Source organism: Ranitomeya variabilis, chromosome 1 (genome assembly GCF_051348905.1).
Source record: "Ranitomeya variabilis isolate aRanVar5 chromosome 1, aRanVar5.hap1, whole genome shotgun sequence".
Lineage (NCBI taxonomy): Eukaryota > Metazoa > Chordata > Amphibia > Anura > Dendrobatidae > Ranitomeya > Ranitomeya variabilis.
This window is the reverse complement of record NC_135232.1, coordinates 819787543-819994455: the sequence shown is the minus strand read 5'-3', so window position 1 is coordinate 819994455 and position 206913 is coordinate 819787543. Positions and strand designations below refer to the sequence as shown.

Genomic DNA, 206913 nt, shown 5'->3' with positions numbered 1-206913 from the left:
GCCTACACAACAGATCTATAGTCATCAAGTCAGGTGTCAGAAGTAATGAATTCATGATGCACAAACAAATGGCTCCTGAATTCATTTTTCCTGACACTTGGCCTGGTGAGTATAGATGTGGCTTGTATATAGATATGGCTTGTATCGCCTACATCGTCTCTTCATATTTTACATCAGTATTTTGAATCCAAAACCAGGTGTGGTTGATGCATGCAGAAGTGGAGCATATGGTTTTATAATACTTTTCTTCGTACTGTTGTACCCCTGATTTTGGCTTTCAAAGTCCGATGTAAAACTCTGTCCAAATAGTGCTAGTGTGACCTCTGCTGTAATCTCATTGTATATAACACAGGAGTTATCGCTTTGTAACTGTTTGGTATTAATTTTTTTTTAATCTTTTTTCACAGCACTTGGAGCTCCACTGTTGGCCCAGGTTCTGGAGCGGTCCTTCATCAGTCAGCCACGGACCCGTCCCAGCCATCCTCGGGCGCTGCAGCAAGTGGGCCTGCCACACAACCTGGAGACCAGGAAGCTGGTCCATCAGGTCTTCCCCTTCCCCAGTCCTCTGCCTCTAGCTAATTTTTTATGGGCTCCTCCCGGCAGCGGCAGAGGGCCGCGGAAAGGTCACTCATGCCCGAGTTTTTGCACTTGAGCTCGGTCTTCCACGAGGGACTCAAGGCGATGGGTGACCGACTGGATACTGCCATTAGTCATATGAGCACACGTATCCAGGAGGTTACCACAGCCATTGCCCAAGTGAAAGCCGACCTCCAGAGGCCAGCACATCATTTTTTTAATCAGATAGAACAGGGCATGTCGGAACACCTTAGTCCCGATCTCCAGATTACTGTTATGCAGGCCTGCAATGCTGCTTACGTGCAGGCTATGCAGCAGAGTCGGTATTTTCAGCAGACAGTGGGGGCATTTCCACCAGTGCCCACACTGTCACGCTTTACCTCAATGCCGACATCTGCTGCATACCACTGCACGGCCACCTCCATTCCAAACACTGCCGGACCGTATTATAGCACCACCACCATGCCCAGTGCAGTGGGACAGCCCACCGCCACCACCATGACAACTGCTGCTCCTGCTTGGGCCTCCTCCACTGCCACCACCATGCTGCAGCCGCAAGACCCTGGCCTGTCGTTCCCCGCCACCACAAGAATGCCGCTGCCGGACCCAGGCCCGTTCCACGCCACCACCACAAGAATGCCGCTGCCGGACCCAGGCCCGTTCCCTGCCACCACCACAAGAATGCCGGTGCCGGACCCAGGCCTGTTACCCGCCACCACCACAAGAATGTCGCTGCCGGACCCAGGCATGTTATCCGCCACCACCACAAGAATGCCGATGCCGGACCCAGGCCTGTTACCCGCCACCACCACAGAAATGCCACTGCCGGACCCTGCCCTGGCGTTCCCCGCCACCACTAGAAGGCAACAACAACCGCAGATGGACCGTGACATGTCGGCGACCACATCAAGGCCAATACCCAGTAGCCCAACGAGGCTCCCCGGACGGCAGCGCCAATCCAAAAAAGGAAAAGGCAATAAAAAAACAAAGACAATAGCTATCCCTCCCCCATCACTATCCCTCCCCCCTCACCTCCCAATGTGTATGTAATGTCTGGTTTGTCTCAACCTTCTAGTGTGTCTCTGCCCTCTCATGTGCCTAGCCCAATCCCCGAATTTCCCGACCCCAGTAGTTTTATTGCACCTTCTCCAGCCACCCCTGCGTCGTCAATAGTTAGCCAGCCCTCACTGCTCCACACCCCCCAATTTCGGCAATCACCAAGCAGGCGCAGTTAATTTGTTTTTTTTATTTTATGTTGTTAAAATAAATATCCTTTTTTTGCCCCCCAATAAGGTTTGGATAACTGTGTATTTTGTCGCCGGCAACACACACCGTGCGCCAAATCAAAAAATGCGCCGAACATTTTTTTGGGGGATACCTCCTAGCTCCAGTAGTTAGTTAGTACAACACATAAGGTTTGTGTGTGTTTGGTATAGAGAAAAGAGGTTGCCCCCCAAAAAAAACACTTGTATTTTCAGTCTGTGACTTTTTGTCGCAGAATTAAGACAAAATGGTGGCAATACACAGCTGAATACATAGCTGTAACTATACTCAACTGGTCGTGTCTTAACAAAATCGTTAGTTATGACACCAGACCTTTAGAGTAGAGAAATGCCTTGTATTACCTCCATTTTATCTTCTGTGTACATTAAATCTATTTAACACAAAGTAAAGGTACGATGTAGGTGATAGAAGGCATATCTATACCCAACAGGACTTGTGTCAGAATAAATAAATTCATGAGCTACTTATTGATGCATCATGAATTCATTATTTCTGACACCTGACTTGATGATTATTGATTTGTTGTGTGAAGCTTCCGTCACACTGACATTATTGGCTCAGTATTTAACATCACTATTGGTAAGCCAAAACCTGGAGTGGTTCAATGTGAGTAAAAATGAAATAAAAATATAAACACCACCTCTGGATTTAACAACCACTCCTGGTCTCGGCTTATATACTGAGAATGTGATGGCACCAAACAGCCATCGTCTACACAGTCTGCCTCACATACCAACTGGTGAACTGAGTCATAACGCAATGACGTCAACAACCCAAGAACCGTTAGTGGTGTGTAAGCAAATACATGGGAGACATGGTGGAGATACTAAAACAGAATTTTTTTATTAAAACAAACAATATCAACATTTTGAAAATAACTGTTACACACCCAAAGCCAACAGGACATTTCATACCATATTGTCCTGCCATTCTACACGTCCGAGGTCTGAATCAAAAAATGCAGCAAATTGGTCCCGCATGTGGCCTACTTCAACTGTTGACCGCAGCGGGTGATGACGGTAATCAGGCAATGGGTTTCCAACAGGTTCATCAAGTTGTATGGTGGGTCGCTCCTTAGCCAGAATGAAATTGTGGAGAACCACACAGGCTTTTACCACCTCATCCACTGTCTCCATTTTTAGATTTATGGCAGTTGCTAGAATGCGCCATTTGGACACCATAATCCCAAAGGCACACTCTACTGTTCTGCGGGCCCTGGTTAGTCTGTAGTTATAGATCCGTTTTGTGCGGTTCAAGTCCCGACTTGAATAGGGCTTCAGGAGATTTTCACTCATCTGAAAGGCCTCATCCCCAACCATTACAAATGGCAGCGATGGGCCTTGAGTGTTGGGGAGAGGTCGTGGCTGTGGAAAATTAAAATTTTTGCCATAAACACGTCGGCCCATATCCGTGTTTTTAAAAGTCTGTGAATCGTTGCCACGGCCAAAAGCACCAATGTCCACGGCAATGAAGCGACAGTCCGCATCGGCTATTGTCATGAGAACAACTGAAAAATATTTCTTGTAGTTGAAGAACTGTGATCCCGTTCTGGCTGGTTTGATAATCCGGATGTGCTTCCCATCCACCGCACCCAAACAGTTGGGGAAATCACAAACAGTAAAAAATTTATCAGCAATTTCCATCCACATGTCCTCCGTGGGTATGGGTATAAATTCTTCACGGAGAATGGTCCATAAAGCCCGGCAGGTGTCAAAAACAATTCCAGACAGGGTGGAAATTCCAAGGCGGTACTGGAAATGGAGGGATGACAAGCTCTCTCCAGTTGCAAGAAATCTGTGGAAAGAAAAAATAATTTACAAAAATGCAAAGAATACATGTCAGACCAGCAATAATTATGACTAGCATTTGTTTAGAATTATTACGTACCTTAAGGTAACCAGGAGACGTTCTTCTGGTGGAATCGCTCTACGGAGCTGTGTGTCCTGTCTCCGGATGGCTCCTTGGACGCGAGCAAGCCAATCCCGGAAAGAGTCTTGTGACATCCTTGCACATTTCGGGAATTTTTCCGGGTTCTCATTGAGCTCGACATACAGGGTGTGATATGCACCACGGCTCTCCCGCAGTTCTACAATGGGGTGTTGCCAAAAACGCCTACGCCGTGTCCTTTTCTGTCTTTCCCGGTTTCGGTGTTGCTCCCAAGCAAACGCACACGCCAGAAAAATCTTGATGCTTAGATCCAGGTTGAAGTAAAAGCTATCCATGTGAAGATCCATCATGTCACAGGATACAGGAGCAAAATCTGAAGATTTCAGCTGTCCTAGGGTCTATATATAGATATCACGTAATACACGCCCTCTGTAGTCCCATTGGCTGTTTCTTGTGATCTAGATTTTTCTCCTGTAAATTTTTCCAACATGTGCAAAAAAAACGCAAACGCATGGAAAATGCATAAAAAAAGCATGTAAACGCAGCGTTTTAATGCCGCTTGCGTTTACCGCATGCAGTTTGAAAACGCTGCGTTTACACGCGTTTTCTTGCGTTTTTCTTGTCCTTGCGTTTGCGGATTAAACGCTGCAGATTAAAACGCAAATGTGAAAGTAGCCTAAAGGTACCTTCACACGAAACGACATCGCTAGCGATCCATGACGTTGCAGCGTCCTCGCTAGCGATATCGTTTCGTTTGACACGCAGCAGCGATCAGGATCCTGCTGTGATGTCGCTGGTCGCTGAATAAAATCCAGAACTTTATTTGGTCGTCCGATCGCTGTGTATCGTTGTGTTTGAAAGCAAAAGCAACGATACCAGCGATGTTTTACACTGGTAACCAGGGTAAACATCGGGTTACCAAGCGCAGGGCCGCGCTTAGTAACCCGATGTTTACCCTGGTTACCAGCGTAAAAGTAAAAAAAACAAACAGTACATGCTCACCTGCGCGTCCCCCAGCCTCTGCTTCCTGACACTGACTGAGCGCCGGCCCTAAAGTGAAAGTGAAAGCACAGCGGTGACGTCACCGCTGTGCTGTTAGGGCTGGAGCTCAGTCAGTGTCAGGAAGCAGACGCTGGGGGACGCGCAGGTGAGCATGTACTGTTTTTTTTTTTTACTTTTACGCTGGTAACCAGGGTAAACATCGGGTTACTAAGCGCGGCCCTGCGCTTAGCAACCCGATGTTTACCCTGGTTACCCGGGGGCCTCGGCATCGTTGGTCGCTGGAGAGCGGTCTGTGTGACAGCTCCCCAGCGATCAAACAGCGACGCTGCAGCGATCGGCATCGTTGTCGCTATCGCTGCAGCGTCGCTTCGTGTGAAGGTACCTTAAATGGTCAATTTGCTTATTCGGATAATCACTGTCCACTGCTAAGCTCATTGTTTTGGTGGTGAGGGTGACCAGGATGAAGAAAGTACATAGACAACACACAGAGTAGATATGAGTGACACTATGTTAAGTGTCAGTTTCAGTACCTGTGACTTTGCTTACCTGTTTAATCCTGTTTCTTATCTTGGATTTTGCTTCTTCCCTTGACCTTGTTATTGTACGCTTCATCTTCCTCTTCTGACTTTTTAGCCTCTGTTACATCTGTATCTTGGTACTGACCTGAGGTTCTGTCCGACTACTTTCTGATTCTCTGAAGGTGGAACTAACAAAGTAATCATGGTTGCACATAGTTTTCCTCTGACACTGCCCCATCACTTATCAGGTTTTGTATCTGGTATTGCCATACAACACTTCATCAGAACCTACCGTAGAATCTGAACTTTGTGTCATAGGAATTGATGGTAGGCACAGTATTCTGACTGCCATCGATTAGCAATTGATGGCATAGCCCAGTGAGGTTTCCTTTTTTTTTAAGATCTGCAGCCCGTTATGTTTCCTATTATGAATAAAAAGAATCACAACAAGAAACATTGGTTTGCTAATATTTGTCACCTCATCATGTGTGTAACTTTTTAGCAAATCACTCAACAACAAATAAGGAACCTAGCTTGTCATATGATTAGCTAAAATGCATCACTTGGTAAATAGTGACACTCCCTTTTACCAAAATGTTGGGATATGCTGCCTTCACTAAAATATTCCCTTATAATAGCAACTGATATAATTCTTACTCTTGAATTCCCACCAACGTGTGCCCAGCAATTGCAATGAGGATATTTCTATGCACAGGTGGACATACCATTGATGCAATCTGTGCAGTCGTACAGGGGCCCAAGAGGTGAGGGTGCCCACTTCCACCCTCAAAGCAGGTGTAATTGTGAATAATGATTAGCAATTGAACTGCAACGGGCCCAAATACTGATTTTACACAGGAGCCCTCTTCTGTCGGTGTCTACCCCTGCTCCTATGGGCCAATCAAATTTGCTGATCCTAGTAATGGGGTGCACTGTCACTATTGTGATGGTTTTCTAATGATTTCTCATGCTACTGATTATTTATATAAAATAATATTCCAAGCCGAAGGTATCTATTTTCCAAACTTAAAAAGAGCCATCCATGCCAAAAATTCCTGTGGAAGGACATAGAAACATAGAACGTGGTACGGATTCAATAGAAAGCATAGGCTATTGAATCTGCACCCCGTTACGTGTGTGTGTACTCAGACTTTGCAGTGCGCTCCTGTCCGCTGAGTCCTGCACCTCTCAGAGTAGGGGTGGAGTGATCGGTAAGGGTCTGAGGACCTGGACATCTGTCAATCTGCTTACAATTTAAAAAGGTAGAAAAATATAAAAATAGATGTAGAATTGGTTTATGGTACTTCTTCTTTAAGAGTTTTCAATATTGGACTAGGTTCACATCACCTTAAAGGGCCACTGTCACCCCCCTCCAGCCGTTATAAACTAAAAGAGCCACCTTGTGCAGCAGTAATGCTGCATTCTAACAAGGTGGCTCTTTTAGTTTTAGGTTCAAGTATACCCCAAAAAAAAGCGATTTGATACTTAGCCACCATTGCTGTCTCTAGCCAGGGAGGCTGCTCCTCACTCCCCAGCTCGAAACGCTCCTCTGCCGTCACTCACATCTTCTTGGTCTTTCTGCGCCGCCCCCTCAGCGCTGTTTACGTTTTCAAACCAGCGCCTGCGCTGTGTAGTACTGTTCTGCACAGGCGCAGTGTGCAAGCCTGGCTTGGACGGCAGACGGCCAGAGCTTACTGCACCTGCGTAGAACAGTACTACACAGCACAGGCGCCGGTGTGAAAACGTAAACAGCGCTGAGGGGGCGGCGCAGAAAGACCAAGAAGATGTGAGTGACGGCAGAGGAGCGTTTCGAGCTGGGGAGTGAGCAGCAGCCTCCCTGGCTAGAGACAGCAATGGTGGCTAAGTATCAAATCGCTTTTTTGGGGGTATACATGAACCTAAAACTAAAAGAGCCACCTTGTTAGAATGCAGCATTACTGCTGCACAAGGTGGCTCTTTTAGTTTATAACGGCTGGAGGGGGGTGACAGTGGCCCTTTAAGGAGAATGGACGGACAAAACACAGATTACAGTCTGCCGTGCTAAATGTTTTCTGTGTATGGTGCCGATGTCCTGTAGGCGTCCAATACAGTATATACAAATATAAAATGTCTACATTTTACGTGTGTGTAATTATATATATTTATATAAAAGATACATCCACATACATAATATTGTGATAGCTTACCTCTCGGCATCATTAGCTATGGTGGCCAATTTATAATAGAAATGTTCCAATTCTGGAGGCATTGTGCTACATTTGTCAGAAATGAAGTAATCCATCCATATGAATGGCCTTTAATCTTACCTGCTTTCTCCTCCCAGCAAAAATGGGCTGGGTGAGCCTACAGCACAAACAACCTGCACATTTTTTCGCCTGGACTTCCTCATACACGCTGATTATTGTATTTTCTTTCACTTGGCATACTGCTAGCTGAGAGGAAGGTCAACGGCTAGAGATACTTGGAATAAGGAAAGTGTGAACATGGCAGCTGCAGAACCTGCACCAAGAAGAATCTACCTGCAAAGGTCTAAGCTAACTTCACTGCCTTTATACTATGAGGGCTTTCTGTGGATCAAACGAAGTAGAAGTAAGGTAGGAATATTCAGTTTGTTTGTTCTCTGTTGATTTGTACATATTCAAAAAACATATTCATGGTTAATCATTCCTATAGAAACATTTTTCATTTTGTATATTTATATAGATAGTCATGTAGTCATAGTGTATATGATATTAAATTACCAAGGTTAAAAGATTATTTTCCAAGTTTTGGCATCTCGCTAATAGGCGTAAAAAAGTGAAGGTGATGCAGAATGGAGGCCCCTTCATACTCAGGATTATGTGGCTCCCGGCACTCGGCACCACACCAATCAGAAGGGTTTGGCATATCTTAACAATGTGCCATCAATTTTTGAGATGAGAAAACCATAAAACATTTTACAAATCTAGACATTGTGATAGACCATTTTGCATGTCAATTAAAGCAATATTTATGAGCGCTGTAAATTAATCACATAATGACCGTTGTATTACAGCCGGTGGACTTTAGCTTGGAAATAGGACTTTTCAAGAAAGAAGTTGGTATAAGCGTGACATTCCCCTCTAAAGGCAACATACATTAACTTTTAACACAAAATATTAAAGAGCTAAAAAAATTCAGTGAGGAACTATTATCTTGAAGATTTTACTTTCTACATAATCGTTAAACAAAGTCAGCATTGTACTTTACCCACAGACGCCAATGGGTAATCACTGTAAGATATAAATGAACAGTTACTGTATGTGAGCCAGCAGAGCCATAGAACTATGGAAGCGGTCTCGGTGCAGTTAGACGAGGTTGATCTGATACCATCTGCAGGGAATGCTGGTCTATCCATTGCATATAAACCAGTCTTGAAGAGTATCTTAATTCAGTCGTGGTGAAGAAAGGCTGGCCATTGATAGAGGTTGACAAGGCACCATTCCGCTCATTAGGCCTTAAACGTGCGACTGCTTTGAAGAATAGGGTAATATTTGTAGTTAGTGGCAATATTGAATTTGCAAGTCATCTTTTTCCACTGGTAGATCGCACTATGATATAAGTGAATGTGATAGGGCTGCAGCCATCAAGTTGTGTCCATCTCAACATGTGAGCTACAAAACGTAGAACTCATGAGATTTTTTGGGGGGCTTGCCTGTCACTGTCACTTGCTGGTAACAATGTGATCATATTTACTTACAGTATTATTGTGCTATATGGTAGTCTTTGGCTGTTCAGTGTGTGATGCTGCAAAAGTTGCACAGTAGTCCCAGCCTTAATGATATCTTTACAGTGAGCTGGGTAACTAGGGGCATACATAGAAATGATGGGGCCATAGAACAAGAAATCATATTGGGCTTCCAATCACCCACCAAAACAAATGTGCATATTGTGCGTTGTTGGCAGGGTCAGGGCACATAGACATAGTCACAGAAGAGTATACATCCAAACTTTTAAACACAGGGAAAGGGCCATAAATTGCGGCATGTAATGTTTTCACGCAGTATCATACCCCATACAGTATGATTTCCCTCAAAATGTCTACTGATACACAGTATAATACCCCACAGTTAGTTCCCACATACAATCACAGTGCCCCTCATAAGAACAGAATAACACCAAAGTAAGCCCCCACAGTATGATGCCACCACACTGACCCACCACAGTATGATGGTCACCACAACCCCTCCACACAGTATAATAGTTCTCATAGCCCCACACACAGTATGATAGTCCCACAGCTCCTTAAACAGTATGATGGCCCACCTCACCCTCCACATTATTTGCGATCTTGCTGCTCTTAAAAAGTATGATGGTCCCACAAACCCACCTACACTCATAGTATGATGGCCCCCATAGTCCCCCCCACACAATATAGTGGTCCCATAGCCCTCACACAGTATGATGGTACTCATAGGTCCCAATGTAGTCTGGGGACCCAGCAGTACCCTCTACAATGACTTGCAGATAAAAAATACTCCCCTCCCCCACTCGCTATTCAGTGCGCTGCTCTGCTCTGTGCAGCATGTGGATGCAGATACAGTGGAAATCAACATTCCCAGAGTAAAGGGGGTAGTACCACTTAGCTCTGGACACCCCCACAGCTATGGACTGTTGGACTGTACTTCCTTACGTATATGGCCAGCCTTAAATGCACCTTCTGGGCTTTTAGAGGTTTGAAATTCAGATTCATACTCTTCGTAATGTTTTGAATTACTAATAGTCTTTAATTATAAATTATTTGGTGTGCTTCAGCAGTATGGACATGGATATGTGACATGTATAGTTCCATTATGGTGCTCGTTGTCTTGGCATATTCAAATGATTCAAATAATTATTGTGACACAGCACAGAATAACCTTTCCACATTGAAAGCACTGATATATAAATATGAAACTAAGTTAAAGTCAATCTGTCACTAGATTTCACAAAACAAGCTATATTTTTAGCTTGAAGTCTTAGACCTGATGAGACAGATGTACATACTATGGAAATCCATGTCAGAATGGCTTTAAAATCCTGATATTAGAGTCCAGCAGCAGAATTTAATATTCATGTGTCCAAATGTATTCAGTCTTCAGCCACTCCGCCTGACTGACTGCTGAGCGTTGTGAGATCTCAGCAGGAGGAGGAACCCTGAGGAACTGCCAATGAAGCCAAGTGGGAGGATATGGAGTTCAACTGTTATGAAAGATTGTAAAGCCATTCTGACATAAATTGTCAAATTAAATGCAGCATCTTCATCAGGTCTAAGATGCATGTACAGTAGTAATGTGTACAGTCTTTATTGTGGAATCTGGTAACCACTTTAGCGGTTAAAGGGGTTTTCCAGGTTCGCATCATACTTAGGGTCACATAGCTGCTTGGTTATGTATGCTGCATGCTCTATGAGGATTCTATGAGGATTCACAAGTCTGCAGTCACATAGAGTGACTACAGACGTTTGTGCCAAACCTGGACAGCGCCTTTAAACTTCTGACTGCATACAAAATATATTCAGCTTTTATCCAGACATAAAGGGGTTCTTCCATGAACATAGTATATTTTAATTGATAGATCTTGGACTAAAAACAGGCTTCACAATTGGATGTTAAACGAAAATATTCCTGTGCTGAGATAATCTTATAAATGTGCCTCTGCTATATACTGTGTAATGGCTGTGTCTGATCATGCAGGAACATGGTCCGATCATACCACATCTCCTGGGCAAGGAAGGAAGCAAAGGAGTACACAGACAGGACAGCATTAGATCACACCTGATTTCTGTGAGGTAAAACATTTTTCTGCCTGTTTCTGAGCAATGTTTAAGGCTATGTGCACACGTCAGGATTTCTTGCAGAAATTTCCTGAACAAAACCGGACATTTTCTGCAAGAAATCCGCATGTGGTTTTTTTTTTGCCGTTTTTTTGCTTTTTTTACGGAGATTTCCCAATGGAATAATATAGTAGGAAATCAGCAAAAAATCCACAAAATTAATAAACACGCTGCTTTTTTTTACCGCAATGCGTTTTTTTTTTTTCGCAGAAAAAAAAAGTAACATATGCACAAAAATAGCGGAATGCATTCTAAATGATGGGATGCATATGTATGCATTTTTTAAGCGTTTTATCGCGTTTTTGTAGCGAAAAAACACGAAAAATCCTGAATGTGTGCACACAGCCTAACCTCACAGAAAGAATCAGCTGTAATCCCAAGCTGTAAATTAGAGAGACTTCTTATTTGTTCTGATTTTATTAACAAGCGGAATTACCGTATTTTTTGGCATATAAGACGCACTTTTTCCCCCCCAAAAAAGGGGGGGAAATGGGGGGTGCGTCTTATATTCGCAATGCAGGCTTACCGTGGACCGTGGCGGCAGAGGTGCGGCGGCAGAGGTGTGGAGATGAGGAGGCGCAGTGAGCGGGGTTCCTTTCCCCGGTGAGGTGATGCAGCAGCCCTGGAAATGCAGCGGAGCCGGGTGAATCCTGTTGTTATCGGTGCGCGCGGCCATCTTCCTGAGGCCGCGCGTTCGCAGATGGAGCTCTGCTGCCCAGGACTTCAGGAAAATGGCTGCGGGATGCCGCGCGTGCGCAGATGGGGATCGCGGTGGCCATTTTCCTGAAGCCCCGGGCAGCAGAGCTCTATCTGCGAACGCGCGGCCTCAGGAAGATGGCCGCGCGCACCGATAACAACAGGATTCACCCGGCTCCGCTGCATTACCGGGGCTGCTGCATCACCTCACCGGGGAAAGGGACCCCGCTCACTGCGCCTCCTCATCTCCACACCTCTGCCACCACGGTAACAACAGGATTCACCCGGCTCTGCTGCATTACCGGGGCTGCTGCATCACCTCACCAGGGAAAGGGACCCCGCTCACTGCGCCTCCTCGTCTCCACACCTCTGCCACCACGGTAACAACAGGATTCACCCGGCTCTGCTGCATTACCGGGGCTGCTGCATCACCTCACCAGGGAAAGGGACCCCGCTCACTGCGCCTCCTCGTCTCCACACCTCTGCCACCACGGTAACAACAGGATTCACCCGGCTCTGCTGCATTACCGGGCTGCTGCATCACCTCACCGGGGAAAGGGACCCCTCTCACGCCATACCTCTCACTGTGCCTCCTCATCCCAACACTTCTGCCGGTAACCACTGCTGCCACCCTCCCATGGACACCAGGCCGTGGCGTCGCCCACCTAAGCAGGAAGGGACCCTGCTCAGGTGCACGCCGTACCGCCTCACCCCACCTCTGCCGACACCATGCCTCCTGTGACCCTGCTCTGCCACCACCAGCCCACAGGTAAGATACTGTAAATTCGGACAATAAGACGGACCCCCATCTTATAAAAAAATCTTTTTTTCTGCAATTTTCACCCCAAATTTGGGGTGCGTCTTATGGTCCGGTGCGTCTTATATGCCGAAAAATACGGTAATGTAAAAGAGCTGATCTGTTTCATGACTGATGCAAACAAAATTAGAGAGACTCCATTGATTATTACAGTGTGCAACTGAGTTCCATTTTGTGTCCTTTTTTAGAACGGAACACAAAACATATCATGCATCCACGTCAGTAGGTTGTATGTGACCGCTTTGGCCTGTAATTGCCCGCTGTGGTCACATGTCCATATGGCCAGAGAACATATTTGATCTTTAAGTCATTTGACCAGAGAATCTTTTAAAGAACTGATGGATTTATCCATTGACAGAACATAGAAAGGTGTGCCTATTTTCAAATGAAACAGGAATATGATGGGAAAGACTGGGGTTAAAATTTAGCCCCGACATTTAAAAACCCACGGGCCCATGCCAGCTATGTCCCCTTCACCAAATTTTGGTCTCTATTACTTAGATTACTCTGGCTGCAATAAAGCAAGATTTAGTATTAAATTTCCAATATTGGTGCTATACAAGATTTATTAATAATAATAATAATAGTAATAATATTGCAACAGACAAATAACCAGCATATACAGTATACTGTAGATAATACCGCCATACTGATTATTAAAGAGTCACCCCCAGCTATATTTTTTATTAAATGTGTGTATATATGCACGTAGTGTAGTGTGATCTTATTAATGTACTCAGAAAAATACATATAAAGGCAGGTATTTAAACATGTACATTACATAAAGAGACAAGGTAATATGAAGGGCTCAGTGGGAAGACTAGCTCATCCAAGAGCAAAGTATAGTGGACAGGGTCGTACAGGCCCATTGGAGAACTGGAGGATTCTCTAGTGGGCCCAGGCACTGACACCTACTGGCCTACAGGGCCAGCAGCTGCCTAGGTCCCCCGATGCTCCAGGGGCCCCAGGCAGTGGCATGTCGCTAATAGCAGCACACCACACAGACGCTATGGTGGCCCCCAGTGACAGCGGAGCAGCTGTGCGTGACAGGAGGCAGAAGTCGTCTGCTGCGGCTAAAGCCTGTCCCCTCTGCTAAAGACAAATTAATATTCACCCTTCCCCATGCCCCCATGGGCATGGAGAGGGGTGAATATTCATTTCACTTTATATAGTGAGCAGTGTTAGCCGCAAGCTGTATTGAACACTGCCCGCTATCAGGGTCAGCAGACCAAGACCCCAGCTCCTCCAGGGACCCCCAGCCCATGCAGCCACTATGGGGCCATAAGTCAGAGGGACCTGGTGCCAGCACCGCCCCCCAGTGCGCGCCGCATTCAACTGTATCGGCATCATAGATGCAGTTGAAAGCAACAATGGAGGAGCGAGCGTCAGGTGACGCTCCTTCTCCCATCAGTCCCCTCTGCCTCTGACACTGCATGTGCGCTATGATGTCACTTTCATTGCGTACCCGCTGTGTGCCAGGCAGATGGCAGTGCAGCTGCTGATACTGGAACAGAGCCGAAATCAGCGTGGGAGCGAGGAGGAGAGGTGAGTATTGTGTTTGTTTTTTTAGATGTATACAGCTCTGGAAAAAAATAAGAGAACACTGCAAAATGTTCAGTTTGTCTGATTTTTCTCTTTATAGGTATGTTTTTGAGTAAAATGTAAATTGTTCTTTTATTCTATAAACTTCTGACAACATGTCTCTGAAATTCCAAGCAATAAATTTTGTTGGGTATTTTTGGAAAAGGAGAAATGGTCAAAATTTAAAAAACAACAGTGCTTTCAGACCTCAAATAATGCAAAGAAAACAAGTTCATAATCATTTAGAAACAACAATACTAATGTTTTAACTCAGGAAGACTTCAGAAATCAATATTTTGTGGAATAACCATGATTTTTAATCACAGCTTTCATGCGTCTTGGCATGCTTTCCGCCAGTCTTTCACACTGCTTCTGGCGCAAAAATGTAAACAGTTCTTCTTTGTTTGGCTTGTGACTATCCATCACCCTCTTGATTATATTCCTGAGGTTTTCAATGCGGTTCAGGTTCTGGAGATTGGGCTGCCCATGACAGGGATTTGATGTGGTGGTCTCTTAATTTTTGCCAGAGCTGTATACTGAATCCTAGTTGCATTATACTCTGTGGGGAGGACTGCATTATATTCTGTGTGGGGGGAGGCTGTATTATACCCTATGAGGGGAGGCTGCATTATATTCTGTGAGGGGGAAGCTGAATTATACCCTATAAGGGGAGGCTGCATTATATTCTGTGGGGGGGAGGCTGCATTATATTTTGTGGGTGGGAGCTGCATTATACCCTATGCTGCATTATACCCTATGAGGGGAGGCTGCATTATATTCTGTGGGGTGAAGCTGCATTATACCCTATAAGGGGAGCTGCATTAAACCCTGTGAGGGGAGGCTGCATTATACCCTATGAGGGGAGGCTGCATTATACCCTATGAGGGGAGGCTGCATTATATTCTGTGAGGGAGAAGTCTGCATTATACTCTATGAGATGGGGCTGCATTACATTCTGTGGGGGGAGCTGCATTATGCCCTATGAGGGGAGCTGCATTATACCCTATGAGGGGAGGCTGCATTATATTTTGTGGGGGAGGAGGCTGCATTATACCCTATGAAGGGGTCTGCGTCATATTTTGTGGGGGAGGAGGCTGCATTATACCCTATGAAGGGGGCTGTGTTATACCCTATGAGGGGACTGCATTATACCCTATAAAGGGGCTACATTATATTCTATGGGGGGCTGCATTATACCTTATGAGGGGGATGCATTATACTCTGAGGGGGCTACATTATATTCTGTGGGGGGCAGCATTATACTATATGAGGGGGTTACATTATACCCTATGGGGGGGCTACATTATATTATATGGGGGCTGCATTATATTCTATGAGGGGGCTACCCCGATCCCTCCTACATAATTAAGATGTGTACTACCTTGTATTATAACCTGATATTAGCACATTTTAGTGCACAATTGGTAGTCTTGTATTTATTTTTATGTAGCTACATAGTGGACCCCATAGAAGAATGACTTTGCACCATTTAAATCATGCAGTAACATGAGTTATGCTCTGGAGAATATAATAATTGTAGTGCTAAGAGAAAACACAGCTTGTATGCACATTGTATGATGTATACAGTGCCAGACTCATCATCTGGCAAATGCTATACCGCCTTAGGGAGCCCACGCGAAATGCACGTTGGGCTGCAGACTGACCCGTCCTAGAGGGACAGTATGGGCAAAAATGTGGACTAAGTGATAGACTTTATTCTCTATACATGCATAGGTATGCTGGTTGGGACTTTTTTCCCTATTACCTTCTTATTCTACTAGATTTACTTTGACTAATTATTCTCTCACCATTAATACCATGTCTTGTGCTGGGATGATTTGAAATGCTAAAGCACTGGTACTTCATGATTGGCATTTTTGCACTAATTTAGTAATCTTCCGTGGTTCATTTACCATGTCCACTATCAGAGTCGGACTGAAGCACCTTGGCACCCACCAGAGAAAACCATTCTTGTTCATATTGCGTTGAGGTTTATGTAGGAAGCCATGAAAAATTAGATTTGTGCGGAACCCCCTGCAGGACCAATTGCTTGAATCATGCAGCAAAAATCACTTTGTGCTCAGTCTAGCCTAAGTTTCAGCACTTTCTCCCTTTTTCAGGTGGGAACAAAAGCATGTAATCCCACTTTTCAGTGAGGGCTTCAGATGGAAGAACCAACAGAGCCTCTGAAATGGGGCCCAAATGCAATGTGAACCTGGCCTTACTCTTTGTTGCAGAACTTGCATAGCTTAACTAGAAATCTGATTCTTCCACTTGACTAACCACATTCTCCAGCAGAGATTTTGTTTTACCAGATACTTAAGTTTCCTAGCATTGTTTAATAGTGTAAAACTGAGAATATCACAGCATGCCTTTAAAAAAAAAATCAAAAAACAAAGAGCTCATATAACACAGCTCGAATACTTAAAATATTATTTTAGGAGTAAATCATGTCTAAGTGGGAACTACCTAGCTATCTACTTTTAACCACTTTCTGCTGAAACTAGGTTTGGTTTTTATACCAAATAATTTTTTATTTCACCTTTAAATTTTCACTTTTGAAGAACCCTAACTTTTAATTTTCTCCTGGTGACATAGTCGTATGAGGGCTTGTTTTTATGCAGGATGAGTTGTATTTGTCAGTGTCATCATTTTGGAGTAAATATCTTAGAATCATAGAATGTTAGAGTTGAAAGGGATCTCAGGGATCATCATGTCGAACCCCCTGCTCAATGCAGGATTCACTAAGCCATCTCAAGACAGATGTCTGTCCAGCCTCTGTTTGAAGACTTCCATTGATGGAGAACTCACAACTTCTCGTGGTAGCGTGTTCCACTCATTGATCACCCTAACTGTGCAAAAGTTTTTTCTAATACCTAATCTGTATCTTCTCCTTTCAGTTTCATTCCATTGCTTCTCGTGTTTCCGTATGCAAATGAGAATAAGGATGATCCCTCGACACTGTGACATCCCTTCAGATAGTTGTAGACAGCTATTAAGTCTCCTCTTGGCATTCTTTTTTGCAAGCTAAAAATTCCTAGATCCTTTAACTGTTTCTCGTAGGACATGCTTTGCAGTCCGCTCATTATCTTGGTAGCACTTCTCTGAACTTGCTCCAGTTTTTCAATATCTGGACATAGTGTTCCAGATGAGGTCTGACCATGGAGGAGTAGAGGGGGATAATTACTTCACGTGATCTAGACTCTATGCTTCTCTTAATACATCCTAGAACTGTTTGCCTTTATTGCTGCTGCGTTACAGTGTTGACTCATGTGCAGTCTGTGATCTATTAGGATACCCAAGTCTTTTAGATCACAGACTGTGCATGAGTAAATAATTTAACAAGCCTTTGCTAACTTTTTTAGGGATGAATATAAGCAAAACAGCAATTCTGCCAGTTTTTTTTTTCATTTTATGCTGTTTGTCATGTTCCAGAAATAAAGATTTGCCTTCATTTAGGTCAACACGATTGAGACAAAACCAATTTTTTTTCTAAACTCATTTAATCGATGGGTGCGTTACCACTACATAAAAAAAGCAACAAAGGTTACTGTGAACACAATATAAATAATTGCTTTTAACAATAAAGAGAAAAGAAAAAAGGTATGTGCTTCAACAAACAACATACATAATTGGCAACCAGATCAGTGCAATTACTCAGGGATACATCACATATAGTGTTACTCCAAGTAAGAAAGAAAATCAGGCTAAAAAGTGAGAAAGAGGAATGGCATTATCCCTTCAAGATATGAGATGCTAAAGCATCCCTCAGTTGCAATGAAAGTTGTCTGACAGGATTTCCATACTTGCACAATTCAAACATCTGTAAAAGAATTGAAATCATGTTTACAAAAATTAGAATATGACAAAAATATGACTAAAATATGTATGGGTCTCTGAAACAATGCACACGGCATTTCAATGGGTATGTACAGAAAGTATTTCTCAGAAGGATCACTGAAAAGGGAAAGGTACCCCTAGTATATAGTGACATACATGGGGATTTATAAAAGGGTCTGTTAAAGACTTAAATGCGATAGATAGCTATGGTACACTTAGATAATGATTGTGACGTAGTAATGGACAAATCTACAAGGGAAGGCTGAAGGTTTAGACCTTAATGAGAGGTACTATATGTCACTTCATAAAAACATGTCAGAAACATGATAGAAAAAGATGTTAAGATAAGCCACAGGGTACATACAAACTGACCTCTAACAGAAGACAAGTGAGTGTGACATGAAAATGCACTTACCAGACGATAAACTTACCTGGAACAGCCAGTGACAGGCAGCGGCTGCCAAGGCAAACAGTATGATGGGGTGCATTAAAAGAAGACTGGACATACATGATGAGAGCATTATACAGTCTCTGTACAAATCTCTGGTTAGACCGCACATGGAGTACTGTGTACAGTTTTGGGCACCATTGCTCAGGAAGGATATAATGGAGCTAGAGCAAGTACAAAGGAGGGCAACAAAATTAATAAAGGGGATGGGAGAACTACAATACCCAGAGGGATTAGCAAAATTAGGATTATTTAGTCTAGAAAAAAGACAACTGAGGGGCGATCTAATAACCATGTATAAGTATATAAGGGGACAATACAAATATCTCGCTGAGGATCTGTTTATACCAAGGAAGGTGACGGGCACAAGGGGGCATTCTTCGTCTGGAGGAGAGAAGGTTTTTCCCTCAACATAGAAGAGGATTCTTTACTGTTAGGGCAGTGAGAATCTGGAATTGCTTGCCTGAGGAGGTGGTGAAGGCGAACCCAGTCAAGGGGTTCAAGAGAGGCTTGGATGTCTTCCTGGAGTGTAACAATATTGTATCTTACAATTATTTGGTTCTTTAGAAGGCTGTAGATCTGGGTATTTATTCTGATGGAATGTAGGCTGAACTGGATGGACAAATGTCTTTTTTCAGCCTTGCTAACTATATTACTATGTTAGATTGCATATGGTGCACTGCATGTGTCAGTGCTGTGGGAAATAGGGATTCAGTGCCAATAGGATTTTCACTGGTCTGCCTGGTTAAGTGCTGCATTATTTAGAGCAGGTGTGAGGACCCTAACCCACCAGCTCTAGTGCACCAGGTGGCATCTCTTCCCTCTGAGCTATTCAGCTGACTGGACAGTTCTTTGCTAAACCAGATACTAGTACCTGTGTTGCTCCTGATTGTCTCCACCCTGAGATCCTGATTGTCTACACACCCTACTTAAAACTTGCACTGCCCTTCCTTTCTTGATAGATTATTGAGCTCCCAGCCTTTAGTCTAGCTTATCCTCAATATTCTACTGCTGTACCATGTACCGACCTCTGGCTATTTCCTGACTATAATACCTGCTTATCCTCCCAACTATACTGCTGCACCATCTATCGACCTCTTGCTATTTCCTGACAACGCTACCTGCTGGTACTGCCCCTAGTGGTTGCAAAATCACTACTCTCACTCAGATCAGTCCATAATAGCAGGAGTCTATGACTCACTTCCTGTTTCCTGTGTTGAAGGCTGGACATGTTCCCAGCTCATGTTTGTGAGCGGGCGAAGACTAGTGACACATCGTGACATCATTTCCTGGGGGCTGGAAGTGATGTGTAGTGGAATGCACAGTGGAACACAAGCAGTGTGCTGATGTGGGAGGTGCTTTGGGCTATTAGTGCTGAACTGGGCTTCATCCTCAAGAGGTGCTGCCAATAAGAGAAACTGTTAGTAATGGCCACAATTAGAGACACCACACCAGGAGAAAACAGACAATAAGCAGACGGGAGGAATGTAATAGAAATGAGGAAAGGGGAAGAAACCGTAATATAACATACAAAGTGAAAGGATAACAAGATACTAAAGTTTTGTGAAAATAAAGAAATGGGATAGAATGATGGACAATAAATAATATACCCTGTAAGATGGAGCACTAACATATCTGAAATAGAAAACATGGAATTAATGGAATGGCTACAGGTCCTCACAAAATTAGAATAAAATCAAAAAGTTAATTTATTTCAGTTCTTCAATACAAGATGTGAAACTCATATAGTATATAGAGTCATTACAAGCAGAGTGATCTACTTAAAGTGTTTCTTTCTGTTAATGTTGATGACTATGGCTTACAGCCAATGAAAACCCAAAAGTCATTATCTCAGTAAATTAGAATAATTAACAAAAAACACCTGCAAAGGCTTCCTAAGCGTTTAAAAAGGTAACTTAGCTTGAAGCTCCTATCAAGCGGTAAAATCAAATAAACCGCTGGAGTGGTGCTTTAAACACTGTTCCAAGCATCCGCCTCAAAGTTTTTCAAGATTCTTTTTCACATTGCCCAGTCAAAATTGGCAAAATAACTGAAATGGCCAAAGTTAAAATGAAGATACAGTACATGACGATGCAAACTTTTATCTTTCTTGACTGTAAAGACAATGTTAATATGTGGAATGTGGAAATTCTTTAAATGTTTTGTAGAATACATTACATGATACATACGCCAAATATAGCACGTGGCCAAAGGTGTAGAACATAACATTCATATGTGTTTTGTTGAATACTAGTGATGAGCAAATGTGCTTGGATAAGGTGTTATCCGAGCATGATCAGGTGCTAACCAAGTGACTTCGGTGTGCTCGAAAAATATGTCCAAGTCCCCGCAGCTGCATGTCTGTTAGCCAATCCCTGTTAGCCTGTTTGTTAGGCAATCCCTGCATGTGTTGTGGCTGTCGAACAGCCACGAGACCTGCAGGTGCGGGGACTCAAACATGTTATTCGAGCACACCGAAGTCACTCAGTTAGCACATGAGCATGCTTGCTCATCACTATTGAAAACCTAATATCAGTATAGCAAAGGCATTAAAAACAATATACTGGTTAACATGTTGAGTTCTAGAGACTGAGTCATGATTGACAATCGATCCTAAAATTGCTTCATGAATTGAAGTTAGGTCCAAGGTGTAAACCAGGGGTGAACAAGTAATTTTTCCATGGGGCCACATGATAGACTGTGACTGTTGTGGAGGGCTGAATCAATAAACCCAACTTAATTTTTTTAGTTTATAAAAAGCAGTAAATCATACTGCTCTTTTTCTTCAACCCTTGTACCTTTTATCTGCAGTCCCCAACAACGTATGATGACCTAACAGCACCCCATAGAGTAGATGTCCTTGCTGCGCCCCAGAGTCCTGGTCGTTGCAGTAATGTTGCTCTTCCACCAGGGGGAGTGATGTTACGTCTGATGGTACTAAAGGAGTTCACCTGACCAGGTATCACAGTCACACACTACACTTCACACTCCAGTCCATCAGGGGGAGCAAAAGGTTCTATGTACTAGGCCACTCCTCACACACGGGTAAAACTGGTGGGTTGGATAGGAAGTGAGGGAGAAAGCACCTGGGTTCGACCCAGAGAAGACCTGTCAGGCAGACAGGGTGAGAAGGAGGAACATCTGAGCTGCAGACAGAGGTCCCTGTCAGGGGTGGGATCCTGACAGAGACTGGGTTTGAGATAGAACGTTACGGAGCTGCGCCTGCACCTCATTGCGGCAGCATCTTAAGAAAGGACACAAAGCGAAGTATATTGTGGAGAGTGAGAAACGAGATCACAGCACAAGGAGATAACACCGGGAGGAGTTCTGCCTTAAGATCGGGCAACATCCGTCTGAGGCGCGTAGCCGGTGGGCGGAACACCGAGGGAGTAATCAGCTCTACGCATTACTTTGAAACACGGCAGGGCAGTTAATTCCAAGTTGGCTGTCCAACCTTTACAACTAATGAAGACAAAGGAGGCAAATTGTGGGAGAGGGGCATCACTAGGGTCCCTATAAAATAGCTCCAGGCCTACCCTGTCATACGGGTCGTCCTAGCCATACCATCTGGGGGATGGAGAGAGAACATCAGATACATCTAAGAAAGTTGTGAGGACTATCCCGTGGTGCTCAGCAGGGAGGTACTACAACACACAGGCGCTAGTAGGAAGGCTACTGATTTCCACCTGCAAAGGGAACTCTGGATGTGCCTTCGGACCGGCCGGACTCAGCCAGCCCTGTGAACAGGGCTCTAGACTGTGGACGCTGAAGTCTTCAGTAAAAGGTAAAGAGACTGCAACCTTGTGTCCTCGTTATTTACCGCTACCTACCATCACCACCTACTCTACTGGGAACCCCTGGGGACATACTTCACCAGTGGGAAGGTACACCATCCAGCTGCTATAACATTACCCCAGTGGACCCCTCAGCAGCGTCGGTCATCCTGACAGAATACAGCAGGTGGCGTCACGAACACCGTACAAACTTCAACTTTAATTGGACGCCCCTCAGAAGGGCCACGGACCGGTTCGGGCCACCGTGACATTCCCAGAACCGAGACAGAGGGACCCAGTACCGAGTACCCCATAGGCCTACGCGTGGGGGTGCTCCATCCTCGCACCACCTTTCAAACAGCATTATGATCCTTCAAACTGTATGAAGTCACAAATCAAGGCCACCAAACAACTTGATGTCCCTATAAAAGTATGATGTCCCCTTATAGCCCCCATGCAGTATCATGTACCAACACAGCCCCCCACACAGTATAATGTCTGTGTACAGCCCCCTATGCAGTATAATGTCTGCACACAGCCCTCCATTCAGTATGTCTGGACACAGCCTCATTACAGTATGAAGTCCCTACAGATTCCCAGAAGTACTGATAATTAACAAAAACAAACAAAATAAAGCTATTCACCTAACCCCTTTTCTTCTGCTGCTCCGGACTGTGCAGTGTACTGGGCTATGCAAAGCAGTTGTGATTTAGTGATGTCATCGTGCCTGCTGCACTCTCAGACACAGAGGCTCAATGGTAGAAGAAGGATCTAATGGATCTCTCTTCCACCATTGTATTCACCGATATCTGTATCTCCAGTATGCAGATACCAGTGAAATTGAGGCGGACAGCGATCGCTTGATGTGGGACATCACTGTTTCAAGCCCTTTGATGGCCACACTTTCCCCAAACCTGGTGTAAACCATTGGCAGGGCCAATTTCAGCAAACCAAGGTTAAGGGTCTTCTCTTAAATGACCCACAAAGCAAAAAAAACCCAAAACTCTATAAAATGTACTCTGTAACAATACGGTACCTCTTCACTGTATCAAAGACACTAACGCCATGAAAAAGATCCTGTTTGCCCTGTTTTTCTTTTACTATAATTGTATGCATTTGAACGGAAAATATTTACTATCATGTACCATATTCACCTTTTATCTACCCAGAACTGACTTGATTGGCATGATTCCAAGCAGGTTGCCATTAGGGCAACAAAGTTTGGCACTGCTGTTAGGGCGCCTTTCCTTAAAGCGGCAAGGAGTGGAGAGGAAGAGCTCAGAATGTAAATTTTTTGGCATAGCTGCCCTGCGTTGCCGTCCAGCCAGGTATAAACTACACTAACAGGCTGTTTAACATTGCAGCACAAAGAAAAGCATTCATTTTACCTTTGGATTTTTCATTTATACTGTGTCTGGTGAATTACTATTTCCTGAACATTGCTCCTTGATTGGATGTGTACATGTATTCCCTTTGTTTTAATTCATATACATTCCCTATCCAGATCTATTTAATGTCCTGTAGAGAACACTGTAATAATGGCTTACTTTGATATGCTTGGCTAACTCATGAATGAGGAACTCAAGTTTAAAAGCAAATCTAGGTTACCGTAAATAACCCACTAAGTGACATTACCTAAATTCTTCCCTCTGACCTAGCTATTAACCGGGATTCTAATTTTTACTGTTTTTTCCTTTTAGTAAAGATAAAATATTGTTTTTTTTAGGCAACATTCATATTACAATATAAAATATAGACCAACTCTAGACAAATATAAACATTCAGATATCATTATACTTAACTAGTATCTCCCGAATTATAATAATAGAAGTCCTGTGAGCTCTTTAGGAGATATAATAAATTGTCTGTCAATAAAATATCATTCAGAGTCTTTCAGATCAACATTATGGATCCTGTAGCATCTGGGCTTCAAATTCAAGAGCAACAGCTTCTGGCCCTTTTGACCCAGTTAAATTAATTTAGTTTTCCAAATAAATGTATTACTTTTTGATAACTAGATGCTGTGCCTTTGTGGCTATAGTTTAGCTGATTGTTATAGACGTATCCTATCATTTAAAGAGTAACTGTAATTTTCATTTCATAAATCAATGCAACATGTGAAGCTAAGTAAGGTTTCTTTATGCTTTGCTACTGTACGTTTGCACGCTAAAAATAATATTTAGCAAAAAATAATTTTTCTGGATCGCCATATTCTGAAAGATGTATCGTTTATATTTTACTACCAAACGAGTCACATGTGTCATTGTTTTTCGTGGGACAGTTGATGTTTTCACCTACAAATTTTTATTTTACGTTTTAATTCTGCTTTACACTATTTTTTGTGTTTCAGCATGACGAAAATGCTACATTTTTGTTGTGGTTTTTATTTAATTATCTTTGTGTTCACCATATAGGACAAATTATGTGACAGTTATAACTTGGATTTTACCAGATATGGCAATACCAATTATGTGTATCTTTTTCTTTTTATTTTTTTTATATATAAACTGCATTTTTATTACCTAAACAGTTTACCAGGATTTTTTGCTCTTTTTATGTGTTCTTTTTGCATTTTTACAAGTTTTATTGAATTTTATTTTACTTTGTTCCACTTTGATATCTTGCCTATGGCAGGGCTTACAGTGGCTTGCAAAAGTATTCACCCCCTTGGCTTTTTTGTACCTATTTTGTTACATTACAACCTGTGTTTAAATATTTTTGTAATCCGATTTGTGTGTGATGCCTAAATAGTCTAAGTTGGTGAAATGGGAAAAATACAGGCATAAATTAAATTTATGAGATCAAATAACTAAAATTGGCATGTGCATATGTATTCATTCCCTTGTGCTATGAAGCCCCTAAAAATTTCTGGTGCAAGCAATTACCTTCATAAGTCACATGCTTAGTGAAAAAAAAGTCCACCTGTGTGCAATCTTAAGTGTCACATGGTCTGTCAGGATATACACAGCCTACAGAGGCTGCAAAACCAGTATGCAAGAGGCACCACTAACAATACAACACTGTGAAGACCAAGGAGATCTCCAAACAAGTCAGGGACAAAGTTGTTGAGAAATGCAAGTCAGGATTGAGTTATAAAAAAAATATCCCAATTTCTGATGATCCCCGGAGCACCATCAAATCCATTATCACAAATGCAAAGAACATAGTACCACAACAAATATGCCAAGAGAGGGCTGCCCACAAAGACTCTTAGCCCCAGCAAAGAGGGCTTTAATCAGAGAGACCAAAGGTTACTCAGAAGGAGCTGCATTGTTCCCAAACAGACTGGAGTATCTGTCTATATGACCACGATAGGCCATACACTCCATAGAGGTGGCCTTTATGGAAGATATGGCAGAAAAAGCCTTTACTTACACACAAAAATTGTAAGTATCATTTTGAGTTTGCCAAAAGACACATGGGAAACCTCCAAAATGTATGGAGGAAGGTGCTGTGGTCAAATGAGACCAAAATGTAACTTTTTGGCAACCAAGGTAAATGCTATGTCTGGCATCAAACCAACACAGCTCTTCACCCCAAGAACACCATATTCACAGTGAAACATGGTGGTGGTAGCATTATGCTATGGGGATGTTTTCCAGTAGCAGGGACAGATAAAATGGTCCTAGTCGAGGGAAAGATGGCGAAATTCAGAAATATTCTTGCGCAAAACCTGTTTCAGTCTGTCAGTGATTTGAGACTGGAATGGAGGTTCACCTTCCAACAAGACAATGACCCAAAGCATACTGCTAAAGGAACACCCATCGGAAGCGCTATTAACCCCTTAACGACCGACCGCCGATACTCCTTTTAACGGCAGCAGTTAAGGGTTCTTATGCCTCAGCGTCACTGAGAAATAAGTGGATAGCGCCCCCAACATAGGAAAATCTCTGGGGTCTCAGCTACCGTGTGGTAGTCGAGACCCCAGAGATCTTGATTTGGGTCGGTTTTTACCATCCCCAGTGTTGCAAAGAAAAAAAAGGCAGATTTACCATTTATTTCTCTCTCATCTGATATGATCTAACACCAGAGGAGAGAGAAATGGGGTCCCCCAAGCACCCCCGGTACCTCCAGTGTCCCTGGACCCTCTGGCTCTGTCCTCCGGGCCTTGGTGTCTTCTTCCGGGAAGAAATTGGTGGGCGCATGCGCAGTATGCCTGCCGAAATCTGCCAGCCGGCACCCGGCAACAATAGATTTTTCCTATTGGTTCATTTTGATCTCTGTTGTATTGGGGGTTAGGGTTGTGTTGGGTTTAGGGTTGTGGTATTGGGATTATGGTGGTGTTGAGGTTAGGGTTGTGGTTATCGTTAGGATTGAGATTAGGATTAGGGGTGTGTTGGGGTTAGGGTTGGGTTTAGGGCTGTGTTAGGGTTGGAGTTAGAATTGGGGGGTTTCCACTGTTTAGGTACATCAGGGGGTCTCCAAACTCGACATGGCACCCGCCATTGATTACAGCCAATTTTGCATTCAAAAAGTCAAATGGTGCTCCCTCCCTTCTAAACCCTGCCATGCACCCAAACAGTGGCTTTCCCCCACACACAGGGTATCGAGATACTCAGGAGAAATTGCACAACAAATTTTGTGGTCCATTTTCACTTGTTACCCTTGTGAAAATAAAAAATGTTTGGGTCTAAATTAAATTTTTTGTGAAAAAAAGTAAAATGTTAATTTTTTCCTTACATATTGCTTTAGTTCTCGTGAAGCACCTAAAGGGTTAATAGACTTTTTGAATGTGGTTTTGAGCACCTTGAGGGGTGCAGTTTTTTTTAATAGTGTCACTTTTGGGTATTTTCTGTTATATTGTCAAATGTGAGGTGATGTTAGGGCTAGCGGAACGCACCAAATAATTAGAAAGATAGAGTAAGGTGTGTTCGCAGTCCGGGGTCCACCGTGCAAAGATGGAACCTGCTGCTAAGTAATGACGGACTATATGGCGGTACAATATGGATTCACACACAGGTTAACTTCATCCAGTATGAAGAAAGCGAACCCTGTTGCGTCACAGGGCCGCGGTACCGCACAAAGAGCGCAAGCAAGGAGTCACAGAACTCTACCCTTAGACTCGGGATTAGAGTACAACTAGACCTCTTGTGCTCGACACCGCAACTGGGGTGTCAGCGTAACCAAAATAATAATTTAGATGCACGGGAGTGCATGCGGTGCCGCTCTGGCGGACACCACTAACCACCCAGGCTTGGGTAAGGAATGCACTGTGAAAGCGCATGACGCCGCACTGGCGCTCACAGCAATCTGACGCTGTATTGTGTGTCATGTGCTGATGGCTAAGTCGGTGCTAGATAGCAATCATCCACCTTATGCGAGCAGTCATACACAAGGGAGGGGATAATTAATGAATGACTTTCACATATCAACACACACACGTTTACAAGTGTACACTAGCGCATGGCTGTGCGGCCATGCGAACCTTTTATAGCTGCAGCAAGTACAGGACCTTCCCAGAAGGACCAATGTGAGGCTGCTACAGAAGTTGAGCACCTTCAGGACCTTCTTAGAGGACCAATGGGATTTGCTGCAGTATCTAAGCATGTGACCCTTGATCTCCAATGAGAGATCTTGCCCTGGGCATGCTCAGAAGGGGAAAAGCAGGACTTAGTCCCAAAAACGTCTGCTCGCCGCTGCCCAGTAATGGCTACAATGGCAGAAGGTGGAAAGGCAGCAGTAACCATTTGCACAGAGTCAGACTGAGCAAAACGTAGGGACTGATGTCTCCGCTGAGCAGACTCCACTGCGGCTGGAGAAGAATGGGAGACCACAGTGGAGATGGTTTCAGATTCCCCCTGTGCAGAGGTGGGAACTCAACACCTAACATTACCCCCCTTCCTAGGGCCCCCCTCCTTGGACCTTGCTACGCTCGAAGGCAGCAATGAGCTGTGGAGCTCAAATGTGCTTAGCAGGACCTGTCCTCTGGATCATAACCCTTCCAATCCACCAAGTAGAATTTTTTGCCCCGTACCACCTTGCACCCCAAAATAGCGTTCACCTTGTAATCGTCCGTAGACGAACCCGATGTTCTGGCAGATGACTCGGAAAACCGGGACATGTATACGGGCTTAAAGAGGGACACATGAAAGGTGTTGGTGATACCTAGGCATGGAGGAAGGGCCAGACGGTAGACTACAGGGTTAACCTGTTCAAGGACCTTGAAGGGACCCAAGTAGCGAGGTGCAAACTTAGTGGACTCAACTCGCAGCCTGATGTTACAGGCGGAGAGCAACACCAAGTCGCCAGGAGCAAAGATGGGAGCGGGGAGCCGATGTGCATCGGCGGAGGTCCTCATTCTCTCCTTAGAGGCCCGAATGGCATCCTGAGTGCGGTCCCAAATGTCCCGTGCCTCCACAGCCCAGTCTGCCACCCTGGAGTCAGCGAAAGAACGGGCATGGGCACAGGGACACACGGATGCTGGCCATAATTTAGGAGGAATGGAGCCTGACCGGTGGAGTCGGCTACGGCGTTAAGCGCAAACTCCGCCCATGGTAGCAAGGGTGCCCAGTCATCCTGCCTGGCAGAAACAAGATGTCGTAAATATGTGACCAGGGTCTGGTTGGCCTTCTCAACCAACCCATTCGTCTCGGGATGATATGCCGAGGAGAGATTTAACTCAGTACTGAGTAGACGACAAATCTCTCTCCAGAATCGAGACGCAAACTGGGGACCCCAGTCACTGACAATTTTGTCTGGCATACCGTGTAGGCAAAAGATATGCTTGATGAACAACGCTGCCAGAGCCCGTGCAGAAGGTAGCAGTGGAAGAGGCACCAAGTGCACCATTTTGAAAAAATGGTCGGTGATCACCTAGATAATGGTGCAGCTACGAGACTTGGGTAAGCCCACCACAAAATCCATTCCGACCATCTCCCAGGGCCTATCCGCCACCGGCAGGGGGTAAAGCAACCCAGCTGGCCGCTGCCGAGGAGATTTGTTCTTGGCACAAGAGACACACGCCTGAACATAGTCTGCGACATCACGAGCCATATGCGGCCACCAGTTTGTCCTCGCCAGTAGCTCAGCTGTCCTTTTGGACCCGAAATGTCCACCCACCCTGGACAAGTGAGCCCAAGAGAGAACCTCTGGACGCAGGCTGGATGGTACAAAAGTCTTGCCCGGAGGCACAGACTCTAGCGAAACCGGGGCCACAGTTCTCAGGCTCTCGGTGGGGACAATAAGCCAAGGCTCCTCTTCCTCCTCCTCAGATGATACAACGGAGTGAGAGAGAGCGTCAGCACGAATGTTCTTCTCCCCGGAAAGAAAATGGAGGGTGAAATGAAACCGGGAAAAGAACAAGGACTATCTGGCCTGGCGAGAATTTAACCGCTGGGCTGTCTGCAGGTACACCAAATTTTTGTGGTCTGTAAAGACTTGGAAGGGAAAACGAGCCCCCTCCAAGAGATGTCTCCACTCTGAGAAGGCCAACTTCATGGCTAGCAACTCTCTGTCCCCGATGGAATAATTCCTCTCCGCTGGTGAGAAGGTCTTAGAAAAGAAGAAGCAATGATGCTTCCGACCTTGAGCATCCTTTTGGAAAAGGACTGCTCCAGCACCAACAGATGAGGCATCCACCTCCATTATAAATGGCTTATCTACATCGGGGCGATGTAGGATGGGAGCGCTAGCGAAGTGTGACTTAATGGAGTGAAAGGCCTTGGAGACCTCCTCAGACCACAATTTGGGATTTGCTCCCTTCTTGGTGAGGGCAACCAAGGGAGCTACCAAAGTTGAGAAGTGTGGAATGAACTGGCGATAGTAATTAATGAACCCCATAAAGTGCTGCACCGCTTTAAGAGAATGCGGTTCCTGCAAGTCCATCACACTCTGTAGTTTGGCAGGATCCATAGCCAATCCCTCGGCGGAGATAATATTGCCCAGGAATGGTAAGGACTCCTGCTCAAACACACATTTCTCCAACTTTGTGTAGAGGGAATTTGCCCGTAAAAGGTCGAAGACTCTGCAAACATCTCTCCTGTGGGAGTCAATATCTGGAGAGTAGATGAGAATATCATCCAGATAGACTACGACCGAGGTGGAGAGCATTTCCCAGAAGATGTCGTTCACAAAGTCTTGGAAAACGGCTGGGGCATTACAGAGCCCGAAGGGCATCACCAGATATTCATAGTGCCCATCCCTGGTGTTAAAAAAAGCTGTCTTCCATTTGTCCCCCTCACGGATGTGAATCAGGTTGTAAGCACCCCGCAGATCTAATTTTGTAAATACCCTTGCTCCCCGAAGCCTATCAAAGAGCTCAGATATCAGGGGCAGAGGATACTTATTCTTAACGGTGATGGCATTAAGACCCCTGTAATCTATGCATGGACGTAGTTCCCTGTTCTTCTTCTGCACGAAGAAGAACCCAGCCCCTGCACGTGACACTGACTTCATAATGAATCCTCTTGCCAGATTTTCCTGGATGTACTGAGACATTGTCTCCATCTCCGGGAGAGATAACCAGGCAAGAGATCAATAGGGCAGTCATAGGGGCGGTGAGGCAGAAGGGTCTCCGTAGCCCTTTTGGAGAACACGTCCGCATAGGGCCAATATTGCTTTTGGAGAGAGGATAGATCTGCGGGTACCTCAGTAGTAGCAACCTGAACGCTTTCTCTCTGACATCTACCCCCACAAGATTCACCCCATCCCAAAATTCTGCCTGTGGACCACTCAATATGAGGAGAGTGGTACCGTAGCCAAGGTATCCCTAACAGGACCTCATCAATTCCCTCAGGAATGACGAGCAGAGATATAATCTCCTGATGAGATGGCAACATGGACAGAGAAAATGGGATGGTCTGGTGTGTTATCTATGAGGGCAGTGTCGACCCATTTGCCACTCGTACGGTTACTGGTTGAGCTAACATTACCAGGGGAATTGCGTGACGTTGGGCGAAGGCAGAAGACATAAAATTGCCCTCCGCCCCAGAATCCACACAGAGCTCTACCGAGTGGGAAGATGAGCCTATAGTAATTGTCCCCTTAAAGGACAATTTGGAGGCAAACGTCGCCGTGTCTAGTGTATTTCCACCTACTACCACTAGACGCTGACGTTTCCTCAACCGCTGGGGACATCTGGTGGCAAGATGTCCTGACTGCTGGCAAACATGACAAACGAGCACGAGCAGCCCGGGACTTAGATCCCACTCGTGACACTACCATAGCCTCATGTGACTCAGGGGCCTGGACTGGAGATTCCCAAGGCTTGGCGAAGGTGGGAGCCAGCCGAAACCTCTGCCTATACTGGGATCGCTCTAACCTCCGCTCGTGAAAACGGAGGTCAATGCAAGTGGACACAGATATTAACTCTTCCAGTGTGGCGGGAATCTCCCTAGTGGCCAGAGCGTCCTTCACGTGGTCAGCCAGCCCCCTCCAAAATATCGGAATAAGGGCTTTTTCCGACCACTCCAGCTCAGATGCTAGGGTGCGAAAGTGGACGGCAAAATTGCTGACCAAGGACGAGCCCTGAGTCAATGCCAACAGTTGGAGCGCCGTATCATGGGTGACACGAGGTCCTAAAAAGACCTGTTTCAGAGTGGTCAGGAACAACGGAGCACTCTGCACCACATGATCGCCACGTTCCCACAGTGGCGTAGCCCACTCCAACGCCCTGTCCGACAGGAGAGACACAATAAATCCCACCTTAGCCCGCTCTGTGGGGAAACGTGCGGGCAGAAGCTCAAGATGTATAGAGCACTGGCTCACGAAACCCCTACAAGATTTACTATCACCAGAACATTTTTCTGGCAGCGGGAGGCGAGAGAGTCGGAACAGGGGTGGCAGTGGACAAGATTGCTACAGTCACGCTAGCATCCTGAACAGCAACTGCGGTTACATCCACAGCTGAGGTTGTGCGCTCGAGAGCCGCCAACCTACCCACCAGCTGCTGGATGTACCGCAAGGATTGCTGTTTGTCCATCATCAATAGCCAGACCATGGCGCTAGTATAATGTTAGGGCTAGTGGAACGCACCAAATAATTAGAAAGATAGAGTAAGGTGCGTTCGCAGCCCGGGGTCCACCGTGCAGAGATGGAACCTGCTGCTAAGTAATGTCAGACTATATGGCGGTACAATATGGATTCACACATGGGTTAACTTCACCCAGTATGAAGAAAGCGAACCCTGTTGTGTCACAGGGCCACAGTACCGCACAAAGAGTGCAAGCAAGGAGTCACAGAACTCTACCCCTAGACTCGGGATTAGAGTACAACTAGACCTCTTGCGCGCTCGACACCGCAACTGGGGTGTCAGCGTAACCAAAATAATAATTTAGATGCACGGGAGTGTGTGCGGTGCCACTCTGGTGGACACCACTAACCACCCAGGCTTGGGTAAGGGAAGCGCTGTGAAAGTGCACGGCGCCGCACTGGTGGTCACAGCAATCTGACGCTGTATTGTGTGTCACGTGCTGATGGCTAAAGTCGGGCGCTAGATAGCAATCATCCACCTTACACGAGCAGTCATACAAAAGGGAGGGGATAATTAATGAATGACTTTCACACATCAACACACACGTTTACAAGTGTACACTAGTGCATGGCCGTGCGGCCATGCGAACCTTTTATAGCTGCAGCAAGTACAGGACCTTCCCAGAAGGACCAATGGGAGGCTGCCACAGAAGTTGAGCACCTTCAAGACCTTCCTAGAGGACCAATGGGATTTGCTGCAGTATCTAAGTATGTGACCCTTGATCTCCAATGAGAGATCTTGCACTGGGCTTGCTCAGATGGGGAAAAGCAGGACTTAGTCCCAAAAACGTCTCCTCGCCGCTGCGCAGTACTGGCTACAATGGCAGAAGGTGGAAAGGCAGCAGTAACCCTTTGCACAGAGTCAGACTGAGCGAGACGCTGGGACCGACGTCTCAGCTGAGCAGACTCCACTGCAGCTGGAGAAGAATGGGATACCGCAGCGGAGATGGTTCGAGATTCCCCCTGTGCAGAGGCGGGAACTCGACACCTAACAGGTGGTCTCTAAAAAAAATTGGTTTTGTAAATTTTGTGGGAAAAATCAAAAATCGCTAGTCAACTTTTAACCCTTATAACGTCCTAACAAAAAAAACGTGCTTCTAAAATTTTGCTGTTGTAAAGTAGACATGTAGGAAAGTTATTTATTAACTATTTTGTGCGATATGACTTTCTGATTTAAGGGCACAAAAATTAAAAGTTTGAAAATTGCAAAATTTTCAAAATGTTTGCCAAATTTCAGAATTTTTCATAAATCAACACAAGTCATATCAAAGTAATTTTACCACTAACATGAAGTACAATGTGGCACAAAAAAAATAAAATATTCTCAGAATCAGTGGGATCTGTTGAAGTGTTCCAAAGCTATACCCTCATAAAGTGAAGTGGTCAGAATTGTAAAAATTGGCTTTGCCATTAAGTACCAAATTGGTATGTCACTAAGCGGTTAACTTCATCAGCACTCTAAACTGGCAGCACTGATGAGATCTGTAGGAACTGATCAGATTGTTAAAAATTTTGTGGGAAAACTTGAATTTTATTCATTGAAATCTCTGGTGTTCATATGCATCTGAGTCTAATATTGCTATTCAATGTTCAACAGTCCTCCTTGTAAAACTGTACATACAGAAACTGCTTTCAAGTCCCCCTCACTGGACTCATATACAAACAAATGCCATGGATTTTAACCCCTTTCTGCCATCGGACGGAATAGTACGTCCGATGGCAAGACCCCCTCTTTGATGCGGGCTCCGGCAGTGAGCCCGCATCAAAGCCGGGACGTCAGCTGTTTTGAACAACTGACATGTGCTTGCAATAGACGCGGGAGGAATCGCGATCCGCCCCGCCTATTAACTAGTTAAATGCCGCTGTCAAACTCTAACAAAGGCTTCCGGCCATCACTTTTTTATTGTCCTAGGTTATGTCTGTAACACAACTGCCAAGGGTGCAGGGGTTCTAATGAGGACACAGCAGATGGGAAATGGAGTATGTTATGTTGACTACAAGGTGTGGTGTGTCTTTATGGAACTTGCTGATACTGAAAATTAAATCAAATAAAACATATTTTACTTATATCATAGAGGCTCTTGTTTGGTACTGATTTGAACTACGATTCTACTCTGTAAAAAGTCCCTGTCAAGGGGAGGAGCGGAGAAGTTGGGTCAGGAATTAAAGAGGGAGGTGACTCATGCAGGGAATAAGTGGCTTCCTTTTTCTACATAGAGCTTAGAAAAATGAATCTACGGTAGTATGTTTTTAATCATGTGATGTCATAGTCCTAATGGAAAATAGAAGAATTAACTGGGTAGAAGGGCAAAATTAGCAATTGTAAGTACACAATGCAATATAATATGACAACCGCAATATATTAAGAGGATAAAATCTTTGATGGGAGTGTTTCTTTAATAACTTTTATTGCCCTTGCAATTGTCAGGTTGTTATACTTCAGAATATGCAAGAAAACATCGCATAGCACTCTGCCCAGTCTTATGTTATGGGGCAGCTCACATCAGCGTTTTTTTTCTCAGGCGTGTTCGACGTGCATGTAAAAGCGATTGGCACCGAGACTCAGCCGAGACTCACCAATGCAAGCCTGTGGGTGCGAGAAAAAAATCACACAGCACTCAGACCATGCGAGTGCTGTCCGATTTTTATGCACAGATGTCCTTGAAAAAGCCGGCAATTCAGCAGCTGCATACAGTAAAATCACAGACTGACAGGTTAGAATAGAATAGATAGAATAAATATAAACACATAGAATAGATAGATATATAGATGTCAGTGACACATATATATATATATATGTGTGTGTACTGTATAAATATTACATAGATAAAAGGAAAGCCACACAGCAGGAGCCTACAGGATAGAATAGATGGATTACATACAGTATATACACGTAGAATAGATAGATATACAGATATCAGTGACATATACAATTAGTACAGTGTGTGCAACTTACTGTACATGTATTTAATTATTAAAAGATTATTTTTCTGAAAAAAATGTTATGGGCTCCTGCGTAATTTTCTTAACCAGCAGGGGGTAAGCCGACGGCTGGGGACGATGTTTATAGCCTGGGAAGGGGTAATACCCATGGAGCTTCCCAGGCTATTAATATCAGCTCACAACTGTATACTTAACCTTTACTGGCTATTAAAATGGGGGACCAGCCAAAAAAATGACGTAGGGTCCCCCTAAAATTAATAACCAGCAAAGGCTATGCAAACAGCTGCGGATGATATTAACCCCTTTACCCCCGATGGTGGTTTGCATGTTAATGACTAGGCCAATTTTTGCAATTCTGACCACTGTCCCTTTGTAAGGTAATAACTCTGGAATGCTTTAACGGATCCCAGTGATTCTGAGATTGTTTTTTTCATGACATATTGTACTTCATGATAGTGGTAAAATTTCTTTGATATGACTTGCATTTATTCGTGAAAAAAAACAGAAATTTGGTGAAAATTTTGCAATTTTCCAACTTTGAATGTTCATGCTCTTAAATCACAGAGATATATCACACAAAATACTTAATAAGTAAAATTTCCCACATGTATACTTTACATCAGCACAATTTTGGAACTAATTTTCTTTTTCTTAGGAAGTTAAAAGGGTTAAAAGTTGACTGACAATTTCACAACACCATTTTTTTATGGACCTCATCACATTTCAAGTCACTTTGAGGGAAGATAGAAGATATCCAAAAGTGACACCATTCTTCAAACTTCAATCCTCAAGGTGCTGAAAACCGCATTCAAGAAGTTTATTAACTCTTCAGGTGCTTTACAGGAATTTTTGTAATGTGGAAAAAAATGAAAGTTTAACTTTTTTCACAAAAAATTTACTTCAGATTCAATTTTTTTTATTTTGACAAGAGTAACAGAAAAAAATGGACCCCAAAATTTGTTGTTGTTGAGCATGTCAATACCTCCTATGAGGAAGAAAACCACTGTTTGGGTGCATGGCAGAGCTCGGAAGTGAAGGAGTGACTTTTTGAAAATTTGCTGGAACAATTGGCGGATGCCATGCCGCGATTGGAGAGCCTCCTATGTGCCTAAACAGTAAAAATCCCCCACAAGTGACACCATTTTGGAAACTAGACCCCTCTGGGAACTGATTTAGATGTGTGGTGAGCACAGTAAGCCCTCAGGTGCTTCACAGAAGTTTAGCCATAAAAATAAAAAAAATCTAATTTTCCCCACAGATAAGATCTTAGCACAAAATGTTGCATTTTCACAAGGGGAACAGGAGAAATTGCATCATACAATTTGTTGTGCAATTTCTCCTGATTATGCCGATAACCAATATGAGGGAGAAAATTACTGTTTGGGCGCACGGCAGAGCTCGGAGGTGAAGGAGCGTCATTTGACTTTTTGAATGTAAAATTTCCAGGAATCATTAGCGGACGTCATGTCCCATTTGGAGAGCCCTTGATGTGCCTAAACAGTGGAAACTCCCCACAAGTGGCCCCATTTTGGAAAGTAGATCTGTCAAAGAATGTCCCAGCACTCACCGATCTTCCGAGACAGGTAAATTTATTACTCACAATAAAATCTTCACGGCCGGGGGTGCAGGGATTCTGAGTGTGGCAAGCCTGACCCAGAATCCCAGCACCCCCGGCCGTGAAGATTTTATTGTGAGTAATAAATTTACCTGTCTCGGAAGATCAGTGAGTGCTGCCACTTTTCTCTTCTGCTTCGGATTATTCCATTTGTTTATTCGGCTACAGCACCCGGAATCTAAAGACTAGACCTCCACTGCAGGTGAGCAGTGTCAGCTAATTTATAGAGGCGTTGGTGCGGTCTAAACTGTTCTTGTTTTACTTCTGTCAAAGAATGTATTGAGATGCATGGTGAGCACCTTGAACCTCCAAGCAATTCACAGAAGTTTATAACATTGAGCCATGAAAATGATAAAATCACACTTTCCTCACAAAAATGATATTTAGCCCCACATTTTGCATTTTCCTAAGGGTAACAGGAGAAGCTGCACCATACAGTTTGTTGTGCAATTTCTCCTGAGTACGCAGATACCCCATATGTGGGGGAATACTGCTTTTGAGGCACAGAGCAAAGCTCAGGAGGGAAGAGGCGCCATATTGGAGTTCAGCTTTTGCTGGAATGGTTTGAGGGTGCCATGTCACATTGGCAGAGTCCCTGATTTGCCAGAACAACAGAAACCCCATATATGTGAACTCATTTTACAAACTACACTCCCCAATGAATTAATCTAGGGGGGCAGTGATCATATTGACACCACATGTGCCTCACAGAGTTTTATACCACTGAGCTTCGAAGAAAGAATAAGTTACATTTTTACCAGTAAAATGTTGTTCTAACCCCAAGTTTTTAATGTTTCTAAGGGTTAATAGGATTTTTCTGTACAACAAACTGAAGTCCATTTTTTCCTGAGTGCGCCAATACCATACATTTAATCTGGAAATATTTTTCAGGCACAGTGCAAGGCTCAGAAGGCAAGGAGAACCAGATTTTACTGTTATGGTTTGTAGGTGCCAGGACCCACTACCAGAGCCCATGAGGTGCCAGGACAGCAGAACCCCCCATAAGTGACCCCATTTCACAAACTACACCTCTCAATGAATTCATCTAGCGGTGCAGTGATCATATTGACACCATGGGTGTGTCACAGAATTTTATACCATTGGGCAGAGAAGACAAAATAACTAAATTTTTACCATCAAAATTTAGTTTTAGCCCCACACTTTGCATTTTCAAACAAGAAGTGGGTTAAAATGGCATCAAAATTTGTCCCACAATTTCAACTGAATGTGGCAATACTCCATATGTGGATGTACAGTATTGCTTAGCTATACGGAGAGACTCGGGAGGAACGGAGCGCTATTTGCCTCCTGGAACGCAGATTTTCCTAGAACAGTTTGCGGCACTTAATTGCTAGAAGAGCAGAATCCCATCTCAAATGACCCCATTTTGGAAATTATACTCCTTGGGGAATTTATCCACAGGTGTAGTGACGTTTTTGACTCCATGGCTATTTTCCAGAAACAAGCAGCAATGAATGTTGCCGAGTGAAAATGGCAAACTGCAGTTGAAGTGACAAGTACACTGTAGCGAACAGTACTCTGTACTGAACAGTATGTTGCAGTCACCAGTTTGTTGCAGTCACCAGTACGTTATACCCAACCCGTGCTTCTGGAGGCATGAACCCGTAAATTAAGAGGGCTCTCATCGTTTCAGAAATGGCAAACGTGGATGCAATATATGGTTTAGGTACACTGTGGGGCTCAGAAAGAAGGGGGCATTTGGATTTGGGAGCTCAGAATTTGCTAAATTTCTTTTGGCGGTTGAGGAGCCATTTCGCGTTTAAAGAGCTTTTGTGCTACTAATAATGTGGAAGCCCCCTACATTTCCATTAAGAGATGACAGACCTGAGTGATGGCTTGCTTTTTTTGTGGATTGAGTTGAAGCTTTTATTGGGAACATTTTACATAACGTTTGGGATCACATTTATCGGGTGCTCTAAACTGAGCACTTACTTTGAGGTTTCCATCTAAATCTCTGAGTGACATGATTCAGATGAAACCCCCGAGGGATCCATTCACTATAATGAGGCAGCAGAGTTACTCTGGACTCACTTTGTCCTCTGTTCAGTGATGTCCTTCTTTTCAGAAGTGAACAAAACTGTGGCTGACGGCACTTTTATGCAATCCTAAAAAGACAGACATCGCTGGATCACAGGTCAGATGGCGTCCCCAGTGCCTCCATCTGCCTCATTATAGGGAATCTTCTGCCGGGGGTTCCGTCTGATTCACTTATTCAGAGATTTACATGGAATCCCCAGTGTAAGCGCTCAGCACAGTGCTCAGGATAAATGTGCGCCAAGCCTTACTGCGATCTTTGGGAGGCAGAATGAAAAAATCAACAGCATGTAAAGAATTGGTTTTATTTATTTTTTTCACCATTTTTCCTGCAGTATAAGTGATTAGGCGACTTTATTCTTCAGGTTGGTGCGATTACAGCAATACCAGATTTATATCAGCTTTTTATGTTTGGCAGCTGTCACACACTAAAAGACTCTTTTTGTTGCAAAAAAAAAGTTTGTGCATCACCACATTTTGAGAGCTATAATTTTTCCATATTTTGACCCACAGAGACATGTAAGGTCTTGTTTTTTGCAGGATGAGTAGACGTTTTTATTGGTACTATTTTCGGGCACATGACAATTTTTGATCGCTTTCTATTCTGATTTTTTTGGTGGTAGAATGAACAAAAAACAGCAATTCAGGAATTGTTTTTTGGGTGGGGTTATTCCTTTCCGTGTGTTTTTTATTTTTCTACTGATGGAGCTGTATGGCAGTTTTTTTTTTGTGGCTCAAGATGACATTTTCAGCAGTACCATGTTTATTTATATCCATCTTTATTATCGTGTTTTATTGCACATTTTTTTGTCAGTATGATGATAAAGCATTGTTTTTTGCCCTGTTTTTAATTTTTTTATGGTGTTCACTAAATGGGTTAACTAACTGGGACAGTGTTATAGGGCGGGTCATTGCGGACGTGACGATACCAAATATGTGCACTTTTATTGTTTAATTGTTTTTCATTCAAATATTTATTTAGAGATACAATATCTTTTGAATTTTTTTATTGTTTTTGATTTTTTTTTTTTATATATATTTTTACAATTATTTAAAACATTTTTTTTTAACTTTTTTTCTAACTTTTTTACTTTGTCCCAGTATGAAACAATCATTTTTTTCAGGGTGATCGTATCTACAGCATGGAGATGCAGCAGCATCCCCATGCTGTAGAAACTGTCAGCTCTGCACTGACAGACAAATTTGGTCGTCATGTACTGGGCATGATCAGCAAGTTTTCTAGGTCTGGTGACCCGGATGTTGTAATGACAACATCGGGTCACCATGGCAATGATCGGGACCCCGCATCACGCCATCGGTTCTCCGATCCAAAGGCAGAGGGGCTGTCATCTTGTTCGATTGCAGCATTTTGGGGGTTAAAGTGCCTTTACTTTTGTTACCTTAGACAAAAAGTGCCATAGGTTGTTTTTAGAGGAAGTGTTGTACAGTCATGTGAAATACTAAGTGCACTCTCTTTGAATTTTTTCTGTTTTAAGTATTAGGACATAAAAACAATTTCTAGCCCTTAGAAGGTTTTAAATTTATGTGAATCCAACTTCAGTTGAACACTAATAACACAAAAAACACTGTGTGTTTATCGAAAATTAGGCCACCATATATAAATAGTTTGCAAAAAATTCAGTACACCCCTTTATTAGTTTGTTAAACCAATTTTAGCAGCAATAGCTTGAAGTAATAATTTTCTGTATTACTTTATCAGTATCTGAGATCTTTGTGGATACATTTTGGCCCACTATTTTTTTACAATGTTGCATAACCCCATAATGACCGCCGATACGCCTTTTAACGGTGGCAGTTAAGGGTACTTAACCACAGCACCGCTTTTTAATGGCACTGAGGTTTAAGTGTATAGCGCTCCCCAGATTCGGAATTCATGTGGGGTCTTGGCTACCAGGGGTAGCTGAGACTCCAGAGAACATGATTTTGTTAGTTTTTACCGACCTCGACATTGCGATCGCCATTATTAACGGTATAACGGCGACCCCCAAAAAAAGTCAGATTTTCCATTTAATTTCTCTCTCCTCTGAAGTGATCGCACATCAAAGGAGAGAAAAATAGTGTCCCCTGGTACCCAGATCACCCCTCCCGGTACCTCTGGTGTCCAGGCAACCCCTCATGAAGTTCCCCGGCCCGCCGGAATCTTCTTCCGGGAGAAAATGGTGGACGCATGCTCAGTGTGCCTGCCTAGATATGCCGGCCGGCAACAATAGGAAATTTTTCCTATTGGTTTGTTTTGACCACTGTGATATACCCTATCACAGTGATCAAAATACAAAAATAGTAAATAAAACCCCACTGTTATCACACCCTTAGTTAGGTAAAAATAATGAAATAAAAAATTATATTTATTCCCATTTTCTCCATTAGGGTTAGAGTTAAGTTAAAGTGTGTTGGGTTAAAGTAAGTTGGGGTGAAGTTAGGGTTAGAGTTGGGCTAAATTTAGGGTTAGGGTTGGGCTATAGTGAGTTGGGCTAAAGTTAGGGTTAGGGCTAGGGTTGGGGTTAGGGTTATGGCTGTGGTTATGGTTGGGATTATGGTTAAGGTTGGGATTAGGGGTGAGTTTTCATAAATAAATGCAAGTATATCGAATAAATTTTACCACTATCATGAAGTACAATATGTCACGAAAAAACAAACTCAGAATCAGCAAATTCAGTTAAAGCGTTCCAGAGTTATAACCTCATAAAATGACAGTGGTCAGAAATGTAAAAATTGGCCTGGTCATTAAGTACAAAATTGGCTCTGTGACTAAGGGGTTAAAAGCGTTTTCCCATGAATAAAAGTTCATTTTAATCAATATATCTTGAAATAATAATAACTTCCATTATTGGATGTGTTTAAATGAAATGTTCCTGTGCTGAGATAATCTTATAAGTGTGCCCCAACTGTGTACTGTGTAACAGCTGTGTCTGACCGTGCAGGAACATGGTCTGATCATACCACAGATCCTGGGCAGTGGAGGAAGCAAAGGAGAGTCTACAGACATTACAGCAGGGGATCGCGGCTAATTCTTTTTGTGAGGTAAAACTTTTCCCTGCCTGTTTTTAAACAATGTTTTACTTCAAAGAAATAATAATTTGTGATCCCATGCTGTAATGTCTGTAAACGCTTTTTTTTGTTCTCTCCCCCTGCTCAGGAGATGTGGTTAAAGGGGAAAACCCCTTTAAGTTAATTCAAGTTTATGAGTATTCATTTTTTCACAGCTCTTTTCAGTCCCATCACATCTTTTCAATTGGCTTCAGGTTTGAAATGGAGGCGATCATGGTCAAGTCAATGACTGTAAGGTACCCAACTCAAATCATCACATCCCCATTCCCCACCCTTGTGCTTGGCAGTTGGTATGAGATGTTTTTGCTGTCTTTGGTTTTCACCAAATGTGGCACTGGAAAGTATGGCCAGTCATCTTAAAAGGGACATTATTCCAGTCAGAAATCTTATGGTTTGTTCAGATGCAACTTTGCAAAATTTAGCCGTGTTGCCATGCTCCTTTAAAAAAAAAAATCTTTTGGCAACCCTTCCCCAAAAGTATACAGATTTAGTCTTTTAGTATAATACTTTTATAAACCTTACCTTGTAACACGCTAAATGCTGCCTGTGGAGTCTGAGCTGTAGCACTAAGGTTTTTTTGCAATATCTCTGAGCATTGCACATTGTGAGTTTCTGTGACCTCCACTCCAGGGAAGACCTCCAACTTTCTTAATTGCTTGCCACTTGTAAATAATCTTTCTCTCTATAGAGTGGTGGACTCCAATTTGTTTGGAAATGTGCTGATAACCTTTCCAGCATTGAGGGGTAGCAACAGTTGCTTCTTTAAGACCATTGGCAGTGTCATTTCTCTTTGACATTGTATTAACATATGTCTGAAATGCTTTAGACCAGCAAACTAGAAAAACTTCTGCTTTTATAGAAGCCGTCACATGGTTAATTTATGTGATGTTGTTCATCTTGTATTTACCTACTTTTAAGACCTTAGAGGGATCAGATGGTGTTTTTTTTTATTATGTCATGATTTGTAAAACCATAGAACCCAAAGAGGTTGTACTTAGTTTTTATTCATGACTTGACCATAGTTTTTATTGTCTAAATTCTAAGGATTTATTCAATTAATTCATCTGTTTTTGAGGAGGGACAAAAATACCTAAATAAATCATTTTCTAAAGGAGAAAAATCTGTTTTTCTTGGAAAGGGAGTGGGACTCTTTTGCAGGCACAGCTACTGGGCCTGCACAATCTCCAAGCCATATGCTTTCAGCCCATGTAACTCCATGGAGTTAAAATAACAAGCCATTGGTAGGCAACCTTTTAAATGTAATATCTCATTTCACTTCGTAGAGATTGAGGTTCCCCATCTTAGTTTTATCTCACTTTTTTGTTCTTCATTTTTTGTTTTCTTTAAACCTATGTTTGATTTTACTAGACAATCCTGTAGTGTTGTGAGATCTTTTTAGGCTATCTTTGGAGGAAAATGGAATTGGGAATCTATGAGTATAGCTGAACTAATGGGATATTCCCCAAAGGTTCATCAGGCTACATAGGTCTTTCTTCCTTATTTTTTTTTTATTGTAACATAAGCAAACAATTATGCAAATTAACTTGACATAACAACTTTCAAAAATGTACCCTGAGACAAAAATATGAACATTATTTCCTATTCAATGAGTCAGATAGTACATTGAAAATACCATTGTAAGGTTTGATGAGGTCTGATTTTCTCACAATACGCTTATCTTTTGATTCGGTTTAGTGACCAGGAAGTAAGTTATTTGCTAGGCATCTATTCTGTAAATGATTATGTCCTCAGTTATTTGATAACAAAATAATTGTACTTGTTCCTTCTGCTTTTAAGATGTTACTATTATCTGAAAGGGCCAGTTTGAGATTTTTATGGGTGCATCATGTAAGAACAATGTGTCTCAGGTGGACCAGATTTACTATGCCTATATGCACTAGTTTAGGAGTGTGAAAAATGGAGGGGTGCTGTGAGCACTGCTGAGCAATCCACAAAGAATCAGAAGTAGGAAACTGTTCATTGTAACTAAGGAATAATAGGCTTCACGTTATTTTGTCATACTGACAGCTTCCAGAGTCAGAAGATATTCAGCATTAGATAGGAGCAGTTTAATTAGGTGCAAAATGTCAGGGAAAAACAGTAACAAAAGGGGGAGAACACATACATATCACCTACATTGGAACATTGCTCACGATTATACAATCAATTATTATAGAGCAGTTTTTGATCATGAATGCAAAGCCTGGTAAGTTAGTGCTAGGTGCAAAGAAAAAAAATGGGTTGGTAACAACCTAATGCTATGAGATAAGACAATAAAATTGAACTATGCTACAACAAGGGTTGAAAGCTTTCACTCTCATACTGTAAAATGTAAGTTGTGGATGTTTTGAATGGGCTAGCTCATGCTCTACCAAGCATGCACTAGTGGTGAACATATGCTCAGAATGCGCTCACTGCTCATTGTGTGATATTTCTTTGAATGAGCACTGACAATGCGCTCCCTTGCTGGCTATAAATAGAAGTAATGAGCTAACGAGAGAGTGCACTGTCAGTGCAAATTGAAAAGGAGAAGGCATGGAGAACAGAGAACAGCCAAGCCCTCAAAGCAGACATCTCATTTCAGGGTGGTAACATCTCTTTCAGGCTGCCAGACTGGTCTCTGTTCTTGAATTTTTTTTGGACTCTGTTGTTTGGAATCTTTTCTTCAAAAAACATTGCTACATTTTTTAATTATCTTAAAGATACAAATTATTTTTTTTAGAATAATACAACACCTTGATTGTGATGAAGTCAGGCTCTTGTGCACATTGGATGTAAAACGTTCTGTGAGGATAATAAAGTTAGCAATGATATGATAACATTTTTGTAAACTTTATTAGACATTGTTCTTAAGAAAAAACCTATTTCATGTTTAATGATGATTTTACTTGCAGCTGTGGGAGAGTCCTATGGGGTACTCCACAGCTCTAAGTTTTGCTAATATATTCATCAACATGATAGGAATAATTTTATATTAACATCAGGTTATATTAAAGTTCTAAAAAATGGCTACATTTAGTAGATTATATATTCATAACATAGCCAGGTACAGAAGAGATTTTAATGGAATTTGTTGATTATTTAACTTCATGCCATGAATTTATGACATTTTCTCCAGAATATAGTAACCAATCTCTTAAAGGGAATCTGTCACCCCATTGGACACTTTTCAGCTATTACTATGGGTAATAGAAATGTTAATCTAGTCTTACCTGTATGCCTCATAGTTGCTGTCTAGATGTGGAGAAATAGACTTTCAGTCAGTGTATTTAGTGTTCTTGAGCGCCGTCGCCTGCATAGAGAGAAGGAAGAACAGGTTGTCGAGCGAGTGCAAGGCGCTTGCACGAGATTCCAAAGCCACAACTGCACGTCACAGGTCAGTGTGACGTGTATGGGAGGAGGGTGATGGTACAGTGAAGAGCGGAGGCAGGGATTTCTTCCAGGCACCGCATGCCCTAGAGCCTGGAAGGAATCATTAGCATAATGAAATAAAAGTCTATGAGAGTTGTCATGCCTTTAATGTATTCAATCATGAAAATAAAAACACCTTTACTCTCCTCCTGTCCCAGTGCTGTTCCAGTGGTGTCAGCACTTGTGCCCAATCAGCACATTTGGACGTATACTTAATGAAGAGGAAGTGAAAGCTGCAACTGGCTGCTCACTTTCTCTTTATTACTAGTATGTCTGAAGACAGAGACAGTGACACCAGCATTGATTGGGCTCAGGACTCGCGTGTCATAACAACCACAAGTGAGCCTCGGGACCATGGGCACCGACACCACTGGAATGGCACTGACACAGGAGGGGAGTATAGGTGTTTTTATTTTCATGGGGGCAAACATTCAGATCGAGAAGGGGTTATCCTAGTAGTGGACAACACCTGGGGTCTCGGGTTGTGTTTCTTGTGGTTATTACATTAAGATTTATCTGCTAAGAAGACGATTGTGGGTTTTATGAAATATCTTCTTGGCAGCCACACTTTGAATACGCACTTTACACCCCAAATAATATGTGAGTCCTTAGCATAAAGATGGGCCACCATTCCTGGTCCAATGATTTGTGTTTGCCACCAGGCTAAAATTTGCAAGCCGACCTCAGTACTTAAAATGCAGCACCTAAGAGAAAATTAACCTTATTTCTCCAGGAATTCGACAGCTTTCAGTCATGCAGGCATGCATAAAGTACTTACATGACCGCTCACAGCACTAAGGCCATGTCCACATGTTGAATATTTGGTGAGTTTTTTACCTTAGTATTTGTAAGCCAAAACCAGGAGTGGGCAAAAAAATGCAGAAGTGTTGATGTGTTTCTATTATACTTTTCCTCTGATTGTTCCACTCCTGTCAGTCAGTACCAGGGCATGGTTGCAGATGCTCCTCTCAGTTCACATCTGCATGACTGAAAGCCAGCACCTGCAGGGACAAATAAAGAAAATATTCTCCCATGCTCCACACTTTCAAAACAGCGGCTAGGTACCTTCATAATGCTATTAACCTGCAAACTAAACCTATTTCTGCAGGATAATAGTATTATTGGACCTGACAAGTTGCCTTTAGCTATATACTGCAACATTCTAGAGTTGCAGTAAATAGTATAATCAATCAAAAGATCAAAGGCTCAAGTCCCCTAAGGGGGATACGAAATAAAGTAAACCAAAACATTTTAACAAATATAAAAGGAAAAAGCACTCTTTTTCCCATTTACAAAATAATGAAATAAAAAAATAGTATATCTAATATTAACACATCTAGAAAAGTCCAATCTATCAATATATATATATAATGATTCTAAACATATTTTAAGTGCTGAAAGAAAGAGTAAAAATGCAGTGTCATTCAAAACTACAACTTGTTCAATATAAATCAAGGGGTCCATCAGATAGACAAGGGTGTGAACCAATGAAATCACTCTGGGCTGCAATAAGATACCGAGTAGAGCATATGGCTGTAATCAGGCATACACAACAATAAAACTGTGAAACATATAGAGTAATATACTGTATAATACATATACAGTATTACAATCATGATATGTAATAATTTATGTGAACAATATTATACTCATAAATATTATTAAAATCACAAAAAAATATTTTAAAAGACATAAAAAAGTGTTGAAGTGTAAAATTCTAACTTGAAACTGTCAGTCATTACTAAAATATGAAAATTTAGATGGAACAGCAGTTATTACTACTACTACTACTACAAATTTATAATCCCTAAATAAAATGTAAAGTATTGGCCAGTACTACTAATACATTAACTCTTTCCCAACATTCACCATACATGTACGGCGCAAGTCAGAATTAAGTGTATGGCGTGGGCTCAAGGGCTGAGCCTGCCCCATACCTGGCATATAATGGCTGCTTCTAACAGCAAATGTTGAATGCCGCTGTCAATGTCTAATTAACATTGCTCGGGATGAGGGCACGCCATTCTATGCGTCCATCGGTGCCACCGTTAGACAATTATGGGATGCCGATGTGTTACTATGCAACCATGTGTCTGCTAAAGACCTTCATGTCTGCCGTCACAAAGCTCTCTCAAAACACAGCCTGTGGACATGCTTCAAAGTAGAACGTGATTTTATTAAATGCAGCAATATTGCGGTATTGCTGATTATAGCACAAATGATCACAGGTCCTAGTCAACTAAGGGAACCAATAAGTGCAGTAATAGGTAAAAAAATGTTTTAAAAAGTAAGAAAACTGTGGGCACCTGTACTTGTCATGTCGGACGCTGTTCAGACCAGGTCGTTCGACAGACAGCAGTAATTCCGCTTTTGACCACTATGCGCTCATTGGCGTCGGCTAGATTTTATCTAGCTGTTCCGGGGTTAATTTACCTGATCCTCGGATTGGAAGCTGGGCCATGCCCATTGCCTTTAAATAGTTCTCCTGATCATTGGGTGTCGCCGATTATAGCTTCTGTCTTGCGCTTTGTTATCTCGGTCTGGAGTGGAGAGCTGGTTGTTGGAGATTCGTTGCTGGTGGTGTATTTTCCTTAGTCTTATTTACTCCTTCCTATATTTGTATTTATTTTGCCCTGCACATTTATAGTGTATTCCTGAGTGACTGCGGCGTGGTGTATATTTTCCTTTATCCTTGTCTGTGCTTACTGTGGGTATTGGTGTATTACCTCTTCACTGGGTGGTGGGCGGAGGTTTCAGCCTAGGGTTGAAACAGGAGACAGGGTGAGGTTCGAGGCCTGGACATGCACACCATCAGTGTAAACTTCAGGTAGAGGGTCAGTCAGGATTTCCCTAGTCTGAGGGAAATTGCAGGGGCCCGGGTTATTAGCTCTCGCTCACCTAGTTCCCCCGTGACAGTACTGTTCGGACTGTACTGATCCGGAACTGTCAAGGCTGCGTCCCAGGTTCTCCATGGGAAAAAATAGGGAATCGGACATACTGTTTCACCCAGAAGCAGGGGGCATGGCAAGCAAAAAGCACAGGTAGCAACGAGCAGTTTCCAGCTGACGGACAGAGCAGGTGTGTGAGCAGCATGCTCCACTTAGTGTGCAGCAGCACCACAATGTACCGTGGGCGGCGACACATGAGCACGCCACTGGGTCTGGCAGCAGAGGAAGAGCCATGGGCTCCGTTAAGCTGAGCGCTGCTTGCGGGCATAGGAACGAGAGCCATGTTCAGGACTGTCCGTTGTGGCCCTCTTTTTAAAGGCAGAGCTGCCTTCTTCCTCAGACGGACGGCAACTAGATTATTATATACATTCTTTGTTTATCAAATCTACTTAGCTTGTTCTTTTGCTATTCTCTCTTGGAGTGCTATCTGGGTCTAGTATTTGTTTTATTGGACGGCTACCAGTCTCTATATATTCTATGTTCATTGGACCCACTTAGTTTGCTCTGTGCTATTCTCTCCTGGAGCGCGGTCAGTTTATTTAACACTTGTCTATTTTTCTATAAGGCCGGCGTCACACTAGAGAGAAATACGGACGAGGGTGAGGCGTTAAAACAACGCATTGCACTCGGACCAATGATTCTCTATGGGGCAGCTTCCATCAGCCATATATTTCTCTGCTGTATTTTACGGGCTGAGAAAATCGCAGCATGCTGCGTTTGTCAGCGTATTCCGAGAAAAATACGCCAATGAAAGTCTATGGGGGCAAGAAAAATACAGATTACACACGGACCACACGTGTGACTTGTGAGAAATACGCACTGCTGTTCTATAGAAAAGCCGGCAATTCAGTGCGGTGTACGGTAAAATCACACTGACAGGTTACAATAGAATAGATAAAATAAATGTCAAGACATAGAATAGATATATATATATATACAGTATATATGTCATTGACACACGTATATATATATATATATATATATATATATATATATATATATACACCGTATATACTCGAGTATAAGCCGAGATTTTGAGCCCATTTTTGGGGGTTGAAAGTCCCCCTCTCGGCTTATACTCGAGTCATACCCAGGGGTCGGCAGGGGAGGGGGAGCGGGGGCTGTCTACTCACCTACTCCTGGCGCGGTCCCTGCAGGTCCCTGCTTCCCCGGCGCCGCAGCTTCTAACTGTACTGAGCAGTCACATGGTACCGCTCATTACAGAAATGAATATGCAGCTCCACCTCCCATAGGGTGGAGCCGCATATTTATTACTGTAATGAGCGGTAATGGTGACCGCTCAATACAGAAAGAAGCTGCGGCGGCAGGGAAGCAGGGACTGCACCGTGCCAGGAGCAGGTGAGTATAACGGCGAGGGGAGCGCAGCGTTGCACGATATTCACCTGGTCCTCGTACTGGCGCCGCTCCGTCTTCAGCGTCTTCTGCAGTGACGCTCAGGTCAGAGGGCGCGATGACGTGGTTAGTACGCGCCCTCTGCCTGAACGTCAGTGCAGAAGATGCTGAAGATGGAGCTGCGCTGGAACAGTCAGGTGAATATTGAAAGTGCCGGGGGCCTGAGTGATGGAGAGGTGAGTATGTGATTTTTTTATCGCAGCAACAGCAAATGGGGCAAGTGTCTGTATGGAGCATCTTATGGGGCCATAATCAACGTTTGTGCAGGATTATATGGGCAAATATCTTTATGAAGCATCTTATGGGGCCATAATCAACATTTGTGCAGCACTATATGGCGCAAATATCTTTATGGAGCATCTTATGGGGCCATAATTAATGTTTGTGGAGCATTATATGGGGCAAGTGTCTGTATGGAGCATCTTATGGGGCCATAATCAAGGTTTGTGCAGCACTATATGGGGCAAATATTTTTATGGAGCATCTTATGGGGCCATAATCAACATTTGTGCAGCATTATATTGGGCAAATGTGTCTATGGAGCATCTTATGGGGCCATTATTAACCTTTATGCAGGATTATATGGGGCATATTTTAATATGGAGCATCTTTTGGGGCCATCATAAACTTTATGGAGCATTATATGGGGCTCCTGATTCAATATGGATATTCAAAAACACTTTACATACCGATGTCTCAATTAATTTTACTTTTATTGGTATCTATTTTTACTTTTGACATTTACCGGTAGCTGCTGCATTTTCCACCCTAGGAAAAGGGTGGAAAACTTGAATCATTAAGTTTTCCCAGTTTTTTGTGGCAAAATTAGGGGGGTCGGCTTATACTCGGGTCGGCTTATACTCGAGTATATACGGTATTTATATTTAATACAGAGCTATTCAATTGCCGGTGTTTGCTAACTCCTTACCAAACCCGAACAGGATATGAGATATGGTTTACACACAGTAAACCATTTCATATCCGTTATATGTTTACATATTCCTCACTAATAATGTTAATAGTGTGTTTGTGCAAAATTTTGAAGCTCTAGGTATTAAAATAAAGGGTTAAATCACGGGAAAAACTGGCGTGGGCTCCCACGCAAAATTCTCCGCCAGAGTGGGAAAGCCAGTACCTGAGGGCAGATATTAATAGCCTAGAGAGGGACCATGCCTACTGGCCCCCCCTGGCTAAAAACATCTGCCCCCAGCCACCCCAGAAAAGGCACATCTGTAAGATGCTCCTATTCTGGCATTTAGCCTCTCTCTTCCCACTGCCCTGTGGCATTGTCATATGGGGTAATGAAGGGTTAATGTCACCTTGCTAATGTAAGGTGACATTAAACCTGGTTAATAATGGAGAGATGTCAATAATACACCTATCCATTATTAATTCAATAGTAGTAAAGGGTTAAAAATACACACACATTATGAATAAAGTATTTTAATGAAATAAACACATTTTTTTTTATTGTACTCTCAATCCACCTGAAGACTCTCGTTCTTCTGAAAAAAAAAAAAAAGGGAAATTAAAAAAAGCAACAAAAAAATGTGCTGAAAGTCTCGGCTTATACTCGAGTATATACGGGTATAAGAACTTGGTGATCTTGTGCTGGATGTCCTCACAATATTCTCACCACTAAGCGTTTCATTACTATGATCTAATCCTTCTATATTATTTCAAAACACAAATTTTCGGTGATTCCTATGTATCTCCGTTCATACTGTACCCACACACACAAATGATACTCCATTTGAAAGGTAAGCTTGCCCCGTTCAACAAGAAAATATGCAAACAAACCACACATCCATGATGTGATCACAAAATACATTTTAAACATTAATTTTCATAAAACTGCAGTAAGGAACAATGACCTGCAGGTGGCACCACACTACCCCAAAGCACAATACCACAGAGCTGAAACAAATCCTAACATTTGCCTTGGGGGCTTTCCAGCTTGCCGAACTCCTTGCCCAGCTGATTTCAGGCAGGTACATATAAAATATTTGCTACATATGTGGAAGTAGAATAAAAGTAAAACTTTACCTGTTTAAGACTTCAGTTATAAAACTGAAGATATAAATGAATGCAGCCTAAGAGGGACCGGACAGGTTCTGAACCATCAGATTTTCCATATTATTGGACAGTAATTGAAAAGTCTATCTTCCTTCTAAGGTTGCAGCTTATTGGTGATCTGGAGTCACCTCTGGTTCCAAGTAAAAAACTGCAGCGTTGACATAACTCAGACTATACATTGTTTCCCAATGGGAGAGATTGGTGGAAACAACCTTGCAGAAATTGAAAAAAAATCCAACCGTAGGGGGAAAAAAGGTTAAATAATCTGCAGATATTACTTCCTTTTTTTTTTAAAGGGATATTCCCAATTATTATACAATGGTGTAAATGCGCTCAGTTATGGGGTCAATTCTCCATCATTTTTATTGTCAAAGTAGCACAACTGTGCAGGGAGCTGCTCCGTTCACATACATAGGGCTGTGTTGCACTTCCCTACACTGCAGATAGATGGCAGTGCTACTGTGGAGGGGGAAAATGCTGCTGCCCCTGTTCTTTTGCAAGGTCCTGATAATCAGACCCCTTTTGATCGGTAAGTAAAATACCATTATGTTTAATGTTGCGGGATCTCCTTTAGGCTGGAGTCACACACAACATATAAAAAATTGGTCTGTTTTAGGCTGGGGTCACACTAGAGAGAAATAGGGACTTATGAGAGGCGCAAAAACAACGCATTGCACACGGATCAATGTTTCTCTATGGGGCAGCTCCTATCTGCCGTATATTTCTCGGCTATATTTTATGGGCTGAGAAAATCGCAGCATGCTGCGTTTGTCAGCGTATTCCAAGAAAAATCCACCAATGCAAGTCTATGGGGGCGAGAAAAATACGGATAACACACGGACCAAGCCAGTAATTCAGGTTAGAATACAATAGCTAAAATAAATGTGTACACATAGAATAGATATATATAATACAGAGCTTGATAGCAGAAAAGCCGGTAATTCAGTGCGGTGTACAGTAAAATCACACTGACAGCTTACAATAGAAATGATAAAATAAATGTCTTCCCCTTAGACCCCAGTCTAGAGCCTCTCACCTAGCCAAATCAGTTCTCATGCTTCACACTGACGAGGGCCAACAGCCCGAAACACCGTGTCTGCGAATTGAGATTCTGATTTGGCTTTTATCCTAAGTCATATTGCACGACTCATTAAAGGGTTCATTGTGACTTGTAGGATCGCTACTTCCAACAGGTGGCGCTATAGAGTTAAGTCCTATTTTTCTCAGAAGAGGCAATTTGCATATTTAATTTCCCAGAGGAGCATTGCACGGCGAATAAGCCTCCTAACCTTGACAAGCCAGCTGGTATGTCACTCTCCATAAGGAGAAACGTTACCCCTTAGACCCCAGTCCAGAGCCTCTCACCTAGCCAAATCAGTTCTCATGCTTCGCACTGACGAGGGCCAACAGCCCGAAACACCGTGTCTGCGAAATGAGATACTGATTTGGCTTTTATCCTAAGTCATATTGCACGACTCGTTAGAGGGTTGATTGTGACTTGTAGGATCGCTACTTCCAACAGGTGGCGCTATAGAGTTAAGTCCTCTTTTTCTCAGAAGAGGCAATTTGCATATTCACATAGAATAGGTATATTTATATATATATATATATATATATATATATATATATATTGTGATATATGTGATGCAGTAACCCCTGTAACAGGTAGGGGGCGCTGCATGGTCTCCCCGGGATGTGCACGGAGTTGTATTGAGGCCGTGAGAATTGACCTGCAGTGATGTCAGGATCACGTGACCAGCCCATGTGATCCATTACTGTGGGTGTGGTTACAGGTACATAACGTGACCAGGGTGTGGGTCACATTTTCCTGTGTGGTTCCAGTGTTTGGACCTGAAGGGTCCAAGTGCAAAATCCCTGATGGAGTTCCTGAGGGCTCGGTGTGTTCCTGTGTTGGAAGCCTGGGAGGAGGCTTCCTGGAAAGCACCTGCTGGCGTGGGAGGTCCTAGTAGGAGGACCGGATCCCGGAGCAGTGCACAGTGGAACTGGGGAAGCTGGTGTCCTTTGGTGAGGTCTGGACTGACTACTGTATGCCGGACAGGCAAGTTGGGGATCCCTGTTAGGCAGCTTACCCAGAAGAGTGTTAATGGAGTCTGGGGAAGCTGGAGTCCTTCTGTGAGGTCTGGACTGACTAGTGCGTGCCGGCCAGGCGAGTTGGTGATCCCTGTAAGGCAGCTTACCCAGAGGTGCGGACTGGCAAGGAGTCAGCAGGTGGAGCCGGAGCTCCCTTCAGGTATCGTACAGGCCGGTAGTGCTTGTGAAGTTCTATGAACTGTGTGGTCTCCCTTGGGAACTGGTTAAGGGAGGACCAGCGTGTTAGTGGCCGTGAGGCAAAGCCATACACTGAAGTGTTAGAAGCTGCAAGTAAATATCACCAGTTGGTGCCTGTTGTGTTTCATGTTATGAACTGTGCGTACCCCGGTTTATGAGGCTTAATAAACCGCATGGACTGCTTTGTTTGATAAACCCGTGCCCGTGTGCTTGAATATCGCGGCCAAGTGAGTGTCCCCCAATACTCTCAGTAAGAGAAACCTTACAATATATATATATATATATATATATATATATATATTTATATATATATATATATATATATATATATATATACTAGTTGGTGGCCCGATTCTAACGCATCGGATATTCTAGACTATGTATGTATGTATGTATATAGCAGCCACATAGTATATAGCACAGGCCACGTACCAAACATTATATAATACAGCCCACACAGTATATAACATTGCCCACGTAGTATATAACACTGCCCATGTAGTATATAGCAGCCATGTAGTATATAACACTGCCCACTTAGTATATAGCACAGCCCACGCAGTATATAGCACAGCCCACACAGTATATAACACAGCCCACGCAGTATATAACACAGCCTACGCAGTATATAACACAGCCCACGCAGTATATAACACAGCACACGCAGTATATAACACAGCCCATGCAGTATATCACACTGCCCACATAATATATAGCACATCCCATGCAGTATATAACACAGCCCACGCAGTATATAACACAGCCCACGCAGTATATAACACAGCCCACGCAGTATATAACACAGCCCACGCAGTATATAACACTACCCACATAGTATATAGGACAGCCCACACAGTATATAACACTGCCCACGTAATATATAACACAGCCCACGCAGTAATATAACACAGGCCATGCAGTATATAACACTGGGCCACGTAATATATAGCACAGCCCACGCAGTACATAACACAGCCCACGCAGTATCTAACACTGGCCATGTAGTATATAGCAGCCACACAGTATATAACACAGCCCACGTAGTATGTAGCAGTGTGGGCACCATATCCCTGTTAAAAAAAAATTATTAAAAAAAATAGTTATATACTCACCCTCCGGCGTCCAGCGAAGCTGTGTCGATGCGCGCGGCTGCCACCAGCTTCCGTTCCCAGAGATGCATTGAGAGATTACCCAGATGACTTAGCAGTCTCGCAAAACCGCTAAGTCTTCTAGGTAATTTCGCAATGCATCTCTGGGAACGGAAGCTGGCGGCAGCCACGCGCGCCTCGGCGGACGACGGAAGGTGAGAATAGCAGGTTTTTTGTTTTTTTATAATTTTTAACATGAGATCTTTTTACTATTGATGCTGCATAGGCACCATCAATAGTAAAAAGTTGGTCACACAGGGTTAATAGCAGCGTTAACGGAGTGTGTTACTCGCGGCATAACGCGGTCCTTTAACGCTGTTATTAACCCTGTGTGAGCGCTGACGGGAGAGGAGTATGGAGCGGGCGCCGGGCACTGACTGGACGGGAGTAGGGAGGGACTAATTCCCTCGACTGTGGCCATCGCTGATTGGTCGCGGCAGCCAGGACCGGCAGCTGGCGAGACCAATCAGCGATGCGGAATTTCCGTGACGGAAGTTGCAGACAGAAAGAAAGACAGACAGACCGACGGACGGAAGTACCCCTTTGACAACTATATATATAGACAGTACAGACCAAAAGTTTGGACACACCTCATTTAAAGATTTTTCTGTATTTTCATGACTATGAAAATTGTACATTCACTTCAAAGTAGCCACCTTTTGCTTTGATGACTGCTTTGCACACTCTTGGCATTCTCTTGATGAGCTTCAAGAGGTAGTCACCGGAAATGGTTTTCACTTCACAGGTGTGCCCTGTCAGGTTTAATAAATGGGAATTCTTGCCTTATAAATGGGTTTGGGACCATCAGTTGTGTTGTGCATAAGTCTGGTGGATACACAGCTGATAGTCCTACTGAATAGACTGTTAGAATTTGTATTATGGCAAGAAAAAAGCAGCTAAGTAAAGAAAAACGAGTGGCCATCATTACTTTAAGAAATGAAGGTCAGTCAGTCTGAAAAATTGGGCAAACTTTGAAAGTGTCCCCAAGTGCAGTGGCAAATACCATCAAGCGCTACAAAGAAACTGTCTCACATGAGGCCCGCCCCAGGAAAGGAAGACCAAGAGTCACCTCTGCTTCTGAGGATAAGTTTATCCGTCACCAGCCTCAGAAATCACAGGTTAACAGCAGCTCAGATTAGAGACCAAGTCAATGCCACACAGAGTTCTAGCAGCAGACACATCTCAACAACTGTTAAGAGGAAACTTTGTGCAGCAGGCCTTCAAGGTAAAATAGCTTCTAGGAATCCACTGCTAAGGACAGGCAACAAGCAGAAGAGACTTTTTTGAGCTAAAGAACACAAGGAATGGACATTAGACCAGTGGAAATCTGTGCTTTGGTCTGATGAGTCCAAATTTGAGATCTTTGGTTCCAACCACCGTGTCTTTGTGTGATGCAGAAAAGGTGAACGGATGGACTCTACATGCCTGGTTCCCACTGTGAAGCATGGAGGAGGAGGTGTGATGGTGTGGGGGTGCTTTTCTGGTGACACTGTTGGGGATTTATTAAAAATTGAAGGCATACTGAACGAGCATGGCTACCACAGCATCTTGTAGTGGCATGCTATTCCATCCGGTTTGCATTTAGTTGGACCATCATTTATGTTTCAACAGGACAATGACCCCAAACACACCTCCAGATGACCTGGCCTCCACAGTCACCAGACCTGAACTCAAACAAGATGGTTTGGGGTGAGCTAAACCGCAGAGTGAAGGCAAAAGGGCCAACAAGTGCTAAGCATCTCTGGGAACTCCTTCAAGATTGTTGGAAGACCATTCCCAGTGACTACCTCTTGAAGCTCATCAAGAGAATGCCAAGAGTGTGCAAAGCAGTCATCAAAGCAAAAGGTGGCTACTTTGAAGTGAATGTACAATTTTCATAGACATGAAAATACAGAAAAATCTTTAAATGAGAAGGCGTGTCCAAACTTTTGGTCTGTACTGTGTATATATATATATATATATATATATATATATGTCAGTGAGATATATGTATATACAGTGGGGCAAAAAAGTATTTAGTCAGTCAGCAATAGTGCAAGTTCCACCACTTAAAAAGATGAGAGGCGTCTGTAATTTACATCATAGGTAGACCTCAACTATGGGAGACAAACTGAGAAAAAAAAATCCAGAAAATCACATTGTCTGGTTTTTTTTAACATTTTATTTGCATATTATGGTGGAAAATAAGTATTTGGTCAGAAACAAAATTTCATCTCAATACTTTGTAATATATCCTTTGTTGGCAATGACAGAGGTCAAACGTTTTCTGTAAGTCTTCACAAGGTTGCCACACACTGTTGTTGGTATGTTGGCCCATTCCTCCATGCAGATCTCCTTTAGAGCAGTGATGTTTTTGGCTTTTCGCTTGGCAACACGGACTTTCAACTCCCTCCAAAGGTTTTCTATAGGGTTGAGATCTGGAGACTGGCTAGGCCACTCCAGGACCTTGAAATGCTTCTTACGAAGCCACTCCTTCGTTGCCCTGGCGGTGTGCTTTGGATCATTGTCATGTTGAAAGACCCAGCCACGTTTCATCTTCAATGCCCTTGCTGATGGAAGGAGGTTTGCACTCAAAATCTCACGATACATGGCCCCATTCATTCTTTCATGTACCCGGATCAGTCGTCCTGGCCCCTTTGCAGAGAAACAGCCCCAAAGCATGATGTTTCCACCACCATGCTTTACAGTAGGAATGGTGTTTGATGGATGCAACTCAGTATTCTTTTTCCTCCAAACACGACAAGTTGTGTTTCTACCAAACAGTTCCAGTTTGGTTTCATCAGACCATAGGACATTCTCCCAAAACTCCTCTGGATCATCCAAATGCTCTCTAGCAAACTTCAGACGGGCCCGGACATGTACTGGCTTAAGCAGTGGGACACGTCTGGCACTGCAGGATCTGAGTCCATGGTGGCGTAGTGTGTTACTTATGGTAGGCCTTGTTACATTGGTCCCAGCTCTCTGCAGTTCATTCACTAGGTCCCCCCGCGTGGTTCTGGGATTTTTGCTCACCGTTCTTGTGATCATTCTGACCCCACGGGGTGGGATTTTGCATGGAGCCCTAGATCGAGGGAGATTATCAGTAGTCTTGTATGTCTTCCATTTTCTAATTATTGCTCCCACTGTTGATTTCTTCACTCCAAGCTGGTTGGCTATTGCAGATTCAGTCTTCCCAGCCTGGTGCAGGGCTACAATTTTGTTTCTGGTGTCCTTTGACAGCTCTTTGGTCTTCACCATAGTGGAGTTTGGAGTCAGACTGTTTGAGGGTGTGCACAGGTGTCTTTTTATACTGATAACAAGTTTAAACAGGTGCCATTACTACAGGTAATGAGTCGAGGAAAGAGGAGACTCTTAAAGAAGAAGTTACAGGTCTGTGAGAGCCAGAAATCTTGATTGTTTGTTTCTGACCAAATACTTATTTTCCACCATAATATGCAAATAAAATGTTAAAAAAACAGACATTGTGATTTTCTGGATTTTTGTTTCTCAGTTTGTCTCCCACAGTTGAGGTCTACCTATGATGTAAATTACAGACGCCTCTCATCTTTTTAAGTGGTGGAACTTGCACTATTGCTGACTGACTAAATACTTTTTTGCCCCACTGTATATTTATATTTAATACAGAGCTAGATAGCATAAAAGCCGGCAATTCAATTGCCGACTTTTGCTAACTCCTTACCAAACCCGACAGTATATCAGACATGGTTTACATACAGTAAACCATTTCATATCCCTTATATTTTTATATATTCCTCAATAATAATAATGTTAGTAGTTTGTGTGTGCACAATTTTGGAGCTCTAGGTGTTAAAATAAAGGGTTAAATCATGGCAAAAAACTGGCGTGGGCTCCCGCGCCCTGGTGGCACAAAGTCATGTGAACTGTAGCATGGCAATTTTTTGGAGGAGGCCAATAACCATAGTCCCTCTCTAGGCTATTAATATCTGCCCTCACTCACTGGCTTTCCCTCTCTGGCGGAGAAAATTGCACAGGAGCCCACACCAGTTATTTCCGTGATTTAACCCTTTATTTTAACACCTAGAGCTCCAAAATTGTGCACACAGACACTTCTAACATTATAACTGTATATATGTTTTCATGAATATTTGAGCCCATGGATCCATTATATATCCATTTTGCAAGCTGGTGAGAAATTCTTGCCGTATGGATGCCATACGGATGACACACGGATACTTTTTGGAGAAAAAAACGCATCCTCGTATTGAATACGGATCACTGTGCAGGAACTTTTCTGCGTTTTACGGCCTTAAAAAACGGACCATATTTTTATACATTAGGTCTGACCCCGGCCTTACATGGACGACAATTACAGTAATGTTCCCTGAACAGTGATCCGTATGTCATCCGTGTGCAATGCAAGGAAGCGATTTTCTCGCATGTAAGCATTCGTGTGACATCCATATGGCGAGATTTTCTCGCCGGCATGCAAAATGGACATATATATAAATATATTAATATATATATATATATATATATATATATATATATATATATATATATATATATATATATATATATATATATATATATATGTGTGTATATATATATATATCAGTGAGACACATACCTCTCCGTGTTCATCATCTCATTATATGCATTTACATTTAACCAGCTTGATTTTTCTGAAATTGCCTGCGCCCCAACAACCAATGTGCGGAAATTTTGCACGGGCCAACTAGGAATTGCCATGCATTTTTTTTTTTTCTAAAAAGTCAACTGAGTGCTAAAATATTCCATATGGCTGGAGACCTACTTAACTAGTCTTGGGTTTGGTAGGTGGGTATATTTTTCAAAAAAGGATCCCCATATAAGATATGCCAATGCTGGGTCATACTGTATATTTACAGAGCATATAAAAAATTAGTACGAACCACCTTGTTAAATTGCCAGGATTAACCATGTAAAACAAATTTTATGAAGAAGAATAGTTTCAGAACTTTACTCACCTTTTAATGTCACGAAAAATGTGTGCTATTCAATTGAAAAATAAACTAAAATCTTTTCAGGTGGTAAAAGAAAAATAAAGAACTAAAAAAATGGGTTTGTATAAATATACACACCCTGGAACTAATACTTTGTTGAATTAATCTTTGAATTTATGACTGCATTAGTCTTTTTAGGTAAGAGTCTAGCAACATAGTACATGTAGAATTTGCAATCTTTGTCCCCTCTTCCTTGCCGTAGCACTCCAAATCTGTCAGATTGCAAGAGTATTTCCTGTGTACAGCACTCTCTTCAGGGCAACACACAGATTTTCAATTGGATTCAGGCCTGGGTTATGGCCGGTCAATTCCCAAACTTTGATCTTCTTCTGGTGAAGCCATTCTGTTCATGGTACACTTATTTTGCATGTTCACCATGATTATGGGATATTATTGATATAACTCTCGGCCATTTTTGGCAATCACGTAGACAGAGAATGGAGCATTGGTGCAGCTCCATTTTGATCTTTTAGAACAGAACCCCGTTCTCGAGATTTATTGGGTCCCAGCATTTCCTTCCCACAGTGATCAAATTGTCAAGTTGGGAATACTTTTTTAAGGTGTAACTTTGTGCATCAAACATGTTGGGAGGCTGAATTGACTAAGAGAGTGGGTATTGTGCTCAGCTGTTCTCCTGTCCATAAAGACTACATGAGGGTTGTGACTGTTTTGGAGGCCTGAACCAATGGACTGATATTAATTCTTCTCAATCTGAATATTAGCATAGTAATTATAATTATTATACATTAATATTAATTGTATCACTTAAAGTTGAACAGAATTAAGTATGCTAACAACTCCCTCTATACACAGTATGTGCCCGCACACAACCCACCTAAATATAGTAAGTCTACACACAGACCCCTGTATACAGTATGAGCCCTCAAACAGTCCCCATATACAGTATGATCCCACACACAGCACTCCCTATATACAGAATGAGCCTACACACTGCCCCTATACAGCATGAGCCCCCACACATCCCTCCTATATACTGTATAAGCCCCCACAAATAGCCACCCTATATACAGTATACAGCCCCCACACAGTTCCCATACATAGTATGAACCCACACATAGTCCCCACACATTCCCCTGTAAACAGAATGAGCCACCATTCACACTGATATATACAATGTAAGCTCCTACATACCCTCCCTATGTACAGTATAAGCCGCCACATAGTCTCTTATATTTAGATGGTGAATGATGGAAGAAAGTCATATTCACTTGTGTTTGCATCTTGAAGATGCAGATAGCGGTGACATCAGGATGCCGGGTGGAGAGGAAAGCCGCATGGTGCATTTCATTGGCCACGATTTTCAGCCCTTCAGATGTCTCAGTCCGGACTGGAACCTCCAGAGGGCCAGATGTGGTCTGCGGGCCGCACTTTCCACAGGTCGCTTATAGATGGAGTTCCATTGCAGGGGAAACATCTGACTGAATTCAACTTCATTGACAAAATTAGATATTTGCTAGGGATGTTGATAGAACATTCTACTGCCATCTTTTAAAAGCTTATGAAGTTTACTAAGAATAATTTCTAGCTAAGCAATGTAAGAATATTACATTGGAACCACATGCAAAGGCTGAAATTTAAGTGGAAAACCCACAATTTATTTACAGATTTTGGTGTTAAAGGGAATGTGTCACCCCCCAGGCGTTTGTAACTAACTCTTTTATTTGGGGTCCCTTCCAATGCTGCAATATTCATTTTTTTTAATTTGCCTGCCATACCTGTAGTTTGTCCGGGGGCATGTCTTTTCCCCCCGTACACAAACGCCTCCCAGCCATCACTCGGCCCCTCTGCGCGCCAGGCGCCACCTCCTCTACATTCATTAACGTCCCCGGCGCCTGCGCTCTAAGTTCCTTTTTCGGGCATGCACAGTTTGCGCTGCCCTTCGACTCACATCACATGGTGATGTTTTTTTAAAGCTTCTATCAAAAAGTCAGAGAAAAAAGCTCAGCACATCGAAGAATAGACCTTGTATGTGAAAAATGTACAAATGAGAGAGTCTTTGGGCCAGGTTCAGATGAATGTATGAAAAATTGTCCGAAGTTCATCCGTGTGTGAGCTGTGTGTCCATTTTATACATCCATGTGACATCTGTACTTACACATCAGCAGTTTGAAATGTACATGATCAAATAGGTTAATAATTGCAATGTATCTGCAAAAATCGGATGCAATATGGATGTTCTGTATGGGATCAACTTTTTGTTTTCCACACATATAGACTTGAATTTGCAAAGCTCATCTACAATAATGCATGCTGTCATTTTTTTTACATGGGCACTCAGTCTGTGTAAAAGAAAAAAGTGTTTGAACTGCCCTATTGAATAACATTGGTCCTTCCCTGATTTTAATTCGACAGTGCACATCCATATGATACGCTCATCTGAACGAGCCCTAGGGCTAAGTTCTCAACTGAATGTGGAATCTTGTTTTTCTGTGGCAGAAACAGAAAACCAGAATTAATACGGAGGAGGGATCATCGGCTAAATGATGAACACAAATGTTACGAATAGACCATATTAGCTAAAATGGGGTCATTCAGGTTTACTTCATGTCATTTTACTGGGAAAAAAACTACTCCTTCCAATGAAAAGCCTTAGGCCGGTGTCACACTAGCAACTGCAATGCGAGAAACTAGCGCCTCAATACTCGGCACTGCCGCCGGTGGTTCGGACCGGAGCATTCAGCTGCATAGAAATACATGCAGCCGCACACTCCGGTTCTGGGTGTCGGCGGCAGTGCTGAGTACTGAGGTGAGAGACTCGCGCGAGTTTCTCGCATTGCACTGGCAAGTGGGACTCCAGCCTTAGGCCGGGATCACACATACGCGTGATACGGCCCAGTCTCGCAGGTGAAATCCCTCCTCTGGCGCAGGCACTCTGGAGCGGAGCGTGCAGCTCCATGTGTTGCTGTGCGGCTGCACACTCCGCTTCGGAGTGCCAGCGCCAGAGCTGGGCTTTCACCTGCGAGACTCGGCCGTATCTCGCGTATGGGTGACCCCGGCCTTACACATACATACAATGGAGAAGGTTTATTCTTACTCCTGTACATTCGGTGAAACAGTTCTTTCCCAAGGGTAATGGGCATCAGACATTAAGAGAGTATATGGAGCGCCCCCACACCGCCGCAGGGCCGAGGGGTACCCGGAGCCGGGCCTCTGGTTCTCAGTCTCGGGGTTGTCACGGTGGCTAGACCCGGTCCGTGGCCCTGTCCGTCAGTGGGGGACGTCCGGTGAAATAGGTGGTAGTAATGGTAGCGATGTAACGGTGCGGTTGTGGGGTGTAAGTCGCGGTAAATAACGAGGACACCAGTTTGCAGTCTCTTTACCTCTTTACTGGAGATCTCTGAGTCCCCAGTCCAGAATACGGTTCACCAGGCTGCGCAAGTCCGGCCGGTCCAATGGCACCTCCAGAGCCCTCCTCTCAGGTGGAAATCTGTGCCTTCCTTCTAGCGCTATGTGTTGTAGTCCTTCCCTGCTGTGCTCACGGAAAGTGACCCCACAACGGTTGTGTCTGTTTCTTAAGTTCCCTCACAACTCGATTTGATGTTCCTCTGTAATCCACCCCTTCCCTGTATTCAGGTTGGAATGGCACCCGTTTGTCAGGTAGGCCTGGAGTTCTTCCGGGACCCTAGAGATGCCCCTCTCCCGCAATTGCCCCCCAAGACTTCATAGGTGATATGTGGTAGACAGCCCGCCTGAGACCGACTGTCCTGCCGCTGTTTGGAGTATGGCTTGAAGCTGTATTCTAATCCACTCCCTCGGCGTTCCGGCCACCGGTATTGCGCCTCAGCAAGGTGCTGCCTCTTTCAGCACAACCCCTGCTGGTATTCTCCTTCTGCTTGATCTCGTTTCTCACTCAGCACAATCTGTCTCGCTTCTAGTCCTTTCCTGAGTCCCGCCGCTTCCAGGAGCCTGCGCGGACCCGTTACGTTCTTTCAATGCCAAGCCTCTGCCAGGATCCCACCCCTGGCAGAGACCCTACAGTCTCTCCCTTCACAACACCCCCTGCCACAGGGTGTTGCTCCGTTCAATCCCGTCAGCGTTCTCTCTAACTTCCTGCCTGACCCCCAGTTTACCCACTATGGTGGGGAGTGGCCTAATGAATAGCACCCTTAGCTCCCCCCGGAGGCCCAGCTGTGAAACATATTGGTGTCTGTGATACCTGATTGGAGGAACTCCTTCGGTGCCATCGAACGTACCATGGCTCCCCTTAGCGGCGAAGCCACAGCACTGCAACGACCAGGACTCTGGGGCGCTGCACTCCCCCCTGGTTAAACACAGTACTCCGGGACTGGGAAGAAAAACAACAATACAGATTAGCAAAAAGACATACAATTTTGTTGAGTGCAAAACGATAAGTATACTTGAACAGGCTTCCCTTTATGGGAGGTGAGGACACTTTTAACGTTACAAACATAGTCAACTTTATAAATTACAGGCTATACATAACTCCTGTTACCCAACCGGGTATTCTACTTAGTGCAAATTCTGGAACGATAAATTAACATTGCCTTTAAGAAACATACACTCTTAGTTTACCAAAGGCCTTCCTATAATCACATTACAGGGTAAGGTAACTTTACATTCTCCTACTTTGAACCTGCAGGACCGCCTGTCCCTATGGCACCAGACCTACTGCCTCTCCTTTCTTTTACAGGACCGCCCCGTTCAGCCAGGGCCTACTGCCTTTCGCTACTATACATAGTATAGACATAACATTCCTTTCGTTTAAAGAACTCTGAGCCTGCTCTACTCGGCTCCTTTAAGGACTCACTCTCTAACCCCTACGGGTTCACTTTCTGTCCTTAGTAACAAAGTAACTTTCTATGGGGACGCAGGGTTTACCTTCTATCCTCACCTTCATCATTACTTCTTTTACTTTCAACTATGCAGACCTCTATCTCTACCCCTACGGGCTCTCTGCATCTTTCAAAACATTATTCAGGTTTCACATTTCAAACAAATTGAACACATTTAACTTTTCATGTAAAACAGTTACATTCTTTTCAAGCATCATTATAGCTTTACTGTTCTGCAACAGTATCTCTCTCAAGTTCAATTCTTCACATCCCCTTTAAGAGGGAACCAAGTCTCTCTGAGGTAGCTCGTTCTCTCAGCCTACCAGTCCATGCAAAGGTTCCGGTATGGTATCTTCGCAAAGTGTCTTTAATTAGAACCGGTAGGAAAGGTATCTTCACAAAGTGTCTTTAGCTCAAACCAATAGGGCAAATATCTTCGCAAAGTGTCTTTGGCTAAAACCAGTAGGGAGCACCTTTAAGAAGGTGCAAACTATTTACAAAGGAAGTTCGAATCATGCACAGTCCATGATTTCTGCAGTTTGTATAACTTTTGTGCAACAACTTCAAGAAAAAAAAAAAAGGAAAACAATAGTGACCCCGGGTCAACAAAGGGGTCACCTTTTAAAGTTTACCCTGGACGGGTTTAGCAGCAACTTAAAGAACAGTTAAGGAAAACTATTTACATTTTTCAAGTTTCCGAGGTTTATTCTTCTTCCGGTGGCTGGGGCTCCCGGCCCCCGGCCACTGCAGCACCAGTGTCCTCGGTTCGAACATGCAGATGGACTCGACTGGCCAGCTCCGGGGCTGCCACTAGGCGTACCGTTGCGATGGTGACAAGTTCAGGCGCTCCCGGGACCAGGTCTGGGGCTGCAGGTGCCGCAGGCCCAGACATACACCGCCGAACATTCCGTGCATACCACCCCAGCGGGTTCAAGTGGCGGCTGTAGGTCACTGGATCCCCCTTTTGTAACGGTTCTCTGCTTCGGCCACAACAAGGAGCCCTCACGTTACAATGCGCAACGAAAACATCAGTATCCAGTCCCGGCTCGTGTATGAGGCCCCACCCCCTTTTTACATGGTAGGCCAACACAGTGCCTCGCCTTACCGCGTCTCTGTCATCCCATGCCAGGGGGGGTTGTTGTACTTTCGGTGGGCCCATCGACTCAGCTCCTCTCCGTCCTTTCCACTGCAGAATCAAGCACTGTCTATATTGTTCCCATGTAAGCACCGCAAGAGTGGACCCGTTCTCCCGGGATCCATCTGCTCTAAACCAAGGGGTGTCCCACCGAAGAACCACTCCATCTAAGCTCACATCTACAGGCTCCCCCACTCCAGTCGACAGCGGTGGCACCATCCTCCCCAGGTCGTCGGGGGATAGCACCATTAGCCCTGCCGAGATAAGTCGCTCCCTACTGCGATGGAGGTGGGCCATGGAAGCGGGCTCGTGAAGGGGAGCAGGGGCGTCGGCCATACCTGCGCCTAATGTGGTTCCATCGGTGTCGCTCCGGTCCGTTAACAAGGACGCTGGAATCTGCTGCAGCCCGGACCGGGGCTCCTCCAATGGGATGCTCGGACTCCGCTCCGCTTGCTGTGGTTCCTCCTCCTCTAACTCCGAGGTCGGGATTGGTGGACGTAGCTTCGCTGTCGGATCCGCAGGCTTCCGGTCCATCTCCGGTGAAGAAAGGCAGGCCTGAACCGCTTCTTCCTCGCTCAGGCACTCGCCGTTCATCATCGCCACCGGATAGTCGCTGGCAGTGCATGCACCTAACTCCGCCATTTCCCTGAGGTCGGGCTTCTCCGTCACCAGCCTCTCGCCGTTGCATATCAAGGGGTGTTTCTCTTCTGCTTTGGGGCAGGTCATTCCTCTGCAGCCAGAAGTGCAGGGGGCGGTAGCCATTTCTCGCGCCACACTGGGAGTCTCCGCCCATAACACACCCTCCTTCCTCTTGGGTGTAGCAATGGCGGCGCCTTTTGGCGGGAACTTTTGGCGGCTAATGGCGCAGCACAGTCTTACAATAAAGTACAGTCCAAGCACAACAAATCACAGTCTCTAGGCACACATGACCTGATTCTTCAGGCTTAAGTAGATCCTGTTCGTGACGCCAAGTTGGAGCGCCCCCACACCGCCGCAGGGCCGAGGGGTACCCGGAGCCGGGCCTCTGGTTCTCAGTCTCGGGGTTGTCACGGTGGCTAGACCCGGTCCGTGGCCCTGTCCGTCAGTGGGGGACATCCGGTGAAATAGGTGGTAGTAATGGTAGCGATGTAACGGTGCGGTTGTGGGGTGTAAGTCGCGGTAAATAACGAGGACACCAGTTTGCAGTCTCTTTACCTCTTTACTGGAGATCTCTGAGTCCCCAGTCCAGAATACGGTTCACCAGGCTGCGCAAGTCCGGCCGGTCCAATGGCACCTCCAGAGCCCTCCTCTCAGGTGGAAATCTGTGCCTTCCTTCTAGCGCTATGTGTTGTAGTCCTTCCCTGCTGTGCTCACGGAAAGTGACCCCACAACGGTTGTGTCTGTTTCTTAAGTTCCCTCACAACTCGATTTGATGTTCCTCTGTAATCCACCCCTTCCCTGTATTCAGGTTGGAATGGCACCCGTTTGTCAGGTAGGCCTGGAGTTCTTCCGGGACCCTAGAGATGCCCCTCTCCCGCAATTGCCCCCCAAGACTTCATAGGTGATATGTGGTAGACAGCCCGCCTGAGACCAACTGTCCTGCCGCTGTTTGGAGTATGGCTTGAAGCTGTATTCTAATCCACTCCCTCGGCGTTCCGGCCACCGGTATTGCGCCTCAGCAAGGTGCTGCCTCTTTCAGCACAACCCCTGCTGGTATTCTCCTTCTGCTTGATCTCGTTTCTCACTCAGCACAATCTGTCTCGCTTCTAGTCCTTTCCTGAGTCCCGCCGCTTCCAGGAGCCTGCGCGGACCCGTTACGTTCTTTCAATGCCAAGCCTCTGCCAGGATCCCACCCCTGGCAGAGACCCTACAGTCTCTCCCTTCACAACACCCCCTGCCACAGGGTGTTGCTCCGTTCAATCCCGTCAGCGTTCTCTCTAACTTCCTGCCTGACCCCCAGTTTACCCACTATGGTGGGGAGTGGCCTAATGAATAGCACCCTTAGCTCCCCCCGGAGGCCCAGCTGTGAAACATATTGGTGTCTGTGATACCTGATTGGAGGAACTCCTTCGGTGCCATCGAACGTACCATGGCTCCCCTTAGCGGCGAAGCCACAGCACTGCAACGACCAGGACTCTGGGGCGCTGCATATACATCTTGGAGGAAGAAATCCTTTAGCTAATGCACTGATAAAACTTTGAAACCCTACTCAGCTTTTCAAGCACAAGCATTGCCTAGCGACTTCATAAACAATAGATTTATCCAAAACCCAATATTTTTTATATTTGCTAAAAAAAATTACATTGATAAATCTGCTCCTTTGTTTCCAGTATATATTCTAATTTGTGCCAATATTTGTCACTCTCAAAATAATTTATTCTCTGCTATGGAATTTAGACTCTTGTATCATTTTTATTCTTCAATATAATAAGAAAACTATTTTTGGTTTCTAGGAAGTCAGGTACTGGACAGAACTTCGAGGAACAAAACTATTTCTTTATACTGATAAAAAGCAAGAAAAGGTAAGCAATGTGCGTTTGCACAAGAAGACCTGATGACTGAAACAGATACATTCTACTAATTTTATTGACAATTATTTGATTTACTATCATGCATAATTGTGTAATAGTGTTGAGCATTCCGATACCGCAAGTATCGGGTATCGGCCGATACTAGCGGTATCGGAATTCCGATACCGGGATTCCGATACTTGCCGCGTATCGGATACCGGAATCGGAAGTTCCCAGATTCAAAATGCAGAAATTCAGCCAATGAGAATGATTTCAAGTGTGGGCACATCCTGTTCAGCATGGAGGGCATGAAACTACTGGCATGGCTGTGATTGGCTGCTGAAATGATGTCATGATGCAGTTTAAAAGTCGCTGGCGCCATTTTGCGATCACTCTGCTGTGAATTCAGTTAGTGACAGGACGCTGTTTGCTGACTGAGGGACAGTTTAGAGATAGCGATTTGCTTCTTTGTGCTTTCCAAAGGCTAATTTAGCAACCGCTGTGTTCACCTACTATTCACCTTCCTTTTGCCTTGTAGCGCTGTTTTCACAGCGATCTGCAAGGTCTCTCTGTGTGTGTGTGTGTGAGTGCAGCCCACTCTCTAGTCTGAGTGCAGCCACATAGGCCATCCATAGCTGGTTGTATTCAGTTCAGGGAGGGTGGTTCATTGCCTCATACAGTACTGTTCTCTTTTTTTTTTTTTTTTTTTCCAAGTAGTGTAGTCTGCTGCTAATTTATTCAAAAAAATCCTATTAGTGTCTTTCCACCCGTCTCCAGCTAATTTGTGGAAAAACACTACATAGGATAAAGTAGAGGAGGATTTTTGGGCCTTGCAGCGCCGTTTACGGCTGTCTGCACGGTCTCCGTGTGACTGCAGCTCGCCCTGTAGTCTGTGAGCAGCCGTAGCTTGGTTGTCTCCAGCTCAGGGTTGTTCACTGCGTCATACCGCCAAATCAATTTTCATTTTGTTTTCAAGTAGTGTAGTCTGCTGCTAATTAATTTAAAAAAATCCTATTAGTGTCTTTCCACCCGTCTCCAGCTAATTTGTGGAAAAACACTACATAGGATAAAGTAGAGGAGGGTTTTTGGGCCTTGCAGCGCCGTTTACGGCTGTCTGCACGGTCTCCGTGTGACTGCAGCTCGCCCTGTAGTCTGTGAGCAGCCGTAGCTTGGTTGTCTCCAGCTCAGGGTTGTTCACTGCGTCATACCGCCAAATCAATTTTCATTTTGTTTTCAAGTAGTGTAGTCTGCTGCTAATTAATTTAAAAAAATCCTATTAGTGTCTTTCCACCCGTCTCCAGCTAATTTGTGGAAAAACACTACATAGGATAAAGTAGAGGAGGGTTTTTGGGCCTTGCAGCGCCGTTTACGTCTGTCTGCACGGTCTCCGTGTGACTGCAGCTCTATCCGTTGTCAGTTCAGCCCCAAAAAAATAAATAATAAAGTTCACCAAACACACCAGTTACACCACTTTACATTTGTGTAGGCCACATTAGCTCATATTCAAGTCTAGTCCACACTTTAGAAAATTAGTGTGTCTTATACCTGTTAGGAGGAGTTGCTCAGGAATAAGCACACAAAGCCGTTAGTACTTTTCTGCTTATCTTTATCAGTCAACCAAGATGAAGAAGGCAGTGAGTAAGGCACGTGGGCGTGGGCGTGGGCGCGGAGCAGGGAGGGGACGTGGGGATTCTGTGCCTGCTGCGGGCACCGGTGAGTCATCAGCACCCACTTTCACAAGGGAACAGTCGTTCATGCGCAGCTTTGTCGCCGAGCGCCGTACACCGCTGCTGCGTCAAGACCAAATTGAAGCCGTTGTGGGATGGATGGCAGCTAATGCATCAACTTCCATTAGTGCCACATCCTCTCAGACACAGAGCACTGGAGAGCAGCCATCTGTCTCTTCACCACCTGCAAAATTGCCCAGGCAGACAGAGATCCCAGGACAGGAGCAGTCTCTACTTCTGTTCTCTGAATCATCTCTTGGCTTGGAAACAGGGGGCCAGCCAAGCAGCATTGGAGAAATGGAAGAAGAGGCAGGGTGCAGTGATGCCCAACCGCTTTTTCTGTCTTCCTCTGAAGAGGCGGGTGGGCCAGTGGCTCCGGTCACCACCTCGCAGGCCGCATCAGCTGATGATGACACTCAGGTGCCACTTACTGGTGCGTGCTCTGCTGCTGAGACTACCCAGGAGGAGCAGTTGGGGGCAGAGGGTAGTGTAGATGATGAGGTCCTTGACCCATCTTGGCGTCAGGGACAGGAAGGTGGTGGGAGCAGCTCTGAGGAAGAGATTCCCCGTACGGCCCAAAGAGGGAGAGGGAGGGGGAAGACTGCGGATCCTGCAGCCTCCGCTTTGGCACCCGTAAGGAGCATGTCTCTTCCAAAAGTCAAAAGGGGGGCTCCCAAGACTTGCAGTGCCTGGTCCTTTTTTGACCCAGTTGCAGATGACATTTGCTATGTCAGATGCAAGGTGTGTCATCAAAAAATCAAAAGAGGTCAAAAAGTCGCCAACCTCAATACCTCCAACATGTGGAAACATGTGCGCAACAGGCACCCGGCGGAGTTAGACAAACACACTGAAGAGCTAGGCCAACCAACAGCGGCAGCTACCACCTCTTCAGCTCGTGTTGCCTCTTCCTCTAGCTCACACGCAGCTGGTTCGGCTTCCTCCCAGGATCGCCGTGGAAGAACCTCTGGCCCTGTTGTCCAGAGACCCGCTGTCATTCCACCCGCAGCACCACTTTCCCAGTCATCCACACACTCCCAGCCCAGTCTACAGCCATCGGTAGTACAGGCATGGGAGAAAAGGCGGCCTTTCTCGTCAAACCACCCACGAGCACAGGCTCTGACTGCAGGCATTGCCAAACTTCTGTCACTGGAAATGCTGTCATTCAGGCTGGTGGAGACTGACAGCTTCCGTGACTTGATGTCATTGGCAGTCCCACAGTACAATGTGCCCAGCCGCTTTTACTTCAGCAGGCAAGCCGTCCCTGCCCTGCACAAGCATGTGGAGGGACACATAAAACACGCGCTACTGAACGCCATCAGTAGCAAGGTCCACCTCACCACCGATGCGTGGACCAGTCAACATGGACAGGGGCGATACCTTTCCCTCACTGCCCATTGGGTTAATGTAGTTGAGCCGGGTACAGACCGTGCGAGTGGCGCAGGACGTGTCCTGCCCACTCCAAGGATTGCAGGAATCCATTCTGTACGCATTGACTCCTCCTCTTACACCAGTTCCTCAGAATCATCGCTGCAGGAGCCGTCACAGTCCACCTCCACATGGACCCGTGATGAACGTGTACCTGTTACGACCGACATGAGCACAGCCGTGGCCAAACGTCAACAGGCCGTCTTGAAATTAATTTTTTTGGGGAATCGTAGCCACACAGCGCAGGAGCTCTGGAATGCCATCAAGCAGGAGAGCGATGTGTGGTTTGAGCCAGCGAATCTCCAGCCAGGCATGGTAGTGTGTGATAATGGCCAAAATCTGGTGGCAGCCCTGGGCCTCGGCAACCTCACTCACATCCCATGTCTGGCACATGTGCTCAATTTGGTCGTGCAGAGTTTTTTGAGGGACTATCCGGATCTTGATGCACTGCTGCACAAGGTCCGCCTAGAGTGTGCTCACTTGCGGCGTTCCAGCACGGCAAAAGCGCGCATTGCGGCTCTGCAGCGCCGACACCGCCTGCCGGAACATCGCATCATATGTGACCTACCTACCAGGTGGAATTCCACGTTACATATGTTGGAGCGGTTGTGTGAGCAGCAGCAAGCTGTAATGGAGTACCAGCTGTATCAGGCGCAAAAAAGTCGCAGTCAGCGCCGTACAGACTTCACAACCACAGAGTGGGCCACTATGAAGGATGTCTGCCAGGTTTTGCGTCCCTTTGATTATTCCACGCGGATGGCGAGTGCAGATGATGCACTAGTCAGCATGACTGTCCCCCTTATCTGCCTGCTTGAAAAATCACTGCAAGCGCTAAGGGATGATGTTGTGGAAGAGGTGGAGGATGAGGATTCACCACTTCCATCATCTTCTGGACAGTCAGCGCCACGTGGTTCCTCACAAACGCGTAGGCAGGGGACAGTTTGTGAGGAGGATGAGGAGGAGTCAATGGAGGAGGAAGACATCCGTCCAGAGGAGGGAGTTACACAATTGTCCAGTACTCAGTGTGTACAGCGAGGGTGGGGTGATGATGAGCGGGCAGAGATCACGCCTCCAGCTGGGGACAGCGTTTCTTGGGCAGTTGGCAGTCTGCAGCACATGGTGGATTACATGCTGCAGTGCCTGAGAAACGACCGCCGCATCGCCCACATTCTCAACATGTCTGATTATTGGGTGTTCACCCTCCTCGATCCTCGCTACCGGGACAACGTAGAAAGCCTCATCACACCGTTGAACCGGGAGCGAAAAATGCGGGAGTACCAAGACACACTGGTCAGTTCCATCATCTTCTCCATTCCAACTGAGAGAAGTGCTGCTACTGCATTCCAAAGCAGCTCAGTGCGTCCAGGCAGTGGTGGAGGCTCTGCACAAAGAGGGAGCAGAAGCAGTGCCTCTGCCCAAGGCAAGACCAGTATGGCCCAACTGTGGCACAGTTTTGTGTGCCCCCCACAAAAGTCTACACCATCACAGACGGCTCCAGTCAGCAGGAGGCAACGGTTCCGTCAGATGGTGACAGAATACATGTCTTGCCCTCTTGCTGTACTCCCAGACGGCTCTTCCCCTTTCAAGTTTTGGGTCTCAAAGCTGGATACATGGCCAGAGCTAAGCCAGTATGCATTGGAGGTGCTGTCTTGCCCTGCGGCCAGTGTATTATCGGAACGTGTCTTTAGTGCTGCAGGTGGTGTACTAACTGACCGTCGCATGCGACTATCCTCCGATAACGTTGACCGGCTTACTTTTCTGAAAATGAACAAGGCCTGGATCTCGCAGGAATTTGCCACTCCTCCTCCTGATTAAATAATTAGGTCACTGTATACGTTATCCAGGTCTCCTGTTGTGTTCATCTTTCTACCACCTGAACTTAAATTCCTGGGCTCCAACACCGCCAGTTGAGGCTCAGACGTGCCGTCTGCACAGTCAAAACATACGACCCAGTGTTATTGGGTTTCAGTAACGTCAGCTGATCCCCAGCTGTGTAGCCGGCAATGTGTCATGCGACCGCCACGCTGACACAACAACTGAAATGTAAGGGAATCTGTCCCCCCCCCCCCCCAAGGCGTTTGTTACTGAAAGAGCCACCTTGTGCAGCAGTAATGCTGCACAAGGAAAAAGGTAGCTATTTTGGTTTTGCTCCTTGCACACGCAAAACTTAACACTTATAAAATGTGTCCACTGATACCGTAAAACCGTCCCGGAGGTGGGACTTTCCTTCGTAATAGGACGCAGCACAGCCGTCATTCCTACCCCCCCGGCGCCGCGCCCCGGCTCCTCAGCGTTGTTTGATTCCGTCCCGGAGCCTGCGCTGTTATGTTATCCCGTGGCCAGGCACACTTAGCGCTGCCCGTCTTCTGGCATCATTTGGTGTCAGGCTGGCTGCGCCTGTGCGGCCACGCTGGCCGAGAGCCCGCCTCGCAGTGTCTTCTGATTTAATCCCACTGGGGGCCTGGGATCTATGGACATGCGCAGTGCATATCTGAACCTCCACCTCTCACTCATCTCCCTATGGCTTCTTCAGACTGTTCGGTGTCAGCTGGTCCCTAATAGCATGCCACGGCCGTGACACCGCACAGTCTGAAAAAGAAGCCGTAGGGAGGGGAGTGAGAGGCGAGGATATGCACTGCGCATGGCCATGGATCCCAGGCCCCCAGTGGGATTACATCAGAAGACACTGCGAGGCGGGCTCTCGGCCAGCGCGGCCGCACAGGCGCAGCCAGCCTGACACCAAATGATGTCAGAAGATGGGCAGCGCTAAGTGTGCCTGGCCACGGGATAACATAACAGCGCAGGCTCCGGGACGGAATCAAACAACGCTGAGGAGCCGGGGCACGGCGGCGGGGGGGTAGTAATGATGGCTGTGCTGCGTCTTATTACGAAGGAAAGTCCCACCTCCGGGACGGTTTCACGGCTTCAGGGGACACATTTTATAAGTGTTTAGTTCTGTGTTTGCAAGGAGCATGATGAAAAGAGCCACCTTTTCCTTTTGCATCTTTTGTGCTGCACAAGCTGGCTCTTTCAGCTACAAACGCCTTGGGGGGGGGTTAAAGGTTCCCTTTCGACTTTCTCAGGCTTCGGCCTACATTGTGTTCCTCTGCTTTTCCACCTGCCCCTGGGCTCCAACACCGCTAGTTGCCGTCCAGAAGTGCTGTACGCACAGTCAACAGTCGCTCCTCTGTTATTGGGGTTCAGTAACGTCAGCTGTTCCCCTGCTGTGTGTGTGGCAATCCCTCCTACCTCCTCCAACCTCCTCCTCCTCCACCTGTCCCTGGGCTCCAACACCGCCAGTTGCCGTCCAGAAGTGCTGTACGCACAGTCAACAGTCCCTCCTCTGTTATTGGGGTTCAGTAACGTCAGCTGTTCCCCTGCTGTGTGTGTGGCAATCCCTCCTACCTCCTCCAACCTCCTCCTCCTCCACCTGTCCCTGGGCTCCAACACCGCCAGTTGCCGTCCAGAAGTGCTGTACGCACAGTCAACAGTCCCTCCTCTGTTATTGGGGTTCAGTAACGTCAGCTGTTCCCCTGCTGTGTGTGTGGCAATCCCTCCTACCTCCTCCAACCTCCTCCAACCTCCTCCTCCTCCACCTGTCCCTGGGCTCCAACACCGCCAGTTGCCGTCCAGAAGTGCTGTACGCACAGTCAACAGTCCCTCCTCTGTTATTGGGGTTCAGTAACGTCAGCTGTTACCCTGCTGTGTGTGTGGCAATCCCTCCTACCTCCTCCAACCTCCTCCAACCTCCTCCTCCTCCACCTGTCCCTGGGCTCCAACACCGCCAGTTGCCGTCCAGAAGTGCTGTACGCACAGTCAACAGTCCCTCCTCTGTTATTGGGGTTCAGTAACGTCAGCTGTTCCCCTGCTGTGTGTGTGGCAATCCCTCCTACCTCCTCCAACCTCCTCCTCCTCCTCCACCTGTCCCTGGGCTCCAACACCGCCAGTTGCCGTCCAGAAGTGCTGTACGCACAGTCAACAGTCCCTCCTCTGTTATTGGGGTTCAGTAACGTCAGCTGTTCCCCTGCTGTGTGTGTGGCAATCCCTCCTACCTCCTCCAACCTCCTCCAACCTCCTCCTCCTCCACCTGTCCCTGGGCTCCAACACCGCCAGTTGCCGTCCAGAAGTGCTGTACGCACAGTCAACAGTCCCTCCTCTGTTATTGGGGTTCAGTAACGTCAGCTGTTCCCCTGCTGTGTGTGTGGCAATCCCTCCTACCTCCTCCAACCTCCTCCTCCTCCTCCACCTGTCCCTGGGCTCCAACACCGCCAGTTGCCGTCCAGAAGTGCTGTACGCACAGTCAACAGTCGCTCCTCTGTTATTGGGGTTCAGTAACGTCAGCTGTTCCCCTGCTGTGTGTGTGGCAATCCCTCCTACCTCCTCCAACCTCCTCCTCCTCCACCTGTCCCTGGGCTCCAACACCGCCAGTTGCCGTCCAGAAGTGCTGTACGCACAGTCAACAGTCCCTCCTCTGTTATTGGGGTTCAGTAACGTCAGCTGTTCCCCTGCTGTGTGTGTGGCAATCCCTCCTACCTCCTCCAACCTCCTCCTCCTCCACCTGTCCCTGGGCTCCAACACCGCCAGTTGCCGTCCAGAAGTGCTGTACGCACAGTCAACAGTCCCTCCTCTGTTATTGGGGTTCAGTAACGTCAGCTGTTCCCCTGCTGTGTGTGTGGCAATCCCTCCTACCTCCTCCAACCTCCTCCTCCTCCACCTGTCCCTGGGCTCCAACACCGCCAGTTGCCGTCCAGAAGTGCTGTAGGCACAGTCAACAGTCCCTCCTCTGTTATTGGGGTTCAGTAACGTCAGCTGTTCCCCTGCTGTGTGTGTGGCAATCCCTCCTACCTCCTCCAACCTCCTCCTCCTCCACCTGTCCCTGGGCTCCAACACCGCCAGTTGCCGTCCAGAAGTGCTGTACGCACAGTCAACAGTCCCTCCTCTGTTATTGGGGTTCAGTAACGTCAGCTGTTCCCCTGCTGTGTGTGTGGCAATCCCTCCTACCTCCTCCAACCTCCTCCAACCTCCTCCTCCTCCACCTGTCCCTGGGCTCCAACACCGCCAGTTGCCGTCCAGAAGTGCTGTACGCACAGTCAACAGTCCCTCCTCTGTTATTGGGGTTCAGTAACGTCAGCTGTTCCCCTGCTGTGTGTGTGGCAATCCCTCCTACCTCCTCCAACCTCCTCCTCCTCCACCTGTCCCTGGGCTCCAACACCGCCAGTTGCCGTCCAGAAGTGCTGTACGCACAGTCAACAGTCCCTCCTCTGTTATTGGGGTTCAGTAACGTCAGCTGTTCCCCTGCTGTGTGTGTGGCAATCCCTCCTACCTCCTCCAACCTCCTCCTCCTCCACCTGTCCCTGGGCTCCAACACCGCCAGTTGCCGTCCAGAAGTGCTGTACGCACAGTCAACAGTCCCTCCTCTGTTATTGGGGTTCAGTAACGTCAGCTGTTCCCCTGCTGTGTGTGTGGCAATCCCTCCTACCTCCTCCAACCTCCTCCTCCTCCACCTGTCCCTGGGCTCCAACACCGCCAGTTGCCGTCCAGAAGTGCTGTACGCACAGTCAACAGTCCCTCCTCTGTTATTGGGGTTCAGTAACGTCAGCTGTTCCCCTGCTGTGTGTGTGGCAATCCCTCCTACCTCCTCCAACCTCCTCCAACCTCCTCCTCCTCCACCTGTCCCTGGGCTCCAACACCGCCAGTTGCCGTCCAGAAGTGCTGTACGCACAGTCAACAGTCCCTCCTCTGTTATTGGGGTTCAGTAACGTCAGCTGTTCCCCTGCTGTGTGTGTGGCAATCCCTCCTACCTCCTCCAACCTCCTCCTCCTCCACCTGTCCCTGGGCTCCAACACCGCCAGTTGCCGTCCAGAAGTGCTGTACGCACAGTCAACAGTCCCTCCTCTGTTATTGGGGTTCAGTAACGTCAGCTGTTCCCCTGCTGTGTGTGTGGCAATCCCTCCTACCTCCTCCAACCTCCTCCTCCTCCACCTGTCCCTGGGCTCCAACACCGCCAGTTGCCGTCCAGAAGTGCTGTACGCACAGTCAACAGTCCCTCCTCTGTTATTGGGGTTCAGTAACGTCAGCTGTTCCCCTGCTGTGTGTGTGGCAATCCCTACTACCTCCTCCAACCTCCTCCAACCTCCTCCTCCTCCACCTGTCCCTGGGCTCCAACACCGCCAGTTGCCGTCCAGAAGTGCTGTACGCACAGTCAACAGTCCCTCCTCTGTTATTGGGGTTCAGTAACGTCAGCTGTTCCCCTGCTGTGTGTGTGGCAATCCCTCCTACCTCCTCCAACCTCCTCCTCCTCCACCTGTCCCTGGGCTCCAACACCGCCAGTTGCCGTCCAGAAGTGCTGTAGGCACAGTCAACAGTCCCTCCTCTGTTATTGGGGTTCAGTAACGTCAGCTGTTCCCCTGCTGTGTGTGTGGCAATCCCTCCTACCTCCTCCAACCTCCTCCAACCTCCTCCTCCTCCACCTGTCCCTGGGCTCCAACACCGCCAGTTGCCGTCCAGAAGTGCTGTACGCACAGAGCCAAACACCTCGCCAATGTGTTAGTGGGGTTCAGCACCGCCAGCTGTTCCCCTGCTGTGTATACGGCAACGTGTACTGTGACCGCCACGCAGTCACAACAAGTTTACTTTAAGGGAACCTGTCCCCCCCCCCCCCCAGGCGTTTGTTACTGAAGGAGCCACCTTGTGCAGCAGTAATGATGCAAAGGGAAAAAGTGCCTCTTTTCGTGGTGCTCCTTGCATATGCTGAACCTAACACTTATGAAATGTGTCCCCTCACAGCGTTCAACCGTCCGGTAGGTGGAACTTTCCTTTGTCATGTGACGCAGCACAGCCGTCATTTTTACCCCCTTGTCGCCGTGCGCCGCCTCCTCAGCGTTGTTTGAATCTGTCCCGGAGCCTGCGCTGTTAGGTTACCCCTTGGCCATGCACACATTTTGCGCTGCCCGTCTTCTGACATCATTTGCTGTCAGGCTGGCTGCGCCTGTGCGGGTGCGCTGTCCGAGATTCAGCCTCGCGGTGTCGTCTAATGTAATCCCACCGCGGGCCTGGGATCCGTGTCCATGCGCAGTGCATATCCTCGCCTCTCACTCCCCTCCCTACGGCTTCTAATGACTGTTCGGTGTCAGCTGGTCCCTAATAGCATGCCACGGCCGTGACACCGCACAGTCTTTAGAAGCCGTAGGGAGGGGAGTGAGAGGCGAGGATATGCACTGCGCATGGACACGGATCCCAGGCCCGCGGTGGGATTACATTAGACGACACCGCGAGGCTGAATCTCGGACAGCGCACCCGCACAGGCGCAGCCAGCCTGACAGCAAATGATGTCAGAAGACGGACAGCACAAAATGTGTGCATGGCCAAGGGGTAACCTAACAGCGCAGGCTCCGGGACAGATTCAAACAACGCTGAGGAGGCGGCGCACGGCGACAAGGGGGTAAAAATGACGGCTGTGCTGCGTCACATGACAAAGGAAAGTTCCACCGACCGGACGGTTGAACGCTGTGAGGGGACACATTTCATAAGTGTTAGGTTCAGCATCTGCAAGGACCATAATTAAAAGAGCTAAGTTTACCTTTTCCAGCATTAGTGCTGTACACGATGGCTCTTCCAGCTACAAACGCCTGGGGGGGGGGGTTAAAGGTTTCCTTTCAACTTGCTCCAGTGCAGGCTTCGGCCTACACTCCGCTCCCCCTGCTCCTCCTGCTGTCCCTGGGCTCTAACACACCGCCAGTTGGGGCCCAGATGTGCTAGCTGCACAGAGAAAAACACCTCGCCAATGTGTCAGTGGGGTCCAGCACCGCCAGCTGTTCCCCTGCTGTGTAGCCGGCAACGTGTCCTGCAAAAGCCACGCAGACACAACAGACCCAAAGCTGCCGCCAGTGCAGGCTTCGGCCTACACTCCCCTCCCCCTGCTCCTCCTCCTCCTGCTCCTCCTCCTGCTGTCCCTGGGCTCTAACACACCGCCAGTTGGGGCCCAGATGTGCTAGCTGCACAGAGAAAAACACCTCGCCAATGTGTCAGTGGGGTCCAGCACCGCCAGCTGTTCCCCTGCTGTGCAGCCGGCATCGTGTCCTGCAAAAGCCACGCAGACACAAGAACTGAAATTGAAGGGAACCTGTCCCCCCTCCCCCAGGCGTTTTTACGTTATCCAGCCACCTTGTACAGCGGTAATGCTGCATGTGTGCAAGGTGGCTCAGAAACGTATTCTCCTCGCACATGTGGAACTGAAAACACGTCTGAAATGTGTCCTCTGTGTGACCAGTTAACCGTCCCGGTGGTGTGACTTTCCTTTGTAATGACACGCTGCAACCCCCTTGGTAGCGCTGCCCGTCTTCTGGCATCATTGTTTGGCTGGCTGTGCCTCTGCGGCCGCCCTGACCCACACAACGCCCCTCGGTGTCTTATTTATTGGGACTGCGAGGGTGTGATTCATGGGCAGGATCAGTGCATCAGTTTGCCTGTCCCTCCTCTCCTTCCGCCTTCTTCGGACTGTGCGGCTTCATGGCCGTGGCATGCGATAAGGGATCAGATGACGCCGCACAGTCTGAAGCGGGTGTAAGGACCCGAGTGTGAGAGGCCAACATATGTGCTGCGCCAGGCCCTGAATCCCAGCCCCGCAGTGTTTTAACAATGTTAAGACACTGCGGGGCTGGGATTCATGGTCATCGCGAACCGCACCGGCCGACATTACATGATGCCAGAAGATGGGCAGCGCTAACGGCGCTAGGCCAGGGGATAACACGACAGCGCAGACTCCTGTACAGCAAATAACAACGCTCGGGAGGCTGCACCCAGCACCAAGGTGGGATTCTTGACACCTGTGCTGCGTCTCATTACAAAGGGAACTCGCGCCTCCATTACACAGTTTGACTGTATAAAGGGCTGAATGTTATACGTGTTCCATTCAGCGTGTGCAAGGAGAAAAATTACAAGAGCAACCTTTGACTTGCGCAGCACTGCTGCTGCATAAGCTGTGGCTCTTCTACTTTGTAACCCCTGAGGGGGGGTTAAAGGTGACTTTTGAAATCGGTTCAATTAGGCTTCGGCCTACACTCTGCTCCACCTGCAGAGCCCGGGCTCCAACAACGCTAGTTGCTGTCCGGAAGTGCTGGCTGCACAGAGCCAAACACCTCGCCAATGTGTCAGTGGGGTCCAGCACCGCCAGCTGTTCCCCTGCTGTGTAGCCGGCAACGTGTCCTGCAAAAGCCACGCAGACACAACAGACCCAAAGCTGCCGCCAGTGCAGGCTTCGGCCTACACTCCCCTCCCCCTGCTCCTCCTCCTCCTGCTCCTCCTCCTGCTGTCCCTGGGCTCTAACACACCGCCAGTTGGGGCCCAGATGTGCTAGCTGCACAGAGAAAAACACCTCGCCAATGTGTCAGTGGGGTCCAGCACCGCCAGCTGTTCCCCTGCTGTGCAGCCGGCATCGTGTCCTGCAAAAGCCACGCAGACACAAGAACTGAAATTGAAGGGAACCTGTCCCCCCTCCCCCAGGCGTTTTTACGTTATCCAGCCACCTTGTACAGCGGTAATGCTGCATGTGTGCAAGGTGGCTCAGAAACGTATTCTCCTCGCACATGTGGAACTGAAAACACGTCTGAAATGTGTCCTCTGTGTGACCAGTTAACCGTCCCGGTGGTGTGACTTTCCTTTGTAATGACACGCTGCAACCCCCTTGGTAGCGCTGCCCGTCTTCTGGCATCATTGTTTGGCTGGCTGCGCCTCTGCGGCCGCCCTGACCCACACAACGCCCCTCGGTGTCTTATTTATTGGGACTGCGAGGGTGTGATTCATGGGCAGGATCAGTGCATCAGTTTGCCTGTCCCTCCTCTCCTTCCGCCTTCTTCGGACTGTGCGGCTTCATGGCCGTGGCATGCGATAAGGGATCAGATGACGCCGCACAGTCTGAAGCGGGTGTAAGGACCCGAGTGTGAGAGGCCAACATATGTGCTGCGCCAGGCCCTGAATCCCAGCCCCGCAGTGTTTTAACAATGTTAAGACACTGCGGGGCTGGGATTCATGGTCATCGCGAACCGCACCGGCCGACATTACATGATGCCAGAAGATGGGCAGCGCTAACGGCGCTAGGCCAGGGGATAACACGACAGCGCAGACTCCTGTACAGCAAATAACAACGCTCGGGAGGCTGCACCCAGCACCAAGGTGGGATTCTTGACACCTGTGCTGCGTCTCATTACAAAGGGAACTCGCGCCTCCATTACACAGTTTGACTGTATAAAGGGCTGAATGTTATACGTGTTCCATTCAGCGTGTGCAAGGAGAAAAATTACAAGAGCAACCTTTGACTTGCGCAGCACTGCTGCTGCATAAGCTGTGGCTCTTCTACTTTGTAACCCCTGAGGGGGGGTTAAAGGTGACTTTTGAAATCGGTTCAATTAGGCTTCGGCCTACACTCTGCTCCACCTGCAGAGCCCGGGCTCCAACAACGCTAGTTGCTGTCCGGAAGTGCTGGCTGCACAGAGCCAAACACCTCGCCAATGTGTCAGTGGGGTCCAGCACCGCCAGCTGTTCCCCTGCTGTGTAGCCGGCAACGTGTCCTGCAAAAGCCACGCAGACACAACAGACCCAAAGCTGCCGCCAGTGCAGGCTTCGGCCTACACTCCCCTCCCCCTGCTCCTCCTCCTCCTGCTCCTCCTCCTGCTGACCCTGGGCTCTAACACACCGCCAGTTGGGGCCCAGATGTGCTAGCTGCACAGAGAAAAACACCTCGCCAATGTGTCAGTGGGGTCCAGCACCGCCAGCTGTTCCCCTGCTGTGCAGCCGGCATCGTGTCCTGCAAAAGCCACGCAGACACAAGAACTGAAATTGAAGGGAACCTGTCCCCCCTCCCCCAGGCGTTTTTACGTTATCCAGCCACCTTGTACAGCGGTAATGCTGCATGTGTGCAAGGTGGCTCAGAAACGTATTCTCCTCGCACATGTGGAACTGAAAACACGTCTGAAATGTGTCCTCTGTGTGACCAGTTAACCGTCCCGGTGGTGTGACTTTCCTTTGTAATGACACGCTGCAACCCCCTTGGTAGCGCTGCCCGTCTTCTGGCATCATTGTTTGGCTGGCTGCGCCTCTGCGGCCGCCCTGACCCACACAACGCCCCTCGGTGTCTTATTTATTGGGACTGCGAGGGTGTGATTCATGGGCAGGATCAGTGCATCAGTTCGCCTGTCCCTCCTCTCCTTCCGCCTTCTTCGGACTGTGCGGCTTCATGGCCGTGGCATGCGATAAGGGATCAGATGACGCCGCACAGTCTGAAGCGGGTGTAAGGACCCGAGTGTGAGAGGCCAACATATGTGCTGCGCCAGGCCCTGAATCCCAGCCCCGCAGTGTTTTAACAATGTTAAGACACTGCGGGGCTGGGATTCATGGTCATCGCGAACCGCACCGGCCGACATTACATGATGCCAGAAGATGGGCAGCGCTAACGGCGCTAGGCCAGGGGATAACACGACAGCGCAGACTCCTGTACAGCAAATAACAACGCTCGGGAGGCTGCACCCAGCACCAAGGTGGGATTCTTGACACCTGTGCTGCGTCTCATTACAAAGGGAACTCGCGCCTCCATTACACAGTTTGACTGTATAAAGGGCTGAATGTTATACGTGTTCCATTCAGCGTGTGCAAGGAGAAAAATTACAAGAGCAACCTTTGACTTGCGCAGCACTGCTGCTGCATAAGCTGTGGCTCTTCTACTTTGTAACCCCTGAGGGGGGGTTAAAGGTGACTTTTGAAATCGGTTCAATTAGGCTTCGGCCTACACTCTGCTCCACCTGCAGAGCCCGGGCTCCAACAACGCTAGTTGCTGTCCGGAAGTGCTGGCTGCACAGAGCCAAACACCTCGCCAATGTGTCAGTGGGGTCCAGCACCGCCAGCTGTTCCCCTGCTGTGTAGCCGGCAACGTGTCCTGCAAAAGCCACGCAGACACAACAGACCCAAAGCTGCCGCCAGTGCAGGCTTCGGCCTACACTCCCCTCCCCCTGCTCCTCCTCCTCCTGCTCCTCCTCCTGCTGACCCTGGGCTCTAACACACCGCCAGTTGGGGCCCAGATGTGCTAGCTGCACAGAGAAAAACACCTCGCCAATGTGTCAGTGGGGTCCAGCACCGCCAGCTGTTCCCCTGCTGTGCAGCCGGCATCGTGTCCTGCAAAAGCCACGCAGACACAAGAACTGAAATTGAAGGGAACCTGTCCCCCCTCCCCCAGGCGTTTTTACGTTATCCAGCCACCTTGTACAGCGGTAATGCTGCATGTGTGCAAGGTGGCTCAGAAACGTATTCTCCTCGCACATGTGGAACTGAAAACACGTCTGAAATGTGTCCTCTGTGTGACCAGTTAACCGTCCCGGTGGTGTGACTTTCCTTTGTAATGACACGCTGCAACCCCCTTGGTAGCGCTGCCCGTCTTCTGGCATCATTGTTTGGCTGGCTGCGCCTCTGCGGCCGCCCTGACCCACACAACGCCCCTCGGTGTCTTATTTATTGGGACTGCGAGGGTGTGATTCATGGGCAGGATCAGTGCATCAGTTCGCCTGTCCCTCCTCTCCTTCCGCCTTCTTCGGACTGTGCGGCTTCATGGCCGTGGCATGCGATAAGGGATCAGATGACGCCGCACAGTCTGAAGCGGGTGTAAGGACCCGAGTGTGAGAGGCCAACATATGTGCTGCGCCAGGCCCTGAATCCCAGCCCCGCAGTGTTTTAACAATGTTAAGACACTGCGGGGCTGGGATTCATGGTCATCGCGAACCGCACCGGCCGACATTACATGATGCCAGAAGATGGGCAGCGCTAACGGCGCTAGGCCAGGGGATAACACGACAGCGCAGACTCCTGTACAGCAAATAACAACGCTCGGGAGGCTGCACCCAGCACCAAGGTGGGATTCTTGACACCTGTGCTGCGTCTCATTACAAAGGGAACTCGCGCCTCCATTACACAGTTTGACTGTATAAAGGGCTGAATGTTATACGTGTTCCATTCAGCGTGTGCAAGGAGAAAAATTACAAGAGCAACCTTTGACTTGCGCAGCACTGCTGCTGCATAAGCTGTGGCTCTTCTACTTTGTAACCCCTGAGGGGGGGTTAAAGGTGACTTTTGAAATCGGTTCAATTAGGCTTCGGCCTACACTCTGCTCCACCTGCAGAGCCCGGGCTCCAACAACGCTAGTTGCTGTCCGGAAGTGCTGGCTGCACAGAGCCAAACACCTCGCCAATGTGTCAGTGGGGTCCAGCACCGCCAGCTGTTCCCCTGCTGTGTAGCCGGCAACGTGTCCTGCAAAAGCCACGCAGACACAACAGACCCAAAGCTGCCGCCAGTGCAGGCTTCGGCCTACACTCCCCTCCCCCTGCTCCTCCTCCTCCTGCTCCTCCTCCTGCTGACCCTGGGCTCTAACACACCGCCAGTTGGGGCCCAGATGTGCTAGCTGCACAGAGAAAAACACCTCGCCAATGTGTCAGTGGGGTCCAGCACCGCCAGCTGTTCCCCTGCTGTGCAGCCGGCATCGTGTCCTGCAAAAGCCACGCAGACACTTGCTCTTGTACCTTCTGCTCCCCATCCTGGTTCCAGTACCGTCAGCTGGTTCCGGGCAGAGCCTTTGGCTTAGGTGCCTCCCTTTGGTATCCGAGTTCCACCAACGTCAGGTGGTCCTTGGTAGTGCTTTCAGGCACGGGTACCTCCTGCTTAGTAACCGGGTTCCAGTAACGTCAGCTGGTCCTCGGTAGTTCCATTGGCTCTTGGACCTTCGGCTACCCATCCGGGTTCCAGCACCGTCAGCTGGTTCTCGGCAGTGTCTTTTGCTCTTGTACCTTCTGCTCCCCATCCTGGTTCCAGTACCGTCAGCTGGTTCCGGGCAGAGCCTTTGGCTTAGGTGCCTCCCTCTGGGTATCCGAGTTCCACCAACGTCAGGTGGTCCTTGGTAGTGCTTTCAGCACAGGTACCTCCTGCTTAGTAACCGGGTTCCAGTAAAGTCAGCTGGTCCTCGGTAGTTCCATTGGCTCTTGGACCTTCGGGTAGCCATCCGAGTTCCAGTTCCATCAGCTGGTTCTCGGCATTTTCTCAGCCTTCTTGTACCTTCTGCTACATTTCCAAGTTCAAGAGACTAAACACAATGACCCAGAAGACCACCCCTAAGATGACGACGACACCAGAGACGACAACCACCGTGATGACGACGACCCTGGAGACGATGACCCCGAAGACCACCCCGATGACGACGACCCCGGAGACGACGACCCTGAAGACCACCCCGATGACGACGACCCCGGAGACGACGACCCTGGAGACGACGACGACCTGGAAGACCGAGAAGCAGAAGAACAAGAGGCTGCAGAACAAAGAGCAGAAGGACATTAAGCATAACACAAAATATCAGAGCAAAAAATATTATGTAAATTATATGCAGAAGAAGACTAAGCAGTGTATGGGGGTGAGTCCGTTCCTCCTCGTGGTGCCCCTGGATAAAGCCTGATGCTGCAGGCCAAACTGAACGCGGACAAATGTAACTGTTTTGTGACAGGCAGAACGGAAGGTGTAATCTTCAAACTTTTATAGATAACAACTACGGGAATGCCTGTCACAAATAAGAATATGATGAAGAAGTTGAATATGATGAAGATAATAGTAAAATAAAAAGAATATGAACAATGTAACCCAAAAAATAATAGGTAGAAGATGAAGAAGAAGATGAATAAGGTGAAGAAGTTGATGTCAAAGAAGCTGATGATGAGGATAATTAAGAAGAAAGTGTGGGAGAAGTAAAAAAGAAGGTGAAGGGCGTGGAAGTAGTGAAACATCAATATCTGACATAAAAAAAAAAAAAAAACATAGTCAAATTCTTTCTAACGCCGAACTTCATAAAAAAAAAAAAAAAATCCTGCTATTCTATTACATTGGGCTAAACCTCTGTCCCTTTAATATCTCCACCACGTCCCCCAATACATCCTACAATATTTTTAGTTGTTTTCCTTCATGTAGAATGAACCTACAAGTGTATAAAGGGTTTATTTTAATTCCGATATTTTCGTCCCATTGACTTGCATTGGGATCGGGTATCGGTATCGGATTGGATTCCGATACTGTGACGGTATCGGCCGATACTTTCCGATACCGATACTTTCCGATATCGGAAAGTATCGCTCAACACTATTGTGTAATAAAAAGGCTGCTACGGGTCATAACTTAACAATGTAGCAGGACAAAATGTGTTCTAGTGGTGTCCCAACTAGACCTGCATCTTAGGCCAAGCCCACTTTGCATTCAGCACTGATTTGATGGCTTTCATCCAGGACATCCTTCCGAATCTCTGGAAAATGGGATTCAGGTGTCCCCCATGCAAAGCCATTGAAATGGCCCTTAATGACCAGAGGTATTTTCGTTTTTGCGTTTCCATTTTTTTCTCCTCTGTTCCCCAGAGCCATAACTTTTTTATGTTTCCATCAATAAGGCCATGTGATGGCTTGTTTTTTTTGTGGGATGAGTTGTACTTTTGAATGGCACCATTGCTTTTACCACATCATGAACTGGAAAACGGTAAAAAATATTCCAAATGCAGTGAAATTGCAACAAAGTGCAATTCCATAATTGTTTTTTGGATTTTCTTTTACCATGCTCAATAAATGCTAAAACTGACCTGTCATTATGATTCTCCAGGTCATTATGAGTTTGCAGACACCAAACATGTCTAGGTTCTTTTTTTATTTAAGTGGTGAAGAAAATTCCAAAGTTTGTAAAAAAAAAATAAATAAAAAAAATGTTGCCATTTTCCGAGACCCGTAGCGTCTCCATTTTTCAGGATCTGGGGCCAGGTGAGGGATTATTTTTTGCGCACCAATCTGACATTTTTATTGATACCATTTTGGTGTGTATATCGCCCATTTGATCGCATTTTATTGCAATGTTGCAGCAAATAAAAAAACGTAATTCTGGCGTTTCAATTCTTTTTATCGCTACGCGTTTGCCGATTGGATTATTTTATTTTTTTATATGATAGATCGGGCAATTCTGAACGTGGCAATACCAAATATGTGTATTTATTTTTTTATTTTTTATTTTGAATGGGGCGAAAGGTGGGTGATTTGAACTTTAATATTTTTTACATTTTTTAAATATTTGTAAAAACATTTTTTTCTACTTTACACTTGCTTCAATAGTCTCCATGGGAGACTAGAAGCTGCGATCATCCGATTGCTCCTGCTACACAGAGCAGGGCATCAGCCTTGTTCTGTGTAGCAGAAATGCTCACTTGCTGTGAGAGCCGATCGCTGGGCTGTGCTCATAGCTATCCGGCAATGACAACCACAGAAGTCTCCTGCAGACCCTACGTTGTCATGCCAACCCATGCAGCCTTAAAATAAGAACAATACAATAATAACACCTCAGGGATCAATGTTCATATATCAATTAGCTTAAAAAATTAAGTTATATATAAATATAGTGAATAGCCCTGGTGTTATATCAAAGGAGTGGTAAGCACTCAGAATGAGGGAAAAACAACTGTAATAAAACATGTGCAAGTATCAGAACAAATTATGCAAAATTAAAAGTATATAAAAATAAAAATTAACAATATAATCAATACTACGAGTGATGGACCCAAGGATAAAAGGAGAACAATACACTAGGCCATATTCAATTGGGATATGTGGACTACTAGTAAAGGTATTTAAAAATCTTCAAGAATTTAGTGAAATAAAAATCAATCAAAGAAAATAATAATCATTATTAAATTAATAAAATGTTTGAAACTCAAATGTACTCCAAGCGTTAAGGAAAATAAAGGCCCTTGTGAAAACAAATAAAGTGCAGCAGTGTAAAAAATGAGCAGCAGAAACTCCATACAGCACACAAAGTGCAAATATAAGATAAAGAATGGATGTCTGTACCTTCAGGTCCACCAGGTCCTAATGACACGCACACCCCGACGCGCGTTTCAGAAATGGATTCCTTCATCAGGGGGTGCATGTGATGGCTTGTTTTTTGCCAAACGAGTGGTACTTTTGAATGACACCATTGGTTTTCCAATATAGTGTACTGGAAAATGGGAAAAAATCAAAGTGCAATGAAATAACAAAAAAAAGTGCAATTCCACAATAGTTTTTTTTTTTTGTTTGTTTTTACCATGTTCACTAAATGCTAAAACTTATCTTCCATTATGACTCTCCAGGGCATTACAAGTTCATAGAAACCAATCAAGTATAGGTTATTTTTTATATAAGTGGTGAAAAAAATCCAAAGTTTTTTGAAAAAAATTAAAATAAAAATGGCATATAGAGTCTCCATTTTTTGTGAACTAAGGCTGGGTGAGGGCTTATTTTTTGCGTGATGAGCTGATGTTTTTATTTATGCCATTTTGGTGTGCATACGGTCTTTTGATCGTCCGTTATTGCATTTTGAGGCAATGTTGCTGTGACCAAAAAAATGTAATTCTGGCATTTTGATTTTTTTCTCGTTTAACGATCGGATTAATTCTTTTTAAATATATATTGATAGATAAAGCGATTCTGAATGTGACGATACCAAATATGTGTATTTTTTTAATTGTTTTATTTTGAATGGGGAAAAAGGTGGGTGATTTGAACTTTCATTTTTTTTTTGTTTTTAAAAACATTTTTTTCTACTTTACACTAGCTGCAGTAGTCTTTGTGGGAGACTAGAAGCTGCGATCATCCGATTGCTCCTGCTACACAGAGCAGGGCTTCAGCCTTGTTCTGTGTAACAGAAATGCTCACTTGCTATGAGAGCCGATCGCTGGGCGGTGCTCATAGCTATCCGGCAATGACAACCACAGGAGTCTCCTGCAGACCCCGGGTTGTCATGTCAACCTATCGGAGACCCATGGTCATGTGACACGGGCGCCAATGGGCCGGTTAGTGACATGCATCTGGCGCGAGCATGTTAAATGCCACTGTCAGAGATTGACAGCGGCATTTAACATGTTAACAACCGCGGATAAGTTACACAGTAAGGGCTTGTTGAACTAATAGACCTATAATGTCAGATATCAGCAAAGTGTCATATTTTCTTTTACATTTCAAATGAGAAATTTGTTAAATGCTCTAGTAAAAGTTATTTTACAATTATTTTTTGTCTTTTCCATAGTGCAACATTTTTGATGAACATGATTAGACATAAAGAGATATCCTTGGATTTGCAGATTAAAACCCTTTACTTTGCTATAAATATTCATTGTTGGGTGCCAAATTATTGGCACAGAAACATACCTAAGACTCACTTGTAATATTAAAGACCTACTCAGTAGTAAACCAAAATCTACAATCTTCCATATACAGTATTTGCTACCATATCTTAGCTTTATAACCCAAGTAATTTCCTATTTGAATTCCTCTTCCCAGTCTTCCAGCTCTAAAAAAAAAAAACTTTATGCACATTGTGATATAAAATGCCATTTTAAGTTTTTATGCATTATTGAATGCATACTGGATGTCGGAGTTTTATTTTTTTTTATAGCTTTATACTTTTATTTAGAAATGACTTTTTTGAACAGAATGAAATGACAGCACATAATAAAACAAGCATAGTCGAGGAAAATGCCTATTAACCATATTTGTTGAACTTTGTTCACTGTCAAAGTCCAATTGTATGTTGAAACCTCAGGTGTGCAACCTTAAAAAAAGACAGAAAAGGGCATAAGCAACAAGAAAGGGGAGGGAAAAGAAAGAAATGGGAAGAGAAAAAAAGGGGATTACTAATATGGTACCTCAATCAGCAATATTAAAAAAAAAAAAGGCTCAAAAACAGAAAAAAGGCACAAAATATCAAGTGTTGTGGTGGATACAAGCCAATAGTTTTTAGGTTAAAACATTGACAACAAATCTATGTTGCGGTAACTTTTCTGCCAAACGTTGATAAGTCAAATTGCATTTACACTGAGCAATAGTTATATCACAATTATACTATAACACTGATGAGGTCAAAGTAATAAAAAAAACTTTGAATGAGATCATAATTCCCCCTCACTTGTACTTTTCATTTGGATTATAAGTTTCCTCCATTGGCATCGTTACCAGCTCGGGCAGTGTCCGGGTGTAAAAAGTGTATTGGCTAGAATGCTGTCTTTCTCTCAGGGCTGTCCCACACGTCCAGATAATTCCGGTACCGGAAAAAATCGGTACCGGAGTTATCCGTGTCCATGTGCCCGTGAGCTCACGTAGGCCATGCGTGCGGCACACGTGTGCCGCCCGTGTGCCGAGTGGGTACCACACGGAGCGTGTGGTACCCACGCGTGTGGTACACTGCATCGTGCTGAAGCCGCGATTCATATCTTCTGTGCAGCAGCGTTTGCTGCATAGAAGATATGAATAATAGTGTTTAAAAGAAAGATCTATCTGTCTGCCGCCCTCCCACCCCCGCTGTTCTGAAAATACTCACCCGCTTCCCTCGTTGGCTGTCGATGCTTCCTGTGCTGGCCGACCCTTCTACTGTATGCGGTCACGTGGGGCCGCTCATTTACAGTCATGAATAGGCGGCTCAACCCCTATGGGAGGTGGAGCCACATACACTGTGTTCCAAATTATTATGCAAATTGGATTTAAGTCTGATAATGATTTAATTGTTTTGTTTTTCAAATAAACTCGTGGATGGTATTGTGTCTCAGGGCTCAATGGATCACTGAAATCAATCTTAAACACATGGGATAATTAGTTTTCCAGGTGATTCTAATTAAAGGAAAACTACTTAAAAATGATGTTCCACATTATTAAGCAGGTCACAGTTTTCAAGTAACATGGGAAAGAAAAAGGATCTCTCTGCTGCTGAAAAGCATCAAATAGTGCAATGCCTTGGTGAAGGGATGAAAACATTAGAAATTTCCCGAAAACTTAAGCGTGATCATCGTACTGTTGAGAGATTTGTGGCTGTATCTGAGCACAAATGTGTTTGTGCTGATAAAGGCATAATAAGGAAGATTTCTGCAAGGCAAGTTCATCAGATTAAGAGAGCAGCTGCTAAAAAGCCATTACAAACCAGCAAACAGTTATTTGAAGCTGCTGGTGCCTCTGGAGTCCCTCAAACCTCAAGGTGTAGGATCCTTCAAAGGCTTGCTGTGGTGCATAAACCTACTATTCGGCCACCCTTAAACAGTGTTCACAAGCAGAAATGGTTGAATTGGGCCCACACATACATGAAGACTAATTTCCAAACATTCTTGTTTACTGATGAGTGTCGAGCAACCCTGGATGGTCCAGATGGATGGAGTAGTGGATGATTGGTGGATGGCCACCATGTCCCAACAAGGCTGCAACGTCAGCAAGGAGGTGGAGGAGTCATGTTTTGGGCCGGGAATCATGGAGAAACAGCTGGTAGGGCCCTTTAAGGTTCCTGAAGGTGTGAAAATGACCTCTGCAAAGTATATAGAGTTTCTGACTGACAACTTTCCTCCATGGTATAAAAAGCAGAAATGTGCCTTCAGGAGCAAAATCATCTTCATGTTGACAATGCACCATCTCATGCTGCAAAGAAAACCTCTGAGTCATTGGCTGCTATGGGCATAAAAGGAGATAAACTCATGGTGTGGCCACCATCTTCCCCTGACCTCAACCCTATAGAGAACCTTTGGAGTATCATCAAGCAAAAGATCTATGAGGGTGGGAGGCAGTTCACATCAAAACAGCAGCTCTGGGAGGCTATTCTGACTTCATGCAAAGAAATACAAGCAGAAACTCAATGGATGCAGGAATTGTGAAGGTGATCTCAAAGAAGGTTCCTATGGTAACATGTAACTTGGCCTGTTAGGAGGTTTTGGAGTTAAATAGCTTTTTTGTTCAGTGAATGTGACCTCCTAATGCTGCAAATTCCAAAAATGAGCATTTTCAGTTCTTTAAAACATATCAAATGTTTAGAAATTCTACTGTGCGTAATAATTTAGAACAGTGCGTTTTAAGTTTTTATTCATTTTGGAGATTATACTGTTATCATTGGGAGGTTTCTTCAATAAAATTCAATGTATAATCTAACGGGTGATGACTTTTATTAGACTGACTGTCATTTGCACTGACCATTTAGGAAAATCAGAGAAAAATGTCATTTGCATAATAATTTGGAACATAGTGTATTCATGACTCTAATCGGCGGCCCCACGTGACCGCATACAGTAGAAGGGGCGGCCAGCACAGGACACTGCGAGGGAGCCGGGTGAGTATTTTCAGAACAGCGGGGGGGCGCACAGGGGGTGGGAGGGCGGCTTACAGATAGATCTTTCTTTTAAACACTATTATTCATATCTTCTATGCAGCAAACGCTGCTGCACAGAAGATATGAATGGCGGCTTCAGCACCATGTGGGGGGGACAGCGATTACTGTAGCGCTGTCTCCTGCATGCCACAGGGACTGCACACGGAGACTGTCCGTGTGTGGTCCATGTTTTACACGGACCCATTGACTTTAATGGGTTCGTGTAATACATGCGCTCCCACGAACACTGACATGTCTCCGTGTTTGGCACACGGAGACACGGTCCGCAAAAAATCAATGACATCTGCACAGATGCATTGATTTTTATGGATCTACGTGTGTCAGTGTCTCCGGTATGTGAGGAAACTGTCACCTCACGTACCGGAGCCACTGACGTGTGAAACCGGCCTCATACTGTTTAGTGGCTGCTGCGGGTACTGAGGATCTGCTCCTAATCAAACAGTGGCTGATCTGCAGTACGTGACAGCAGCCACTAAAAAGTGTGGTAGAGACGTGGTTATTCTGCACCATACATTGTTTACATCCGTCCACTGCAGAAGGTAGTATTAGCTGATTTGTTAGGGTGGTAGGACACATCAATAAGTGACATGACACATCAATAAGTGATAGGACACATCAATACGTGATAGGACAAGTGATAGGACACATCAAAAGGTGACAAGACACAGCAATAATGGTAGAACACATCAATAATTGGTAGGACACATCAATAAGTGATAAGACTCATCAATAAGTGACAGGACTCATCAATAAGTGATAGGACACATCAATACGTGATAGGACACATCAATAAGTGGTAGGACACATCAATACGTGATAGGACTCATCAATACGTGATAGGACACATCAATAAATGACAGGACACATCAATAAGTGGTATGACACATCAATAAGTGGTAGGACACATCAATAATTGGTAGGACACATCAATTATTGGTAGGGCACATCAATAAGTGACAGGACACATCAATAAGTGGTAGGACACATCAATAAGTGACAGGACACATCAATAAGTGGTATGACACATCAATAAGTGGTAGGACACATCAATAATTGGTAGGACACATCAATAATTGGTAGGGCACATCAATAAGTGACAGGACACATCAATAAGTGGTAGGACACATCAATAAGTGGTAGGACACATCAATAAGTGGTAGGACACATCAATAATTGGTAGGGCACATCAATAATTGGTAGGACACATCAATAAGTGATAAGACTCATCAATAAGTGACAGGACTCATCAATAAGTGACAGGACTCATCAATAAGTGGTAGGACACATCAATAAGTGACATGACAGATCAATAAGTGGTAGGACACATCAATAAGTGGTATGACACATCAATAAGTGGTAGGACACATCAATAATTGGTAGGGCACATCAATAATTGGTAGGGCACATCAATAAGTGACAGGACACATCAATAAGTGGTAGGACACATCAATAAGTGGTAGGACACATCAATAAGTGACAGGACACATCACTAAGTGACAGGACACATCAATAAGTGGTAGGACACATCAATAAGTGGTAGGACACATTAATAAGTGATAGGACTCATCAGTAAGTGACAGCACACAACAATAAGTGGTAGAACACCTGAATTATTGGTTGCTTGTAAAAACTAGTTGAACATGTTTTCAATTGCTGGAAAGCATACATAAATAGTAGAGAACATCATCAACTGGAAAAAAAACATCAATAATTGTGAGGAACTGCAATAACTGTATGAACATATTGAAAACTAGTAGGACATATTACAAATTATGAGGTTTATCAATAATTTGTGAAGCACATCTATATCGGGTGGTACATTTTTTTAATATATAAGTGAGTGAGTACTGGACTATGGGGCCTTTCTCGGGGGGGGGGGGGGGGGGGCTGTATTCTATGAGGGGGCTACATTATACTCTATGGGGAGGTGGGCTGTATTTTATTCTATGGGTGGCTACATTATATTCTAGGGGGGCTGTATTCTATGAGGGAGGATTGCATCATACTCTTTGATGGGGCTACAATATATTCTATGGGCAGGTGGGCTGTATTATATTCTATGGGAGGGGGCTACATTATATTCTAGGGGGGCTGAATAATATTCTATGAGGGAGGATTGCACCATACTCTTTGATGGGGCTACATTATATTCTATGGGGAGGTGGGCTGTATTATATTCTATGGGGGGCTACATTATATTCTATGGGGGGCTGTATTATATTATATGAGGGAGGATTGCATCATACTCTATGAGGGGGCTACATTATACTATATGAGGGGGCTACATTGTATTCTATGGGGGGCTGCATCATATTCTATGGGGGCTGCATTATACTATAGGAGGGCTACATTGTATTCTATGGAGAGGCTACATTATATTATATAAGGGGGTTGCATTATATTCTATGGAGGGGCTGCATTATATTCTATGGGGGCTGCATTATATTCTATTGGGGCTGCCATATATTCTATGGAGGGGCTGCATTATATTCTTGAGGGGGCTACATTATATTCTGTGGGGTTGCTGCATTATACTCTATGGGGTGGCTGCATTATACTCTGTAGGGTGGCTGCATTATACTGTATAGAGGACTATGGATAATACATTATACTATATGAAGAACTTTGGGGTGCATTATACTATGGGAAGTGAATTGTACTAAATCGATGACTATGGCAGTGCATTATACTATATGGAGCACAAAGAGGAGTGTATTATACTATATGGAGGACTGAGCAGTGTATTTTAATATATGGAGGACTATGTGGTATGTATTATACTATATGAAGGACTGAAGAGTGTATTATACTATTTGGAAGACTGAGGAGTGTATTATACTATATGGAGGACTGAGGACTGTATTACACTATATGGAGGACTATGGGGAGTGTATAATACTATATGGAGCACTATGAAGAGTGTATTATACTATATGGAGGACTGAGCAGTGTAATTTAATATACGGAGGACTGAGGAATGTATTATTCTATATGGAGGACTATGAGGAGTGTATCTATATATATAATTGTCTAAGGGTTTTTCCGTCTGTCTGTCTGTCTGTCTTTCTTTCTGTCTGTCTGTCTGTCTGTCCTGGAAATCCAGCCTCTCTGATTGGTCGAGGCTGCCGGGCCTTGACCAATCAGAGACGTGCACAGCATGGCGACGATGATGTCATAATGGAAATCCCGCGTCTCTGATTGGTCGAGGCCGCCAGGCCTCGACCAATCAGCGACGGGCACAGTATCGACGTAGATGTCATAATGGTTGCCATGGCGACGATGATGTCATAAAGGTTGCCTCGACCAATCAGCGACGGGCACAGTCTGCCGCGAATTCTGGAATCATCTGTCATGAATCCCCAATGGCGAGGGATAGCACAGGACAAGCGAAGTATAACAAATATCGGACGAGCTCTAGGGTGATGGAACCTGGGCTGACCGCTGCCCTAAGCCTGACAAACGCAACTAGAGATAGCCAGGGAGCGTGCCTACGTTGGTTCTAGATGCCACGCACCAGCCTAAGAGCTAACTAGTACTGCAGAGAAAACAAAGACCTCACTTGCCTCCAGAGGAATTAACCCCAAAGGTATAGTTGCCCCCCACATGTATTGACGGTGAAATGAGAGGAAGGCACACACATAGAGATGATGTACACTCACCGGCCACTTTATTAGGTACACCATGCTAGTAACGGGTTGGACCCCCTTTTGCCTTCAGAACTGCCTCAATTCTTTGTGGCATAGATTCAACAAGGTGCTGGAAGCATTCCTCAGAGATTTTGGTCCATATTGACATGATGGCATCACACAGTTGCCGCAGATTTGTCGGCTGCACATCCCAAAGATGCTCCATACAAGGCAGGATGGATCCATGCTTTCATGTTGTTTACGCCAAATTCTGACCCTACCATCTGAATGTCGCAGCAGAAATCGAGACTCATCAGACCAAGCAACGTTTTTCCAATCTTCTACTGTCCAATTTCGATGAGCTTGTACAAATTGTAGCCTCAGTTTCCTGTTCTTAGCTGAAAGGAGTGGTACCCGGTGTGGTCTTCTGCTGCTGTAGCCCATCTGCCTCAAAGTTCGACGCACTGTGCGTTCAGAGATGCTCTTAAGCCTACCTTGGTTGTAACGGGTGGCGATTTGAGTCACTGTTGCCTTTCTATCAGCTCGAACCAGTCTGCCCATTCTCCTCTGACCTCTGGCATCAACAAGGCATTTCCGCCCACAGAACTGCCGCTCACTGGATTTATTTTCTTTTTCGGACCATTCTCTGTAAACCCTAGAGATGGTTGTGCGTGAAAATCCCAGTAGATCAGCAGTTTCTGAAATACTCAGACCAGCCCTTCTGGCACCAACAACCATGCCACGTTCAAAGGCACTCAAATCACCTTTCTTCCCCATACTGATGCTCGGTTTGAACTGCAGGAGATTGTCTTGACCATGTCTACATGCCTAAATGCACTGAGTTGCCGCCATGTGATTGGCTGATTAGAAATTAAGTGTTAACAAGAAGTTGGACAGGTGTACCTAATAAAGTGGCCGGTGAGTGTATATAGCTTTAGCAAATAGAGGCCCGCTGAAAACTAGAAAGCAGAATGATACAAAAGGGGACTGAGCGGTCAGCAAAAAACCCTAATCAAAAATACCATCCTGAGATTACAAGAACCCATGTGCCAACTCATGGCACATGGGGAGAACCTCAGTCCACTAGAGCAACCAGCTAGCATAGAGACATTCTAAGCATGCTGGAACAAAAACCAAACAACTGAAAATCAGCACTTAGCTTATCCTGAAAGATCTGGGAGCAGGTAGGCAGGAACCAAACAGAGCACATCTGAACACATTGATAGCCGGCAAGGGAAATGACAGAAAGGCCAGGTAAAATAGGAAACACCCAGCCTCTGATGGACAGGTGGAAACCAAAGGCCGCAACCCACCAAAGTCACCCAGTACCAGCAGTAACCACCAGAGGGAGCCCACAAACAGAATCCACAACAGTACCCCCCCCTTGAGGAGGGGTCACCGAACCCTCACGAGAACCCCCAGGGCGATCAGGGTGAGCTCTATGGAAGGCGCGGACCAAATCAGTCGCATGAACATCGGAGGCGACCACCCAGGAATTATCCTCCTGACCATAACCCTTCCACTTAACCAAATACTGGAGTTTGCGTCTGGAAACACGAGAATCCAAGATCTTTTCAACAACATACTCCAATTCTCCCTCCACCAGCACCGGAGCAGGAGGCTCGACCGAAGGAACAACGGGCACCTCATACCTCCGCAACAACGACCGATGGAACACATTATGAATAGCAAACGATGCTGGGAGATCCAAACGAAAGGATACGGGGTTAAGAATCTCCGAGATCCTATAAGGACCGATGAACCGAGGCTTGAACTTAGGAGAAGAGACCTTCATAGGGACAAAACGAGAAGACAACCACACCAAGTCCCCAACAAGAAGTCGGGGACCCACACGGCGACGGCGGTTAGCAAACTGCTGAGTCTTCTCCTGAGATAACTTCAAATTGTCCACCACCTGATTCCAAATCTGATGTAGCCTGTCCACCACCACGTCCACTCCAGGACAATCCGAAGATTCCCCCTGACCAGAGGAAAAACGAGGATGAAACCCCGAATTACAAAAAAAAGGAGAGACCAACGTGGCAGAACTAGCCCGATTATTAAGAGCAAATTCGGCCAGTGGCAAAAAAGCAACCCAGTCATCCTGATCAGCCGAAACAAAACACCTCAAATAAGTTTCCAAGGTCTGATTAGTTCGCTCCGTCTGGCCATTCGTCTGAGGATGGAATGCAGACGAGAAAGACAAATCAATGCCCATCTTGGCACAAAACGTCCGCCAAAATCTAGACACAAACTGGGATCCCCTGTCAGAAACGATATTCTCCGGAATCCCATGCAAACGAACTACGTTCTGAAAAAACAAAGGAACCAACTCAGAGGAGGAGGGCAACTTAGGCAAGGGCACCAAATGAACCATCTTAGAAAAACGGTCACACACAACCCAGATAACGGACATTTTCTGTGAAACCGGGAGATCAGAAATAAAATCCATGGAAATGTGCGTCCAAGGCCTCTTCGGGATGGGCAATGATAACAACAACCCACTAGCCCGTGAACAGCAAGGCTTAGCTCGAGCACACACTTCACAAGACTGCACAAAGGTACGCACATCCCTAGACAAGGAAGGCCACCAAAAAGACCTGGCCACCAAGTCTCTTGTACCAAATATTCCAGGATGACCAGCCAACACAGAAGAATGGACCTCGGAGATGACTCTACTGGTCCAATCATCCGGAACAAACAGTCTTTCTGGTGGACATCGATCCGGTTTATCCACCTGTAACTCCTGCAATGCGCGTCGCAAGTCTGGGGATACGGCGGACAATATTACCCCATCCCTAAGGATACCAGCAGGCCCAGTGTCTCCAGGAGAGTCAGGCACAAAACTCCTGGAAAGAGCATCCGCCTTCACATTCTTTGAACCTGGCAAGTATGAAACCACTAAATTGAAACGAGAAAAAAATAACGACCAATGAGCCTGTCTAGGATTCAAACGCCTGGCAGACTCAAGGTAAATGAGATTCTTGTGATCAGTCAAGACCACCACGCGATGCCTAGCACCCTCAAGCCAATGACGCCACTCCTCAAATGCCCACTTCATGGCCAAAAGCTCCCGATTACCCACATCATAATTGCGCTCGGCGGGCGAGAATTTTCTAGAGAAGAAAGCACATGGCTTCATCACCGAGCCATTAGAACTTCTCTGTGACAAAACCGCCCCCGCTCCAATCTCGGAAGCATCAACCTCCACCTGAAAAGGAAGTGAAACATCTGGTTGACACAACACAGGAGCAGAAGAAAACCGGCGCTTAAGTTCCCGAAAGGCCTCCACGGCCGCAGGAGACCAATCAGCAACATCAGCACCCTTTTTAGTCAAATCAGTCAAAGGTTTAACAATACTGGAAAAATTAGCAATGAACCGACGATAAAAATGAGCAAACCCCAAGAACTTCTGAAGGCTCTTAACAGATGAAGGCTGTGTCCAGTCACAAATAGCCTGAACTTTAACGGGATCCATCTCAATAGTAGAAGGAGAAAAAATGTACCCCAGAAAAGAAATCTTCTGGACTCCGAAGAGACACTTTGAGCCCTTCACAAACAGAGAATTGGCCCGCAAAACCTGAAACACCTTCCTGACCTGTAGAACATGAGACTCCCAGTCATCAGAAAACACCAAAATATCATCCAAATACACAATCATAAACTTATCCAGATATTCACGGAAAATATTGTGCATAAAGGACTGAAAGACTGACGGAGCATTGGAGAGTCCAAAAGGCATTACCAAATACTCGAAATGGCCCTCAGGCGTATTAAATGCGGTTTTCCACTCATCCCCCTGTTTTATCCGCACCAGATTATACGCACCACGAAGATCTATTTTAGTGAACCACCTAGCCCCCTTAATGCGAGCAAACAAATCAGTAAATAAAGGCAATGGATACTGGTATTTGACTGTAATCTTATTCAGAAGGCGATAATCTATACAAGGCCTCAGGGAGCCATCTTTTTTTGCCACGAAAAAAAAACCTGCTCCCAGAGTGGACGAAGATGGACGAATATGTCCTTTTTCCAAGGACTCCTTAATATAATTCCGCATAGCAGTATGCTCTGGCAGTGACAGATTAAATAAACGACCCTTAGGGAACTTACTGCCAGGAATCAATTCTATCGCACAGTCACACTCTCTATGAGGAGGGAGCGAATTGAGCTTAGGCTCCTCAAAAACATCCCTATAATCCGACAAAAACGCAGGGATCTCCGAAGGAGTAGATGAAGCTATAGAAATCGGAGGTGCACCATCATGAACCCCCTGACATCCCCAGCTTAGCACAGACATTGTTTTCCAGTCCAGGACAGGATTATGAGTTTGTAACCATGGCAGACCAAGCACTAGTACATCATGTAAATTATACAGTACAAGGAAGCGAATCACCTCCTGATGAACGGGAGTCATGCGCATGGTCACTTGTGTCCAATACTGCGGTTTATTCATAGCCAATGGTGTAGAATCAATTCCCTTCAGAGGAATAGGAACTTCCAGAGGCTCCAGACTAAAACCGCAGCGTTTAGCAAATGACCAATCCATAAGACTCAGGGCAGCGCCTGAATCCACATAGGCATCGACGGAAATGGAAGACAGTGAAAATATCAGAGTCACAGACAAAATGAACTTAGACTGCAGAGTATCAATGGCAAAAGATTTATCAACCCTTTTTGTGCGTTTAGAGCATGCTGATATAACATGAGCTGAATCACCACAATAAAAACATAAACCATTTTTCCGCCTATAATTTTGCCGTTCACTTCTGGACTGAATTCTATCACATTGCATAGTCTCAGGTGCCTGTTCTGAAGACACCGCCAACTGGTGCACGGGTTTGCGCTCCCGTAAACGCCGATCAATCTGAATGGCCATAGCCATAGACTCATTCAGACCTGTAGGCGCAGGGAACCCCACCATAACATCCTTAATGGCCTCAGAAAGACCATTTCTGAAGTTAGCAGCCAGGGCGCACTCATTCCACTGAGTAAGCACCGACCATTTCCGAAATTTCTGACAATATATTTCCGCTTCATCATGTCCCTGAGAGAGGGCTAATAAAGCCTTTTCAGCCTGAATCTCTAGGTTAGGTTCCTCATAGAGCAATCCCAATGCCAGAAAAAACGCATCCACACTGAGCAATGCAGGATCCCCTGGTGCCAATGCAAATGCCCAATTCTGAGGGTCGCCCCGTAGGAACGATATAACAATCTTGACCTGTTGAGCAGGGTCTCCAGAGGAGCGAGATTTCAAAGAGAGAAACAATTTACAATTGTTCCTGAAATTCAGGAAGGTAGATCTATCTCCAGAAAAAAACTCTGGAATAGGAATTCTAGGTTCAGACATGGGAGTATGAACCACGAAATCCTGTATGTTTTGAACCTTTGCTGCGAGATTACTCAGGCTGGAAGCCAAACTCTGGACATCCATGATAAACAGCTAAGATCAGAGCCATTCAAGGGTTAAGAGGAGGTAAGAAGCAGCTAGACAGCAATTAAGGGCTAGGCAGCAAAACTCTGAAGGGAAAAAAAAAAAAAAAAAAAAAAAATTTCCCTGAACACTTCTTTTTCTCCTGCTTCAGCCCAAACAATTAACACTTTGTGGGCCGGCTATACTGTCATGAATCCCCAATGGCGAGGGATAGCACAGGACAAGCGAAGTATAACAAATATCGGACGAGCTCTAGGGTGATGGAACCTGGGCTGACCGCTGCCCTAAGCCTGACAAACGCAACTAGAGATAGCCAGGGAGCGTGCCTACGTTGGTTCTAGACGCCACGCACCAGCCTAAGAGCTAACTAGTACTGCAGAGAAAACAAAGACCTCACTTGCCTCCAGAGGAATTAACCCCAAAGGTATAGTTGCCCCCCACATGTATTGACGGTGAAATGAGAGGAAGGCACACACATAGAGATGATGTATATAGCTTTAGCAAATAGAGGCCCGCTGAAAACTAGAAAGCAGAATGATACAAAAGGGGACTGAGCGGTCAGCAAAAAACCCTAATCAAAAATACCATCCTGAGATTACAAGAACCCATGTGCCAACTCATGGCACATGGGGAGAACCTCAGTCCACTAGAGCAACCAGCTAGCATAGAGACATTCTAAGCATGCTGGAACAAAAACCAAACAACTGAAAATCAGCACTTAGCTTATCCTGAAAGATCTGGGAGCAGGTAGGCAGGAACCAAACAGAGCACATCTGAACACATTGATAGCCGGCAAGGGAAATGACAGAAAGGCCAGGTAAAATAGGAAATACCCAGCCTCTGATGGAAAGGTGGAAACCAAAGGCCGCAACCCACCAAAGTCACCCAGTACCAGCAGTAACCACCAGAGGGAGCCCACAAACAGAATCCACAACAATCATCATTGTCCATATACTACGGGGACATGCATATTCTAGAATACCCGATGCATTAGAATCGGGCCACAGTCTAGTTATACTATATGGAGGACTGATGAGTGTATTATACTATTTGGAGGACTGAGGAGTGTATAATACTATATAAAGCACTATGAGGAGTATATTATACTATATGCAGGACTGAGGAGTGTATTTTAATATATGGAGTACTATAGGGAGTGTATTATACTATATGGAGGACTATGGGGCACATTAAATTATATGGAGGACTATGGGGTATGCATTTTACAATATGGAGGACTGTGGTTCACATTATAATATATGGAGAACTATGGGGTGTATTATACTAAACAAGCAAATTGCTGCATATTCATCGAGTGATAGGATTGTTTATGCCGGAACAGAAATCATTGTGCTCAGCATCACATCGCCGGTGTAAACTGTAGATGTTCTGCTGATGACATGATACTGTATGGGGACAGATTGATCTAATAGTGATTGTTCTGTTCCCATCATACTTTCTCAGTTGGTGTAAAGAGGCCAGGAAACAAGCGTCGAACAACTTCAATATTGTCGATCACACTCGTTTAGCGGACTGAACTGAGCACATGAAAATACAACAGAAATGCTAATGCTTCTGTGTGATGTGCAATATGTTAGCATTTGGGGCCCCATTTCAAACTGTTGCCTAGGGTCCCACTTTGCCTAAAACCGGCCCTGTTCCCAGAGAAATGTAGACTGTTTAAGAGAGGATTGGCATTAGGTCCTGGCAACGAGAAACGCTTTAACGTGGCTGCCAGGTACACAAGAGTTGTTCTATGATCATGACCATTTTATGAGTCCACCTATAGAATCAATGAACTCATCAGCAGCTTTTACTGAGCAGAATGAGATCTCAGCAGGGAGGAGGAACACAGAGGAACTGTTAATCTGGGTGAGCAGATGATTAAGAAGGAACATATAACCATTCTGCTCTGGATTATTAAAGTAAATTCAGCATCTTTTTCCAGTCTAAGAATTTTACTGTATACAGTTTTATTTTGAAATCTTGTGGGAGATATGCCAGTCAACAGGTTTTCCTTCGCTATTTACAACAGCATAATGTAGGGAAAGAGACCCTGATTTCGGCGATGTGTCACCGACTTTGTGCTGTAATTTCAATACAATCAGTGTTTTCTCACCAGGAGATTATCACTGACGGACTGGGTGTTGCGTGCAAACCAGTCCAGCTAATATGTGTAATGCCGACACTAGCAGGTTTATATCATGTTATAGTTGATAATCCAAGTTACTCCATTCTGAATTTTCCTAACTACCTTTACATGTAGCAGGTTCATATGTTTGTTATTTGTACTAGCGGTAAGATTAAGAGCCGGGGTTCTATATATGTAACTTACCTAACTGTATTGCTTATCTTAAACAGTTTACTGACAGCATAGATCTGCAGTATTTGTCATCGGTGACTGACAAACATCCCAGCCAGAAACAATGGACAGAAGTTATACTGCAGTTTTCGAATGAGGAAGTATACATAAAGGTGAGTAACATTACGTAACAGCAGCGTTCTGTATTTGGCAAATAAATACAAGTATGTTTACTGATTCATCTAAAGAATAAACCTTCTATTTCTCTGCAGCGTCACAATACAATGACATTAATTCTTCTTTTATAGTCTTGTCTGTGTTATGTAACATTTATGCTATAGTCATACCTACAGAATGTAACTAGCATCATCACCTGATTCACACAAGATGTTTATTATTGTTTTTGCCAAAAGCCAGGATTTCCAGTGTTCCACAATGTAGAGAATGTAGATGATATGATTTTTCTACGTCATGTCCCCCCAGTATAGAATTTGATGGGCTGCACATAAAATACCTACATTAGGTGCTAGGGTAGGAATGGTCTTCATATTCTGTAATCCTACTCTGCCTCTAAAGCTTACTGGTCCTTTTACAGTAAGCCAGTAGAAAAGCATGGTCATCCTGCCCTTAACCTCCATGACAGGTTTAAAACATAAAATATGATTATGTCCTAATATTATCATGCCCTATAAGTTGTCATTCATTTCTTTTTAGTGAACAGTTCTCTTTCATCATCATTCTATGAGCACTATAGGTACTGGTACTTATTTTTTCTCATGTTCCTTCATACATTGCGCCCATCTTTATCCAATGGATATACTCAAATCCCACTTGTCTGTCTTGGCTGTATGTCTTTGACAGATGGAAGGGCAGGAGCAGTGATATGAAGATTAGCGATGAGCAATTCAGTTGTCACTGCCCTGGTCTAACATCCAGTCCAAACTCGTGTGGCAGCCAACGTCCACTTCCAGCTTCTTTGCTCAATAGCATCCTTGGCCTGGCATCTTTAGTGCCTCTTGAGCTTACTAGACCCTGTGACGTCATGATCGAGATCTAGTGATTAGGCCTCGCAAGATGACATGACCTGCATTGTGCCTTGATGTCATGAGGCTTCAGGGCCTAGTAAGTGCCAGGGTGCCCAGGATGCCAGGCCAGGTAAGGAATTCAGCAGCATCAGACAGGACACCATAGCAGGCCTGCATAAATGGAGTTGCTCAACTAAAACAAAGGTCCATACTCATTTTCTGCAATCCATTTTGTAATCCATTTCTACTACCAAAGATGGGTAATACAATGGCAACAGTATAGCTGGCAATGTTATTACACATGGTAATTAGTTACAGATTCTCTTAAGTGCTCAGCTCCTTAAAGAACCCTACACAATTTTCTCCAGCAATGCAAAGTTAGAACAGGCACTCACCACTAGAAAACCCAGTATTTACTGTTATCCATCATATATGAAGCGTTTGTCAGCGTGAGGAGAAACACTTTCTACTTTTGCCTTGCTGGAGAGGATTACAAGCAATGCAAATGTAAAAACAGGTACTCGCCACTAGCAAATCCAATATTATCTGTTATTTGTATACGAAGAATTTGCCAGCGGTGAGTGCTGCTTTCTTCTATTGCCTTGCTGGAGAGGATTATACAATGGCCAGCTACAGGTAGCAGCTATCTCTCTGTAATGATTTGTCAGGGTAAAACTACATAGGTTTCAAAGAAAGTGATTTCTACATTGTTTATGAAGCACATTGTCTATAAAATACATTTTTTAAAAGTACAGAAACCCTTTAAATAAAAGGGTTAAATAGTGATCAGATATTGGCCAAATTCAAATAAATAAAATCTAAACGTCCACACAATTGTCCTACGTTTAATATGTTTTGATTGATATTGCAGACTGAAACAGCGGAAGATGCTGAAGAGTGGAAAGGCTTTATTCTGACTGTGTCTCAGGTATACAAGACATAAAATATTACTGGGGAACATATGCAGAGCAAGTTAAGCTGTTTCTGCAACTTGAGAGCTAAGCTTACAGCGTTGTTTGCTTTAGTGTTAATTCTATGGGAGTTATGCTGTTTCCATAACCCTGTTTCTGGTGGTCAGGACTAAGAACCAGTTATTTGCATCTCAGCCATGAACGGCAGAAATGGAAATGACCCTTTAAATGACCAATAACAAGACTTGCAATAATAATCTATTGCTATACACAGTTGCATGTAAAAGTATGGGCACCCCTGGTCAAAATTATTGTTATTGTGAAGAGTTAAGCAAGTTTAAGATGAAATGATCTCTAAAAGGCCTAAAATTAAAGATTGCACAATTCCTTGGTATTTTAGGCAAAAAAAATTGTGTAATTTTGGCTTGTTCACAAAAATTGTTAGGAAAGGCTAGGTGATGCAAATTTCCAAGCTTTATAAAAACTCAACCTTCTCTAAGGCCGGGCTCACATTAGCGTTTCTGTGCTCAGCGTATGATCCGCATACATCCGCATGCGTCATGCGTACATATCTTTAACATTGTGGATGCAGGGACATGTTTTTGCATACGTTCGCATGCGGATGCGTATGCATGCGTCGTTTCGCTGTGTGCAGTGGTGTATGGTGAACGCAACATGTTGCATTTTTTGAGGCGTCAAATATTGCGCAATCGTCCGCATGCAGATGATTGCCGATGATTGCGCAAAAAAAGCGCATTACTGTCTATGGGAACGCATTGGTACCCAAGGACATGCATACTTTAGACTGCGCATGTCCAGAAAATGATGTCACCGCCTCCACCATGTGCATAAAAAACAGAAACGCATGCCAAAACGCATTTAATCACATGCACACGCAGCAAGCTTTTTTCATCATGCACAAGATGATGCGCAGGCGTAAGCATGCTTTGGCATGCGTTTGCACATGCAGATGATACGCTGCGCACAGAAACGCTAATATGAACCTAGCCTAACCTTGTGCCAATAAACAGCAGCCATGGGTTCTTCTAAGAAGCTGCCTAGCACTCTGATAATGAAAATGGCGGAGGCCCACAAAGCAGGAGGAGGCTATAAGAAAATAGAAAAACATTTGCAAGTTGTCCTTTCCTTAGTTCGAAATGTAATTAAGATATGGCAGGGAACAGGAACAGTGGAGGTCAACATAAGGTCTAGAAGACCAACAACAATTTCAGTGAGAGCTGCTCGTTTGCTTTCTAGAGAGGCAAGTCAGAACCCTTGCTTCACTGCAAAAGACCTTCAGTGTCAGAAGTATGCAAAAGAACATCTAAACAAGCTTGATGCATCTTGGAAACAAGTCCTGTGGACCGATGAGGTTAAAATAGAACTATGGGGCCACAAGAATCAAAGGGAGAAGAAAGGGCACATAATTTCAGGAAAAGAACATCTCACCAACCATTAAGCATGGAGATCGATCAATCATGTTTTGGGGTTGTGTTGCAGCAAATGGCACAAGGGACATTTCACGGGTAGAGGGAAGAATGGATTGACTGAAATTTCAACAAATTCTTGATACAAATATAATAACATCTGTAAAAAAAGCTGAAGTTGAAATGAGGGTGGCTTCTACACATGGACCACCCAGGAATCTCACAGAACTGGAAGAATTTTTCAAGGAAAAATGGTTGAAAATTCCTTAAACAAGAACTGAAAGACTCTTGCCTGGCTACAAAAAGCGTTTACAAGCTGTGATACTTGCAAGAGGGGGTGCTACTAGGTACTAACCATGCAAGGTGCTGAAACTTTTGCATTGGTCCATTTTCCTTTTTGTAATTTTTAAACTGTAAAAGATGGAAAATATATATATATATATATATATATATATATATTGCCTAAAATACAAATAAAATGTATCATCTTTAACTTTAGACCTTTTAGAGATCATTTCATCTTCAACGTGCTTAACTGTTCACAATATCAGTAATTTTGACAAAATGTCCCCAAACTTTGATATGTAGGTGTTGTGTCTCATTAGGTGATGATATGGGCATATTTTACTTTCACCTTATATCTGCACGCCTGGATTTTCCATTGTTCTACAAAATAGGACTTAGATCTTCAAAGCATCGCAAGGGCCTTTTCCTAAAGAGGTTAAAAAGAGAAATAAGTCAGCAGCCAATAAAAGTGCATCAAAGCAATTTAATCAGAATTCTGCTGCAAAATTGTCTAATTTATGACAAGTTCCTTTCTCCAGAAATCTTACTCCAGCCCACTCTTAATGAATCAGTAGCGCCTAACTCTTACATGCCCCCTCATCAAGACCGTCATGAAAATTGCCTGTCTTGACGAATCAGGACACAAAAGTTCTCAGAATTGGTAAGAGTTAAGGTGGCAGTCATTTTTATGGACTTTATGACTAATTACAATTAGAAAAACAATCAGCTTAAAATACATAGGCACTGACAGATCAAATTCAGCTGCATAGTAAACAGAAAAAATACAGAATTACTTTTAAGTATGTTAAAAGGGTTGGGGAGTTTTTTTTGTTTGTTTTTTTTTTACTTAAATGCATGCATTTGGGGCCTAAAACATTTTTTAATTGGTTTTATCTAAAAGTGTTGCACCCTTTGTCTTCTGTAAGTACTAAGTTGCACTGTCTATTGCTGGCTGTAAAATGAGGTACCATAAGTGAGAATCTGTCAGCAAGCTCTTTCAGACGGTCTAACAGAATAATTTGTGAATCTTTTATCTGTCCTTCTTATAAGCTTCTTTCAGAGACCACATTAAAGCCAAACAGTGCAACATTTTGAATGAAGCCCAAATGCAAAAAGGATGTTTAGCTCCAAAGATGAACAACCCCTTTAAGGATTTTATTCAGGTTCAGAAGAGCTGCACAATGTTTTAAAATTGTTTCCATATTACAAGTTATTATAGACACCTAAAGGAAGACTGTGTCTCCAAGATGATTTTATTGGACACAAATCAATCATCAAAACTGTATAAATACATGCAGTCCAACAAGTTGCTCCAGTAAATAGCATTGGAGATTGTTATGGTTCTCAATGGCAAGAGAACATAGCCCAGCAAACATAAGTACTAGCTCTTGGAAGGATGGAAACTAAACTGACCATGAACTAAACCTGCCGCACAACTAACAGTAGCCGGGTAGCGTTGCCTCCGTGTTTTATCCCTAGACGCCCAGCGCCGGCCGGAGGACTAACTAATCCTGGCAGAGGAAAATATAGTCCTGGCTCACCTCTAGAGAAATTTCCCCGATAGGCAGACAGAGGCCCCCACATATATTGGCGGTGATTTTAGATGAAATGACAAACGTAGTATGAAAATAGGTTTAGCAAAATTGAGGTCCGCTTACTAGATAGCAGGAAGACAGAAAGGGCACTTTCATGGTCAGCTGAAAACCCTATCAAAACGCCATCCTGAAATTACTTTAAGACTCTAGTATTAACTCATAACATCAGAGTGGCAATTTCAGATCACAAGAGCTTTCCAGACACAGAAACGAAACTACAGCTGTGAACTGGAACAAAATGCAAAAACAAACGAGGACTAAAGTCCAACTTAGCTGGGAGTTGTCTAGCAGCAGGAACATGCACAGAAAGGCTTCTGATTACAATGTTGACCGGCATGGAAGTGACAGAGGAGCAAGGTTAAATAGCGACTCCCACATCCTGATGGAAACAGGTGAACAGAGGGGATGATGCACACCAGTTCAATTCCACCAGTGGCCACCGGGGGAGCCCAAAATCCAATTTCACAACAGTACCCCCCCCTCAAGGAGGGGGCACCGAACCCTCACCAGAACCACCAGGGCGATCAGGATGAGCCCTATGAAAGGCACGGACCAGATCGGAGGCATGAACATCAGAGGCAGTCACCCAAGAATTATCCTCCTGACCGTATCCCTTCCATTTGACCAGATACTGGAGTTTCCGTCTGGAAACCCGGGAGTCCAAGATTTTTTCCACAACGTACTCCAACTCGCCCTCAACCAACACCGGAGCAGGAGGCTCAACGGAAGGCACAACCGGTACCTCATACCTGCGCAACAATGACCGATGAAAAACATTATGAATAGAAAAAGATGCAGGGAGGTCCAAACGGAAGGACACAGGGTTAAGAATCTCCAATATCTTGTACGGGCCGATGAACCGAGGCTTAAACTTAGGAGAAGAAACCCTCATAGGGACAAAACGAGAAGACAACCACACCAAGTCCCCAACACAAAGCCGAGGACCAACCCGACGCCGGCGGTTGGCAAAAAGCTGAGTCTTCTCCTGGGACAACTTCAAATTGTCCACTACCTGCCCCCAAATCTGATGCAACCTCTCCACCACAGCATCCACTCCAGGACAATCCGAAGATTCCACCTGACCAGAAGAAAATCGAGGATGAAACCCCGAATTACAGAAAAAAGGAGACACCAAGGTGGCAGAGCTGGCCCGATTATTGAGGGCAAACTCCGCTAAAGGCAAAAAAGCAACCCAATCATCCTGATCTGCAGACACAAAACACCTCAAATATGTCTCCAAGGTCTGATTCGTCCGCTCGGTCTGGCCATTAGTCTGAGGATGGAAAGCAGACGAGAAAGACAAATCTATGCCCATCCTTAAGGATACCTGTAGGTTCAGAGTTACCAGGGGAGTCAGGCTCAAAACTCCTAGAAAGGGCATCCGCCTTAACATTCTTAGAACCCGGCAGGTAGGACACCACAAAATTAAACCGAGAGAAAAACAACGACCAGCGCGCCTGTCTAGGATTCAGGCGTCTGGCGGACTCAAGATAAATTAGATTTTTGTGGTCAGTCAATACCACCACCTGATGTCTAGCCCCCTCAAGCCAATGACGCCACTCCTCAAAAGCCCACTTCATGGCCAAAAGCTCCCGATTCCCAACATCATAATTCCGCTCGGCGGGCGAAAATTTACGCGAGAAAAAGGCACAAGGTCTCATCACGGAACAATCGGAACTTCTCTGCGACAAAACCGCCCCAGCTCCGATTTCAGAAGCGTCGACCTCAACCTGAAAAGGAAGAGCAACATCAGGCTGACGCAACACAGGGGCGGAAGAAAAGCGGCGCTTAAGCTCCCGAAAGGCCTCCACAGCAGCAGGGGACCAATCAGCAACATCAGCACCCTTCTTAGTCAAATCAGTCAATGGTTTAACAACATCAGAAAAACCAGCAATAAATCGACGATAAAAGTTAGCAAAGCCCAAAAATTTCTGAAGACTCTTAAGAGAAGAAGGTTGCGTCCAATCACAAATAGCCTGAACCTTGACAGGATCCATCTCGATGGAAGAGGGGGAAAAAATATATCCCAAAAAGGAAATCTTTTGAACCCCAAAAACGCACTTAGAACCCTTCACACACAAGGAATTAGACCGCAAAACCTGAAAAACCCTCCTGACCTGCTGGACATGAGAGTCCCAGTCATCCGAAAAAATCAAAATATCATCCAGATACACAATCATAAATTTATCCAAATAATCACGGAAAATGTCATGCATAAAGGACTGAAAGACTGAAGGGGCATTTGAAAGACCAAAAGGCATCACCAAATACTCAAAGTGGCCCTCGGGCGTATTAAATGCGGTCTTCCACTCATCCCCCTGCTTAATTCGCACCAAATTATACGCCCCACGGAGATCTATCTTAGAGAACCACTTGGCCCCCTTTATGCGAGCAAACAAATCAGTCAGCAGTGGCAACGGATATTGATATTTAACCGTGATTTTATTCAAAAGCCGATAATCAATACACGGCCTCAAAGAGCCATCTTTCTTAGCCACAAAGAAAAAACCGGCTCCTAAGGGAGATGACGAAGGACGAATATGTCCTTTTTCCAAGGACTCCTTTATATATTCTCGCATAGCAGCATGTTCAGGCACAGACAGATTAAATAAACGACCCTTAGGGTATTTACTACCCGGAATCAAATCTATGGCACAATCGCACTCCCGGTGCGGAGGTAATGAACCAAGCTTAGGTTCTTCAAAAACGTCACGATATTCAGTCAAGAATTCAGGAATCTCAGAGGGAATAGATGATGAAATGGAAACCACAGGTACGTCCCCATGCGTCCCCTTACATCCCCAGCTTAACACAGACATAGCTTTCCAGTCAAGGACTGGGTTATGAGATTGCAGCCATGGCAATCCAAGCACCAACACATCATGTAGGTTATACAGCACAAGAAAGCGAATAATCTCCTGATGATCCGGATTAATCCGCATAGTTACTTGTGTCCAGTATTGTGGTTTATTACTAGCCAATGGGGTGGAGTCAATCCCCTTCAGGGGTATAGAAGTTTCAAGAGGCTCCAAATCATACCCACAGCGTTTGGCAAAGGACCAATCCATAAGACTCAAAGCGGCGCCAGAGTCGACATAGGCATCCGCGGTAATAGATGATAAAGAACAAATCAGGGTCACAAATAGAATAAACTTAGACTGTAAAGTGCCAATTGAAACAGACTTATCAAGCTTCTTAGTACGCTTAGAGCATGCTGATATAACATGAGTTGAATCACCGCAATAGAAGCACAACCCATTTTTTCGTCTTAAATTCTGCCGTTCACTTCTGGACAGAATTCTATCACATTGCATATTCTCTGGCGTCTTCTCAGTAGACACCGCCAAATGGTGCACAGGTTTGCGCTCCCGCAGACGCCTATCGATCTGGATAGCCATTGTCATGGACTCATTCAGACCCGCAGGCACAGGGAACCCCACCATAACATCCTTAATGGCATCAGAGAGACCCTCTCTGAAATTCGCCGCCAGGGCGCACTCATTCCACTGAGTAAGCACAGCCCATTTACGGAATTTCTGGCAGTATATTTCAGCTTCGTCTTGCCCCTGAGATAGGGACATCAAGGCCTTTTCCGCCTGAAGCTCTAACTGAGGTTCCTCATAAAGCAACCCCAAGGCCAGAAAAAACGCATCCACATTGAGCAACGCAGGATCCCCTGGAGCCAATGCAAAAGCCCAATCCTGAGGGTCGCCCCGGAGCAAGGAAATCACAATCCTGACCTGCTGAGCAGGATCTCCAGCAGAGCGAGATTTCAGGGACAAAAACAACTTGCAATTATTTTTGAAATTTTGAAAGCAAGATCTATTCCCCGAGAAAAATTCAGGCAAAGGAATTCTAGGTTCAGATATAGGAACATGAACAACAAAATCTTGTAAATTTTGAACTTTCGTGGTGAGATTATTCAAACCTGCAGCTAAACTCTGAATATCCATTTTAAACAGGTGAACACAGAGCCATTCCAGGATTAGAAGGAGAGAGAGAGAGAGAAAGGCTGCAATATAGGCAGACTTGCAAGAGATTCAATTACAAGCACACTCAGAACTGAAGGGAAGGGAAAAAAAAAAAAAAAAAAAAATCTTCAGCAGACTTCTCTTTTCTCTCCTTTCTCTGTCAATTAATTTAACCCTTTGGGGCCGGTCAAACTGTTATGGTTCTCAATGGCAAGAGAACATAGCCCAGCAAACATAAGTACTAGCTCTTGGAAGGATGGAAACTAAACTGACCATGAACTAAACCTGCCGCACAACTAACAGTAGCCGGGTAGCGTTGCCTACGTTTTTTATCCCTAGACGCCCAGCGCCGGCCGGAGGACTAACTAATCCTGGCAGAGGAAAATATAGTCCTGGCTCACCTCTAGAGAAATTTCCCCGATAGGCAGACAGAGGCCCCCACATATATTGGCGGTGATTTTAGATGAAATGACAAACGTAGTATGAAAATAGGTTTAGCAAAATTGAGGTCCGCTTACTAGATAGCAGGAAGACAGAAAGGGCACTTTCATGGTCAGCTGAAAACCCTATCAAAACGCCATCCTGAAATTACTTTAAGACTCTAGTATTAACTCATAACATCAGAGTGGCAATTTCAGATCACAAGAGCTTTCCAGACACAGAAACGAAACTACAGCTGTGAACTGGAACAAAATGCAAAAACAAACGAGGACTAAAGTCCAACTTAGCTGGGAGTTGTCTAGCAGCAGGAACATGCACAGAAAGGCTTCTGATTACAATGTTGACCGGCATGGAAGTGACAGAGGAGCAAGGTTAAATAGCGACTCCCACATCCTGATGGAAACAGGTGAACAGAGGGGATGATGCACACCAGTTCAATTCCACCAGTGGCCACCGGGGGAGCCCAAAATCCAATTTCACAACAGGAGATGTTGCCTCTGATGTGGCAGTGACATAGGACATGATTAACTTCCCCACTTTGTTTTGATGCCAGTTGCCTTTTAATGCAGTGATTAATTTAAAGTTCAATCAAATGGGAATCTTACATAAAGTATAATCCTGCACCATGTGTACTGTCGCAGCCATTGATGTGCTACCCAGTCTGCATATGTTGCTCCTGTGCAATGCCTTATATAAGAGCATGTGAAGATCTTGGGTTGTGGGTTGTAATAATCATCTAGGCAGGTTAACGATGCAACTATTTTTAATTCCTTTTGTCCATGGTTTTGCAATAACTCTGGGTATATGGGCAAAATATAATGTCCTCCTCAGTCCACAAGATCCCCTCGCCGGGGCCGGTAGTTCCACTGCCCCCGTACCAGGCAATACTCACTGTCTCCCAACTTATGGTTTGTCCACAGATTTCATATCTCACGCAAGTACGCAAGTATAGTCTCTAGTCACAGTCCACGCTCCTTCAAATGACATGTAACACAACCAAAGCCCATGTGTTCAACAGTAACAGTTCCAGTTGAGAAAGTTCCTGAAATCCAGACAACAGATGCGTCATCCTCGATCCTCTCCCTTCCACATCACCCATCCAACTGCCTGACTAACCATGTGGCTTCTCTTCCTCCCTCCCCCTTAAACATTTTCTTTTAGCTCAAAGAATCAAAGAATTAAGTATGTTCCATAAGCCCATCACCTGGGACTACATTTGAGAACCCCTAAAGTGACGGCTCCTATGGGTTTATAATCCTCATCCACATAATGGGACTATTGGCTGTAAGAACAACGAAATGGTGGAGTTCCTTGATTGCAAATCTTGGGTTTGGCCTTATGTGTGCGTAAGATCTAGCCTGCATGTCTTCCTCTGCTTACTGTCATTGATTGGAAACATTGGAAAAAGTTGCAATCTGTAGACCTGTGGACTCTGCTCTACATACACTGGTCCAATAATCTTTAGTCTGTGACCAGCACCTCACAGGGCATCTTACAACACACAATATCATGGACTCCAAAACCTCCACACACAGTATCATGGCCACCACTGCCCTCCAAGCATTATCATGCACCCCACAGACACCATATCCACGGAAGGAAGCACCCCACCACACACACACAGTATGATATCCCCACAATCCCCCACACTATAGGTTGACACCAACCCCCCTGTACATAGCATCATGACCCTCACAGTCCCCCACACACACTGTCATGGTCCTCAAAGCCCCTACATGCACACAGTCATGGCCCCAGCAGCTCCTCAAAACTACAACTCATCCCTCAAATAAGAATCTGTCATATAGCTATGTCGAGAAAAAAAAAAAAGTGAAATAAAAAATTGTCTGCAGAGGAATATGGCCCATGTAAAGGGGTACTAACATGAATACATCACCAGAACCAAGATTTAAGTATTTGAGGAGGATTTTCAAAGTTTGCTCTCCAAAATAATCAGTGTCAACACAAGTTAATTCAAATTGATAGTTTTGAGCAGAGACTTGCCAAATCTTCTTCATAATCTCAAATCTTCAATTTTTGTGGATTTTTAAGTTTTAACATAGGCATGAAGCATGTTACGTATTACTGCATGTGTACAAGATCAGAGCCACTGTTCGCACATAAGCTCGGTGCTAGAACCACTTTCAATGCATGAATTCAGCATCAGAACCACCATCAGTACATGAATGCAGGGCCAGAACCACCATCAGTACATGTATGCAGGGCCATAACCACCATCAGTACATGAATGCAGCACTGGAACCATTGTCAGTACTTGAATGCAAGGCCAGAACCACTGTCAGTACATGAATGCAGCACCAGAACTACTGTCAGTACATGAATGCAGCACCAGAACCACCGTCATTACATGTATACCGTACCAAGTTAAGTACATCAATCATTTGTAATCTCAGGTCAGACCCATATATACTTGTATTCCTTGAACCTACAATTACCAGTATGTCCTTAACTATGATAAGAAGACACTGGGAGTTGTTGCTAACAGTCATCATCAGACTGTGTTCCATTACCATACAAACAAACATCCCCTCATTACCAATAACGAGATCCCTTCATAAGCAAGCATGAAGATACCAATAGAGAACCATGAAGACACTGGATCCAAAGTATAACAAGTAAAAACCATTAGTTTTATTACAAAAAATTAAAAACAATACATACCATATATCCAACAGTTATAATGTAACAATAAATCAGTACAAGGTCATAACAGAAGCTACAAACTGATACGACCCCCTTTCCCTGCACCATATATAATCATATGCTCATAGGTCCCTTGTTGTGCCAAAGAAAACTGGCTGACACACAGGATATATACCAAGCCGTACCCTGCCACATGTGAGAGTGGGCACTATAGTCAATTGCCGTTTAAACATAAAGATCGGCTAACAGTCATAATTACCTGTAGTCATCTTGAACCAGGGAGAGAGGGGTCGGACAGACAGAGCGCACCTCGACGCGCGTTTCACTGCAAAAGCAGCTTCGTCAGGAGGTAAGGTGGCGTTGCTGCTAGAGCCTTTATATAGTAGAACCTAATCCTCAATTAACCGGCACCTATATAACAGCGCACCGACGCCATGTTGCGGCGTCACCGAGGAGACCGCACTCAATGTACGCGTCATCCAGTCACATGGCGCGGTCATATGACCGGGCATGTAACCAAGGCGACACAAACCATGTAGAGAGCGCTTCCCCACAGTGACACCACAGCGCATGCGCCGTGCGCTTCCATACTCCGGCAAGAGGAAGGTATGTAAACAGACTGTGTGTAAAACTAAAAAGGTGAAAAAACAAACTAGGACAGGCCCGTGCACCACACAAGTAACCGTAAATCACTAGTGAACCCACCATCCACATTTACTATCCATCCCATACATAAGTACTAAGTATAAGGATACAATATTAAATGTCCCACTATCCATAAAGAGATCCATAAATACCTAAGCCATAACACAAAATATGACAAAAACACATTACAAAAATGGATATGTTCCTCAAAGTATAACATTTATAAATATAGCAAATTATACAGCATCATACATGGTATTTCAGTATACGGTACTAGGACCGCAGATGGCTTCATTTTTCTTTCTTGACATTATGCTATCATTCATAAATAGTAATGTAATAATTTCATCCATATCGTCAGAGTAGCCTGCAGTGTAAAATAGCCACCAAGAGATGCTGAACAAAACTATAAATAAAATAAGGAAAGAAGGTGTAATTATTATGGATATGCAGACATAATGTGCCTCTATCATCATGATAATACATTAATAAAGGGGGGGGGGAAGGGGTGCTGACCTATAAAATAAAAATAAAAATGATGAAACACACATATTAAAAACAACAAGCAACACAATATAAAATTCGCGCTAGCCTAGGAAGGATTTGAAGCTAATAGACTAATTTAACCCTTTAGGGGCTAAAGTGTCCAGATCTACCGTCCATCTAGTTTCCTTTTTGAGCAATTCCTTCTTATAGTTGCCACCCCTAATGCCTAATTGCACCCGATCAATCCCTCTAACTTTGAATGTCTTTGGGTTACTGTTATGAAATTTTCTAAAATGCTTAGGTATCGTTTTTAAAGCATCTACATCCAAAGCCATGGCACCATTCTTGATATCCCGTACATGCTCCAAAACGCGCACACGTAATTCACGTGTGGTCATGCCAATGTAAATCAAGTTACATGCGCATTTAGCATAATATATCACGTTATCAGTTCTGCAGTTGATAAAGTGGGTGATGGAAAAGACCCTACTGCAACTGCTGTTTTCAAATGTGGATGTACGCTCTATAAATTTGCAAGCAGAACAATCTCCACATTGAAACGATCCCCACCTTGGACCTGTTCTTTCAGAAAAAAAACGTTTTTTGGGGTGCCACATAGTGACTTTTAGTTAGCATATCCTTTAAATTTTTTGACCTGCGCCATGTCACCGACAGATGGCTAGAGATATGCGGTGCCACGTCCTCATCTGCCAATAACACAGGCCAATATTTCCTCAAAATCCCTGACATCTCTCTCCATTCAGAATTGAAGGAGGTAATAAAATGCACAGGTAAATTATCCTGATGTTTATTGATGATCTTATGTCCGGATTGGGCTAAAAGTGTGTCTCGCGGCGTGAATTTAGCTCTCCTATATCCAGTGCGTATCGCCTTATGATTATAACCTCTCTGTTGGAGGTTACTCTTGAGGATCTTGGCCTGTTGTTCAAATGCATTGTCATTAGAGCAGATGCGCTTAATGCGCAAAAATTGGCTGATGGGTACTGATCTAAATGTCTGGGGGTGATGCGATGATGTTACGTGTAGCAACGTGTTTGTAGCGGTGGACTTACGGAACACATCAGTGGAGATAAATCCTTCATCCAACATCGATATTAAAGGTAATTAATCTGTCAGATAGATTGCTAACGCCTACACAGATACAAGTGTTGGAGAAGGGGCTGACATTTGCATCGGTAGCCCCCTTCAATCCCTTCACTATGATTAAAGATCTCAAACTTTTTGCGAGAAAACTTAATTTTAAGAAATTTTTTGCCAATCAGACTAAAAATGTGTCCGCTATGGATATAGAAGCTAGAACATTGTCTGATCTTGAGGACCTCCTGGTCGAACAGGAAACACAGGGTCAGGTTGGTGTTCCTACGTATCTGCATGGCCGATAACAACATTTCCCCCCTAGTGGTATATGTCCCAATGTTGACATCTTTGTCAAATTGGTTAAGAGGGATATGATCAATATTTCAACGAAACCTACACAGTATAATCTTTCAGTAGCTCAGAATAAAGCTATAAAGGAACTTAAAAACATGAAGGATATAGTTATCAAACCTGCAGATAAGGGGGGAAATGTTGTGGTCTGGCCATCGGATATGTATGAACGTGAGGCATTAAAACAACTTAATGTGGTACAATGCTATAGACGGCTAGCAAATAGCCCAATTGAGCAGTATAAAATGGAACTTGATTCAATGCTGAAGTCAGCTAGAGATATTGGTGTTATTTCAACTAAAATGATGGAGAAACTTATGGTGGATTTCCCCATAGTCCCTACATTTTATCTTACACCAACAATTCATAAGAATTCAACTAATCCGCCAGGCAGACCAATAGTGTCAGGTATAGGCAGTCTAACAGAGAGGGTTTGCAGATACATTTATTTTTATCTCCAACAATGTGTGGAAACATTACCATCATTCATAAGAGATACAACAGATATCCTCAACCGTCTTAATGGGATACAACTTGAGGAAAATATGTATCTAGTGACATGTGACGTTGAGTCGCTCTACACATCTATACGGCATGACCATGGGATCACGGCGTCTTGATTTTTTCTCAGTATGACACTTACCGACAATCAACTTTGTTGTTTTATTTTGGATTTATTATACTTTTCTCTTACCCACAACTTCTTTGTTTTTAGGGACCGCTATTTCCTACAGCTCCAGGGAACCGCGATGGGGGTGACTTGTGCGCCCTCATACGCGAATCTTTTCCTGGGGCTGTGGGAGCATGAGGTTGTTGCCAACATGGAAGGTATTGACGCCGTGGTCTCATGGTCTCGCTATATAGATGATGTACTATTCATCTGGCAGGGTTCTGAGGTTTCTCTTAATTCTTTTCTCAATAGGCTGAACGATAATCAATTGAATATTAACCTGACATGGAAGTATAGTAGAGAAAAGGTGGAATTTTTGGACGTTTTGCTTGTGAAAGATGACGAAGGATTTATCTCCACTGATATGTTCTGTAAGTCCACCGCTACAAACACGTTGCTACACGCAACATCATCGCATCACCCCCAGACATTTAGATCAGTACCCATCAGCCAATTTTTGCGCATTAAGCGCATCTGCTCTAATGACAATGCATTTGAACAACAGGCCAAGATCCTCAAGAGTAACCTCCAACAGAGAGGTTATAATCATAAGGCGATATGCACTGGATATAGGAGAGCTAAATTCATGCCGCGAGACACACTTTTAGCCCAATCCGGACATAAGATCATCAATAAACATCAGGATAATTTACCTGTGCGTTTTATTACCTCCTTCAATTCTGAATGGAGAGAGATGTCAGGGATTTTGAGGAAATATTGGCCTGTGTTATTGGCAGATGAGGACGTGGCACCGCATATCTCTAGCCATCCGTTGGTGACATGGCGCAGGTCAAAAAATTTAAAGGATATGCTAACTAAGGCTACTTTCACACTAGCGTCGGGCTCGGCCCATCGCCGTGCGTCGGGCCGAGGTCCCCGACGCTAGCGTTGTCCCCGCCGCACAACGGGGGCAGCGGATGCATTTTTCCAGCGCATCCGCTGCCCCATTGTGAGGTGCGGGGAGGTGGGGGCGGAGTTCCGGCCGCGCATGCGCGGTCGGAAAAAGCGGACCGTCGGGAGCAAAAAACGTTACATGTAACGTTTTTTGCTCCCGACGGTCCGCCACAGCACGGCGCAACCGTCGCAGGATGGTTGCGACGTGTGTCATTGCGTCGCAAATGCGTCGCTAATGTTAGTCAATGCAGAAAAACGCATCCTGCAAGCACTTTTGCAGGATGCGTTTTTTCGGCAAAACGACGCATTTGCGACGTAATGCAGTTAACGCTAGTGTGAAAGTAGCCTAAAAGTCACTATGTGGCACCCCAAAAAACGTTTTTTTCTGAAAGAACAGGTCCAAGGTGGGGATAGTTTCAATGTGGAGATTGTTCTGCTTGCAAATTTATAGAGCGTACATCCACATTTGAAAACAGCAGTTGCAGTAGGGTTTTTTCCATCACCCACTTTATCAACTGCAGAACTGATAACGTGATATATTATGCTAAATGCGCATGTAACTTGATTTACATTGGCATGACCACACGTGAATTACGTGTGCGCGTTTTGGAGCATGTACGGGATATCAAGAATGGTGCCATGGCTTTGGATGTAGATGCTTTAAAAACGATACCTAAGCATTTTAGAAAATTTCATAACAGTAACCCAAAGACATTCAAAGTTAGAGGGATTGATCGGGTGCAATTAGGCATTAGGGGTGGCAACTATAAGAAGGAATTGCTCAAAAAGGAAACTAGATGGACGGTAGATCTGGACACTTTAGCCCCTAAAGGGTTAAATTAGTCTATTAGCTTCAAATCCTTCCTAGGATAGCGCAAATTTTATATTGTGTTGCTTGTTGTTTTTATTATGTGTGTTTCATCATTTTTATTTTTATTTTATAGGTCAGCACCCCTTTCCCCCCCCTTTATTAATGTATTATCATGATGATAGAGGCACATTATGTCTGCATATCCATAATAATTACACCTTCTTTCCTTATTTTATTTATAGTTTTGTTCAGCATCTCTTGGTGGCTATTTTACACTGCAGGCTACTCTGACGATATGGATGAAATTATTACTATTTATGAATGATAGCATAATGTCAAGAGAGAAAAATGAAGTCATCTGCAGTCCTTGTACCGTATACTGAAATACCATGTATGATGCTGTATAATTTGCTATATTTATAAATGTTATGCTTTGAGGAACATATCCATTTTTGTAATGTGTTTTTGTCATATTTTGTGTTATGGCTTAGGTATTTATGGATCTCTTTATGGATAGTGGGACATTTAATATTGTATCCTTATACTTAGTACTTATGTATGGGATGGATAGTAAATGTGGATGGTGGGTTCACTAGTGATTTACGGTTACTTGTGTGGTGCACGGGCCTGTCCTAGTTTGTTTTTTCGCCTTTTTAGTTTTACACACAGTCTGTTTACATACCTTCCTCTTGCCGGAGTATGGAAGCGCACGGCGCGCCTGCGCTGTGGTGTCACTGTGGGGAAGCGCTCTCTACATGGTTTGTGTCGCCTTGGTTACATGCCCGGTCATACGACCGCGTCATGTGACTGGATTACGCGTACATTGAGCGCGGTCTCCTCGGTGACGCCGCAACATGGCGTCGGTGCGCTGTTACACAGGTGCCGGTTAATTGAGGATTAGGTTCTACTATATAAAGGCTCTAGCAGCAACGTCACCTTACCTCCTGACGAAGCTGCTTTTGCAGTGAAACGCGCGTCGAGGTGCGCTCTGTCTGTCCGACCCCTCTCTCCCTGGTTCAAGATGACTACAGGTAATTATGACTGTTAGCCGATCTTTATGTTTAAACGGCAATTGACTATAGTGCCCACTCTCACATGTGGTAGGGTACGGCTTGGTATATATCCTGTGTGTCAGCCAGTTTTCTTTGGCACAACAAGGGACCTATGAGCATATGATTATATATGGTGCAGGGAAAGGGGGTCGTATCAGTTTGTAGCTTCTGTTATGACCTTGTACTGATTTATTGTTACATTATAACTGTTGGATATATGGTATGTATTGTTTTTAATTTTTTGTAATAAAACTAATGGTTTTTACTTGTTATACTTTGGATCCAGTGTCTTCATGGTTCTCTATTGGTATCTTTGTGTTCCATTACCATACAAGAACTACAGTACTGATGATACGCAGTCAGCATCATAAATGAATTTGCATCCAGGAATATGGAATATGCCTCTCTCCATAATATCCCCACACACACTGCCCCTCTCCAAAATAGCCCTACATTTTAAAATTAGAAAGAAGGAAGCAAAGACTAAAAGAAATTCTGAAGAATCACATATTTATGCACAACATAGCACAGAAAAAAACAAAAACAAACCATGGAAAAGACAGGTGACATGAAGCAGAATTACCATGAGTTATAAGCAGTTATGTCCATAAATATTGGACCAGTTCTTAGATAAGGAATGTTTTATTGTCCTGATTGGGGTCTCTGTTGTGATGACCCCTCATAGTCTGAGGGGCAAGTTCCTTAGTTGATGTAAAAAGACATAAATCTATGCGACACATTCATTCCTGCACTAAGACAGTCAAAGGTCGTCATCAGTTTATATTCCCAGACTCTTTTGTCTCTCTTAGAGAGGACAATAAAACATTCCTTATCTAATAACTGGTCCAATATTTATGGACATAACTGTTTATCACTCATGGTAATTCTGCTTCATGTCACCTGTCTTATCCATGTTTTTTTTTTTTTTTCTGTGCTATGTTGTGCATAATATATATGTGATTTAGTCTTTGCCTGATGACGAGACCTGTGTAGTCTCGAAAGCTTGCAATTTGTTACCATCTTTTCAGTTAGCCATTAAAAGGTATCAACCACTGAGGACTCTCAATTCTAAATATCCTTTCCTACAAACTTCAATATGCAAATGATTTCCAAATTTGGGATTGGTATTATTCATGGCATTTTATATATGTTTTGCTGTGGTTGACCTATTTATTGTTTGCCTCTAGCTGTCAGTTCCAACTTCTTTGACTTTGTTACCTGGACAAATAATTCAGCTCAAAGAGGTGTTAGAAAAGGAATCCTCAAGGAGAGCATCGGGATCTTTTGAAGACGTCATTACTTCACCTTGCACACTTTCCCCACTCCCAACTTTTCCATCAACCTATGAAGATGTAGAGAATGTTAATAGAATGCCTCCGTAAGTGTATAATAAAATACTGTAATTAATACTTCTAGTAATAATATTATTTAATGTACTGATTGTAAAGTTGAAAGTTAAAGGGCTTGTCTGGTTTTAAATCATTGGGATCTGATTGGTTCAGGTCCCGATTACATTATTGTCATACCAGCCAATGATAGCAATCAGTGAGAAAGTTTGTTGTAGTAACAAACTTTCCAGGTAGATTTGCTTCATATACCATGCTGTCTCTCCTCGGATCTTCTGTGAGTGAGTGATCAGCAGAGAGACATTGTGACAAACACTACTCACAACCTTTGTCAGTGAGCGATTTTATCATAGCGTGAAGCACACACCTACACGTAAATCAATTCCCCCTTAACCAGTTAAATCCATCAATTTATTAGTTAGGAAATAGGGTTAACTAGGCTAGGTGTAGTATAAATTCATATATAAATTAGATTATTCATTTATAAATAATTAATTACATTTCATATTTATATTTTTACAGTTTAAATGAATCAGTTTACTTTTGTAATACATGCATAGAATATATATACATTTAAATAAATTGATCACAATTGTTTTACCGATTAATCAATTAATTACTGTAGTTATATCAATTATAAGTCGTAGTTGACAGTCAAAGAACAACAGAGACACTATTTTAATAAAACAGGCAATGGAGGCTGATTAAAACTGGCTTTTGAAGTTTATATGCAAATTTCTCCTTCAACTAAGGGGGCATTAACAAAGATTATTCACTGGGTGTGTTTTCTTATTCCCCTGTATGATCTTATCCAATCGTAAGAAGACAGGGTCAATACAGGACAAAACTAAGCAAACGTTCATAGAGAAGGTCAAAATAGACTTTTTCACCCTGACTACTCCTCACTCCTGTCAGTACAGTCCTGGGAGGGAGGAGAGCTGTAATGTGCGAGCAGTGAACATCATAATAGGAGCAGTCTTTTCCACATAAAATGGCCTAGATCTATCCTTAATAGTTTTGCTTCCATTATGATGTTCACTGCTCACACGCTGATCCAGATGTGGAGGAAAAAAGCTTTGATCTTCCCCTCTCCCCATCTTTTGGTCATGTGATGGTAGAGGTAGAATATTGGTTTACATTAACCTTTGCCAAAATTTTATATTCTCTTATAGGGAAAAAATGTTCCTGGTCATTCTTCACTATGTCAGAATTTATTGTTTTTTTCTAACTTTTTAAAGGTGCTTTTACGCCGTATCTCGCCAACAAGCTACCGAGATGCTCATGAAGGATGAAAATGACGGCAATTTAATTCTCAGGCCTGGTGCAGACTGCAAGAACTTTGCTGTAACCATCCGTGAGCCTACAGAAAATAGGTAAATTTATAAAACATGATAATAGTTTCAGTTCTTATTGGAACTAATGCTATACTTCCCATTAGTGAGTAATGCTTAAAGGTGTATTCACAACCCTCAACTGATACATTACACAGCACAGAAGCATAGAGTTCTTATCTCCAGGTAATATTTCCACACTTGTGCTGTGTAATCTTTAGGCTGCACACTCTGGCTGCCAGAACCTGTGGACTGTGGACTGTGACACCCAATGACATATTCACAGGTTGCTGCCTGCTTATCAGCATCACACAGGCGGAGCATCATACACCACCCCAGTAACAGCTGTCTGAGAACACCCACTTGGACTTAACTAAAGTTAACTCATTAGGTGCCATAAACCATATTTGATTGCTAATATCTCCGCAACAGAGCAGTGACATAAAAGAAAACAAGCGTTTTATTCTGCTGTTAAGCCACTATTGCCACTATTACATTTTGTGTCTAGTTCAACATGAAAAATATGGTGAAGGGTCCTCTTGAAGTATTGGGCATACTGTATATCGTTTTTAGTATTTTATCTTGGTGCAGGAATTGTGGTTTTTTCCACTGTTTATTATAATTATTATTTGATTACTGGTCCACGAATATTTCTCATTGAGTTTTCTTACTTCCTTCACATGTTACTAAGGAGTTTGAGTTTAGGGGTTGTGACGCCAGTCACTAGCATTAATCTGAGGGCAACAGTTTTGCATATACTTTTTTATTTTTAAATCTGCATAACCCCGTGTATTCTTCTATGGTAGCTAAATCTCCTTCAAGTGTCTTTTTGGTTCTGTAGATGATGTGAAGCTAAGAGTTCATGTGTTTTTAACAGGGACAGAGGAGAAAGTGCTGCCAGACACCTCTGGTTGCATTTTATCTCCCCTGAAAGCAAAAGGAATTGGCTTGGAAATTTCAAGTGCCTGATCCTTCTCTTCCTTCACATCATAGGTAGGTGATGAGTCAAGACTCGAGGCCTCCATGCACATTAGATGATCAGCCACAGGGCCAGATTTAGACAAAGTAGATTTCTGGGCAAAAGTGTAAAATGGGCCCCAAATACTAACATATTACACCATCACACAGAAACATTTTGGTTGCATTTACATAAGCTGAGTTCATGTCGATAAAGAGTGTGATTGACAATATGCAAGTCATTCGGCACTTGTTTACCTACTGCATATCTTTAAACAGGCTATCAAAAAATGATAGATACAGAACAATCACTAGTAGGTCGGGCCTCATACAGTATCATGTTATCAGCAGCACATCCGCAGTTTACACCCTGTAATGTTCTGCTGAGAACAATGATTTTTGTTAAGACATAAAGAATCCAATCACCCGATGAATGACCATCATTTTACTTGTTTGTTGGCCGATTACTGACATGTTTACACCTATGAACTGTAGTCTGCACTGCCGGTATTTATAAATGTGGATAATTTATATACAAACACATTATGTGACACAAACATTGTATGTTACACACACATATGTAAATACACATAGCACTCACATGTATACACAGAGCACATACATACAGACACATACATAGAGCACATACATATATGTATGCACACAGCACTAACATACACAGACATATACACGCAGAGCACATACATACAGAGACATGTATACACAGAGCACATACATACAGAGACATGCATAATTTCACGCACAGTGTGGGAAAGACTAAGTGCAACACGAAGGGATGAGGGGAAGGAAGCCCAGACACTAGGGATAGCGTGAGTGGAGACCCCCTAGGCAGATCTAATAACACCCTACCTACTCTACAGTCCTTAAATTGGTTACTCACCAATCACTGAGCAGGAAACCTAAGCCCTGTATCTCCCTAGAGCTAAGCCCTGGATAGGGAGGGGGTGGGATAGAACTGGTCAGTCCCCACTGTAAACTAAAGACAAAAGGTAGACAGACAAGGAGAAATATTTTAGCTTGACCAGACTCAGAGAGGTAACACCAAACATCCTCAAACAGCTCCAGAGAGGAAGTTAACCGACTGCTATAGCTCCAAGCCATCACAAGAGAAAAATGTGAATATCACTGGCGACTCTCTGCAGCAGACTGGGGATTTATAAACACCCAGGTCCAGGTGTGTCAACTGGAGCCGGAGAGAGGTTGCCGCTGGGTCCATGAGTCAGAAAGATTAAGGAGGCATCTGTAATGCCAAACACAGATACCTTCTGCAGCCAGATGCAGAGCGACAGTTTGTTGAATCTGACACACCCGTGACACATACACAGCACACACATAAAGACACATGTATATCTAGAGATATGAATATACAGCTTATTCATATAGACTCATGCATTACGGCACGTGCATACATACTATATAGTCACCTCTTCTTCAGTTCTTCTAATCTCCCACATGGTACAGGACCAGTGGAGACATCTTTGTCTCATGGCCATAAAGTCACCAAATGTCCTGAAGCACTTTCAACATCAGAAACTATACTGATGATGCAGAACTGCTATTTTGTATTTAGTTTCTGCTGTAAATGCTGGGTGGCATTGCCCAGTTTGATCAACCCCCAACAATTCTGGCCTTGGTCTTATGCAGCGCCCCAGAGTCCTGGTCGTTGCAGTACTGTGGCTCCGCCACTATGGGGAGCCATGGTGCGTCCGATGGCACTGAAGGAGTTCATCTGATCAGGTATCACAGACACCAATAGATTTCACAGCCGGGCCTCCGGGGGGAGCTAAGGGTTCTATTCATTAGGCCACTCCCCACCATAGTGGGTAAACTGGGGGTCAGGCAGGAAGTTAGAGGAGAAAGCTGACTGGATTGGACGAAGCAACACCTAGTGGCAGAGGGTGTTGTGGAGGAAGAGACAGTAGGGTCTCTGTCAGGGGTGGGATCCTGACAGAGGCTTGGCATTGAAAAGAACGTAACGGGTCCGCGCCAGCTCCGGGAAGCGGCGGGACCCAAGAAAGGACTAGAAGCGAGATAGATTGTGCTGAGTGAGAAACGAGATCAAGCAATAGGAGAATACCAGTAGGGGTCGTGCTGTAAGACCGGAGCAACATCCTACTGAGGCGCACTACCGGCGGCCGGAACGCCGAGGGAGTATTTCATTAGACAGCTTCAAGCAATACTCTAAACAGCGGCAGGACAGTCAGTCTCAGGCGGGCTGTCTCACCTAAATCACCTATGAAGTCTTGGGAGGCAATTGCGGGAGAGGGGCGTCTCTAGGGTCCCGGAAGAACTCCAGGCCTACCCGACAAACGGGTGCCGTTCTAACTGTAACATCAGGAAGGGACGGAAGATTAGCAGAAGATCAGTTAATCGAGTTGTGAGGGAACACGAGAAACAGACACAACGGTTGTGGGGTACTTTCCGTAAGCATAGCAGGGAAGGACTACAACACATAGCGCTAAGAAGGAAGGCACCAATTTCCACCTGTGAAGTGAACTCTGGAGGTGCCATTGGACCGGCCGGACTTGCGCAGCCTGGTGAACCGTATTCTGGACTGAGGACTCAGAGATCTCCAGTAAAGAGGTAAAGAGACTGCAACCTGGTGTCCTCGTTATTTACCGCGACCTGCACCCCACAACTGCACCACCAACATCCACACCTATCATTCACTGTGCGCCCCACGGCAGGGTCACGGGCCGGGGCCTAGCCGCCGTGACAACCCCAGAAGCAGAGACTCAGAGGCCCGGTACCGGGTACCCCTCGGCCCTGCGGCAGTGGGGGCGCTACAACTTGGTGTCACGAACAGGATCTACTTAAGCCTGAAGAATCAGGTCATGTGTGCCTTGGAACTGAGATTTGTTGTGCTAGGACTGTATTATGTTGCAAAGACTGTGCTATGACCTTCCCCGCCAAAACCGTCGCCATTACAATAATATGTGGCGCGCAGGGAACATGGGGCGTGTCATCGTGGGCGTAGCTTGGAAGAGTGGCGCGAAAATGGAACCCACCCCTCACAGATACTACTATGTTCAGAAGATATGCCCATCAAGGGGAAGGGCCCGCCTCCTAGTGTGGGATGGTGGAGGAGAGAAAGGCCGCCCTCCGGACGGGGAGGGGCAAGAACTTCTGGAGACCACGAGGCAGAATCCGATTGGCAGCATGGAGCGCGGAAGTCACCCCGGGGAGGGAGAGAAGACCTCTGCCAGGTTCTACCAATGGGAGCCGGCGGAGTCCTTACCAGGTTGCGCTAATCAGGAAATCCTTGGGGCAGAAGTGGAGGAGCTGTGTCGGCAGTTCCGGAGCCTGTGCCAGCGAGCAACCACCCCTAGCGAGGAGCCGCACCAGGTATCGGTCCCACAACCGACAACGGAGGAGGCCGGCACCGGAGATGCGGCGGAAGCAGGTAACAGCGCCGACTTGGATGTGGCGATTGAGGAACCCCTGCTGGTGGATGTAGACTCGCCCCCCCCACGACCACCCGGACGGGTGTGTAGCCGTATCGAGTGCGAGAGGAACTGGAAAACCTTGCAGACCGCCGATCGCCCCCTGCGACCCATCAAGCAGTCCCCGCAGTTCCAGGGAGAATGGGTCACCTTCAAGTGGACCCGCGCGGCCACCACCAACCTGATGGGGTTTCCCGGGGATGTCCAGGAGGAAGGGGAGAGTATTGAGGTCATCCGCCAGAGGGAATACCGCCAGCAGCTGTGCCAGCAAGAAGAGGAGTGGGCCCGCAAGAAGGAACTCCGGCGTCAGGCTGAGCGGGAGAAAGACCTTCAACTCAAAGCCCAGGTCAGGCAGGCCGCTGGAGAAAACTGGGGCCTGCAGCGCTGCGGTGTGATCAGCACCTTCCGATTGCAGGGAGGTTGGGGCTTCATTAAAGAGTCCGGCCTTGCCTTGGAGGTGTTTGTAAACCGGCGGGACGTGGAGGCGCACCTTGTGGAAGGACATCCAGGCCGGGATCTCTATCCAGGGGACCGAGTTAAGTATACCCGCCACTGGGGAGATAAAGGGTGGTATGCCTTGCATGTACGTAAATACAAGCCGGAAGTGACACTACCAGCCCCTGATGATTCCCCAAGACCTGCGGCCATTCCCCCGATCTCCTTGTGTGCCAGATGCTTGCGGACCATCACCCCAAGGAGAACTGTGAGTACCCAGACCCCAATCCGGGGTGCGGACGCCCTTTATGTGGTGGCAGGAGGAGAGCGGTACTCGCGGAAACCGCCCCCAGACTTGGAAGGTTAAACCTCGATACCATGAGTATGTATATAGTTACTATTTCCTGCTGCTGCTAAACCCGCTCGGGGTAAACTCTTAAAGGGATCCCTTTGTTGACCCGGGATCCCTATTGTTTTGTTTTCTTGTTTGTTTTCCAAGTTTTTTTTTTGCACAAAGTTTACAGAACTGCTGAAATCATGAACAGTGCATGATCCGAACTTTTTGTATATAGTTTGCACCTTATTAAAGGCGCTCCCTACTGGTTTTACTTAAAGAAAGACTCTTTGCGAAGATACCGCACTGGAACCTTTGCTGAGTATGGACTGGTAGCTTGAGAAGACGCGCTACCTCACAGAGACTTGGTCCCCTCTTAAAGGGGATGTTCATTTGTCGCGTTTCGATAGTAATATTGCTTAAGACAAGTAGCAATAATGATGATGAGAGAAAAGTGATGATAATGTTTGTACGAGAAAGTTATATGTGTTTAGTGAGTTAAATGTGAAGAAATACTGATGATTTGCTCTGAGAATTAAAAGGTGAAAGATAGAAGAAGGATGCAGTGGGCCCGTAGAGATAGATGTGGTGTCCAGCATGCAAGAAAGGAAGAAAGATAATGAGAAGGCTTAATGTTCGATAGAAGATGTTTAGATAATGTTGATAGATAGTTAGGATAGAAGGTAAACCCTGAGTCCTCATAGGAGTCATGTAGAGATGACTTAGTGCTCTTAAACTGAAAGTAATGTTATGTTCTATACTGTGTATAGTAGTTGAAAAGGCAGTAGGCCCTGGCTGAACGGGGCGGTCCTGTAACAGAAAGGAGAGGCAGTAGGTCTGGTGCCGATAGGACAGGCGGTCCTGCAGATTTAAAGAAGGCGAATGGGAAAGTTAAAATACCTTATAATGTGATTATAGGAAGGTCTTTAGTGGATTTAGAGTGTGAATCCTTAAAGGCAATGTTAAATTATTGTTCAACAATTTTGTACTTAGTAGAATACCCGGTTGGGTAACAGGAGTTATTTATAGCCTGTAATTTATAATGTTAACCATGTTTGTAACGTTCAAGTGTCCTCACCTCCCATAAAGGGAAGCTCTGTTCAAGTATACTTATTATTATTTGCACTCAACAAAAATTGTATGTCTTTTTGCTAACCTGTATTGTTGTTTTCTTCCCAGTCCCAGAGTACTGTGTTTAACCAGGGGGGAGTGCAGCGCCCCAGAGTCCTGGTCGTTGCAGTACTGTGGCTCCGCCACTATGGGGAGCCATGGTGCGTCTGATGGCACTGAAGGAGTTCATCTGATCAGGTATCACAGACACCAATAGATTTCACAGCCGGGCCTCCGGGGGGAGCTAAGGGTTCTATTCATTAGGCCACTCCCCACCATAGTGGGTAAACTGGGGGTCAGGCAGGAAGTTAGAGGAGAAAGCTGACTGGATTGGACGAAGCAACACCTAGTGGCAGAGGGTGTTGTGGAGGAAGAGACAGTAGGGTCTCTGTCAGGGGTGGGATCCTGACAGAGGCTTGGCATTGAAAAGAACGTAACGGGTCCGCGCCAGCTCCGGGAAGCGGCGGGACCCAAGAAAGGACTAGAAGCGAGATAGATTGTGCTGAGTGAGAAACGAGATCAAGCAATAGGAGAATACCAGTAGGGGTCGTGCTGTAAGACCGGAGCAACATCCTACTGAGGCGCACTACCGGCGGCCGGAACGCCGAGGGAGTATTTCATTAGACAGCTTCAAGCAATACTCTAAACAGCGGCAGGACAGTCAGTCTCAGGCGGGCTGTCTCACCTAAATCACCTATGAAGTCTTGGGAGGCAATTGCGGGAGAGGGGCATCTCTAGGGTCCCGGAAGAACTCCAGGCCTACCCGACAAACGGGTGCCGTTCTAACTGTAACATCAGGAAGGGACGGAAGATTAGCAGAAGATCAGTTAATCGAGTTGTGAGGGAACACGAGAAACAGACACAACGGTTGTGGGGTACTTTCCGTAAGCATAGCAGGGAAGGACTACAACACATAGCGCTAAGAAGGAAGGCACCGATTTCCACCTGTGAAGTGAACTCTGGAGGTGCCATTGGACCGGCCGGACTTGCGCAGCCTGGTGAACCGTATTCTGGACTGAGGACTCAGAGATCTCCAGTAAAGAGGTAAAGAGACCTGCAACCTGGTGTCCTCGTTATTTACCGCGACCTGCACCCCACAACTGCACCACCAACATCCACACCTATCATTCACTGTGCGCCCCACGGCAGGGTCACGGGCCGGGGCCTAGCCGCCGTGACAACCCCAGAAGCAGAGACTCAGAGGCCCGGTACCGGGTACCCCTCGGCCCTGCGGCAGTGGGGGCGCTACACTTATCCTGCTGAAATTAGCTAACTTTTATCTAATGTGTATGGGGGCCTTAAGGCTTTTATCAATTATACCTGCTCCTCCCTGCAGTAGCACACTGTTTATGACTTGCATTCTGGTGAAAAGACAACAGTCCATAGCCTAACTTTTGACTGTACCCTAGGCCTAATTTACAGGCTACAGTGATTTCTTTCGGACATAAAAAAGCAGTGTTTTGACTCAGAATTTAATCGGTATTTAGTCCCTGTATCAAACTCCCACAGTATTTACCACAGTGTATAATGTGCCCCACAGTAGCCCCCATGTTGTATGATAGCTCCATAGTAGTCACCAAACTGTATAGCGTCTCCACAGAAACAACTACCCTGTATAATGGTCTCTTATTAGCCCCCACTCTGTATGGTGGCCCTCTGCCTGTATGATGGCCCCCCTGAGTCGTCCTCATGCTGTTTGATGACCTACTTAGTAATCCCCACACTTTATGATGGCCCACCTAGTAGCCCCCATGCTGTATAACGACCCCCTTAATAGCCCCTACTTTGTATGATGGCTCATTTAGTAGCATCTGCACTGTATGATGGCATCCTCAGTAACCCCGCACTTTATGATGGCTCCCTTAGTAGCCAAAGAATAGCTGTACTCTGCTATTGTTATGAACGTAACATAACACTTGCTAACGGATAATGGAACAAGGAAAGACCTACTACAGGGAGACGCCACACCAACACCCAACTGGTCCCTGTATAGACTAGAAAGATCCTAGACGCGCAACTCAAAAACACCACCTCGGACCTGGCTTCCTAAAAGGCCACTGAGGGGTTACTCGCACTTCTTGAGGAACCAGATGGGAGGCTGCAACCAAACTGCCACCAAGAGGAGAGGAAAGTTTGCAGGAACATAGGAAAACACAGAGTGAGAAAATTAACCCCTTAACCCTCAGAGCTTTTTTCTGTTTTGTGTTTTCGTTTTTTGCTCCCCTCCTTCCCAGAGCCATAACTTTTTTATTTTTCTGTCAATATGACCATGTGAGGGCTTATTTTTTTGTGGGGAGAGTTGTACTTTTGAACAACACCATTGGTTTTACCATGTCAAGTACTAGAAAACGGGGATAAAATTCCAAGTGCAGTGAAATTGCAAAAAAGAGTGCAATCCCACACTTGGTTTTTGATTGGCTTTTTTAGTAGGTTCACTAAATGCTAAAACTGACCTGCCATTATGATTCTCCAGGTGATTATGAGCTCATAGACACCAAACATGTATAGCTTCTTTTTTTATCTAAGTGGTGAAAAAAACCTCCAAACTTTGCTAAAAAAAAAAAAAAAAAAGTGCAATTTTCCGTTACCTGTAGCATCTCCATTTTTCGTGATCTGGGGTCGGGTGAGGGCTTATTTTTTGTGTGCCGAGCTGGCGGTTTTAATGATTCCATATTGGTGCAGATACATCCTTTTGATCGCCTGTTATTGCATTTTAATGCAATGTCGCGGCGACCAAACAAACGTAATTCTGGCGTTTTTAATTTTTTTATCGAAATGCCATTTAGCGATCAGGTTAATCCTTTTTTTAATTTATAGATCGGGCGATTCTTAATGCGGCGATACCAAATAAGTGTAGGTTGATTTTTTTTTTAAATTGTTTTATTTTTAATCGTCCGAAAGGGGGGTGATTTGAACTTTTATATTTTTAATTTTTTTTTTCATATTTTTTTTTATTTTTGCCATGCTTCAATAGCCTCCATGGGAGGCTAGAAGCTGGCACAACTCGATTGCCTCTGCTACATAGAGGCGATGCTCAGATCGCCTCTATGTAGGAGAATTACAGCATTGCTATGACCACATGGTGGCACTCACAGCAATCTGGCATCAACAGCTTTAGAGGTCTGCAGGAGACCTCTGGTTGTTATCTCCATGCACCGATGACCCCCGATCACGTAACAGGGGTCACCGGTGCGAGCATTTCCGGCCGGATGGCCTGAAGCGCTTGTTAAATGCTGCTGTCAGAGTTTGACAGCAGCATTTAACTAGTTAATAGGTGAGGGCAGATCAGGATTCTGCCTGCGCCTATTACGGGCACGTCAGCTGTTCAAAACATGATGCAGGATCACCACCAGAGCCCACGTCAAAGCGGGGGTTCTGTCATCTGACGTACTATTCCGTCCGATGGTAGAAAGGGTTCATATAGGATAGAGAGGGAAAGCTAAGGAAAGCTAAAAGTAAGCAGAGCAAGTATAACCTCCCAGAAATCTAAAGAGGGGAAAGAAAGAGGAACTGGGAAGGAAAACAAACAAAATATACAAAGAGACTCACTGCAGGAATTCAACTGGTGTTTACCATGAAAGGTAAACCCCTTAACTGAAGGCTACATAATGCCAGGATCATGCATGGCACGTCACCATCCTGCTGCAAGCAGCATGATTGTCCCCTCATTGAGCTGCCAACATCGGGCTGCTGCCTTCAAAGGCCGGAAGAGGCCTCAGCCACTCTGCTAGTTGTGGGTTTCGAGCGACAGCAGAAGATTTTTTTTTTTAATTTTATAGAGGGCACTATAACTGATAAAGAGGCAAAAAATGTTGGATTTGTATTGTATAAGGGCACAAAGGGGCAGTTATTGCTGTTTGGGGTGAAAAAAGGGCCATACGCAGAACTGATATCTACCAATATATGTTCATGCTATGCACTTTATTCTGTAACAGTACAGCGGTATTATTATTTAATCACTCTATTTGTCCTTGTTTGTCTGCTGGATTGATGATTTTGGTCGTTTTCTAGTGTGTTTTGTTCAGCAACAGTGTGGAGGGAACCTTTAATCACTGTACAGAGGTAGTATTTGGTTTAAATATGGTGGTATAATTTACTAACTATGTATTAGAGGTTTTTTTCCCCATAAAAAAAAAACGTATCCCTGATGCCGAGGAAGTGATCTGCAGCCCCATCTTGGAAGGAGTGGAAGTACACATATTCTGCCTTCACTCCTTCACTCCATTCATTGTTTATAGGAGTGCTGAAAAAAGCCAAGAGCTGTACTCGGCCTCTCTGGCAGTGTCATTGACATTGAATGGAGTGGAGTCCGCGAAAGTCATAGCCTCTGCATCCCAGGCAGGACTACATGACTAATATTACAGGATAAATACACAGCTGTATACAGGAAGACATTTTTATCTTATAAAGGGTGGCAGGGTTGGACTGGCCATCTGGCAATTCTGGCAAATGCCAGAAGGGCCTGTCTGGTCATGGGCTGCCTTGTCTGCTACGTTGTTAACAGAATCCGTGTTCTCAAGACACCCATACTGTTAAGGGTTGTGATGGATCACCAAGTCAATGACTCTGTCACTTACCCCAGCAGGCCACGGGAATCATTAGAAATATTGGTCTTGTAATAAATCTTGCTTTCCTCCATCCAGGGTAATATTAGTAATATATCCCATCTGGTGCTTGGGGACGGGGCCAGCATGGGTTTGTTTGATTTTAAATGCCAGGACTGAATTTCAGCCCCAGTCCGTACCTGAAGGGCGGGAAGGAAGTCCCAAGCTGAATTTTTGGACCAGTACCCATAAGCCTGTAGCTTCTGCCCATGGCACATTTTATTACAGTTATATCAGATTGGTAAACTGATTTTGGAGTTTTTCATAAGTTTACTTTAGCGCTATATATTTATATCGTACAGTGTATAGGGGACATTTATAAATGTAGCATGTACATTTGTAACATTAAAAAACAACAATTAAGAACTGGAAATATTCTAAGAAAAACAATAATACAAAAAAAATGCTTACAATTTAATCCCTCATCCTCTGCAGTGGTCCCCACCATTCCTGCACTATTGATGTCACATCTATTGACGTGGCCTCTGCAGCCAATCTCTGACATAATCGATGATATTTGCATGTATAGCTTGTGACTGCTGGGACCAATGATTGAATGCACCTGTGAGCGTGACATTATTACAGCAGGATGGTCGGACCACCAGCCAAGCGGTGGCACAGCTGTATCATGTAATGAATAGAAGGCAATTAATTAGCTAAGCTTAGTTATTTTTTACAAATTCCAGCAAACTTATATAATGAATTTGTGCATTAGATATTATAGTAGATATAAAATATGTTCTCTAAAACTATTGTCTAAAAAAAAGAAAAGCATTAACTGTCAGCAGAACAGAATCTGCAGCCCCCCAAAAAAACAAACAAACAAACAAAAACAAACAGGCATTCAAACTATGATATAAAATAAATATCTAAGAGGTAACATTTCTCCTTATGGAGAATGATATGCCTGATGTGCCTGGGTAAGGAGACTTATAGGCCATGCAATGCTCCTCTGGGAAATATGCAAATTGCCTCTTCAGAGAGCAAAAGGATTTGAATTCTAGTGCCACCTATTGGAAGCTGCAATCCTAAAAGTCCCTTAAGAAGTCTTGTCTTATGACTTAGGATAAAAGTCAAACCAGAATCTCTTTGCAGGCACATGTGTCAGGGTGTTGCCACTCTTCAGTGCAAAGACCATTGTAGTGAAAATAATTTGCATATAAAAAATATACATAACTCTGTCGACTTTAAGTGCTTGTAGTTTCATTTTTTATCTTGTCTTTATTTTTCTTCTTCCTTTTTCAGCACCAGGCCTCAGGTTAAACATTACAAAGTACTGAAAACTGACCGTGGCTTCACCATCGAATTAGACAGGCCTGTAAGTTTGCATATTTTAAGATTGTTAATTTATCTGTTATGTAACACAGCACATTTATTACATTTTTCAAATACCAAATGAATACGAAAATAGCCATTTATTTTATGTTCATTATTTATATTGGTATTTATACTATTATCGGTCCTTAGTATACTATTTCTACTGTGGTGAAATTGAGGCCACTTCTGTGGTGTAAGGCCCTGATTTGTTTAAATGTGATCACTCCTGGTTGGGTGTCCATCTGCTGGATTGGGTGTAGTGGAAGACCTGTCGGTCCCTATTATACTATTTCTACTGTGGTGAAATTGATGCCACTTTGGTGGTGTCTGCCAATAATGTTTGGAAATGTGAACACTCACGGTTGGGTCTCCTTCATGTGTGTTGCCTGTAGCAGTAGGCCTCCGAGACCATCAGGCCTCCACCTCCTTGGACTCAACTACCCGTGTTACTATCCTTACAATTTTCTGGCAATGATAGTCTACAAAACTGATATTTGTGACTCCTGAGTGTGGCTCAGCATGAAAGCAGGTAGAGGTGTTGCATGTGGTATCAGGGCTCCCAGGAAAGGAGGTCTACACCGATCCCTCACCCACCTCGTCTTACTGTGAGGCTGAAAGCTGTAAATGCTGTCCCAGACCCCGATACCTCATGCCTGGCTGATTGCTGCAGTGCCATGCTACAATTTGTACTGGGGGTGAATTGAGGCCACTTTCCTGGTGTCTGTCCCCATTTGATGTGTTTTGGCAGCATTTGGGGCCGTTATAAGGTGTTGTGGATACGCTTGTGTTTGCCTCCCATTGACCTGAAAGGCGTTCAGTTATATTAGGCGAATATTCAAAGAATTAATCGCCGAATATTGCAAATTCGGGAATCGTAATCCGAACCGTACATTGAAATATTTGCTCATCTCTAGTAGGGACAAAGACCCCGATTCCAGCAATGTATCTATGAGCATTGCTGACATAAACAATGAGACACATGCATGTCTGCCTGCTCTATACTCTTCAAGGTTGCCCATTTTTCCGAACAAGTATTTGTACAGTCATGATTTTCTCCGCTGCAGATTGTGCAGAGCTCAATTGTTGATCTGTGTATAACCTCCGCCACAATACAGCTTTCTGTGTACAATGTATAGTGACCGAGATCTGCTAATCAGTGGTGGAGGTATGGTTGGATTGATCTGCACGTGCCAAGTTGTCCTATAATGATAATCTCCTGCTAATAAAACACTGATTACTTTGAAACTGAAAACACAGCCCAGTAAGTGATATATCGCTGTATTCAGGGTCACTTCCACTACATTATGCTGCTCTCAGATTACATTGCAAAAACCTAATAACAGATTCCCTTTAATTGATGATAAACTATGGAGACAGAAATATTTTAATTAATAAAGAACATCAGTAAGTTTTCTCAATGGCATAACAAAACCTATTTGATTAAAAGCAGTTCAAAATATGTTAATCTTCATAACGTATGTTCACACTGCTTCTTTTTCCGCCTTTTTCGTATGGAAAACGCTTGAAAAAGTGCTGACAAAATGCTCGTATTAGGTAAAGAAGACGTGATGTTCATAGATTCAGGCTTTTGAACTTCTTTTAAATGATTCAGGTTTCCAAAGACACCAAGTGTTACAAAGAAGTGACATGTCCATTCTTCTGGCGTCTTCTGCGAAGAAAATGCTCAACACTTTACAATACAAGAAAGGCTAAAAAGATGAACAGAAGACGAACCAGCATCTTTTTTGTGTGTTTTGTTAGTGTTCTTGCTTCAAAACAAAATGTTGGCATTTCTTAAAAAAAAAATGAAAAAAACAAAAACTACTTGACATTTTTGACCCCCTGATGAAGATGCAGGAAAAATATACATTTATGGTAATGTCAAATGGAGAAGCCAAATATCGCAAGGCCCACTCTCCACAGCGGTTTGATGATTGTTGAGCAAGCAATCCCATGATTTTATGGTTGAAAAGATGTATCACTCCCAAAATCAAGAAATAGTTCAATGAGCAATTTTGAAATCACAGCGGCTAGTGGTCGCATTGTGGCGCACCGGCCCTTGCCTCGCTGCTCTGTCGGGCCAATCCTTGGGCTATGGCGGAAGCACCCTGGTCACCGTGCACCCACAAACTGTGCCGACAGGAACATCAGCACGGTTTCCAAATGGCTGTGGCTAAAAGCACTTTCATTGTTAATAATCACATCCTGCCATTCTATATTACCGCAGATTCACCTGTTATAGTATCGCGGTTTACACACACATTGTGGGCACACCTCAGCCATGACGAGAACATAATCTAACGTTCTGGTAATAGCCATGTAGGAAGTCCATTCATTTTCTTTACTGATTCCCTAAATCATAGGCCCTAGTTTTTAATTTTTTATTTTTTTTTCCAAGAAAAAAAAATTGTCTATGAAATAGGTTGCTGTTTTTTTGCATGTGTATATTTACATCCTGCACACAATAATCTTACATAATAATACATTGAATACAGTGTAGAATACCCAACCCTCATTAAAGGGAATCTGCCAGCAGGTTTTTGCTATGTAATTTGACAGCAACATGAGGTAGGAATAGAGACCTTGATTCCAGCAATGTATTACTTTGTTTACTGAGTGTAGCAGTTATGATAGAGTTTCAGTTTTCTCGGCTGCAGATCTAGCAGAGCTCAGACTATTGAGCTGTGTATAGCCCCACCCATATTACTGATTAGCAGCTTTCTGTGTACAGTGTATATTGACAGAAGGCTGCTTATCAGTGATGGAGGCATGGTTGGACTAGGAGGCACATGGGCAGCTTGTCCTCTAATGATAATTTCCTGCTGATAAAACACCGTGACACATCACTGCCATTAGGCTCTCTTTTCCTACATCATGCTGCTCTCAGATTATGTAGCAAAAACCTGCTGACTGATTCCGTTTAAGAAAAAAGCTGTAACTGTGCTAGATGTTCTTTACTCCGACGCCATGTGCACACGTTCAGTATTTGGTCAGTATTTTACATCAGTATCTGTAAGCCAAAACCAGGAGTGGGTGATAAATACAGAAGTGGTGCATATGTTTCTATTATACTTTTCCTCTAATTGTGCCACTCCTGGTTTAGGCTTACAAATACTGAGGTAAAAAACTCCCCAAATGCTGAACATGTGCACGTGGCCTTACGGGTAAATTGTTATACTGTTGGTACAGTAGTTACTATAGTAAAGCTACTTAAATCTGGTATTATAAGATGTGACAAGTAACAGATTGTCAAATATGATTTATTAATAAACAGTCATAGAAATTCATCTGCGAGTTCTGTCAACTAAAAATCAAATGCTAAATTCTATATATTAGGTATCTTTACTTGCCCTAAATGTTCTTGTGATTTTGTGCATTTGTCACGTTTGTTTCTCAGAATATTGGTGGCAAAAATAGATTTGTATGCGTTGCCCCATTTTACTATGCGTGTTTTTTTCTTGCTCTTTTCTTTGTCTTCTTGTTATTCATTGCTATTTATATAATACGCTGTTTTATTCCTGTTATACTTAGGTTGTACTGAACAGCCTTGATGAAGTTGTTAATCACTTTATTAATGAAACCAGAGGAAAACTCAGGCCATTTATTTCCAGTATATATGACACGCAAATTGGTATGAAGTATTATTTGTATATTTTTAGACTATTTTAAATCCATGGTGCTTTTTGAGTTTAATGCATACGTACCAAACTCACAGTAAAATACAGCCTAGAATGGTAAAACATACTACTGTATATATATATATATATATATATATATATATTGTGGTGTTGTAGATCTATCATAAGTGGCCAAACAACTGGTACAATTGAACTGGAACACATGAAAGTTCAATGGAGTAATCCAACAATTCCAAAAGTTTGCCACTTATCAAATCTGACTTGAGGACTGTAGAAATGAAGCCGCACAGTCAAAGCTGAAAAACCTCTGTATGCTTTGGTAGACCAAACTTGATGAAGTATTCAAGTACCAAAAAAATAAGTAGAAGCAACACATTAATAAATCAAAAGTGATTCAGGTTATCTTTTAAAATGATCTATCAATGTTTCAAGTCCTGAAGCTTAAAATGATTAGATTGAAGATACGAACTGTTCAGGTTCCTGGAATGGCTGCTCCTTCTTCTCTTGGCTATCCCATCTTACTGATATTCTGGGTACGTTGAAAACTGAATACAGTTAACCAGCTAATCCTTAGATTAATAAAAAATGTGGTATGATGGGGTCATACCTATCTTGAGCATAGTTTCTGCTTACTTCCATGCAGTATGCCTTAAAATGGAGGTTAAGACAAGGAATGCTGACTGTCCGGTTGTGCTGGCTGCCTCCATTCAGGTCTATTGTTTTTGCTTATGAATAAACTATGTAAAAAAAAATAGGTGACTAATATCTAATAAAGCTCACCATACACATTAGACTAATGTTGTCTGAGCCAACCGATACTGACAGTTTCAACTCCTCTAATGGGTATGGAGGACAGTGGCCAACTGGTTGTCAGGGGAGATATTAGTCGGGTATGTCCAATGTCGGACTGCTGATCTCATTGTCTCCAGGACTTCAGCTTTCAGCAACAACTTTATCATCACAGAAGTGCTCATCCAAATGACTGTTTCTGTGTATGGGAGAGATGGCCAAGATGGCTAGCAACTGAATGATCAAACTAAGGATGGTATGACTGACAGCCATCTAATATATATGGCACCTTAACTCTAACATGCATACTTGGCTGAATGTGTTTGCGTTCAATAGAGCCATTACAGGTGAGTGGCTACCGGCATCATCTGGTGCCTCGAATCTCTTCATGAAACAATAGGTTTGAGGAAATCAAATTCAACCTGTTTAGATAGGGCTTCTATCAAGACCAGATGGTGGGAAATCTACCTAGCACTCTTAGACATTAGACAAGTATCCAACAGTTTATTGGTATAATCCAAGAATGTAATTTTTATTTTAATACTGTGAATCTGAGATGGGCATAGCACTTTAAAGGTAGTCTGTCACCCCAAAATGCATTTTTAATGGGCTATACAGTGTTGCAGGGGACTTAGCCCCTATAAAAACTATACTGGCACTGGATCGGTTACTGGTACAGCTGGTACAGTGCCTGAAAGAAATAACTTTTAATTCATATGCAAATGAGGAGGTTTTGGTGGCCAACAGTTCAGTGCACTGTTACACCTCCTCATTTGCATATTGGGGCCCTCCCTCAGCTTCTGATTGACAGTGTTTGCTTCCCAAGGCAAGCACTATCTGAATGCTGCAAACGTGTGTGCGTTTGTGCATTTTCTCCTTCCTGTGTCCTTTTTTACACGTTTACAATTTTGCAATGACGTGTATCAGATATACCCAGGAACATTATTCCCCCGATCCTGACACCATTATGTGTTGACCCTAGACTCTTATTACCCAAGTCCTTTATCATTAATCTTTGTATTTTTGTACTAATATTAATTCTTGTTTATGTTTAAAAAATAATGTTTTATGATCTTTGCACCTTTTACAGACTATTTTGATTCTCAGTATTCAATCTTTTATATAGAAGTGTTCTGCTGGCTAATCATATAGTTCTATGTGGCTATTAGGCCCTTATTCACATTTTTGTGATGGTTTTTGTTCTGACATTAGGTTAGCTAATGCCATAATGGATAATCATGTTTGCCAAGTAGTTTTAACTGAACAAAGAAAGCCTCCAAACTTAAAAAAAATACAAACAAAAAATAAATAACAATGGTGGAATTGTTGATGGTAAAATAAAAAATAAGATATGGCTTTTGAAAGATGGAGTGGGAAGGATGCAGGTGCACTTAGAACAAAAGGATCAGGCATGGTAAAATCCATCAGCTTGATACTTCCATTTCCCAATCTGCCGTCGTTGAAGAGTTAAGGTACCGTCACACGAAGCGACGCTGCAGCGATAGCGACAACGATGCCGATCGCTGCAGCGTCGCTGTTTGATCGCTGGGGAGCTGTCACACAGACCGCTCTCCAGCGACCAGCTATGCCGAGGTCCCCGGGTAACCAGGGTAAACATCGGGTTGCTAAGCGCAGGGCCGCGCTTAGTAACCCGATGTTTACCCTGGTTACCAGCGTAAAAGTAAAAAAAACAAACAGCACATACTCACCTGCGCGTCCCCCATCGTCTGCTTCCTGACACTGACTGAGCTCCGGCCCTAACAGCACAGCGGTGACGTCACCGCTGTGCTTTCACTTTCACTTTAGGGCCGGCGCTCAGTAAGTGTCAGGAAGCAGACGCTGGGGGACGCGCAGGTGAGTATGTACTGTTTGTTTTTTTTACTTTTACGCTGGTAACCAGGGTAAACATCGGGTTACTAAGCGCGGCCCTGCGCTTGGTAACCCGATGTTTACCCTGGTTACCAGTGTAAAACATCGCTGGTATCGTTGCTTTTGCTTTCAAACACAACGATACACGGCGATCGGATGACCAAATAAAGTTCTGGACTTTATTCAGCGACCAGCGACATCACAGCAGGATCCTGATCGCTGCTGCGTGTCAAACTAAACGATATCGCTAGCGAGGACGCTGCAACGTCACGGATCGCTAGCGATATCGTTACAAAGTCGTTTCGTGTGAAGGTACCTTTACGGTGCAGTTGGGTGAACTTGTAATTGGCAAATAAGTGTTCAGAATAATACTCAGTCCTGAATGTTGGCTTGTATAAGAATGCCGTCAAGAGGAAACCGCTTCCTCTTCGGGATAGGATCATTCATGTCAACATTATTTATGTGTTGCCTATATATGATGTATGGGGACAGAATAATTGTATTAACAATCATTCTGCTCCCATCAATATTCTATGGTCTGTGTAAATTAGCGAGGAAACGTGCAACAATCGACTTGTACATCGTTGACAGGTGCTTGTTAGTGGGCCAAAATCAGGCCGTCTAAATGGATCCTCATGAGGCCGTACTAAACCTTAGATGACCAGGGTCATGTTAAATAACTGTCGTCCGATGTACTTTAGAGAGGACTTATGTCATAGTCTCATTTACCAAGTTGGCCAAGGTGCTCTGATTGTAGATCAATAGTTACATAAAGGAGGGAGGAAGTAGGTTACTTTCTTCTCTTCCTATTTGTATTTCTATATAATTTGTAGCTGGAACTGGCAAACAACTGCATGAAAAAGAAGATAATGCAGTGGATTTTTAACAAACATTTTAACAGAAACAATTGAGTCAATGTATTCCATTCTGTGCCACATAATCTGAACACTTCACTTAAAGGAAAACTGTCAGAAACTATCCCTCTCCCCCAAACTATTTACTTTTTAGACTTTTAAAATATAAGACCCACTATTGTATCCCTTTATGACCACAAATTAATGCTCTAACAGTGACAAATCATGTAAGATTAGCATAATGTAGGGGTAGAGACCCTGATTCCACCAATATGTCACTTACCGAGCTCATAACAAAATGTCCGTGCATAGACTTTTGTCTTCGATTTGCATAAAAGGAAGCAAAAAACTGCACCAAACCTGCAGTAAACCAGGCCTGAATCATCATGGAGATGGAAATGAATGAAACTTTTTCCAGTTAAATTAATTAAAGATCGGTGTTTTGAATGATTTGCTGTTGGTCTCAGATTAAAGAAAGGTCAAAAGTAGTAACAAAAAAAAAAATTGGGGTAAGGGGTAAGTTCACATGTAGCGTCATTGATGCATTGTTTTTTTTGCATGAAAATCACAGGCTATAGCCAGAAAGCTGAAGCATGAATTGCTCTTGTTTTGGTGTGTTTTCATGTGTATTTTTTATTCATTTTTATGATTTTTTTCGTACTAAGCCATTTTGGTCTGAATGGGGAAAAACTGCAGTAAAAAATGGTAAACTACACTCACCGGCCACTTTATTAGGTACACCATGCTAGTAACGGGTTGGACCCCCTTTTGCCTTCAGAACTGCCTCAATTCTTCGTGGCATAGATTCAACAAGGTGCTGGAAGCATTCCTCAGAGATTTTGGTCCATATTGACATGATGGCATCACACAGTTGCCGCAGATTTGTCGGCTGCACATCCCAAAGATGCTCCATACAAGGCAGGATGGATCCATGCTTTCATGTTGTTTACGCCAAATTCTGACCCTACCATCCGAATGTCGCAGCAGAAATCGAGACTCATCAGACCAAGCAACGTTTTTCCAATCTTCTACTGTCCAATTTCGATGAGCTTGTACAAATTGTAGCCTCAGTTTCCTGTTCTTAGCTGAAAGGAGTGGTACCCGGTGTGGTCTTCTGCTGCTGTAGCCCATCTGCCTCAAAGTTCGACGCACTGTGCCTTCAGAGATGCTCTTAGGCCTACCTTGGTTGTAACGGGTGGCGATTTGAGTCACTGTTGCCCTTCTATCAGCTCGAACCAGTCTGCCCATTCTCCTCTGACCTCTGGCATCAACAAGGCATTTCCGCCCACAGAACTGCCGCTCACTGGATTTTTTTTCTTTTTCGGACCATTCTCTGTAAACCCTAGAGATGGTTGTGCGTGAAAATCCCAGTAGATCAGCAGTTTCTGAAATACTCAGACCAGCCCTTCTGGCACCAACAACCATGCCACGTTCAAAGGCACTCAAATCACCTTTCTTCCCCATACTGATGCTCGGTTTGAACTGCAGGAGATTGTCTTGACCATGTCTACATGCCTAAATGCACTGAGTTGCCGCCATGTGATTGGCTGATTAGAAATTAAGTGTTAACAAGAAGTTGGACAGGTGTACCTAATAAAGTGGCCGGTGAGTGTAATTTAGCCTGTGTTTTTTTTAAATGAACCACGGGTCCAAAAACCACAAGAAAAAAAGGATGAATGAGATTTTAGAAGTCTGATTAATTCTGTTGCTACTGTAAAATACTGCATTTTTTTTTTACATAAAATAAAACTAAAATATATATATAAAAAAAAACACTACATGTGAACCAACCCTAACTTTAAATTTTTAGACAATTCAAGAAAAAATGAACTAAGAGAGCTACTCCTTCATGCATGATCATTGATGATGAATCATCTTCACAGAAAAACTCTAACCTTAAATATTTAATGAGCGGGGCAGTGTGGCTGGCTTTAAGTGAAACCGCTATTTTCATTTTTATTTTATAAATCAGTAGCACACATGCAAATACGAAACATTGCAATACATCTTATCAAAGAAATCTGCTTCTTTCTATTCTTATATTTATTTTTCATTCTGAAAATTCTCAATTCATGGTGTGACGATTCTCCACTATCTGTGGACTGGGAGTACTCACTTGGCTGGTCGTTGAGGCATGAGCTGGGACACTCAGGGTTAAAGAGTCTGTTCAGTTTATTTACACAGCGTGAACCTCTCAGGTACTTGTAGCATGCAGCACCCCGTGCACTGTCCGGCTCTACAGTATCCACGGTCCTCGCTGAGCCCTGGTGTGCCTAATATAGTGTCCGTGATGACCGCACAAGTTCCCAGATACCTCTTATCTTCAGAGGCGTCCTCTCCGGAGGTATATCACAGGCCTCCTCACTCTGGCTCACACTAGCCAGCACTGCATAAACACACAGGCACCATCTTGGGTGTTCAGACACCCCCCCTTGGGTAAGGTATGTGGTTGACTGGACCCAACCATCTCTCCAAGTCACCTGGAAGCCTTCCCAATGTATAGTAACCCTTAGCAGTAGATCTGCTGAGCAAAACAAGCCCAGGCTTCCATCACAGGGCCACCCACCTCTGTGATACATAGCGCCCATTAACCACATGGCCAGTCACCATACCACATAGGTTAAATTTGTCTTTATCGAATATCGACCATTAATTTACTGAGATAGGAGATGACAGTTGATGTTAACGAGATTCGAAGTACTGGGGAGGGAGGAGCTCTGTCTCTAGCTCTTCCCTCCTACATAGAAGCTATAACAGTCATCGCCCATCTTAGTTATACTTTAATCCGTATTCACTAAAGACAGATTTAACCATCAAATGAGAATTTTCAGAATGAAAAATAAATCTAGGAATAGAAAGAAGCAGATTTCTCTAATAAGATATGTTACAAAGTTTCTTATTTTCATGTGTACTATTGATTTATGAAATAAAAATTAAATCAACGGTTTAAGCATGAAATATCCAGCCTAATATGTCAACGAAGGTGATATTATAATTCCCTGCTTTGCTTGGCAAAATGAAAGCAAGAGAGAAAGCCCTTGTGTAAGTTTACGCGTGGCACATTTTGGGAAGAAATGTTTGTGATCGGTTTATTAAACTCAATTCACAAACACATTGTGTGAACTGCTCCCAATCAGATTGTCAGAAATGTGTAAAACAAATCTGTGGATTGTGGAATTACCCTTGTTATCACTTTCTACCTTACCTGCTCACAGGGCAAATTTTCCACCTTTTAACATTAAATTTGTGATGAATTACAGAAATATCCCGCGACTTGCAATTGTCATCGAAAACAAATTTCCAAATTTTTAATTTTTGTTTTATGTACATTTGTTACAACAAACCGAAACTGCCCCGGTCATTAAATCTTAGGGAGAACAGAGTTTATCTGCTATTTGCTAGATGTCACAGACATTTGAGCAAACTATTTGTGGCTTGTCCAAAAGCCACACAAAATAAATAATTGAAATCTGGTTTTGTAATTTTGTTTCAGATTACAGTGTAAAAGAGACAAATGATGGCACGAGGAGGAAATCTCAGTCCAAAATACAACTGTTAATTAATCAGCTTTCCCAAGAAAGACCTATATCTGTGCCACGTGGAAGTGAAAATGCCTACGTTAATGGTGATTATTTCTGTTTTTAACATGTAGCTTGAAAAGTAGAAAAATATATAAGGCGTGTCCCCACAAAGAACATCCCCAAAATGTCACTATAATAGGGGTGATGAGTCCCCATTTGCCTGTTCCTCCTCTCTATGAGTTTCAATGCAATTCATCACGTGTACTGCCAGTCCACTCATGATAGACAGCAAAGATTGTTGATGGCTTTCGTACCTCAAGAGCCAGCGATAAGGTAATCAATCATGCCCATGGGGACATGACTGCAGCTTCCGTGGCTAGACTGTTCCAGATTGAAGAGGCATATGTGAGGCTTGAGCTAGATCATTAGCATATGCCAAGCAACTGGCATAAACATGGACATGGTATGAATTGGAGAAAGTGCTATATACTGTAATGGTGGCTATTTGAGAGGTTTGGTGGACCAGACACATTCCGTTTGACATTTTTTTCTTTTTAGCATCAGAGCTTCTTTTTTACCAATTATAACTGCAATCAAATTTTCATCCCATTTTACTGCCAATTGTTAAGTTCCTCAGATGGAGGCACTTAGGGTACCATCTCACAGTGGCACTTTGGTAGCTACGACGGCACGATCCGTGACGCTCCAGCGTCGCTCCATTATCGCTCCAGCGTCGTAGACTGCGGTCACACTTCACAATGCACAGCGCTGGAGCGATAATTTCATGACGTATTTGCGATGTAGAAGTCGTACGGGACAGTACGATATACAATATATGCAGTATACAATATCGTGCACACCTTTGTTACACGATGCAATCATGCCGCCACAGCGGGACACTTGACGACGAAATAAAGTTTCAAACGATCTGCTACGACGTACGAGTCTCAGCGGGGTCCCTGATCGCAGTAGCTTGTCAGACACAGCGAGATCGTAAGTATATCGCTGGAACGTCACAGATCGTGCCGTCATAGTGACCAAAGTGCCACTGTGAGACGGTACCCTAACTTTAATTAGGCAAACTTTGGACTCCATTTGACCATCTTTTCTTCTTTATGTTGGAAATATCTAAAGATAAACAGCATTTTTAGTGTTGGTTGCGTGTGAAATGAAGGCCAGAGGAGTAGTCGTGGCTGAGGGAGGCAGTACTGGCACACCCTGGCCCTCCGCTTCATAAACACATTGTCCCTTCTGTAGTGCACGTGGTGGTCCACTTACTTGTACATTAGGGTCCACATCGGTCTGCCGGGGCTTCGTTCTTTTAAGCACCGCATAATGACAGGCAGAGTCCGCATTCAATTCCAACAAACCAACTTTACTTAGTTCTTTACACAGCTTGTCCAGTTTAGTCACAGAGATAACACAAGATTCTTCACTAAGTATAACCTTTCCTTTTCCTGTGCTGTCCCTCACTCCTCCAAGAATATCGCAGGGTCATACAGTTGTCTTCGTACCGCAGCTTCCTGACTGGCCATCTTAACTCACTTCAGGAGTTCCCCATCTGTTTCGCCCTGGACATTTAAGATAGTTCCCACAAAATTAGCTGCTACCATCTTGATGCTGCCCTGTATTCCTCCAACACCGTGTGACTATCAGCCCATAGGCCCTGGACGGCTGGGCTCCCAGCTTGAATGTTGCATGGCCTGTCCTGGCTCCCAGCCTTCTCTGCTTAACTCAAGGAAGTTCCCCCAGCTTACACCCAGTTGGTCCCTCCTAATTAACTAACTCCTATTGGTCTATCTTATCCTATTATGCCCCCCTCTAGTGGGCTAATCTAAATACTACACTTTCCCAACATTTATGCAATACGAGGAATATATGTACATTACATTAAACATTATAGCAGCATTGTAAGACATATGAGGTAATATGTATATATACAGGACATTACACAACATAAGATTATCACAAGAAATATACCAGTCCTTCAGGGATGTATGTAAGGAATATGGGGCATGAACCAGTCTCTGTACCACCTTACACACCTCCTTCCTTTAATTATGGTCGTCCCCGACCATACAGTGTCGGTAGAATGCCATTAATGTAAAACACATGTTTCGTTCTTATATATTTTTTTTTTTACATTCGAATAAAGTCTTTGGGCTCCATGTAAGAGTCCGTTTATTATTCAAGGGCCTAGAACAGGTGCCTGGTTACAGTCCTCCAGCTAGCACCACAAGTTCAAATGACCTCTGTCCCTTTTAGTCTCGGGACCCAACACATACACAGTTCCAACTACAGTCCTTACTAACTTATTAATTAAAAGAAAGAAAAAATGCAGCAACACTTCAAAATCCAGTGAAGAAAAAACCTTAGTCCTTTATTTCAAGCGTATTGCATGGACAAGGTAATGCAAGCAGGTACAGAGCAGATGGTACAGGCAGAGAAACAGGACAGCCATTTCGCGTTATACACACTTCCATCTGGACCCATGAAAGTGTGTATAACGCGAAACGGCCGTCGTCCTGTTTCTCTGCCTGTACTGTTGTGAATTTGGATTCTGGGCTCCCCCGGTGGCTACTGGTGGAATTGAACTGGTGTCTTCATCTTCTCTGTTCACCTGTTCCCATCAAGATGTGGGAGTCGCTATATAACCTTGCTGCTCTGTTAGTTGCTTGCCGGTCAACAATGTTATCAGAAGCCTCTCTGTGCTTGTTCCTGCTCCTAGACAACTACTAGATAAGTTGGACTCTTGTCCATGTTTGTTTTTGCATTTTGTTCCAGTTCACAGCTGTAGTTTCGTTACTGTGTCTGGAAAGCTCTTGTGAACGGGAATTGCCACTCTGGTGTTATGAGTTAATGCCAGAGTTTTAAAGTAATTTCTGGATGGTGTTTTTTGATAGGGTTTTCAGCTGACCATGAAAGTGTCCTTTCTGTCTTCTGCTATGTAGTAAGTGGACCTCAAATTTGCTAAACCTATTTTCATACTACGTTTGTTATTTCATCTCAACTCACCGCCAATACATGTGGGGGGCCTCTGTCTCCTTTCGGGGTATTTCTCTAGAGGTGAGCTAGGACTAATATTTTCCTCTGCTAGCTTTATTTAGTCCTCCGGCTGGGCTGGGCATCTAGAATCAACGTAGGCATGCTACCCGGCCACTGCTAGTTGTGCGTTAGGTTTAGTTCATGGTCAGCTCAGTTCCCATCTTCCAAGAGCTAGTTCCTATATATGCTTATGCTATGTTCTCTTGCCATTGAGATCATGACAGTTTGACCGGACCGCAAAGTGTTAATTGTTTGGGCTGAAGCAGGAGAAAAAGAAGTGTTGAAGGGAAATTTTTTATTTTTTTTTCCCCCTCAGAGTTCTGCTGCCTAGCCCTTAATTGCTGTCTAGCTGCTTCTTACCTCCTCTTAACCCTTGAATGGCTTTGTGTCCACCTGTTTGTAATGGATCTTCAGAGTGTAACTGCAGGTTTGAATAAACTCGCCACGAAGGTACAACATTTGCAAGATTTTGTTTGTCATGCACCTGTATCTGAGCCGAGAATTCCTTTGCCGGAATTTTTCTCGGGGAATAGATCCGGGTTTCAGAATTTTCGAAATAATTGCAAATTATTTTTGTCTCTGAAATCTCGCTCTGCCGGAGACCCTGCACAGCAGGTCAGGATTGTGATTTCCTTGCTCCGGGGCGACCCTCAAGACTGGGCTTTTTCATTGACACCAGGAGATCCTGCGTTGCTCAATGTGGATGCGTTTTTTCTGGCCTTGGGGTTGCTTTATGACGAACCTCATTTGGAGCTTCAGGCAGAAAAAACTTTGATGTCCCTATCTCAGGGGCAAGATGAAGCGGAAATTTACTGCCAAAGATTCCGTAAATGGTCTGTGCTTACTCAGTGGAATGAGTGCGCCCTGGCGGCGACTTTCAGAGAGGGTCTCTCTGATGCCATTAAGGATGTTATGGTGGGGTTCCCTGTGCCTGCGGGTCTGAATGAGTCCATGACAATGGCTATTCAGATCGATAGGCGTTTGCGGGAGCGCAAACCAGTGCACCATCTGGCGGTGTCCACTGAGAAGTCGCCAGAGAGTATGCAGTGTGATAGAATTCTGTCCCGAAGCGAGCGGCAGAATTTTAGACGGAAAAATGGGTTGTGTTTCTATTGTGGTGATTCTACTCATGTTATATCAGCATGCTCTAAGCGCACTAAAAAGCTTGGTAAATCTGTTTCCATTTGCACCTTACCGTCTAAATTTATTCTATCTGTGACCCTGATTTGCTCTTTGTCATCTATTACCACGGACGCCTATGTCGACTCTGGCGCCGCTTTGAGTCTTATGGATTGGTCCTTTGCCAAACGCTGTGGGTATGATTTAGAGCCTTTGGAGACTCCTATTCCTCTGAAGGGGATTGACTCCACCCCATTGGCTAATAATAAACCACAATACTGGACACAAGTAACTATGCGTATTAATCCGGATCACCAGGAGATTATTCGCTTTCTGGTGCTGTATAATCTACATGATGATTTGGTGCTAGGATTGCCTTGGCTGCAATCTCACAACCCAGTCCTCGACTGGAGAGCTATGTCTGTGTTGAGCTGGGGATGTAAGGGGGCTCATGGGGATGTACCTGTGGTTTCCATTTCATCATCCATTCCCTCTGAAATTCCTGAGTTCCTGTCTGACTATCGTGACGTCTTTGAAGAATCCAAGCTTGGTTCGTTACCTCCGCACCGAGAGTGCGATTGTGCCATAGATTTAATCCCGGGTAGTAAATACCCAAAGGGTCGTTTATTTAATCTGTCTGTGCCTGAACATGCTGCTATGCGAGAATATATAAAGGAGTCCTTGGAAAAGGGACATATTCGTCCATCGTCATCTCCCTTAGGAGCCGTTTTTTTCTTTGTGTCAAAAAAAGACGGCTCTTTGAGACCATGTATTGATTATCGGCTTTTGAATAAAATCACTGTTAAATATCAATACCCATTGCCGTTGCTGACTGATTTGTTTGCTCGCATAAAGGGGGCCAAGTGGTTCTCTAAGATTGACCTTCGTGGGGCGTATAATTTGGTGCGAATCAGGCAGGGGGATGAGTGGAAAACCGCATTTAATACGCCCGAGGGCCACTTTGAGTATTTAGTGATGCCTTTTGGTCTTTCTAATGCTCCGTCAGTTTTCCAGTCCTTTATGCATGATATTTTTCGCGATTATTTGGATAAATTTATGATTGTGTATCTGGATGATATTCTGATTTTTTCGGATGACTGGGACTCTCATGTCCAGCAAGTCAGGAGGGTTTTTCAGGTTTTGCGGTCTAATTCTTTGTGTGTGAAGGGTTCTAAGTGTGTTTTTGGGGTACAGAGGATTTCCTTTTTGGGATATATTTTTTCCCCCTCTTCCATTGAAATGGATCCTGTCAAGGTTCAAGCTATTTGTGATTGGACGCAGCCCTCTTCTCTTAAGAGTCTTCAGAAATTTTTGGGCTTTGCTAACTTTTATCGTCGATTTATTGCTGGTTTTTCGGATATTGCTAAGCCATTGACCGATTTGACTAAGAAGGGTGCTGATGTTGCTGATTGGTCCCCTGATGCTGTGGAGGCCTTTCGGGAGCTTAAGCGCCGTTTTTCCTCTGCCCCTGTGTTGCGTCAGCCTGATGTTGCTCTACCTTTTCAGGTTGAGGTCGACGCTTCTGAGATCGGAGCTGGGGCAGTGTTGTCGCAGAAAAGTTCTGACTGCTCCGTGATGAGGCCTTGTGCCTTCTTTTCCCGTAAATTTTCGCCCGCTGAGCGGAATTATGATGTTGGGAATCGGGAGCTTTTGGCCATGAAGTGGGCTTTTGAGGAGTGGCGCCATTGGCTTGAGGGGGCCAGACATCAGGTGGTGGTATTGACTGACCACAAAAATTTGATTTATCTTGAGACCGCCAGGCGCCTGAATCCTAGACAGGCGCGCTGGTCATTATTTTTCTCTCGGTTTAATTTTGTGGTGTCATACCTACCGGGTTCTAAGAATGTTAAGGCGGATGCCCTTTCTAGGAGTTTTGAGCCTGACTCGCCTGGTAACTCTGAGCCCACAGGTATCCTTAAGGATGGAGTGGTATTGTCAGCCGTTTCTCCAGACCTGCGGCGGGCCTTGCAGGAGTTTCAGGCGGAGAGACCTGATCGTTGCCCACCTGATAAACTGTTTGTTCCTGATGATTGGACCAGTAGAGTCATCTCTGAGGTTCATTCTTCTGCGTTGGCAGGTCATCCTGGCATTTTTGGTACCAGGGATTTGGTGGCAAGGTCCTTCTGGTGGCCTTCCCTGTCACGAGATGTGCGAGGCTTTGTGCAGTCTTGTGACGTTTGTGCTCGGGCCAAGCCTTGTTGTTCTCGGGCTAGTGGATTATTGTTGCCCTTGCCTATTCCTAAGAGGCCTTGGACGCACATCTCGATGGATTTTATTTCAGATCTGCCTGTTTCTCAGAAGATGTCTGTCATCTGGGTGGTGTGTGACCGTTTTTCTAAGATGGTCCATTTGGTTCCTCTGCCCAAGTTACCTTCTTCTTCCGAGTTGGTTCCTCTGTTTTTTCAAAATGTTGTTCGTTTGCATGGTATTCCTGAGAATATCGTTTCTGACAGAGGGACCCAATTCGTGTCTAGATTTTGGCGGGCATTCTGTGCTAGGATGGGCATAGATTTATCTTTTTCGTCCGCTTTCCATCCTCAGACGAATGGCCAGACCGAGCGGATTAATCAGACCCTGGAGACATATCTGAGGTGTTTTGTGTCTGCTGACCAGGATGATTGGGTTGCTTTTTTGCCATTGGCGGAGTTCGCTCTCAATAATCGGGCCAGCTCTGCCACTTTGGTGTCCCCGTTTTTCTGTAATTCGGGGTTTCATCCTCGATTTTCCTCTGGTCAGGTGGAATCTTCGGATTGTCCTGGAGTGGATGCTGTGGTGGAGAGATTGCATCAGATCTGGGGGCAGGTGGTGGACAATTTGAGGTTGTCCCAGGAGAAGACTCAGCTTTTTGCCAACCGCCACCGTCGTGTTGGTCCTCGGCTTTCTGTTGGGGATTTGGTGTGGTTGTCTTCTCGTTTTGTCCCTATGAGGGTCTCTTCTCCTAAGTTTAAGCCTCGGTTTATCGGCCCGTATAAGATATTGGAGATTCTTAACCCTGTTTCCTTCCGTTTGGACCTCCCTGCATCCTTTTCTATTCATAACGTTTTTCATCGGTCATTATTGCGCAGGTATGAGGTACCGGTTGTGCCTTCCGTTGAGCCTCCTGCTCCGGTGTTGGTTGAGGGTGAGTTGGAGTACGTTGTGGAGAAAATCTTGGACTCTCGTGTTTCCAGACGGAGACTCCAGTATCTGGTCAAGTGGAAGGGATACGGCCAGGAGGATAATTCTTGGGTGAATGCATCTGATGTTCATGCCTCCGATCTGGTTCGTGCCTTTCATAGGGCCCATCCTGATCGCCCTGGTGGTTCTGGTGAGGGTTCGGTGCCCCCTCCTTGAGGGGGGGGTACTGTTGTGAATTTGGATTCTGGGCTCCCCCGGTGGCTACTGGTGGAATTGAACTGGTGTCTTCATCTTCTCTGTTCACCTGTTCCCATCAAGATGTGGGAGTCGCTATATAACCTTGCTGCTCTGTTAGTTGCTTGCCGGTCAACAATGTTATCAGAAGCCTCTCTGTGCTTGTTCCTGCTCCTAGACAACTACTAGATAAGTTGGACTCTTGTCCATGTTTGTTTTTGCATTTTGTTCCAGTTCACAGCTGTAGTTTCGTTACTGTGTCTGGAAAGCTCTTGTGAACGGGAATTGCCACTCTGGTGTTATGAGTTAATGCCAGAGTTTTAAAGTAATTTCTGGATGGTGTTTTTTGATAGGGTTTTCAGCTGACCATGAAAGTGTCCTTTCTGTCTTCTGCTATGTAGTAAGTGGACCTCAAATTTGCTAAACCTATTTTCATACTACGTTTGTTATTTCATCTCAACTCACCGCCAATACATGTGGGGGGCCTCTGTCTCCTTTCGGGGTATTTCTCTAGAGGTGAGCTAGGACTAATATTTTCCTCTGCTAGCTTTATTTAGTCCTCCGGCTGGGCTGGGCATCTAGAATCAACGTAGGCATGCTACCCGGCCACTGCTAGTTGTGCGTTAGGTTTAGTTCATGGTCAGCTCAGTTCCCATCTTCCAAGAGCTAGTTCCTATATATGCTTATGCTATGTTCTCTTGCCATTGAGATCATGACACTGTACCATCTGCCCTGTACCTGCTTGCATTACCTTGTCCATGCAATACGCTTGAAATAAAGGACTAAGGTTTTTTCGTCACTGGATTTTGAAGTGTTGCTGCATTTTTTCTTTCTTTTAATGGACTTCCTTATGTGCACTTCATGTCATGCATCTTCAACACCGTGAACTATGGTCCTGCATTGAGGCCTGTGATTCAGAGACCACTTCACCACACCAGTGAGTAAAGCACGCTACTCAATGCCATTCTTTTTTCTTTTGTCGTCATCTTATTAAATTATTGATAACATGTTATCAGTCTCTAGGGGCTCCTCTCCCTCCCTCCTTTGCATGGAGTATGGCCCTCTAAACACATGTGTACTGCGTTTTCCTAGAAATAAAATGCAGGTTACACATATCAACTTTTAAATATACAGTCCTGTGCAGCAGTCATACACAGTCCATTTACAGTCTAAGGGCCCATAACCCCGCAAGGTTAAAGTCTTGCAATCCAGCAGGGGAAGCGCAAGGTGCACAACAAAACATGGGGAGGGGAAGAAAAACAATGTTCAACTTTCAACCATGGCCCGTACCGGCCACACTGCACCCAACTTCGGTGCTACGTCCCGTTTTTTTTTACTCTAGTGCAACTAGCACTACTCCTCCTTTAACTGTCATCCACTTTTCAACAACACGTGTCCTCCTTCACTCATGGGCCTTCCAAATTTAACCGAACTGGCATTGACGTATACTTTAGCATCAATGTCAACCTCACGGATGAAGCCATACATTTGAGAGGAGTCTGTGTAGACCAGCTGCTCGCTGGTACTCCGTCCCTCCCGGTTGGTGGAGCTCAGCCCAGATCTCCTTCTCCCGCTGCTGTTTCTTTTCAATCACCCCATCGATCCATGCGGCCTGCCCAGGGGCCGGGAAGGGATGCTCTGCCTGGTGAAAACGTGACAGGCCGAGGGACGGAGTGCTGCCAAGCATGGACCGAAACTCATTCACCACGATCTGCTCCAGCATCCCGGCTGAGATTGTGCCGCGACTGTCAAATCCTTTCGCCATGGCTCAGACTCCTCTGGCTGTGGCTCCTCCGGGGCAGGTTCTGCTTCTGGTTCACCGGCCTCTTCCAGCTCGCGATGACGCGCCAGATCCGCTCCTCCGCAGGTATGGGAAACCCTTTAGGCCAATATTCATCGGCCACTCCACTCAGTCTTCCAGGCTGGGTCTTCTCCTCCATCTGTTGCCACCTCCACTCTGTGCAACCTATGCCGCCTCAGCAACGTGTGTAGGAGTTGTCCATTGCTGCCGGTGCCATGTCTCGTAATGGTGCCGAGCAGCTGCACACAGGGTTTTCCCCCAGGCCCCATCCGTTCCAAGGTGGAGCCGCTTCCAGCGGCTCCATCCATTCAGCATCAGACTCCTCCCTTTCTTCAGGAATCTGCTGCAAGGAGTGAGGCTTTCTTTTCTTCCATTGCACCCACCATGGGCAGGCACTGCTCACCGGGGGATGCATCTCAGGCCTGGTCCACTGTCTCTGCCAGATGGAATTTCGCACCAATTTCAGGTCAGGATGCCCACTAAGGATGGGGTTGAAGCTGTCCTCGAACTCTGCACCATTTTCCGCCATCTTTGTCACATTAAGAGTATCTGTCACAGTCCGGGCATCTGTCACATTCAGGGCGTCTCTCACATTCAGGCAATCTGTAACATTAATGGCTTCTCCACATTGCAAGGTTACTGGATCCTGCAGTACTATGCCAAGTGAAACGGAGGCCAGGGGGGTAGTCATGGCTGAGGGTGGCAGTACTGGCACACCCTGGTCCTCCAGTTACTTGTACATTAGGGTTCAACTCGGTCTGCTGGGGCTTCCTTCCTTTAAGCACCACATAATGACAGGCAGAGTCCACATTTAGTTCCAACAACTCTGAAAACTGGAGGAGTGACTGCTCCAGTAAGGAGGGAAATACGAGAGCAGGGCAGGCCAGACAGGTGCTGGTAGAGGGGGGACTCAATTATTAGGGGAACAGATAGGGCAATCTGTCACAAAGACAGGGATCGTCGAACGGTGTGCTGCCTATCTGGCGCTCGAGTCCGACACATCGCTGATCGGGTGGACAGATTACTGGGAGGTGCTGGTGAGGACCCAGCTGTCATGGTGCACATTGGCACAAATGACAAAGTTAGAGGTAAGTGGAAGGGCCTTAAAAACGATTTCAGGGAATTAGGCTGCAAGCAAGGACCTCCAACGTGGTATTTTCCGAAATACTGCCTGTACCACGTGCCAAGCCAGAGAGGCAATGGGAAATTAGGGAGGTTAATAAGTGGCTCAAGAATTGGTGTAGGAAGGAGAGGTTTGGGTTCCTGCAGAACTGGGCCGACTTCTCAGTTGGCTACAGGCTCTACGCTAGGGACGGGCTGCACCTCAATGGGGAAGGTGCAGCTGTGCTGGGGAGAAAATGACTAGAAGGTTGGAGGAGTGTTTAAACTAGGGTTTGGGGGGAGGGTATTCAATTTATTTGAGGGGAAGATAGTGCAGATAGAGACCTTGGCACAAATAAGGAAGTTGGGGGTGGCGGTGGCATGGGGGGTGGGGTTAGAACAGATAATAATTTAAGAAAGAATAGAGGTACAGAGAGGAACATCAAGTGTATGTATACTAATGCCAGAAGCCTCGCCAACAAAATGGACGAATTAGAATTAATGTTGTTGGAGCATAATTTTGACATGGTGGGGATATCTGAAACATGGCTGGATGAGAGCCATGACTGGGCTGTTAACTTGCAGGGCTATAGCCTTTTCAGAAATGACCGTACAGATAAGCGAGGGGGAGGGGTGTGTCTGTATATAAAATCATCCTTAAAACCCATCCGGCATGATAATATAAGTGAATTAAATGAAAGTGTAGAGGCCCTGTGGGTGGAGATAAGGGGAGGGGGAAAAAATTATAAATTTCTGATAGGGGTTTGTTATAAATCTCCAAAAATAATGGAAGCAATGGAGAATATCCTCGTAAAGCAAATAGATGAAGCTGCGACTCAAGGAGAAGTCATTATTACGGGGGACTTCAACTACCCTGAAATAGATTGGGGAACAGAAACCTGCAGTTCCAGTAAAGGTAATCGTTTTTTGACAACAATGAGAGACAATTACCTTTCACAACTGGTTCAGGACCCAACAAGAAGGGGGGCACTGCTAGACCTAATATTAACCAACAGGTCAGACCGCATATCAAATATAAGGGTTGGGGGTCACTTGGGGAATACAGATAACAAAATAATAAGTTTTCATGTATCCTTTAATAAGATGTGTAGTAGGGGGGTTACAAGGACACTAAACTTCAGGAGGGCAAATTTCCAACGGATGAGAGATGATCTTGGTACAATTAACTGGGACGTTATCCTGAGACATAAAAATACACAAAGAAAATGGGAGACGTTTATTAGCATCCTGGATAGGACCTGTGCACAGTATATACCATATGGGAATAAACATTGTTATGGTTCTCAATGGCAAGAGAACATAGCCCAGCATACATAGGAACTAGCTCTTGGAAGGATGGAAACTTAAACTGACCATGAACTAAACCTGCCGCACAACTAACAGTAGCCGGGTAGCGTAGCCTGCGTTTTATCCCTAGACGCCCAGCGCCGGCCGGAGGACTAACTAATCCTGGCAGAGGAAAATATAGTCCTGGCTCACCTCTAGAGAAATTTCCCCGAAAGGCAGACAGAGGCCCCCACATATATTGGCGGTGATTTAAGATGAAAATGACAAACGTAGTATGAAAATAGGTTTAGCAAAATAGAGGTCCGCTTACTAGATAGCAGGAAGACAGAAAGGGTACTTTCATGGTCAGCTGAAAACCCTATCAATGCACCATCCTGAAATTACTTTAAGACTCTAGTATTAACTCATAACATCAGAGTGGCAATTTCAGATCACAAGAGCTTTCCAGACACAGAAACGAAACTGCAGCTGTGAACTGGAACAAAATGCAAAAAAACAAACAAGGACAAAAGTCCGACTTAGCTGGAAGTTGTCTGGTAGCAGGAACATGCACAGAAAGGCTTCTGATTACAATGTTGACCGGCATGGAAGTGACAGAGGAGCAAGGTTAAATAGCGACTCCCACATCCTGATGGGAACAGGTGAACAGAGGGGATGATGCACACAAGTTCAATTCCACCAGTGGCCACCGGGGGAGCCCAAAATCCAATTTCACAACAGTACCCCCCCCTCAAGGAGGGGGCACCGAACCCTCACCAGAACCACCAGGGCGATCAGGATGAGCCCTATGAAAGGCACGGACCAGATCGGAGGCATGAACATCAGAGGCAGTCACCCAAGAATTATCCTCCTGACCGTATCCCTTCCATTTGACCAGATACTGGAGTTTCCGTCTGGAAACACGGGAGTCCAAGATTTTTTCCACAACGTACTCCAACTCGCCCTCAACCAACACCGGAGCAGGAGGCTCAACGGAAGGCACAACCGGTACCTCATACCTGCGCAACAATGACCGATGAAAAACATTATGAATAGAAAAAGATGCAGGGAGGTCCAAACGGAAGGACACAGGGTTAAGAATCTCCAATATCTTGTACGGGCCGATGAACCGAGGCTTAAACTTAGGAGAAGAAACCCTCATAGGGACAAAACGAGAAGACAACCACACCAAGTCCCCGACACAAAGCCGAGGACCAACCCGACGCCGGCGGTTGGCAAAAAGCTGAGTCTTCTCCTGGGACAACTTCAAATTGTCCATCACCTGCCCCCAAATCTGATGCAACCTCTCCACCACAGCATCCACTCCAGGACAATCCGAAGATTCCACCTGACCGGAGGAAAATCGAGGATGAAACCCCGAATTACAGAAAAAAGGAGACACCAAGGTGGCAGAGCTGGCCCGATTATTGAGGGCAAACTCCGCTAAAGGCAAAAAAGCAACCCAATCATCCTGATCTGCAGACACAAAACACCTAAAATATGTCTCCAAAGTCTGATTCGTCCGCTCGGTCTGGCCATTAGTCTGAGGATGGAAAGCAGACGAGAAAGACAAATCTATGCCCATCCTAGCACAGAATGCCCGCCAAAATCTAGACACGAATTGGGTTCCTCTGTCAGAAACGATATTCTCCGGAATACCATGCAAACGAACCACATTTTGAAAAAACAGAGGAACCAACTCGGAAGAAGAAGGCAACTTAGGCAGGGGAACCAAATGGACCATCTTAGAGAAACGGTCACACACCACCCAGATGACAGACATCTTCTGAGAAACAGGAAGATCCGAAATAAAATCCATCGAGATGTGCGTCCAAGGCCTCTTCGGGATAGGCAAGGGCAACAACAATCCACTAGCCCGAGAACAACAAGGCTTGGCCCGAGCACAAACGTCACAAGACTGCACAAAGCCTCGTACATCTCGTGACAGGGAAGGCCACCAGAAGGACCTTGCCACCAAATCCCTGGTACCAAAGATTCCAGGATGACCTGCCAACGCAGAAGAATGAACCTCAGAAATGACTTTACTGGTCCAATCATCAGGAACAAACAGTCTACCAGGTGGGCAACGATCAGGTCTATCCGCCTGAAAATCCTGCAAGGCCCGCCGCAGGTCTGGAGAAACGGCAGACAATATCACTCCATCCTTAAGGATACCTGTAGGTTCAGAATTACCAGGGGAGTCAGGCTCAAAACTCCTAGAAAGGGCATCCGCCTTAACATTCTTAGAACCCGGTAGGTATGACACCACAAAATTAAACCGAGAGAAAAACAACGACCAGCGCGCCTGTCTAGGATTCAGGCGTCTGGCGGACTCAAGATAAATCAAATTTTTGTGGTCGGTCAATACCACCACCTGATGTCTAGCCCCCTCAAGCCAATGACGCCACTCCTCAAAAGCCCACTTCATGGCCAAAAGCTCCCGATTCCCAATATCATAATTCCGCTCGGCGGGCGAAAATTTACGAGAAAAAAAAGCACAAGGTTTCATCACGGAGCAGTCGGAACTTCTCTGCGACAAAACCGCCCCAGCTCCGATTTCAGAAGCGTCGACCTCAACCTGAAAAGGAAGAGCAACATCAGGCTGACGCAACACAGGGGCGGAAGAAAAGCGGCGCTTAAGCTCCCGAAAGGCCTCCACAGCAGCAGGGGACCAATCAGCAACATCAGCACCCTTCTTAGTCAAATCAGTCAATGGTTTAACAACATCAGAAAAACCAGCAATAAATCGACGATAAAAGTTAGCAAAGCCCAAAAATTTCTGAAGACTCTTAAGAGAAGAGGGCTGCGTCCAATCACAAATAGCCCGAACCTTGACAGGATCCATCTCGATGGAAGAGGGGGAAAAAATGTATCCCAAGAAGGAAATCTTTTGAACCCCAAAAACGCACTTAGAACCCTTCACACACAAGGAATTAGACCGCAAAACCTGAAAAACCCTCTCTGAAATTCGCCGCCAGGGCGCACTCATTCCACTGAGTAAGCACAGACCATTTACGGAATTTTTGGCAGTATATTTCAACTTCATCTTGCCCCTGAGATAGGGACATCAAGGCTTTTTCCGCCTGAAGCTCTAAATGAGGTTCCTCATAAAGCAACCCCAAGGCCAGAAAAAACGCATCCACATTGAACAACGCAGGATCCCCTGGAGCCAATGCAAAAGCCCAAACTTGAGGGTCGCCCCGGAGCAAGGAAATCACAATCCTGACCTGCTGAGCAGGATCTCCAGCAGAGCGAGATTTCAGGGACAAAAACAACTTGCAATTATTTTTGAAATTTTGAAAGCAAGATCTATTCCCCGAGAAAAATTCAGGCAAAGGAATTCTAGGTTCAGATATAGGAACATGAACAACAAAATCTTGTAAATTTTGAACTTTCGTGGTGAGATTATTCAAACCTGCAGCTAAACTCTGAATATCCATTTTAAACAGGTGAACACAGAGCCATTCCAGGATTAGAAGGAGAGAGAGAGAGGAAGGCTGCAATATAGGCAGACTTGCAAGTGATTCAATTGAAAGCACACTCAGAACTGAAGGGAAAAAAAAAAAAAAAAAAAAAAAAATTTTCAGCAGACTTCTTTTTTCTCTCCTTTCTCTGCCAATTAATTTAACCCTTTGTGGGCCGGTCAAACTGTTATGGTTCTCAATGGCAAGAGAACATAGCCCAGCATACATAGGAACTAGCTCTTGGAAGGATGGAAACTTAAACTGACCATGAACTAAACCTGCCGCACAACTAACAGTAGCCGGGTAGCGTAGCCTGCGTTTTATCCCTAGATGCCCAGCGCCGGCCGGAGGACTAACTAATCCTGGCAGAGGAAAATATAGTCCTGGCTCACCTCTAGAGAAATTTCCCCGAAAGGCAGACAGAGGCCCCCACATATATTGGCGGTGATTTAAGATGAAAATGACAAACGTAGTATGAAAATAGGTTTAGCAAAATCGAGGTCCGCTTACTAGATAGCAGGAAGACAGAAAGGGTACTTTCATGGTCAGCTGAAAACCCTATCAATGCACCATCCTGAAATTACTTTAAGACTCTAGTATTAACTCATAACATCAGAGTGGCAATTTCAGATCACAAGAGCTTTCCAGACACAGAAACGAAACTGCAGCTGTGAACTGGAACAAAATGCAAAAAAACAAACAAGGACAAAAGTCCGACTTAGCTGGAAGTTGTCTGGTAGCAGGAACATGCACAGAAAGGCTTCTGATTACAATGTTGACCGGCATGGAAGTGACAGAGGAGCAAGGTTAAATAGCGACTCCCACATCCTGATGGGAACAGGTGAACAGAGGGGATGATGCACACAAGTTCAATTCCACCAGTGGCCACCGGGGGAGCCCAAAATCCAATTTCACAACAAAACATACTAGAAATAGGAAGAAACCAATATGGCTAAATAGAGCTGTAAGGGGCGCAATAAGTGACAAAAAGAAAGCATTTAGAGAATTAAAGGAAGTAGGTAGCGATGAGTCATTAAATAAATACAGAAAATTAAATAAATTCTGTAAAAAGCAAATCAAGGCAGCAAAGATTGAGACAGAGAGAATCATTGCCAGAGAGAGTAAAAATAATCCCAAAATATTATTTAACTACATAAATAGTAAGAAACTAAAAATGATAGTGTTGGCCCCCTTAAAAATAGTCTTTGTGAAATGGTGGATGAGGATGAGGAAAAAGCCAATATGCTAAATTACTTTTTTCCATCAGTATTTACAAAAGAAAATCCCATGGCAGACAATATGATCACTGATAACAAAAATTCCCCATTAAGTGTCACCTGCTTAACCCAGCAGGAAGTACAGCGGCGTCTAAAAATCACTAAAATTGACAAATCTCCGGGCCCGGATGGGGTACACCCCCGAGTACTGCAGGAACTTAAAGAGTCCATAATAACAGGGTCTGTACCACAGGACTGGAGTATAGCAAATGTGGTGCCAATATTCAAAAAGGGGACAAAAACTGAACCAGTAAGGCCAGTAAGCTTAACCTCTACTGTGGGTAAAATCCTGGAGGGCATTATAAGGGATGCTATACTCGAGTATCTGAAGAGGAATAACCTCATGACCCAGTATCAGCACGGGTTTACTAGGGACCGTTCATGTCAGACTAATTTGATCAGCTTCTATGAAGAGGTAAGTTCCGGACTGGACCAAGGGAACCCAGTGGATGTAGTGTATATGGACTGTTCAAAAGCTTTTAATACGGTGCCACACAAAAGGTTGATACATAAAATGGGAATAATGGGGATAGGGGAAAATATGTGTAAGTGGGTTGAGAGCTGGCTCAGGGATAGGAAACAAAGGGTGGTTATTAATGGAGCACACTCAGACTGGGTCGCGGTTAGCAGTGGGGTACCACAGGGGTCAGTATTGGGCCCTCTTCTTTCTAACATATTTATTAATGACCTTGTAGGGGACATTCAGAGTAGAATTTCAATATTTGCAGATGACACTAAACTCTGCAGGGTAATCAATACAGGGGAGGACAATTTTATATTACAGGATGATTTATGTAAACTAGAAGCTTGGGCTGATAAATGGCAAATGAGCTTTAATGGGGATAAAGGTAAGGTCATGCACTTGGGTAGAAGTAATAAGATGTATAACTATGTGCTTAATTCTAAAACTCTGGGTAAAACCGTCAATGAAAAAGACCTGGGTGTATGGGTGGATGACAAACTCATATTCAGTGGCCAGTGTCAGGCAGCTGCTACAAAGGCAAATAAAATAATGGGATGTATTAAAAGAGGCATAGATGCTCATGAGGAGAACATAATTTTACCTCTATACAAGTCACTAGTGCGACCACACTTAGAATACTGTGCACAGTTCTGGTCTCCGGTGTATAAGAAAGACATAGCTGAACTAGAGCGGGTGCAGAGAAGAGCGACCAAGGTTATTAGAGGACTGAGGGGTCTGCAATACCAAGATAGATTATTACACTTGGGGCTATTTAGTTTGGAAAAACGAAGACTAAGGGGTGATCTTATTTTAATGTATAAATATATGAGGGGACAGTACAAAGACCTTTCTGATGATCTTTTTAATCATAGACCTGAGACAGGGACAAGGGGGCATCCTCTACGTCTGGAGGAAAGAAGGTTTAAGCATAATAACAGACGCAGATTCTTTACTGTAAGAGCAGTGAGACTATGGAACTCTCTGCCGTATGATGTTGTAGTGAGTGATTCATTACTTAAATTTAAGAGGGGACTGGATAGCTTTCTGGAAAAGTATAATGTCACAGGGTATATACACTAGATTCCTTGATAAAGCGTTGATCCAGGGAACTAGTCTGATTGCCGTATGTGGAGTCGGGAAGGAATTTTTTTCCCCAATGTGGAGCTTACTCTTTGCCACATGGTTTTTGTTTTGCCTTCCTCTGGATCAACATGTTAGGGCATGTTAGGTTAGGCTATGGGTTGAACTAGATGGACTTAAAGTCTTCCTTCAACCTTAATAACTATGTAACTATGTAACAAACCAACCTTACTCGGTTCTTGTCCAGTTTAGTCACAGAGATAGCACAAGATTATTCACAAAGTATAACCTTTCCTTTTACTGTGCTGTCCCTCACTCCTCCAGGAATGTCGCAGGGTCGTACTGTCGTCTTCGGTACCGCAGCTTCCTGACTGGCCAGCCAAACTCGCTTTAGGATTTCCCCGTCTATTTCGCACCAGACATTTAGGATAGTTCAAATTAATGGGTCTGTGCACATGTCAGTGTGTTTCCACAGACCATGTGTCGGTGTGCCCCACACGTAGACATGTCTGTTTGTTACCCTCAGCACAGGCAGCAAAATGTCCCACACGCGTGCACACGGAGTGTGAAACACATCAACGACGGGGAAGAAGTGCTACAATAAGCACTGTTGCCTGGTTCCAGGTGCTTAAGACGGCTCTCACCATTCTCCCCTGCTCTGCCAGTGATCGGCGCAAGCAGAGGAGAATGATGCGAGTTATATTCAAGTCAGAACAATAGCAGATGGGGCTTTTTGGACTATTACTCCCATCAAACTACACCTGCTGCCGCTAAGTCTCAGCAGGAGCAGATGATGGGGGTATTCCTCACCCACTGCCTGCCATATAACTAAATGAATGAAAAACCCAGCATGGGTTCCCCCATATTTTCTATAACCAGCCAGGCAAAACTTACAGCTGGGGGCTGCAATCCTCAGCTGTCAGCTTCAGCAAGGTTGGTTATCAAGAATATAAGGATCCCCATGCCTTATTTTTATTTAAATGGCATGAGGTCCCCTCCATTTTTGACAACCAGCATTGCTAAAGCTCACAGCTGGGGGCTGGTTTTCTCAAGCCAGTAAGGGGCCATGGATATTGGCCCCCCAGCCTAAAAATATCAGCCCGCAGCTGCCCAGAAAAGGCACATCTATTAGATACGCCAATTCTGGCACTTTGCTCGGCTCTTCCCACTTGCCCTGAAGCAGTGGCAAGTGGGGTTCATATTTGTGGGGTTGATGTCACCTTTGTATTGTCAGGTGACATCAAGCCCACAACTTAGTAATGGAGAGGTGTCTATAATACTAATACATTAATCCTAATCCTTTAATTGAAAAAGTGACACAGACTCCTTTAATAATCTAAATTAAACCATACTTACGACCTCGCCTAATTCCACAGGAACCCTCGATCTCCTGTAATAAAAGTACAATAAAAAAAATATATTTTTTGGTTGACGGGTTTAGTCTAGACAAGTGTGCACAAAAAAACTAATACCATTAAAATGTTAGAACTTTATTAATGAATACAATCAAAAAACAAGCAAAAAATGTATAAAAATGCCACCAGGCCACTCACATGTTAACCTACTTGTGAGCAACGAGACAGTGACTTGGGATGAGCTGTAGGAGTGTATATTTGACCCTAGTCACCCCTATTTATCCGTACCTACCAGTGGAGGTTGGCACCCTCTTGAATGCAATATGGCGCCCCCGCGGCTCACCCTGATAGCCCTAGAAGTCCCTTAACAACCTGTTGTGTTGAACCCAATCTCAAAACAAATCACTACAATAAGGCAGCTAAGATCAACTAGGAGATCTACAAACCAGTTAAAGGGGCAGTCCAACAAAATAAGGAACTAAAGAGGGCCGATTACCGAGAAAATTGACAGTGTCAGCCACCAACAAAATGCACTGCCAAGTACAAAGAAAACACAACTCTAAATGATCTGATGATCTCAAGGGGTTAATAGGGCAATTGTGGTAATTGACTATTGCTCGCCCTCAAAAATCCCTAGACAAGTCCCTTCCTTGCTGCGCAGGTTGGTGCCCTATGTAATATGCAAATTGCACCCCCGCTCAACTTGGACTTTCCCTCACTCACCCTCCAGTCTTTTCGGCCTTGAAATATCCAGACACGGCACTACTAGTGAGACGGGATACGGGGCAAATGTGATATATTGTCCCTTGTTGGAACTGCTTGACATACGTCTTAAAAAAATCAAATATACAGTCATGAAAACCCTGATTTTTTGATCAACCAGAAATGATCATGGTACAACAAACTCAAAATGATGTGAATATACCAAGGCAAAATATCACCACCAATTGATATAAAGTGTTCCAGTGATAATAATGTCTCTGTAATTACAACGGTGCAAACACATCCTTTCAAGCTGGGTTCTAGGCCCCAGTGATATATCGCTGGATGTTAAATAAACCTTAAATTAAAGACACCCCAACAAAAATCATGTCTGAGACAGCATGCCCAGCATAGTTCAAACCTGTAACAGCATGCCCATAGAAAATGGAACCCATGATACACAACTGCAACATGCCTCAACAGAGAAAATACGCTGAAACCATATACTGAGGGTAACAGTTATTGCACCATGCCCAAAGTAGGTCAACAAAGATATAAATAAAACTCAGTCAATACTGATAAACTTATCTGTATTTCTTGATTTGTTTCCCTCCCATGATAAAGTTCCTCAGGAGGCATATGAGATAGTCTGTGTTTATCCATAACATCAGAGATAAATTTTGTGCCTGGTTGTAAGTGACGCTCTCTCCTCCATTATTGCTTTCATAGATGCCGATACAGTTGAATGCAGCGCGCACTGGGGGGGCAGCATTGGCGCCAGACCCCCCTGATTCATAGGCCCCATAGCCGCTGCATGGGCTGGGGCCCTGGTCTGCCTGCCATGATAGCGGGCAGTGTTAGAAATGAATATTCACTCCTCTCCACTCCTCTGGGGGCGTGGAGAAGAGTGAATATTCATTTCTCTTTAGTAGCGGTGACAGGCTTTAGCTGCAGCAGCTGGCTTCTGCCTCTTGTCACCTGCTGCTGCTCTGCTTGTAGCGGGCAGGCCCCCCTGACTCACGGGCCCCATAGCAGCTGCATGGTGTGGTGCTATTAGCGACACACCACTGGGTGAGAGCCCCTGGAGCAGCAGGGGAGCTAGGCAGCTGCAGGCCTCGTATGCCAGCAGGTGTTAGTGCCTGGGCACACCTGAGAATCCTCCGGTTTTACACTGGGCCAGTCCGACCCTGCTCCAGCTTAACAGCTAATTAGTTAGGGTAATTTAGGTTGAAATGCCACTCAATCCTCTTGATATTGGATTAAGTGTCCATTGTACACTGCTTCTAAACAGGCTCATATTTAGATTACAAATTCAGTTATTTTTTCACTTGCCTATGACCCAGTGCACATTTAATCTCTGCCGGTCCGAGTTATTGTGTTGTGCATGTGTAATTAACTCAGTCAACTAACTAGTATTACTGTCAGCACTAGTGGCCAATCAGGAGTGACTGCACCAATAGCAAGGCTTGTTCAGCGGTCAATCAGGACGCATTCCCTAAACCTATCTAACAGTGCCACCTTTTACATGTGGAGGGAGTGCTTCTGTGCTCTTTGAATCACTATATTGTATTTAAACCTGGTTTCTTTCTGAGCATTCTCATGATTAACCCTTATATATCCTATCTAGTTTGCCCTTGCACTGCATGATTACTCTTTGCTACCATATTATGTCTGACCACCTTCGCTATTACTAGTGATGAGCGAGTATACTCGTTGCTCGGGTGGTCTCTGAGTATTTGTGACTGCTCGGAGATTTAGCTTTCCTTGCCGCAGCTGCATGATTTGCGGCTATTAGACAGCTTGATTTCATGTGGGGATTCCCTAGCAACCAGGCAACCCCCACATGTACATATGCTGGCTAACAGATGTAAATCATGCAGCTGAGGCGATGAAAACTAAATCTCCGAGCAGTCACAAATACTCGGAGACCACCCGAGCATGCTTGGGAAAACCCGAGCAACGAGTATACTAGCTCATCATTAACTATTACCTGTCTATGCGTTACTACATTTTTTGATCCAACTCTGTCATACTTATTTCTTCCATGGTTCTAACTCTAACTTGTTTAGTTTTTCTCTCTGCTCACTCCACCGGTCAGAAGCTACGCTGCAGAAGCAACCTGGAGTCCTCTGTAGTGAAGGCCAAATCCCCATATAGCAGTTAAGTGGTGAAAACCTGGGTGCTCCTTGAGCAATGCTAAACATAGTGGCGGTGCCAATCCTGGCCACACAAGCATATAAACTAATGCAATTATTACAGCAGTGGGCCCAATTTTCAGAAATTGCAGAACTAATATTTAAATGGTCACTATATGCTCAGGCAACTTGATCTCCCGTCTGCCTAAAAAAAATGCAAGCAGATCTTTGTCAATGTGCTCCTGCTCTCCTGTCAGTGAAACTTCAAAATGTCTTAACAGACAAGCTTTCAGATTAGACAAGCATGACAGGGGGCAATGCACACATGAATGGAATTGCGGACAGGGCAGCTATAGAATCTATAGTTCTGCCAAAAAGCTGAAGAAGAGGAACATAAAGAATCAAAATGGCTGGATGTCAGGTTGCAGACCATGATAATTGGGGCATATTAGACCGGTTTATACATCAAAAAGCCACTTTAATTTGTGGCAGATGTGAGCACCAAGATTATGTTCTTCTACAGGTTTTCTGTCAGAGAACTGATACGCTTTAAGTTTAGTTCAGTTGACACTTAGCTATTCTGGATGGTGAGCCCCCTAGAATTTTGGAACCATGTCAACTAGATACTTACTATGTGCCCTTTTTTTCCCTACTATTTCCATGATTCATCACCTTTCTGCAACATCCAACACTTTACACCAGTTATTTTCTTGTATGTATAGTAGATGTTAAATAGTTCAACCTAAGAACAGTATTGTTTACTACCAGTAATTATTAATTTTCATTCATTTTCACTTTTGTCATCAGTATTTCCAAAATAATGTCAGACTATCAAGAAGCATGTCCATCTGGTAAGTACATCTGAAGGAATGTGATCTAGATTACAATTCATGCAATTTTACACCAAATCCCTAGTAGATTTACTACAAACAAACTCAGAGTAAGTAACCATTTCAGTCATCCTTTAAGGCATGCAGCCTAGGTGTCTGTGCTACTGTCACTTACAAGGGAGTCTCTGCAATACATTACTTTTAATATGGAACTGGAGATAAACTAAATGTATTCATAATAATTCTTTGATATTTCTTAAATGTATGTTTCACAATTACATTGGTAAAGTCTATGATCTGGGACTTGTAAAGGGCTTTTCCGGGCTGTGGACAAACTTCTCCAGTTACACTACGTGGCCTCTGACACGTTTGTATAATACACGTTGGTAAAAAAACGGTAATGGGGTCATCAGTGTTTTCCATCAGGGTGTCATCAATGTGTGGTTCATGTGGCCGTTTTTATCATCTGTGCGTCCGTATTTACCTATCAGTGTGTCATCCATATGTCAGTGTTTACCATCAGTGTGTCATCTGTGTGTCCGGGTTTACCATCAGTGTGTCATCCGTGTCTACCATCATCAGTGTGTCATTCTTGTGTCTGGGTTTACCATCAGTTTATCTTCCGTATGTCCGTGTTTACTATCAGTGTGTCATCCGTGTGTCCGTATTTACCTATCAGTGTGTCATCCATATGTCAGTGTTTACCATCAGTTTATCTTCCGTATGTCCGTGTTTACTATCAGTGTGTCATCCATGTGCCCGTGTTTACCTATCAGTGTGTCATCTGTGTCTACTATCATCAGTGTGTCATCCTTGTGTCTGGGTTTACCATCAGTTTATCATCCGTGTGTCCGTGTTTACCATCAGTTTATCATCCGTATGTCCGTGTTTACCATCAGTGTGTCATCCGTGTGTCTGTGTTTACCATCAGTGTGTCATCCGTGTATCCGGGTTTACCATCAGTTTATCATCCGTATGTCCATGTTTACCATCAGTGTTTCATCCATGTGTCTGTGTTTACCATCACGGTGTCATCCATGTGTCCGTGTTTACCATCAGTGTGTCATCCGTGTGTCTGTTTTTACAAACAATGTGTGATCCGTGTTTCAATGTTTACTATCAGTTTGTCATTCGTGTATCCATGTTTACCAGTGTGTCATCTGTGTGTCTGTGTTTATCATCAGTGTGTCATCCTTGTGTCCGTGTTTACCATCAGTGTGTCATCCGTGTGTCCGTGTTTACCATCAGTGTGTCATCCGTGTGTCCGTGTTTACCATCAGTGTGTCATCCGTGTGTCCGTGTTTACCATCAGTGTGTCATCCGTGTGTCCGTATTTACCATCAGTGTATCATGTGTCCGTGTTTACCATCAGTGTGTCATCCGTGTCTGTGTTTACCATCACTGTGTCATCCGTGTGTCCGTATTTACCATCAGTGTATCATGTGTCCGTGTTTACCATCAGTGTGTCATCCGTTTGTCTGTGTTTACCATCAGTGTGTCATCCGTGTGTCCGTGTTTACCATCAGTGTGTCATCCGTGTGTCTGTGTTTACCATCAGTGTGTCATCCGTGTCCGTGTTTACCATCACTGTGTCATCCGTGTGTCCGTATTTACCATCAGTGTGTCATGTGTCCGTGTTTACCATCAGTGTGTCATCCGTGTCTGTGTTTACCATCACTGTGTCATCCGTGTGTCCGTGTTTACCATCAGTGTGTCATCCGTGTGTCCGTGTTTACCATCAGTGTGTCATCCGTGTGTCTGTGTTTACCATCAGTGTGTCATCCGTGTGTCTGTGTTTACCATCAGTGTGTCATCCATGTGTCCGTGTTTACCATCAGTGTGTCATCCATGTGTCCGTGTTTACCATCAGTGTGTCATCCGTGTGTCCGTGTTTACCATCAGTGTATCATGTGTCCGTGTTTACCATCAGTGTGTCATCCGTGTCTGTGTTTACCATCACTGTGTCATCCGTGTGTCCGTGTTTACCATCAGTGTGTCATCCGTGTGTCCGTATTTACCATCAGTGTATCATGTGTCCGTGTTTACCATCAGTGTGTCATCCGTGTGTCCGTGTTTACCATCAGTGTGTCATCCATGTTTCCATGTTTCCCATCAGTGTGGTCATCAGTTTTTTTCCAGTATGGATAAATAAATAAATTTCATAGCTTCTCCTATACCTTAAACACAGACTTCTCACGGATAGCACGTAAATGCCATGCGTGTTCTCTATGTGTTTTTCACAGACTCATTGACTTTTATTGGCCCTTGTCATCAGTGCTGCTGGAAAAAAAAAAAACAGACCTGTGAAAACACGGACATGTGAGCAGCCCCATAGGTTATAATAGGTACGTGTGGGATCCATAAAGAAAAAGAGATGACACACTAGAAACACAGTCTTGTGAAGGAGGCCTGTGACTGGCAATTACCAACTTGTGACTATTTGCATCTGCAAATCGCATACATGTGGTCATGTGACCGCCCACTCATGCTGGGAATATAGTGGAATCGTGACAGTGTGCTCATGTTCTTTGTACTACATGAAAATCCCAACAAATAAAGTAGCACTGTGTAGCGCTATAGCATGAAAGCATGAAATATATGAAATAGGAATTGCACTACTGCTTTAGAAAATAGGAAAAATTTAGAATACTTAGCGCACAAATTGGCCAATTCATGTGTACCCGGCAGACACGATAAGGATGTTTGTACTACAGGAATTCTACAAGGACAGACAAGCGGACATCAGACATTATTTTTTGGTATGGTAGCAGCATTTCCTTGTGTAGCTACTTTAGACTTTTTTTTTTTTATCTAAGCCTTCTCTTCTATCTGCCCTCTTGTATTTTTTTATTTTCTGATTCCCATAGTCTTAATAAAGTAGGCTGAATGCACTTCAATATAATAGCTATTCACCACACTGATATGAGATTGTGCCATAACAGTAAGAAGTGACCAAAAGAAAAAACAGACAGACAGGGGAAGGAAAATTACCTCCCAACAAGATGGGGGAAGAGACAGCAAGATTTCCAAATGCCTGCACTGAAACAGTGGTATTTGGAGGGAAAAGGATTGCAAATATCCAAAGTTGAGAGGGCTTATAGCTGTAGGAGCTAAGCACTCTAAATCCAAATAAACGTCTCAAAAATATTGTAGATATAAGAAAAAGGTATGCAAAATAAAGAAGGATGCATGGACAGGTGAAGGCCCGGGCCCGGCAGCCCTGTTGCCTATTGCCATTTCCTTTCAAGGGTATGTGTCCACATTCAGGATTGCATCAGGATTTGGTCAGGATTTTTCATCAGTATTTGTAAGCCAAAACCAGGAGTGGGTGATAAATGCAGAAGTTGTGCATATGTTTCTATTATACTTTTCCTCTAATTGTTCCACTCCTGGTTTTGGCTTACAAATACTGATGAAAAATCCTGACCAAATTCTGATGCAATCCTGAACATGGACACATACCCCAAGAGTCTCCATACGACAAGCACGGTCAAAAAAACATTCCAAACTTAGGTATTAAAGTATAAAAGGTATTACCTAAAGTTTAGCTCCTACAGCTATAAGCCCTCCCAACTTTGGTGATTTGCAATAGTTTTCCCTCCAAATACCACTGTTTCAGTGCAGGCATTTGGAAATCTTGCTGTCTCTTCCCCATCTTGTTTGGAGGTAATTTTCCTTCCCCTGTCTTTTTATATTTAATTTTTTTTTCTTACATACATATGTAATAAAGATATGCTTTTATACATTTTTCTTCTTTTTGTCACTTCTTACTGTTATGGCACAATCTCATATCAGTGTGGTGAATAGCTCTTGTATTTTTTTGTATTGTACAGTAGTAAAAATGCATATAAACCTTCAGGGAAATGTATACGTTTTGCTTAAAAAAATAAAAAATCACTATGTAAACCCGATGTTCATGCGGGTGAAAAGGGGGTTATACAGGATAAATGACATTCCACTATCAAGGTAAACTAGCTGAGAAGTGGTTTTGTAAGCTGCTTGCAATGGCAATAAAGGGTGCGGTGTTCAAGAAATTTCATGCCAAGAGTGCAACAAAACGGGCTCTCACATCACATTTTGTTTCCTGTTTGTGTTGGCATTTCTGCCAACTACTTAATTTTAACCTTGGCCTATGAAGAGAGAATAGTGTTTTTGTTGTTAGCTAACTATAATCATAGAAGTCAAATAATACTATGATAAAATATAATTCTGCAAATCTCACGTGACCTTTAGAATGGAAGAATTGTCAGTAAATTAAAGCCATGTACTTGTAAGGCCACGCTGAAGAAAACTACAGTCAGACAATCCAAGAATGTCTTAAAAATCTACATTAAGGCCTTGTGTTGTGAACTCTATTTTTTGGGCTCCCTCTAGTAGTCACAAGCGGTACTGTGTAGTGTTGTCTTTCTGCAGGTTGGCTTCATCACCTGGTTCGTTATCCTTGGTTGGTTTCCTATTTAGCTCACCTGGATACTCAGTTCCTTGCCTGTTATCAATGTATTCAGTGCTCTTCAGATTCCTGGTGACTACCTTGCTCCCAGTCTCTCCAAGACAAGCTAAGTTTTTGTTTGTTCAGTTTCTGATTATCAGCGTTCATCATGTTTTTTGTCCAGCTTGTTAAAATGTGATTTCTTACTTGCTGGTTGCTCTAGGGGACTGAGTTTCTCCCCTCACACCGTTAGTTGGTGTGGGGGTTCTTGAAATCTCAGTGTGGATATTTTGTAAGGGTTTTTTACTGACCGCATAGACCCCTTTTCTATTTTCTGCTATCTAGAATTAGTGGGCCTCTTTTGCTGAATCTGCTTTCACCCCTGTGTATGTGCCTTCCTCTTACCTCACCGTTATTATCTGTTGGGGGCTTCTATATCTTTTGGGGATTATTTCTCTGGAGGCAAGAGAGGTCTTTCTTTCTCTCTAGGGGTTGTTAGTTCCTCAGGCTGGCTCGAGACGTCTAGGATTTTAGACACGTTCACCGGCTGCCTCCAGTGTGGTTGGATAGGTTCAGTTTTGCGGTCAGTCCAGTTTTCCACCTCCCTAGAGCTTGTCCTATGTTTAGTCACCTTGCTGGAGTAATTTGTGATTCTCAACCACTAAGGATCATAACAGCCTTGCCAGTAATGTTCTCTCTGGTCTTGATGACGAGACATGGGGGGTGTCAGAAGATACTGGTACATGAAGAGGTGCTTCCCTCCTTATTAATGGGGAGTGTCTGAAGAATGATGTGCGCCTCTGTGTGCCACGCCACAAATCTTCTCCAGTCCATTAATTAAACAAGTTGTGACCTCACATACCTGCCTCGTCCCTGTCCGGCCCAGACCCACCCATATACGGTAGAACATGTCAAAAAGAGCACATTTTTTCAAGCAAATTTTGACAGAATTCTGTCAAAATTGCTTTGGTGAATTGGGATGATTTTGGGATATTTTTCCAGAAATGGTTAAATAAAAAACGTTAGGATACTTTACAATATATTGTCAGTCTTGTAATGTTACCACCAAAGATTTGTTGCTGAGAATATTGCATTGGTGACTAGAGAATTGATTTCTTATGTACCACCGGTTCTTCTATGTATCCATTAATTGTGATGAATTTCAAGAGTCACATTATCCATTTGTTCGGAAAATAACTTGTATGTATGTACACACATTATATATATATATATATATATATATATATATATATATATATATATATATATATATATATATATACACACACACACACACTGCTCAAAAAAATAGAGGGAACACTAAAATCCCACGTCCTAGATATCACTGAATGAAATATTCCAGTTGTAAATCTTTATTCATTGCATAGCGGAATGTGTTGAGAACAATGAAACCTAAAAATTATCAACGTAAATCACATCTAATATCCCACGGAGGTCTGGAGTTGGAATGATGCTCAAAATCAAAGTGGAAAATGAAGTTACAGGTTGATCCAACTTCAGTGGAAATGCCTCAAGACAGGGAAATTATGCTAAGTAGTGTGTGTGGCCTCCACATGCCTGTATGATCTCCCTACAATGCCTGGGCATGCTCCTGATGAGTTGGTGGATGGTCTCCTGAGGGATCTCCTCCCAGACCTGGACTAAAGCATCCGCCAATCCTGGACAGTCTGCGGTGCAACGTGACGTTGGTGGATGGTGCTGGACATGATGTCCCAGATGTGTTCAATCTGATTCAGGTCTGAGGAACAAGCGGGCCAGTCCATAGCTTCAATGCCTTCATGTTGCAGGAACTGCTGACACACTCCAGCCACATGAAGTCTGGCATTGTCCTGCATTAGGTGAAACCCAGGGCCAACTGCACCAGCATATGGTCTCACAAGGGGTCTGAGGATCTCATCTCAGTACCTAATGGCAGTCAGGCTAAATCTGGTGAGCACATCGAGGGCTGTGCGGCCCTCCAAAGAAATGCCACCCCACACCATTACTGACCCACTGCCAAACCGGTCATGCTGAAGGATGTTGCAGCAGCAGATCGCTTTCCACGGCATCTCCAGAGTCTGTCACGTCTGATACATGTGCTCAGTGTGAATCTGCTTTCATCTGTGAAGTGCACAGGGTGCCAGTGATGAATTTGCCAATCCTGGTGTTCTGTGGCAAATGCCAAGCGTCCTGCACGATGTTGGGCTGTGAGCACAACGCCCATCTGTGGACGTCGGGCACTCAGACCATCCTTCTAACCGTTTGTGCAGACACATGCACATTTGTGGCCCCCTGGAGGTCATTTTGCTGGGCTCTAGCAGTGCTCCTCCTGTTTCTCAAAGCTCAAAGGCTGAGGTAGCGGTCCTGCTGCTCGGCTGTTGCCTCCTAGGGCTCCTTTTATGTCTCCTGGTGTACTGGCCTGTCTCCTGGTAGTGTCTCCAGCCTCTGGACACTACGCTGACAGACACAGCAAACCTTCTTGCCACAGCTCGCATTGATGTGCCATCCTGAATGAGCTGCACTACCTGAGCCACTTGTGTGGGTTGTAGAGTCCGTCTCATGCGACCACAAGTGTGAAAGCACAACCAACATTCAAAAGTGACCAAAACATCAGCCAGAAAGCATTGGTACTGAGATTTGGTATGTGGTCCCCACCTGCAGAACCACTCCTTTATCGAGTGTGTCTTGATGATGACAATTTCCATCTGTTGTCTTTTCCATTTACACAACAGCATGTGAAATTGAGAAATTGATTGTCAAACAGTGTTGCTTCCTAAGTGGACAGTTTGATTTAACAGAACAGAATATAACTCAAAGTTAATCAAACTTAAGCGTTCCCTTTATTTTTTTGAGATATATATATATATATATATATATATATATATATATATATATATATTATATAAAGCTGAATGTGTGTATGTATGTGTGTATGCGTGTATGTATGTCCGGGATTGGCATTTGAACCGTCGCAGCTACAGCCACAAAATTTTGCACAGTCACACGTCTGGACCCCGAGAGCGTCATAGGCTATATTGTGAGGTGAAATTTTAACCCCGCGCTCTCCAATTCACCAAACAATTTTGCCCCTATCTACATAATGGGGAAAAAATGAAAGGAAAAGTGTTGGAGGCAAATTAACAGCTGCCAGATGTGAACAAGGGGGACTTAAAGAATGAGAGCGATGGCGCCAAAGAGTATATACTGTACAGTTGCTAAGGTGGGGCCCCGACATGGGATAATCACCACACCACCACGGGGATATGAACACACACAAAATGCGCCACACACTACCACGTGCTCGAACATATATACCACCCTCAGCGCACATTTCACAACACATACACCAACCTCGCCACACAAAAGTCGCCGCTCAAAACGCGCCACGCGCAAAACTCTCCACATGCAAAACTCGCCACACGTGCAAAACTCACCTCATGGAAAACTCGCCACACGCAAAACTTGCACACGCGGAAAAATTGCCACATGCACGAAAGTTGCAACACATACAAAAGTTGCCTCACACAAAACTTGCACATACTCAAAAGGCACCACACATAAAACTTGCCACGCGCAAAACTCGCCATGCGCAAAACTTGCTGCACACAACTTGCTACACTAACCTGTCACATGCAACTCGACACACAAAAAGTTGCTACACGCATGTCGCCACACAAAACTCATCTCACAAAAGTCGCTACATGCATGTCGCCACACGCAACTCAACACACACAACTTGACACACGAAACTCGCCCTAAAACACACACAAGTCTGGTATTATCCTTCAAAAATAAAAATCTGATTAATAAGCTGACAAACTACAAGAGCAACAAATGTACCATATAGGAATCCGGCAGCTGTCAGTCACATGACCAGTCTATTATGTGTATGTGTGAGCTAATATATACTGCCAGGGGGTGGGCTTACTGTTGGCTGGGGATTTATCAGGCTGCCAATTTAGCTTACAAATACTGAGGTAAAAATACTGACAAAATAACGTGTGAACGAGGTCTAATACAGGAGGAGATGACATACAGATATATACTATATACAGGAGGAGATGACACACAGGTATATACTATTTTCAAAGGGAGATGACACAGGTATATACTATATGCAGGAGGAGATGGCACACAGATATATACTATATACAGGAGAGATGACACACAGGTATATACTATATAGAGGAGATGACATACAGGTACATACTACATACAGCAGGAGATGACATACAGGTATATACTATATACAGAAGGAGATGACACACAGGTATATACTATATACAGGAGCAGATTACCTACAGGTATATAGTATATACAGGAGGAGATGACATACAGGTATATGCTATGTATAGGAGGAGATGACATACAGGTATATACTATATACAGGAGGAGATGACACACAGATATATACTATATATAGGTGAGATGACACACAGGTATATACTATATACAGGAGGAGATTACATACAGGTATATACTATATATAGGAGGAGATGACATACAGGTATATACTATATACAGGGGAGATGACACACAGCAGGTATATACTATATACAGGGGAGATGACATACAGGTATATACTATATACAGGAGATGACATACAGGTGTAAACTATATATAAGGGAGATGACAAACATGTATATACTGAGGTGAAAATGAGAGGTGTGAGGTGAAAATGAAAAGGTGTGAGTGCAAAATGAGAGGAGTGAGGGAAAAGAGTGGAGTGATCGGAAAATGACAGATGTGAGGTCGAAATGACAAGTGTTAGGGGGGAATGAGAGGAGTGAGGGGGAAAATAAGAGGAATGAGGGGGAAAATGAGAGGTGTGAGGGGGAAAATGAGAGATGTGAGGGGGAAAATGAAAGATGTGATGGGGAAAATGAGAGGCATGATGGGAAAATAAGAGAAGTGAGGTGCTATAACTAACCACAGATATTTACTATGCCCAGGCAACGCCGGGCTCTTCAGCTAGCTTAGATTTACAATATCCATGCTTTTCTCATGGTCAACTTTATGTGGCCTGTTCAAGAGTTGGAACAGCCAAAAATCTGTTTGTCTTTGCACCTGAAGGAAAAACTAAGAATGTCGTTTATCAAAAGGCTCTCGAATAAGTAGTAGAAGATTACTTCACATTACTTGGCCAATTTAGTTAAATCTGTGTGGAATATCTCTGGTGTTGAAATATATGTTGTAAAATGCTTCTATTAGCTTAGTTTTTGCCTTTTAATAATTACATTTCTATCTATTTGTTTTGTGTTTTTTTTGTGCAGAATAAATTTTTGTTAACACATTCTATTTTGCTAACAGCAGTTATTACCCCGGGCGAAGCCGGGTAGTACAGCTAGTATTTTATATACACACACATTTTTTTTCAAAAAAATAAAAATAGACAACAAATAATATATATGGTATATATTGAATTAAGACTTGCAACCTGAAATTTCCCTAACTTTTTTTTCTGTCTAATGAATGTGTGCAACAGAGGTAGATCAGTGATCTGAACTGAGAAATCCCCATAATACGGGTCTTAAACCGTAAACTGAACAACATTCTAGTCATTCTTTTTATAACCTTTGAGACAGTAACAATGGATACATATATGTTTTCATATATCTTGTGTATATTTCTTTTTCAAAAGAAAGAAGCTCTCCAGTACCCGTGCACACATGGCTTTGGTACTGTGCCCCTTCTTTTTTTCATTGTCCGTGATTCAACCTCCCTAACTGTGAGAAATAGCAAACACTATAGTACAACTTACTTAGGACAAGTTCACACTACTGCATTTTTGGCCCAAGAAAAAACGGACATCAGATGGACCAATGTTATTCAACTAGGCTGTGCATGAAAAAAAAAATCACAGCATTTTTCTTTATGTTGGATGAGCCTTTTCAAATCTATAGTTGGACTAAAAAAAAAAAAAAAAAAAAAAATCGGATTCCATACACATCAACCATATACTTTTCTGAATTTTATGGATACATTGCAGCGCTTCAAAAGGAATCTGACAGTAGTATTCCCCCAAAAAACTACATATCTTTCTTTTAAAAAAATCCAGCAACACCTCTACATGTCCAGTACATTGATTCCTCCATTACTGAGAAATCAGTGTTTAAATTTAAATGCAAATAAGGCTAAAGGACTATGGTAGGTAGATCTGAAGCCTCTGTCACTCAGCTCTATTCTGTGTCCAGCACCACCTCCTCCTGCTTGACTGGCACCTCCTTTGCCTATAGCCACTCAGCATAGAGGCTGCAGGTTAAGCAGGAGGCAGCGGCGCTGGGCAGGGAATAGAGCTGGAGTGACAGAGGCTTCAGATCAGCAAATAGCTCTTCAGCCTCATTTCCATATCAATCTTAAAGCTGATTTTGCAGTAACGTAGAGTCAGAATGGCCATGTAACGGTATTGCTGGATTAGTCTTTCAAAGAGCACTTGCACATTTAAATAGCTTTGAGGGTGAAATTCTGCTGACAGATTCTCTTAAACATAGGAAATTGTATTTGGTCTTGTAAATTTTAATTACTGCTGATGTATATAAACAGATTGCACAAAGATGAAATTAGATGAAAATCATCTATTTTTTTTCTAGATGAAAATTGGACAGTTTTTTTTTTTTTTTAACAGCACATGCGAACCTAGCCTAATGGGAAAACCCCTTTTTGATAATGAAGCAAGTTTCTCTGTAGTAAAACCATGATTTTAGGGAGATTCCATCTTAATAGTCTTAGGAATAATAGAAAGATACTGTTAAAATAACAAAAAGGTCCTTACTTAGCCCTGGATGGGTTTTGTTAACATTGCAGAAGCGATGATATTAGGTCTGTAGCAAGTCACTGCCCCATACAATCACTGGGTTTACTGGTCATGTCGATGTAGTCATAGACAGATTGCTTAGCCCAGTGATTGGCTGCAGTGGTTACTTGCTATAGTGATCACATCAGCATTGCACCCATATTATTAAAGTCAGACAAGCCTATGAAAACTCGTCCGATTTCCATTCGTATTGCAATGTGTATCCGTATTTTACGACAGAACTTTAAAACTGTAGATTTCAAGGCAAGTCATGGGGGACGCACGTGAATCCTGGCTGCAATTTGGCTGTTTTTGGCAGCTTGTCTGGGACTACAATGCTACCAGTGTTACCGAGTAGCTCTTACAAAACATGTAGTTTTGCTATATCTATTTAATGTGGTCACGATTTAATAAAAACTGTCTGTTTGTATTTCAGAACACGTTACTGTGAAACAAGATTTTGGATGAAACCATGTTGAATGAAATTAAAGACCCATTTATGTATATATATAGCAGAAGGGAAGAAAAACTATGATATGTCAAGAAGTACTTTTATTGAGTGTACCAAACATGAGCTGATCTCAAAAGAAAAAAAAAGACACAACCAATAACTGTATAGCTTCTTCTTTCTTTATTTACACATGTATATCCGGGTGACCCATAGCCACTTGTGCCAGCCTTTTGGTTTCGGGGGGCCATAACATAATCACGGTCATAACTCCTCCAATGATCTTATGTGCTATCAGAACATTTACGTTTTGTAATGTTTCTCCACTGTATTCATCAGATGATATTTGCACATCATACTCAAGTTCTGACCGTGACTGAATATTCTGTACTATGGAGAAAAGTGCCACTGAAGAGGTGCGAAGACAACAAGCTCAGACAGAATTGCACATGCCTCTAGAATGTTGTTTGTTAAGAAAAAGAAAACAACGTGTATGTATAAAATAACTGATCCAGCTATAAAATTCTCGTTCCAAAAATGACCGTTATAACATAAGTAATAAAAGTAATAGCTATTAATAAAACATCTGGTTTAGTAAAAAGCTGGGCTCGGTATTTCTAACTTCTCTTTTTGGGCAATCGTTTTTTTTGGAATCTGCATTAGTTTACCACATTTTGGGGAAAAAAAATGGCTGATTGTCTTGAGAACTTGATAGGTCAATCCATTCTACAGACTGCTCACTGACTCTGATGAGTCAATGTATTACTTAAAAGGGATTGTCTACGTTAACCACTGATGACCTATCCTTAGGGTAGGTGATCAGTATGTGGATCAGTGGGGTTCTGGGTCCAGTCACCTCCATCGATCAGCTTAAAACAGCTTGAGCAGCGGATCCTGAATTACACGATGGACAAGTGAAACTATTTATCCCTTCCACTGCGGTGGTGCTGCAGGAAAATGGAGAAGTTTACCAAGCCTACAACCTGCAGTAACCACTGATCCACCAAACCACTGCACAACCAGTTTAACCCTCTCACCTACTGTATCCTAACCCATCCCTTGTAGATTGTGAGCCCTCGCGGGCAGGGTCCTCTCTCCTCATATACCAGTGGTAACTAGTTTTGTTTAAGATTATTGTACTTGTTTTTATTATGTATTCCCCTCCTCACATGTAAAGCGCCATGGAATAAATGGCGCTATAATAATAAATAGTAACAACAACAATAATAACCAGGTTGCCATCAGAATACAGCTTGTGTATTCAGCAAAAAACACAATGCCCATAGGAGATATTCACTTTAGGCTAGGAACACAAGAAAAATATAGAAAAATCGGTCCCGTTCTTATTCAGGAGAGTGGGACCATTTTTTTATGACTTGTAATCCATGTGCTGTCTGTACACAATCTGTGTTTTTACTCAGCAGCTATTAATCTTTTACAGTTTCCTGTGCTACAGAATTGTAATGTATACGTAAAAACTGGATGGCATACTGATGGACCATAAGGCATACGATTTTTTTTTCTTGCCCCATCCGATTTCAGAGTAAAATCACAGTATGCTGCAATTTTTTTATTCACGCCGAATATAGATGAGAAAAAATATGCAGATCTGCGCTACCTCGTTGAATAACATTCTGTAGTGCTAAAGCATGTCAATATGAAGTATATAAAATATGAATAGCAATACTGCTTCTGGATACTAGGAAAAAATTGAGACACTTAGCACATAATTTGGCCAATTTATGCATGCCCAGCGGCTAATGACAAGGCAGTCCCAGAACTACTGGGAACCTACATGTCTAGTGTGACTAACTCTCTAAGGGCTCCTGCCCACTAGTGATGAAATCGGACAAATTCAATCAGATAAAAAAAAAGGTTTGAATTCGGACTAATGTTAATCTATGATTGAGTGTTCATCCGCGTTTTCTTTTTCCAGCTCAGATCGGATCATAATAAGGGCTGGAAAAAAATCGCAGCATGCTGCGATTGCAATCAGAAATCGGATGACATCCCGCAATAGAAGTCAATGGGTGCGAGAAAAAAAAAAATTGCACAGCACTCGCACCATGCAAGTGCTGTCCGATTTTAACGCACCGGTGTCCTTTGAAAAGCCAGCAATTCATATGCGGCTACTGTAAAATCCCACTGACAGATTAGAAAAGAAAAGATAGAGCACATATATACACAGAATAGGTCAGATACATGCACATATATATATATATATATATATATATATATATATATATATATATATATATATATATATATATATATATATATATATATACACACATACATACACACACACACACATATACATACAACCCCTGGCAAAAATGATTCACCGGCCTTGGAGGATTTTCATTCCGTTGTTTAGTTTTGTGCCATGTCTGTGATCTGCTTTTTTTCTACAAAATTAAAGTCATTTCAAATGGCAACTTTCTGGCTTTAAGAAGCACTAAAAATAATCAAGAACAAAAAATGTGGTAGTTGGTAATGGTTACTTTTTTTTAACTAAGCATAGGGTAAAAATTATGGAGTCACCCAATTATGAGGGAAAAAATTAAGGAATCACCCTGTAAATTTTCATTCCCAAAACTAACACCTGCATCAAATTAGATCTGCTCGTTAGTCTGCATCTAAAAAGGAGTGATCACACCTTGGAGGGCTGTTGCTCCAAGTGGACTGGCATAAATCATGGCTCCAACACGAGAGATGTCAATTGAAGCAAAGGAGAGGATTATCAAACTCCTAAAAGAGGGTAAATCATCACACAAATGTTGCAAAAGATGTTGGTTGTTCACAGTTAGCTGTGTCTAAAATCTGGACCAAATACAAACAACATGGGAAGGTTGTTAAAGGCAAACATACTGGTAGACCAAGGAAGACATCAAAGCATCAAGACCGAAAACTTAAAGCAATATGTCTTCAAAACAGGAAATGCACAACAAAACAAATTAGGAACAAATGGGTGCAAACTGGAGTCAATGTCTGTGACCGAACTGTAAGAAACCGCCTAAAGGAAATGGGATTTACATACAGAAAAGCTAAACGAAAGCCATCATTAACACCTAAACAGGAAAAAAACAAGGTTACAATGGGCTTAGGAAAAGCAATCGTGCACTGTGGATGACTGGATGAAAGTCATATTCAGTGATGAATCACGAATCTGCATTGGGCAAGGTGATAATGCTGGAACTTTTGTTTGGTGCCGTTCCAATGAGATTTATAAAGATGACTGCCTGAAGAGAACATGCAAATTTCCAGTCATTGATGATATGGGGCTGCATGTCAGGTAAAGGCACTGGGGAGATGGCTGTCATTACATCTTCAATAAATACACAAGTTTATGTTGATATTTTGGACACTTTTCTTATCCCATCAATTGAAAGGATGTTTGGGGATGATGAAATCATTTTTCAAGATGATAATGCATCCTGCCATAGAGCAAAAATTGTGAAAACATTCCTTGAAAAAAAGACACACAAGGTCAATATCATGGCCTGCAAATAGTCCGGATCTCAATTCAATTGAAAATCTTTGGTGGAAGTTGAAGAAAATGCTCCATGACAAAGCTCCAACCTGCAAAGCTGATCTAGCAACAGCAATCAGAGAAAGTTGGGGCCAGATTGATGAAGAGTCCTGTGTGACACTCATTAAGTCCATGCCTCAGAGACTGCAAGCTGTTATAAAAGCCAGAGGTGGTGCAACAAAATACTAGTGATGTGTTGGAGTGTTTTTTTTTTTTTTTCATGATTCAATATTTTTTTCCTCAGAATTGAGTGACTCCATAATTTTTCCCTTATGCTTGGTTAAAAAAGTAACCATTACTGACTACCACATTTTTGTTCTTGATTTCTCTTAGTTTTTCTTAAAGCCAGAAAGTTGTCATTTGAAAGGACTTTAGTTTTGTGCCATGTTTGTGATCTGATTTTTGCTACAAAATTAAACAACTGAATTAATATCCTGCAAGGCCAGTGATTACAAATTTTTTTCCAGGGGTTGTAGTATCAAATGCTGGTCACACTTTTGGGGAGAAAGTGGAGAGTGCAAAGGAATTTATGTAACATAACTTGTCTCAGTTACAGCAGGATGATGAAACAGTCTGTCAGCGACACAATCAGCTTGACTCAGTGTTCTGTTCAGTTCATCTCATCCATCGCCATCACACTTAATATTGTACCTAGCAGAATTTCCATTCTGTCAATGACATCAGTTTCTGTTCTGCCCCAGGGTCCCTTAATCCATAGCACTCAGGGGGGCTAATTAAAATACAGCACAAGAACAACTTCTTACAGTTGATTTATTGGAAGAGATGAACAGACAGTCTTTGTACTAAGTTGACACAGGTCCAAAAGAAGATAGAAGAAATGATTGTAATGCCAAGATGTGTTGCTGGTTCTGCGAGACATGGTGGTAGGGACACTTGCAGTGTTAGCAACTTTCTGAGCCAGGGCAAATCTGGAGTTGGGAATCAGGAGAGGGAGCAAACAGCTCAGGCCATTTCCTTCAGAGAGGTAACTGTCAGTCGAATTACGGATGACGATTCTGTCGTGAACAAGTTCTGTGAACCCCACAAGAGTGCCAAAGAGGTAATGTCACCAGAGGAGGAGGTTATTGGCCTCGTCCATGCACAGCAAAATGGTTGAATTTTTTCCAGCTTCTGAAATGGAGTCCTAATTGGCTTATAACCAGGAAAAGCTGTATTACCTGGTTGGCAAAGCTATCTACAAGCGAACACTTGCTGCCCGCATTACTGACCAACAAACCCCTCTACGATCCGTACCTATAGCAGTGAGAGCTACAAGAAGTTCACAGCATCGGCAGCGAAAGCTGCAGTATATTTCACATGATCGACCAAATGCTTTTTCTGTCATTGCATGAACCTGATGCACTTCCGCAGAGATACATACGATGAATTGCTAGGTTCAGTCATACCTAGATTTTGTCCTTTCTCAAGCAGCTACCTATTGACGTTTGGGTCAGCAGATTGGACCAGTGGCAAGAACAGTTCCATTTGCTATGGGCATATTGCCATGTTCAGCCTTCATGTCAGAGAGGGTATTTTGCTCAAGTGGTGGCTGTCTCACCCCAGCGGACCAAGTTACCCACAAGTGAAAAAAACCTTACATTTGTCAAAATGTTTCAGTCTGACGTTGAAACTTGTGCACATGGAAAGAAAAATCCAGCTCCAGGAATAAAAAGTATCAAAAATTTATTTAAACATATTAAAATTTGGAAAACTGCTGACAAGCGATAAATGACATCATTTGGATGGAAGCTACAGTCACTGGATGCGTTTCGAGCACAAACAGTGCTCTCAGACTTCAGCATCGGTCAGTTTCAACATCAGACAGATGTTTTTTCCTTGCTCGGATATTATGTGGACTATAGACGAAGGTTTCTACTGGGTGAGCTGAAAAGTTTTTCTGTTTTTCTAAAATGTTTCAGTGCATACTGCTGATGCCAATGAGTATACTGGCCAAACCATCTGCCTATCAGTCTTCTACACAGTTCTGCTGCCACCAGCCCATGCTTAGCCGGGCGTCTACTCCCTGTCCATCATGTCATGTATACTGTAGTACTGGTACTGCCAGACCTGACCATAAACAACAAGACATCTCCTTGCCTACCCAAAGGGTTTGACAGTCATAGAAACTGTAGTGTTATACACATTTTCTGGGCAACTAGGAGCTTTGCAGTATTGAGATTTGCTTTGAATCTATTTTTTTTTATCTGGCAAAGCTGCTATTTTCAAAACCTCAAAAGATTCGCTCATCTCTAGAACTTACCGTTACCACTGATATCTTCTTTCGTTTCCAGGGCTGCTTTGATCCTCTTGTGTATCATGTGATGGTAATTGAGACCGGCTGGCTTACACAATTGTCTTCTGTGTGAACTGGAAGTCACTTTCTCAATGTATCTATGAGAGACCCAAGGAGGCTCTGAAAAGCTTAATTAAAGGTGTTTTCTGAAAACAAGCCCCAGCTGCAGTATTTTTTCTTTCCAAACAAACATTATGCTGTAATCATCCTATAAGTGGTTTGTGCCGTGAACTCCGGCAGAGCCACTAAGCACAGTTCTTCGCTGCAGTGCTGTTGCCATGATGATAGCGCTGGCGACAATAACAGAGACTGGGAGCAGTGGCCGAGAATACGCACTGGAATATTTTTGGGAAAATTAGGCAAAGCTAGCAAAATCAAATTTCAAAAGATCTGCTCATCTCTACTTTCTGTGATAGATTGGCACTCCGTTTTTTTTTATAAGGTGTGTATAATATTCAATCACCTTTGTAAGCAAGCACCACAAAAACAATATAATTTAAGGTGTTTTCCTTATTGATAAGCAGCAGATAAGACACAAATACTTGCAGCGGATGTACATCATCTTAACATCTTCTTTGTAAGGATATCCACAGTGATAAATACCACAGCGGGTATTACTATAACATTACTGCCTAGAACTTTCCCCCAAAAGGGTTGAGACCAACTGAAAAAAAGTTAGATAAAATTAAAACAATACCCTCACAGATTCCTCAAAGCTCCCATTCTGACACTTATCTGACACATTCTGCTCACATTCTGGCTATATCCTCACTGGTCTCTACTTCTTGGTCCCATCTCCACACACACAGAAAACGGCAGGAAATACCTGGTCAGTCAATCAATGGTTGTGCATAGGGTTGAGCGAAACGGATTGGACAAATTCAAAAATCGCCGGCTTTCGGCAAAGTCGGGTTTCATGAAACCCGACCCGATCCTAGTGTGGGATCGGCCATGCGGTCGGCGATCTTCGCGCCAAAGTCGCGTTTCATATGACGTGTTCAGTGTCATTTTTCAGCCAATGAAAGACGCAGAGTGTGGGCAGTGTGATGACATAGGTCTCAGTCACCACCATCTTAGAGAAGGGCATGACAGTGATTGGCTTGCTTTCTGCAGGGTCACAGGGGCTATAAAGGGGCGTGCACGCCGACAGCCATCTTACTTCTGCCGATCGTAGCATAGGGAGAGATTGCTGTTTCATCAGAAGAAGGGATATAGTTAGGGAGGGAAGATTAACGCCCATACCGCTTGTGCTGTAGCGATTTCCACTGTCCAACACCACCTTTTTTTTGCATGGACAGTGGAGGGTATATCTTTGTGCATCATCTCTGTAGCTTATTAGGCTGCCTTATAAGGCTCCCTGATAGCTGCATTGCTGTTTGCATGCTGCTGTGCAAACCAACTGCTTTTTTTCACCATGTGCACACATTCAGTATTTTTCGCATTTTTTCGCTATAAAAACGTGATAAAAACACGAAAAAAAAACCGCTTACATATGCCTCCCATTATTTTCAGAGTATTCCGCATTTCTTGTGCAAATGTTGCATTTTTTTCCGCGAAAAAAAAGCAACATGTTCATTAAATTTGTGGAATTGCGGGGATTCCGCACACCTAGGAATGCATTGATCTGCTTACTTCCCGCAGCGGGCTGTGCCCACCATGCGGGAAGTAAGCAGATCATGTGCGGTTGGTACCCAGGGTGGAGGAGAGGAGACTCTCCTCCACGGACTGGGCACCATATAATTGGTAAAAAAAAAAAAGAATTAAAATAAAAAATAGTCATATACTCACCTTCGATGGCCCCCGGAGTCTTCCCGACTCTCAGTGGTGCATGCTGCCGCTTCCGTTCCTATAGCTGGTGTGTGTGAAGGACCTGTGATGACGTCGTGGTCACATGACCGCGATGACGTTGCGGTCACATGACCGTGACGTCATCGAAGGTCCTGCACACACACACCATCTATAGGAACGGAAGCCGCTGAGGAGATCGGCTGTCTGCAGGTGAGTATAACCATTTTTTAAATTATTTTTAAACATTCTATCTTTTACTATTGATGCTGCATAGGCTGCATCTATAGTAAAAAGTTGGTCACTCTTGTCAAACACTATGTTTGACAAGTGTGACCAACCTGTCAATCTATTTTCCAAGCGATGCTACAGATCGCTTGGAAAACTTTAGCATTCTGCAAGCTAATTACGCTTGCAAAATGCTAAAAAAAACGCAAAAAAACCCAGGAAATAAAACGCAAAAAAAAATAAAATAAAATACGGATTTCTTGCAGAAAATTTCCGGTTTTCTTCAGGAAATTTCTGCAAGAAATCCTGACGTGTGCACATACCCTTAAAAGCAAAAATCCTGTTGCTCCTTTCTGCACAGTTATCTTGTTTATTTGTCCACACTTTTGTGTGCAGCAGTCCTTTTTATTGCTGCCATACTTGTCCTGAGATCATTGTAGGGAGATTGAAATTGTACTACAGTCCTTGTATTTTTTCATATATCTTCCAGCCACATACATTGTGTTGTGTTATACACTGGGCTGCCTGAGTTTTGGTGCAGTCTCCCCCCCAAAAAAGGGAGTTTCAAATTGTCACAAAGTGGATATACGTCAGTTCTGTCAGTTTGTCGTATATCAGCCAGCCACGTTCTGCCACTTACATTGTGTTGTGTTATACACTGGGCCTGAGTTTTGGTGCAGTCTCCCCCCCCAAAAAAAGGGAGATTCAAATTGTCACAAAGCGGATATACGTCAGTTCTGTTAGTTTGTCGTATATCAGCCAGCCACGTTCTGCCACTTACATTGTGTTGTGTGTGTTATACACTGGCCCTGAGTTTTGGTGCAGTCTCCCCCCAAAAAAACGGAGATTCAAATTGTCACAAAGTGGATATACGTCAGTTCTGTTAGTTTGTCGTATATCAGCCAGCCACATTCTGCCACTTACATTGTGTTGTGTTATACACTGGGCCTGTGTTTTGGTGCAGTCTCCCAATAAAAAAAGGGAGATTTAAATTCTCAACAAGTTTATATACACCTTCTACCTTGTTTTACAATACCATATAACGGTTGTTATGTTGGTTAGATTTTCCCAAAAATGAGGAAGTCTGGTGGAAGAGGCCGTGGGCGGTCGTTGCCAGCTGGTACTGATGGTGGTGGTGGAGCATCTGGTGGTAGTGGGAAAAGCAAAATAGCACCTAAGGCTGGAGGTGTTGAGCCAGTGTCATTGTCTGGCTACACAAGGCCTCGAAGGCTCTCTTATCTTGGAGTAGGAAAACCGCTTTTAAAGCCGGAGCAGCAGGAAAAAGTTTTGGCTTTCCTTGCTGACTCAGCCTCTAGCTCTTTCGCCTCCTCTTCCGAAAGTTCCAAATATAAAAGCAGCGAGTCGTCAGTGGATGCTCCCGGTCAGGAACAAGACATTTCCTTGTGTCCTTCACCCAAACCAAATGTGAAGGATGCGTCAGGCGACACTACAGGTTACTCCATGGAGCTCTTTACACATACCGTACTTGGTTTAGAAAGGGTAATTGTTAACTGCCCATTAAAAGATGAATTGGACATGGAGTGCACTGATGCACAGCCACAGCTAGATTATTATGCTGTTCCATTGACTCAGATCACTACATTGCCCTCACAGTGTACTCAGCCAGAATCTGACCCTGATGAGACTATGGTGCCCCGTCCCGAACGCTATAGCACCTTACACGGTGACACAGAGGAAGGTGCACATGACATTGAAGAGGAGGTGATAGATGACCCAGTTGTTGACCCAGATTGGCAGCCATTGGGGGAAGAGGGTGCCGCTGCCAGTAGCTCAGAAGCGGAGGTGGATGATCCGCAGCAGCCATCAACATCGCAACAGCTGTCATCTGGCAGGCCCGTATCAGGCCAAAAAACGTGTGTCAAAAACAAAAACAGTTTTAGTACAGCATGGCCATCCGGTGAAAGTAGCACAGCGTGCAATGCCTGAAAAGGTATTCGATAGTAGGAAGAGTGCAGTGTGGCAATGTTTTAACCAAGATCCGAATGATCAGTCAAAAGTTATCTGTAAGAAATGCTCAAAGACCTTTAGCAGAGGGAAGAATCTTCAAAATTTAAATACAACGTGCATGCGTAGACATTTAACCAGCATGCACTTGCAAGCCTGGACTAACTACTAAACGTCACGCACCGTTGGTGCATCTGCTCAGAATGAAGGTAGTCAGCAACGCTACATTGCTTCCTTCACTGTAAGTCCACCGGTTAGGACACCACCAGCAGCAAATGTGGAGGTATCGTCGCAAGGCCAAAGCAGTCAGGGAATCACAAGGTTTTTGGTAGGAAACACTGTATGTAGGTCAACAACAAGAATACCATCACCAACCCTCTCTCAATCGGCCATGTCCACCACCACCACCACCACCACCGCTATTTCCACCATATGCAGCTCTCCAGTCAAGCTCACCCTACAAGAAACTCTCGTTAGGAAAAGAAAGTACTCATCCTCTCATCCGCGTACACAGGGTTTGAATGCCCACATTGCTAGACTAATCTCGTTAGAGATGATGCCCTACCGGTTGGTTGAAAGTGAAGCTTTCAAAGACCTGATGGCCTAAGCAGTACCACGCTATGACCTACCCAGTCGGCACTTCTTTGCGAGAAAAGCCATCCTAGCCCTCCACCAGCATGTCAAAGACCGCATTGTCCATGCACTGAGGCAATCAATCAGTGGAAAGGTGCACCTCACAACATATGCATGGACCAGTAGGCATGGCCAGGGACGTTACGTGTCCTTCACGGCGCACTGGGTTAGGCTACGTTCACATTTGCGGCCAGCGCCGCAGCGTCGGGCGCCGCAGCGGCGCCGCATGCGTCATGCGCCCCTATATTTAACATGGGGGCGCATGGACATGCGGCGCACTTGCGTTTTGTGCCGCATGCGTCGCTGCGGCGCCCGCGTCGGGGCGCAGAGGACGCAGCAAGTTGCATTTTTGCTGCGTCCAAATTCAATGAAAAAAACGACGCATGCGGCGCAAAACGCAGCGTTGTGCATGCGTTTTGCTGCGTTTTTGTTTGCGTTGTGCGCTGCGGCGCCGACGCTGCGGCGCACAACGCAAATGTGAACGTAGCCTTAATGTGGTGGATGCAGGGTCCACAGGGGACAGACATAGTGGGACAAGTTCTGCCTAGCCCACGGTCTAGGAAACAGTTGGCTGTAGGCGTTCGCCACCCCTCCTCCTACAGAAGCAAAGCTCATCCACAGAGCGCAGTAGCACGACCTCTCCATCCGCAGCTGCCAGTGTTGCACACGAGGTGCCCCATTATCGAACAGCTAGTGGTAAGCGTCAGCAGGCTGTGTTACAAATGAAGTGTTTGGGCGACAACAGACACACCGCGGAAGTACTGGCCGAGTACTTGCAGCAACAAACACAGTCATGGCTGGGCAGTGTACATCTTGAGGCAGGCAAGGTAGTCAGTGATAACGGAAGAAATTTTATGGCTGCCATAGCCCTTTCAGAACGGAAACACATACCTTGCCTGGCTCACACCTTGAACCTGATGGTGCAGTGCTTCCTCAAAAATTATCCGGAGTTACCAGCCCTGCTCCTGAAGGTGCGAAGACTTTGCTCGCACATCCGCCGGTCGCCCGTACACTCCAGCCGTATGCTCAACCATCAGCGATCGCTGAATCTTCCCCAGCACCGCCTAATAATCGAAGTTGCAACAAGGTGGAACTTCACACTGCACATGGTTCAGAGGCTGTGCGAACAGAGGCGTGCTGTAATTAATTTGTGGAAGGATACACATACACTGGCAGGCACTTGGATGGCAGACATGGAGTTGTCTGGTGTGCAGTGGTCGAAGCTACAAGACCTCTGTCAAGTCCTTTAGTGTTTTGAGGAATGCACACGGCTGGTAAGTGTAGACGACGCCATCATAAGCATGAGCATCCCACTACTGCGTCTGCTGATGCAGTTTGACGCACATTAAGGAGCAGGCGTCTGCAGCCGAGGAGGAGGAAAGTCTTGATGACAGTCAGCCATTGTCTGCTCAGGGAACTCTCCTGGACGAGGTGGCGGACTTAGAGGAGGAGGATGATGATGGGGATGAATATTTATGGGAGGAGGATGCTTCTCAGGGGGCAATAGAAACTGGTGGCGTTGCAAGGTCAGGTACAGGGTTTTTGCAGGACACAAGTGATGTTGATTTGCAAGAAAGTGCTCCTCAACCCAGCACAAGCAGTGAATTGACACCTGGAACATTGGCCCACATGGCTGAGTATGCCTTGTGTATCCTAAAAAGGGACCCTCGCATTATCAAAATGATGACTGATGACGATTACTGGTTAGCCTGCCTCCTGGATCCACAATATAAAGGAAAATTACAAAATATCGTGCCACATGAGTACCTTGAGCAAATATTGGCTACCAAACAAGCAACTCTCGTAGACCGTTTGGTTCAGGCATTTCAGGGGGCAACATGGCAGAGGTGTTAGAGGTGCACAAATCCGAAGTGGCGTTGGACGGAGGGGTTTTATGACCAGGTTGTGGAGTGATTTCGCAATGACCGCTGACACAACAGGTACTGTTGCATCGATTCAAAGTGACAGGAGACAGCATTTGTCCAGTATGGTTACGAACTACTTTTCCTCCCTTATCGATGTTCTCCCTCACAGGTCATTCCCCTTTGATTACTGGGCATCTAAAATAGACACCTGGCCAGAATTGGCAGAATACGCATTACAGAAGCTCGCTTGCGCTGCTGCTAGTGTGCTTTCAGAAAGAGTCTTCAGTGCTGCTGGTTCAATACTGACCGAAAAAAGGACATGTCTGGCTACCCGAAATGTTGATGATCTAACCTTCATTAAAATGAACCAATCATGGATTTCAAATTATTTGGCCCCACCTTCCCCTGCTGACATGTAGCTTGCCTGAAAAATGTCTTGCTTTTGGCCTCCTCTTACTGACTGCTCCAATTCCTCCATTTGCAGCTGCTGAATGTCCATCAAAGGCCATTTTTATACCTCCCTAAATTGGCTGACTCCCCCCACAGGGCCGTGATCACCACCTGGCGCATGCACCCATGCGAGTGGCGTTTGCCTGGACAGGTGGGTGTGGCCACTCTTGGGCGACAGCACTGGCACAGTGGTGGTGCACAACCAACGTAAGACACACCGTCGTAATATAAGGAGCCCTGTGCCAGTACTGCCGCCCACGAGAGAGTGTTCCCCCCCAGCTCGAACAGTGCTCTACCACTTGCAATACTTACCTCTCCCTGCTCCACCACTGTGTAGTCTGGGCTGTTAAATCCTTCAATGGCACTGCCAATAGAAATTTGTTGAAATGATAGCTGATAGTTAAAATATACAGGGGCCCTGGCCTCCATTTAGACCAGTTAATACTTTGCGCCTACTACCACTGTCTGCTACTCAGCAGAGGAGCCCACCCCTGTACCTAGCTATGCCACCTGTTTATTTATGAACAATTTTTTTGGCAGACATTTAGCCCACTTTATTATTTGGGCCTACTAACTGTCTGCCCCTCCTTACAGTTGTCCTCCGCTGAAGAAAGCAATGCTGCCAGTTTAGTCCTGTTACCAATTTTGAACTGCATTTAGCCCACTTTATTATTTGGGCCTATATCTGCGTTTCCTCCTCATCCTGCCCATTGCCCAGCCACTGCTAGATGAGTCTGCTGGTATATTGACCCAGACCACTACATTCCCCTTGCACTCTACACAGCCAGAATCTGACCCTGCTGAAAGTCAGGTTCCACTTCCCGCATACTATACCACCTTACATGGGGACAAAGAGGAAGGTGCAGATGAAAGTGCAGGTTCCTTCATCAGGTGGGGGGGCGTACTCGTTGGCAACTTCACTGGCACAGGGCCCCTCATAGTATGCAAAAGTGTCTCTGCCGGTGGGAGGCGCCACCCGCCGTCAAACACACCGCCGTACTATGAGGGGCCCTGTGCCAGTGCCAACGAGTGGGCCCCCCTGCTTGCTCAGGATCACAGCACTTGCAAAGTTGAAATACTTACGTCTCCCTGCTCCACCGCCGTGATGAATTCCATGTTCCCTGGGCCCACGAAAATCTTGAGCCAGCCCTACCCCCCCACAACTTTATCCAAATGACCCCCAGTTTTCAATGCCTAACTATTATTATAAAGTAAATTAAGATTGACAAGCTTCAGTAATAAGAATTGATGTTTTTGGCATTAAAATGGGCACTGTAGGCGTTTTCCTGTCCTCCACTCACTGCCGACTTTGATTCCCCATTGATTTGCATTGGGTTTCGTGTTTCAGTCGGCCCCCGACTTTACGCAATAATCGGCCGATTTCACCCGACCCGACTTTTGACAAAGTCGGGTTTCGCGAAACCCGACTCGATCCGAAAAAAGTAATAGTCGCTCAACTCTAGTTGTGCAGTCATTTCCTGATTGTCAAGAGAAGACCAGTAAGTAGGAGACCAACAGTGACTGGGAACGAGAGCTTCGGGCAGAGAATGACAAAAGCTAATGGGTCATTCACACGTCAGTTTTTCAAGTATGAGCGTTATGCTTTTTTTTTTCTCCCACAGATAGATTTTCATAGGTATGAGTGCTAAGGGGCTAGTCACATGTCAGATTTAAGCATGGAGAAATTTGCAATATTGATTAGAGTGTTGGATCAAATTCGTCAAAGAAAGTCTATGGGTCAGTGGAAAAAAAAATGTGACTGCAATCGGATGCAATTCTTGTACTGTCCATCTTTCACTGACAGATACGAGAACGTGGAGAAACCTTTTTTTTCTAAATCAGTGAAAAAAGAAAAAAAAAAAACTTTTGAAACCCTAATCAAACTTTGATGACCACTGATAAAAATCTGATCAAACTCTCTCGTACGTGAAAAAACTGACGTCTGGAATGAGGAATAGTGTATAGTTTTACACCAGTCTTAGTCTTTTAAAAAAAACTTTTTTGTACAATAAAATTCCCATTAAGAGTTCAAACCCTCAAAAAAATAACTTTTCATGTAGGTTAGGATAGATGTACAAAATACAAAAAAAAAGTCAAAACTACTGAAAAGTTGTAACTGCTCTTTTATTCAAATATCAACTATAATACTATGTACGGAAAAATCTTGAAACCAAATTATTACATCTTTAAAACACTTCATAGCCGCAGACCTGTCATTGTGGAAATGGCCTTGCTTGCATATGGCAATAAACGCCCCTGAGGATTAAAAAAAACAAACAAAACAAAAAACAAAACAAGAAATGAATCTCTGATTTGATAGCTTGGCTCATTTAGCCATTTCTATACTGACCCTTGGACTATTCCAGTAGTGAGTTTTATTAAATTCATATCCTATGTATGACATCATGTAATATTACATCACTCTCCCTTAATAATAGAGGGCACAGGTAGATGTGTAGATGATACTAAATGGATGGAAATCCCATGTTAACTGCGGTCTCAGTAACAAAGTTTATCAAGATGCTTAAAGATTCCCTAGTCGTGACAGAACTAGACTTTGGTCAAGTTCGTTATTCAATGTGTACATGATTACCCATATGTAGAATGAATAATGAATATAGCTGATTTATATTAGAATGTTACATAAATATTATACAATTTAAATTCCTCACTGCTTTCAAGATTCCTACTTGTGCTCAGTGAACGTTAATATTCTTGTTTAGATTCAACACCTAAAAACCATATTTATTAGGTCCAAGGCTCAATACAGTGTGTTCACTTCTAAGAAACTGTGTTAGGCTACTTTCATACTAGCGTCGGTACGGGGCCGTCGCGCTGCGTCGGCCCGACGCATACTGTGCAAGCGCCGCACAACGGGGGCAGCGGATGCTGTTTTTCCACGCATCCGCTGCCCCATTGTGAGGTGCGGGGAGGTGGGGGCGGAGTTCCGGCCGCGCATGCGCGGTCGGAAATGGCGGACCGCCGGCACAAAAAAACGTTACATGTAACGTTTTTTGCTGCCGGCGGTCCGCCACAACACGACGCAACCGTTGCGACGTGTGTCAATACGTCGCAATGCGTCGCTAATGTTAGTCTATGGGGAAAAAACGCATCCTGCAGACGACTTTGCAGGATGCGTTTTTTCATCAAAACGACGCATTGCGACGTATGCAAGAAAACGCTAGTGTGAAAGTAGCCTTAGCTGTACGCGAAATAGACAAAAAAGATTCCACTTACGTACAGCAAGCAACAATCTCTAGATGACAAGTAGTTTAAAATGATCTTAAATATGCTGCTGTCCTGTGTTCCTTCATATCTCACTCTGGTAACTAGCCCTTTTATTAAAAATAGATCAGTATTAAAATCTGCACTCAGAGCTCGTGTCCGGCTCATAGATCTTAACAGATATTATATGTAAAATATTGATTTCTCTGGAATAAGACATCGGATCTCAGGTATCAATTTATGCAACAACTTTCTACGACCTACATGCCCGTGTAGATGGCTTAACAGAGTTCATCCTACTGAAATATTTCTTTTAATGTTATACTTAGGTTTTAGGAGACAAATTAAGTTAGACCTGTTTTACACATTGTTTCTATAGTGTACTTGGTGTATCCATTTGAACTAAAAAGTACCCATTCAAATTCTTTTTATATACATAGAATATATTTGGAAAAAAAGTATATCAAATGGGTATTTTAAGGTACCATATTCTGGTCTAATTTTTTTTTTTTTTTTTTAAAGATGCAAAACACAATCTGCTGCACCTTTTTACCCTTAAACTGATCCATTTTTTTTTTTACAGTTTGAAAATGTGAGGCTGCAAAAAAAAATACAAAAATGTGGCGTGAAACGAGTCTTTTTGGTAGGAAAATTGGCCAGGTATCCCTATGTTCAACCAGAAAAGGTCCCGGTAGGAAACGTTTGAGAAGTTTTGCACTAGACTTCAGTGAGGTTGAGTTCATAGTAATGTAAAATCATGGAGCCACATTGATTAATGAAAACTGGTCACAGTGGCAGACATCCTGCGGTAAAGACTGTGACAGACACACATCATGTGATGGAATGAATGGTATGAGGTCTAATGTATACACAGGCTCAGCAGGGACTAGCCTTGCAGTCCTAGAGTTTTTTAATAAGGTTTCTGTACTTTGGGAGAAATGTCTGAATCTCATGTTCAGGAAAGAGATTAGCGGCACTCACCATTAGGAATAAAAAGGTTATTCTTTATTCAGGTCCTTTTAAAACATCATGATGATGAAGAAAACTGGGAGAGGAGTAGAGGGCGCAGCAAGGCAGACAATCTAATGATAGCGCAGAGTCTGTTCATTTCTTGTTGGTGCAAATGTCAATCTCAGGATCCATTTAAAAGGGAGCTTATCACCCCGCAAAATGCCAACTAAACCAAATAAGACCCAATATACAGTGGGGGAAATAAGTATTTGATCACTTGTGGATTTTGTAAGTTTGCCCACCGACAAAGACATGAAGAGCCTATAACTTTAAGGGTAGGTTAATTTTAACATTGAGAGATAGATTATCAAAAATAAAATCCAGAAAATCACATTGCATAAATTATATAAAGTTATTTGCATTTAGCAGTGAGTAATAAGTATTTGATCCCCTACCATTCATTAATAGTTCTGGCTCCTACAGACCACTTAGGCTGCTTTCACACTAGCGTCGTACGACGCACGTTGCAATGTGTTTTCTCCATAGGCTTGCATTAGCGACGCATTGCCACACGTCGCATCAGACGTGCGACGGATGCGTCGTGTTTTGGCGGACCGTCAGCACAAAAAAGTTACATGTAACTTTTTTTGTGCATCGTGTCCGCCATTTCCGACCGCGCATGTGCGGCCAGAACTCCGCCCCTCCTCCCCGGACATTACAATGGGGCAGCGGATGTGTTGAAAAACTGCATCCGCTGCCCCTGTTGTGCTTCTATTTCACAGTATGCGTCGGTACGCATCTCGGCTTCAGGAAAATGGCCACCGCGATCTCCATCTGCGCACGCGCGGCATCCCGCGGCCATTTTCCTGAAGCCGCGGGCAGCAGAGTGCTCCATCTGCGCACGCGCGGCCAAAGGAAGATGGCCGCCCCCACTGATCAACAGGGAAATCACGCACATCGCGCTCTTTTCACACCCCTGTGCAGTGGATTCGGGACCTTGGGCATGTGCAAACCACTACGCCACCAACGGAAAACTAAGCAAGATCTGGGGGAAGACACCACGCCCTTTTGACCAGACCAGCCTGATTGACAGGCGAAAACGGCTACTTTGGTAACGTATTTTGGCAGCATAGGTGGGGAATCGGGGTCCACAAAATACACTATTGTAATGCACAGCTCAGGCCTTATTTAACAGTATTTTTCTCATACGGAAAAAACGGGGTGACAGGTTCCCTTTAATTTTCTCAAGGCAGATGGGAATACAGTCACCAAGAAAACTTGCTAACACATTACACCGTAAAGGTTTAAAATCCTGCAGTGCCCGCAAGGTCCCCCTGCTCAAGAAGGCACATATGCAGGCCCTTCTGAAGTTTGCCAATGAACACCTGGATGATTCTGTGAGTGATTGGGAGAAGGTGCTGTGGTCAGACGAGACAAAAATTGAGGTCTTTGGCACTAACTCAACTCGCTGTGTTAGGGTCATAGGCATCATTTCTCTTCCTCCAAAGAACACAGTCCCCACTGTCAAGCATGGAGGGGAAAATATTATGTTTTGGGGGTGTTTCTCTGCTAAGGGCACAGTACTACTTCAACGCATCAATGGGAGAATGGATGGAGCCATGTACTGCAAAATCCTGAGTGACAACCTCCTTCCCTCTGCCAGGACATTAACCCCTTAAGCCCCGAGGGTGGTTTGCACGTTAATGACCGGGCCAATTTTTACAATTCTGACCACTGTCCCTTTATGAGGTTATAACTCTGGAACGCTTCAATGGATCTTGGCGATTCTGATACTGTTTTCTCGTGACATATTGTACTTCATGATAGTGGTAAAATTTATTTGATATAACCTGCGTTTATTTGTGAAAAAAATGGAAATTTGGTGAAAACTTAGAAAATTTCGCAATTTTCCAACTTTGAATTTTTATGCCCTTAAATCACAGAGATATGTCACGCAAAATACTTAATAAGTAACATTTCCCACATGTCTACTTTACATCAGCACAATTTTGGAACCAAAATTTTTTTTTGTTAGGGAGTAATAAGGGTTAAAAGTTGACCAGCAATTTCTCATTTTTACAACACCATTTTTTTTTTAGGGACCACATCTCATTTGAAGTCATTTTGAGGGGTCTATATGATAGAAAATACCCAAGTGTGACACCATTCTAAAACCTGCACCCCTCAAGGTGCTCAAAACCACATTCAAGAAGTTTATTAACCCTTCAGGTGTTTCACAGGAATTTTTGGAATGTTTAAATAAAAATGAACATTTAACTTTTTTTCACACTAAATTTATTTCAGCTCCAATTTGTCTTATTTTAAGGGTAACAGGAGAAAATAGACCCCAAAGGTTGTTGTACAATTTGTCCTGAGTACGCTGATACCCCATATGTGTGGGTAAACCACTGTTTGGGCGCATGGCAGAGCTCGGAAGGAGAGGAGCGCCAATTTACTTTTCAATGCAAAATTGACTGGAATTGAGATGGGACGCCATGTTGCGGTTGGAGAGCCCCTGATGTGCGTAAACATTGAAACCCCCCACAAGTGACACCATTTTGGAAAGTAGACCCCCTAAGGAACTTATCTAGATGTGTTTTGAGAGCTTTGAACCCTCAAGTGTTTCACTACAGTTTATAACGCAGAGCCGTGAAAATAAAAATTATTTTCACAAGGGTAACAGGAGAAATTGGACCCCAAAAGTTGTTGTCCATATGTGGGGGGGAACCACTGTTTGGGTGCATGGCAGAGCTCGGAAGGGAAGGAGCGCCATTTGGAATGCAGACTTAGATGGATTGGTCTGCAGGCGTCACGTTGCATTTGCAGAGCCCCTGATGTACCCAAACAGTAGAAACCCCCACAAGTGACCCCATATTGGAAACTAGACCTCCAAAGGAACTTATCTAGATGTGTTGTGAGAACTTTGAACCCCCAAGTGTTTCACTACATTCACTACAGTTTACAACGCAGAGCTGTGAAAATAAAAAATAAATGATTTTTAGCCCCCCAAATTTTTATTTTCCCAAGGATAACAAGAGAACTTGGACCCCAAAAGTTGTCCAATTTGTCCCGAGTACGCTGATACCCCATATGTTGGGGTAAACCCCTGTTTGGGCGCACGGGAGAGCTCGGAAGGGAAGGAGCACTGTTTTACTTTTTCAAAGCAGAATTGGCTGGAATTGAGATCGGACGCCATGTCGCGTTTGGAGAGCCCCTGATATGCCTGAACAGTGGAAACTCCCCAATTTTACCTGAAACCCTAATCCAAACACACCCCTAACCCTAATCTCAACGGTAACCCTAACCACACCCCTAACCCTGACACACCCCTAACCCTAATCCCAACCGTAAATGTAATCCAAACCCTAACCCTAACTTTAGCCCCAACCTTAACCCTAACTTTGGCCCCAACCCTAACCCTAACTTTAGCTCCAACCCTAGCCCTAACCCTAAGCCTAATGGGAAAATAAATACATTTTTTTAATTTTATTATTTTTCCCTAACTAAGGGGGTGATGAAGGGGGGTTTGATTTACTTTTATATCGTTTTTTTATATCGGATTTTTATGATTGGCAGCTGTCACACACTAAAAGACGCTTTTTATAGCAAAAAAGTTTTTACGTCTCCACATTTTGAGACCTATAATTTTTCCATATTTTGGTCCACAGAGTCATGTGAGGCCTTGTTTTTTGTGGGACGAGTTGACGTTTTTATTGGTAACATTTTCGGGCACATGACATTTTTTGATCGCTTCTTATTCTGATTTTTGTGAGGCAGAATGACCAAAAACCAGCTATTCATGAATTTCTTTTGGGGGAGACGTTTATACCGTTCCACGTTTGGTAAAATTGATAAAGCAGTTTTATTTGTCGGGTCAGTACGATTACAGCGATATCTCATTTATATAATTTTTTTATGTTTTGGCGCTTTTATACGATAAAAGCTATTTTATAGAAAAAATAATTATTTTGGCATCGTTTTATTCTGAGGACTATAACTTTTTTATTTTTTTTGCTTATGATGCTGCATGGCAGCTTGTTTTTTGCGGGACAAGATGACGTTTTCAGCGGTACCATGGTTATTTAATATCCATCTTTTTGATAGCGTGTTATTCCACTTTTTGTTCAGCGGTATGATAAAGCGTTGTTTTTTGGGTCGGTTTTTTTTTTTTTTTTTCCCTTTTCTTACGGTGTTCACTGAAGGGGTTAAGTAGTGGGACAGTTTTATAGGTTGAGTCGTTACGGATGCGGCGATACTAAATATGTGTACTTTTTTTTTTTTTTTTTATTTAGATAAAGAAATGTATTTATGGGAATAATATATATATATTTTTTCTTTATTTAGGAATTTTTTATTTTTTTTTTACTTTGTCCCAGGGGGGGACATCACAGATTGCTGATCTGACAGTTTGCACAGCACTCTGTCAGATCAGCGATCTGACTGACAGCGCTGCAGGCTTACCAGCGCCTGCACTGGACCCGGAAGTAATCCCTGCAGGACCCGGATGCAGCCCCGCGGCCATTTTGGATCCGGGGCCTGCAGGGATAGGAGGTAAGAGACGCTCGGAGCAACGCGATCACATCGCGTTGCTACGGGGGTCTCAGGGAAGCACGCAGGGAGCCCCCTCCCTGCGCGATGCTTCCCTATACCGCCGGAACACTGTGATCATGTTTGATCGCAGTGTGCCGGGGGTTAATGTGCCGGGGGCGGTCCGTGACTGCTCCTGGCACATATTGCCGGATGTCAGCTGCGATAGTCAGCTGACACCCGGCCGCGCTCCCCCCGTGAGCGCGGCCGATCGCATATGACGTACTATCCCGTCACTGGGAATTAAGTCCCAGGTCACCTTGACGGGATAGTACGTCATATGGGATTAAGGGGTTAAAAATGGGTTATGGCTGGGTCTTCCTGCAAGACAATGACCCAAAACATAGAGCCAAGGCAACAAAGGAGTGGCTTCAAAAAGAAGCACAAAACTTATGGAGGGAGTTGAAGCTCCGAGTTGCCAAGCAACAGCCTCAAAATCTTAATGATATAGAGATGATCTGCAAAGAGGAGTGGGCCAAAACTTCCTCCTGACATGTGCGCAAACCTCATCATCAACTACAAAAAAACATCTGACTGCTGTGCTTGCCAGCAAGGGTTTTGCAACCAAGTACTAAGTCTTGTTTTCCAGAGGAATCAAATACTTATTTCTCACTGCAAAATGCAAATAAATTTATATAATTTATACAATGTGATTTTCTGGAATGCAAATGAGGGGGGCTTCGGCATAGTGGTCCGGTACACCCCCTCAATCTGCATTGTCTGAACTGTGTAACAAAGCTCAATATGTCATTTCCGGCTCCTGTCTGCAGTACAATACCAAGAGACAGCTGCAGACAGGAGCCAGTGATGCGAGCTGGCAATGACAGATCACGGCTGCATAGACCAAATGGGTGTGCAGAGACAAAGAACTCAATCAGCGACTCCACTTCCACACGGACACTGTAGAGGGCAGAGTCCCCCTACCTACCTGAATAAACTAAATTAAAAGCAGAAAACCTTGTTAATTCAGTAGAAAAAAAGTGTAGGAAATGTGTATTTAAAAAGACCAAAATCTTTACTGGCCAGACTAAGAAAAAAAAATATCTGAGAAATGAATCAACTTTAAGAAATCATTTTGGTCAGTATCTTTTTAACAAGTTCACAGTTTATGACAAAATGTTGATTTACATGGAAGTTTTAGTGCGATAATCACCACATTCACAAAAGTGCTGGAAATTAATAAAGTCGAAGAATGTAAAATGTCACTTATGTTAAGTGCCCGCTGGGTATCAATATTCTACGATTCAGTGCTGCACATCTTTTCTTTCAAAGAATAAATTGAAAGATTAGTAGATAGGTAAACTTGAAGGTCATTGAGCTACAATTTAACTGATTGATAGCTTGGCATATTATTTCAATGACCCTTGCTTCATACACTAATTGGCACAGATTATTCTGTCTTCTCCCCAAAAATAGCACGTTTAAAGGGAACCTGTCACCCCCAAAATCGAAGGTGAGCTAAGCCCACCAGCATCAGGGGCTTATCTACAACATTCTGTAATGCTGTAGATAAGCCCCTGATGTATCCTGAAAGATGAGAAAAAGAGGTTACGTTATACTCACCCAGGGGCGGTCACGTTGCGTGGGTGTCGAGGTCCGGTCCGGGGCCTCCCATCTTCTTACGATGAAGTCCTCTTCTTTTCTTCATGGCACAGGCGTACTTTGTCTGTCCTGTTGAGGATAGAGCAAAGTACTGCAGTGCGCAGGCACTGGGAAAGGTCAAAGAGGCCCAGCGCCTGCGCACTGCAGTACTTTGCTCTGCCCTCAACAGGACAGACAAAGTACGCCTGTGCCGGAAGACAAGAAGAGGATGTCATCGTAAGAAGATGGGAGGCCCCGGAAAGTGACACCCACCGCAACGGGACTGCCCCTGGGTGAGTATAACCTAACCTCTATTTCTCATCTTTCAGGATACATCGGGGGCTTATCTACAGCATTACAGAATGCTGTAGATAAGCCCCTGATGCTGGTGGGCTTAGCTCACCTTCAATTTTGGGGGTGACAGGTTCCCTTTAAATGTTCTCTTATAAAGGGAATCTGTCAGAAGGGTTTTGCTATGTAAATCGGAGGACAGCATGAGGTAGCAGCTGAGACACAGATTTCAGGGATATGTCACTTACGCTGTGTGCTGTTGTTTCAATGTAATGTATGTTTTATCATCAGGAGATTATCACTGCCTGGATCATAACTCCCATGAGCCCTGGTCTTACCACGCCCTTTACTCTGATAAGCAGCTCAATGTCTATAGACTATGTACACAGAATGCGGTGGTGTGGGTGGGGATAGCTTGTTGAGCTTTGCTAAATCTAAAAAACTGATTGTGTCACAACTGCTGCACCCAATAAACTAAGTGATACATTGTTGGAATCAGGGTCTCTTTCTACATTAAGCTGTGCTCAGCTGAAGTAGCAGAAATCTGGTGACAGATTCCCTTTAAGAGACTTTAGACTATGTCA

General features: G+C 44.3%; 1 protein-coding gene across 3 annotated transcripts; it reads left to right on the top strand.

Moving 5' to 3' along the window:
• Positions 1 to 7668: 7668 nt before the first annotated feature.
• On the top strand, positions 7669 to 183539 carry STAP1 (signal transducing adaptor family member 1). 3 transcript variants are annotated; one of them, XM_077274989.1, is made up of 11 exons: positions 7673 to 7861; positions 68576 to 68644; positions 104428 to 104541; positions 106265 to 106321; positions 123882 to 124072; positions 125279 to 125413; positions 137521 to 137593; positions 141124 to 141223; positions 148236 to 148367; positions 171251 to 171294; positions 182932 to 183539. In XM_077274989.1, the coding sequence occupies exons 1-10, from the start codon at positions 7751 to 7753 to the stop codon at positions 171262 to 171264; spliced, it is 996 nt and encodes a 331-aa protein (XP_077131104.1). In that variant the 5' UTR covers positions 7673 to 7750; the 3' UTR covers positions 171265 to 171294; positions 182932 to 183539. The 3 variants fall into 3 exon arrangements, with proteins under 3 accessions (XP_077131108.1, XP_077131099.1, XP_077131104.1); XM_077274993.1 differs by lacking the exon at positions 148236 to 148367 and having other exon boundaries at positions 7669 to 7861; positions 182932 to 183538; XM_077274984.1 differs by lacking the exon at positions 171251 to 171294 and having other exon boundaries at positions 7672 to 7861; positions 182932 to 183109.
• The last annotated feature ends 23374 nt before the right edge of the window (positions 183540 to 206913 follow it).

Coding starts and splice junctions, on each gene's coding strand:
- STAP1 (XM_077274984.1), top strand. CDS start 7,751: ATGGCAGCTGCAGAACCTGCACCAAGAAGAATCTACCTGCAAAGGTCT. Junction 104,542..106,264: donor ATGAGGAAGTATACATAAAG/GTGAGTAACATT, acceptor TTGATATTGCAG/ACTGAAACAGCGGAAGATGC. Junction 125,414..137,520: donor CGTGAGCCTACAGAAAATAG/GTAAATTTATAA, acceptor TTCCTTTTTCAG/CACCAGGCCTCAGGTTAAAC.